Source organism: Bemisia tabaci, chromosome 1, assembly GCF_918797505.1.
Source record: "Bemisia tabaci chromosome 1, PGI_BMITA_v3".
NCBI lineage: Eukaryota > Metazoa > Arthropoda > Insecta > Hemiptera > Aleyrodidae > Bemisia > Bemisia tabaci.
Genome location: NC_092793.1, coordinates 57,788,843 through 58,040,060, shown reverse-complemented (window position 1 = coordinate 58,040,060; position 251,218 = coordinate 57,788,843). Strand labels below are relative to the sequence as shown.

At 40.5% G+C, this 251,218-nt stretch overlaps 1 protein-coding gene and 1 non-coding gene across 2 annotated transcripts; both read left to right on the top strand.

Moving 5' to 3' along the window:
- The first annotated feature begins 41,541 nt into the window (after positions 1 to 41,541).
- LOC109043067 (A disintegrin and metalloproteinase with thrombospondin motifs 9) lies at positions 41,542 to 237,512 on the top strand. Its single transcript, XM_072306217.1, has 34 exons — positions 41,542 to 41,599; positions 46,274 to 46,543; positions 81,038 to 81,106; positions 165,519 to 165,662; positions 172,040 to 172,197; positions 181,568 to 181,699; positions 205,546 to 205,693; positions 211,895 to 212,082; positions 214,573 to 214,784; positions 218,432 to 218,584; positions 219,218 to 219,367; positions 219,679 to 219,823; positions 220,205 to 220,392; positions 220,553 to 220,714; positions 221,141 to 221,235; positions 222,010 to 222,189; positions 222,787 to 222,957; positions 223,569 to 223,738; positions 224,528 to 224,654; positions 225,322 to 225,448; positions 225,876 to 226,089; positions 226,417 to 226,581; positions 227,171 to 227,335; positions 228,022 to 228,231; positions 229,043 to 229,234; positions 230,220 to 230,390; positions 230,901 to 231,065; positions 231,697 to 231,885; positions 232,667 to 232,840; positions 234,052 to 234,237; positions 234,834 to 234,996; positions 235,910 to 236,090; positions 236,578 to 236,638; positions 237,483 to 237,512. Exons 1-34 carry the CDS (start codon positions 41,542 to 41,544, stop codon positions 237,510 to 237,512), a joined length of 5,313 nt encoding a protein of 1,770 aa, XP_072162318.1.
- On the top strand, positions 183,209 to 183,290 carry TRNAS-GCU (transfer RNA serine (anticodon GCU)). The gene has a single exon. It is a non-coding gene; the product is annotated as a tRNA-Ser (tRNA).
- Positions 237,513 to 251,218: the final 13,706 nt, after the last annotated feature.

Sequence of the window (251,218 nt, the reverse complement as noted above, 5' to 3'; positions counted from 1 at the left end):
AGGAAATATGACAACGCCTGAGTGCTCATACGGCGTTCCTCCCAATACTCGGCAGATTGGGTGTAAGAGGATTTTTGTTAGGTCCGAGTGCAAAAGTGATTTTCTTGTCAAGGAGAACGTGGACGATTTGAGAGTTTCTCTTTTCAATATTTGTCCTTACCTTTCCTATTCACTTTCCTCACTAATAGCAATTTGCACCTCACAAAATTAAATCGTTCTTGACTTTGTTTCTTTTCTTTCATGTTCTTTTATTTTCTTATCTTAGCCTAAGTGTTGAAACTATTTAAAAAAAAATTATCCTTGAATTACATAATTAATTTAATTAAGTTCTTGCATGTGATAGCGATTTAAGGTGATTTGATGGACGCCATTTTTGTGTCTGAGCGACGTGCGATATATCGCATCGATTCGTTCCATAATTTCAGCTACTTGTTATTTTTTTCGAATTTTGAGATAGCACTTTAGTTGTCATGGGACTGAAGAATTCCTGCACCTTTGACAAAGAAATTCAACTCAATAAAGACGTGGTATTATTAGAGGAAAAATATCACATTCAAGTGCAGTTCCGATATCCGTATCGAATCCGATATTCCTCTAAAAAAAATCACGACTTTCTTAAGTTAAATTTCTTTGTCAAATTTGGTACGAGAATTTTTCTGTCTCATGACAACTGAAGTGCGATCTCAAAATCTCAAAATCTGAAATCGATTCTTAAGCTCAAAAGAAGCTCTCAAAGTTGAGGCCGTAATGGAGGGGGTATCCCACGCAACGTTGCGAATTCACCTCTACATCCAGTCTTTTCCATGCAAAGATAGGAGCACGTACATTAGCAGAGTTGCCGCACTTTGTGTGGGGACTCAAAGTCGGCACCACGGCAATCCTGCTGATGCATTTGCTCCCTATTTTAGCATGGAAAATTTGCTTGGATATGGAGGTGGACTCTCATTGTTGCGAGGGGTATCCTCTCCAATACGGACTGAACTTGGACAGCTTTTTAGGCTCCGGAATTGATTTCAGAGAAAACAAGTGGCACTATTGTGTTTTTCACGAAATTTTAAGCACAAAAATATGACTTTATTGAGATCTAGAGTGGGTGAATGTTGATCCCTCCGCGAGGATGTTTTCTTAGAAGGGGGGGGGGGGGCCGGACTGGGGGTGACGGGGCACGTGGTTTGTTGGCCGGTCGGTTGAGCAGTCGGTCGAACGATTTGTCGATAGCTTTTTCCCCGGAGAAAGCTTTCGCGAGATCGTACGACCTACTACCCATCTGATGGTCTAACAAATGGTGAGTGCTTGTAGTTTGTTGGACGGTCGGGTGTGCAGTCGGTCGAACGAATTGTCGATCGCTTTTTCCCCGGAAAAAGCTTTTGAGGGATCGTTCGACCTACTGTTCATCTGACGGTCTGACAAACGGTGAAGTGAGTGCATGTGGTTTGTTTGACGGTCGGGTAGGCAGTCGGTCGAACGATTTGTCGATAGCTTTTTCCCCGGAAAAAGCTTTCGAGGGATCGCACGACCTATACTGTTCATCTGACGGTCTGACAAACGGTGAAGTGAGTGCATGTGGTTTGTTTGACGGTCGGGTGGGCAGTCGGTCGAACGATTTGTCGATAGCTTTTTCCCCGGAAAAAGCTTTCGAGAGATCGCACGACCTATACTGTTCATCTGACGGCCAAACAAACGGTGAGTGCGTGTGGTTTGTTTGACGGTCGGGTGGGCAGTCGGTCGAACGATTTGTCGATCGCTTTTTCCCCGGAAAAAGCTTTCGAGAGATCGTTCGACCTGTACTGCCCATCTGACGGTCTGACAAACCGCGAGGCTTCACCTGGCTCTCGTCGCACCATCAGGTTACGATCAGAAACTCCCATCATTGTGTGGTCAGCGATGACTTCATTTTTGACTGGAGTGCGGTCTTAACCTGTTGATGCAACGAGCGCTCTTTATGATGGTGATCTGGGAGGCCATTTTCCTTGTCTATCATCCACTCTTGGCAGACCTGCCGTCCGAGAGGCAAAGTCTGGGTCGAACTCCCGCCGGCGCTGGCCTTCGGCCGTCGCGTTGCGCGTCATTGCCGTGATATGCACGACACCCGGTTCCGTTCCGGACGATCCGGGACGGAATCCCGGTCAAACGGAACTTTTCTGGGGCCGAATGCACCTCTCACCCTTTACTAAGGCACCAAATTTTACTTTTATGAAAAATCTGCATCCGACTTGCGTCCCGTAGTTAAAAATGTCACAATTGAGGACACCGCACCAAGAACAGCCTATGACTGGAAACCGCGTTTCCGCGTTTTGAGAAAAACGCATCTAAAGTTTTGTTTTTGATGTACTGCGCAGACTTTTCTATGCAGGTACCCTGTTTTGGTGTTTTTGGGTGACCTAACCCTTCTATTGAAGGATGCCGGGTAGATTTTGCGATACATTTTGGGTTTACACTCTAATGTATTTAATTTAAAAAAGCGGCTTATAGGCCATTATTACGCCCAACAGTCACTTTGGTGGCAATATGAAGTATAAATCATGAACGCAAAATGAAAGAATATCGATAGTGAGTAAAGAAAGGGGTAACTAGCACCTTATAGGCCCGTTTATAGGTCGTTCTTGCACCCATCGATCCAGAGGCCTGACTTAACTCGAAAAAAACAAAGTTTTTCGACCTCGAGCCGTTACCTATCTATATTCTATCGCTACCACAGCATAGTCCAGGGTACGTAGAATCCGAAAAGCAGATGGGCGTAATAACGACCTATACGCCTATAGGCTGTTCTTGGTGCGGTGTCCTCAATTGTGTCCTAAGGAAAAACAGCGACGACTCACTATCGCCCCGACTTGAATTAAATTGAAAAAGTCACGTGCGTCACGCGGTAGACGTAGGTTTGCAGCTTCTTGAATCTTCTACTTTTGAACGCGGGAGGCAATGAACCAATTACTTTTCCAAATCACGCAAGCGCCAACATTGCGAATGCAAGAAAAACAAGAAAAACCCGTTTTATTTCGCTTTGTTGACAATCTTCGAATTCCAAAAAATGAGTGTCCTGTAGAAGGCTATTTTGAAATCTGACTTGATTGATTACATCAGAGGAAACAAAAGAAAAACAACCACTCTACCACTAAAATAGAGGTTGGCGCTCACGTGATTTAGAAAATAATCGGTTCAAATAGGTTCTAAGTCGGATGCAGCCCTCAAAAAAATCGTTTTTAAAACCTCTCATTGAATTTGTCTACTTATTCGGAGATTGATTTTTACATAATTATGCACAATTTTTTTACAACTACTACTATTACTATTACTACTACTACTTCTGCGAATACTACTGTTACTTTATGTACTCTTACTCAGGGCCGCCCAGAAGGGGGCAGGGGGAAGGTAAACGGGTCTCTAATATTAGGGCCCGGGGTCAAAGTGGTTCCAGTGGCTTTAAAATTTGTGAGGGACGGGAGCATCAGGTTCATCCGTCCCCGGACCTTTTGAGTATAAGAACAATTTTTACGTATTGACCAAGTTTGAGGACCTCACTCGCAGTTTTACGAGCCCTTCTGATCCATCTATTCTCTTAATTCTTGTTTGGTACGTTCGGCAATCAGCGCTATCGAAATGGTTTGAAATAATTTACATTGAGAAAGTTCAAAATTGCATTTATTTTACCCTCAATTTCAAAAATTTATTGGGGAATCCCCCCAAGTGGCCCCACTTCAATTTGTCCCGGGCCCATTTTGTGTTTTGGCGGCCCTGTCCTTCATACTCTGAGACTCTACCCCCTTTTATCTTACCTGTAGTGGAGAATTTGCAGGTATCGAAAATTTGATAAATCTCATGTGCAAGATGAAACTATACTGACCGAACTGAGAACGAGAATACCTTTGTATTTTAATTTGAAGAGTTGTTGGAAGAGATATGATAATCAAATGACCCAATCTGCTAAAATCATTGTGTTTAAGTAAATGGGAATTGCCTCCTGATGACTTCTCAAAGCGTTGCATTGTTTCACTTTTAAAACTTGTTTTCAACAATTTCCCATACAATAAATTTTTTTTAAAAAATGCTATGAGCCCGGCTCATAATAAGCATTCTCTCAGTTAAAGCGATAAAATGTTTTCGTGCAAATTCTCCAGGCTATTGTGAACGTTCCCAGAAACGTTTGCTAGAATTTTCCCTCTACTTACTTTCCGTTCCCGGCACTTTATTTCCTGGAAATATTGGTCCCTTCAAGGAGCGGTTTAATTAAAAATGAATGTCATAGTTTTTAAAAGCAACCCATCTTTCAAGCCGCATACTCTCGTGATATCCATGTAACAAGTCATGGAGAATGAATTAGGTGACTGAAATATCGCTCCTCCAAATCGTCACAATTATTTTCATTCTCGAGAATTTTTAAGTTTTTCGAACTTTTGAGTCGTCCGCCACCCTCTTCAAGAAATTCATTATCATAGATTAAAGTTCGAGACAATTTCTTGGGTTCGCCATTTTTCTGGATCTTGACCGATGACGACCTTTTTAGACTTTCAGTTCATGTTTATTTGCTTCTTGTACTGTCCATCGAAGAGTCTCTTAGCACCACGCATATTTCCTGAACACGTGTATCTGCTAGTTTAGATCAATATAACGATAAGTTTGATTTTGTCACTTTAAATTTTGCTAATTTAACAACGCGATAGAAAAATTTACATGAACAATTTATTTTAGTAAGAATAGTAAAGTTAATCGCTCATGTAGGTAACAGATTTCCAACTTTAATGTGGAATGCCTTTCTTTTTTTTAAAAAAAAAAAAAAATAACTCAATCAGTTTAAATTGATTTAAGAGATCATAGCTCACTTGAAACTTTTCAACCAATGATCTTGAGTCGTATTATAGGGGCGTTCATAAAGTCACGTAACGCACTTTTCCGGCATTTAAGACCCGCCCCCCTCCCTTGTAATGCTTTATAACGCAACCACGGACCCCCTCAATCATTACGTAATTCTTATCAGACTTCCCTCCCCTTTAATATCTCAGAAAATGTGGGAGACTGTTGAATATGTAGCTGGATTACTGAATTCTTTGTAAAGATAGTGTGACAAATAACCATGAAGAATTGAGAATGATGCAGTTCGGATTTTCTGTGTTTTTACCCAACAGAGAGGGTTACGTAACGCTGGCACTGACCCCCTTCCTCCTTGTAACACAGCGTAACGCAAGCTCATCCCCCCAAAATTAAGTATGAACTCTCCTTAAGACTGTAAAATTCGTTACTGAGGAATAGTTGTATCACACCGATTTGCGCCCTGGTGCTAAATGGACGTTCACGCCCCGGATTTCAATGTATGAGTTTAAGGATAGCATAGAGAAGCGGAATATTGTCAAACTTAAAAAAATTGAACTTAAACATCATGAAGCTCAAAGAAGCTGGAAAAAAAACCCGAAGTAGTATCATTCAAGGTCGCCAATGGAGAAGGGATCGGAACGTTTCATATTGTTTTTTAAAACAAAGAGAAGATAAAAGCTTCTATCTTTGATCACTTGGATGGTTCTGATTTCGATCAACTGTCGTGTTATCGCCTCAACCCAATTTATGATTTGGGATGGAAATATTAGTAAAATGGCTAAGTCCATCCTTTTATCAAGGAAAAATGAGTTACAAATTTAGAAAAATCAGCATTTCCCCCCTCTTATCTTTTATTATAGACAGGGACATTCCTTGGTGATATTTTGACTCGCTAGCCGCCTTTGGTTTCAGCTGCCTTTAACTTTTGGTCACGCGTTTTCACACGCTCAAAGTTTTCTAGGTTTTTATGAAGTACTTCGTGTCATCGGCGTCGGCGCTTTTGTTCTCTCAATCATTTAATGTGAAGCAGGAATTCTATTTCAAACTTAGTTCTACAAAATTGCATCGTGAAACTAGACAATTTGCGAGGTTTCTTGTGTTTGGAACTCACTTAGTTTAATATGAAGTTTGAACTTAATTGGCGAGAAAATTATTTTAGAGTAAATTTTATATGGATCAAGTTCTTCAAGGAAGAACACTAGACATCCTTAATTTTGAACATGACTTTTAAGCTTGGGAATCTGAGCATAGATTGGCTGTCGATTTGACAGAGGGTAGAGTTTTGTGTTTTTTCGTTAATATCGTTAGTTTTCTCGACTTTTAAATCTGAGTCACTCCCTCCCTGTTCTCCTCGTTCTCAATTCGGAAGGCGTTTCCGTTTCCTAGAAGTCGTAAAAGCATGAGCGGAACTTCAATAATATCAGGTGCAGTGTAATTTGACAGTAAGAACAGCTCAGAATTGCTCCTGAGACGACTCTATTTTTCAAAATCTTGCGGGGGAGGCCCCCCGTATCCCCTTTACGGTTTGAGCAATCCTCTCAGCTCTCTTTAGAACTGCGGAGTGGTCCCACCAATCCTTCTTTACGGGGTGTTTTTTAATGTCCCCCTACTTTCCCTGACGAGGTGTTTTCCCCCCCCCCCCCCCCGCAAAATGTTCCCACTCCCACCCATGTATAGAAACTCTAATGTTTGTCAGGATCCTCTCGGTGCGAGCAACTCTTTCAGTAAATTGACGCCTCGCTGTCAAAAATTCTTGCAACTCAGTCTGCAAGAAAATTATTCTAATCATATAATTGTGTAACATTACCGTTGTCGGTAATCGTAATGTAACTGACATTGAGCATGAATAGACTCTCAATTTTTTTAAGTCTTGCGCTGATCATGGCAGGCCTGACATGACAGTGACTTAGACGCCTAATCTTCCTCGTTAAGTTTTTCGCGAATAATGCTAACATCGCAGCTGTATTTACTACTTTTCTGAGAAAGTTGAGTAGATGGCAGGCAAGTAATGAAAATGGCAACGTTCAAACATGTTTCGTATGGTGATGATGAATTTCTTTCGACTGTAGCATTACTGAAACTAAATGTGTTTATAATTTTAAAATGTGTGTGGAATGTTTATAAAATATGATTTTAACTGAATAATCAATGAGAACTTGCGAAAAGTTGTATTTCCTCTACTCGATGCGTTCCTCTACTTGATGCGTTAATGTTGTACATTAAGTAGCGCATGCTGTACGTTCAATTTTTCGCGAATTAAGGAAAGGTTGATAACTGTGTTTATAATTGTAAGCTGATTTTTCGTATCTTCAGTGTTTAAGGGTTACTCACTCCAGCTTTTAATCAACTTTTATTTCATTTAATTTTTTCTGTCAAATAGCTGGCCTTTTTTTCAAATTTTACTTTTGATTTATAATACCCATGAATCAAGATTTGCCGAAATTTGGTCAAAAGTAGTCGCAGCATAGCACAGTACATACTTAAATTGGACTACATTTTGCAATTAGGAGCCATAAATTCCGGCCCGGTTTAAAAACAACGTGCGTGCCATTAGTTTCCCAATGCTCATAATTGTTTTTTCAGATGAGCCAGAATTTATAGCTCCAAATTGCAAAATGCAGTCCAATTAAAATTTTATCATTTTTTAGACGTAATTTATGTAAGAAATGTTTCGAGTTCAGACTGAGCTATGGGTATGGTATTAGTCATATAATGACCAAAATTGCTTCCTGTATTATTTAAGAAAAATCAGTTTTTTCCCGGAAAGAAAACATGTCTTTCCGGCTCTCTCTGTAACTCTACATTTTATGGCAAAAAAAAAAAAAAAAAAAAAAAAAAAAAAGTAGGTGGTACAGCAGCATAAGCCACAAATCAAAGATGCCCTCTGACAAACAATACAGTAAGCGATTTTGATCGTTTTCAAGACAACCATAGCGTTTTAGCTCAAACAACACTTGAGATGTTTCTACCGCGCGCTTGAAAAAACTGCTAAAATTAATTTTGGAAGGAAACGTCGGCCTTATTTATGTTTATTATTTTTGACTGCAGTTACTTAGTACCAATAACTCTAAATCTTTTGTTAAAGCACCTATCTAGATAAGGGAACTAATGGCACGACGTACGTTGTCTTTGAAATAAGCCAGAAATAGTACCTAGTTCGTGTTTCCAAAATCAAGTTCAAATCTCGTGTACTTGTGACTTTGAAATGTATAAATGCCTATAGCCTGCAGGGGCTGTCTGCAGCTTCATTGTTCTGCCTTGCTAAAGAATACGTCGTATGAGCCTTCGGACGTTGCCAAATCTCCTCCGATAAAGAACCAGTTTTCAAGGAAACTTGTGGATATTTTTCTTCCTAATCCTCACGAAATTTCATTCGCAACTTAATCTATACTGTTTTTGAAAATGTCAAAGAAAAATATTGATAACGTTTCCTGAAAATGAATGTTTAATAGGGGAAAGAGTGGTGACGTTTGGATGGTCATGCGGCTCTTTTCCTTACTATGGCAGTGTTGTAAATTGAATTTAAATAAGTGTCGTTTTTTCTCGGTCCGTGGGTTTCATGCCAAACATCCCTATCGTCGCAACGTTTCCAGCCCTTTTCCCATCTCTTGACGTGTGCTCACGGAAGTTTCGACCGGATTTCGTTCCAACCATTAGTTGAATTTTTATTCAAAGAAGGCAACTGGATTCGATTTGGTCAATGAATGTATCCCGAAGAAGATATTTTCCGTTTTCGAACTCTTAGAACGAATGGTCCTCAAATCACATTCATCCTCACACTTACGACTTTCGTTTCATACAAAATTCATGTGAAAATTACAAGGACATATTCTGATCTCTAGTTGGCTGAAATTCCTCCTTAATCAAGTGAAATTCTTTTCAAGTCAAAGTCAAAAAGCCGCGGTAAATCATTGAGGTGGCGAAAAATTCACGAGTTGGTGAAAATATCCTGATGAGATAGCAGCCCTCGCCGGAAATGGCGTTGATCGACGGTAAGCGCCATGTAATAAGCAATTGGCGCGTCCTTGCGTTCGATGATGCAATGCTTGAAGTATTCATATGACTTTGCAGGCGCTCCAAACGGTCCATGCTGACGTAACCTCGTTGGTGAGGCAGTTGGCGCATCTTGGCGTTCGATGGTGCATTGTTGGAAGTATCCATACGATGTTGCAGACGCTCCAAACGGTTCATGCTGATTTAACTTCGTTGCTTTTTCTCGTGACTGTTCAAAATCACGGAATCCGGAAAGGAGGCGAGACAGGCCCCGAACTTCATCTCTGTAGGTTTCTGATTTCATCAAATTGTTGATCGCGCATTTCTAGAGGCATTCAAGTCTGGAGATACTACCTTCGTCGCAGTCCTTATTATCTCTGATACAGTGATGCAATACCCAATATTCGCTGAACCACCTACGACGCAGAGATTTCGTTCTCGACGCCTGATTATACCGGAGTCGCAATCAAGATTTGCAAGATTGCTAATCTCATTTTTTCCTCTCTCTGCAACTGAAGCAACGTCCGTAATAAAAAATCTTGGAATACTTACAGTTGGATTGCTGCCCTGCGTACGTCAATTTGAAAATTGAAATTTCGCACTTTTCAACTCTGTGCGCTGGAAAATATAACTTGTCCACGAATTTTAGTCTTTCTAGGCCCGAGATTTCAGCCGTCTGGGCTGTAGTAACGTTCAATGTCCCACGAACCATTGATCAAATCAATACAGCACATTAAATCGAAATCAAGCCCGATTTTTCCCGGAATCGAACGTCAGCTCGCTGACTTTCGACAATAATTTCATTGATGCCGCAGTCTTACCGATACCACAATTTCATCGCTCGGAAAGAATGTTCCGCGCATCCTCCAACATCCGTCAACGTCCATGGACATGATCCTGTTTTCTTTCCTCCTTGCGATTTCAAGAAGCGCCGTTGCAGACAGAATCATCCTGAAACCTGTGGGCACTGTGCGCCAAGCCAGCCTCTTCCCGTTGACAGGCATGCTGGTCCTTTAATTGAAGCAGCCTCTCCCTGTCAACAGGCAAGCTGGTTTCGAATTGCGGTTTAGAATTGGAACAAGCAAGTGAACTGCAAAGAGCCCTCGTAAACACTGTCCTAACATAGGCTGTAGCAAAGGCTGGTGACGCATGTATGATATTGATCAAATCAACACAGAACGACAGAAATTTATCGACATAATACGCTAAGCCAGCCTCTCCCCGTTGACAGGCATGCTGGTCCCTTAATTGAAGCAGCCTCTCCCTGTTAACAGGCAAACTGGTTTAGAATTGTGGCCACTCTCTGTTTTTAACAGGCAAGCCAAGTGTTGTGGCCTTTATTTTTTCCTTTGAAGGAACAAGCAAGTGAACTGCAAAGAGCCCTCGTAAACATTGTCCTAACATGGGCTGCAGCAACGGCTGGCGACGAATGGAACATTGATCAAATCAACACAGAACGACAGAATTCATCGGCATAATACGCTAAGCCAGCCTCTCCCTGTTGACAGGCATGCTGGTCCCTTAATTGAAGCAGCCTCTCCCTGTCAACAGGCAAGCTGACTTAGAATTGTGGCCTTTTTCTGTTTTTCACAGGCAAGCTGAGGGTTGCGGCCTTTTCCTTTTTTTTTTAAGGAACACGCAAGTGGACTGCAAAGAGCCCTCGTAGCGTAGCTCCAACATGGGCTTCAGTAACGGCTGGTGACGCATGGACCGCTGATCAAATCAACGTAGCACGATGAGTTCGAATCACGGCGAACCCTATTTTTTCAGACAAATAACATCTGCTCGCTTACCTGTGTCTAAAATTTTAGCGACTTAACCAATTAGTCAGATGGAGAAATTGCGGATCGACCAATACTTTTCAACGTCCATGGACCTTTAATTCGTCATTTGAGCAAGGCCGGCGTTCTTCGCCGTGGATTACATGTCATTATGAGCGCTTCACTTGAAAAATATTTGTTGCAGAGCCACCGATTCGGTGAGTTTATAAAATGTCACGCTGATATAGAAAGCCTAAGAATTCGTCGATGGATCCGACGGCTGGAGTGGAGAGCTTTTGGAGCCCGTAAAAATTTATCTCTGTCAGAAGCACCTGTACTCAAATGCGCTAGTTATTCTTGACCGGGACTGTACGTGACTTCACTCCAACCAATTTCAACGATGGATCAAGAAAAATACCCGAGTAGTACACTCAAGATGGGAGAAGGAGAAGAAGATGACCTCTGCAGAAGATTTGGATGGTTAGTAGTGCGGATGAACACGGCGTGGAACCCAATAAGAGAAGTGAATATGCCGGAGCAAATTCCTTCAACCAAATGAATTGCATAAGACCTTTGAGGGAAAAGCATTGTTAAAAACTTTCGTATCGTATTTTTGCACGAAAGTCATTCGCTGATGCTGAACTGGCAAATTAGAACATCGAATTACTTTCGAGTCTATTTTACGATGCGGAAGTTTTGTTTTAGATTTTATCATTTGAAATTGTATTCACGTATTTACCAACCAACCAACCATTTATATATACACATGAATTTGAATGACATATATTTTCGTGATCTACGACTCGTAATCGGTGCTCTTCACAAGGTCTCAGGTCTGGGTCCGACATCATGGGAGAAGGCAACAGTGTATTTTCTTTGGAAAATACAATAAAAAAACATGATCAATGAGAGAAAAACTCAAATATGGAAAGAAACAAAGAAAGCAAGGAAAAAACCAAAAATAAAAGAAAGATGAAAGAAAAAAACAACAAAAAAACAAAAAAAAAAAAAAAAAAAAAAAAAACAAAAAAAAAAAACAAAAAAAAAACAAAAAAAAACAAAAAAAAAAAAACAAAAAAAAAAAAAAAAAAACTAAAAAAAACAAAAAAAAACAAAAAAAACTAAAGAAAACAAAAAAAAAACAAAAAAAACTAAAAAACAAAAAAAAACAAAAAAAAAAAAACAAAAAAAAAACAAAAAACTAAAGAAAACAAAAAAAACAAAAAAACTAAAGAAAACAAAAAAAAAAAAAACAAAAAAAACAAAAAACAAAAAAAAAAAAAAACAAAAAAAAAAAAATGTCATACAATTTAGGTTTATCTCTTTGTAATGAAGTCTGCAGTGAAGAGCCGAAAGATCGTGCGTGTATTTCTATCCTTTAGATACGTCGAGAAAGCATTTCAATATTTCCCGTTGCTAACAATTTAATGTCAACCAAAGGAGAAAACATAATAAAAAAATCACTCAAGACGGCCAAACAACCACTTATTATAGCCTCTCAATGATTCTTAAGACATGACCGCCAGACATGTGCCCTCTTCAAAATCGTACGCAGGACATTATTCGCACAACGGGAAGTTCGAATATCAATTCTTGAACGAAAAAATAACAAGTGCTTCTAACATAGATCAAATGAAAATTAGTTTATAAAAAAGGCGTAATTTTAATTCTTGCCATTCAACCAATTTAATTCTTTTATTTATGTAGTTTAAGGTTTGATTTCCGGACTTTCCATTGAGTGATCTGTTTTCGTTCGTGAAATTTTGAAGAGAAAGTACGTCGCGTAGTGCTTTGATTCATACCTTCGAAAGGCGTATTCTGTCACCTCAAATTCTCTCAGGTAGAGGCAGTTTGCAACGAAGCATTCAAGTCTGAAAATGCTCCAATCTCTCGGCTAGAATTCTCATTTTTTTTCTTTTAAAATCCCGGTTGATCGGCTCATTTCTGCAAGTAGGTGGTATCTGTAAAGCATTAGAGAACTACTGTAAGGTAGAACTGGGGAAAGAAGAGAAGAGACAAAAGTCACATCCTAAAATTGCACCATTCAACAGATATTTACATGCTAACCAATGGGCCAACTGATGATTGATGCAAGCAGACTGATGTGACTTTTGTCTCCTCTCTTCTTTTACCAGTTCTAGTATGTTTGTCTGTACTACAGAATTTTGTAAGTACAGTTTTTTAAGTTAAGTGCATGCGAATGAATGATTTTTGTTGAGAAATTCATCATCACTATCGTTGCTAACACATCGAACTTTTTTCTTCCATCTGGACTTCTACAAATCGGTGTTTCAAAAACCTCGCTTCTCATTTTACTATAGGGATTAAGTTTTAGGGGGTGAGGCATTTACGTCAGCCGCAACATTCACCCTGCAGTGGCAAATAGCGAGTCGTTCACTGTGATGAATCGAATAATATGCTATTTAAACCCATGCAAAGTATCGATTAAGAGTGTTGCGAACCCTTCAATAATCGATACTTATAACCATAGCCTAAAATGGGTGAATGTCGATAGTCGATAATTCACACTTGCCACTGCATTTACTTACCCTCACCTTTGCCATTGCATTTACTTACCCTTTTGGGAGACCCTCGGTGTGTCTGTGATGCTGCCAAGTGAGTTTTCTCATTGAATAATGACATGTTTTAAATTGGACTGCATTTTGCAATTAGGAACTATAAAGTCCGGCCCACTTTAAAAACAACGTATGTGCCATTGGTTTACCTATGCACATAAGCGTTTTTTCAGATGATTCAGAATTTATAGTTCCAAATTGCAAAATGCAGTCCAATTATACAAATCGTCCCGTCTTTAGATATAAAATGTAAAGAGTAGGTATTATTCTCATTGGCAGGCCGAAATCGCCGCACTGTGTGCGGGCAGAGACGAAACAGGCAATGAGAGTAATTAGGTAAGATATCCTGTGGGGAAATCAAGGCCAAAAACTAGCACGAAAGTCACCAAAAAAACTCTAATGAGTATCAGTGCAAGAAGAAGGTGGGAGAGTTATCAGCTCAGGTAGATGCATAGAAATACTATTTAGCAATATCGATGTATATGTTTATTTTCCAATATCTTTATACGGTTAGTTAAAAAAGCTCAATTTTTCTCATGTACAAAAATTAAAAGTTAAATAATAACATCAAAGTGAAATTTTGAAATTAACTTAATATTTTAATGAATGAAATCCCCGATAAAAGGATGAAAAGGTGATAAAGGTTTTACTGCTGGTTTGCCTTGATTTCCCCGTAGGATAGTGTGGACCCAGCTATATTCTATCATCTTGTTACTCACTAGTATTGGGCCATAGTATAAGTGTTTTAATTATATTTACTCAGGTAAGTAAATGTCATTAGGGCATTCACCATCAACATAAATTAGATAAGAATAGTTATTTTCTTCTAAATTGATTTCGCATTTCTGGCACATTGAGACACCCTCCTCGAGGATTGTGGCGTCTGAGTCTTGCAGGCTCTCGGAACCATCAGTGTTAGCGCTTTAAAAAGAAGAAAAAAACAAACAAAAAAAAAACAAGAATATAAACAGAATATATTGAGCGTGTGAGTATTTTTGTATTTATGCATCATAACTGAATCAGCTCATGCGAAAACTGCTTATTTTTATTTTTTCTAATCTTGTGAAACGTGCAAAAAACTGTACTTTAATGGCGGTTGTTGCTCTTACTGTCTGGCCGAAATCGCCGCACTGTGTGCGGGCAGAGACGAAACAGTCAGTAAGAGTAATTGAACTTGTAATGTAAGAATGCGCAAAAGCTAACCACTGAATCGCAAGGAGTTTTAAAAACCGGAAAGCTTTAAAGACGTAAAACATATAAAATTAGCAGTGATCTCAAGAGCTGACTCACTTTAAATGGGGCATATTTATATTAAAGGATGCATCTATGAATAAATTTCGAACAATTATAAAATTCTATACTGTATTTCCCTCCATTTACTTCTACACCAACTAGAACCGGTATTTATTTGATTGCTTACGGATTTACTTAGGCTTGTTATTATGCGTAACTGCTCGTGTTGTGTTTGGATCCTGACTGACATCGGAGTGCTGTAGTTATACAGTGTAGCATCCCTCTCTATGTACTCAAACAACGTAGGATTCAGAGATAAAAACATTTTTCATCAGAAGGGTTTTTTGCTATTCGTATCGGTGGGGTAGGTGAGGGATGTTTATTCTGGATTGCAGAAACTACAACTTGCAATCACCAGGTGGCTCTGGCCCATTATCGCCCTGAGCTTTTTGTAAAATGCAAAAACCCAACATTCCTTCCAGTGACAGTCATTGTACTTCCTCCGAATCTTTGTCCTATTTTTCTCGCGTCTTTTCTTGGTAGGATTCGCTTCGGCTCTCGAGCAGTCCCATCTCTCAGTAGCCTTATCAGGGCAGTTGTTGTTACTTGCTTTTGGAATCTAGGGAATTTTTTGTCCTAAACAGTAGTGGGTTCATTCCATTCAGTTGTCTAGTTTACAACAGTATTTTTAGAACCATCTACCGTTATCGCGGCTTTTTATCGATCTAATTGTTTCATTTTTCCTTGATCAAAGGATGCAATTCCTCTCTCGGCGTTTAAAGCAAGTCGCTAGTAGTTGCGCGTTCTGATGATCAGAAGGCGTCGCTTTTATAATTATTTTTTTGGGTAGGTCATCCGGTCGTGCGTGACGTCTGATTAGCAATTCTCCGCCTGAATCTCAATTTTCTCGCTTCTCTTTTTTTTCGGGTCCCCATGTGTTAGATCAGTAACCACAGTGGCGTGGCGTGAATTGCGATATATCGATTGTTGTGCCATTTAAACCTATGAAAAAAGATCGATTATCAGGGTGTTCGCAGCGAACACCTTAGTAATCGATTCTTTACCATAGCTTCAAATGGCGAGATATCGATAATCGATAATTCACGCCACGCCACTGCAAAATAATGGGAAAATAAGCTATTTTCTGTAGCTCCGTTGCCGACAGTTTTTAAAAACTCCACTTGAGTTTTTGTGCGGTAGTTTTTATTTCATACCCGGTGGAGTAGACAGACATTTCTCATAGGAAAAGGAAAGTCTATAATTCAAATTTCTGTTGGGGGAAGGGGGTCCAAACATTCTCAGTACTCCTCTCTCTCTCATACTACTGATAACACATCATGTCATTTCAAAAGTTCAAGTAGCTATGATGCTGATCTCTCAGTCAATGTTTCGAGTTTATTTTTGTCATAGTTTTTTGCACAAATCGTAATTATCCTCTTTCCACTTGATTTGTAATTCCAGAATAAAATCGTTCAGAAATGTCTATATTGATTTGTTAAATGGATAAAATTATCGTTGAATCTCCCGCTGAAAACATTAACGCAAATTTTTGCTTGGGCTATCTGAGTGATCGTTTTAAGAATATCTGCATTTACGTTTATTTAAATTTTTAACTTAATTTTGCAAGTCACACAAATTAACTACAATGTAATGCACAAATTAACTATAATGTAATTAATGCCCCGTAAGGGGCAGTCGTACAATTCTTTCTTAATAATAATATATTAAAAAAAAAAAAAAAAATTGCAAGTAGTCATGCTATTTTAAAAATGTTTCGGGTTTTTTTTTCTCTCCTCTTATTTTTTTGTAATAAACAGATTTTAAGCAATTTCCTTTACTAATGCATCTAAAAGAATTGTGCACTTCTGATCCGCACCTCTTCGTACAGAACAGTATAAACAGAAGCAAAAAACACATTTGACCGGCGTATTGCAAACTTGCATGCCTGACACTACGACGTATGACATCACTATTGACTCTTCTTCTTTTTCTCCATTTACATCTTATGCAGTAGTAGTAATAGTAGTAGTAGATATTTATTTTAAAGAGGTGCCTTAGCAACTTTGGCAGCTCACACCTTTGCAATTTAAATACTTATGAGTTAAGTCATAATTGAAAGTTAATTTTTGAGTAGGTAATTTGAAAGAAAAATAAAAATTCAAATGTACCTACTTCAGCTCTTCGGCATCAACTTTTAGAAAACAGGGTGTCTAACGACCGGGAAAACCGGGAAACGTCAGGGATTTTTATTTTGCAAGCGATTTTCGTGTCAAGGAAACGTTAGGGAAATCGAAAAACATGGATTTTTTGGAATCGATACCAACATTTTTCCAGAATTTCTGGTGATGTATCTTCAATTTTAAAAATGAGACAAAAATATCCCGCATAAGTTTAGGCCCTGTTGCGTACATTTAGCAACAATCAGAACTATTGAATAACTATTCAACTTCATAATAATAATAATCATAATAATACTGTGGATATGAATTTATTCACACGGGCTTATAGCGTTACAATGCGTATGTAGAACTCTGTTACCACGGAGACATATCAGGTTGAAGCTTAATTAGCTTTAACAGGCCCCGTATATTTTGCTCTATTCATTGCATTATAATCCTAAAACAGGAAAACCTTACTTACATCTAATCAGTTCAACCGTGTCGAAAAATTAGAAATATTTTTTTCTTTTTGTCAGGGAAATGTCAGGGATTTTTTCTTTTTCTTTTTGTCAGGGAAATGTCAGGGATTTTTTCTTTTTCTTTTTCTTTTTAAAAACATTGTTAGACACCCTGGAAAATCTCGAGGGTAAGTGCCTTTTAGAGGGAGGGTGCAGAGGTTAAAAGAGCTGATTGCACACTTAACAAATGGGAACCGAGACGATGAGCTAGACTCATCGTGTTGGTTCCCATTTGGGACTTGTGCAATAGGCTTATGTCCTCGGGTCAAACTCACTGTGTGGAGCTCCGTTTCTAGGATCAAATTGAGCCCACAATTCCACTGATGATCAATTTTGATGGGCTCAATTTGATCCTGGAAACCGGGCTCCATACTGTAAGTTTGACCCGAGCCTAAAGAGGTCCCGGAAGTTCCGTTTCAGCCGCGACGTGCATTTTACGGCCGTGACGCACAACGACGACGACCGCCGTCAGTTCCGGTCATAGTGCCCCCTTACGGACCGACGTCCGACGATCGGGTGGACACCCGCTGGACGCTCCGTCGACTGCTCTACCGTGATGACAGCGCCTCCGTATCAGCTTCACTTTCAGGCTGAGGCCTTTAGCCTCGGTCTGAAAGTGAAGTTGAGTTGGAGGCTCTGTCGTCCGACCGAGCACTCGTCGGAGCGCCCGGCGCGCGGTCGTCCATCCGGTCGGCGGATGCGGTTACGGTCCGACGTCCGACGATCGGGTGGACACCCGCTGGACGCTCCGTCGACTGCTCTACCGCGATGACAGCGCCTCCGTATCAGCTTCACTTTCAGGCTGAGGCCTTTAGCCTCGGTCTGAAAGTGAAGTTGAGTTGGAGGCTCTGTCGTCCGACCGAGCACTCGTCGGAGCGCCCGGCGCGCGGTCGTCCATCCGGTCGGCGGATGCGGTCCGACGTCCGACGAGCGGGTGGACACCCGCTGGACGCTCCGTCGACTGCTCTACCGTGATGACAGCGCCTCCATATCGACTTCACTCTCAGGCTGAGGCCTTTAGCCTCGGTCCGAAAGTGAAGTTGAGTTGGAGGCTCTGTCGTCCGACCGAGCACTCGTCGGAGCGCCCGGCGCGCGGTCGTTCATCCGGTCGGCGGACGTCTTACCGTCTGGAGGCACTAGAGGAGCGATCTGCAGACACCGCCCCGGCCGCACGTCTGCCCCGGTGGATGGTAGCGGGCACCGTAGGGTGCCCTTTGTACCCTTGGTCAGTGACCTTGGGATTGGCTCCCGAGTTACAGCTGCGGTAAAAAACGAGTTTTTTTTACCGTGGCTCATTTGGTTGTGTTGTGTTGTGTTGTGTTATGGTGTGGTGTAGTGTGATGCACGGAGAAAGAAACTTCGTGCGTGATACCCGAAGTTGAGGTCATATGGATCTCTGAAGTTTTCGGATCACGCATCCGAAAACCGATGCCGAAGGGTTCGAGTCACACATCTGAAGTAGTCCGGTACATACCGAAGTACTTCAGATGTCTGACCCGAACTTTGGCAGCTGGACCCCAACAGCTGGGTTTTCGGATGCGTGATCCGAAAACTTCAGAGATGTATATGACCTCAACTTCGGGTCCCACGCTCGAAATTGTTTTCTCCGTGTGTGGTGTGCTGTGCTATGTGAGGTAAGGTCAGGTTAGCTATGCGGGATTGATATGCTTAGGGCAGGCTAGGGCGGGCGGGGGTTAGGGGTATGGTGTGGGGGGTTTGAGTTGGGATTAAGGGATGGGTTAGAGGGGAAAGGGGGGGATTGGTGTGGGCACAGTTTATTTTAGAAGTTAGGTCTAGTTTTAATGTGTGATTGTGTGTTGGGTTGGGTTTGGCCGCGGTAAACGAATCGTAGGTATGCTCTTCCTGACTCTCAGTCAGAAGTATGCTTTCTACTCCCATGACTAGAGCTGGGCCGTGAAATTTGAATGTCAATAACCTTAAAAAGTTGTTGAAATTCTAATTTCGCGCCACAGCTCTAGCGGCGAGAGCCGAAAGCCCACTTCTGACTGAGAGAGTCAGGAAGAGCATACCTACGTTTCATTTACCTCGGGGTTAGCCGAAGCGGGCTAGGCGTCAGTTGACTGACTTGGTAAGGCGGGCTTTATGAGTTTAGTTGCGGGCCAAGACTAGGAGGGGGGAGAGGGTTTCGGTTGGGACGAGGGGTTAGGTTAGGACTAGGGTTTGGGTTAAGGTGATTCCACCCAGGAAGCATACAGACATCGATCTGTCGAACAAACTTTGATGTAATACGAGTCTTGCTTTTCACTGTAAGCAAAAAAAGTGCTGAAACAGTGTAGAGGTATACATCAGCAGTCCTTTGGTGAAAAATCTCTTCCCGGAACCCCTAAATTAAAGCCAAATGAGACTGACCGCGAAATATCGCATTTTATTGGTTAAAAAGAATGCGATATTTCGCGTTTAGTCTCATTTGGCTTAATTTAGGGGTTTTGGGAAGAGACTTTTCACCAACAGACTGATTAAGTATGCTCCTACACTGTGTCAGCACTTTTTTTTGTCAAGAGTGAAAAGCAAAACTCGTATTACAGCAACATTTGTTCGACAGATCGATGCTTGTTCATTTCCTGGGAGGAATCAACTTACGGGATAATTTGAGATTAGGAAGTTCAAGGTAGAAGTAGGACGAATGATGGTTTTATCCTTCGCATTACCTCACTCTTGATCTCAAGGTGATTTGATGGAGGTTATATTTTGTGTCAGAACGACATGCGATTTATCGTATGTCGTTCTGACACAAGATATGGCGTCCATCGAATCACCTTAATGAAGTCAGCTTAAATAATATAATATAGTTTAAAAATTAAAGTCTTCTTAAGAAAGTCGATAATAAATTTAATCAGCGTATTCTTCGGGAGTTTCTTCATTTCGATATATCGCATCAATTCGTTCCTTAATTTCAGTGACTCGTCATTTTTTTCGAATTTTAAGCTCGCACTTCTGTTGGCACGAGACTGAAGAATTCATGTACCAAATTTGACAAAGAAATTCAACGTAATGATGGCAGGGTTTCTTAGAGGAAAAATATCGCATTCGATACCGATCACGAAACTGCACTCGAATGCGATATTTTTCCTTTGAAAAAACCCTGCCTTTAATACGTTGAATTTCTTTGTCAAATTTGGAACATGGACTATTCAGTCACATGAACAACAGAAGTGCGACCTTAAAATTCGGAAAAAATCGATGCGATATATCGCATGTCGCTCTGACACAAAAATGGCGTCCATCGAATCACCTTAAATCGCAAATTGCTATCACATGCAAGAATTTAATTTAATTAATTATGTAATTCAAAAATAATTTTTTTTTAAATAGTTACAACACTTAAGCTAAGATAAGAAAAGAACATATTTTTAGTTAATGCAGCTCGCCACCTTTCTAGCCGTGTCGTCGAATTTCAGCCATAGCCGTGGGACTACAGCTACGCAACATGCTCTATTCTGCGAATGACCTCCTTGCCAGTTTCGCTTGATTGATGTGTCTGTGTTTTCACCGGCACAAATCTATCTGCACATCAAACTCACATTTTTTACGGAAAGGCGGAATAATGTAATGATGGAAATACATGCGAAGATAACATGCAGTAAGGCCAGACAACGCTATCACCCTGCTTCTCCGAAGATCGCAGATAAGGCGAAGAAAGTGTGGGGCTTGAATATTTGCACCCCTCCCCCCAAATCATATCCTCTTTACACTAGTCTTAGTAAAATCCTCATGTTATTTAATACTCATACTCGAAAAAAGGAGTAGAAGAAAAAGAATCAGAGGAAAAAAGGAGTCCAAAGGACCAATAAAAGAAGCACAAGAAGGAGCAGAAACAGCAGAAACAATAGCAGTTAAAGCAGCGATAGTAGTTAAAGCAGCAAGAGCAGTCGAAGCAGCAATAGCAGTCAAAGCAGCAATACCATTTAAAGCAGCAATAGCAGTTACAGCAGCTGTAAAATTCCTTGATTTGGGAAATCAAGCCAATCAAAAATAAAAACAACGACAGTAATACTAGGAGAGGAAGAAGTTTTAGCAGTCAGTAGCAGACGAAGGAAAATCAGCAGCAGAATTTTTAAGAGTAGGAATATTTGTTCCTTAACACAACAATTATTTTTCTCTGCGTAACGACTAATTGTCAAGGAAACTGTCGTTTTTGTTGTGAGTTATGATTATCCAATTCTTCTTAGTTAGTAAACAAATCAGGGCTGCCAACTCTTGCGTAATTTAAGCATCGGTGAGTAAAATGGGTGTCATTTTAGTAGTGTGTGAGAATTCCCTTGAGCTGTGAATAAATCAAAGAGTGATGCTCCATCATAGTGTCCCGCGGTGTGATTAGCGATCGATGAAGTGATGATCGATCCTAAAATAATACATTTCTTGTGTGATTTGTGAGTAACGAGTGAGTAAAATGGAGAAATTGTGAGTGAAATGTGAGTAAAATTGAGGAACGCGAGGAAAGAGTGAGTAAAATCAAGTGGGAGTAAAATCGAGAACAGAGATAACAAAGGTAGTAAAATCGAGACACAATGAGTAAAAAGAGTCGTGAAATCGGGACATAAGGAGTAAAAAGAGTTGTAAAATCGAGACATAATGAGTAAAATGAGTAGTGAAATCGAGACGCAATGAGTGAAAATAGAGTAAAACCAAGAAACGCGGTGAGCGATAAGTGAATTAGATCGAGAACATTGAATAGTGAGAAAAATGGAGAATGGTGAGTAGCAAGTGAGCAAAATTTATAACGGTGCGTAGCGGATGAGTGAGAAATTCGCAAAACGTGAGTGTAGGCAGCCCTGAAAAAGATGTAGATCTCAGGGTGAATAGTTCTTGATAAGTCGTTGAAAACCTGGGAAAGTCAGGGTAATTCGCCCAACATTGGAAATTCAGTGATTTTCGCTGCGGAACTTGGAAATTATTTTTTCCGGTCGAAATGTGTACAAATTGCTGTCCACTGAACTAACACACTCTGTGGACGAAGATCAACTTCCGCCTTTAAGTCCTTGAATTTTAGATTTAAGAAATTAGGCCTCAGTGAAGGCATTTTTCATTGTGTCCCGATGAAACCGGGTTCCCTCTAACCTCTTTTTCTTCTTCCCCCGAAGAAAAAGTATAGCTTTTTTTAGTCCCTTGAAATAATTGTCGAATTCTCAGTAATCGTTGACCCAGTAAATTTGAAGTCCAAACAACGGACTTGGCAGCCAATATTGTCGGTAGGTTTTCCCTTGTGTACTCACAGATTTTCGCCTCGTGATCAAACTCTCACGAGTTTGTTACTGAAGTAAAATCGTAAAACTCAACTCTATTATGTTCCCCAGCCGAACGATGAATTATAAGCGCTGACGCAACTAATTGCTTGCATACACGCTACTGGTTTAACGTTTTTAGTCAATTTATGTTTTATCAGGTATACAAAAACGAAGCATGCGTTAATTTTTTGAGAATTCTAAAGCAAATAAATCCATAAGAACCAAAATAATAATTGGAAATTATTGCACCAGCTTCTGGACTTCAATGTATTGGATTTTGAAGAACATGCATTAAGTATGCCTGGTTTCTTCCCCTTTTTCGGTTTTTGATTATTCACAAGCAAATTATCCCTTTTTTGTATCAATTCTGGTTTCAAGACACGCCTTTTATTATCATTATCATCATTTTATTTTCATATCTTGTTTTTATGTCATGTATTATTGTAAACGCCTTATTTGAGCAGAATTGAAGTAAGTTTAAGCACACATGATTCATCTCCTGGTGAATCTGTAATTTTTTTAAACTATTTCTATCCTAACGACCTTTTCGTGGTCAATTATGTTAGTGCGCAGTGCGATTCCAGTGACTGGGTGGTGTCGTGAGTGCTTACAGCTTGGCGTCGGGCAATCGGATAACTCTCCTCTGGTACGTATCTAACAGTTCATCCTTTCTTTTCATTAAATTTATCCACTATCCCTCGGCAGTTAACAATTGTTGCAGGATACATGGGTCAGTTGCGCTGGACAGAATCGTATTTTGATGGTGTAAGCTCTTTTTTCATTAATCAAATGGACAAAGTGTGTCCAATCGCCAATTTTTTACGTTCAGTATTGACAGATCATAACATCATCCACCGCGGAAGTGCATACAGTCTTAAAAGTAACGCGGTTTATGACGTCATACATCGTATTTTACCATGGGCAATATCTCCGTTTATTAATAATGGACGTAGAGACATGATGTTTGAAAACGTCAACAATAAAAACACACTAAAATACAAAAAACCAATGGGTATACAAGGCTAGAAGACACATAAACAACCAGGACGTTTCGGGCCAATTACATGCCCATTCTCAACTGGAATAGAAGCTAAAAAATGTAAAAATTTAAACAAGAAAATGAGCATGCAACTGACCGAGGTCGGAATCAGTGAAAACTGAAAAACAGAGCAAAGATGGACAGAGGGGCACTATCAGCTTCTTGATAATAGGCCAACCTCTATACTATACCCACCAAGGAGTGTTTATAGAGGCTCTTCTCTACCACAGAAAAACTGATGATAGGATGCGCTCAATCCATCTATGTCAGCCCTAAAGTTGCATAGTTCACCTCCTTTCCAATCGAAATTTTAGGTGACGCGCGGTTGAGAGACCGCTGAAGTAGGTAGTCGTCATTTAAGGTCTCAAAATTCATTAGGTAATATCATGTAAATGCAGAGACAAGAGACCCTCCACTAGTAACTTGGCCATGGTGGAAGCTTTTACTTTCGGGACTTCAGCATTCTACTGTTGACTTACCTACATGGTTGATGTTCAACAACGTGTTGGCAGTTTCGTTTCGCAAACAAGCCGAAAATGGCCGACGTTTGGGAAAGTTGTTTGGCTTATGACGTCATCCGAAGCTCATCATCGACCATGTAGGTAAGTCAACAGCCGAAAATAGGGTGATGACTGTTGCTCGCTCATAATTGTCCATAAGGAATTGTTGAAACCCCGAAAGTAAAAGCTTCCACCTGTCGCTAGGAGGCCAGTGGAGGGTCTCTTGTCTCTGTGTAAATGTGACAATATTTTGGAGTACTTTCTTGCACTAGATACTTTTGCGCAATTCATTGACTTATCATACTTGGTGTGAGGATAATTTCACGAGAAATTTTTGAATAATTTTCCTAGTTCAAAAATTTCCTAGTTTTTCCTGAAGTTACTACTAAGTTAGCTTTTTCGAGGTACAAATGTACCGCGTTTAATAGAAAGGAACCAAGCCACATCAGCTATTGCCAATTTTAACTGGGCAATTTAATTTTTTACGAGAAAACGTTTGTGCGGATCCCTTTGAAAATGTTAAGGAATTTGCTTCGTATTATGGCAAAAATTCACTGAAATTTGCACGAAAATCCGCACAACTGTTTTCATGTAAAAAATTTAATTAGCCGATTAAAGGCAATAGCTGATGTGGCTTGGTTCCTTTCTGTTTAACGCGATTTAAATGTTGTTTTCCAAGAAAATAGGTTTCTTTCAAACGTTCGGGTGAAATTCTAAAATTAAGTTCGTTCGACGTTTCCAGTGGCAGAAAGTGTTGCGTGAAAACTATTTCAAATTCATTGTCCTCTCAACCGTTTCTGAAATCGTCCTTTGCCAGAAAATTTCAGGGAAGTACGAGTACATTTGCCAAATTCTGTGGCAATCCTGTTCTCAGAAACTAAGACGTAAGCATTTTGGTTGGTTTTCTTGTAGGTATCCTAAAAAACCTGAGTCGAATATTTTTGAGCATGGCAAACACTCTTTTCGATATGTTGAAAGTTAGATTCCCGCCAGATTCGAATGGAAGGGTCAGCAGCATCGAAATGTTTTCGGTTGGTTTTACTAGGAATCCGAACGAATTGGCGACGACACGGCGGGCGAGACACCCCACCGGATGTCTGGCAGTCTGCTGGCGGTCTAGCAGGTAGATAAGGAACCCTTTTCTCGGGATTCGGAGCCCGAGCGAGCGATTTCAGCTCGTTTCATTCTGATTCTCTCACTCTGATTTTTCGACACTTCGGTTTTCCCATTTGATATGCTACCGAATCGCTTCATTATCAATCCAATTCTTAGGTGCTCCCTCACCCTTCCTTCTCCAAATTTGTTTTCTCGGAATGAGTCGAGAAACTTCTCGCTTTACTCTGGTTTAGGCACGTTCTGTCTTCGTCTTCCGCTCCCGCCACTCCCCACTCCCCTCTCTTTCCCATCTTTCTGTTACGTACGAAATTCATGATATCGGTGCTAGTCCCCTCCCCCCTTCCCTCTCCCTCGCGTCAGCGGATGATAGATAGGTGGCTTCGAGTACAACAGCTCTCAGGCTGTATGGAAAAGGACTATTTACCCACCTATTGTGTGTCCTTGTTTTAATTATGAATTTTCCCGATGTCAAGAGGGAACTCTTCCATGCTGTACCTATTTGTTAGTAACTTTTATAGCTGTTCAGGGGCCGTCCACAAAATACGTAAGGCATTTATTCCGATTTTTAGACGCCCCCCCCCCCCCCCGTAAGGAACTCGTAAGGCTAGCCTGGACCTCCGCCCCCTAATAATCACGCAAGGCTGGCCAGACCCCCCCCCCTCCGTCTATTGTTTAAATGCATAATTTAATGAAAAATGGTGTTGAAACAAATCGGTATTGTTTTAAGTACTATTAATCACTGGTAGATCAGAAATAATAACGGTTGTATTGAAAAAATAACCAGTTTTTAAAGTTATAAAGTTCGGAAAAAATTACAATTAAAAAAAAAAAAAAAAAAAAAAAAAAAAAAAAAAAAAAAACGTTATACCTACCTACGTCTACAAAAATCGAAATTTGGACCAGTCAGTCTTTAAATTAACGAATTTTGGAAGGAAGAAAAACTTAGCGTTTGGCTTGCGTTAGGCAGCGCTTGGACGGCCGATCGCTTGGGGGGGGGGGGGGTGTCTGGCTCAGAGTTTCTTAATTTTTGATGCGAGGATCGCAAAAAGTATCTCATGCCGTTTCTGGTGACAGTGTCAAGAAATCGCAGTTCTAGCGTGCGGAGTCAAAAATTTTCATTGGTTTTCATTCAGCTAAATGTCAACGTTGCCCTTTAACACTATGATGCGGAACAACAGCCACCTTTAGATGCCGATAGTGTGATTGCAGGGATGCTGAATCCTCTAAGCTTTCACGTTTTCGAGATCCCACAGACTTTCCACATTTTTCTTTTTTGCTTTCCACAGAATTTCCTGCCAATTTCAAAAACGGAGGGTCTTTTCCTTCTCGTTTGCCTTGATTTTAGCCTTTTGATTTTTATTAGGCCCTCAAAAATCGTCTCCTTTCTCCATATTTTTATGCTTCCCTATGGATTAAATCCAGGTCAGGGATTGTAGGGATATAGGTCGTTAATAAAACTGCATCTCAAAATCCAACTTTGAGTAAAGAAAAAAATGTTGATGTGTCAAAAATAATTTCTCTACCATACGTCCCACTTTTATCGGAAAATCTAGCCTCGATCCTCATGAGTTTCAATTTTAGGGTTGTACACTCCAATTACAACAAGCTCAAATTTTTAACATCTCAGCTGAAAGCCAAACCGTTGAACAACAAGCTGGTGTTGTTTACAAAATCAACTGTAAAGATTGTAATTTGAGTTACGTTGGGCAAACTTCCCAACTCTTCAGGAAACGGCTGTACGGTCATATGTACAACCGACAGGAAAAGACAGATCTACACCAACATGAGGATGAATTGGGGCATCATTTTGATTTTGATTCGCCCAAAATTGTAGCTGTCGAGTCCCGGGACTTTGCCAGAGGTGTGTTGGAGATGATAAACATCGTCAAGAATAGAGGTGAACTATGCAACTTTAGGGCTGACATAGATGGATTGAGCGCATCCTATCATCAGTTTTTCTGTGGTAGAGAAGAGCCTCTATAAACACTCCTTGGTGGGTATAGTATAGAGGTTGGCCTATTAGCAAGGAGCTGATAGTGCCTCTCTGTCCATCTTTGCTCTGTTTTTCAGTTTGCACTGATTCCGACCTCGGTCAGTTGCATGCTCATTTTCTTGTTTAAATTTTTACATTTTTTAGCTTCTATTCCAGTTGAGAATGGGCATGTAATTGGCCCGAAACGTCCTGGTTGTTTATGTGTCTTCTAGCCTTGTATACCCATTTGTTTTTTGTATTTTAGTGTGTTTTTATTGTTGTCTGCATTCGGGCTATTGTGTCTCTTGCTATCTTATCACTTTGAAAAGATCTTACCGTGGTTTTTGCTTATGTAGGTATAAGCTTTAACGATCAACATGCGATTCTGTGACTATACTCCGCATGATACGATAGGCGCGGATGGACGTCACTGATGAAACAAAAATGCATAAGCATTGTCACGACGGTCGTCGATAAAGTAAAGTTCAAGATGCAACAATTACTTGCATGCCGACGGTCGGTGGAAAGCACAATTTTCCTTAAAATTATTGTCATTCGTAACTTTTCATCCTCCGTGATCACTCCTCTTCTCGGACTCCGCAGTAGGTACGTGATGTGGTATCACGCGAAAATGAAGGAAAATGTCAGCGCTCCACCTGTCACATATTACGGACATTTATTTTATGAATGTATGCACAATGCTCACAACGTTAAATTATGGAATCAAGTGCGTAAATATTGGAATAGCAGCGTTTGTATGTGATGTGGTATCACACGGCTTTGAAGGAAAAGCTTAGCTTTTCACCTGCCTCCAATAACTGAAGTTATGAATGTAGGTACACATAACGCTCACATCGTTAAAGTCTGAAATCAAGTCAAGCGCGCAACTATTGGAATTGGACCCACGCCGTTGGTATGTCATGTGGTATCACGCCGCTTTGAAGGAAAATCTTGGCATTTCACCTGCATGTCTCAAATAAATAACTAACAAAGAACGAATGCAGGCAATATCCGCACTACCGTAAAGGGGCCACTAGATAATGTGCAAAGTTGAGTAATCTGATACATGTTTGTTGACTAAAATTTAACGTAAAAAATAATGAAGGGTAATGCAAATGAAGCTACAAAAAATGGCAGCATATCGGTTGTAAGAAATCTTCTTTTTTATTTTTAAACTGGAAACTAGATACGGCACTCGATGGGAGAAATAGATTGCGGAAAATTTCACATCTATCGCCGATTAAGGATGCACATCCACTAATAAAATTCACTAATGTATGAACGTCAGTAATTAGAGACAGGTGAAAATGTAAGATTTTCCTTCAAAGCGGCGTGATACCACATCACATGAGCACCATCGCCCCAGTTCGAATATTCACGCGCTTGATCTCAGAATTTAACGTTGTGAGCATTATGCATACATTTATTTACGTCACAAATATGAGACAGGTGGCATACCAACATTTTCCTTCATTTTTGCGTGATACCACATCACGTACCTACTTCGGAGTCCGAAAAATTGCTCGCTCGATTTCCGCATTCAATGGTGCAATTCTGATACATACATGAATGTCAGTAACTCGAGACAGGTAAAAAGCCAAGATTTTCCTGCAAAGCGGCGTGATCCCATATATCATACCAACGGCGTAGTTCCAATAGTGCCAAATGAAAAAGAATGAATGGAAATGAAATGGAATGAATGGAATGAATGAATGGTGTGATGGAATGGTGTGGTGGTCCAATTGGATAACTCTCCTCTGGTACGTATCTAATAGTTCATACTTTCTTGTCATTAAATGTTATCCATTATTGCTCTGTAATTGAAAATTGGTGCAGGACACATGGGTCAGTTGCGCCAGACAGAATCGTATTTTCATGGTGCATGTAAGCTAATTTATCAGCAAAATGGACAAGTGTGCCCAATCGCCAATTTTTTACTTTCAGTACAAACAGAAATATCGCCCATCAAATAACATAGCGTATAACATCATCCACCGTGGAACTGCATACAGTCATATAAAACATTAAAGAAGTTAAATAGATTGCGAGGAAAAAAAAGGCAGTAACCAGTTCTTTGTATGAATATCACTGCTTGATGAAATTAAGAGGAAAGAAACCATGATATGCAGCAACACGGCATCAGACGTCATACACCTTATTTTCTGAATGGCAATATCTCCGTTAATATGAACGTACTAATAATGTGTTCGAAAAGATCTGAACGTAGTTTACTTTTTGCTAACAAGCTTAAACTATCAACATACGAATCTGTGACTAAGGCAACTGACTCATTTGTATCATACGGTAGGCGCGGAAAGGCGTTACTGATGAAACAAAAATGCATAATCAATGTTACGACGGTCGTCGATGAAGTAGGTAAAGTTTCAGATTTAATATCATCCAAACGATTATTTGCGTGGAGATAGTCGGTGAAAAACCCGATTATCCTTAAAATTATCATCATTCGTAACTTGTCATCCTCCGCGAACACTCCTCCCCTCTACTCGAACGGCGGAGTAAGTACGTGATGTGGTATCGTGCGAAAATGAAGGAAATTTTTGGCGTTCCATTTCTCATAATTTTCTGAATTTTTATATTTTAGGGGGAGGGGGAAGGTGAACGTATGCACAATGCCACTACAACGTTAAATTGGTCTGTTGCAATCAAGAGATACAGGCCAATTAAACACACTTTTTAAGAGAAAATTCGCTCGAAAATCACCCTGGGCACATCATAAAAGTCTGAAACCCACTTTTTAGCGCGTAATTTGCGTGGTTTGTAACACGTTTTTTCAAATTTATTGCGTATGTGGGCAGTTTTCTCGGTGGCCGGCAGTCAGGTGTGCCCGAGGAGAGACCTCCTTGCGGAAGATTTTAATTGATTCAAAGCTTTTCTTTTACAAAATAAAGAAGAAAAAAGTAAACAAACGCTTGAAAACAAAAAATAGAGAAAGTTAGTTCATCGTCTGTGTACTTTGAGTCGTTCTTTCTTCCTTCACTGCCTGTGCCAACTTGGTCGACGGCGACTGAGAAAAACTGCCCGCAGACGCGGGAAACTTGAAAAAGCGTGTTACAAACTACGTACACGCAGATTTCAGACTTTTTTGATGCGCCCAACTTGATTTTCGAGGGACTTTACCTTTACAACGAGTATTCAGTCGGCTGTATCTCTTGCGTGCAAGCGACCCATTCTGAAATTAAGCGCAGAATTACTGGTACAGCGGCGTTGGTATACAGGGTTATCCAAAAGTCACTGACCACCCCTGTAACTTTTTTCCAAATTGAGATAGAAGTTTGAAACTTTGGGAATGTTCCTCGGTCTAAGGTAGCAACTTTTTGGTCCCCCCAAAATTTTGGGGGGCGGCCCCCCTTAAGGGGGGCGGGGGCTAACTTTTTTTTTTCAAATAGCAACCCCCCCTTTGTAATACCTCATTCGAAAGATAATAAAAAAAGAAAATTTTTGGCGCAAACTGCAGGTCAAAATGTTCATTTTTGACAAAATGGCGGCCGGTCAAAGTTCAAAATGGCGGAAATTTGGCATCTCCGTTGTTTATTGACGGATTGGTGTGAAACTCGGAATCCTACGGTTTTTCGAGGTGAGAAAAACGATTCTGGCATTGGTTTTCCAGAAAAGTCAGTCCTTTTCAAAATGGCGGCCTCGAGCGGGAAGTGGATATTTAGGCTGCATAGCGTTGGATTTGCATGAAACTTGGTATCTGGGGGTATTTCGGCACGAGAAGAACGAATCTTTCATTAGTTATCTGAAATTTTGACAAATTCCAAAATGGCGGCGGAAAAATGGCGGGAAATCAGTTTTACGGCTGTTTACCGATGGGTTAGCATGAAATTATTTGATATTTCAAGAATCTAATGAAAGATTCCTTTATAACCAGCCGAAATCCGCCAGGATATCGAATTTCATTCAAATCCATCGGTAAACAGCCGTAAAACTGATTTCCCGCCATTTTTCCGCCGCCATTTTGGAATTTGTCAAAATTTCAGATATCCAATGAAAGATTCGTTCTTCTCGTGCCGAAATACCCCCAAATACCAAGTTTCATGCAAATCCAACGCTATGCAGCCTAAATATCCACTTCCCGCTCGAGGCCGCCATTTTGAAAAGGACTGACTTTTCTGGAAAACCAATGCCAGAATCGTTTTTCTCACCTCGAAAAACCGTAGGATTCCGAGTTTCACACCAATCCGTCAATAAACAACGGAGATGCCAAATTTCCGCCATTTTGAACTTTGACCGGCCGCCATTTTGTCAAAAATGAACATTTTGACCTGCAGTTTGCGCCAAAAATTTTCTTTTTTTATTATCTTTCGAATGAGGTATTACAAAGGGGGGGTTGCTATTTGAAAAAAAAAAGTTAGCCCCCGCCCCCCTTAAGGGGGCCGCCCCCCAAAATTTTGGGGGGACCAAAAAGTTGCTACCTTAGACCGAGGAACATTCCCAAAGTTTCAAACTTCTATCTCAATTTGGAAAAAAGTTACAGGGGTGGTCAGTGACTTTTGGATAACCCTGTATACCAACGCCGCTGTACCAGTAATTCTGCGCTTAATTTCAGAATGGGTCGCTTGCACGCAAGAGATACAGCCGACTGAATACTCGTTGTAAAGGTAAAGTCCCTCGAAAATCAAGTTGGGCGCATCAAAAAAGTCTGAAATCTGCGTGTACGTAGTTTGTAACACGCTTTTTCAAGTTTCCCGCGTCTGCGGGCAGTTTTTCTCAGTCGCCGTCGACCAAGTTGGCACAGGCAGTGAAGGAAGAAAGAACGACTCAAAGTACACAGACGATGAACTAACTTTCTCTATTTTTTGTTTTCAAGCGTTTGTTTACTTTTTTCTTCTTTATTTTGTAAAAGAAAAGCTTTGAATCAATCAAAATCTTCCGCAAGGAGGTCTCTCCTCGGGCACACCTGACTGCCGGCCACCGAGAAAACTGCCCACATACGCAATAAATTTGAAAAAACGTGTTACAAACCACGCAAATTACGCGCTAAAAAGTGGGTTTCAGACTTTTATGATGTGCCCAGGGTGATTTTCGAGCGAATTTTCTCTTAAAAAGTGTGTTTAATTGGCCTGTATCTCTTGATTGCAACAGACCAATTTAACGTTGTAGTGGCATTGTGCATACGTTCACCTTCCCCCTCCCCCTAAAATATAAAAATTCAGAAAATTATGAGAAATGGAACGCCAAAAATTTCCTTCATTTTCGCACGATACCACATCACGTACTTACTCCGCCGTTCGAGTAGAGGGGAGGAGTGTTCGCGGAGGATGACAAGTTACGAATGATGATAATTTTAAGGATAATCGGGTTTTTCACCGACTACCTCCACGCAAATAATCGTTTGGATGATATTAAATCTGAAACTTTACCTACTTCATCGACGACCGTCGTAACATTGATTATGCATTTTTGTTTCATCAGTAACGCCTTTCCGCGCCTACCGTATGATACAAATGAGTCAGTTGCCTTAGTCACAGATTCGTATGTTGATAGTTTAAGCTTGTTAGCAAAAAGTAAACTACGTTCAGATCTTTTCGAACACATTATTAGTACGTTCATATTAACGGAGATATTGCCATTCAGAAAATAAGGTGTATGACGTCTGATGCCGTGTTGCTGCATATCATGGTTTCTTTCCTCTTAATTTCATCAAGCAGTGATATTTACATTAACTTTGACTGGTTACTGTCTTTTTTTCCCTCGCTTTCTATTTATATTCTATTATCTTTTAAGACTGTGTGCGGTTCCACGGTGCAATGAGAAAAAAACCTCGTGCGTGGGACCCGAAGTTTAGGTCATACGGATCTCTGAAGTTTTCGGATTGAGCATCTGAACACTTTAGGTCTAGCTGTCGAGCTTCGGCTCACATATCTGAAACTTCAGTTCTTACATCTGAAGTACTTCAGATTTGAGAACCGAAGTTTTTCGGATGTGAGAACCGAAGTACTTCAGATGTAAGAACTGAAGTTTCAGGTAGGTGATCCAAACCTCAGCAGCTGGACCTAAAAAGTTCAGATGCTCAATCCGAAAACTTCAGAGATCCATATCACCAAAACTTCGGCTCCCACGCACGAAGTTTTTTTCTCCGTGTGGCTGATGTTATACACCATGTTATTTGATGGGCGATATTTCTGTTAATACTGAAAATAAAAATAATCGGCGATTAGGCACAATTGTCCATTATAGTGATAAATGAGCTGACGCCATCAAAATACGATTCTATCTAGCGCAACTGGGTGTACTTCTGTCAAACGGAAGTAAGCGCCAATTTGAGTTCTTTTTGAGGAAATTAGAATGCCGGATAGCGCATGCTGTCAAACGGAACTAAGCGCCATGGAAAAACATTCGAGTGTAGTTTCGATATCAGTATGGAATGCGATATTCTTCCTCTAAAAAAACCACGCCTTTATTGAGTTGAATTTCTTCGTCAAAGGGGTGTATGCAAAATCGACAAAATTTCCCCCCTCATGGATGTTGACCAAATTTCAGTATGTCATTCCTCACTATGGGATACGCCTTTTCCCAAAATTTCAAGGCCTGAAACGAATTTCTCTCCGCGTAGCAGCGTTGCCAAGTTGAAAACCGTCGAGTTGCATATCTTTTGAACGAAAAGAGATATTGAGGTGCGGTTTGCGTTAAAATTCTCAAAAAATTGCGTTCTTTTGAAATATGTACTCAATTTGATCGTTTAGGTAATTTTAAGATTGCAATGTTGCCATTTTTCACACTTTCTTAAGGGTCAATTTTTTTTCAACCCTAGTACATCGTCAAATGCCGGATTCTCGATTCGAAAAAAAAACTGTTCATTGTATTATTCGTACTTTTCCATTTCTTTTGATATATTATAGCTCCCAGGGAAACGATTAGTAACGGAGATATGAGCAATCTGAGTTTACGCGCCGCGCGCGCCGACTGGAATCCGGGCGCCGCTCGCCGCTCGGAGTCGTTTGCACACTCCCTCCCTTAAGCTTTACGAGGTTATTCCTACGTATTTTTTGCGAACTTTTCATTTCTGGCCTTTGAAAAGGCCTCCGATGAATTTTTCGGGGCCTCGCGGTCCATTGTTGCCATTTTTGGCTCGTATTTAGGGTTTTTTTCCAATTTTACTCTCAATTCTACTGTAAAACCTAACGTGAACTGAAAAGTGTGCGAGTTGAGGGAAAGAACGTAAAAAAGAATAAACGTTCATTTATAACTTTTTCCTCCGTTGCCAAATTTTCGAGAAAAATCGTACCAATCGTATCCAATCGTATCCAATTTTTCCAATATTTGGCTCTTTGGTACGATTTTTCTCGAAAATTTGGCAACGGAGGAAAAAGTTATAAATGAACGTTTATTCTTTTTTACGTTCTTTCCCTCAACTCGCACACTTTTCAGTTCACGTTAGGTTTTACAGTAGAATTGAGAGTAAAATTGGAAAAAACCCTAAATACGAGCCAAAAATGGCAACAATGGACCGCGAGGCCCCGAAAAATTCATCGGAGGCCTTTTCAAAGGCCAGAAATGAAAAGTTCGCAAAAAAATACGTAGGAATAACCTCGTAAAGCTTAAGGGAGGGAGTGTGCAAACGACTCCGAGCGGCGAGCGGCGCCCGGATTCCAGTCGGCGCGCGCGGCGCGTAAACTCAGATTGCTCATATCTCCGTTACTAATCGTTTCCCTGGGAGCTATAATATATCAAAAGAAATGGAAAAGTACGAATAATACAATGAACAGTTTTTTTTTCGAATCGAGAATCCGGCATTTGACGATGTACTAGGGTTGAAAAAAAATTGACCCTTAAGAAAGTGTGAAAAATGGCAACATTGCAATCTTAAAATTACCTAAACGATCAAATTGAGTACATATTTCAAAAGAACGCAATTTTTTGAGAATTTTAACGCAAACCGCACCTCAATATCTCTTTTCGTTCAAAAGATATGCAACTCGACGGTTTTCAACTTGGCAACGCTGCTACGCGGAGAGAAATTCGTTTCAGGCCTTGAAATTTTGGGAAAAGGCGTATCCCATAGTGAGGAATGACATACTGAAATTTGGTCAACATCCATGAGGGGGGAAATTTTGTCGATTTTGCATACACCCCTTTGGTACATGAATTCTTTCGTTTCATAACAACTGGAGTGCGAAACAAGTTCAATGTCGCGTACTTTGTGCTCCCATTTCAACGCGCATCGCCGAGAATGGCAAGATGGCAACCCAAAATATCCCTACCTCTGCGATCTCTTTTTCACGAGGCGATTCCTCTCTCGCAATTAATGGTTCGTGTAGCCGTGCAATGATGACGGCTGCACCGACTGCAATCGCGGCAGAAGGGTTGCACAGTCGAGAAAGAAATCGCGGCGGCAAGGGAGTTATGGATGCCACCGGCCCGGCCACCTTAGCTTGTTCGGCGAAGTTCAGTGGAAGCTCATAATAGGCAACTTTGAACTCGCTTTTCAAGGTTTGACGCAGTTTTCAAGAATACCTGCGACAGATTATTACTGCGCAAGCGTTTTTAGTGTCTGTGTCACTTAACTCACTTCAACCGTTCTCTCTTCCATTTCATTGCAAAGCATAATAATAATTCTCGTCCCATCTTCTGTTTCAGGATTGACAGCTGCGAGCTTCTCATAAGGTACGTTATTTTGATTTTCTGGATTGGCCCAATTACTGATCATCCACTAGTGCGCAATATTTTCTAATTCAAATTTTTAATGGAATAATTTCAGTAGGAAAAAATGAATTTCCCAATTGGACGTGTTTATGCCAAATGGAACTCTCTGCAAGTGGAAAAATGTGGTTTGCTCCTTAGTGGTCGGGCCGTAAAAATGAATGGGGATTTTAAAGCGCCAGTGACGTCAGTGGCAACGATGAGAGAAACGACGATCGGGGAGGCTGTCTTTAACTCATGAGCCCTGTCCACAGGGCTCTTGTCACATGCCCACGGCTCACGAGTTAGCGCTCATTTCCTTTTCATTCAATTGAAAATCCAGCTTTTCCATTTTCTAAAAAAGAACTGTATCCACCTACCATATTGTTTCTTATCCAGCTTCCACGAGCACATGCACCCCGTCTTTCCACTTGCACATAGTTCCTTTTAGGATAGATACGTCCAATGATGGGTCAGTTCGTTGCGCTAGTCACGGAATCGTGTTTCGATGGTTTAAGCTTATGAAGTAGCATAATATTACCAGGAGGCTATGCCCCCTGGTCGCTAAGCGGCCCAACCCCCAGAGGGCGCTTCGCGTTCTCTAGGCGCTTTGACAAGATAATGACAAAAAGAATGAAAAGATTTTAATACCCGACTCTCATTGGTCCAATCTCTCTCTCTGGCCGGGAACGATTGTACCATTAAGAATCGAATTTTAAAATCGGCATTTATCTCAAACTTCACGCCAAGACTGGAACGAATCGGAACCAACGGAACGGAGCGTTTCGTCGCTTTTGGATATTGTGTAGCAAAGGAGCATATCTCCGATTCACTTACCTCACCCTATCAACAGACCAAGATTCAAATTGTTCTGCTCCGTTTAATTTTCCTCTAAGTTTGAAATTCCCGCCATTTTTGATTGTCCGGTATTTCAAATTTTGCCCCCCTTTCTAAACACTTTGGTTTCTCTCTTATTTAAAAAAACCTGGGTCCTATTTCCAAAATGTGATTACAGCTGGCTCATCTAGGGACTGTCACCTGTCGATTGTCACTAAAATCATGGAAATCGGCCCTGTAGAATGCTCAAACGAACTGTGACAAAAAATAAAAATTTGCATTGGTGTTAAATGGAATAATTCGCAACTTTCCCTCGTAATGTAAAAAAACCTGGGTCATATTTTCAAGATCTGATTAGAGCGGGCTCATGTAGGGACAATTGCTTGTCGATAGCTGCAAAAATCATAAAAATTGGTCCTGTAGAACTCTGGAACTATGCGTTACCATATATGCAATTTTAGGAGGTCTCTGAGCTTATACCATAGATTAGATCCTTTTAAACGCCAAGTTTTTTTGTCCACTCCTAACGGAAATATCGCTTATCGATAAACAAGATGTATGACGTCATTTACCGCGGTAGTGCATACCATGGTCTCTTCCACCCTCCCTGGGTTCATCGGTGTTTTATGGCGAGCAACCGTTGAAAAATGTGTGTATCACAAATTTGACTACATTTTGCAATAAGGAATACATTTTTAATTTTTTTTTACTATAAGTATTTGTTGAAAAACAACTTAAGTGCCATTAGTTTTCCCATGCACACGAGTGTTTTTTCAGATGAGCCAGAATTGTTAGTTCCGAATTGAAAAATGCAGTCCAATTGATGACTCTAAGGTGAGAGAGACCATGGTGTGCACCACCGAACCGACGCACAGTGGGTCAAGTCAATCGGAGAGGTCGGACATGAAATTTTTAAATAATACTGCAAATTTTAATGTTTAATTCGTTACACTAAATTTTAAGGGTGCTTCTAGTTGAAAATTTCACGAGGAAACCAATGGGATCACTTTTAAAACCTCAAAGTTTTGTAGGAACGGAGTTATAAGCTTTTAAAGTTTTCAAATTTTGTCTGACCTCACCCGCATTGACACGATCCACTGTGCGCCGCAATGGATGACGACCAACGCCGTGTTTTTCGATGAGCGATATCTCCGTCAGTATTGGACTCAGAAGATTGGCGTTCAGACGAATTTACTAATCTAATTTTTACTAATCCTCAAGCTTAAATCATGAAACCAAGATTTTGTTACTAGCGCAACCGACAAATTATCGTTTAGAATCTTCTCTCTTTATCATTATCACAACAGATTGTGCACTTTAAAGTAACTAATAATCAAATTCTCGAATGATAGTTACGTATTTTTGTCAATGCCAGCGCCAGGACGATCATACAGACAATCATATTTGTTGCTTTATGACCTTCCCTGGTACTCAATAGCTTTGATGGCTGAAAGATTATGAGTGTGAGTGACTTGCGCTTCCGTGCATGAGATGGATTAGCTTCTGGTTATATTGAGATCGCATTTGTGTTAACGACACACGGAAAAAATTGTTTACAAATCAATTTTAGAAAATTCAGAGTATTTCGGTTCATTTCAAATAATATCATCGTATTCTACTAGTAATTGATCACTGAAAAAAAAACACATTGTATCTAGAGTCCAGACACTTAAAAACTTCGACAAGAAAAAATACTCTTGATTCAATCAGATGTAAGCTTAAATCAAGAACCAAGCCTCTTAGTTTGAGCAGATTTCCTTTTGATTTAAGCTCAAATCTGCTCGAATCAAGAGTCCTTTTTCTTCTCAATGTTTTTAAGAGTCTGGACTCTAAATCCAATGTGTTTTTTTCCAATGATGCATGAATAATGGAAGAGTTTCGAATCGTCCAGCCTCAATGTTCGTTTGGTAGGGAAAAGGACCCTACAACAAAACGGCCAAATCGGCCTAAACACGGAATCGTACGATTTTCTCAGGGATGATAGAGGGTCTTCTCAGACACCCAAAACTGGTCATATTTTTTGCCTAACCCCCGGGGAAAAGGGGGGGATGGGGGGGTCAAAGTCAAAACCTTTAAAGTAACATAACTTCTCAACGGTTTGTCGTAGAAAGATGATCTTGGTGTCAAAATTTTCAAAAAAATGAGAGCTTTCAGAATATATGTATGAAATTAATAAAATTTTAAAATTTGACCCACTTTTGGGGCATTTTACAAGGTCCCCCTTTCGTAAATTTTCGTTTTTTGAGATTTTCGGTTGTTCGGTTCGCACGGATTAAAACAAAAACAATTTCAAATGAAAGTAGAGCGTTTAAGCTTTAAAACAAGCCCAAGATGATCTTGAGGAAACAATTAAAAGCGGAGTTATGAGTCTTCAAAGTTGACGCGGCGCGCGGGAACCTTGTATGTTCCGAGTCTCAAGGTCACCTGCGCGCCCCGGATTGCCTGCAGGTTGCAAGTTTTTGTGTTTTTATGCTTCTGTAGGCTGTAGGTAATTTTTAATGTAAATCATTCAATGAAGATAGAATAATCGAAATTTTTTAATTTTACGGGAGGAGCGAGAGGGGGCTTAGAGTATCAACCATTATGTCCATCATACCTCATTAAACATTTGCTGACGATGACGATTCTGCTCTTATAATTTAGAAGAAACCATGGACCCTCAGTTCAAATATACATATGCTCCATACAGAACTGAACCATTTAGAAATTATAACCCATTGATGCCAAATTTTGGGGTACCCCTAATTTTAAAATTTTTTAATTGAGCTATAAGCTACAGCGCTTGACGGAACTCACGTGGTAAAGCCAAATAGTTTCTGGTAGAAGCAGACGAGCTTTGAGCTTCAAAACAAGTCTCAGTTATTCTTGAGGGGCTATTTGAAACGCAGTTAAAATTTTTTGACGTTAATGTGGTGTACCTCGCCGAGGGCCCATTGTGTAAAATTAAAAAAATCTGATTAAACTATCTTCATTGAATGATTTACATTAAAAATTACCTACAGAAGCATAAAAACACAAAATACTTGCAACCTGCAGGCAATCCGGGGCGCGCAGGTGACCTTGAGACTCGGAACATACAAGGTTCCCGCGCGCCGCGTCAACTTTGAAGACTCATAACTCCGCTTTTAATTGTTTCCTCAAGATCATCTTGGGCTTGTTTTAAAGCTTAAACGCTCTACTTTCATTTGAAATTGTTTTTGTTTTAATCCGTGCGAACCGAACAACCGGAAATATCGAAAAACGAAAATTTACGAAAGGGGGACCTTATAAAATGCCCCAAAAGTGGGTCAAATTTTAAAATTTTATTAATTTCATACATATATTCTGAAAGCTCTCATTTTTTTGAAAATTTTGACACCAAGATCATCTTTCTACGACAAACCGTTGAGAAGTTATGTTACTTTAAAGGTTTTGACTTTGACCCCCCCATCCCCCCCTTTTCCCTGGGGGTAAGGCAAAAAATATGACCAGTTTGGAGTGTCTGGGAAGACCCTGTATCATCCCTGAGAAAATCGTGCGATTCCGTGTTTAGGCCGATTTGGCCGTTTTGTTGTAGGGTCCTTTGCCAAGAATAAAAATACTTGAAGAATTAAGAAGGTCATTAGGTCGTTGGAGCTCCAGGGAACTCAAGATGGGGTATGGGCTAAAAAATCAGGGATAAAAACTTCCAAAAACCGCACCCCAAACGATCCTTTCTTTAAAAAGCTTTCACGTAGAGGGCAAACATTAGCCGAGACTGGCGGCCTGTTAAAGCCCCAGGGACTGTACGTACACAGCACAAGTTGGAGCGAGGGGGAGGGATGGACTGGCGGGTCATCTCAACATGAGTATAGGGCTCCAAATATGTAAGGTCGGATTGATGTGGTTCTTAACGGAATTCCGGTCAATTTTAGTGAAGGCAGTGAATGCATTCTCATACACTCCTTCCGACTGCGCCTCTTCTGCTCTTTTACAAGCTAACCGTGGTTTTACTGAAACATTCTAAATCTTTGGCAATTCCTCTTCACGTAGTTAAAACTCATCTTCTCTCCGGAAAGATGAAACTGACCTACTTCAGTCGGATGTGAGACCCCCTCCCCTCCCCCTGACTCATCACCGGTAAATCCCGTAGCTTTCGAAGGGTGAAATACGAGGGTCGTCCAGGAAGTAAGTTTACCTATTCAATACCTGCTAAATCCACACGGGGAAAAAAAAACACATTGGATGTAGAGTCCAGACTCTTGAAAAAATTGACAAGAAAAAATACTCTTGATTCAATCGGATTTTTGCTTGAATCAAAACGAAATCCGCTTAAATTAAGAGGCTTTGTTCTTGATTTAAGCTAGATTCTGATTGAATCAAGAGTACTTTTTCTTGTCGATGTTTTTAAGAGTCTGGACTCTAGATCCAATGTGTTTTTTTTTTCCAGTGCAGATAGATAGGGACAATCTGTAACAAGCGTTCAAAAATCGCAACTTTCAGCTTTCTGACGAGCTGTAGTAACAATTTAAAAGAAGTACAAAACACAATGCGAAATAAGCGAATTCTTCTAAAGTCACCTCCTCGCCGGCCGTGGGGGTCGTCAATTTCACGGAGAGTCATCAGCATCAATTTTATGGCTTGAAATTTATACCGAATATTTCTACTAACAGGAAAGAAAAATCAAGGAAGTGTCCAAGAAATTACGTGGAAAAACAAGAGGAGAAAAACAAGGCTACAAGGCTGAAATACACAATCCCGGCCACCACCATGTAGGGCTCAGGTTCTCATCGTTTTTTTTTTTTAAATTTTTGTTGTATATGTCCGACTGAAAATCACTCAGTTTTGAGTCGGAACATCTAGATTTTTATAAAGTGTGTATTTTAGCCTTGTTACCCGTTTTTCTCCCTTGTTTTTCCACTGTTATCATTGTCTCTGGTTGTATAGGTCTGTTGAAATTTTTTGAATGATCTGAGCCTTATACTTGAATCATGGGATCGAGGGTGATCATATTTTCAAAGTAAAAATCATTTCTTGCAAATTGCATGTAGGGCTCAATAGTGAAGGGATAGAGAACTGCTCGGTTTTTTAAGTGCCTAGCGTTCAAAATTCCTTGGACTCCTCAATTAGTTTTACTAAATTTTTCAGGAGGTTTCCTCGTCTTTCTACTATTAGTATTGCGTATATGAAATCCTACGGAATAGTAGCGAAACGTTATTGTGGAAAAGTGAGTTCACAGTCCGGTATGCTGTTATCCTCTACAAACTTCCGTCCTTTCGTTTTAATCATAGTGTTACTGATCACCATAGGCCGTTATTCCGTTCGTTTTTGCCGATAACGGACCCGCGAATCGCATCATTTGGCGAAGCTGCAACCCACGGAAAATAATAAATAATTAATAGGATACGATTTTTACATATAGAATGAGAAACAACTTAATCAGCCAAAATACTCATAATAAAAGAACAACTTAATTTGGGGAAAAGGCTGCAAATAAAGAAAAAGGAATAAACAAAACCCGGAACATTCCAAAATAATTACAATTTCATTTTCAACCGGGGAAAAAAAAAATTAAAAACAAAAACGAGCCGTCGCTACGCTGATATTGCGGGACCGAGACTGATTACCAGGTAAACAGACTCGGCACAGTGCAGCAAAATCAAAGCACACAAGACAAAGATTACAAAAAAGGATGGAAATTTAATCACCAGCTCCCTCTGGGAGGAAAAACTGGTGATAAGAGGCACAGAGACCATCAGCATCAGCGCGGTAATTACAAAGTTTGTTCCTGCGCTTCAAGATATTCATCATTTCGAGGAGAAGACGCGGAAAATAACGCTTTTCGGAGGCTAAAATTTTAGCCCCCCCCCCCCCCCCCCCCCCCCCTGAAGTCAAAGCGATGCACCTCTGCATCTTGGTGGTGCTTTTATTTATATATACTCCCAAGTAAATTCGACGAGAGTATTCAGAAGAAGGTTCAGTGTGCAATTGCTGAAAATAAGTCAAGATATTAACCACTGCATGAATAGTACGTACTCATTATCAATTTACTTATTTCTGTTTTTTTAATTATACTAAATGTTCAAACTGCATGCAACGCGGACGTGCAAATGCAATGGAAGTAACATTTTGTTCTTAGAAGCGGAAAAAATTGAAGGCGCTCGGGTTTTTTTCATTCACCTATTTCATTTTTTCAAATTTATCTAATACTCAAACCGCCGTGCGTGCAACGCGATTACGCATGAATGCAATGAATAACACAGTTTATTATCACAAGCTGCAAAAAATTGAGGGCGCGCTCCAGTCTTCTCAATAGCTAGGTCTGGATGCAACAGACTATTCAATGTCCGTGTTGCATAGCGAAATATTGCAGGAGCTCTGATTTTCTTAGGAACAACGCATGACTGCGGTTGTTAATTCTCAGGAAGTGTCCAAGTTGCGCTCACAATCGTGTTTTACCGCAAAATCCTCGAAATTCGGATGAGTCGTGTCGCACCGCGTCAAAGATGCCAAATGGTGCAATTTTTCACAAAAAAAGTTTCCATAAAGGCATCACAGATGTCAATCCCGCAAATTACTACCGTCAATAGAGAATTGGCAGGTGTCTGAAATTTGATGAATTTCGTGTTAAAATGGAAACTGCTGAGTGAACTGAACACGAGGACACTCGATCTTGGTTCATGAATTGAACAATTATTGGAGAAGATATGACAAAATGATCTAACCTGCTAAAATTTGTGTGTTTAAATGGGAAATGCCGCCAGATGACGTCACTATATAGGCGGTGCATTTTCTCACTTATAAATCTGTTTTTATACTATTTCCCATATTAGGAACAAATTATACAAAATACTGTGAAATCAGCTCTTTAAGCACTATCAGATGAAGCAATACAAAATTTGCGTGAAAATTCTCCAGACACATGATTGAGCATCGCTACCAAAGTGTTACACGACTCGTCCGAATTTCGAGGATTCGATGGTGAAACATGATTGTGAACGCAACTTAGAAAAACCTTGAGAATTGACAACCGGAGTCACGCGCTGTTCCTAAGAAAATCAGAGCCCCTGCAATTTTTCGCTATGCAATCCGGACACCCCAAGAACACGAATAGTTGCATCCAGACCTAGCTATTGAAAAGGCCAGAGCGCCTTCAATTTTTTGCTGTTTGTGATAATAAAATGTTTCTCATTGCTATCGTGCGTCGTCGTTGCACGAAGATACGGCGGTTTGAGTACTTCATTAATTTGAAAAAAAAAAAACATAAGTGAATTAATTTAAAATAAATTTTTAGGTATTTTCCGAAGGAAATACACTGTTACGTTTTTCTATTCATACAGCAATTACTCGCCGGATCTTATTGGCAGTAACACTTTTTACCTTGTTCTGAACCTCCTCATTTAATTTACTTAGAAATTTGCTCTTATTATATCCTCTCAATTATTTACTTTCTTCCGCATGTGGCAACGTTGCCACAATATAAAAATCTCCAACTTGTCCCTGGCTGTTTCAATGCTTTTTGGAATGGTTTCTGATAAAAATTCTAACCACTAACTCACACATTGCCCGAATGCGAAGTATCTTGGAAGGAAAAATGCAATGCTTTGGCTGGAGGAACAAATTTTCTAACTGTTCCTAACCTATCAGGGTTGAGTATTCCTCGAGTAGCTACTTCTTTTATGCCATTATCGTAATTTCCGACAAATTTCATTGATAATTTTCTTGCTTATCATATTGCTTGGGGCTGTCTTTGCGGGGGGAATCCTTGTATTTACGTCTATTGGATATTTGATCTTTATACGCCCTCCTCCGAGGATGTGCTCTTTGGAGGGCCTGCATCCTCCATGCACGCTGGGCTTGTCGATTTCCTCTGAAATTTTTGCAACGGTGAATGCATAGCTGAAGTGCGCTTCAGCTAGAATTGTATTTACAAATGGGTGGTTTTTCTACGGGGATTAAAAATAAACAAGTGGTACGGAATATAACAAAAGAATATGAACTATGCAAAACGATAATCCGGGTATCGGAACTTGACTGATTTGAAAACGCCTTCAAATGCGGCGTGATACCTCACGCATTCCGGAGAGTTCAAATAGTTGTATCATTGCGCCGTAAGAATGTGACGGAAGAATTAAATGGAAATAGCTTCCATGCACGCTGGGCGTGTCGATTTCCTTTGACATTTTTGCAGCGGTGAATGTAAAGCTGAAGTGCGCTGCAGCTAGAATTGTATTTACAAATGGATGGTTTTTCTACGAGAATTAAAAATAAACAAGTGGCACGGAATATAAAAAAAGAACATGAACCATGCAAAACGATAATCCGGGTATCGGAACTTGGCTGATTTGGAAACGCCTTCAAATGCGGCGTCCTAAAAACATACCTACTCTTGAAAACATTGACAAGAAAAAATACTCTTGATTCAATCAGATTTAAGCTTAAATCAAAAGGAAATCCGCTCAAAGTAAGAGGCTTGGTTCTTGATTCAATCTTAAATCTGATCGAATGAGGAATTTTTTCTTGTCGATGTTTTTAAGAGTCTGGACTCTAGATCCAATGCGTTTTTTTTTCCAGTGCACTTACGGCTTCCCCACATGACTCGTTTTCATATAATTAAGACGAATTTTGCTGTAATATAGCCATTTCAATGATTTCATCTGAAAGAGATCAGACGGATTTTGAAGGAACCTCGATTTCGAAAATTTGACGCTTACTGCTCTCTTCGCTATCACGGCAGTATTCTGTCCCTTATACGGCGCTCCATTGGGTGGCTTCCATAAGGGCGTCTGAAGCCCGAGCCGCCGACGGCTGCCGCTCTTGTAATAAGCCGCTCCGCCCCGCGCGGGTCTTTCTCCGGGCTCCAAGTGCAGTTCAGGTTCACCGCTCAGTCCTCAGTCCGTCTCGTCTCGTTGGCCGACCCGCGTGTCTCTCTCTCCGCCGCTCCCAGCCGGCGTCGCGTCTATAAACTCGTCGCCCAAACCGAATTTCCAAATCCCGCACGTGGCTCAACACAAGTCTCATCCGCCAACCATCCACATTTTTATTCATTTTATTGTGCCAATCGAGTACACAATTCTATTTTTTTCGAATTTTAGGAGTGTAATTTCAATTCACTGCCGGCAGAATATAAAATTTTACACCACCCACAGTGAAAAGTGTCCGATTAAACTGTTCTCAAGAGTCCGGATCCGTCGAAAATTGTCCATCGCTCATGATATCGTGCTCTATTGAGTGAACATTACAAAAGCTATGGTGAATTAGCGAAAGTTTCCGGTATAGCTGCCCTAACTGTGTTTCTCTCAAAACTAAATCGGATCGAATACGTCCGCAAACATTCGCCGCTCGGTCTTATTTTCTTAAAGTTTAACTCTCAGTGTAATAACCGCGATTGTTTTTGAGTCAGAACTGTTTTCGGAGTGGCATGTTTTCGCATGAGCGTTCGTTTCACGCAGGATCACTCGATCAAATTTGAAATTTCCGATGCAGATGCACATGTTTTGATCTCCATAAACATATACAATTTCATGACCTCAGTGTTTCTCCCGGTGACTCCAAAATTTTAGTGTGATTTTTTTTCTTCTTCTTTTATCACTCGTCAAATTTCGGTTCATGTGTTAAGATTTCGTTTCTGAATATGTAGGTATTCCCGGCACGGTAGAACTGGATAACTAGCGCCGAACCTCCCGATGTATCTCGGATCCTAGATCCAGCGGTCAACTGTCAGTTGCAAATGTGAGCGCGGAGTTAGATTACCATCGCACTCATCGTTGACTCAACTTCCACTCGAAGGAAGTATTTTAAAAAAATTGAAGTTCCATTTTTTGTGAGTGCGGTTGGATATTGGTGAACTATATCGGATTCGGGGGATTTTCCGGAGTTTTCCGGGTGAGCTGCCGCGCGTTTCCGGTGCGGGTGAGCGAATTATGCAGGTGAGCTGACGAGGGAACATGGGCTCCGGCCGGAGGCTTCAGAGGCCCTGGGCTTGGCTGCCGTGATCTCGGGCTTCGTGTTCGTGCTGGGCTGCCTCGTCGTCGGCGTGCTGTGGAACTGCGGCTCCCTCGAGGTCCAACTACCCCGATTCAGTTCCGAATCAAACGTTTTCCTCCCTCAGTTTTTTACGCACGGATATTACAATTCTTCGCCGGGTGACGAGCTCACTGCCTACAGCCAGGTCGAAATCAGCAACGGTAAGCGCTCAAAACTAGCCACTACTCTGTATAGATCGTTTTCGATACATCAAATAGGTGAGATTGTATCGATATCGATTGGTTCAACGTGTAAACATAGCCTCAAAAGTCAATCGACTAATCTGAGGAAACGGGGTTATTCTGATAGATTTTTTATTCTGATGAGTACTAAATGGCATCGCAAGGTGAAATAGTTTGGAATTTTCTCATTTTCAGCTTTTCCGACTGAAATCCCGAAAGTTTTGTTTGAGGTTATGTTCTATTGTTTGGAACCTAACGATACATCGAACCACTATCGAAAACACTTTCGACTATTATCTTCAATCGAGATACTGCAGGGTTGCCATAGTCAGGGAATACCGGGAACACCAGGAAATGTCAGGAATTTTTAAAGTCAGGGAAAACCGGGAAGTGTCAGGGAATTTGTGAAAGTCAGTGAAAACCGGGAAATGTCAGGGGAAGTGATGAAAATGTCAGGGAAAAGTTATCAAGTCATCACCTGTATTTGCTTCGTATGGTGGCTTTGACGTTCCAAGCGACAAATTTTGCCTGAAAACTATTTGCCGACTTGTTGTCGTTGGGAATAATTTGATGAGAAAAAAATACGTATCCAAGTGCGTTAATTTTCACTTCTTTTTAGTCTTGTGGTCTATTGGTGTCACTACTCACGGTGCCACCTTTTTCTGCTTGCATTAAAAGAGCTAAATATTGGTTCCCTCAAGAAATTAGGGAGAGATACCATCATTTGGTATATTGTTTAGTTATAATTTAGTCTCACAGAATGCGCCGCTGTGTGCACAACTCAAATTTTTCAGTTCTTCGGAAAATCAATTTTGGGTAAAAAATATCGATTTACAGTTTTCTAAACACTTTCGAGAACACCGGGTCAAAAATTCAATCGAAGGCCGAGCGTTTTGTAAAACTTTAATAGAGCATTTCATACTTCTTTAAGCTACAATGATTTGTGGGTAATTTTTGTCAGAAAAAAGGCATGAAAATTTAAGCGAGGTGCTTTGCCCAGCGTTATTTAATTAAGGGGGGGGGGAGGGGCTCATGTTTACGTTACATAGTGTTTCAAGGGAGCAAATGGAGGGGAACGGAAAAGCGTCGTACGTAATGTGTACAGCGTATATGCCCGTACGTACCTACAACCGAATACGCGCGCAATCAAAATTTAAAGTGCATGATGTAAAGTCAGTCATGTAGACTTACGGCCAAATTTTTCTCTCTTTTTTTTGATCTCCTCTTCCGTCTTACCACCTATGTCAAGCATCTCTAAAGAAATTTTTGACCGCGTCAGGCACTGCTAGGTCTTCCTTTAGGTGCCTTGCGTCTCATGCTGTCTGGTGTTCTGCCGTGCTAAGAAAAAACGCCGTATGAACATTCAGGCGTTGCCAAATTTCCTTTTATAAATCTCGAATTTTCTGGCAAACTTATGAATATTTTCCTTCTAATTTTTCAGAAATTTTTTTCGCAATTTCACCTTAAGTCCTTGAAAATTTCAAGGAAAATTATTCATACCTTTCCTCAAAAATAAACATGAATTGTGGCGTTCTCTCTTGGCATGACATTGTTGCATTTTCTTTTAAACCTCACTAATAGACGTTCGTATATTTTCTGTTTCAGGTAAGCCGAGTCACTTTTTTTTTTTGGTAATTTTTTGCCTCGCATCGAGCCAATGTGTAAGTATACGTATTTCCTTTTTCCTAACCATGCACTAGGAATAAAAGATACTCACGTCCTTACGCAGCAAGGCATTGCTTCGAGCAGTCGCCAGATTTTGCAGCCACCCTCACAACCGTATTTGAAGAGCTTGGTGCAATTTGCGTTTCTTGGTTGCGGTGTTCCCACTGTAATAGAATCGTGTTGTGCAAAAACCGCTAATGTCCATTCTCCCAGTCTTGTGTTCTTTTTTTCTCGTTTCATGGTTGATAGTACTTTTCAGAGTTAAATACAATCGTGAAAGTAGTGTTAATACTTGATTTAGGGTTATCCTCATCCCGAAACAAGTATTGGCATCACTCTCATGATTGTATCAACTCTTGAAAAGTATCATCAACACAAAAAAACTGAAAGCTGAAAATATGGACATCAGCGGTTTTCGCACGACACAGTGCAATTAAAGCAAATGCATGGAATTTGTTAAAACTTTCACCGAATATTTTATGATTTTACAACGCTGAAAACTGAACTTTTCAAAGAATTTGCCCAATAGTTTTCTCTCTAGAGTATAAATTAGCGGTATGAAGATTCTGAAAGTCCACAACCAAGCAATGCCCTTTATGCACCCAACTCCTTATTTATGACGTTCCTTAAAGAACTCATTTCTTTTAGGGAGGCCATTTTGTGTATCATCATGACAAGGTGATAACAAAATAATTTGTTTGGATTTAACAGAATTTGGTTGTAATCTTCATATTTCAGACCCGATGTGGAGGTCTCCCTAGGCCTTCCATATTCACAATGTTAAATTAAAAGAGCCTTCCTGCTTAGGCATCGGAGATTCTGGAAAGTTGGCAACACCGTTTTTCCTCAATTTTAATCCATTAAAAATATCGAATTTAGGCGAGGAAATCTGCCTCACCAAGAATCGATTGTTTTACATACATTTAAATGGAGGAAAATTAGGGGTGGCCAACTTTCAATAATCGCCACTGCCCTGAGGAAGGGGCGGCGATGACCAGGAGCATTATTCCTCTCTGAAACGTATTAAAAGGGATTCTGTGAGAAAATTCCGGTGGATGCTTTCAATTTTGCAGCCACGAGCGCCGAGAGAGACTGGGCGAGTTCGAAATCGAATTCTTAAAAATAGTAGGCGGAAGGTTTTATAGGAAACTATACACTCTGTAACTTCGCACCGTTTCAGTCGGCGACACTCGATAATTATAATTGATGCAGAACTGGCCCGGTGCCAGTCCGGGTTCTCTACGTAAGTGTGTACAGTGTACACATGTCCATGATAAATTATTTGGTGTTGAGGACCGCGTAAAGCTGAAATGTGAATGTATCGAAGTTTCATGTCGCTGTTGCCCGCATTATTTATGTGCTCCCCTCGCTGAAATTTAACTCGGGAGCCTGTGAATAGCAGAGAGGACTCTAGCAGGTTGGCAACGAAAGCATTCCTTCATTTGAACCTGTGCACACCAATTTAATCAGCATTTGTACAAAGTTTACATATTTATTGGAAAGTAAAACCTACCCCATGGCCCAATCTGTGGATACCTCCCCCTAATATCCTGGCCTGGGTATGGTTCTTGGAGCAACGCAATGGAGAAAAACATCTTGGCTTACTGATAGGGATTAAATCTCAGGCTATATTATATAGGGGCGGTTATTGAGCAGTTTTTTCACCCTCATTTTTTTCATCAATGCCATCAATCACGGCGCCATCATTCAAAAAAAGCAAGTCACGAATCTTGACATCAAGAAACATAGACTTTTGTTTCACACGGATTGTTCAGTTTTTTTCGTCAAGTTTAAGATTTTGGAATGGAGATGTTGAAAGAGATTTTAAGTTCTCGCTTTAAATTTATTTTACTTGCCCCTGACGTAGACCGCGAAAAAACTGTCTATGTAGACTGTGTCTGCGAGACGAAGAGGTAAGAATCCCCCCGTACACAAAAATAACAAACGGACGCGAGGATGCTAATGCAGCGGGGGGGGGGGGGGGGGGCACGAAGAGGAGCTCAATTTTTCTTCCTTTTTATCTTTTTAAGAGAACAAACTCCGTCGCCTGGGACTGAGTTTTTTGTCTTCGTGGACAATGAGAAATTTTCCAATTGAACCGCATTTTGAAACTACAATTTCTGGCTCATTTGCAAAAACACTTATGTACACAGGCAAACTAATTGTAAATACGTTGTTTCTAAACTGATTTTTAGTCAGAGATTATAGTTCCTAATTGCAAAATGCAGTCCAAATATGCCGCTAAAAGAATGTGTGCTCCGTCAACCGCATATCTCTTCGAAGTGACGAGGCGTCTCTCTGAAATGGCATGGAACACCGATTGAAACAATCAGAGTGCACGTTGTTTCAATGAGAAATTCCTGTCGCTATATATTTTACAGGCGCTCCTATTGGTCCAATAGGAACTCCTCCCCATTGACTACGATCCTTTTCGAGTGTAGCTTATATTTACAAACCGGGCAACGTAACAGTGTCACTCAGGGGTCCTCGGGGAGGGGGTGGTTCAGAAAAACAATAAACTCGCTAATGACCTCACGATAAAGTGCATCACGCAGGAGCAGGGGACACCGGCACGCTCCTCCCCCTTCCACACAGCCTCTCTCCCTCTTTCCCCCCGAGGGGGGGGGGGGGGACTTTCCTCGGAGGAACTGATTTACGGGCTGCGAAAGTAACCTGACTTCACCGCCCTCCCTCCCGCGAAGGTTAGCGGCCTGACCGCAAACCGCAAATACTGCGGTCGGGCTCGAGACAGGAGGGCGGGAGGGGCGAGTGGTGCTGGGAAAATATCCATAGCTCAGGTGGTCTCGCAGTTTGCGCATAGCTGTCGGTGTAATGGAATGTCGGACACGATTAGTGTGCGTCGAGCAACGCAGCGAAAGCTCCCTCCTCATGGACAGTTTGCAAAGCAGGCTGATGTTCACGAATCAAAATGAGACGTTTCTGGACAGAAAGTCCTGCTTTTTGGTCCAGTTTGGGTGTTAAAAGTTGCCAGACCGAGCCCGCCGCGAGAGGCACTAAAGTACGCGACGCGTGGCCGTGGCGCGTCAACTGCAGGAGCGCTAAAATTTCGTGCAGTTCTTTCCCGCATTTTTAATATTTTAATACTCCCAATACTTTTTAATACTCTTTTTCTTCTGAGTCTCCTCCTTCTGTCGCTTTTCTTACTGTTCCCCTCTTCTTTTTCTTCTTCTCCATTTCCTCCTCCTCCTCCTCCTCCTCCTCCTCCTCCTCCTCCTCTTTACGATCCTCCTCCTTCTCCTCCTCCTCCTCCTCCTCTCGTTCGTACCCCTCTTCCTCCTCATTCTCTCCTTCTATTTCTTTTTCTTCTTCCACACACTCCTGTTTTCCTACTTATTCGCCCCGATCTTCTTCTTCATGTTCGTCTTCTTTTCCCCTCTATTCATTATTCATGGGAGGGGGAGGGATTTGCCATTTGCGTGGGTAGCAATATAGGACTGAATTTTGCAATTCAAAATTAAATGTTTGACACATTTCAGAAACAATGTTTGTACCATTAGATTCAATATGAAGATAGAGACTTTTGCCGGTGACCCAGAAATAATAATTCCCACAATTGCAAAATGTAACCCAATCTTTCCTCGCAACGTGACGGCCGGCGAGCAAGAAAATGCTTTGACTTGGGAAATTTGACAAAACGTGCAAAAAACTCCGGGAATTTTGTGCTAAAATGTGAATTTCAAAGTATTACGATGTGCCCATCGTGACTTTTGTGTAATTTTACCGAGAGAGAGTATTCACTTGGCTGGATCTCTTGCTCGCACCATACTTATTGCTCAAGACGTCGACCATGAGTCATCATTAGGCGAAACTGAGCGTTGACTTCCGAACATAACTTTTGCTCTCTCGGGAAAATGACAATGTGGGGTCTCCATAATACATCGTCTCGGATTGTATCGCCTCCATAGAGCAATGCCTCAAAGACTTTGGCGAAGGTTGGATGATGTCTACGATGATGCGACACTCGTTCGAGGGATTAGGTGCGACGTGTGTCCGTGTGTCGTGCGTGGGAAGTGGCAACGATCTCGAAGAGCCATGGATTAAACTTGAAATCTCCATCATAAACTAGGGAAATGACTCGCGGATCCATAACTGTCCCGACCATTGTCATTGTGCTTTCGTTACAAGGCCCATATCCCCGGAACGTGGGGGCCCTTCCTCACACCGTGTAAAGTCGGCTTCTCGCGGAACAAGTAACTTAACTTCATATCAATCTTTTGGCCAAGAGTTCAACAAGAGTCTTAAACTTTAGAAGAGGCTTTAATACTGACGTCACTACTGGAACGGCGGAATTTCGGCATAACTCTTTCTCAATCTTTTATGCGCATTTGGTGTAAGGAAAGCTGATGCCATTTTACGCGGAAACTCGCAAATTTTTGTCGACAATTTCAGCGTGGGGACATATGGGATCTCCTATAGAGGCGGCAAACGTGTCTGAGTCAGCAGCGGTCGCCTTCCAAGTCTGGGTTCTCAACTTCTCACTGCCAGCGGAAATGCTGATGGCGACAACGTGTCCACTTCAGTTCCATTTCCGCGGAACTGCGGGCCGACTATTCTGCCGTGCTAAGGAAGAACGCCGTATGATAATTCGAAAGTTGCCAAATTTCCTTCGATAAAATGTTTATTTTTGCCGAACGTTATGAACATTTTTCCTTGAAATTTTCAGGAACTTCAGGTGAAATTGCGTACAAAATCATCTGAAAAATTGGAAGGAGAATGTGCACAAGTTTACCAGGAAATTCGTGTTTTATCAAAGGAAATTTGGCAACGCCTGAAGGTTCATACAGCGTTTTTCCTTAGCACGGCACTATTTGAACCGTTATCGAGCTATCTTGAGCGATACAACTCTACATTCGCATTGCTTCAAATCGATTGGGGTCATTTGATTCAGGCGCTGCATGCAACTATTCGAACTCTGCGGATGCCCGTGTTGCATACGCGAAAGATTGAAGGCGTTTCCACTTTCCTTCACCCGATCCGAAACAACAGCCGGGATTAAATGTCACTGACGATGCACGTCTCGAGCAATCCTCCGGAGGGCAAGGATTCAATCGCCCGTATAAATGAATAACAACATACTTTAGTGACGGAAGAATAATCCAAGTATACAATAGTACAGTTGATTGATATTTCGTATTGCTAAGATAGGGATTTGTCGATCAACAATCGACCATTAAAGGGACCATGAAGGAGCGTCGCGACTTCGCAGTGCAGATTTTCATATCTTATAAAAGCCTCTTTTGGCAATCAGAACTAAGACTTCCTGTGTCGTGATAAAGTCTCTACCTTATTTTTGCTGGAAGAAAATATTCCTGTTATAGGGGTTCAGGTTCTTTACAGCTCTGAGAAAATTCGGAAGGCAAGGGGTTTTGCCCAAATTCAATAAATTAGGGAAAGATCAGAGAATTTTGAGATCCAAGAAAACTCGTTCGTGACCGTGTCTTCCGGGAGAAAACAAATAAGCCTTTAGGGCATCATCTCAAAATCGGCGATTTCGAGTTCTCAACGGAAAACGCTCTCCAGAAGCCTGTCACTGGCTACGCGTGGTTTTAGTTTGATTTTTTTTATCACATACATAGGGTACTAGATGCTCCCTTTTTTGTGTGCGTGATGGAATTCTTAGCCTAAATTTAACCTAAAACTTAAAAAATTTTGTCCTGGAACTTCAAGACATTAAACCCCCTTAATTTTTGAGCTTTTAGGGTCAAATTGGCGCCAATATTTCCAGGTTTTCTTACTCTATACAGTGATGCCAATAGCTCAAATTAGAATTTTGGAGGTAATGTCCCTTTCACAAGTTGCATTAGAATTAACCTATCCCATTGTTGCCAACTTTCTAAAATCGCCACTGATGACCCCGGATTTTGTCTACGTCCGGTGCCAATTCGCTTTAATTTTGAGATGAATCTCGGCCCGTTTCTTCCTCGGAAGAGGAGATACCGATGAAACAGTCGACCGCGACATTTCCTAACCTGTAATAAGGTGGAGGTTGCCAGGAGACGTTGACCGCAAAGACCGGTCAGAGAGTCATGTCAGCGGTCATTCGATTCTGAGCAACTAACTGTAGCGTTGCAGCGTTGCACCGCCCGTTCCGTTTCCGGTGAGCGCCACTGATGTCGTTCACTTGGTCGAGACTGATTCGATAATCTGGTGACGACATTTCACGAGGCCTCTTGCCTCGTGATTCCTTGCTCGATTTTGCAACATAGGAACAATACCAAGACCACCTCAGGGCTCGATTTTGCGTTTGGTCCTACTGGAGTCAAGTGGCGTGGCGTGAATGGTCGATTATCGATATTTCTTGATATTCAGCTATGGTAAAGAATCGATTATCAAGGTGTTCTCTCAAGCGGCCTTTTCATCGATCTTTTTCCATGTGTTTGAATGACAGATCCATCGATATATCGCAAAACACGCCACGCCATTGCTGGAGTCGCGTTGCGCTCGAGCTCTCAAAAATGGTGCGACGCAGGCAACAAAATCGAGAGAAGTATCCGGACCGCATCAGTCATTGCCAAATTTAATGGCGAGGTTTGATTATCGACTATCGATATCATCCCGTTTGAAACTATGATAAAGAGTCGATCACTGAGGTGTTCGTTGCGAACGCACTATGATAATCAATCCTTTTCCATAGATTTAGATGGCGGATCAATCGATCTATCGCAGAGCACGACACGCCACCGATCGCAACTCATTGAGATCACTGCTTCTCGGGGAAGGAAGGGCGATCGACAACCCGTAGGCGATCGCTCATTCACAGCCGCGTCGATTAAGAAAGCATTTGCATAGGCCGCACAGATGAACGTTTAAGTCTGGGAGTGCATTCTTGGCCGGCGCACGGCATAGCTTACGAGCCCCAAAGCGTGACATTCGCTCTCGGGGGGACGCACCCCCCCCCCCCCTTCCCCCGACCCTGGGGCCATGGGGTCTGCGGAAGGCAATATTGGCTCGGCTCAACCAGCCGATGTGGCCATAATGATGAGGAAAAAATCCGAGATCACCCTGACGTCGGTTCAATGACTGATCGCGATCGCGTCGATAAGGTTAGGTTCCGCGGAATATTGCCGCGCATACGTCACATTTTTAGACGCGCTTGCAAAGCTATGAGCCCCCCCCCCCCCCCTCACTCCGGAGGGGGTCCAGCCCTGGAGCTGCTGCTCCACCGAAGTTGACATATGGGGCGGAGGCCGTCCATAAATGACGTTAGGCACTTCTTCGCTGCCGTGCTAAGGAAAAACACCGTATGAGCATTCGAGAGTCGCCAAATTTCTTGCGATAAAATGTTTAGTTTTTAGGTAAATTATGAATATTTTTTCTTGAAATTTTCAGACGCTTTAGATCAGATTACAAACAAAATTATCCGCGAAATTGGTAGACAAAGATTCAAAAAAAATTCCTGAAAATAAGGGATTTGCCGGGTGAAATTTGGCAACGCCTACAGGCTCATATGGCATTTTCCCTTAGAAAGGCAGTACGGGGCACCGGTGGATCCAGGAGGTGAAGGGGGGGGGGGGCTGCGGGGCATATATTCCTCAGGCCAAACACAAAGAAAGGAGAAGATAGGGAAAAGATGAGAGGAAAATTTTAAAAAAAATCGCCTTTTACGAGCTTACTGAGGAAACATTTTGCTTAAGTGTAACATTGAATTCTTCGAAACCAACTTATCCCTCTCATCAAGTATTTTTTGAAGTTGTAAAAAATCTCTCCTTTTGTGCACCAAGAAAAAGTATGACCCTGACCACAAAAAAATAACGGGACAGGAAGGACAGGAAAACGAATAAAATAAGAAAATAGCAAATCTAATTAAGAAAAAAAAAAAACAAATTTCGTACACGTTAAGTTCGCTTGAATCGAAGACTATGCACGTTAATTCTACTTTTAAATTCATTTTTCGTCGCTCTTATTTTTTAGAAGAAAATTGCATTTAATTTAAAAAGCGCACCTTTTGTCGACGTTTTATCTAATGAGGAGGCGCACGCAAATTTCAGAGCAATTGCTTCATTTTCAATTCGGACTCTCTCTCTCCCCCTCTTCCTCCCTATCCCTCACTCTACCCCCCCCTTCTCTCTCTCTATCTCTAAGGCGAGTGTAAATATGACTAGAATTCTCATAGCAAAATTTTATCTGGGTACCGTCAAAGCGAGAAATGATGTTGGTTGTGTCTAAGATTAGGCGTGGTTGCAGAAAACCAGAGTCATAGGTCCTTTTATCTCTTGACATTCATCGTTTGAAGGATCACCGTGTTTCGGTCTCTTTGGGTTTACGGCTTTTTAAAAGCACCCGTCTAGACTCAATCGGATTTGAACCGCTGCGGTCCGCACTCGCTCTTCACAAACCTCTAAAATGCACGAGACATAAAATTCGCGACATTGGAGTGTCGTGCTCTGCAACGAATCGATTGATCAGCCATTTCAACCTATGAATAAGAATCGATTGTCAGGGTGTTCGCAACGGTATCCTCAATAATCGATTTTTCACCATAGTTTTATATGAAAAAATATCGATGGTTAATGATTCACGCCTCGCCATAAAATTCGCAAGATGCAACGCGATGGCCAATCCAGCGTTACGATCGCAATAAATGTGATATTCCTCTGGATGGCGTTTAATATCCGGCTGGAATTGTCGGATGGGCCGTCACTTAAATCCACTCGTGCCTTGTGAAACGCAGTTTTCGCGTGCGATGTTGCAACCGCGCAAACGGTTGCAATGGGCCGTGGAATCTGTTTACATTTTGACTGCAGCATGAAGCGCACCGTATTGATTTAGAGTCATTTTCGCCAGGATTTATGGCACTTAAACACCGATCAGCGATAAATACTTAATGTGACCGACTTTGCCTCAAAATTACTCGCGCCGCTCGCATCAAATTGCGCGAATCAAAATTGCTCATCATCACGTCGTGAGAGACGTCGATCGGGCGCGACGGCAGTTATTAAGTATTGTTTCATCAGCTTCACTGCCGTGTTGCATAGGAGAGTGCAGTAAGTGCCAAAATGAAGTGTTGATTTGTCTGAATTAAACATTAAATAACAAAGTAACATTTTGAAAAAGGCAAAAAACATTTTGAATGTAAAAATAGGCGTTGACCATCATCTCTAACACAGCAGTTTTCCTAACAGCACTGTAGAAAGGTGTTTTTTCTCGGTTGAGAGGTAGGATCCTGCAGGTCAGGGTGGGAACAATGACATTCCTCAATTGGACTGCATTTTGCAATTCGGACCTATAAATTTTGGCTCATCTGAAAAAACACTTATGTGCATAGGGAAACTAATGGCACATACGTTGTTTTAAAAGTGGGCCGGAATTTATAGGTCCAAATTGCAAAGTGTAGTCCAATTTAAGCATCTCGTAAGCTGAATAATCGATTCCTGTCATCAAAGCACTCGCTCTCGCTCGAGAATCGATACATTTCCATGGGTTTAAATGGAGAGGAAACGATGTTGCCGACTTGCTATACAATCTCACCTGTTCGATGTATCGAATACTAATCTATTGAGCGCACTCAAGAACTGAGATTATTTTTCGAACAGTATAAAAACGCTTATGCGAGACTTTTTCACTAGCCTCCGAAAAGAAGTGTTTGAAATCCAAAATATACTTTTATGTCGCTGGCTTTTCGTATTTTTAAAACCGGAATTCAGAAGCTCAGGCTTGAGTCGTTTCGACGCGGAGATCGCAGGTCAGGGGGAATCTTGACGCACCGTAAAACTTCCCACGTGGCTTAAGTAATCTATTGTTTCCTCGGATCCCGAATTGGAGGCACGGCTTTGAGAGTGTCGTGCTCGGCAATTTTGGGCTTACGTAAATCGTTGTCAAGTTTCTTAAATAATACCCGAAGACCTCAAATTCACTACTTTTATGTCGCAAAAAAGAATGAACCTTTTTTTGGCATGAAAGGGATCTACTTATGTCGGAATCAGTCGACCGTATATCTTGCAATTCCTCATGTTGGGGAATAAAATATCTCCAAAATCATGTAATTATAATAACTTTTCAACGTCTCTGATTTTTTCACTCTCGACTAGTCAATTTTAATATTCATTTATGAAGGGTTTTTTTTGCGGTTTTTGTTTCTCAACAAAATGCATTTTTCAACCTCAAAGCGAAGTCTGCGAACGCAAAAATTAACCGTTCGATTCGACCAATCGAATGAAATGTTTCACGTTTGTTTGTATACTTTCGAAGTTCACAAAATGGATTGGGATTTTTATGAATAATCAGCTAAAATGTACCTCCAGGTGTGATAGATCCGTTTTTTACCAAAAATGTATAGTGAAATCAGTAATCTAGCAAATCTTGTGCTATACCTCGATGTGTTTTATTTGATTTTACTGTAGATCCACCTTCAAAATCCCATTGGTACGTTCCGAGCAAGGAATGTTTTCTTGAAAGTAAGTCAACGCTGCCGCCACTGAACAGCTGGCGCGCGGTGACGCGAATTCAAAATCTTATAATTTACAACGGCGCTGAGCCCGGGTAATTAAAAAGCTCCACCCGAGTGACCGCCTGTTTCGAAACAAATGTCAAACCTAATCGAGAACCGATTGTTCTGAAAAAAAGAGGGAAAAAATTATAGGTCCATGGCATTAATATCATCCCACACCAAATCGGGCTTCTTGTTGCTTCTTGTTGCCAAGCTGCCTAAAGTTTTAGCCAATTGAATTGGGTCCTGCGAAAAGGACGAATTTTTGAAAACTCATGAGCTGCCAGTAACGATTCTTGAAGGCTGGCAACACTGTTTTCCTCCTTTTAAATGTATGTACCTAAAACAATCGATTCTTGGTGAGGCAGCTTCCCTCACATAAAGTCGATATTTTTAATGGATTTGAATGAAAGAAAATTAGCGTTGCCAGCTTGAAAAATCACCACTTCAAGGGCCATGGTTTCCGTTGTCAGGAAAGTTTTGACCACAGCGGTGGTGCATAAGACGCGTTACTCGTATTGGGCACATTTTTTGTGAAAGCCTTGTCAACACTTACAAAAGTTCACGGAACTTTGCGCGAAAATTAAGTTCCGTAAACCTATCTCTGTATGGACGGACCTTTCATTTTATGAGAAAAGAACGAAAAAATTATGAAAAAGAACGAAAAAATTATGAAAGAATATAAACATGAATGTGGTTTAATGATTTTAATGTCCGCACCGCACCAACCGCACTGTGTTTGGCGCAATGCGTGAAGTATCCCTACAGTCTTGTAGGCGCTATGCGTTTCACGCCGACCGCTGCTGACCACACCGTTTTTGACGCAATGCTTGAAGTATTCATGGAGTCTTGTAGGCGCTAAAATGTGTTTCATGCCGACCGGCGCGCCAAGGGCTTCTCCTTTTCATTTCAAGTCCTCGTCATTACTGCTCTCTGCACCGCGCCACTCCAGGCCAAATTGCGTGTTTGGTTTCTCCCTCAACTAGACTAATGAAAGGCGCTGTCTGTTATATCACTGAAAGACGAGCAAATTACAATTTACTATACTTTAACTCTCAGGAAATGAGAGATTTTTTCGCCTTCTCTCGTTTGTAATTTTTTTCTGAATCGGATTTTTTTTCTTGATACTTACATTTGAAAAATTTACAACATTTACCGCCCCCTAAAGAGCTTGATGCAAAAACGGCTTTTTTCGCCCCCCCTCTGGAAGTTCTTCAGACTTTGTCTATTGATTACTCATACTTGAGCGCTTCTTTTCCCAAATTTTCAGACCCCCAAAAAATTTTGGGGGGGAGCTAGGGGGGGTGGAAGTCAAAACCTGTGAACCTCGATATCTCTTGAACAAAGAAAGATATCGAAGTCCGGTTTGGACGAAAAATCGTCTAAAATTGCATACTTTAAGATTCTAATGGTCAAAATCCCGATATCACATTTTTAAGTTAACATATGTGCTTATTTCCAGTTTTTAGGTCTAGAAAATTTCTTTTAAACGAAAAATTTACAAAGATCTCAATTTTTTATTTGAACCAAAACCAGTTTTTTAAATTGTTCGTCTTTTTCCGCATCCAACGAGTGGTCCATTAAGCTGGGGAACCAAACGGTTCCGGAGTTATGATCGATTGAAGTTTCCGCTCAACGCGCGCCGACCGATTTTCGCGCGCAAAAAAGTCGGATTTGACTGTTATTAGATCAGATTGAATGTTCAAACTGAGCAAAATGCTTTATTAGGGACTCATGAGGGTCGCTGAGTTCAGAAATTACCGATACTTCCAAAAAATTCTCGTTTTTAAAATTGCAGCTTCGGACAGGACCACTGAGCGGCCGGTCGGCGCTCAGTGGGCCTCTAAAATAGCGCTGCGGAGCTGCAATTTTAAAAACGAGAATTTTTTGGAAGTATCGGTAATTTCTGAACTCAGCGACCCCCATGAGTCCCTAATAAAGCATTTTGCTCAGTTTGAACATTCAATCTGATCTAATAACAGTCAAATCCGACTTTTTTGCGCGCGAAAATCGGTCGGCGCGCGTTGAGCGGAAACTTCAATCGATCATAACTCCGGAACCGTTTGGTTCCCCAGCTTAATGGACCACTCGTTGGATGCGGAAAAAGACGAACAATTTAAAAAACTGGTTTTGGTTCAAATAAAAAATTGAGATCTTTGTAAATTTTTCGTTTAAAAGAAATTTTCTAGACCTAAAAACTGGAAATAAGCACATATGTTAACTTAAAAATGTGATATCGGGATTTTGACCATTAGAATCTTAAAGTATGCAATTTTAGACGATTTTTCGTCCAAACCGGACTTCGATATCTTTCTTTGTTCAAGAGATATCGAGGTTCACAGGTTTTGACTTCCACCCCCCCTAGCTCCCCCCCAAAATTTTTTGGGGGTCTGAAAATTTGGGAAAAGAAGCGCTCAAGTATGAGTAATCAATAGACAAAGTCTGAAGAACTTCCAGAGGGGGGGCGAAAAAAGCCGTTTTTGCATCAAGCTCTTTGCCGCCATGTGGCCACCCCCTGAATCCGGCCCTGTTGGGACATCGTGATTTTTTGTCACTTGAACCTATCTTTGATTCGGATATTATTATTGTTTCCTGGTCCATAAGTTTAAACCATCTAAACACCATTCTTCAACCAGGAGCGCAAAGAGAGATGGAAAGCGAAGGAGCTTGCTCCAATCAAATCCTGCTGGCACGATGTGGCACCGGCGCATAGTGGACCGAGGCAATGCGAGAAGTCGGACATGATTCTGTTTACTATAACTGCAGATTATCATTTCGTGGTATTTTTAATTTTGAGCGGTGTCATTTAAAGTAAATTTTACGAGAAAACCATTGGAACCCATACTTTTGAGACCTCCACGTTTTGCAATGATGGAATTACGAGCTTTTAAAGTTTCTTTTTGCCCGACTTCTCCAATTGACTCGTTCCAGTGGCGTGTATATACAATCAATTTGCGATATAGCAATTTTTATGCTATTTAAACCTATGGAAAAGGATCGATAACAGAATTTCCGCAGCAAACACCTCAATAATCGATTCTTTACCATAGTTTTAAATGGCAGAGCAATCGATACATCGCAATTCACGCCACACCACTGACCTTTGTGCGGCGGCGCGTGACGCTGCTGGACTCGGTCCTGGACAGAAGCTCACGCACGCTATGAGGACGAGGCGAGGGCGAGTACGCTATACGCACTGTCATTCATTCATGATGTGGATTTACGGTTCATTGATTGTTCCGAGCCTCGCGTGCCGCCAATCAGCCCCCGCGCTCCACCGCGCGCGCGCCCTCTCGCGCTGATCACTTCGCACGCAAATCATAACCACCAGCATTCCGCACATAACATGTCTTCGTGATAGTAGGATGCGCGCTTGATAGATCAAGTACTTAAACGTTCATCGCCGGTTGAGAATAATTGTTTTTTAATCGTGTGAATACTCCTGGAAAGTTTGAGAAGAGAAGGAGACAGATTTCATTGGTTTTCAATAACAGTTGATCAGAGGCGGATCCAGCAATTCGGTAACACTGGATTTCCTCCACTTGAAGCTATGCTAAAAAATCGATTCTTTTCGGCGCACTTGCACAGAGAAAAAAACTTCGTGCGTGGGACCCGAAGTTGAGGTCATATGGATCTCTAAAGTTTTCAGATCACGCACTCAAAAACTTGAAGTCCAGCTGCTGAAGTTTGGGTCAGACACCTGAAGTACTTTTGTATGCACCCGAGTTATTCAGATTTGTGACCTGAACTCTTCGGTATATACCGAAGTACTTCAGGTGTCTGACCCGAACTTCAGCAGCTGGACCTTAAGTTTTCGAATGCGTTATCCGAAAACTTCAAACATCCATATGACCTCAACTTCGAGTCCCATACACGAAGTTTTTTTTTTCCGTGTGTCCCCTCTTAGAATCGATACATTTCCATAGCTTTGAATGGAGAAAATACTATGTTACCAATTTGCTGGAACCGCCAATGCCTTTTCTTCAATCAACTTTTTTTTATTTGTTTAAAAGGCGGTTTCCATTTCGGCACAAAGTGCCCGTTTTGGCACATGAAGACGAGACTTTTCGGCACAAAAATTCCAACCCCTTTAAAGGAAGTAAAACGGCCGTGTTCGGCACAAGGATTTGAAGGGACAAAATTCACCTTCTGGACCAGTTACTCACAGTGGCGTGGCGTGCTTTGCGATGTACCGATTTATCTGCCTTTTAAACCTATGGGATTCGATTGATAAACAGGGTGTTCGCAACTAAAATCTCAATCATCTATTCTTTACCATAGCTTCAAATGGGGAAATGTCGATTGTTGATCATTCACGCCTTGCCACTGGTCACTCAATCGCTCGAAAACAGTGAACAGCCAGTTTTCTGGCCAAAACACACCCACACAAAACCATTTTTAGACACCCAATTTTTTTAGAGAGCATTCTAAAAATTAAAATCATTGTGCCGAATACGATTGTTTTTCACTTTAAAGGGCTGGAATTTATGCGCCAAAACGTCCCCTTTTTGTGCCAAATTGGGCAATTTGTGCTAAAATGGGAACCGCCCTGTATAAAAACTAAACCATGATCATTATATTCGAACGCTGTATCGTATTTTTGAGGACCAGTTGAGTTTCGGGCAGAACTTTCCGTTTTTTTTCTCGACGATTTTTTGTCAGTTTGGCATCACGCTCGTGGGGCTCGTGTGGAGATTTGTGTATGTAATTAATCACTCATTCGTTGATCCGCGTGCATTTGGGCGCGAGTCCTTTTTGGTCGCATCAAGACGAGATGTTATTCATTATACCTCGTCCTGCCTCAATTTTTTTTTCTTTTCGCCTGTAACCGATGCAGTGAGTCCCTTTTAGTGAGGAGAAAACCATTTTTAGCCCATGAGCAAAAGTGTTTCACCAGCCATGATTGGGTCAGCTGTGGCCAGCCACATGATGTGTTCTGACGATTGAGTCCTGTGGATTTTTCTAGGTGAACTCACTCTATGCCAGGCATGGTAATTCCGCCGTGCTAAGAAAGAACGCCGTATGAACATTTGAGAGTTGCCAAATTTCCTCCGATGAAATGTTTAATTTTGAGGAAAACTATCTGTATCTCTCCTTGTTTGCAGACTTTTAAGATCGAATTGCAAACAAAATTACTTGAGAAATTGGAGGAAAAATATTCACAAATTTTCTAAAAAATTAGTGATCCCCGGCTTAGATTCGTTACGAAACGCTGGGCTCAACCCCCCTCCCTCCCTTGTAACGCACCGTAACGCTGAAATAACCCCCCCCCCCTCCACCGTAAGCACGTTACGTAATACTTGAACGGCCCCTAAAGTTGATATGCTGTTTGTGAACAAAGTCAGAAATACTGCCGTGCTGAGAAAAACGCCGTATGAACATTCGAGAGTTGCCAAATTTCCTTCAATAAAATGTTTATTTCTAAGGAAAGTTTATGAATACTTTTCCTCGAAATTTTCAGAAACTTTGGGTGAAATTGCGAACAAAATTATATGAAAAATTGGAAGAAAAATATTGACAAATTTGCTCGAGGATTCGCGATTCACCATAGGAAATTTTACAACGCCTGAAGGTTCATACGGCGTTTTTCCTTAGCACGGCAGAAAAGTGGTTCTTTATTGCAAAATTGAGTCCAATTGGCATATTTTGCACTGCCCTTGACTGTAGTTCAATGTTTATCCGAACCAATTCGCCGAATTAATGCAGACACCGGTCGATATTTCAGCAGACGAGAGACTTAACGACAAGGCTCACCCAATTTTTCAAATTTGCCCTAGTTTCCGATTTATTGCATGTCTCTCAAGTGGGACCCGCGCACAGAGTTAATCAAATTTTACAGCTTAATGGGCGATTACATAACAGGGGAGCTCGAGCAAACGGAAAGACGGATGAAAATTTTTCATGTTAAATTTTTTCCGGACAGCCAAGTATGCGCGATGAGAGAACCTCCGTCAGTTTCGCTCCGAACCAGAAACAAAAAGAAATGAGAAGACCCAAAAGAAGCGGGGAAGGCGAGGGAGAACGCTGAGGTTTATCATCGTATCACTCTTCACTTTGTTTGTATACAGAACAGCACTGGTTCGTCTGCTCGGCAAGCTCCAGTTTTGCCAACTTCATCTCGGCCAGCGCTCGATTTTTCTCTGGGGTTCACGAGCATATTCGGTTGGGAGATTAATTTAAGGATATTTTGTAATAGAAATCGCAAGGAAAATGAAAGATAAAACTTTCGAGAGTAATTAAGTCGAGATTGTTCAGGGATATAAGCTGAAATTCAACGAAATGAAATCACTTTTTATGAAAAAGTCTGATGAAAGTTCTAAGAGTTTTTAGAGGCTTGAAAGGTAATGCAATCCGAACCAAAGAGATTGCGACAAAAAACTTTAAATTTTAATTTATTATACATTTATTATTTTTTTTTCAAAATTTAAAAAATTAGTTTTTACTATACTATACAGAAGGTTGTGTACGCTGCTGAGTCTGTGAATAAAGATTTTGATCAATGATCAAAAATTAAATGGATTTCAAGAGATATTATTGTGAGATATTCATTTTATGAAATTTCATGAAAGTTTCATCTCCGATTTGAGTGCTCAAGAGTTTTCCCTTTTCTTTTCCCCCATAATTGTCCGTCATTCGTTTATCAGTCCCCTAACGTAATGGTTTACGTAATAAACTGATGATAACTGATAGAACCTATATCTACACAACACTCTGTTCCAGAAAAGCACTATAAAGAATCCGTAAATCACAGTGCCCTCGTCTTCACCAATCATCTTTTCTACGCTAGAAATTCTTAAAATTATTTGTCATCACAGGAAAATTGCTTAAACAAAGTCATGAGCATCAGTCGTTGGCAAAGTAAAAACCCTAAATTTGTGTTTAAGGCTTCAAGTTTTCGTAAAGTAGTCAGTCATTACCCAGTTCGTCGTTCCCCAGATGAAAAACGCATCTTGCCAGTGACTTTTAAAACCCGGTCATTATGGAGTATCGGATAAAGGAAAGCGTAAACGCATTCAATCTTTTGCATATGCAACACTGACATCCTCAGAGTTTGAATAGTTGCATGCAGCGTGCTTGTGCTACTTGTTGTTTCCCAGAGAGAGGAACTCAACTATTCCAAGGTTTTAAAATTGTCTCGAACGAGTCAATTTCTTACAAAACATATGACTGTACAGTTACGGCTCATAATGCTGCTGATTTTAGCCTGAAGAAAAATAATTGTATACATTTCAGGAAGAAAGGCTCCGTAGATTCCTTGTGATGATATATTTGCAGGTGGAAATTTTGCAATGTTTACAGGTCACTAGAAAAAAAGTTCGGTCGTGCGAAGCGAATGTTAGGTGTTCCATTTTAACTCAACTATTCATTTTTTCAAACCAAACTTCCGATTTGTCCAACCAAACCTCGACGGTAAAGTGAGTACTGACGTATAAAATTCAATCGAATCTGTTAGACGGGCCTAAGTCCAGAAACTCATAAGCCCTGGCCTTCGTTGATCATGCAGAACACTACGGCTCATAAGTTTTTGGACTTAGGCCTGTCTAACTGAGTCAACTCAATTACAAGAATCAAAACCTCAGTTTGAAAATCGACCGACCGAACCGGCCCTAAAGAACTTTTGCGGTAGGGAGGCTTCAGCCAAACTTGTTACTCGACTCTGCCGTGATAGCGAAGAGTGTAGTTGGTGTCAAATTTTCTAAATCGAGTCTCCTTTAAAATTCGGCTAATCTCTTTTAGATCAAATCAATGAAATAGCTAAAACAGCGAACTCAATTATTTTAATTGTATGAAAACGAAACTTATAAGAAAGCCGTGAATGCTCAAAAATGGCCTAGTCTAACCTGGAAATGTGTTTGTTTTGTGTCTAAAACCCAACCACGAAAGCATGCAGAAGATATCACTTCCGGCTGTCTTGCCCAACATGAAAATGTGTAATACCGTTTTTATGTAATTGAAATAAAATCGGTTGATTTTTAATAATCCAAACGATTTCTAAGAGTCTTTCGGATGATAAGTGGCAATTTGACAAAGAAGGGAAGTTTCTTTCATTGAAGTTTTCCGGCCAGACGCTTCTGCGCCCGTTTTCTCAAGACTTCATTTTTGCACTAGCTGATCCCTTCGCTATCACTGCAGAATGAAGGGGTACCTCCGGAGTCCGAGTCTCCTAGTCGAAAAAATTCACAATCCATCCTCCACACCAAAAGAAGAGTCTTTCGCACCCCATAATATCGTATCAACAGATGAGACTAGAAACTTCGGTCCGTATTCATAATTTGTTTTTTTGGCAGCTCCTTGCCCTGTAGGGCTGGATTTAGAATTTTTGAGCCCAAGCGCAGTCTGTGGTGCAGGCTCTCCAAAGTGCACATCCTCGGATGAGGGGCTGTAAAGAACAAATTACCCAATGAATGGGCGTAAATAGAAGGAGTCTTCATAAGTACTGCCCCAATCAATATGACGCGCAAGAAAATTATCAATAAAATTTGTCGGAAATCACGATAGTGGCATAAACGAAGTGGCTACTCAAGGCATTTTGCTCATCCTTGATAGGTTTTAAAAAATTAAGAAAAATCGGTGCGGAAATTTGTTCCCCCAGCTAAAGCATTGCATTTTTCCCCTCCAAGATACTTCGCGCTCGGTCAATTTGTGAGTTTGTGGTTAGAATTTTTATCAGAAACCAGTGATACTGGTCCGTTGGTCCACTGCAATAAATTATTTCGCAAAACTAATCTTACCGTTTTCGCGTCTCTCTTATGATCGTAGTTAGAACTTTTTCCCAGCCGATGGCTCAGAATGAAGAATCGGCAGCGTCGTAAGTTATTGGCCTCGTAAATATACACAGACCGCGGCGCGACTAGTAGAGGGAGGCAACGCGGCACGGCGCACGGTGGATCGAGAGAATCAGAGAAATCGGACAAGACTTTTTTAACTAAAACTGCAAATTTTGATGTTTAACTCGTCACATTTTAAATTTTAAGGGGTGCATCTTGATGAAATTTTTACGAGGAAACCAATGGAACCACTTTTAAAACCTTCAAGTTTTGTATGAACGGAGTTATGAGCTTTTAAAGTTTCCAAATTTTGTTCGACTTCTTTGATGGATTCGATCCACTGTGCGGCGTGGCGCGGCGGCGGCGGCTCCCATTTTCGTCGCAGCCCGAATCTTCCGAGCGCGGGTTTACATTGTACATTAGCCAGGCGCACTGCTCTTATTAGTCGAGATTACGCCCGAATAACCGCCCGCCCCCCTCCCCCCTCCTCCCCCTCTCCCGCCCCAGCTCCACCACTTACGCCTAATTAGCCGACAAATAGGCTCCGTTCAAACGAGACTCAGCCGCAGGGAAAAAATCGGCCCGATATCAGCGATCCCTCCGTTATTGGATCAAAAATCGGGTGAAAGAGAGAGAAATGCGGATGATATTTGAACTTAGGGATGCGGATTTTTCGGACAAAAAAGATTTAAGTGTAAAAATCGATTTTTCTAACTAGCGATTCGAAAAAATCGACTCTTCTTTGTTTCTACCAGAGATTCCAAATTTCACTTTACTGATAAGGGAAATTCCGCTCAGTTCCAATTTTCCTTGAAATTTCGATGATTTTTCTCCTTAAATTCGTTTAAAATATCGATTTCAGGTGAAGCAAGTTGCCTCTCAAAGAATCTATTATTTGGCATATCTTAAATGGAAAAAAACAGTGTTGCCAAAGCTTCCAAAATCGCCATAGGTGTTAAGCAAATCAGTCATTTCTAGGCACTGGTGGTCTTCTGTTAAAGACTTAACGATTACAAATGAATACAAAATACCACATCGCCAGTCCGACCTCACTTTGGAGAAGTTTCACTGTCACTGGTCACTCTTTTTTAGTCAAGGTAATTCGAAAGGTTTTTAAAGTTAAGATCTGCTTTAAAGTATTGCATGATCGGAGCATGCTTGAAACTGGGGTTGAACGATGAAACTGGCTATTACACACCAGTGGTGCGGTGTGCAAGCAAATTAAACTGCTCAATGCAAAAAAAGCACCGTGTAAATTATACATTTCGAAGTATTCCCATTAATGAGCCATTGTTTCATCGTGCCTTGCGCCAGCAGCCAGCGAACTCTAATCTTAAGACTACTTTTGCGCTTTGCTATATCACGAAATGTTGTGCAAAAGCTCATAAGCCTCACAAATTAATCAGGGTCTCAAAGGCAAAGACGTCAGGATTGAAACGGATGTCATAGGACCTTGTAAATGATTATCATTCCTCATTAAGAATTGATAAACGTGTATAATTAGTCGAAATTAATTAATTTTTGGACACTCGAGAGTGCCAAAACGAAGAAATTGGGATGAATACCAATCAACTTTGCAGATGCACGCATGGGTACTATCATCAAATTTCAGCGCCAAACTTATGGGAAGAAAAACTAACATTATTTTGTCAAAATTGTTTTCAAAAGTTACCTCCTTCTTTCTTTACTCGATCTAGGCCAGATTAGCGGTGCATGAAGAGTGGATGCATTAAGCGCCAACCGAATAAGGGCACAAAAATGAGAGGAAAAAAACAATGCATAGATAAATGGGAGAGATATTACCCAGTTATGGCTACTATTAATTAAAAGCTTATATGGAGCACCACTCTGGGTTAATTTTAATCATAGTTTTTTCTGAGAGTGTAGAAAATTTGGCAACCTACGCAAATCGCCCAGATTAGGTCTGTGGGACGGGAATAATTGGTCATCCTTCATAACGTCCAAAAATCAAGTCGCTGTCATCATCGGCTCTAAACTCAATCCATTGACCAGCGGATCGATTGTTGACTCATTATCGAATGATCCTGATCGATAGATTCCTATCTTTGCAATGCTTTCTATCGATCAAAGTCTTTCGATATCGATCAGTGGCGTGGCGTGCTTTGCGATTTATCGATTGATCTGCCATTTAAACCTATGGTAAATAATCGATTATTAAGGTGTTCGCTGCGAACACCCTGTGTATCGATCCTTTTCCATAGGTTTAAATGGCAATAATAATCGATATATCGCAATTTACTCCACGCGCACGCCACTGATATCGATTCAACAATCGAGCCGCTGAGCTTTCATCGCCGAAACGATCCAGACGACACGTAACATGCACCGCAGACAAGGTAATAAACATCCCGCTGCGCCTCGCCGCACCACAGAGAAAAATCGAGCGACGAGAAGAAATCAGCACTGACTTTTTCGCATGATTGATGGCCGCGACACACTCCAGATCCAATAAACATGTCAAAATAAATGGAGGCGCCGTGGATGCCAAATTGTGCTCTTTGTAAAACACTTACCCCGAATTTACCGGGGGAAGAAACCTTATCAAGCGCACATGGATGATGATTTCACCGAAAAGGGAATAATTGCAGTGCACCCGTATTTTTCCGGTTTTCTCCGCTATATTCTAAGAAATCAGCGGGGAGGAGGAGGGTCAGACCAATCTTATTCCATTCAAAAAAGCGGGAGGTGAGAGGTTGTTTGACTGCCGTTCTAAAGAAAAACGCCGTATTAACATTCGAGAGTTGCAAAATTGCCTTGAACAGAACACGTATTTTTGAGAAATGTTATTCATATTATTTTCCTTAGATATTTTACATTAAATTGTGAACGACATTGTCTGAAAAATTTGAAGAAAAATAGTCAAAGTACTCCCAGTAAATATTTTTATTGAAAAAATCCGGCAACGTCTAAAACTTCATAAAGCGTTTGTCCTTAGCACGGCGGTTTATGGATGTCTTACAAGAGGAGGGGGGGGGGGGTTAAAAGGTTGACCACTAGATACCTCAATTAATACTCAAACGGCTCTCGAGGGGTGAGCAAACTTTTTTTAGGCAATTTTTTTTCTTTAGGGGGGGGGGGGTAGGGAGAATCACCTCGTTTCTAAGAGCAGTCTATCCTTGCGGGAGGTTCCACAAAATTTAGAAGATTCGTAATCATCAATTCAGTGTTGTCGAGGAATTTAGCAGGAAAAGCTTAGTATTGATTTTTTTTCCTCGCAAGTTGGCGCCGGCTGTTCTCTCGCGGCGGGTCTCTTTTCGCGGCTAATTATTTTTTATTTCGTCGAAAGAACACGGTTTCCGCTCATTACTTCCTCTGGTAGCGCTAATTTATGATTGGAGGAAAACCGAAAATATATCGAACGAACATTTCAATGATAAATGTGACCGTAATCTAGACAACAGAATTTTGGATCACGACAACCCCTGAATACTAAGAGGAGACTCAGTCTCAATTTTTAAAATTTCAATAGCGCCTTGTCACGAGAAGACGTAAGACGATGTCTTCCGACACTGAGGAGGCGAAATAGCGTTAAAATGGGAGACGGGAGAGCTGGGGGATTGAAGAACTAGAGATTGAAAACCGAAAGATTTGGTTATATTTGAAATTTGATCTTTACACGATCTACAAAAGAAGTCATTCTTTGAAATAGGAATGTCAAAAGGGCGAAGACGGCATACGTACTCTAGACACAGGTTTAGGGAGGAAGGACCTCGAAAAATAGGCATCGTGCGCTTATATTGGTTTGCTGACGTCATGGGTGGTGAGACAACAAGACCATACATGTGATTGGCTGACTATAATCAGTGGAGCTATCAGCTCCAAGATTATTTTTATGGGTGATGGTTTGAAGATAATTGAAAAAGTTAAAGTTCGAGACGAAAAAGGAACAAGTCCAGCCATCACTAATGCCCAGATGAAATTTACCGAGAAATGTAGAAAAAGAAAGTTACGGGAATTTCAGAGCACTTATAATGCACTGAAAAAAAATTTTCTGCCATATTATTTTGACTTAAAGCGTCGTTTTTTTTTCGACAAAATTGGATTTTTTTAGTTGAAAAAAACGTTGTGTAGTTATCGTTAAGTTTAAGTTAAAAAACGATAACAAAACAACGTTTCTTCGACTCAAAAAACTGACTTTACGTCAATCCGCACGGACAAACTGAAAAAAAAAAATAAAAAAATAAGACTAGAAACGACGCTTTAAGTCAAAATTTTACCTCAAGATATTTTTTTTCAGTGAGTGAAGGATAAATCTCTGTCGTCATCAATCGCTGACAAAGGAGCAAGGCATGAGGACATAATAAGCTTTTACAAGGGATCGCTCCTAGGGTTGACTGCATTTTCGTCAAATTCGCGATTTATTGTTATCTAACATTGAAACTCTGTCGGAGAGTCAGTTTTTAGACTTTTCGGGTTTTTTGTACGCTGCCTGATGCAAAACTATCCTTCCGAAGCTATACTGAAATTATCTCGCATTTTTCCCCACCTTAAGGCCCTTTTTTTCTAATTCAATCTCATTTGTTGCAATGTCCTCGATCCATGCAATATAACACGTATACAACAAAGATGCACTTACTGTCTATCTCAACTTAAGTCGCATAGCTTGACATCAAGCGACAGAGAGCGAGGCACGCATCCACAAATCGTCGTTTTCCAAAAAAAAGCAATGTAACTACATTCCAAGGTTGCAATATTAACGCCAACAACTCAAGTTTTTCCAAGAGCTTTGGTAAAAAAAAAAACACACATTGTATCTTGAGTCCATTTTCTTAAAAACGTCGACAAGAAAAAATACTCTTGATTCAATCAGATTTAAGCTTAAATCAAGAACCAAGCCTCTTAATCTAAGCGGATTTCCTTTCGATTTAAGCTTAAATCTGATTGAATCAAGAGTCCTTTTTCTTGTCAATGTTTTCAAGAGTCTGGACTCTGATCCAATGTGTTTTTTTTTCCAGTGAGAGTACGGCCGCGCGATTTCTATTTAAAATTTTGCAGATTTTTGCGTGTGATCAGAAAAAAAATCGTGAAATTTTATTTTTGTAAATACCATTTCAGACTGAAAACTTGGAAACATCGAGACGTAGTTGCGTTCTTTCGCCTGAAGAACGACGTCATGACCGCCACAATCGCTTAACGCGGCGCTCATAATCATAATTCCCTCGATGACCACCACTCAACTCACCATTTTAATTGCTGCGGCGATCAGCAGGTTCACGGCTCGATGCTTCATGGCAGGGCCGTCGTAAACATTAATTTTACAGCCTTTTTAATCTTGACACAGTTTGACAATACGCCCTTTCCCCCTTTTGATGTACCCCCTGCCCCCGGCGTCCTTCGGACCCCAAGACTCCGGGCCGTTTACGGGTCGTGCAAATGAAAGCATGACGAGTGCGTTGAGAGGACGCAAGTTTTCCTAGTTGCGTGGGATCATTGGAAATTTTTATGGGGGCCAGCGGTTCGTGATGTGGGGGCGGGTGCAGTGTGCAGTAAAAGTGCATCTGGGGTCCATGTTGCCACTAGCACCATTGGTTTTCTCTGACTCCAGCCTCCTAATGTGATAATAGGAGGCACACATCAGACTGGACAAGGTGAGAACAATACATTTCTAGATCTACTTTCTTATTGTTGGAAAATGACGCAAAATAATACGCTGGACAAAAAAAAAAAATCGAAGAGCTCGGCAATAACTGTAACTCGGTACTTGTTTCCTTTAGCCCTGGTACATTCAATCAATACGTATACGAACAAGCAATACCAAAACTTTGGAGAATAAACTTTAAATCTTGGCTGTTACTCATGTTTATACCTAAGATTCGACTAAACTCAACCAGTTCCATTCTCATCTTTGTGGCTATTCGGTTTATAGTATACTTATATGATTTTTTGCCCATGGGCGAACAATATAGAAAAGATTTGAACTCTCTAAGCCTTCATCTTCTGAAGTTTTGTAAACTACTTTCGAATTACCGCCAAAGCATGCAAAGTTTTCCCTTCGATTAACAAAATAATATTGCGACATTGCGTGACTTTACATATTTCGTTTCTGCTTGAGAAAGTAGGTAAACATTATTGGTGGCAGGGTGTTTAGTTGTTTTTGTAATTTTTTAAGTGGCCTTTGGGAAGGAAGTGAAAAAAGTTAATCGAGTGGAATGAAATAATTTTGCATATGACTATAGGGGTGAGAGGAGGTCCGCCTCCTAGCCACTAAATGACCGCTGATATACCCCTGAGACACTTAGCGTCCTCAGAAGACCACTTTCTGAGTCAAACTTTGAAACTTTTTATAGGAAATGGGCTCATTTAGAGTTATCACTTGCTGATAGCCATCAAAACAAAGAAACTCGGGCCTGTAGAATTCTAGGATGAACTATAATAAGCCCAAGAGCTTATCAGACCACGTGTCTCGTTTGCGGTGTTTGAAAATCTCCGCTCCAATTTGATTATTTCGAAGGAGAAGAAATCAATATCATTCCTTAAATTTTTCACGGAGTTATCACCGCATATAGAGAGGGCAGATCATATAGTAGTTTTCATAAATTGGCGGTAAGTAGCTTCCCATTCATAAAATAAAATATGACGGTAAGTCTGCAACGTCGCAAACTGAAATGCGTAGTCTGGTAAATTCGCCGTCGTTATATTATGTGTGTTAATTAGACACGTTATAATGGTGTTCCAAATGTGAAAATCGAAAACCTTTGCAAATGCAAAGGCAGTTCTTAAGTTGCAAAAATTGGCAACCGGATTGCAAGGATATCACCTCAAAGATATCAAGAAACATCACTCGTGCTCAAATCACTCTTTAATGCAGAACCCAACTCCTACGCTATTAGCACCTCTGACTACTGTAACTGAAGAACCACGATCCTAGCGACCAGATATCGTAATGGGAGGTGACCGGTGAACAAGTAGCAGCTGTCTACTTACATTATCGAACATATTACACGCATTAAACTTCTTGCAAAAGCTCGTGTAGTGCCAAAGCACAAAGGTCCAACATTAAACATTACACTTTACAACGCTTAATTGCTGCTAATCGATCCGAAGGTGGTTTGACCACCGCGTAGACTTGCAGGATACGCCCTTTCAAACACAAAAATGAGGTTACTTGATGTACTGCATGCCGCAGTGAGAAAATTTTTTCAAAAATTGATATTATGGTAAGCAAATTTTTTTAAAAATGCACTGTATTTTCTCGCTTTTCAAGTGCAAGATATTCATAGAGTTGATTTAAAAGACTTATTTAGGGCCGGATTAGCTCCTAGTGGCCCGGGGGGTTAGTCGTTAAGGGCTCCAAATCATACTTTGCCCGTAAATCTCTTCAATCCACCGGAATAGATAACCGCATGCTAAATTAGATTAAATGAATGACTGAAATTAAGTAATTATAACTCCCACTTCTATTCAAAGTGACGGTTCAAGTCACGTTCTATTAAATTAACTCTACTTTAATCAACTTGCGTCAAATTCTCATTCGACGATTTATTTAAAAACGGGCGCCAGCGAGCATCACACTGTATGCACCGCCATTCGTTTTCATGTTATTTTCTTACTTGAGTGTGTGACACGTGAGGCGAATCTAGAGACGGAACCATGCCAACAGAGAGTTTGTCATGATCCTATGCTTTCGATTTCAACGTTTCAGATTCGGTTCTTGACTTTTAGTTTTCTTGACGGTAAATAAGCATAGTCCCTTTCTGAGAAAAATATCGCCTGCTCAAGAAAAAGTCTCTCTGCCACGCATTGCAATTTCGGCAGGGAAACGGTTTATAGGATTCGTTTAAAGTAATTTTACCGAATTTTCTTTATTCTGCCAATGCTTGTCAACATTTTCAAACAATTTTTCCAATAGTTTTCCCGGAAAGTCAGAAAATTTTGCAAATTTTTTTAGCGCTTCCAACGTTTCTCCCGAGAAGAACCAATATGTCGAAGTATCTCGTACCGCGTCAAGGTAGCCAACCGTTAATTTTCTATTAGGTGCCCACGGAAATCATACACAGCATCCATTTCTAATCTACGAAATCCTGAAAAATATGTGTGGGCACAACGCGTGACTTCTCGAATGATTTTGTAGTTTCACGTCCGTTTTATGTTATTTATGGTGAAACGCCCTCAACAAAATCCTCCCACCATTCTTGGAAGAGCCTCAAAAAGTTCAAAGTGGTATGACGTGGATGGACCCAAATGATACCCTCATTAGGAAGCTGCAATTGCTTGAATCATTTAACTTCGAATGGTGCGGAGTCCTTCAATAAATTTTCATATTAATCTTTTTTTTAAATTGATCTCATCTCTTTAATATAATCCCATCTGTTCCATGGGTGATTTGAAAAAGAAACCTTCAGTTTACCGCATGGATTTTACTTCAGAATTGAAGTTTAGATGTTTTGGCCGAATTTGACTTCGAAGCGCCCCTTTTGATGACGGTTAATCCTTAAAAAGACATGATTCGGACTGGGTGGTTTACTACTCCGGCGGTTCTTGCGGGGGACTGATTATTGAAATTTTTAGATAAAGCTATAGATAAAGGAGACAAACGGAGCTATCCTTTTGATGGAAGCGGGAGGTTGCAATGCAGCATGAGGTAAATCTAACTAACTATAACGGCAAGCTCCGAACGACCCTTTAGTTAGTCTATCATTTTTCTCCTCAGTCGACGGAACGGCCACCTGTTTCAACCTATAGTATCGCCCCATTGTCCCTTATTCTTCTTTGTCCATAGCTCTGGCCGTAAATTTCAATAATCAGCCCGCTGGAGTTGATTTTCCAAATGTCCGTTGTTTGAATCGTTTTCTGTGTAAGATTTTGAAGAGGGGTCATGTGACGTTTTCCTCCAGTTCAATTCAGACCGTGTAAAGTGACCCATTATCCTATTCCTAAACTCAGTTCGAAGAGCAAATCATACATAATCCATTTTAAGACTGGAATCTCTACTGTGCCATGCTTGCCACGCTACAGTAATATAGCGAGCATCAATGGCTGGTGCTCATTCAACCCAATACAAAGAACAAGGGACCAATTAGATTGTATTCAGTGTAGCTTTCGCAGACTTAAGTCGCCCAACTAAGTCACTCCAGTTATGGATTCCTCTGCTTTTAAGGTTTTATCAGCGTTGCATTGGCCAGTGCAGTGCATGAAACCTCATTTTGATGCATTACACTGTTGCGTAGAGGATGAATACCGTGCGATCAGTCGATAAATGTCGAATTCCCGCATATTAAACGTACGTATTAATATCTATGTCAAGTGCAAATATATTTTTCCTTGACATTTTCAGATACACCATATTGAATTATGAATAGAATTTTTCAAAAATTTCAGGGGAAAAATCGATTATTTAGAGAACGTTTATTTTACCCGATGGCTCATACTGCGGTATATTTTTCCTTAACAAGACAGTCTGAGCGAGGGTGGCATTTTATCACAAATCGACTGGCAAAAGGAGCTCATTTGTGCGGTTAGCTCCTTGGCGATCGGACGGTGATTCATGTCCAATCTGATCGGTTAATCAATCAGCACCATTGAGGAGAGAATTGAATCAGTTTTATTATGGATATCTGTATTAAATAGGGGGACTTGCCTTGTATACCGTCCATTGATGCATGACTGCTTGACTAGCTTGATGGCTTAGACATTTCCATCTCCATCGTTGTCAAAGTTTCCTAGAATTATGGGAAAATGTAAATCGTACGGATGATTTGGAAATCAAGTGGTGACTGTTGTTTACACTACTTATCTTAAAAATATCAGTTTCATTTCTTGTACCAATATAAGTCTCGCATGAATTAAAACTTGTCTAAGATTATGTTTCACCAGAATTGATTGTCACAACGCTGATCTGTGGTTAAACCGTCAGAATGTAGAGGCGTTTGCTTTGGCTCAAAGTATTGATTTTTTACTTTGTTAAGCTTTTTCTTCAAGTGTCCTTAGTCAGAGCTATGGCTCTATCAGACTTTCGGAAAAACGTGCTTTTATTCTCACTTAATTTCTTAAAAATGGGTGACCCTTATAGTTTTCAGCGCTGAATGCCTCTATGACCACAAAAATATTGAATATGTAGTGAAAGAGGGATTTTAAAGAGTTGGAGGAGTGAGACATGTTTTTTAAGACCAAAGACCCACTTTCCAAAAAAATTTCCCTATTTATCTTAAAATTTCGATATTTTTGTGACTATTAATGAATGCAGCGCTAAAAATTATAGGTATTAGCAATTTTTTCTTAAATGTTGGTCCATAACTGTCATCAATGTTCAGAAAAAACTGTGATTCACCCGAATGTGGTTAAGGGCTGTAGTTCTAAATAGGAAATATATTGCGAAATAGGAAAATATTCTAAAAAGTCTCTTTTGAAAAAAGGAATTAAAAAAACTTCATGGAGATAAAAGCCCAATATTGACCCACACCGAACACGCTTCAGTAGTATAGCCCTTTGAACATGCATTTTAACCTTCAACCCCTCAATACGAGGATTTTTCTATAGCGGGCTGTCTTCGCAAAAATCCGAACATAGCGGACTTTCACTGGATATTTATCTCAAAATTTCGCAGGTAGCTGAATCTTGACAGCAGCGCTCGCTCGCTTGTATGATCTGGTTGTTGGTTGATGGTAGCACTATCGGCACACAGTGAATCGAGTTAATCGGAAAGGTCGGACAAAATTCTGAAAGTTTAAAAACTTATAACTCCGTTTTTACAAAACCATGAGGTTTTAAAAGTGGTGCGAGTGGTCCCCTTGTCAAATTTTCTAGCTTTTCCAAATTTCCTCCAAATTTTTCTTGTGCAGTTTTGCCGTTAGACATAACGTTTCTACGGATCTGGGTGTTTTCTTGGAAATTTTAAAACCACCTGGTGCGACACATACAAACAGGGCCGGATTTAGGGAGTGGCCACATGGGCCGCGGCCTATGGCGGCAAATTTAGGGGGCCGAATATGTTGTAATTTTTTCAAAAGTAGGTATAAAGAAAAATATCTGATTAAAAAAAAAAAAAAAAAAAAAAAAAAAAAAAAAAAAAAAAAAAAAAAAAAAAAAATTACAAACGAGAAAAGGCAAAAAAATCTCTCATTTCCTGAGAGTTAAAGTATAGTAATTTCTAATTTGTTCGTCTCTCGGTGATACAAGAGACATCACCTTTCATTAGTCAAGTTGAGAGTTTGAGTTTCCTGAGAGTATAGTAATTTCTAATTATGCCGTCTTTCGGTGATACAAGGCACAGCACCATTAATTAGAGCAAAGAGAGAAACCAAACACGCAATTTGGCCTGGAGCGGCGCGGCGCAGAGAACAATGATGACGAGGACTGAGATAGAAAGGAGAAGCCCTCGGCGCGGCGGTCGGCATGTAACACATATTAGCGCCTACAAGACTCCATGAATACTTCGCGCATTGCGTCAAACGTAGTGTGGTCGGCAGCGGTTGGCGTGAAACTCATAGTGCTTACAAGACTGCATGGATACTTCACGCATTGCGTCAAAAACAGTGCGGTCAGCAGCGGTCGTCGTGAAACGCATAGCGCCTATAAGACTGCAGGAATACTTCACGCATTGCGCCAAACACAGTGCGGTTGACGCGGTGGCGGAAATTAAAATCATTAAACCACATTCATGTTTATTCTTTAATCATTTTTTCGTTCTTTTCATAAAAATGAAAGGCCTCGTCCACACAAAGATATTTTTACGGAACTTAATTTTCGCGCAAAGTTCTGTGAACTTTTGCTAGTGTTGACAGGGTTTAAAACAAAAAATGTGCCCCTCTTCTCCTCCGGCACGTTCACTTGATGGTTAGTTCGATGTCTCAAAACGAATGAGAAGGGGCAGCAAAATACAGGCGGCCCATGGGCGGCAAGTATGTAAATCCGGCCCTGCTTATAAAAAGAAAAAAAAAGTGGGAAAAAGAAAAGGAAAAAAGGAAGGGAGTAAAATCCCTCGAAATCTAAAATATGACGAAATGAACATCGAAATTTGCAGTTTTAGTCAAAAATTTTATGTCCGACCTCTCTGATGACTGGATCCACTGTGCGGCAGTCGACTGCCAATTCATGCAATTGACCTCACGAGCAGTTGGCCAGTTGGCAGCACACCTCGAGTGGTCTCAACCCATGAAAAATAAAAATAAAGTGCGTTCGCACTGATGCAGATGCACGGAGCGATGCTCATGCGTCCTCAAATTGCAACGCGTATAATTCGTCCTGACGTAAGGGCGTATCTCCACCTCCACGTGAGCTCTGAAACGCCTGTAGTTACGTAGACAAGAGGGCTCAAAACAAAAGTCAGTTACGTCCTTACGTTCGAAGAGCGACGAATTATGCCGATGGTGGACGTCTAGGGTTGCTTCGCTATTCGCTGCCAAAGCGCACATTCCTCCGCTAAGTTCTCGTCCGATAATTGAGGAATTCTAGGGTTTTAGGTGATATTTGTCAGCCGCAACTGTCTGGATCATTTTTTAATGGCCGGAGACCTGTTGGGCGTGCCCTCAAATCTGAAATAGCGGAGTTTCGTGTCGTGATGCTGCGATCGGAGTGCGAGAGCTCGTTTCAGACTTGGGTCATCGAGAATGCGATTTGTCAAAGTATGCGTGAGGCCTTCGCAGCTAAAACTTTGCAGTTGCCGAGGGAAGTGACGGAAACGGGCTGCCGGGGGTGGTAGGAAACTAATGAATGTAATTTGTTTGAGAGAAGAACGCTTGTTCTGCTGATATGAATACATGTGTAGTCGGATTTGGCGCCTATAACCAGTGGGATGTTTTCTCCAAATATGCTCGTTTACATCGATGAGTTAATTTAAAAATGCGAATCTCCGCGACTATAGCACATAATGGACCACTAGACAAGGTACGAATTTCAGCATTCTGAAACATGTTTCTTATTCAAAATTTCACGTAAAACAAGATACGCACAACGAAAATTACCGAAATCAACTCCTTACGAAGATATTTAATGATTCTTGATGCGTGAATTCAAACCACCCGCTCATGAAAACTCAATGCTCTACGTGATTCACATCGCGCGCTAAACGTTTATCATGACAGGCTCTGCGATATGAAAATCTGGCAACCTCAATCTTGACACTTTGGCTCAGCTATAGCAAATTGCTCATGGTTTGCACAACACATGGTGGGAAATGTATATTGCTCGATTGAGAGGCTCGCTGAAACCGTTGTAGTGCGCGATTTGACTCACGCAGAGCTTTGAGTTTCTTGTGAGCGGGCAGTTCAAATTCCTCGTGACCAATGTGAAATAAAAACGTTAATATCTTCGTTAGAAGTTGATTTTTGGTAATTTTCGTAGTGTGAATCGTGTTCTACGTGAAATTCTGGTTAAGAAACATGTATCAGATTGCTTAAATTCGTACCTTGTCTAGTGGTCCATTGGGCAGTCCTGTCATCATGTTGAAATCAATTTTTTCCATGTTGTTTTGTTCGAAGGGCTTCGTATGCACGCATTTACAAAATAAAAATGTGTTCTTTTTCGCATTTTCATTTATCACCAATGTAATCTGCCGTTAAAATTATCAATGGAAAATTCTATACGCTATAGGATTTTGCCTAGTTTAATCTTCTTTCCTTTTTTTTATGTTCACAGATGCGAACACATCAGAGACAGTCTCTTTCATCACCGAAAGACTGAAAATTGAATCGGAAAATTTATCAGGTATGTACCTGCACACAATTTTTCCTTCTTCTCATTCTTTCTCATCTTTCTCTTCTTTCTCTTTACTTCTTCTTCTTCTCTCCTCTGTTTTTCCTCCTTCTCTCCTTCTTCCTTCTCTTTTCCTTTTTTGTCTTTTAGTCATTCTCCTTCCGTCTTTTTTCTTCAGATTTTTCTTATTACCTCCGTCTTCGTCTTCTTCTTCTCCGCCTTTCTATTCCTCCACGACCCCTTCCACATCAATGCTATCCAATTACGCGGCGTTTTCCTCTCGTAACCAATGCACGAGCTGCACAAAATTGCCGTGCTAAGTAAAAACGCCGTATGAACATTCGAGAGTTGCCGAATTTCCTTCGATAGAATGCTCATGTTTGAGGAAAGCTATAAATATTTCTCCTTGAAATTTTCAGGACTTGTAGCCGAAATCCTGAACAAAATTATCTAACCAATTGGTGGAAATTTTCTCTCAAATTTTCCCGAAAATTCGTGGTTTACGAAGCGAAGTTTGGCAACGCCTGAAGACTCATACGGCGTTTTTCCTTAGCACGGCAGAATACTGCACATAGCTGGACGGATGCAGACACGTGGAGGATGCACTTCATCTCTTCGCTGACGTAAGGGCGTAACATCATACCCTCGTGAGCCGGTGACAGCGCAGGGTTATGCGAGCGACAGGGCTTATCTCAATATGCAGTTACGACTTTTCCCCCTGTAAAGCGAGGATTTTCCGCCTTCCATCGACGCCGACAGATGCAGCACCGCCATGCGCATCCCCCGGCAAGTTCGTTGGAAAAGCAATGGCGGCAATTCCTCGTAATATTTTATGTCCCATCATTACGGCGATCAGCCGGGTAACTGGTTGCGTTTCAGTAACGGCGAATATAAATACTCGTAAAACCGATTGCCTGTAACTGCCAACCTGGTGCCGGAATAATGAATCGCCCCTTGAAAACGAGGAGTTCAAATGTGAAGCATCGTCTCACGCGAGGTGTTCCGAAAATAATGTGAGTGCTTCTCTGTGTTCTTTAATGTGAATCAAGTGGCAAAACAATTCTTGCTTTCCTAAAATCAGAATTATTAAAAGAAATTCATGAAGCGAAGGCATTCAGGTTGTTTTACAGTGAAAAATACCATGCGCTATCTTTGCAAAACCTGATGGAGCAGAGAATCTTTTGAATTTCTGCTTTTCAGTTTTGAAAGAGACTGAACAGGCAGATACGTAGAAAATTGCCCTTGAAATGGCTTTCATACCCCAATTGTAAAATCCAATCCATCTTATTTTCAGATTAATATGTCTCCTCAATATCAGAAAAAATAGGATACCCGGTGGTTACCACTATTATCACGGTAGTGGTTGTAAGGACCTGACTCGTTACGTCCTCTAACGCGGTAGTTATCGTAACTACCGCGCGGTAGCAGTTGCATTTTAATCAGCAGCTGGTCGTGAGGACTATCCTATTTTTCCCGGTAAATGTGAATAAATTGCTCTCGCTTAAATGCGTCCAATTTCGATAGATTTTTGGAGATTTTGTGACACTTTCTCCACCCTTGAGGCAAATTTTGTCTCCACTGCCTGAGAGCAAAAATAAGAGCGTAAAATACCAGAATATTTCGTGCATTAATGTGCATTACGTTCTCTCCGTGTCACTGAAAGATCGTAAGTAACCGCATTCTTCCCTTGGGTTGTTTGCATTTTTTACGTGCAACCTTACTTGAACAATGTCTGGCTTCTTAAGAGGCCTGTGCGTGTATTCTGTATTTACATTTAATTAAACTTTGGATTGCACGTGTTTTTGTACATGTAATTGAACGTTGCTCCTCGAATGACAACATTCTCAGAATTTTCAGACAAACACGATTTGTATCTCCTCGCATACTGCACGTAGGAAACATCCGTCCAGCTAATATGTATTTGCTGTTTTCGCGTTTAACACTGCACATGTAACATTGTTGTCATATCGGAACAATCGAGTTTATTATCTAAAACTAATGTTATTAACTAGATAAAATCATTATTGATATCCCCTTCATCTTCTTCTTTATTTTTATCATCATCAGCGGATTTCCTCCATTTAAACCCATGTTGATTAATCAATTCTTGTCGGAGCATCCGTCCCCTCCAAGAATCGATACATTTCCATAGGTTTAAATGGGAAAAAACTATTCTACCATTTTCCTGGATCCGCCAATGTTGCCTAGGCATTTGACAAAATGCCTGATTTTATAATTTGCACGCGACGCATGTACATCGCTTTTCCGAGACTTCACATTGATATCGTCCAGCGGTATATGAGACCGCGGTTTCGAGTTTTCCTCTCATCGCGGATCAAACTCGGACGAGCGGCTGCCGAAGTCGATTGAGGAGCAAAAATAACTCGCCAGCGCGGAGCGAGATCGTGGCAAATCTCGTGATTCGCAGAAAACGCTGCTGCCGGCCCGGCGCGGCGTGGCGATAAAGTCGATTCCTGGTCGATGCTGACGAATATAGAGCAGGATGCCGGGTAATTGGAGGAGTTCACTGAACAATTCATACATTCGGGTGCATTAAACGAAAAATGACTCGGGGAGCGCCGAAAGGGGGGGAGGGAGGGGGCGGAGGTGGTTATTTCTGGCCTTGCATCTTCACCTTCCGCTGCGCTGCAACACCTATCAGCGATTGTTACATGTTACTTGCTCAAAGCATATATGTACCTACGATTTGTTGCCACCCTTTCGCGGTATCCTAGGCACCATGTTTTACAGTCAACTCTACTTAATCGGAAGGCTTGCTGTCCCGGGGAATTTTGTTCCAATTAAGCGAATTTCGCGATAAACCGAAGTTTCCTTACAAACATCGAAAACAGAGGGAAAATGGTCACGCTTTGAAGATTGGTCAAGCATTGACGTAATGTCCTCCTTGTTTCTCTTGGATACAGAGTCTTTTGAGGCATTGAACTTTTTTTTTCTGCATCAATGAATGAAACATAAGGAGCGGTGTTTCGTCATCGTCAGAGTCCTCGTGTTTTGACTGTTTTGATTCTTCCTGCGCATCTGTAGGGGATTTTGGCGTGATTTAGACGTTCTTCCGGAAAAAATCGTCCCGATAAAGTAAGAGTTCTCCCTCAATAAGGAGGAGTTTTTTTTAAGTACCTTGCTAATTGGTAGAAAATTCCGTTCCGGGCGATTTTGCCCCAAGTAAGCAGCTGTCCTGATTAGCCAAGGTCTCAACTACGCGGAATTGAGTGCAACTCACTTTTATCAATCTGGAATATTTTCGATTTCTTTTTCTGCAGATGCAGTCTTACTTTTGATAAAATTTACGTAAAGGACCGCCATGCCTGTTAGCCTATCTGTTATGGTTGGCAACGTCGCGTCCGTACGACAGACCGTAAAGTCTCCCGAGGATCATCGTTTGTTAGTGCAGCATACTCCTGAGTCGGTGGCGAGACAGTAATGAGCTCATAATCGTAACGTTAATATAGAGTCGGTTTCTGCGTGATACTACTCAGCGAGGTGCAGCACCCTTGAAATCACCAGTGAGTGTAACTCCCTTCTCGGTTACGCATCACCATTCTATTACCGATATACCTCTTAATCACCTGCAGCTAAAAGTTCAGAACGAACAAAGTGTACAAATTCACATGGGTGCAATATCTAGTCAATAGTAGAGTCCCTTTATACTGAGAGTCAAGACAACACCCCCTCATGGAGTCACAAACGGGAATAAAGATTACAGAAATTGAACGTTTTTTGTAATCTTTGATCGGCCCATTCTCAAATTCCTTTCTCCGTCCCTTCTCTCATTCCGTTTGTTCCTTGCCGAACCCGTAATTCCCTGGTCCATTCCAGACTATAATCTTTGCAATCGGTGAAAATGTAATCTTTATTCCCGTCTGTGACACTGTGAAGGCCTAAAATAGGGGAACCAATCAGAAATGGATTCACATTGTCTTGACTCTCAGTATTAAGGGACTCTAGTCTATAGCACCACATTTTTGTCGTACCTTTAAAAGTCATCTACGTCATTGACCGGTTAAACTTTTTTAGTATGGAAACAAGGAGCCGGCAGATTCACCAAACATCGTGGCTCACTCAACGAGACCGATGTAAAGTGGGCGAAAGCTGTCTGCTCCCTTCGACGCACGCGGTTTTTTCACTCCGACAATCGTTAGCTCACCGCACGCTTGTCTCAAAACGAAAGAGGGTCAAGGTTGAAAATAAAATAAATTCTAATAAGAAATTATCAACGAGAGATGTCACGGGGGCGGTGCTTGGACTGGTAACTTGTATGAGTCACGTTTACCTTCCTTTTTGCGGAGACTCCACCGACAGCTTTGGTCTGCGCATAACTTAAGTGTAAACACGAGCTGTTCTCGTTCAATTTTGGCTCTGGAGATTTACCGTGTGAAACCATGTATCATGTATTTGCGCAATTTGCGTAGCCTCTGCGCGTAGGTATCACATTGCACGCATTTTAATCACAATTTTTCAAATTTCGCGGGACTCGCGGGCTACCGGCGGGCACTTTTTTTCCTTTCATTGTTGGCAACCGAGTTTTCCCACACAGAGATGTAAGAAAACCTAATGTATTTACAGAAAATCTCGCTAACTACTATCAGAATTTTGTGTCGCATTAGTGTTTTTACTTTCTTGTGATGTACGATGAAAAATTGCTCTAAAACGACACGCACTTGGGAAAGATTGATTATATTTGAAGTTAGGTTTTTCTTCATCTTTGCCTGGGAAACCATGAAAAGTTTAAAAAATATTTTTCCTCCCATAAGCACGACAAATTTTATAAAGAGGGAGAACCTTGTCACCAAGTACAGAAAAAAAGTGTCTGTGGGCGGGGAAAATTTAATTCAATGATTGTCGCGAACAATCGTGTGTCAGGACTTTTCCGACGTACTCATCGTGATTTTGGACTATTTTATCGTTTGACTCAATCAACGTGTCTGTATCTCTCGAGTGCAACAGATCCATTGAACTGCGTTTAACTGAAAGAAACCAAGCCACATCAGCCATTGCCAAATTTAACCGAGCATTTTAATTTTTTACAAGAGAACTTTGTGCGGATTTTTTGAAACTTTTAAGGATTTTGCTCCGTACCATTGTGAAAATTCACGGAAAATTCCGCAGAACCGTTTTCATGGAAAAATTAAATTGCCCCACTTTTGGCAATAGCTGATGTGGCTTGGTTCCTCTCTGCTCAACGCAGTCCGATTGTGACCCATCGTAATGAAGCCAGTGATAGTCAAATCAGATTTCAATTTTAATTGTGTGCGGCGATTTCCTCGAGGGATTCCACCATCCACCGTGGCAACGAGGGTCTACTCGCACATTGGAAGCTGCATTTGAGCTCCTGTCCGAAAAGCAATTGAGCGGCAAATGAAATATCGCGCGGAGATTTCAACACGCGCGAACGGCAATTAGCATGCGCGACTCGCAAGTTCCAACGTAACCAACCTCACCCGCAGCAGCTCGACCGACTATAATAATTCATGTGATGATCTGAGTATCGGCTCATCGGGATCTTTTTCATCTCTTGGGATCCGACCTGGAGATATTGAAACCTGACTACTGCCATGCTAAGGGAAAAGGCCTTATAAACCCTCAGACGTTGCCCAATTTCTTCTAATATAATACGAATTTTCCAGAAAAATTGAGGATATTTTTCTCTCCATTTTGCATAGAGTTTAATTCGCACTTTAATGTACGGTATCTGAAAGTTTTAAGGAAAAATATTCCCAGATTTCCTAAAAAATAAATGTTTTCTACAGAGAAATTGGGCAACATACTCAAGCGTATACGGCGTTTTTCCTTAGCACGACAGACCACCACCCCAATCCTCCGCACCTTAGCGTATCCATACAGCATCTATAAAGCTTGGATTATTCTCGTGATACTGATAAATGAGGAAATCATATCGTTACTCTAACGCGAAGTTCAATGTTCAACCATTAAAAATTACTCATTTAGTTTAATTGAGAAGACCATAAAAAGAGGGAATTCTGCCATTACTATCTACGGCCCCAAAGTCATTGTTTTTATAATCACACGTGTGTAAAAATTGTTTTATTCACTGTTTTTAAGCGTTAAGTAATTCATTTGTACTATTTGTATGCAACTGAGCTTTACAACGAGGCTTTCAAAAAATAGGAAAAATAGGCTAGGTTGTATAAAAAGAGGAAACTCTATTTAGAGAAAACAGAGTCTAGGAAAAAATCTTAAAATATTGTAATGATTAATGTGAATAGCTGCAGTAAATTAATTAAGGTAGTAAAATGAATTGATTTTGACTTAAAAGATGGAATACAGGGAATAATGAAAAATTTACCTTTGAAAGCAAAAAGTAATTTTTTCTAAGAAAAATCTCATATTATACACACAAAAATACCCTCTATAGAACTTCACAAACACGAACGTTCTCAGCGCAATGTTGTATACATGGATCATTTCAATCACGGCCTTTCTTAAAACTCTTCTGTCTTTCATTTAGAGGGGCGATTACATCCTTGTTCTCCGGTGTAATGCTCGTGACGTATAAATCGTCAGTGACGTTAATCCCGGTCGTTGTTGGGGATCGGGTGAAGGAAAGTGAAAACGCCTTCAATCTTTCGCGTATGCAACGCGGACATCCACAGAGTTCGAATAGTTGCATGCAGCGCCTGAATCAAGTGGCCTCAATCAATGTCGAGCACCGACCGCTGAGACAGAGACGTATCGATAAAGGTCATTCTTTGACGATTCAACGATCGACGTGCAGGTACTGCGTGCCGTTTCTAAGCAAAGGAATGCAATTTCATTCCACGACTGCAAAATTTTAACGAACCATTCAGTTTTCCACTATAATATGATTCCTTTTTTTTGTCCCAAATTCCGTTGATTTTAGGTGTAATTGGATTAAAAATCAGTGCCAAGATCCCGTTCCAGATTCTTAATTGTTTTCTTATTAAATTTACAATTGACAGTGTTGCAACGCGGAAGTGTCGATACGTCCTTTTGTTAAAGAGACGATGTATTGAGAACGTTTGCCTTTCGACACTGATCTAGTTTTGATCGCGAAGAACGAATTTTGATGAGTCCCCTTTGAAAACCGTCTGCAAGAAACTCTCTCGGTGGCAAATCGACATTCTGCGGGTCGATTCCTGAAGCGTTATTGATATATTTATCGATAATTGAATCGATAGATAGCATTGCCAAGATAGAGATCTATCGATCAAGTTCATTCGATATCGATTCAACAAATGACGCGCTGGAACGTCCCAAGCGCCTACAATATTCAAGTCTCGTTGACACGCTTGCACCCTCGTTTCGGCGACGTGTGGCAGTGTAAAGTGGCCACGTCCATGGCGATGAGGAGCTTGCTCGCTTACCATATTTTTTTTGAAAAATCAACTTTTTTCGCAGTACAATCCAATATAAAATATGCACATTTTACCACGTTATCTGGCAACCTTGGAAGATCGAATCGCGCCTTTTTAAGCCCGCGCCGCGGCAACTTGTAATATGCAGCATGCAGCTTTCTCAGCTCAGATTCTCATCTTCGAGCTCATTTCAATAGCAAATTGGCAAGCCCGTTTTATGGGTCCACACGCATCCATCGGGTGCCGTGATGCCGGACTTCATCGCCGCATTGCCGACGGCTCAAAAGGGTATATTTTTTTAAACAACTGGGAGCAAAAAAATCGCGCATAGGTTCCTGATTGATCCGATCATTTGCCAAATCACGTAAGCGCCAATCTCTATTTTGGTGGTAGAGGGGTTGTTTTTCCTTTGTTTCCTCTGGTATCAATCATTTATCATTTAAAAATAGCCTTCACTGGAAAAAAAAACACATTGGATCTAGAGTCCAGACTCTTGAAAACATTGACAAGAAAAAATACTCTTGATTCAATCGGATTTTTATTTGAATCCAAACGGAATCCGCTTAAATTAAGAGGCTTGGTTCTTGATTTAAGCTAGATTCTGATTGAATCAAGAGTACTTTTTCTTGTCGATGTTTTTAAGAGTCTGGACTCTAGTTCCAATGTGTTTTTTTTTCCAGTGTTCTGAGAAAACGTACATTTTTTGGAATTCGAGGATAGTCCATATAAACGACTTTTCTTGATTTTCTCGGTTCTTTCGGCTAAGAGTGTTTGAATCCGCCTATGATTCAGGGACGGAGCCCTGCTCCGGAGACAAGGATCTGAATATTAAGAACGAACGAATTCGGCTCAATTTTGCGTGTATGAATGAAACAAAGTGGCAGCAGGGTGAACATTTATGTTTCCTCGGATCGTGAGTGGGGCAACGGCACTTATTTTTGCTTTGCGGGGACTATTTTTGCGGAGGGTCGGCGTCCCCCGTTCCCGCCCTGAAATGGAGTGAGTAGTAAACTCCGGTTTTTATTTTAGAGCTCCTCCCTGATTGGTGATTGTTTGCGTAACAGGATAAACCGTCTTGCGATGAAACGAGTCGACAACCGGATGATACTTCGTTGACTTACAGGGAGGCAAGATTACATCTATATACCACAATGTAAATGAGATGTGTCTTTCTTTATTTTTTTGAAAAAACCACGTATCCACACAAATTGGACGGGTTCAACCACAATCAGCGTAACTACATCAGTCGTTGCTCAATTGCCTATCATTTTCTGTTTTTCAACAGAAAACTAATCCATCTTCCGACTTGACATTATGTGTGTATATTCTTCCAGTCCCAAAAGAGATTCATGGAGGCGTTTTGTTGTTCGGTGTCTCTGTTGAGAAAATGAAATCTGAGAAAAATTAGGTAGCGTAAAATGCAGGTGGGCTAATTCTGGTTAAATCTGTCCAATCAGAGTTTCAAAATTGGCGCCCTGTCGTCTGGCGGAACATTTGTCGCGTTGTGTCAGTGACTGAGCTTGAAGGAAAGAGGGCAAAAAGCTAGCCCCTTATAATTTATAATTTACGACGAAGAAAATATACAAACAAGCGACTTAGACAAGGGCAACTTAATAAAAAAATCACAAAATTTCCTTTATTCGTCGTTTCTCAAATGGTAACGTTGAAAATTGTTCACTGGTAAATAGCACTTTTACAAACAAACTGACGACCACTTAAAAGACTGGATATTTCATTGATATTTTCTCAGACTACGCCCAGAAACCGCAAAATTTTGATGAAACGTTCTCCATCATGCTCCGATGATAAATCGAGTAATTTAAGCCAACACCTTTGGCTTGGAGTTGCATTTCCTCGTGTAGAAAACGGAGTATCATGAAAACATGAACCCTCGCTTGGGGCTTTTCACCGCAAAAATGTGCGTTTGACACTAAAGATGTCACTAGCCACTAAAAGCCACTTTCGGTGAAGAGTCACAGAATTTTTTCCCATTAAATTTACAGGTGTACTTGTCTTCGAAATGAATGGTCATTCGCAGCCTTGGAAAAAGCCAACATTGAATCATTATTTTTCAGGAACAGTCAAGTAATTTAGTTGCGGAAAGTCGTTATCACGTGTGACTGAGCGTCTGAAAGAGTTGTTGGCTGGAAAGGAAATAGAACTGTACACCCTTAGGTCTTAATGGTTTTCTGAGTTGTCATCATACTTCCGTGGCCGGAAGCCTCCACATTGTCGTGCGACTATATCGTGCAGAAAAGCTACGTGTATGTAAACAAATCATTTCCTCCCTCCAGTCATACTCGTTAGAGACGTGCTTTTCTGAGGCGGAATTTTCAGATAGGATGTACACACAACTTCCTACCAAGTAGCTTTTGTTGAGACATCGACCCATCAAAGTACTCATGATCAAGTTTATATTTGTATTGTTATCTATTCTTACATGGAAGAAAAAAAAAATCAATCGAAACGTAATCATGTTATCAGTATGTGAAAATATAATGTTTTTTTTATAGAAGTTCGTTGATCATGTTCCAAGTAGCAGTGATCGCAAAGAGTTGCGATTTGATCTGAGAATGTATCGCGATATTATCAACGTCGATTTATTGCAGCATCATCCGATAAAAGATCGCGCTGAATTGCGATTTCATCGTGAAAATTTGTCATAAAATCGCGATTCTATCGACAGTGATTTATCGCAATATTATCGAACAAAAAATCGTGATGAATTGAGGTTTAATTTCTATACTATCGAGCACGATTTTAAAGAGATAGCATTGCGACAAGATTGAGGATAATCGCTCAGATGTTGACGATCCTAACAATTTTATCGCCAAGAAATCGTAAAAAAAATATCGCAATTTAATTACAAAATATTGATATTTTTCCGTTGAAAAATGCTACCTGAAGTAATGGTTACTTTCGTGTATTAAACATCAAAATCATTATATAATGAAAGTTTTAAGTGTCTTCTTTAAAGAAATGAAAACCGTCTATATGAGGAATGAGGAACAGCTGTGATTGTTCACATCGAAGATTTGGTGCGATTAAAATAGTTTTTCCGTCCTCGTGGAAGTGCAATTAAAAATTTAATCACCCACGAAGATGTTACCGCCTCTTTGTTTCCCTTCTTGGGAGATCCTTATGGCGCATGAAAACAGCAGACTTAATCAGCTCGTATATTCCGACCGTATTAGGACTCTTAAGAAATTACAAAACCCTCTTGGTATTTCAGATTTATTGCCTGCATTTCTAAGCTATAAAATTCTGCAATTTAATCCTGGGGTCCGAAGGTCAATTAGAAAAATCTTTCAACAGTTTAACAACGTAGAAACATTCCATTTCATCCTGATTGCCATAACAGTCACATATCCAGAATTTGTACTATAGTGGTTTAATTTAATGACATACGGCAAAGGACCTCAGAGGGTGTGGATTATACCTCTGAATGAAAGGTTAGCACTTGTGGGTCCGCTGCCTCAAAGTTGGCTAGGGAGAAGAGGAGTTGCATATGCGTATAGTATACGCACTAAATTACGCCTATACCAAGTTTTCAACTCTCTCATCGGAACATATCAATACCATGGAAATTAATGAGCTAGCATACGTAGATCTGTTGAATTAGACGAGTTGCAGATTGCAGTTGAAGTGTAGAGGCGGTTCTGAAGTGACTTTAAAATTTTAGATGAATGAAATCTTCATGCTACATTTTCCTCTGAAAACGAATCACACAACCAGAATTCTAGAAAGCAACTCTTGTAAAACAATATACGAATGTTTACAATTAACATTAGTCAAATAGCAAATATGCTTATGACGCTATTTTAATAACCCTACATGCACTGCAAGCAACAGCATGCAACACGCACAATACTTTTTAAAATTTCGTCCAGGAGTTAGTACTCGAGCTTCCGTAAGATTTTGAGAAGAAAACATGTGACTTCTTCTAGTTGAGACCTTCCCGTTCATTACTTCAATCCTTGACAACACCGCACTCAAGCAGACCTGCCGTGATTAATAAAATAGACTCGTACTCGATCGTAGACACTTGTCTCGTTCGAGCGTAGTTACTGCGTTTTGTCTTAAAATTTGTAGGTGTGCAAGGGCAGCGTCGCCATATTTTGCCTCTTGCTCGACGCCAACAATCGTTGACCCCACAATCAGATTTTGGGTTTGTTGACACCATGATCGTTGACACTATGCAACAATACCTATCAGACCTAGTAGGGAGGATGACTGTTGCTCCCATACAATTGTCCAAGGAAGTGTTGAATCCCCGAATGTAAAATTTTCCACCTGTCGCCAAGAGGCCAGTGAAGGGTCTCTTGTCTATGGTAGAGTACCTGTATAGCGAGAGTATAGACAGATGTGAAACTCCGAAAATCCATCAGGCCTTCAACGGTGCCTCCGCGAATAAAGTTAGGGCCCAGAAATGCAGCCAACCTATGAATTTCAGTTATCCAGAACGATTTATCTATACAATTGTTACGAACCATCGTTTATAAAGCACGTATTTGACTTAGTTTTTGCATAAATTTACTCATTTTTGTGGAAGAACGCTCATTTATGTACTTTCTCAGCCATCTTCGTTAGAATTGGAATCTACAGACTGGCAGTGAAATTTAGTGCGTCAGAAGTTGGTTAGAAGGGTGGCTGCACTTTTGGGCCCTAAGCCCTCCATGAAGCGATCTGTCCATACTCTCGCTATACAGGTACTCTAGTAGTTCCTATGCCGAGAAAAGTTCCCCGCGACAGTTGTTGCGGCAACGTGTGCCTCCCCCGACCGCAAGCTGAGGGAACATTGGACAAGGCGATTCGGATCGCGGACGGAATTCAAAGTGCTCACTGAATCGAGCCGACAAACGATTATTGTAATACGCGAGGCGGCGACCAGAAGAAAGAGTCACTCGTGCGACGCGACGCGAAGACACCGCTTCCCATTCCGGGGGAGAGGCGTCCCCCGAGGATGAAATTTCGAGACAATCAGACCTGTTCGCGCTTCAAATTGCCCGTTTGTTTTCCGCTGACGAGCCGTTCAGCGGAACGATCGCTCAAAGCCCTCGATGACAACCATTTGGAGTACATTTTGCAATAGTAATAATTACTACGTCCAGCTCATTTTGGAAACAACGTATGTGCTATTAGTTCCCTTATGCAGGCACGCGTTTTTTATGGAATAGGCAGACGTAGCAGCTCCCTTTTGTAAAATGTTTAAAAATGTTGCAAGATGTTCCAATTGACGTATATGGGCAGACGTGGCAGCTCCCTATTGTAAAATGTTCAAAAATGTTGCAATATGTTCAAATTGACGTATATATAGGCAGACGTAGCAGCTCTTGGTTGTAAAATGTTTAAAAATGTTCAAAGATGTTCCAACTGACTTTCGATTCCACAGGACCAAAACTTGGACCGGCCCATATTTGGGTTCGGCCTTACGTTTATAGGAGAAAACTGCTTGTTTTAAAATAAACGAGCTTTGACCTTTTATGGTCCACTAAACTTTTCGGTTCACGTAACAGAACCTTCCGGTCGCAGAAACCGGACCGCGGCTCGAGTGAAGCAAAACTTTCGGTCTCACTAGAATTAAACTAATAAGAAACTTCAATTTTTTACCTCATCTCATTTTCTTCTTCCTCGTCTATTTTCCTCCTCCTCTTCTTCTCATTCTGCCTCTCCTTCGTTTGATTTCTAATATGATCTTATCTGACGACTTATGTCAAGATGCCTAAGACTCGAAATTCTCAGACTATAGGGTCAAGCCAAAACCATTGATTGCGCAAAACCAACCAATTTCATTCTAATCCCTATGCTTATTGTAAAAAAATCACGGAATATCCGGCTTTGCGCAATTTTCAGCTAATAATTTTACGTTTGTTTCAGGTGAGTGATGCTTCTTCTCATAGTACTCGATTTGTTGACCGTAAGATCACCTGAGGGACTCCGCTTTGAAGCCGTTACAGGTAATCTGATTAAAGCAAAGAATGATGTGAATTAAAAAAAAAAAGAAAAAGAAAAAACAGGAATGATTATTGATAGAAATTTTTTGATTTTTTTAAAGGGTTTGACGAGACTCAGTCGCAGGTCAGCCCCCTCAAGTCTGCAGGTTCTACCTCCGCCTGGCCAAACTAAACGTTAGATTTTGGGGGAGGGGGGCGAAATTTTTTGATTTTTTTAAAGGTTTGCGAGACTTTAAAGGGTTGACGAGACTCAGTCGCAGGTCAGCCCCCTCAAGTCTGCAGGTTCTACCTCCGCCTGGCCAAACTAAACGTTAGATTTTGGGGGAGGGGGGCTCAAAATTGTATCGACTCTCGGAGCAATTTGACGAAGAACGGAGGCTTCTTTCAATACAATTTTCCGATCAGAAGCTTCTAAGCCCGTTTTCTCAACACTTCATTTTTGCTCTTATTACTCTCTTCGCTATGACGGCAGCCCAGGCCTACCCTACATTATCGGAATCGAGCGGCGAATTTCCTGGCGCTGCGCTGAGGCCGAGTGCGTATTCGAAAGTGGTTCTTGTTCTTGCCGTTTCGACACGCGTGGTCGTCGTCCTCGTCATGTCGTCTTTCTCTGACTAAAGAGCGTAACTACAAAGCATCGTTGAAAAATTTCCACTAGCTTATTAAATTTCGACACCAGAACCTTTTTGCACTTCCCGCTGAAAATATTCACAATTTTCCATCGGATTACACCCTAATATTTCCATAATTTTAGAGGTTAATCTCACAGCAATACTCCCGTATAAAATTAAATTGTTTCAGTCAATTTGGCAACCTCTGAACGGAGTTACGTTCCTTCTTTTGGTGAACGACGATGTCACCAAGCCGAACCGGCCGGCTACTACTTGGCGCCGAGCGTAAGCCATGTGGCTGCCCCACATATCTCGGAAACTACTGGACCGATTTTGCTCGGATTTGTTTTAAATGAAAGCTCTTAGGCTGTAGACGTGCCAACATTCCTTAGTTTTTCGATTTGCGCGACCGACGTTGCAAAATTTACCTCGATTTGATAACGACATGCTTGCGTTTTTGACGTTGGACAGTTTGTGCTAATTCGATCTCGGAAACTACTGGACCGATTTTGCTCGGATTTGTTTTAAATGAAAGCTCTTAGGCTGTAGACGTGCCAACATTCCTTGGTTTTTCGATTTGCGCGACCGACGTTGCAAAATTTACCTCGATTTGATAACGACATATTAGCGTTTTTGCCGCTGGACAGTTTGTGCTAATTCGATCTCGGAAACTACTGGACCGATTTTCCTCGGATTTGTTTTAAATGAAAGCTCATAGGGTCTAGATGTGCCAAGACCCCTTCGTTTTTCGATTTGCGCGACCGAAGTTGCAAAATTTACCTCGATTTGATAACGACATATTTGCGTTTTTGACGCTGGACGAGTCATATGGTTGGGGGACCTCCCACCCTCTGATTTTCCGTTTCCCTCTCCACGTAAACCCATCCCTACCTGCTCACAACACGTGTCACCCTTCTACCCTAGCATGGGTCCTACGGCAGTTTCACTCATGTCGGGGGTCGGCTCATGTCTTCTTCCAAGAGAATTGGTGATTTATCTTCACCCTTTCGCACCGTTACATTTTCAAAAAGTGTTCTGATTTTCTTTTCCAGGAGTGTTATTTATTTTTCAAGGTTGTTTCTTTTTCTAAAAGTAGGTAATTTTTAGTTTCCTATTCTTTGTTTTTGAATTTATCATTTTGCCTCCAGGAAGTCCTCTAAGCACTGGTAGTAGCAAAATTTGGCTCGCGAAGCGAGCCAACAGTTACTCGCGGAGCGAGTAACTGGGGGTCCAGGGGGCTTGCCCCCGGCTAGCGGCGCAAGCGAGCGTAGCGAGCTGAAGCAGCTGTTTCCTAATATAGCTACTTTACCAATTGCCTCGCTAAGGAAGAATGCCGTATTAGCCTCTAGACGTTGCCAAGTTTCCCTCGATAAAGTACTCATTTTGAGGTAAAATTTTGAATAATTTTCCCCCGGTTTTTCAGATAATTCTACCCGCAATTTAATCTAAAGTATCTGAAAATTTCAAGGGGGAATATTCATAACTTTCCTCAAGAATAAATATTTTACAGTAGACATTTTTGGTGACGTCCGAATATTTATACGACGTTTCTGCCCAGCTCGGGTGTGTAGGCCTTGTTATTTTGTTCTACCGCTTATTTCAAAGGTTCTGAAACTGCCTCTGTCACTTGCTCTGTAATCCATTTTGTGGCCATGCTCACCGATTGAAGTATTAGATAAAGTGGTTTAGATTACGCAAGCTTTTTTACCGTTTCGCCTTCAATTCCCGGGGTGGGCCAGAAAACATCCTCCGTGCTACAATAGTTATCTACGCGAAGATCCGACGTCTCCACCGCAATGGCTCAATCTAAAGGTTCATTTATACAACTTCACCCACCGGTAACCTGGACATCCCCTCGAAAATTACACAACGTCACCTCGCACGAGAGAGGAATATTTTTTACGTATGGGCCTAGAGGGTTCTCAAATCGTCGTTTCGGACGAAGAAACGTAACCCTATTCTAAGGTTGTCAAATTGACCCAAACAATTCAATTTTTACAAGACTGTACATGTGGAATTTTCATTAAAAATTGTACTCGTTTTTGCATATGATCAGAAGAAAAATCAGCTAAATTTGCAGTTGAAAATGCCGAAGATTCTCATAATAAAATTAAAAATTGCAATTTCCGAGGCGAAATTCAGCAACAGTGAAATGTAGTTACGTTGTCTCGTGAGGGAACGACGAAAGGTTCGTCATCAACCATCATTTCGGTACCTCTTCAATCTTTTCGAATAAGTTGGTGACCCTCCACCGTAATGGCACGGCGCTCCACCAATGCCTTCGAAGTAAATGCTTTTGAATTGTGTCACCTATTTATTCGCTTTACGACAGAGTTTAACATCGTGTTCACCCAAGTCGCGTCCGTCACTAAATTGTTTCTTTCCGGGCTTACGTTTTATGTTTTACGCCTGCTAATAAACATGTCGGTACCACGCACACTATGCACAGCTAACCTTAGCTTGAAACTGCTGCACCGAATGGTTGCCACGATTCGCGCTAAAACTTTCCGTTTGTGTCTTTTAATACTGAAAGTGTACTCGATCTTACACCGTGTGGAAACCCTGTCTGTCATCGTCTCAGTTGCGTTACCATGATCGACAAGGAAATTTGCCTATTTTGCATTAATGCATCCGATAGGAGTAAAAAAAATCGAGATTTCGCAACGTTGTGAACTGATCAAGGGTTGAATTGTCCGTTGATGATAGTTTGATAATGATGTATGAATGAAGTGTGAGTACCCTGATTGTTTTGACTACGGTCTTGAGAGGTGTCTCAAATCTTTGCTCGCCTGAAAAAAGGGCGTAAATACATTTCAAGATGAGCAGAGAAAAGAATTGGATTATGTGAACGATAAGGTTTATTGGAAATTGAAGATACGCCTTTATGTCAGGGCGATTAAATCAGTTCCAAAATTGACGGGATTTTATACTCGCATGAGCTATCCACTATTAACCGTCTGTGAAAAATATGTCTGTCTACAATGTTTTATCCGTCGCCGTCTTTTTCCTCATCTTTTCGTCATATTCTCCAGATTCAACTCATGCACGGAGAAAAAAACCTCGTGCGTGGGACCCGAAGTTTAGGTCATATGGATCTCTGAAGTTTTCAGATTGAGCATCTGAACACTTAAGGTCTAGCTGTCAAGGTTCGGATCACACATCTGAAACTTCAGTTCTTGCATCTGAAGTACTTCAGATGTGAGAACCGAAGTTTTTCGGATGTGAGAACCGAAGTTCTTCGGATGTGAAAACCGAAGTACTTCAGACGTAAGAACTGAAGTTTCAGATGTGTGATCCAAACCTCAGCAGCTGGACCTTAAGTGTTCGAATGCTCAATCCGAAAACTTCAGAGATCCATATGACCTAAACTTCGGGTCCCACGCACGAGGTTTTTTTCTCCGTGTGTATAGCCAGAGATCTCTGTGTCATTAGGTAATGATGTGTAGCTGTATATTCCTTTTGGAGACATTTGTTTTAGTAAACAAAATATAATGAATCAGCTATTGTAGGGGTGCAGAATTTTTAGGAGCCGACGACTGGATCTGTGAAAAAGGACCTCATCTTTCGGAAGAAAATTTCCGAAACCTTGAAATTCGCGCAAAATACAACCGTGGGAAGCGCCTGCAAAATTGTGAGGATACTTCAAGCACCGCGCCGTATTCGTCTCTCCGATCTCTAGTCTCGCTCGCTGCTCTTGACTCGCGCTATGTTCCGAGATGCTCACGCCATTTGGAAATGTGTAGAGGCTCTACAGAGCAGCGAGCGAGACTAGAGATCGGAGAGACGAATACGGCGCGGTGCTTGAAGTATCCTCACAGTTTTGCAGGCGCTTCCCGCGGTGGTATTTTGCACGAAGTTCAAGGTTTCAGAAATTTTCTTCCAAAAGATGAGGTCCCTTTTCACGGACCCGGTCACAATTATGAAGCAACAAAAGTTTCTCGTATATCCATAACAATGATGAGGAGCCTGGCCTCTTTTCCACTGGCCGAGAGATTTTAACGCAAAGTAAAAAAGTAGGATGGGTCGGAGCTAAACAGGTGATGCAACTATTAGGACTTCCAAGAAGATAATATTGCATATCCGAAAAATTAAAGAGAACGTGATGTTGTATATCATCCCAACTATTCGGTTCGCCAACCGTACAGTTCGTGTAACCGAACGTTCGGTTAGTATACGCGAACATATGAGGTTAAAAGAACTGATGAAAGAAATTCGATTATGTGAACCAAACGTTCGATTACAGGAATCAAAATATCGGTTAATTTTGAAGGGTGAACGCTCAACGCACTCATTTTTACAAAAACTTGAGACAAGGATGTTGATTTTGTAAAAATTGCAAAGTGCAAGTAGGGCAATTTTACAATTGTAGCGGAATCACTCAGTTCATTCGAGCTAAATTCCTGGAATTTTGAAGACAACTGCTCCATTTCGAAATTTGGTCTACTTTGCCCTCTTTGGTAACAAGGTAGAACTGCGAACGGTCCAGGAGTATCTGGACAAACTTTCTTTCGACTGCTTTTCGAAAAGAAACATGACCAATTGACCACGTTGCCCACTGTACGCAGGCTGTTTTGCCTCTTCTGTCAGCGAGCAACAAATTATGCGGAACTGGACCGGCCGCGCCACGCAGTCTGCGGTCGTAGTCGGTGTCTGTCCTGTGCCCTGTGGTTCGCAACTCTCCATATCCACCCACCATTCATTGCGTCTGGACGGTCAGCCCATAGGTCTGGCTTGGTGGGCGCGCCGTCAACCCCCCTCCCCCCTTGTCATTTACAAGGAGCCCGACTCAGCAGCCACTCATAAATCGGGGACCAGGAAAGTTAAGCCTTACCTGCTCATCCTTTAGGAAATTGCCCATCGTATGTTGAGTTCTTGTCGACAGACTTAATGACAACTTGCAACTTGCTAGGCCACAACAAGTTTTTGATCTCTGGTTGCTGATAGGCAAAACGCTCTTCTGATTTCGTAATCTTAACAGTACGGTGTCTCGTCAATGCTACGAGATATTTTTGAGCGAATAGAAAGAATGCTTTCTTTTCACCGTCGATAGAACAACTTTACCTGCGCTCTTTTAAAAGCAAAGCTGATGGGCACATGATCACTGAACAGACAAGGTGGTGGAATGGTGCTGGGTCCAGACCATTTCGCGGGGGAGACAAAGCCAAAAAGTTCCAAAAATCTCAATTAGAGTCGAAAGTTTTATAGCTCTAACTAGTTCCAGTACAAGATTGAGGACTTATTGTTTTTACTCTGAACAGACCGGAACCAAGAACCTAAGGAGTTGGATAATTGCACAGTATTCATTTTATCCCACTAAGAACATTTTGCGCTTCAAAATTTTCATTTTTATAACTGCAGGCTTTATTTGTGTTCTGACAAAAAGGACGAATGTTTTGCAGTTGTTTTTCTTTTTTTTACAAAATTATTTTATAACTCAGTTCCCATCTCCTGAGAAACCAAGAGCGAAATCAATTCATAGGAAATAACCAAGTAAGCAGTTGGTTCCGTCTCAGGTTTGCTTTTGGTGAAATAAATTCAAAGAAAGGAACCAACTACATATTGATATCACCTGTGGAGCTTGCCAAACCATAATACCGAGCGCGCTCCTTGTTTCCTAAAAACTTAATTCCTCGTCGTTACACTCGATACATTTAACGTAAGACTCTCTCATCTCCCGTAGAAATCTGATTTTTTTTCTGTGCGCAAAGTAAACCAAGTCAGGTTTTCAGAATTATCTCAAATTCTGACTGCAGAGCTTTTTTCTGGGGCGATTCTGACGGTGCCTCGCTCGCAAAAAAATGGTGCATCAGCAGGCTCAACTTGGCGAATAGGTGCCAAAACATCGAAGCGTGAAACAACGACCACACGCAGTTTTACCAAGTCCTGTTTCCGAGTCGCTAAGCGTAAATATTCGGCTATCGGTATTTTCTCATTTGAAGCCCTTGTGAATAATCGATTATTGAGGATTTTATCGCAAAGGCCCTTATAATCGATCGTTTTCCATAGGTTTAAATGACCGATCAATCGATCCATCGCAAAGCTCGACACACTACTGCTTTGTTTCCATAATTTTCAGACTGTTTTGATAGTAAGTCATCCAAGTATTTCAATTTTGACATCCAAGAAGTTGAAAATTAGATGTTGAGATGTAACCCAAGATTTGAACTGGATACGTATAGGTAAAAATTGCAACAGTTTTTTGGGGGCAGAAAAAAGCTATCTCCTTTCTGAGAACCATCCCAAAACCCATGAGCCCAAAAATCATGACTATTCTCCAGAATCTTGAAATTTGTAAATCTAGGTATGCTCCTGTTTCCTATTATTCCCAAAATTGTCATACCTTTTGTTTGGTGTAATTCCGAACGTGTGTGTTAAACTTTGTACTTTTTATCTTCTACTTTAATCACAGGCCGTCTGTCTGTTGTCTGATAACCTATGGATGCTTTGGAGTAAAATCTTTTCATGTAATCCATCACACAATTAATCGCACAATACGAATTTTAATCACGCTAAAATGTTTTACAACTTGAATTGCTAACTTTAGAGCCATCTACTGAGGACCATCGCTAAATAAAATTCATAGGAAAAAATTTAGGACTTAATGTTTTTACGAAAGCTACAACGTAAATTTGTGTCCCCCAGAAATCCGAGACCGAGAATTAATCCATGCCGTAGAGGGTTAATACGACACACATACGATCATGACCCAAGAGACCTTTTTTTTGGCACGAAGTTGAGTATGTATCATTGAGTAGTTCTTGCAAGAGGTTGGAAGGACACCAGAAAGAAAGAGAAGAGTAAAAACCCGTCTCAAAAAACAGGAGGCTTCTTGGAACCTTTCATAAAACAACCGGAACTCAATTATTCATCGTGACATGGCTTGTCTGAGGCAAGCGACAATTAAGCTGGAATCACTGGCAACGACATGACATCAACATCATCATTGTCATGTGGTCATTTCAAGCTGGATTGCCACTTTCATCTGAACAGATATTACAAAACTTATGGCACTATATGATGAAAAGGGAGTATTATGAAGGCAGCAAAAGTACCTGAAAAATGAGGAAAATAATTTATTAGCTTTAAAAAGGACCCTTTCGCAAATTGGAGGGTTTCATGGCAATGCTCGAACTTAAGTTGTAAGTAACAACTTATTTGCACCGTGCTCATAAGCAAAGAAATGAAAAGTTCAGCGATGAGCATGGAATCAAAGATCTCGGACGAGATGAGCAGGCAAGTATTTCAAGGGCGAGCATGGAGTCCAATATCTTGGACGTGATGCTACATAACCCCGCTTCCACCAATCCTCCATATCTTTGTTGTCTAATTTGTATAGACACAGCTATAGCTGCCGTTTCAACAATCAGCCCGTTGAATTCGCTTAAATTTTCCGAAGCTCGAAACACTTTCCCGGAGTATTTTCTCATTTTTGGCAAGGGCTTTGCGGAAGGAGGAAGAAGAGGAGAAATAGAGGTAGACATGGGAATCTCTGAGGAGAAATAAGTCTCATGGGAAATAAGTAAAAGAAATGGGTGGAACTTGTGGGCCCACGCGGGTGCGTGCTTTTTGTGTGCCTCGAGACGGGTCTGATTATAGACGCTATTGGTGCCACGTCACAGAAAAACGATAAATATCGATTTATTCTCATCGGTAGCATTGAAAGAGGTTATGCTAATGTTATTGTTTGGATAAAATTATACATAATAGAGAATCCCTATGATGACGTCGCCACTAATAGCGTCAATGGGTCGTCTGAAAACTGGAAACAGTGTTTGGAAAATGAGCGGGGTGAATCCGCGCCGCGGATGGCGCGAAATTAACTGCCCATCGCGCTAAGCACTTGATAATTGCCGGCGCAAACGTGCATCTTCCTTATCAAGCGGTGCGACAAGCGCCCCCCGCCCCGCCCGGCGCGGCGCCCCGGCTCCGTGCAATAAAGCAGGGCCTAATGACCGCACGCAAGCGCAATCGGCGATCCCGCGAGGGCGAAAAGAATGGGCCGACTCGATTTGCATCCATCCGATGATTTACGCACACATCATCAGCTTGAAAAATGGCCTCAACTAACGATTCATCTTCTCCGCCCGATCCAAGAGCGATGAACTTCCACTTGACCTCTAGTAGTTTCTAGTCACACTCCCCGGGAGACGGAAAGTCTGCCGGACTTTGTAATGAAAAAAAGTGTTAATTGAAAGAATTAAAATTCAATGTTTTATAATTCTGATAATCATGCAGAAAATTGAGCAGATTTATGCAGATTTTTTAGAAAATTTAGCAGAAATATTAAGGGGCTCAATCCCTAAGGGTTGTGGTTCGACAGAGAGCAGTGGAGGTTATAGGTGTTGTAGAGTGCGAGGAAGTGCTATAAAGCGACTTATGTGTACATGTGGTAATTATTAATTTTATTGTGATTTTAATTTTTAGTTAACCGTCAACCACGTCAACTGTGCCAGGCTCGGAACCCGACCCCCTCCGATTTGGCTGAAAATTGGTATACGGGGTCCTTACATCATTATAAGAAACTAATTTGAAGGGTTTTCCCATCCGACGCCCCGTTCGCGAGATATCGACCCCCAAAGATAGGGTGAATTTTAGAGATATTCAAAAAAGCCCGTTTTAGCGATTCTCATTTTCTCGACTTCCCTCTCTTTGACTCTCCATAGCGAGACTCTGTATCAATCCATCATACTTTGAAAGAGTGTTTCTAGACCAGTTTTTTATGTAGATTCTGAATATGCCATCGAAATTTAGTTAAACATTATTTAAATGGCCGTAATTTAGGATTTTTTAAAATTTACTATTTTTTCGCCATTCAATGTTCAAACTGAATTATCTAAAAAACAGTCACTCCGATTTTCGATTTTTTTTTTATACTTCAAGCTTAAGATATATACTTTAGGTTGATATACTTTTTTGAATAGTTATCGGACGGTTAAGGGCCTAAAAAAATTCAAATAGGCCAAAAAAGGTCAAAAATTTGAAAAAAAAGACGATTTTTTACACTTTAATCCAAATATTTCGATAATGAACACTTCAATTAACGATGTTTTCCCCCAGTTTACCCTCTAAGATGTATAAAATAAGACTATCGACGCTATCCATACATTTACCGATCGATTAACGGCCTGATGGAAACCGGAAACCGACCGAAAATCCTCGAAATTGACGCATAAAGACGATTTTTCACACCGTAACCGATGCTTTCCATAGATTGTAACTGCAATTTCCAATTTTCTCTCTCTATTTCAACCTTTAGGTATATACTTTCGAGTAATAAACACTTACTAACGTGCATCGATGGGGCACGGATCTAAACGGAAATGAAAACCGGCCGGAAATGCTCGAAAATGACGGAAAAAGGCGATTTATTGCATAGTCAGGGAAGCATGTGTTCGAAAATTACGTCCCGTTTGCACGTTTGTGATGCAAGTTTACTCCTTCATTTTGGTCCCTAGAATGAGAAAATCTTTGGTGGACTATCCGATTTTGATGCCAAGGCCCCAAAAACAAGATGGCGGCCAAAATGGAGGCTGAAATTGAAATGTTGGTGAAACGGCACAAAACGTCAAGAGAGGTGTCGATCCTCATGTTTTTTGAATCGTAGATTCCAAAAAAATTGTCATACAGACCCCTCGACCCACGGAAATGACCAAAATCCAAGATGGCGGCCGATTTTGGCTCTTTAGTGGCTAAAACGTCAAATGAGGAGCAAAGAGAGGAGTAAACACTCCAGATATCCGTTTTCGAGGTCACCGATTCCAAAAAAATAGGAGCAAAAAACATCTCATGCCAAATGGTACTGATTTGGACCATGCAAAGGCCGAACTCGGCAGTCATTCTGATTAGAGTGTTCAGAAACACTCTAATCAAAATCATTTTCCGAGTCAGTATCTATAACTAGCATTATTCGTTTTTTTTTTTTAGGACCGGTACCCCATCAGAATGTGGGTAAATTTGTTCTCAACTGCGCAATAACGCTATTCCGATGTTTTGAGCCACTGAATCTGAAAATTGCGTTTATAATTCCCTACCACCCCTCAGTCTTCTAGAAAACTGACCAGGATAATGACAATTTTTCCGGGCGGAATCGACTTTTCCAGAAAATCGGCCTGTTGCAAACTTTTGCTGGATCAAAAATAAGAGTTGGTAGGTACTATAGAAATGTCTCAAAAATCACAATAAGCGGATCGGCAAAGTCTCAAATGTACTCCTTACTTCACAATTTGCATAAAAAATTTGCGTTTTTTTGAGCTTCCCGCCTCAAAAATGATACCACGGCACAGGTGAACGTTTCGTTAGAGGAGTCATATTCCATCCAACCCCTGCTTACAAGGATACTACGCAATATTCAACATAGCTGACGCCAATCCACCAAAACGCTTGAGATGGGACGATGATTCTAACCACTTGATAACAATCGGCGTGTTTACATTCACATTTTTCTCGCGTTGACAGATATCTGCCGTGATTGACCTCATGCTCTCCTCAACTTGCGCGCGGAAGCGTCTGCCATGTTGAGGAGGGATGGAACGGAACGACTCCTCTAACGAAATGTTCACCTGTGCTGTGGTATCGTTTTTGAGGCGGGCAGCTTAAAAAAACGAAAATTTCTTACGCTAATTGTGAAGTGAGGAGTATATTTCAGACTTTGCGGAAGCGCTTATCGTGATTTTTGTGACATATTATCTATAAGGAAAAACTCTTAATTTTGCTCTAGCAAAAGTTTCAAACAGGCCCATTGCAGGGTGATGAGAAGGAACGGAGGAAATTTCCGGATTCAGTGCCTCATAATACGAAGGAGTCACCTTATCTCGTCCGGGAGATTATTATATGGTAATTATTTGGATGTGCTGACTTCTAAACTCGACTTTCGATACTCCGCTACCAACTTGCGCTTCATGTACTAGGCGTCATCTTGATCTTGTGCAATCACCACTTGGTCATCAGCAAATCCGAGAAACTGACAAAGGGAGGAAAGCACTGAGTTGGAGGATGGGCAGCAGATCAAAGGCTGCGCGCACTACAGGTACTTGGGGGGGGGGGGGGGTGCGGTTGATCCAGGATGGAAGAACGGATCAAGGGATCAAGGAAACCAACATCCAAGCAAAGCAGGCCACAGCGATGTTCAATGGAATCCTCTGGGATCCGCGGATTTCCAAAGAGAACAAGAGAAAAATTTACAGAGTTGAAGTCAAAAGTATTCTTACATATGACAGTGAAGTTTTGCAGCTGAAGGAACGGACCCAAGGGATGCTGAAAGCTACGAAGATAGATTTCTGGAGGAGGTGGCTGTAGGAATTTTTAGAAACGATGGGGTTCGCAATGAAAGAGTGCGGCATGATCATGGGAGTCGAAAATGACATCGTATTCGACGACATGATCAGACAGCTTGACTGGTATGGCTATGTCAATAGAATGACGGACGAAGGACTGCCAAAGAAGATGCTTGATTGGGTATTCCTCCCAGGAGGAGACGAGGTGGATGCCCAGTGAAAGGGTAGCGACATAAGGTTTTAGAAGGAATGAGGGAAAGTGAACTCCCTGAAAGGCTTTTCGAGGATCGGGAACTTTGCTCCGCATTTGACGTTTTAACCATTCAGGAGCCAAAATCGCCGCCATTTTGGAATTTGTGCATTTCCGTGGGTCGAGGGGTCCCGATTATAGAGTGTTTCTGAACACTCTAATCAGAATGACTGCCGAGTTCGGCCTTTGCATGGTCCAAATCAGTACCATTTGGCATGAGATGTTTTTTGCTCCTATTTTTTTGGAATCGGTGACCTCGAAAACGGATATCTGGAGTGTTTACTCCTCTCTTTGCTCCTCATTTGACGTTTTAGCCACTAAAGAGCCAAAATCGGCCGCCATCTTGGATTTTGGTCATTTCCGTGGGTCGAGGGGTCTGTATGACAATTTTTTTGGAATCTACGATTCAAAAAACATGAGGATCGACACCTCTCTTGACGTTTTGTGCCGTTTCACCAACATTTCAATTTCAGCCTCCATTTTGGCCGCCATCTTGTTTTTGGGGCCTTGGCATCAAAATCGGATAGTCCACCAAAGATTTTCTCATTCTAGGGACCAAAATGAAGGAGTAAACTTGCATCACAAACGTGCAAACGGGACGTAATTTTCGAACACATGCTTCCCTGACTATGCAATAAATCGCCTTTTTCCGTCATTTTCGAGCATTTCCGGCCGGTTTTCATTTCCGTTTAGATCCGTGCCCCATCGATGCACGTTAGTAAGTGTTTATTACTCGAAAGTATATACCTAAAGGTTGAAATAGAGAGAGAAAATTGGAAATTGCAGTTACAATCTATGGAAAGCATCGGTTACGGTGTGAAAAATCGTCTTTTTGCGTCAATTTCGAGGATTTTCGGTCGGTTTCCGGTTTCCATCAGGCCGTTAATCGATCGGTAAATGTATGGATAGCGTCGATAGTCTTATTTTATACATCTTAGAGGGTAAACTGGGGGAAAACATCGTTAATTGAAGTGTTCATTATCGAAATATTTGGATTAAAGTGTAAAAAATCGTCTTTTTTTTCAAATTTTTGACCTTTTTTGGCCTATTTGAATTTTTTTAGGCCCTTAACCGTCCGATAACTATTCAAAAAAGTATATCAACCTAAAGTATATATCTTAAGCTTGAAGTATAAAAAAAAAATCGAAAATCGGAGTGACTGTTTTTTAGATAATTCAGTTTGAACATTGAATGGCGAAAAAATAGTAAATTTTAAAAAATCCTAAATTACGGCCATTTAAATAATGTTTAACTAAATTTCGATGGCATATTCAGAATCTACATAAAAAACTGGTCTAGAAACACTCTTTCAAAGTATGATGGATTGATACAGAGTCTCGCTATGGAGAGTCAAAGAGAGGGAAGTCGAGGAAATGAGAATCGCTAAAACGGGCTTTTTTGAATATCTCTAAAATTCACCCTATCTTTGGGGGTCGATATCTCGCGAACGGGGCGTCGGATGGGAAAACCCTTCAAATTAGTTTCTTATAATGATGTAAGGACCCCGTATACCAATTTTCAGCCAAATCGGAGGGGGTCGGGTTCCGAGCCTGGCACAGTTGACGTGGAATGACTAAAAAATATTAGAAGTACTACCCGCGCACGGTTCGTTTCAGAGGGAGGTAAATAAAATAGTGTTGCCCACTCAAAATTCCTTCGGGATCTTGAAGTAGGATGCATACACAGTCATTTAAGCCTAAAATGAAAATATTCTGTCGAGCTCTTCGAAAATAAAATCGATTTTTGTGTTTTTGGCGCTAAAATGGCCTTCAAAAACGATCAATGATTCAATTCCGATGGGTTGTGCATATGCAAAATGGTACATGTATGATGAAATCTACGTATTTTTGGACCAGGAATCGATTGAGCAGGGTCCCGAATCGGTCCGAAGCTTCATTGACCGAAAAATGGGCCTTTTTTGGGATTTTAGGGATGTTTCGGGCCCATTTTTTCCCAATTTTGTCGTGAGAAAATCTGTGCCGTCATGGGTATTAATTATTAGGTAATTTCGGGCGAGAAATCGAATGCGCTTGGTCACGAGTCAATCCGGGGCTTCCTAATCCAAGAATACGCAGTAGGCCCAGGTGGAGCTCCGGAAGAGCTTTGAAAATATTTTTTGTCTTTTATGTTCAAACTGGATGCTGAAATTGGCCTTTCTTTGACTTTAAAATGAGACTCCTGAATAAGTAAGTTGTGGTTTGTGTATGAGGAATATTTCTTTTTCATGATACTTGGACAAATTTTCCAAATACATATTTCTCTGATCATGAGATCTAGTTCAATTTCTAGTGCTGCAACGTAACAAATCAATATCAATCACGAGATATCCAAAGGAATACATCCACCGGCGGTATCAGCGGTATTCCTATCAATAATTTTTATTTCGACCGAGAAAATATGCCGTACACATCAATTTCTCTTTTTCAAAGACCTTCTGACGAGAAATCGTATGCGCTTTATGAAGAGACGGTATAAATTTGGACTCGAAAAATGAACTCCTCTTGTGGATTTTTAATATTTATATATGCAGAATAACTATTTTCCCTTCTTTTTCGGTCAAACAAATAATCTTAACCCAACCAAGCCGAGAAAAATTTTTCGGCCTAAGAAGCTCCGGAGTGACTCGGGACCAAGCGCATTCGATTTCTCGCCCGAAATTACCTAATAATCAATACCCATGACGGCACAGATTTTCTCACGACAAAATTGGGAAAAAATGGGCCCGAAACATCCCTAAAATCCCAAAAAAGGCCCATTTTTCGGTCAATGAAGCTTCGGACCGATTCGGGACCCTGCTCAATCGATTCCTGGTCCAAAAATACGTAGATTTCATCATACATGTACCATTTTGCATATGCACAACCCATCGGAATTGAATCATTGATCGTTTTTGAAGGCCATTTTAGCGCCAAAAACACAAAAATCGATTTTATTTTCGAAGAGCTCGACAGAATATTTTCATTTTAGGCTTAAATGACTGTGTATGCATCCTACTTCAAGATCCCGAAGGAATTTTGAGTGGGCAACACTATTTTATTTACCTCCCTCTGAAACGAACCGTGCGCGATTTACACGGCCTTCAGGCTATGCGCTTTTGTTGAATCAAAGAGTGAAGCATAGATGAAAAACAACAATGAACTGGCATGATAAAAAAACAACAATTATGTACCACCGTGTAACACATAAGGATTAAGTACACTGAAAAAATTCCTTCTTTAGATATAATTTTGACTCAGAGCGTCCTCTCTTGTCGACGAAATTTTGTTTTTATGAGTTAAGGACAGGGCCGGATTAAGGGGGTGGCCACATGGGCCGCGGCCCATGGCGGCAAATCTATAGGGGGCGGCAAATTTTGAAATTTTTTTAAATGTAGGTATAGAAAATTCGAATTTAGAAAAAAAAATCACAAACGAGAAAAGGAGACAAAAGCTCTAATTTTCTGGGAGTATAGTAATTTCTACTTTGTCGTCTTTCAGTGATACAAGAGACAGCACCTTTAATTAGTCGAGTTAAGAGAGAAACCAAACACGCAATTTGGCCTGGAACGGCGCGCGACTTAGAGAGAAACGATGACGAGGACTTGAGATGAAAAGGAGAAGCCCTCGGCGCAGCGATCGGCATGTAACACATATCAGCCCCTACATGACTGCACAAATACTTCACGCATTGCGGCAAACACACCGCGATCAGCGTGAAACGCAAGGCGCCTACAAGACTTCGTGAATACTTCACGCATTGCGTCAAACACAGTGCGTTCAGCAGCGGTCGGCGTGAAACTCGTAGCGCCTACAGGACTGTCGGAATACTTCACGCATTGCGCCAAACACGGTGCGGTCTGCACGGCGCGGCGGCAGAAGTTAAAATCTTTAATTCACATTTATGTTTGTTCTTTCATAATTTATTCATTCATTTCTTATGAATGGAAGGCCTTGTCCACACAGAGATAGGTTTACGAGACTTAATTTTCGTGCGAAGTCCCGTGAACTTTTGCTAGTAGTGTTGACAGGGCTTTCCCAAAAAATGTGTTCAACACAAGTAAACGCGTCTTATGTACCACTCCCCCGCTGGCACGTTCATTTTATGGTTTTTCTTGATGTTTCAAAACGAATGAGAAGGGGGCGGCAAAATACAGGCGGCCCACGGGCGGCAAGTAGGTAAATCCGGCCCTGGTTAAGGAAACGTTGTTTCGCTATCGTTTTTAAACTTAATCTCAACGATAGCAAAACAACGTTTTTTCAACTTAAAGAAACTGACTAAAAGTAAAATTCGCACGGATTTCACTGAAAGAAAACCAAATTTTGTCGACAAGAAACGACGCTTTCAGTCAAAATAATATCTCAAGGGAAAAATATGTTTAGTGTAAGGGGAAAGAAGGCATGCTATTTTTTGTGTATTCCTTGCCGAGACTGAACAGAAGTGGCAAAACTACTGCACGCAACTGTTCGTGCTCTGAGGCCGCCCAAATTGCCATCACGGTTATTGAAGGCGAACTCGATAGAATGAGAGACACTTAATAAGGGAAAAAATTAACGCGTGTCCCTTGCCGGGAACCTTGCATGTGCCCAAGTAATAATTTATTTTATCGGCTGATTGTAGCATAATAATAACAAATGAAAGCAAAAACCGCGTACTTGCAATAGATTAAAGTGAAAATTTAGGTTTTCGTGTCCGTTTCCAGACATCCATTTTTTTTAAAGTCAACCGAAGGCATCTTACAAATCTCGATCATGTTTTTACATGCAGAAGGTGAGGAAAAATTGAACCCTCATTGATTCAAAATCAAAGTTTTTTAGGTTTCCTTGTCAAGTAGTCGCGCTCCACAATCCATGCCGTGTTTAATTTCCGCCGAAAGTATGGCATCTTGCCGCAGACTCCAAGTTCTTTTCTCGAAGAGCTCCGTAATTTGTGTGCATTGGTTATCGAAAACTGTTTGATCTCTAATCTTCCGTGTTTGGATTCAAAAATGGTTCAACAACCCACTTCAAATTTCTCTCAACCCGTTGGTTCCCTCGCAGCCGTTCCAGTTAATGAGCTTTTCGTCGTTTCTCGGACGAAGGAACGTAACTCCATTCCAAGGTTGCAAAATTGACCGAAAAAGTTCAATTGTTTCCGAGATTACACCTGCGCAATTTATGTTGTAAGTTTTACTCATTTTTGCATGAGATCAGAAGAAAAATCAGCGAAATTTTCACTTGAAAATTCTCAAAATTCTCCTGGTAAAAATGCAATCTACGCAGGGAAATTTGGCTACGTTGAAATGTACTTACGCTCTTTTGTGAAGTGAACGACATATTGTTTAATTTTAAGTCTATGGATAGTTGTGAACCTCACCGCTCTGAGTTAGTTGTCCAAGTTTGAAAGTTGCTCTCTTCTTTAGGTTTTCCTCTGCTTCAAGTTCAAGTCAAAGTTCGTGATTTGTTCGTATTTTTCAGCGAGATTAAACTTTGACGCAGGACTCGATAATTTTCTCTCTTCTGCCACGGTCACTCGTAATATCCTTTTTCTGGAGGTAGGTGTATTAAAAGGCTGCATGTAACTTTATATTCAACAAAATCATGGTATTGTGATTTTCAAATTCAATCTACTGAAGGCAACCATTTTGGCGGTCATCCTTAATTTTAGGTCTTTGTAGGAGTCACAGCGAAATCTAACTTTGTTTCGGATTCTACGAACCTGGAAACCAGATAATTGACCTCTCATCTAGCACCTACACCCATACAGATTTTAGCCTTACCATGGCCTCTAGAATGATTTTGGATACGAAATTCGGATTCTACGATAAGAAATTCAGAGGAACTGACACCTGACATGATATAATTGGGAACTCCAATTTTCTACCTTAAAATCGCCATCCTCCTAAAACCTGGATATTTCACCATTTTGAGAGTGGTTCAGTCCTGAGTTCATTTTTACTTTTCACACCGTAAAAATAGCAAAATCATCCCTTTCGCAGCATAAAATAGAACATTAGAGCTTGCATGTAAGTCATTCAATGGTGTCCATGCAGCCTCTAGCGACTCAAATTAGAACTTGGAAAGAAGAGTCGATTTGCCACCGGATCTCTAGAACTATACTGAAATAAATGGCAAGACCTCTTCTGCCGTGCTGAGGAAGAACGCCGTAAGAACATTCGGGAGGTGTCAAATTTCCCTTCATGGAACATGTATTTTTGACGACATTTGTGCACATTTTGCTTTGAACTTTTCAGATATTTTAGATGATATTGCGTACAAAATTGTCTGAAAAGTTCGGAAAAAAATATTCACAAATTTCCCATTAAATTCGGGTTTTATGAAGGAATTTTGGCAACGTCTGAAGGTTGATACGGCGTTTTTCCTGAGCACGGCAGTCTTGCCCTGGGCACTTAGGAGGTTCTTTCAGCTGCCATATTGAATTTGTATGAAATTTGAGACGGTCAGTATAATTTTTTTTTTTTTCAAAACGAGGAGATTGACCCACAACAAAATAAGTCTCTTCACGAATGTGCACCGGGAATACGTATGCCCCAGCCCCCTGACTCCAAGACGTGGTCGGTCGGTGGGTACCGTCGGGAGCTATCAATTCCGATGAGTGGCTTATAAATTTGCGAATTGGCGTCCGAGGCCTAACCGAACCGGGCAAGTGTGCGAAACCCGACGATCCAGGGATCAGGGTGATTGAGCGAGGGCGGGGAGGGGGGGGGGGGGGCTTTGGTCGGCTGCGGCGGCGGGATCGTCACTTCCATATTTTTATTGTTTTTATTGCGAGTGGCCGGCCGAGATGCCGACTCCCGTCTTGGGTCGGAATAAATTCGCCGTTTCCTCACATCGCGGATCGCATGCGACGTTGCCTTTTCGGTCCACCTGCAGCCGAGTGTGAAGCACAGTTCGTGTGCTGAAATCGAGACACTGACTCAATGGCACAATGACGTAAATATCTCTGGAAACGCTGAAGTGTTTGAATCGCAACCTTGCTCTATGAATTTTTTAAAGTCTGAAATCCGAAGCTTTTTGCGAAATTGGCAAGATGCTTCAGTTTTGCCTGAGAAATTCCCTCATTTTGGTTAAAATAATTGATTCAGTAAATGAAAGTTTAAAAGTTGACCCTCGTTAGAGCCCTGCTGTAATTGGCCATGGAATAAAATCCTCGTAAGTAACAAGAAATCGAGTAAATAACTATTATCATAAGACTGTATGTAAGTACCATTGGACTAATCGTTTACCTTTTTTTGTCCCATAGCCCATAAACTAACCCCATGGAGTTTATTCCATTTTTTGTGTCCCATAAATTGTCTCTGAGAACTGAATTTTTATGTGTAAAGTCTTCGAGGTTATATTTTTTGGATCCTGCTGTGTCCGGAAGAAACAATACTTCTTCTTTGTGGGGAAAGGGGAGGAGGGGCGAGGAGGGGGGGGGGGTCACAAGGCGATGGCCCCATATTTTGCCGTGGCACAAAACAATTCCACCGCACTTATCAAAAATCAAACTCCATGCAGATCAGCAGGTTTTAATCAGTAGTTTGAAATGAGAAGAGCAACCCCCCCCCCCTTCCATTTCTTTGCGAAGGGATATTCTGAGCTTTCTTAGCTATTACTTCCCTCTCTTCCCAAAGTTTATCGTTATAACAATAAAGTTTTATCGCGATTCAAATTAACTTTCTCATTCTAAATAGGAGAGAATTCTGGGGCTCTGCCCAAGAAGAGTTCGACAATTTTGTATATTAGAAACAAATTTTGATAAAATCCTTTTACTTTTTCATTTTCTATAGACCATATAAACTTGTCAGGTGTTTTCACATTTCTTTTTTTAAACAAAAAACAAAAAACCTGATTTTTTACTGGCTGACCATCTCGATCAATTTCCAAAATCTAGTATACTGTAAGATTTTAACATTTCGGTGAGGGGCCTTCCCTAAATTACGTAACGCTACTGGGGGAGGAAGGAGGGGTTCAGAAATGCCGAAAAAATGCGTCACGTAATTTAGGAACGGTTTCCAAGGTATTTTTAGTCTAGATTATATTTTTGGTCCTGCATGGTAGGCTATTGTAGAAGGGTCTTAATCTCAAGGTAAATTTTACGCAGGAATTAAGAGTGCTGGTCAAATCCTAATCTTAACCAAACTCCGTGACAAGAAGAAACTAAGAATATGGGCCCACCCGCCACGCGAGCCCTGCGGATCTTGTGTTTATCGCCACTAGGAAGGCAGTAACATAGGTCTCCGGTTGTCTCCGGCGTGGCAACAAGGGACTTACTCTAAACAGATTCCGCGCCACCATATGACGTGAGTTCATTCAACCCTCGCCAAGTAGTCGCGGGGTCGCCTCAGCCCTTTTGGCCGCTGCACTCAATAGGCCAGCCGCGCGATAAATTCACCAGCCCTCCACATCTGGCAAACTGGCCAAAACTGCATGTTGATGAGCGCCGCACGCTGGTCTTACACCCGGCTCTAACAAGGGGAGGCTACCGATTGTCCACCTCAGATCGGGTTCAAATTTTGCAGAGAGGTAGAATAGGTTAATATAAGAAACCGTATTTTTTTTTAGGTGCCAATGCCCAGCCGTTTTTGAGTTATGAATTTTTGAAGTTGCCGTTTTTTCGTGTCAGCGACGCGCTCAAGTTGAGCCTACTGTGCGCGCATCTTTTAATGCGATCCGAGTGTCCCGACGTTCCAGTGAGTCAGTTGCCCAAGCGGTAGCGCGCTCGCCTACGGTGCTGCAGGTTTGGGGTTCGATACTACTTCCGTGAATTACAATTTTGCAATTGATTATTTTGTTTTTTAATCGCTTCATCACAACAAATTGTAAGTCACCTTGTAGACGTTATGATTCTAATTAAATTTTATGTATTTTTTATTTTTTTAATGAGTGTGTAACAAAAAAGGAAAAAAATATAATCAGCACCACAACGTCTACAAGGTGACTTACAATTTGCTGTGATGAAGCGATTAAAAAACAAAATAATCAATTGCAAAATTGTAATTCACGGAAGTAGTATCGAACCCCAAACCTGCAGCACCGTAGGCGAGCGCGCTACCGCTTGGGCAACTGACTCACTGGAACGTCGGGACACTCGGATCGCATTAAAAGATGCGCGCACAGTAGGCTCAACTTGAGCGCGTCGCTGACACGAAAAAACGGCAACTTCAAAAATTCATAACTCAAAAACGGCTGGGCATTGGCACCTAAAAAAAAATACGGTTTCTTATATTAACCTATTCTACCTCTCTGCCAAATTTGAACCCGATCTGAGGTGGACAATCGGTAGCCTCCCCTTGTAAAACAACCTCGATTGGCCCTCTCTGAAAAATTATTAACTGAATCGTCAAACTTTTTAATGATTAGGGGTGACTCCCTGTCCGCTACGCGGCCCAACCCCCGAAGGCGCTTCTCGGACCCCTCGTGTTGGGGGCCCGTTTAAGCCTCCTTTATTCAACTTATATCAAGCCTTCTCCTATATTGAGTGTATCTGAAGAGAGGAGCTGATTACTGAGTGACTGACGAATCTTCTCAACTTCAGGTTCGCCTTCCATTTAGTCGCATAGGCAGCAAATACACTGGAAAGCGTGAATAGTTACCTATTCGAGAAACACATATACATCTCGCTCCAGAAACTTCGCGTGAGTTGACTATTGCCCGTGCTAAATACACTCTAAGAAGAAAACTTCGGAAAGTCAGCGGAATGTTTTTTGGTTTTCAGAACCGATTTACATATCGTCACCTTATTCCGGCCACAGTATTACAAGCGCCATGTGACGTTCCAAAATTTCCGCCGCCATTTTATTTTTTTACAGACAAATTGTTGGTTGAATCTGTTTGAAAATTTCACTGAATATTATCGACACCACAAAGAGAATTGAGCGAAATTTTCGGACACCTTCGTCGAACAATTTTTCTGGAAATGGAAAATGTTTCAAACGTTGCATGGCACTTGCGAGGTGACGATATGAACCAGACTGTTTTCCCCGTATACTTCCCCAGAGAGACCTCGCCAAAAATTATCCTCCTCTCCTTGAAATCTCTGATCGATGATGAAAAAAAAAGTGTGCTGCAAGTACCTACAAAGGACAGTATCCAATATTTTCACCCTGCCGATTCAAATCACATCAGAATGGGTATTTATAGCGCCGGTTCCGAGCTTTCCGTCTGGAACAAGAGACACATGTAAAATCCTGTAATTTGGATTCCGCTCCGGAGTTAATTTAGAGGCGCCCATCGTCATTTTACTCAATTCAGAGGCCCGAGCATGGCCCCGGCTCTCAGACAGACGTCGTACTCTCCGTAATGGGCGATTTGCATAATTGAATCCCGTGTATGAATTACACTCAACCTACACTCGCGAATTTCTACGCGCATACGCGCGCATAAACGATCCACGTTGGCGAGCTCAACGCTTTGGCTTTGGCGCTCCGTCGCGGAAATTTAATCATCTTCGTTTTTCTCCAGGCAAAATTAAGCGGCCAATATAGGTTAAGTTAGACTAGAATTCCTTTAACCTGATTGAACTGCATCACGTGGATACGGAAGTATAGAACATGTGGAGTTGGTGGGTCATGGTGTTCATAATTTGAACTCTATACAAGGGTATTTTGTCGAAAGTTTAGCAAAAGTCACCGCATTTAAAAAAATTTAAAAAAGGTGGATATTTTGCTCATAGCTTAGGAAAAATCAGGGAATTGAAAAATTTTGGAGTCAGGGGAAAGCGAAAATAGTCAGGGAAAGTCAGGGAATTTGCAATGACAAAACTATTGCAACCTCGTAGTTGGAAAATTTTGTCCGGAGGACGTCAGGCATCGGTGTCTGAGAAGTGGTCAGCTCGCTGCGATTTTTTCCAATCGCTGGATTGCAGGTCGGGACGGTTCTGTCAGCGTGGTGCTGGCCGACCGGCGACACGCTGACGTCGGCTCGGAATCATTCATCGATCATCGGCTCCTTTGATTGGTTGCTTAGTTGGCAGTTCGGCCGCTTTCATGTCGTTCATTGGAACGTCAACTCACCCACGTGGCCGTTATGAGCTTCCGGAGGCTACCCACGCAATCTTTAATCGAATTTTGACGCTAGATAGGATTGATCCTGGGAATCCGATCCAGTGAATCCTTCTCGTGAACCTGATCTTCATTTTCGAGGTTTAGCAAACGGATGGTTGTTGCTCACTGATGTCATCGTTGGAATTCAACCTGTACCCCATGGAATATCAGGGACTTGGTGAATCTGGTCCTCCCTTCTAAGCCTCCTAAGTCTATTAAAATGTTTTAAAAAAATTCACAAGATTCTCGAAATTTCGCTCTGATGAAATATCCAAAATATATGTATCTCTGGGTCGTCACTTTTGAACAGAAGTTCAAAATGTCGTATTGATGCAATTACTCTACTTCCCTTCTGAGATATGAAAACAAAGTAGCGCCTGAAATGAATCTCTCGGTTCGAAAACGACTCATCTAGGAAATATAACATTTTTCAGGAGACTATAAAAACTGTGCAACAGCCATCCAGGGAAGGAGTGTTTCTGCGGAAAATAATGAACATCTTAAGAAACCCGCCTTAAGTCATTTTCGAACAGAGAGATACAATGCCTTGATTATGAGGATTTTTTACTTGGCGAATTCCTTAAAGTCGATGCTTGAGAAATGTGAATCTAAAAATTTTCCTCAGCAAGGACCCCCCACCCCTCTCATCCCCCGGGACGTAGCTGATCCTCCTAAGAGCCCCCTCCTTCCACCTTTTTTGATCCACTCACGGAACCCTGGACCCGGCTGTAACAATGAAGCCGAATGTGGATTACTTAGTTTCTTGCTGACGTTTTGATTTTTTTTTCTAGGAAATTTTTACACAATACGCGCGTCTCTCTCTCTCTATCCTTGATCTCAGTTGCCAAATTTAAAAAAAAATCAGTAGTCATGAGATCAATTTAGAGTGCATCGGAAAATATTTCGCAAAAATATTGAATTCGAAACGATCTGAAAGTATTTGGTTTCCCCCTAATAATTTTATTTTTAAAAAAATTAATCTCTGAGAAGTCAATCGTGATGGCCCATTCACGGGCAGAACTAGGGGTCGCGGGCCTGCCCTCTCAGAAATCTACTCAGCCCCCCCCTCCCCCCCTCAAGAAATGTGAGTTATTTTTGTGAATGAGATGTTTGAGAAAAGAGCGTGACTTATATCTTTCATTATTTAAATCGTAATTTGATCCATTTTTGGTTAGAACGGCTGAAGAGTTGCCCCTCAGACGAATCAATTTTTACAGTTTTCCTAGGGAGGCCCCCTGAACCCTCTTTGGAGCTTGGGAAATTCCCCACACTCTTCTTTGAAGCTGAGGAGTCTAAAAGATCCCCCTTGGTGGAACGCCTTTAAGTGTCCATTCAGACCCCCATTGATGAAGTTCCCCCTTGTTCCCCCACAAAGAACCCCTCGTTTCGTCCATAGGCCCATCACAGACTTTAATATCTCAGCCAAGAGTCTATATTCAATTTTGATTCTTCGTGTTTTTTGATGTGTGAAATTCTGAAGGCAGCAATGGGAAGTGCTTAGTGATAATTTAATTCACTTTTGACTTAAATGAACACTGTATTTCTGTACTTAGCCAGCGTACTCGCTCTAACAGTGCCTCAATTTATCTGTTTGTTTAAACAGAGACGTAACTGTGTCTCCTTGGCCCTGTAATCCTGAATTACCTGTACGCGGAAGTTCAAGTTTAAGAAGGAATGAATCATGAACACTTGCATTACCGCAAGAACGAATGTTGTCACGTTGAAGTCTGAAAAAATAAGTTTGCTCCAAAGGACCGTTATGAATCACTGATTCATAACGTGCAACAGCAGTATTGCCACTGAGTAGTATGACATCAAATTTGTGAAGATTTGTTGAGAGTTTGCATCGAAAATTAGGAAAACAGATGTCACTCTACATATCTCTCTCTTATAGGTACGTTATACTATTTAGAAATTAGTAATTAGCGTATCCGTTTTCCTAATTTTCTTTGTAAATTTAATTATATAAAAATGTTCATAAATTTGATTTGATGTCATCGTTGTGGGTCGTCAGTTTCTCACATAATCGCTGATGATAATATTGGAGAATTTCCACACAAAATATTTATTGCTTCATCTGAGAGGGCCTAATGAGCTGAGGTAAGTTCGGAGTATTTTTCATACAGGGTGAGCGAAAAGTCCCCGACCCCCCATCTAACTTTTGAACGAATTGAGCTAGGGAAATGAAACTTTGGGAATGTTCCTATCTCAAAGGGGACCATCTTTTGAGAGGGTCAAAATTTTAGTCCCCCCCTCAGGGGGGGACATGGGCCCCCCAACTTTTTTTTTCAAATAGCAACCCCTATCTTGTGATACCTCATTCGAAAGAGCATAAAAAACTAAGAATTTTGGCGCAAACCGCAGATCAATATCTAAATTTTTGACCGAGTTATGGTAGGTCAAAGGTCAAATTTGACCTATTTTCAAAAAATCATAACTCCGGTTCAAATTATCGTAAAGAAAAAAATAAAACGGGAAAATTTACCAAATTGTGTTCGCTTTTACGTAAAAATTGCAGAAATCACTTCGATTTAATTTTAAGGGGGGGCTCGGACCCCCAAATACGTCAATTCAAAGGTCATTCAATTTTCCCGCGAAATAAGCCAATTCCCCCTAGATTTGCCTCCACATTATCTCAGTAAGGTCAAAATCAGTTCAACATTACGTTGACAAGTCCCCAAATTTCGGGAAAAGTCAAAAAAACGAAATTTAAGGTGATTAAATTTGACCGTTTAAATTTCGTTTTTTTGACTTTTCCCGAAATTTGGGGACTTGTCAACGTAATGTTGAACTGATTTTGACCTTACTGAGATAATGTGGAGGCAAATCTAGGGGAAATTGGCTTATTTCGCGGGAAAATTGAATGACCTTTGAATTGACGTATTTAGGGGTCCGAGCCCCCCCTTAAAATTGAATCGAAGTGATTTCTGCAATTTTTACGTAAAAGCGAACATAATTTGGTAAATTTTCCCGTTTTATTTTTTTCTTTACGATAATTTGAACCGGAGTTATGATTTTTTGAAAATTGGTCAAATTTGACCTTTGACCTACCATAACTCGGTCAAAAATTTAGATATTGATCTGCGGTTTGCGCCAAAATTCTTAGTTTTTTATGCTCTTTCGAATGAGGTATCACAAGATAGGGGTTGCTATTTGAAAAAAAAAAGTTGGGTGGCCCCTGTCCCCCCCTGAGGGGGGGACCAAAATTTTGACCCTCTCAAAAGATGGTCCCCTTTGAGATAGGAACATTCCCAAAGTTTCATTTTCCTAGCTCAATTCGTTCAAAAGTTAGAGGGGGGGTCGGGGACTTTTCGCTCACCCTGTAAATTTCTTCTTGAAATGGGAATTTGTAGAAAAATGGATTTAAAAGCGAGGAAATTTTCCGCCTTGTAACGTCATCTGGAGGCATTTCCCATTCAAAAACATCAGGTTATTTTGTCATATTTCCTCCAATAATTGTTCTATTTGGAAACCAAGGATATCCTTGTGCTTAGTTTATGTCGTATTTTCATTTTCAACATGAAATTTATATAATCCCAGATACCTGCAAATTATCCATTATCGCTTCTGAAATGACACCGACTGTGTAACAGCGTTACTTAAAGGCGGATCTCCTTTCTAGATCACTTAGATTCATCCTATATAAGAGTAAATCAGTACATACTCCGAGGCGTTTGGCAACATCGTCCGTTGTCTGTTCCACTTGCAAATTTTCTCTCACCGCTATCATTGCTTGCGGAAGTGCACGTGTTTTGAGTAATTCGTAACGCGCGGTACCGTAAAATGTGTGTTTATGTCGGCAAGCTACTCGCGTCGGGCGACAGCCGTGAATGAATCGTGAAGTCATAAAATATGTACCTGCAATTAGACGCTGCACTCAGGATACGACAATTTTTTTACCCTTTGCCATGCCGACGCCGCGCCGGCCGGCGGCGGCGCGCGTCTGGAACGTCGCGTCGTTCATCATGCAGCTACGAAGTGCTGTACTACTGGCTCAGGACGAGTGTGGGCTTTTGCCCCTCCCGCTGTTAGGGTCGCGTCGGTCAAATTTAATTAAACACTGCCTCTCTTGGGAAACGGTTTTTGGAGGTTGATCAACTTCTCCTTGCACATTTTCTCAGTGATAGTTTTTCCCGTTAATTGTTTCAGAATTTGGTTTGCAATTTTAATGAGTGTCTCTGAAATTTTTGTGTGGAAAATTTTACAATTTCTCCCGAGAATGCATTTTGGCGCGTATACGTAGTATACCGCCTTTGCGATCGTTTCGAACCCTGCTCGATACAATAACCGAGTCCCTTAGTTCCTTACCGAAAAGTGACTACCGCGAACTTCTGAGATTTTCCAAAGCGTGTAAAAAGTTTATTTATCCATCAATAATTATGATTTAAAGTTGTTTCTCATTCTGGGGCTCATTAGTTTATGTGCAGTGAATACCAAGAGTCTACGTTACTTGGTTTTTTCAAAAAAAGCCTAAGAATGCGACGCGCTGATTTAAAATATGCATATATAAGCAGAATCAAGCGAATTGATTCGAGGATGGCTGAGCAGGTCGGCACTCTCGAAATGAGAATTTAACTCCTCCGTTTTGTTCAAAACGTTGCTTTGACAGATCTGTAACCTCGGTTATACTTTTCAAAAGTTGGCACCCGTGCTCTGATAGTGCAATCTGTGTAAGTGCAATCTGTGATGAGCCTCGAGACTCATTAGACCATTAGCTAAACGTGGCTCATACAGGAATCCACTTACCCCTCTCTTTCCCACGCTCCTGCTCACTGCGTCGGCGTCTCGACGAACAATAGCTAATGACGGTTGCCAAGCGATGCCGGGATCCTCAGCCCCTCGCCCAATTACTTACGCTTCATTAACCATTTCACCGTCACGCTAGGATTCGTCCAATTTTCAAAAAAAATTGTTTCGCGAGTTTTTAGCAATTTTTTCCTTACTCTCCGTTAAAACACGAATTAAAAGAGGTCTCATTCATAAAAATCGGCCAAATAGAAGAGAAGTTACAGTATTCGAAATCCGAAGAAATCAACAAAACTTCTCCAAACAAAAAATAAAATGAAGGGGGGGGGGGGATGTATAAATTACAATTTAATATGATTGACCTCAGAATGTGACAAGCAATTCAATTATAAAAAGGAGAAAAAATTGAGTGAAATTACAAAAAATTAGCCTCTTGCAAGGGGCTTCCTTGTATGAGTTTTGACCCGAAGACAAGTAAATCCCGTTATATTATTAAAACGAAATTAACTCCATAGTTTAATGCCTTAGTTTCTTGAATACGATTATTTTAAGCACTCGATTTATATCAGCAATTTTACCCATGAGGTGATTTCCTGAGAGCTGATAATATCACGAATTTCTCATAGAGCCCTTCAAAAATGGCTTGCTTTTTGGGCAGCCGATTCGGCCATCAAACCGGGGTTTAAATGGAAGCTGATAATAACACAAAGCTCTGAGAACAATTTTAAGATGAGTATAGGAACGGTTTGTAAATTACGAGGAGAGGCGGGCATTCTGTTCAGCATATCGATACATAAGTATTTTCACACGTAGAATTCAATTTTCACGTCAGGGAGTCGACATATTTTGATTTTTTCGATTTTATACGGGAAATTTATGGTTTTTCGGGATTGAAATTACTTACAATTGTTTCATGAAAAATGAATGCACCCAAAATGACTATAGCATTTTGACTTTCACATACCTACGTGCACTCACTAAATTGATTGGTAAATTCAAAGAGTGGGTACATCGACCTGGTATATCAAGTTTCTGCGATTTTTTACGGCAAATCGGTAGATTTTCGGGATGTGGATTGCTTACTTTCAATTCATGAATGAATAAAGCATGGACATGGTTGAGCTTCTTTGCATGAAAAGACGTTTAAAATAACAAAATCAAGACATATTTAATACAATTGCATTTATATCGAGTCAATTTCTTTTTAATAATATAACGGGATTTATAATACCGGTGATTTGGGTATTTTAGCCCCAAAATACCTTTAAATCGACTTTATCTTCTAGGAATTCGACAGAATTTTTCCTTTCTTCGCTTAAATTTTTCCGTAGCACTTTTCTTCAAGAATCTGATAAGATTTTGCTTGAGGCGGATCAAAAAACTTAAATTTGTTCGAATAGCTTTCTAGATTCACAATACACGGTCTCGTCAAGGTGCTGGATCGTGAATTCTCTTGTTGTGCTGCTTGCCTTTTTTGAAATCTCTGTAAATGAAAACTAAAGGGGTTGATATGTGCGAGTTAATGACGCGCCTTATCAACACATTGTGTTGGAGTTCACTGCTTGTTTTTTATTTGAAAACATTTCGTAAAGCTTAAACGGTCATAAGCTACTCGTATGCACACCTCAGCTTCCTCCTACAGAAATCTACCCGTCCCTTCCCTAGATATGTAAGGGATTTAACTAATTAAGTACATAAAATATATCTTTCATCTTCGAAATTGTAATTGGAGCAACATTTCGGTAGAAACAGCTCAAAATATCAACCAATTCGACTCAATTTTTTAAAATTTTCTGAGGAAAGATCCGCGCTTGTTTTGTAAATTGTAACGACAATAACCTATAAAATTGTAAAAAGTATAATTTTTGGGGCACTCTGTCCATCTCGTCTGCCACCATCAGAGGGACTCACAAGAGAAACTTAACCATTCACTTCAATAAGATAAATGAACGTTTTGTACGAATTCATTTTTATACAAGAGTTTTAAAGTCATAAAAAGTGGTAAATAGCTCCAGGTATACATTGGTTAATTAATTGAATGAATTTAACTAATAAATCGTCGTAGAATTGTCAGCCTTTATTGTCACAAATTATGTTGCTCATCTAATATGTAAATTTTTTCTGATCATATCGCCTTGTTTCTGAATTTTTTAAGAACTGGTTTCGATGACCTGGTGTGTTTTTATGCTGCACGTCCTTCGCCTGCTATTTAGCACCTTTTACAATGTAATCAAGTTACATGTGTTGCATGCAACGACAGCAACAATACCGTCACTTATCTTGTTCTGCAGTAGAGTGGAGAACTAGTCCTGCTCTTTCAAGTTATGGGCGTAATTTTAAAAATGCTATATCCCCCTTTTTTTCTTTGTGAACGGAGTTTGTGAGATAGAGTGACTTATGCGCCAATTAATTCTCCAATAAAATCGGAAACATCTAAGATATGAATGGAGAAGACCTAATTATGCAGATAGATGCAGGCGCTGCCTCAAAATAAGGACCTTATCAAACCGCTTTAATCGGTGCATTACGAACCGATCCGTCAATTAAATGTTCGAAAGTTCCTTATTTATGACTCAGTGGATGAAAGAATCTTTATTTTCAGTTTCCTTCGAAATAATTCCCTCTCCTCATTCTACCGTCTGGAGTTCCTGGGTGGCAGTTCAACAGCCTGATAGTCATCTCCTGTAGATGTATCCCTTTAATTAGAAATCGAGCTCGCGAAATCGGAAGAAAACTGGTTAACAATTTAAAATAAGGAGCTTGAAAAAACCAACGTCGGGTCGTAACATAGAACTTACATAGATCTGTATATTCCTGCTCTGAAAGTAAGGGAAATGATTTTAGAAAGGGCTCCAATGAGTTCGTTGCAAACCAAAGATAAAGATAAATGTATGGCCTTTAAAAAGATTCACGTAAAAACTATGAACTTGTTGTTTTTGTGTTCTTATATTCACCAAAAGTAACACAAGAACACAAATATGTTTATCAGTGTATATGCATCTGTATGGTGAATGGCACGAAGAAAAAAGACCCGGCGTAACATAAGACGTCGCGCCGCCGCGGCGGGGTCGAAGTTTTTCAATGGAATTTTCGGATCATGATGTCATTTCACTGTGACACTTATCCGGCTTTGTTAGACCTTGTTCCGACGGATGGGTCCAATGAGATCATTCAATTTTCTAATCGCATCGACGAGGAAGCGAGTGGCGTCCTCTGTACGCTGCCCTGCTAATGAGAAGCACAGTTTTAGGGGTCCCATTTAGCCTTTTGTAAGAGATCTTACAGTGTCGTCTTTAAATCATTCCTCCTCTCATCATTGAAAGTCCCCATCCTCCTTTTTGCGGGGCCCATCTTCTGAAGAATTTGAGCCAGTTCACACCTTACCAAAGATGTCCCGCGATCAAGTCGATTTTCGCTGTGAGATTGAGACACATATTCGAATCTATAACAGACTCGAGTCTGTGAGACTAGGGTTAATACATTTTCCTCATGAAGTCGGTGCAACTATTTACGTCTGCAAAATTAGGAAATATTCATCAATGCTTTCTTTTGATCATGTGCTCATTATTTTTCCTCTACATAAATACAAATGACGACGGTGAAACTCCCAAATCATGTATTCCGGTTTGCGACGTTGGAGACTTCCTGTCATACTTTATTTTTTAAATGTTGAACTACTTAACGTCAATTCTTCAATACTTCCCTTTCTGTACGAGACAAATTCTGAAAAAATTTCAAGGAATGATGTTGAAATGTTCTCTTTCTTAGAAAGAAAACAGAAGCGAAGATTTTTAAACACAGCGCAAACGAGATAGTGGTTTGGGAGTTTCGCCGACGATGTATTAGATAGTGGGGCTCAAGTGAAAAATTTAGTATAAACTACTCAGAACCACGGATCTAATTTTTTCAAGATAACTAAATAACCTCTTTAAAATAAACTATAGCCCTATGCAGTCATTCTAAATAGTTTAGTCCCAATTTCAACATTTTTAATAGCCTCCCTATAACGGCTGGAAATATATGGCGATTCCTTTGGCAACGGTGAGGAAGCAATGCTTCCGTATGAAATAGAGTCTCTTGGAAGTTTAATGAACCACAATGTAATAAGTGTTACGACGCCAAGACCTTGCTGTCCGACGTTTTCCCACAACCCCTTTCTAATATCTCCTTGAAACCTCTTTAAGACTTAAATGAATTTGCTCGCTTATAATTCTTTCCGCAGCTTCCTTCGCAACAGTAGTTATTAATTTCCTCGCATCTTCTAATTTGAGCATTAGTACGGGAAGCGAAGTTCCTCCAAGAGTTGCCAATTGTGGAGGAAAAACTTAACTTTCATGGAACTTGGTGCTGGAGGTAGTGGAGGTGGAGGACTGCATGCCAATCTGAAACGCTCCTGAAATGACAAATTGCAGTTTTTATATTACATACAGGGTGTTCGTAAAGTCCCCTCCCCCCCCTCTAACTTTTGACCTAATTGAGGTAGAGATTTGAAACTTGGAGGGTGTTCCTAGATCAAAGGGAGCTACTTTTTGACCCCCCCCAAAATTTTGGGGGGCCCCATTTTGGGGGGGTTACGGACCCTAACTTTTAATTTTCAAATGAGAAGACCCCCTTTGTGATACCTCGTTCGAAAGAGCATAAAAAAAGAAAATTTTTCGCGCAAACCGGAAGTCATTATCTCAAACCGTTTCAAAATGGCGGCCGGTCAAAGTTCCAAATGGCCGAAAATTGGCACCTCTGCTATTTGCACATGGATTTGCTTGAAACTCGGTATCTGGGGGTATTTTGGCACGAGAAAAACGAATTTAACGTTAGATTTTCAAAAAAACCCTAATTTTTCAAAATGGCGACCCGTTTAGGCTCAAAAAGGCCGAAAATTTGACAAACTCGATTTTTTTGCCAATGGATTCACCTGAAATTCGGTATCTGGGGGTATTTTGACCCGAGAATAACGAATTCAACGTTAGATTTTTAAACAAACCCTAATTTTTCAAAATGGCCGCCGATTAAAGTTCAAAATGGTCAACAATTGGCAACCTCGACTTTTTGCCGATATATTCGCCTGAAACTCGGTGAAATAACGTCGAATTCGTTTGTTTCCCACCCAGATACCCTCAAACACCGAGTTTGAGGCGAATCTATCGGCAAAAAGTCGAGGTTGCCAATTGTTGACCATTTTGAACTTTAATCGGCGGCCATTTTGAAAAATTAGGGTTTGTTTAAAAATCTAACGTTGAATTCGTTATTCTCGGGTCAAAATACCCCCAGATACCGAATTTCAGGTGAATCCATTGGCAAAAAAATCGAGTTTGTCAAATTTTCGGCCTTTTTGAGCCTAAACGGGTCGCCATTTTGAAAAATTAGGGTTTTTTTGAAAATCTAACGTTAAATTCGTTTTTCTCGTGCCAAAATACCCCCAGATACCGAGTTTCAAGCAAATCCATGTGCAAATAGCAGAGGTGCCAATTTTCGGCCATTTGGAACTTTGACCGGCCGCCATTTTGAAACGGTTTGAGATAATGACTTCCGGTTTGCGCGAAAAATTTTCTTTTTTTATGCTCTTTCGAACGAGGTATCACAAAGGGGGTCTTCTCATTTGAAAATTAAAAGTTAGGGTCCGTAACCCCCCCAAAATGGGGCCCCCCAAAATTTTGGGGGGGTCAAAAAGTAGCTCCCTTTGATCTAGGAACACCCTCCAAGTTTCAAATCTCTACCTCAATTAGGTCAAAAGTTAGAGGGGGGGAGGGGACTTTACGAACACCCTGTATAGCGATTCATGCAGAATATTTAGACAAGAGTTCGTCGTTGAAGCACCTCTTTATTCGTTCGTAGATAACTCGTCGTTTCCTTCACGAAAGGACGTAACTCCATTCCAATGTTGCCAAATTTCCCGGCGAAAATCGCATTTTCACTAGGGGAATCATTGATATCTTTTACTGAAAATTTTAGTGATTTTTCCTCTGATTTCAAGCAAGAATCAGCCAAGTTTTGGACAAAAATTGCACAGGTGCATCATTGTAAAAAATTGAATTGATTGAGCCAATTCGGCAACGTTGGAATGGAATTATGTTTCTTCGTCGGGAAAACGACAAACGAACGGCATATATAATTAATAAAAGAGAAGTTGCTTCAAGCATATGCGCTCGCACATGAACAAATATTTATGTTAAATTATAAAATATTTTGTATTCATAAAAATTTAGTTAAAATATTTTGGTGCGGAAAAAAACCCAGAAAATTGTCATTTCGCGAGGAAAATCGTGAAATTACCGACCAACAGAGCTTAAAAATAAGGGTGAAACTCTTGCGCACATCCAGTCTCTGACAACAACTTTACCGATCGGACATTTTGAGTGATGAATAAGACAGTCTTTACAATAATGTTTTTGAAATTCGACGCCCTGATGAGTCAGAAAATTGCCCTTAGTTAGACAGGTCTTTTTTCATTTTCCGCGGCCTTGGGGAGAACAATGGATTTTTCCAGAGACACGACTACAGTGCCGACTTGTGCCTTAACGAACGTCCATTTTTACGGCGAGAGGAGAATGACGTTTTATGCACGGAGTTTTAATTGAATTAAAGCACTTCTGGCGGGGATGCATGGGAAGGCTGCATTATGCAATCAGAGAGCGCTATCCATCGTGGCGCCCAACGACGACGCCCGAACCCGGAGGGCCGAGGGCTTGGCGTTTTGTTGGATGTGCCTCTGTCATCGGGTGCCTTCCCATCCATCGCCGGGCTCATGCCTTCAATTGAAGTCGTTACAATTCAATTCCGCCTGCCACTGGTCATTGATATTTACGACCCCTCAAAGGCCGGGTGATGGATCGCGGCTTCCTCGGTGGCACCTAGAGTGGAAAATTGAATGACGGCTCCGAATCAATATTGATCGAGATCCCCAAGAGTGCCTGGTCTACTTGGGTGTTCTGAGACGCTGATCAATATCCAACAGAGAAGGAGTCGGACTAACTCCGATTGAATGGGCTTTTGCTAGGTAGAAGTCCATGAAACTAAATTTTACAGGAGAAGCAAACGACTAATATCATTGTCACGTGGCATGACTCAATTTTCTAGTGCGTTCCAAGAGTGGGGCAACGCCTGTTTGACAATTCTGAGCATCTTTCACCGGGGAAAGTAAATGGATAGTAGGTAAAAAGTCGTATGAACATTCGAGAGTTGCCAAGATTCCTGAGATATAACATGCATTTTTGACGACATTCATGCACATTTTTCTTTGAAATTTTCAGATGTTCTGGATTAAATTGTGTACAACATTGTCTCAAAGTTTTGGAAAAAAATATTCACAACTTTCCCAGTAAATTCGTTTTTTATCAAAGGAAACTTGGCAACGTCTGGAAATTCATACGGTGTTCTTCCTTAGCACGGCAGTCTAGTTTCCGTAAAGTTACAGACTCTGAGTCTTTACTATAGTAAAAGTACGTTCAAGAATATCGGACCTGCAATGCGGGTGGCACTCTAACAATTTTTTGAACATTAACAAGTGATATTACCTGATTTAGTCTGTTTAGTAAAAATATTTAAGTATATGTTTCTTCTCACAATATGGCCATTAAACCTTCGTCAGGGGCAATGAAAAGAAATTCCGTGGGCGAAACAGGAAAAGACAAGCCCTCTATTTCTTGAGTCCTGACCATATGGTCTGCTACATGGTTAAGTATTATACCGTGCTAAAGAATAACGCCGTATGATCATTCCAATGTTGCCAAATTCGTTGCCAAAATTCGGTTCCAAGGTTCCTTCGGTATAATCCAGATTATGGTTTATCGGTTCATTTTTAAACAATGTTGAGAATCACTTTCCTCGAAATGTTTGAGGTGCCAGATCAAATTGGCAGTAAAATTTTCTGAAAAATTGTAAGGGATAAATTCATCGTTTTTCAGAAAATTCGTATCTCACAGGATGAAATGCGGCAAAATCTGATGCTATTTCTGTGTTTTTCTTGAGCTCGGCGGTATTTTTGTCGACGCATATCGTCTCCAGCATTTAAAGCCACAATCAGTTTCTTCAGACCACATAGCTAATAGAATGCACTGTGTTCAAGTACGATTCTGTCAAATCACTCATACTTGCGCTGATTTGCAAATGCCACTGATTGCGCGTGATTTGCAACTTTAAAGAGAGAGAATAATCCGATCTCTGATCTCTAGAAGCATGTATGCAAGTGTCATCTACCATAACCACGAGTGCGCATGCAGATGTTTGCCAAATTGTACATTATGCATTATCAGTCATGTATTTTTATTAGACTTCAATCCCTGTTTGATCGTGTAATCGATGGTCTCAGTACAAAACTGAAAAGGTTAAATGAACAAGTCAAGAGTGCTCCAAAAAAAAAAGAAGAAGTAGTCACGATAAGATAGCCCTTACCGTTTTCCACCATAATTTCTGGAGCCATGAAAATGAGTAATGGCTCAAACATTGGAGAGGCTTTCACATTGCGCCAAAAATTACCGCAGAATAGCACATTTTTGAGCAAATTAGCTTAAGAAGATCTCGTTAGATGTGCGTTGCAAGTCTGGCTAATCGGTCAATTTTTTATTCTCATTCTTATTGATTCTTTTAAAAATGTGATGTGTGTGTGTGTGTAAAATGTGATTAACTACATCAAATTTTGCGAGGACCATCGTCGGATTTTGTAGTGTTTTAGTGTTAGATGTCAGCACTGAATTAGCCCCCCATGGGGGGGGGGGGGGGTGCAAAACGCGTCTGCAGTGAACTTCAAGAACAAAGAAAGCCAGAATGCTTGTGAGTAATTTTGTGATTCATATTATAATGGCGAATTCAACGTTCATATGATGCAGTTTTCATGAATAAGTACCAAATATAAGCATCCTTCCTTCTTCTCTCCTACGTTTCTCCCTTTTTTCTTTAACTTTTTTTTCACATTCCATTTTTCGGACAAACGGGGGGTGGGGGGTGTATGCCCCTTATCCACCAAGCGACTCAGTCAAGCACGCTGCCAATCCTTGGATTCCCTCCGCTCGGTTGGCTGCACTTGCTCCCTGTGGACGCGTGGTGTCGGGTGTATGTTCAAGTGCGAAGTGTCGAAGTCACCACTCAACCGACCAGTTCATCATCGTCCAACATGCCACTCGTTTCCTCCGAAACTGCAATCGCGGCGGGGTCTGTTTATCCGTCGATGAATGATCGTTGACCGCCGCCGACACTAACCGGCCGGATCGCCCGATCCCGGCGAGGTGGGTCGATGACCTGGGCGATCGCCTTTCGGCCGCGCGAGCTTCTCCGAATCCCAGCCGCAGGGGGTCCTCATCTTAAATCTCGAGCCGGGAAAGTGCCAAAATTCTTCGTTCCTCCAACATGAGGGCGGAGATCCGTTTTTATGTGAGACTCAGAAATCTTGCATTTACAACGGTTTAAGGCTGAACTGAAAAAACAGTTACGGCATTACGTTAGAGGAGCGAAGAATTCGTCGTCTCCAAAACGAAAGAAATGTACGTAGAAACTCAATTTCATTGGCAGATCTACGGTCGGAGGAAGGCGTAGGGGTCATACCGCCCCCTACCCCTCCCCCGTTTGTCGGAAAAACGGAGGGAAAAAGAGAAAAGGGGGCAACGGAGGAAAGAAGAAGGAAAAACGCTCATATTTGGTGATTACTCATGACGAGATTGACTCAAACTGCAAATTTGATGATTCAAAATTTCAAAAATTTTCCGGGAGAAACTCCCTTGATCCTCCTTGCGCGCCCCCCCCCCCCCCCCGTTTAAAGTGTCTGGATTCCCCGATGCTTAGCTCCCAAAATTACATTAATTGTTGTCCCGCTCTTGCGCTTATATCTGAATAACTAAAAACGGGGACGAGAAATCAAGTTCACCTCCAACTCTATAGATGCAATATGAGCGGCTCAGGAGTTGAAATAGTTGTATCGCGCATTTTGGTCTAGCGCGATGTTCAGAAGGTGAATGACTGTAATATTTGTGATTTTAGTAAAAAAGCGAATATAGAAAACTTGTCTAACTTTTCTCAGAAAAAATGTTTTATCGGGAGAAATGAGGCAACGTTGGACTGCTCATACGGTGTCGAAACCCAACATGGGCCTTTGAAGCCCCACTTTTCATGCCGCCATCATCCTAACGCGAGTTCGAATAATCGCACCGAACACGGTGCGGTCGGTGTTAAATTCATATCAGCGTCTGCAAGACTGTAGGAATACTTTACGCATTACGCCAAACAGTGCTGTCGGTGTCAAGCGCATGTTAGCGCCTACAAGACTGCATGAATACTTCTCGCATTGCATTAAACGCAATGCGAGAGTTATTTGCGATAGCTACTCGACCCCGAGTATGAAGACACTGTGAAGATGACTCGACAGTGTCTGTGTGTTGCTTTTTAAAAACGGTGTACAAAAATAAAACATAAAAATTGGTACAGAACTTTGCAATGCTTTCTTTCGCATGCACCCGTCGGCTTTTGAATCCATTCCTCTCTTAAATAACTTGAACGTGGTTGTTCGACTATTTTTTACTTGTAGCTTTTCTCAGTGGTTGGCTGCCGCGTAGCGGTCTCAGGCCTCTAGTTAAAAGTATATTCTAGTACTGCTTATTTTCTCGATCTTTTGGATCGGAATCCCATGGTTTTTGCTGACCATCTGGTAACCGTGCATATTGTGTGGTAGTTGCATAATTTTTGCATTTTTCGCGGTTGTAAGCTGCAGCAGCCGGTTGGCCCGATCCGGGTCCAGTGCGAATCCTATGTCGGCAGTGTTCGACGCGCTCGGTCTGTCTCAGTGTTGTCAACTCTAAGAATTCAATCAAACCGAATATATAAACGTATTTCTGCTAAACAGAACTATGTGCATTTTGACGTGAGCCCTGTTATGCATATATTCTTATGGGTCTCAGGGCTCATGTCTTAATGCACATAGTTCTGTTTGGCAGAAATACGTCCATTTAAAGACTGTAGATTAATTTGACTTCCGAGAAAGTGTCCTCTATAAGGATCGGCTGTTCAATTCTTCGCTCTTCTGATGTAAAAATGATGGTAAAAATGCTCTTCTGATGATGGTAAAAATTGCCTGAGATCATCAAACTCAGAATTCGAATTTACCCTGAACTCGCCTTAATGATGACAATCCGACAACCATGGCACACAATCAGACGGTCGACATGGTAGTCGATGGTGTTCGGTGGTAAGGACAGACTGTGTCACCCGGGGGGGGGGGGGGGTTTGGATGTCTGGGGGGGGCGAGGGGGGTCGTCATTTGCCTCCACGAGTCCCAGGAACTTTTCCGCGAAGTCGAGAGGAAATTTCTGCTCGAATATAGGCCGCCGAGGTGGCGCGTCTTCGCGATGAGCACTTGCGTAGGATCACGCCACCGCGTTTCCATTTTCACTTCCCAGCGGGCACCGGGGTTCGAAGAACAGAACTTGAGAGGGTGAGCTGACGCAGGACTGACTGTCGAGCTGGAGGCCGGAAACGGAGCACTGAGAATGAAACGCGGAAGAGTAATTGAACTGCATTTTCCAATAAGAAATTGCTATTTCTGGCTTATCCGTAAAAGTACCTATTTGAAAGAAGGATGAAGGAAGAAGACAATAAAGACGTCAGCATGAACGTCGGGTGCATTACTGACTGTCTAGCAAATTCTCGAGAATATATGCTCAATAATAGACGAATATGCAAATAGTACGAAAGTAGAAGAATGGGGCGTAGTGCGAAATGGGTGGGGTAGTGCGAAATGAATAGGGTAGTGCGAAATGGAAAGGGTAGTGCGAAATGGGTGGAGTAGTGCGAAATGGGTGGGGTAGTGCCAAATGGGTGGCAAGCAAGTTAGTGCGAAATGGGTGGGAGTCGGACGGATTTTAAGAGCTGTCATCTCTTATAGAAGATTCGCCCCTTTTTCTTGCGGTTACCAAAACAAAAAATTAAAAAAGAAAGTATGCTCGCAAAAAATAAAATACAAATAAATCAAGAGTGTAACAATGTAAAACCACTCGCAAAGTGAAGATAAGAAAAGCGAAATAAAAATGGAACAAAGTTGCATGTAACTAATAAGCTAATTGCTTTTGTTTTTTATATTCCAGGTGAGTCCAGTTTACTGTCCGGCACTATCGCACGCCCGCAACCCGTGGGTAAGTTTGTTTATTTTCCATCTGAATCTTGCCCCCTCATTTGGCTGCGTTATTCAACAATATGTCTTACCGTAATGTGTTAAAAAAAATCGGCTTTTAATACCACCCCTCAGGCTTGTATCATCTTATCCGGCCGATGCAGCGTCGTGTGCCCAAGGCACAGTTCATTTTCCCGTTCAGTTTGGTTTTCCTTTTTTTTCAATTGTATGCCGATGTCGCAGAATATGGCCACCTTTAAAAGGCAGCTTTTTATCTATTTAAAAGCAGACATGTTCAAGTCAGGTCCACCAGATTCTGTCATGACTTCAGGGCTGGATTAGTTCAAGGACCCGGGGTGCTAGTCATTCTTAAAATTTAAGGACCCCAAATCTTAAAATTTAAGGACCCCGTGACACCCGAAATTCTCATCTTAGGGCCTCTATAAATCCGTCTTTTAAACTCTAAAAACCCCTATAGGATCTAAAATGAGAAAAAAGCCTACGGGTGCCAGGGGCCCGGCTGACCCGGCCCAGTATGCCTTCTTTGACCTTTGTTTTCAATGAAAACCCTGGTAAAAATTGGCTGTAGAATCTGTGTTCCAAAATACCATAGACCTAAAGCCGGCTGTAAGATTTCCAATAGCTTCTGTAGCCGGCTGTACAATTTCTTTTAGCCTTTTATAGCCGATGGCGATTAAGCAACAGCCAGACGATAAATTTTATGCTAAACGTTACGAAATACGGATACTAGGACTTAGTTTTTGGACTACCGCTCTCTTTTTGTGCCGTAGTATCTTGATTTATTTTGCGAGGAAAGCTCCGTGCTTTTGAAGGATGCCTGTCATTCTTAATATGTTGGAGCGCCTTCAATTTCTTATGATACTGTGCAATACATCTGGTGTGAAATAGTTGCTTCAGACGCCGTGGCACGCTGCGGCGCGGCGGGCGGGCAGAGAGCGCAAAACACGCATTGGCGCCTTCAAACCTAACAGGGATACTTCACGCATTGCGCAATGCGTGAAGTATCCCTGTTAGGTTTGTAGGCGCCAGTGCGTCGCCGCTCCGCTTTGTGTCAGGTTCTAATATTTAACTTCGCGGAGTCAGCGTTTTTCAACTCATGATTTTGAAACGTTTGCACACTCTGTATGGATTATTCTCATTTTAATTGATGAAGAAAAATATGTTTTAAAGGAAATATAATGTGTGTTTTGTAAATATTAAGGTAGTTCCGTATCAAACTTAATGATTTCCAAAGCACACGAATTTCTACACAATTTCTTATAGCCTTTTATAGCCAATGGCGATAAAGTGTAAAGCCCGGCGATAGGAACTGTAGCCCGACTGTATACTTTTTTATAGCTTCGTATAGCCCGGCTATATGATTTGCTCCGCTTTCTACAGCCAGCTATATGATTTTCAATAGCCTTCTCTAGTCGGCTTTAAGAACTCCTATGGTATTTTGAAACGCAATCGCCAATTTTTACCAGTGGAATCGGGCTATTTTCGAGAGTTTCAGGCTAGAAAAGTCCGATTTGCAGCTAGGCTTGTCAATATGAGATTTGTAACCGCATCATTCCATGCCCTAAAACCGCCTCCAAAGTGCATTCGCACGCCTTTAAACCCGAGGGCTTTAAATTCAACGACTGTTTACGCACAAGGCACTGCGTTACGTTAACCGCAAGCGCAAGATCGTAAAATCGTTATCAGGTAAGTCCTGCCGTGCTAAGGAAGAACGCCGTATGAACATTCGAGAGTTGCCAAATTTCCCTCGATAAAATGTTTATTTTTGAGGAAAGTCGTTAATATTTTTCCTTGAAATTTTCAGGGACTCTAGGTGAAATTGCGAATAAAATTATCTGAAAAGTCGGAGGGAAAATGTTCATGAGTTTACCAGGAAATCCGTTTTTTATTTTAGAAAAGTTGGCAACACCTGAAGGCTCATACGGCGTTTTTCCTTAGCACGGCAGAGCTCCCCACCGCACGGGGCACGGGTCTCCCGCCAATGCGGCTGTCATTCATGGACGATCTATTTAAGGTCATAGCCGCGACGCGGCGCACAGTGGACCGGGTCGACGAGAGAAATTAATCATGATTCGGAAACTTTAAAAGCTCTCATCTTCGTTGATACAACACATTGAAGTGGCTCCATTAGGTTTCCTGTACAATTTTCTTCAAGCACCATCCCTTACTGTTGGAAATTTGACAAAGTATACTTGAAAAATTCGGAGTTCAAGTTAGGAATTTCGTGTCTGAGCTTTCTTGGGGGCCGTCTTACTGTGCGGCGCGACGTCTGCGAGATACGAGCGCGATGAGAGGAGTGAGAATATAGTTCAGTAGTGCGGCTGCGGCGGGATCGTGTCATTAATGAGTCATAAAACGAGATAGTTCGATTTCGCCGTGTGATCGACGTTCAGTTTAATCCGCGCGGCGCCTATGCGGCTCAGTTTCACGGTGTAATTAAATGCACCGGATGATTTGCTCTTTGCCGCTTGATACGCACTGCGTTGCCACGGAGTGCCTTTATTCTCAGAGTATGCGGGAACTTTTCCGTTTCAGGGAACTGGAACTTTTTCGGGCAGTCCCCAGGAATTCTCGGTTGAATTCTACTTACACTGTACTGAAAAAAAAATGTGCTTGACCAAGCATGACGATTCTTGAATTTGCCGTCAAGGATTTTTCCATCTTGATTTAAGCAAAATTTTACTTGACGCAAGGAAAATTAGACTTGGGTTAAGCAAAAAAGTAGTTTATATTAAGCAGCAAAATTCTTGATTTAAGAAAAAATACTTCTTGGCGGCAAATTGAAGATTTTTTTTCAGTGTGGAAGGAAAAGTCTCTTGGATCCAGAGTCCACTCTTGAAAAATTTGACAAGTGCAAATGCTCTTGGTTCGATTAATTTTGCTCGAATCGAGAGCCAAAGCCTCCAAATTTCAGCGGATTTCCTTTTGATTCAAGTCGAAATCCGATTGAGCCAAGAGTATTTTAGTCGGACTCTGGATCGAAGAGCCTTTTCTCTAGTATTCTCCGGAAAACTGCGATAGAAAAACGTACAAATACGCACATATACGTTGAAAAAGGAAGCAGATTGATATTTAACTCGAAAACTTCTCGGTTCAGGTAACTTGTGACAAGTGCAGCAGTTGATAGAAATAATCGTTTGTTAGGGTTCCATGGTTGGAGTGTCTTCGATAGTTCTAATGCGGTCATTCTGGCAACCTCTATTCTAAGTTTAAGTCTACTCCAGCGGTTATGTCGACAAGCGGCTCAATTAGATATGATAGACTGTCTAGCAACAAAGTAGATCACATCTGTTGCTCCAAACCGTAGAAGATACAGTATGTATAGCAGTGGTAGTATATTGAGGCATTCTGGTATTACGAAAGCTGATAATACTCACGACAAGGAAGCAACAAGGACTTATGTATAGATTTTTTTAAATTTGCATGTAATAAAAGTTCCATATTCTCTGTTTATCTCCTATAAAACCGCGATACTTCGGAATTGAAAGTTACAGGTGTTTTTATACTTCACACAGTGTTTTTTCACTTTGTGACACTTACCTTATATACTTTTGGCAATTAAAGAAATAAAATCCGCGGGCAAACAAGAAAAATGAGCGATCCTTATGTATAATCAATGAGCGTATGTATCGGTTTCGCGCTCCAAAAGTCGAACGAGGCACCGTGTCAAATACCTAGGTAGATAGTTACATTATGAAGACCTAACAAGTAATGCATGTTTTCGATGCAGATTTTTTAGTATAATGGCTTTAAAAATGGAAATAATTATCAAAATACTAATGTTTTCAAAGATGAAGCAAAATTGTTCTCACTATTTTTCTCTAGGAAACTTTTGAACAGCCTGTATTTTATGAGGCATCAATTGGCTTTGGCGTATAAACGTTTACTCTGAAAACAATTATGAAAGGATACCATATGTTTGACGAAGGTATTTTACCTTACGTACTTGGATAACTATCTAGTCAAAGCTCAGGAAAAATTCTAGAATTTTAATCTAACAATAAGATAGAATTAATGACTCCATTCCGAAGCATTTGGAAAAATGCCTAGCATGAATTTAGCCTTCGGCATTTGCAAGGATTTCAGATAATTTTTTTTCAATCCCTCCTTAACGAGCTATGTTGATATAACAATACAAGCCAAAGCTCTATCTTAACCGTGCAATATGTCGCATTTCGATACCTAATCGTGCTGCTTTAAACTTTTAATAATCGGCCCGCTGCTTTGGATTCAGAAGAAAACTTCTCATAGCTTGTCCGCGCAGCACTGATTGTTTCGACGTGAGCCTATTGGCAAAAAATGACGTCATTCTTTAATAGCCAGCTTGGATGACTTTACTGTTATTTGCGATTGATCTGGGGTTCCGTTCTGCTGACTCCGCTCTCGACAGCAAGAAAAAGTCCAACTCAACAACTTTGTTTAAAGCGTCGCAGCGATTTTCACTCCCTTTTCACTTTTCTAGGTCGCTGTGCATGATTCTGTGTGGTATTCAATTATTTGTCCAAGCAAATTCTTCCTCGCGAAGTAAATACGCGCTGTTAAAATACTCTGAATGACGTAAACGCACTCTTCGGAGTACGCATCAGGTACCTTGCAAATAAATAATTTTAGTTCTTCATATTTTGTTACTTTATTTGTTTTTGTGTTACTTTTGTTACCTTATTTGACGTAAGCAACAATGAAACTTCATTTTTTTAATTAATTCCTCTTGAATATAAAGTAAATGAATATAAAGTAAATTTTCTATAAAGCACAACTTTCTTGTCTGCTGTACTTGAAGTTTGCACCAGGCCCAATTGCAACTGAATTTCACCCCCAGGCTCACATCATTGATAGCTTGAACAATAGGACATGTGAACCGCATTTTTCAACTAAGAACTAAAATGTCCAGTTCACTTTAGAGACGATGTAATTCTCATTAGTTTCTTTTGAAGATTAGTGCTTTTAAAAATGGGTCAGAAATTTTAGTTCCTGATTGAAAAATGAAGTCCTTATGACACTCATCGAAACAGGCTTAAAAAACGCTTATTTCTAACGCTGATTTTGAAGTTAGGAGTGTATTTCAGACTTTCCCGACGCGCTCATCGTGATTGGAGCCATTTGATAATAGAAATCTTTCTTCTTTTTGGCTCTAGTTGAAGTTGCAACAGCGGGCTAATTATTGAAAGTGGTAGACAAAGCGATAGACAAAGAAGACATAGGGAGTATGGAGCGATCCTATTTGTTGAAATAGATTTTTTCTATAGACTAAACGAGAACCTGATGGACTAACTGTAGGGTTTTTCGTGGGTTGCCTTCAGTTAGTCTATTACCTTGCTTCTTTTGTCCATTGCAACAACACGCTTCCACCAATAGGACCCCTCCATGTCTCTCCTGTCCTCTTTGTCTATAGCTTTGTCTATCAATTTCAATAATCGCCCCCCAGCGGGCCGATTATTGAAATTGATAGACATAGCTATAGACAAAGAAGAAAAAAGAGATATGGAGGGATCCTATCGGTGGAAGCGAGTGGTTGCAATGGACAAAGGATTAGTATACTTCATAGGATACTATTAGTATACATTACTTATATGACTATAAGTAATGGCAACCCACGAGGGACCCGATATTTAGTCCATCATTTTCTCCCTCAGTTTAATAGGAACCACCCATTTCAACCAATAGGATAGCTCCATACTCCCTATGTCTTCTTTGTCTATCACTTTGTCTATCAATTTCAATAATCGGCCCGTAGGCCCATTGTAACTGTACCACTTTGCCACCGGAGCCAAACAGGATGAGGACACGTCGTAAACCTACCGCTGCCGAAAGTGCATCGACACGAGCTCCGATCGGGAAGTGAACTCACGGGGCATTGGCACTCACTCCTGGTGGGGCGAACGGGGGGGGGGGGGGGGGGCGAGGGGGCGAGATTGAGACAATATGCCATCCGCGGCCCATTGTTCCCGCGGGGGATAGGGCTTTCTTAGACTAGGAAGAGGGGGCGGGGGGCAGGACTCCCTAATGAGCCAACCTCGTTAATTTATCAAATTCGCGGAGCAAGTCCCTTTTTTTTCGCATCAATTACGGCGCTGCAGCTGGTGAGTTGCGGAGGCGGTGCAGCGCTGTGCCAGGGTCAAGAGCACCGACAACGTTGCCATCCCCACGGAGGGACTCGTGATAATGGAGGATTTCCACTGCCGTGCTAAGGAGGAACGCCTTATGAGCCTTCAGACGTTCCCGTCAATAAAACCCTAATTTACTGGAAAAATCCTCAATTTTTCCAGACAATTTTGTTCGCAATTTTGTCTAAAATGTCTAAAAATTTCAAGGAAAAATACGCATCTTCGTTCTCAAAAACACATGTTTTATCCAGTGCCTTTCAGAAGCTCTTGATTTTTCATACGGCGTTCTTCCTCAGCACGGCAGTACAGGTCTCCGAAATGGGCTACTGGACAAGGTATTAATTGGACGTATTTCTGTCAAACGAAACTATGTGCATCATGACGTGAGCCCTGTTCTGCATGTATTCTTATGGGTATCAAGGCTCATGTCTTAATGCACATAGTTCCGTTTGGCAGAAATACGTCCAATTATACATCACTATTCAATATGTATTCTCATCAAAATTTCACGTGGAAAGTGAATTACACAACGGGAATTCAACTCCTGGAGAATGATATGTGTGTTCGTGATTCGGTGATTAAGGTGATTCCACCAAAATGAGTAAAATACAATAACTATGTCGAGTGCGTGCTTTACAAACAACAGGTAGTAATAATTACAATAACAAATCACTCTGGATAATTTGAATTCATAGGTTGGCTGTCCTTTTTGGCCCTGAGAGCTCCATCACCTGACCTCAATTTTGTTTTTTTGTTTTTTTTTGAGGGGGGAGCGAGGGGCTGGCTTATTGGCTTCTGTTCCGTTAGGAACCTACAGCCATCTTTAGGATAGATCTATTGTCCGTAGACGTCACACAGTGGATCGAGTCAATCAGAGAGGTCGGACATGAAATTCTTGACTAATACTGCAAATTTTGATGTTTATTTTGTTACATTTTAGACTTTGAGGGGTGCTTTTAGAAGAAAATTGTACGAGGAAACTAATGGGACCACTTTTAGAACCTCAAAGTCTTGTATAAACGGAGTTTTATGCGTTTGAAGTTTCGAAATTTTGTCCGACCTCTCCTATTGACTCATATCCACCATGTCAGCGCAATAGGGACATCCTTGCCCCAGGCTTTTCCAATTTTCAGGAATTAAGGCCGAGTTGAACCTGTTCCTGCAGATCTACTCGTCAGTTCCATGAAAATTTGACGCCACTACCGGGAAGATTACCGAAAAGTCCGTATTCTCCCTGTATAGGTTCCCTAGTTACATGATAAGAACCTACGTCACGAGAGGGGGAGGGGGTGACAAAACCCAAAATTTAGCGTTACGTTTTTATGAATGGATCCTTATTCTCTGCGCGTCCGTACGCGGCAACGTTCTGACATTGACGAGGAGCGTACGACGGCTCAGATGCAGCTGCATCGGGTCGCGAAGAAGACGGGTGGCAAGCGGAGCCGATCGACGGATTGGATTGGATTGTGAATAATGCACTTTTAATTCGCGCTCGCAGCGTGCAGTTTCGCTCTCGGCCGCGCCGCGCCCACGCTCGCGTCTCGCGCCCCGATCCCGATTTGTCTCGCTAATCAGACGCCCATTCAAGAAGCGGCGTCCCGCGTTTGGCGGAAATCGCATCGACCTCCCGTTTGAACCAATGGAAAAGAATCGATTACCAGATGCACCTTAATAATCGATTCTCTAACTTGCATTCAAAAGTGAACGTATCGATAGCCGATGCACCGGCCACGCATCCGGATTCCCGTCAAGACGACGTCCGCTTCCCGAAAGGATCCAGCCCGTGAAAAGTTGATTTGCATTGCAAATGCAAACCGTTGCTCGCGCTAAAATATTTCCTTCCATGTAGGCGCAAACCAAAAAAATCGAAAAATGTGTCCGTCAAAAGGAAGCGTTAGTGATGAATGGTGCCATCTTTGGGTGTACAGATGACGTCATCAGCGGTGCCTTTCGGAAGTCATCAGCCGAAATTACCCAAATTCTGCTGGCAATGCCCGAATGAATTCCAGAAACAGGAAATTGAAGTTAGTTTACCCTGGTAAAAATTGGCCATAAGAGCTGCGTTTCAAAATATCATAGGAATTCTTATACCCGGCTAAAGAAGGCTACAGAAAATCATATAGCTGGCTGTAGAATGCGGAGAAAATCATACGGCCGGGCTATACGAAGCGATAAAAAATTATGCAGCCGGGCTATAGTTCCTATCGCCGGGCTTTACACTTTATCGCCTGGCTGTTGCTTTTTCGCCATCGATTATAAAAGGCTATGAGAAATTGTGTAGAAATTCGTGTGCTTCGGAAATCATTAAGTTAGATACGGAACCACCTTAATATTTACAAAACACACATTATATTTTCCTTTAATACATATTTTTTTCATCTATTAAAATGAGGATAATCCATACAGGATGTGCAAACCTTTCAAAATCATGAGTTGAATAACGCTGACTCCGCCAGTTTAAATATTAGAGCCTAACACAAAGCGGAGCGGCGACGCACTGGCGCCTACAAACCTAACAGGGATACTTCACGCATTGCGCAACGCGTGAAGTATCCCTGTTAGGTTTGTAGGCGCCAATGCGCGTTTCGCGCTGGCTGCCCGCCTGCCGCGCGGCAGTGTGCCACGGCGCTTGAAGCAACTATTTCACACCAGCCAGGGGTATTGCACAGTATCATACGAGACTGAAGGCGGTCTAATATATTAGGAATGGCATCCATGAAAAGTACGGAGCTTTCCTCGCAAAATAAATCAAGATACTACGGCCCAAAAAGAGAGCAGTAGTCCAAAAACTCACTAAGTCCTAGCATCCGTAATTAGTAACGTTTAGCATACACTTTATTGCCTGGCTGTTGCTTAATCGCCATCGGCTATAAAAGGCTATAAGAAATTGTGTAGCCGGCTATAGAAGCTATTGGAAATCTTACAGCCGGCTTTAGGTCTATGGTATTTTGGAACACAGATTTCTACCGCCAATTTTTACCAGGGTGCAGTTTATACAACGAGCCCTGGTAAGAATTGGCTGTAAGATCTGTGTTACAAGATACCATAGACCTCTAGCCGGCTGCAGGATTTATTATAGCTTCTATGACCGGCTATACAATGTCTTATAGCCTTGTACAGCCGATGGCAATACCGCTACAGCCAGGCGATAAAATGTGTAGCCTGGCGGTAGGATATAGCCCGGTTGTATAATTTGTTATCGTTTCGTATAGCCTGGCTGTATGATTTTTTCGCTTCCCATGACCAGCCATATGATTTTCTATAGCTCTTTATAGCCGGCCGTAAGAATTCCAATGGTATTTTGAAACGCAGCACCTTCAGCAAACTTTTACCAGAAAAAGAACATAATAAAATGGATTGCATTTTGGAAAAACGAACCAGGAGCATTGCCATGTTGCTATGATTGTGCAACTCCATCCTTCGCAATATAACTATACTGTAATCATGCAAATATATGGAATTTACATGGTAATTTTTGTCTTAAATTTACAATTTTTAGCGCGTAAAGTAGAAAATGTATAGAGATGATCAGGTTTTTCTTTCAAGACAAAAGAAGTTGCACAATTTCAGCAACATTGCAGTTGGTTGGTTCCTTTTTGCAAAACGCAATCCAAATATAATAATGGTTTACACATAGTTTGGCATCAAAGTACGTTACTATAATTTCGCTGAGCTTACAACCTACACGAACGTTCACAGATGATACTTTTTCAGTCCTACGTGTCGATTCCTCGGAGAGAGTGTAGGACTGAGAGTAGAGGAGTTTTGATGGGATGAGGCCCTCGTCGTGAGCACGTCTTGGCTCGGCCTGTGAAAATAACCCGGTCGTTGCATTCACGGTCCCGCACTTTCGTAGGGATCGTCCGGGAGAAATCCCCCCCTCCCCCCCCCCGACGTCGGAAATCGCCCACTGGCTATTGTCTCTAGTAGGCGCCCAGGTCCGGAAGACGCTGCGCTGGCGTTGCAGCTTCATTAATTTTAAACGGTCTCCGCATAGCGTCACGGGGCAAACCGATTTTCGCGCAAAAGTTCGTTGTTTCCCAGTTGAAGGAACGTAAAGGCCTAGACACACACGGCGATTAATCGCCTCGAGTGAAAGACGAAAGCCAATGGAGAGCCTTGATTTCGATCCATTGACGTCGATTTATCGAAATCAGGGCTCTCGATTGGCTTTCGTCTTTCACTCGCGGCGATTAATCGCCGTGTGTATCTAGGCCTTAACTGCACTCGAAGATTGCAAAATATTGACTATGGGTCGGGTGCGCTAGTCCTAGAATATCATTTCGATGGTTTAAGCTTGTGGTAACTGCTGCAAGCAACTATCACTGCTCCTGAACCGCTCAAATTGCCTACCAGCTTATTGAAGGCGAACTGGTGAGAATAAGCGCGGAACCATTGTATTCGTCATACCACGGTAGATGACGTCATACAACGTGTTTTTTGAAGGAGACATTTCTGTTAATACATCATGGAAACTTGGTATTTGGACAGATCTTATTATAATGAAGATGGACAAATTCGTCGCTTCTGACTCAAGGAAGGCGTAACTAACATTGAGATGAGCTCGGAAAAGCACTGAATTGTATGGAAAACACGGCTCATTGCAGGTGTAGTTACGCCCTTATGTAAGGTAGGCAACAATTGATAGACAAGGAGACAAAGGGAACATGGAGTGATCCTATTCGTTAAAACTGGAGGTTCTTCTGTAAGCCAAGGGGAATGTATTAGACTAACAATGGGGTCTCTCGTGGTTTGCCGTAAGTTACTCCATTACTTACTTCATCGTCATTGTAACCACGGCTTCCACCAATAAGATCTTTCCATTTTCATTTGTTTTATTCCTTGTCTATAGCTTTGTTGGTGAAATACAATTATCAGCCCGCCGCTCTTTTATCCAATGAGAGAAGCGGTTTTTGCAGAAGATCTTTGGCGTCTTTCAATCGACAAGCACCGCCAATTTAACCTTTACCGAGTTCCCGGTTTAGCCTCAGCATATCTGCCGTGATAGGGAAGAGAGCAGTAATGCTGAGATGAACCTCGAGACACATAAAAGCATGTGCTAACCATGGCTCATAAGGAAATACTCTTTCTGCTCTCTTCGCTTTCACGGCAGATATGTATCCATAACTACATGGCGTGATGTCGCGGATAACAATTTTACACTCGCAACTTTTTGATGGTGGCTTAGGCAAAGTTCAAAGACAAAATTACGAGGCTGGCGTCAGTTAGCAGAGAACAAAAGGAAAACTGTGGTAATTTATAGAGCTGAAAGGCTGTTCAACGGAAAACGGTCAACTGCCGCAATAAATTGACCGCGGTTAAGACTTCGACCGGCCCAGTGGCGACGCAACGCTGGCCATTACGACCACTCCAGTTGGCGACAACTTCGCGACACGACGTTGTCAGTTTCACGATAGTTTTGCTGCCCCCCCCCCTTCACCTTGTTCTTTAAAAAATTAAACTTATTGCTCAAAGCACTAGAGAGTCTTTTGTGAAAATCTCAAAATCTAATTTTTCGACTCGTGATAATGTAAAAATTGTTAAAAATGTTCGTTGAATTACGGCCTGATTACAACACGAATCAATCAAAATAAGCATACATTTCTTAATTTTCAATTTTTGACCAATGAAAATCCTCCTAAACAAACGAGAGGAACATCTGTAAAGTGCCGATCACCGATTATGTGGGCTTGAGTTAAGTTTTCCTTCAATGTCCGAAGGTAGGCAATTTTAGCCACAGGAAAGCTGGAATAGTGGTATCGCACCTTGGGTTAAAGAAGCACTTACAATCATTACCAGATTATCCGCTCGACTCATGAGTTTTTTGAGGAACCCCCCCCCCCCCCCCCCCAAACTGACTTCATCCTCTTCAGGAGATGCGAGGGATTTTTCTGAATAATTACTTCATCTTTGAAGTTGCATATCGATCAACTTTTCGATTGGAGTGGCTCAAAATTGCTCTCGAGACAATTCAACGGAGGAAGCCCCCAGCCCTTTTTGGAGCCAAGAAAGTCCCCTCGAATCCCTTTTTGAAGCTAGTGGAGTCTTACAGAACCTTTTAGAGTCTCTTCATGCCGTCTAAAACCCCTCAATGAGATTCCTCACAGTGGATCGAGTCAATTAGAGTGGTCGAACATGCAATTTTTCAATTAAACTGCAAACTTTTATATTTATTTCGCCACATTTTAAACTTCAAGGGGTGTTTCTTGAAGTAAATTTTACGGAAAAATCAATGGAACCACTTTTAGACCCTCAAATTTTTGTATAAACGGAGTTATAAGCGTTTAAAGTTTCCAAATTTTGTCCGACTTCTCCTATTGACTCGATCCATTGTGCCCCTGTCCACCCCTACTCTCACTTAAAAAGTTCTTAGTTCGCTGAGAGTCCCTTATACTGAGAGTCAAGACAAGTGAATCCATTTCTGATTGGTTCCCGTATTTTAGTCCTCCACAGTGTCACAAACTGGAATAAAGATTACATTTTCACCGATTTCAAAGATTATAATGTAGAATGGACCGGGGAATAACGGGTTCGACAAGGAACAAACGGAATGAGAGAAGGAACGGAGAAAGGAATTTGAGAATGAGCTGATCAAAGATTACAAAAACTGCCAATTTGTGTAATCTTTATTCCCGTTTGTGACTTCGTGAGGGGGGGGGGGGGCTGACTCTCAGTATAAAAGGACTCTAGTTCCGCCCAGATGCCTCCACTTTAGTTTCGCGTAAATTTGGCAACGGATGCGGGTGGTGCGGGGCTGACGTCACCGTAAGCGGCGTATGACCAGACTTGCGGACTTTTAAATATCGAGCATTACCAAGGCTGAATTACGACTCGTACTCGGATAAGCTCCAAGTGGCGGCCGCCATGAAATAGCCCAGATGACACAGCTCATCTTTGCGCCGAGTTACGAGTCCTAGCTGGTCGTTGCCCGCTCAACCACCGTACACACCACGCAAGGGAGCAGTACGCATTTTTCGGAATGAGCCTCGAAGCGCATAAGAGGACGTGATAACCGTGGCTCACGCTCAGATGCACTTCAACTTTTTTTCCCGTAAGACCACACAGCGACCGCTCGGAATCGCGCTGTCGCCCGGGTCCTGCCAAGAATTCAGCGTCATGCAGTTATTCAACGAGTGAGAAAGCGTAAGGAAGTCTTTCTTATTTCTCTTTAGAGTACCTGATAGATATTGTGGACACTGAGCTCTGCGAAGACTCTTGAAGACCGAAATATGGGGGGATTTGGGGGGTGGGAGGAGGGCTATTGCCAGATGTTGACAGCTATCTCCTTTTTTTGGTGCTTGTTTTCTCTGTGTCAAATCTACCAAATCTTCGTGTTGAAGCTACCAAATTTTTGTGTTGAAAACCGGCGACCTCGTTTAAAATCAGGCAAACAAAGAGTATATAAGCTCCGCAGGACACTTTCTTCATGCCCAATCTTTTAGAGTAACCTATAGGGTTGGCGTCAATTTAACACAAAATAGTGTTGAGCATCTAAGTCATTTGCGTTGATCTGACACGAAGAAACGTAACACAGAGTAACACAGAACGTAAATTTTTTAAGTGTGTACTGATCGATTCCGTTCGTATACACTGATAAAAATATTTGTGTTCTTTGTTACTCGTGGTTAATATAGGAAGGGTAGTATAATACAAGGGTTAATGTAGTTTGGTTAATATAGAGATGGAGAGATGCCATCTTCCTGAGGATCTCTACCATGACAGATTCCTGTGGCGGGAGGGTGTCGCAGAGCGCCCTAGCGCGCCGTAATAGCGACTTGTGCATACAATCACAAATTTTGTGTTGGTACAGGTACATTTTGCAGTGAATTTAGCCCAAAAAACAATGGAGAGACTGGGCAAATGCATTCCATCGATTGTGACGTTGGCATTCTACACTCGTTTTTTTTTATAAAATTTCCTCAAGAAAACTAACTGGCATTTTCTCTTGAAATTGTCAACCGAAAGCTAGGGTTGTTTTGTGTTTTACTTCCCGTATTACCAAACTTTTATGGTGAAAGAGCTTGATGCAAAAACGGCTTTTTTCGCCCCCCCTCTGGAAGTTCTTCAGACTTTGTCTATTGATTACTCATACTTGAGCGCTTCTTTTCCCAAATTTTCAGACTCCCGAAAAATTTTGGGGGGGAGCTAGGGGGGGTGGAAGTCAAAACCTGTGAACCTCGATATCTCTTGAACAAAGAAAGATATCGAGGTCCGGTTTGGACGAAAAATCGTGTAAAATTGCATACTTTAAGATTCTAAAGGTCGAAATCCCGATATCACATTTTTAAGTCAACATATGTGCTTTTTTCCAGTTTTTAGGTCTAGAAAATTTCTTTTAAACGAAAAATTTACAAAGATCTCAATTTTTTATTTGAACCAAAACCAGTTTTTTAAATTGTTCGTCTTTTTCCGCATCCAACGAGTGGTCGTATAAGCTGGGGAACCGAACGGTTCCGGAGTTATGATCGATTGAAGTTTCCGCTCAACGCGCGCCGACCGATTTTCGCGCGCAAAAAAGTCGGATTTGACTGTTATTAGATCAGATTGAATGTTCAAACTGAGCAAAATGCTTTATTAGGGACTCTTGAGGGTCGCTGAGTTCAGAAATTACAGATACTTCCAAAAAATTCACGTTTTTAAAATTGCAGCTTCGGACAGGACCACTGAGCGACCGGTCGGCGCTCAGTGGGCCTCTAAAATAGCGCTGCGGAGCTGTAATTTTAAAAACGTATATTATTTGGAAGTATCTGTAATTTCTGAACTCAGCGACCCTCAAGAGTCCCTAATAAAGCATTTTGCTCAGTTTGAACATTCAATCTGATCTAATAACAGTCAAATCCGACTTTTTTGCGCGCGAAAATCGGTCGGCGCGCGTTGAGCGGAAACTTCAATCGATCATAACTCCGGAACCGTTCGGTTCCCCAGCTTAATGGACCACTCGTTGGATGCGGAAAAAGACGAACAATTTAAAAAACTGGTTTTGGTTCAAATAAAAAATTGAGATCTTTGTAAATTTTTCGTTTAAAAGAAATTTTCTAGACCTAAAAACTGGAAAAAAGCACATATGTTGACTTAAAAATGTGATATCGGGATTTCGACCTTTAGAATCTTAAAGTATGCAATTTTACACGATTTTTCGTCCAAACCGGACCTCGATATCTTTCTTTGTTCAAGAGATATCGAGGTTCACAGGTTTTGACTTCCACCCCCCCTAGCTCCCCCCCAAAATTTTTCGGGAGTCTGAAAATTTGGGAAAAGAAGCGCTCAAGTATGAGTAATCAATAGACAAAGTCTGAAGAACTTCCAGAGGGGGGGCGAAAAAAGCCGTTTTTGCATCAAGCTCTTTCTCTCTGTGTAGCTGAAGTGTTTCCCCCGTGATCAACGAAAAAGAAAAAGAAACTCTCATTCAGGGTGTCTATTAGTCCGGAAAGTACTGATTTTTTAAGGGCGGTCCGGAAGAACTGATGAAGTGCGGAAATTCCGCAAGAAGGTCCGGAATTTTTTCATTTTTTTTGTCAGTTTTGTCGCAATTAGAGCGAGAAATTCACATTTTTGACTTTTTTCGGATTTTGTCTAATAAAAGTACTGAAAAAGTACTGAATTTTGACCAGCCTGTTTTAGTAGAACACCCTGCTTTATAAAGAGAATAACAGTACCCCCTAGTAGGTATAACCTATCCGCTGAGGTAGGGCATTCTTTAGCCTTGATTTTAAAGTCTCCTCCATTGTTTTCCTTTCATTTCATGCCAAGCAGCCAAGTCCGACGTTGGAGGTGTTCAAATCGATTGACACCGATCCCTTCTCCGCCTAGTCGTTGCCGAGCATCCTGCTTCACTCTTCCATTCATAACTCTCCGTTTTAATTTATGTCATAATCAAATCGCGCTTAGCTGTAGCTTTTATCGTCTTAATCTCCGCGCGAATAAATTAAATCTCCGTGTTTTATGGTTTGTTTTGTCGCCTGCCCGCGCGGTCGTTCCTATTGTTTCGCCGTTGAAACAACGGAGCCAAGCGTGACCACTCTTGTGAGCGATTATCTGTTTACGACGGACAGACGTCACGATGACTTGCAGGCCGACAAATGCTTTATGTATTAAAATAAATAAATAAACAAAGGGATTAATCTTGAAAAATGAGATTGAGCGGTCTTGGAATCTTCATTATTTACTTTTCTGCCGTCTTTCACGCTGAAAATTATTACTAAAATCGAGGGTCCGACTCCTTCTTTGGATGTCTCAATAATTCTTGCGTTTTCTGACATTCATAATGATGTTTCGGGACGTTTCTTCGCAACTCTGCAGAATTGCCGAGAGTCAACGCGCAACACTTTGGGAACCGATTCTTATGGATTCTAAATAAAACCTTTTTATCGTAAGAAAGTTGCCCTGCAAACGCTTTCTTTCGGGCGCTGCAACCCGTCAGATTTATGGATTTTCCCCCAAATTTGAGATTTTACTCGGCAGTCAATTTTACTCCAAAAAATTCACGAAAAAATCTGGAAAAGAAATTGAAATATGTTTTGTCGAATCTTTTGGCGCGGCATTTTTCCGTTTGAAACGGGTTCAAATTTCTAGTGACTTTGAAAGTCATTTTCCCAGCTAAAATCGATTTGACGAACAAGGGAAAAATACAGTTGTACTCATTTTTACGTACCTCCTGAATTTAAAAAAAGAAAAAAAAAAGTGGCATAGCTCCTTTTTACCAGAATAAGTGAATTTAATCCTTGTGTTTATTGCGCCAGGCCGCACGACAAAAGAACAAGCAGAATGAGTGCCAACTTACATGCATGGGCAATGAGTGAACTGCGACTAAGGGGTCAGTGATCCAGCCTTTAGCAATTTTACTATCGCTGCCATGCTAAGGAAGAACGCCGTATGAACATTCGAGAGTTGCCAAATTTCCTCCAATAAAATGTCTATTTTTTAGGAAAGATATGATTATTTTTCCTTGCAATTTTCAGGAACTTTAGGTGAAATTGTGAACAATTTTATCTGAAAAATTGGAGGGAAAATATTCATAAGTTTACAAGAAAATTCTCGTTTTATCAAAGCAAATTTGGCAACGCCTGAAGGTTCTGCCGGTGTTTTTCCTTAGCACGGTAGATCGGAGGCGGCGATTGGGAGCGTCGATTTGTCTGACAATGTAAAGTGATTGGAAAATGCACCAGGAGCAGCTGCCAGGAGCGGAGCAGATGTAAAAAACGGGTTATTAATGAACCACCTCCTGAATCGTCTCCGCCGGTGCAAGCGAGTAAAACCCGAGACTGAAGTTGAATCTGGTTCGATTATAAGTGGGGATAGCGCAACCTGACAGGCTCAATAAGAGAGATAACCCTTAAAGTGATACAATTGTATTTTAGCTCAAAAAGTTGTCCTAATTATGAATGTTGGAAGACCATTATTCGGAAAATTTGAGATCATTTATGTGCGATAAATGGAAACTCCAAAACCTGATAGGACTTATCAAAATTCAACATCGATGGTGAGACTATAGAAACGGGTATCTCGGTTGCGTCCCTATAAAGGTCGTATCCTTACTTTCCATTTTCTACACGGAAAATTGCACTAAACGTCGTTTTTTTAAAACTCGGTGATTTATCTTTCTATGAGTAAGGAATATTTTACATAAATTTAAAGCCGTATAAATTTGGTTCAGTCTTTTTGTCTAAATGAAATAAGAGAGAAGACCTTAAAACCCCAAAATTGAGATACTTTGTATGCAGTTTCACTGTCATCATTCCGTTTAAAAATACAGCATTAGAAAAAATTAGCAGATGGCTCCGGCTCATCATGAAAGGAAAAATTCCACGACTCGAGGAGCTCACCGAATGAATGAATGACTGAAAATAAGGAACGCGAATGTCTTTCGCTGGACCCATGGGCAAGACAGGTGACACAAATTCGCATTTACCTTAAAAGATCTTAATAATCCACCCGCAATCCTTCATCCTCCATGTATCTCTTTTGACGGTACCTAAAACTTCACCGCCAGATTTCTATCGTTGATGAAAAAGCCACATGGAGGAAAAAAATGAGGATTTAATGCTGTGAAATCTAACACCTGTTCACTCTGCTACTTGCGTCTGATCTAATCACACATGATCTGCACACACTTTCAGTCGTCAATTTGCTTGATCTTTTAAAAATTAATTTGTTGAGCAAGCGATTTATGCCGATTGACTATATTTTAGTTTCAGGCCCCGATATATTAATCCCCTATCTCGCGAGGGAAGATAAATCCACAATGACGCTAGTATTTTAATTTTTCATGGCGCTTTCATTAAGTCCAAGTTCCCACATATTCGACCGAAACCATCAGTGAAACAATTCAGAAAATTTTAACGCGATTTTGAGTAAGTAAATTTCGTTCCAAAATAGGTAAACGCTAACTGTAGTGAGACTTTTAACTTTGCGTTACGGAAGTTCTGCATTGGATTAGTTTGGATTGACCCACAAAAACTCAGATCTTGAACGAGACACTCTCGATGATCTTGTCATCGAGTGCAGATGAGACTAGGAATAAACATAGTATTATGGATCTACTATTATAAGCAATCGCTCATGGAAAAAAGGGTTTGGGGTTGTTGGATGATATGAACATTTCTTATTAATTCGTCGATTAAGGGTAGATTCGTCGAGGCATAAGGGCGTAACTGCACATTGAGATGAGCCCGAAAAAGCATTGAATTGCATCCCAGATAGCACAAAATATTTTGAAAATATTTTGAAAATATTGTCACCTTTATCAAAATATTTTCATAACAATGTTGTCATGAAAATATTTTCAAAATATTTTTAAAATGTTTTTAAAACATTTTTGGGGAACATTTTGAAAATTTTTACAAAAAATATTTTTAAAATAATCCAAAAATATTGCCTGTAAATAATTTCAAAATATTACTTAAAAACTATTTTTAAAATATTTTAAAATTATTATTGTAAAATTATTCCCAGAAAATATTTTGAAATTATTTTTAAAATATTTGTAAGCTTTTATAAGAAATATTAGTTTAAAAATATTTGTTTAATATTATGTTAAAAATATTTTATAAATATTTCAGCAATATTTTTAAAATATTTCCGTGTTGGGCGGGGCGGCGGTTCGAGGGAGAGTGGCTGGCTTCTCGCCCCTTTGTTTCAGACCTCGTTGAGAGTGTTTGATCCTTCAAACGTGTTTAAGTACGATGATCGAGCATACCAGGACCATTGCGGAAAATTTTAAGACTACGTTATTTCCATTTTTATGAAATGCTGTCCAGAAGGGAAAAAAATAAATAACATAACATAAATACATCGACATAAATTCAAACTAGGAAAAAGCTCAAGTAATTAAAACTGGAAAAAGACGCAATTATAAAAAACAGTAATTTGGTAAAGAAAAAAATGAGAGAGAGTTAAAAAAAACGAAAATTTGTAATACATGAATAGGAATATGTTGAGTACAATTAATAAAGAATTTGAAACACAAATTACAGGATGAAATAAAAAATAATAAATAAATAATAAATAATAAATTCTGGTAAAATATTATAAGAATCCGTCAATAAACAAACATATTACGGACTCAGAGGCCTGCGATAGTTAAGAGATTGAATTTACGGGCCCATCTACATCAAGCCTGGCTGGTCTGGTGGTAAAGTACTGGACTTCGGATACCAACTCCACCCCGAGGCGTGGGTTCTAATCCCGACTAGGACGGCGCGGATTTTAAGGTCAGTAACAACTCTACGATCCACAACCTGGACGCATGTGTACATTAGAAAGAAAATTAGTACCAAAGACGTCTCCTAGAGTGCGCGCACACGGATATGGAATATGATAACCTCATGTAATGTACTGAAAACATTTTGAAAACATTCCATTGAAAACATTTTGAAAACATTCCATTGAAAACATTTTGAAAATATCTCCATGTAAATATTTTCAAAATATTTTCGGTAAATATTTTCAAAATATTTACACGGAGGGAACATTAAAATGTTTTTAAAATATTTTAAAAATATTTTTAAAACATTTTAAAAATATTGTCAAAATATTTTGACAATATTTTAAAAATATTTTAAAAATATTTTTGTGCTATCTGGGATGGAGGACAGGGTTCATCGCAGAGTGTACTTACGCCTTTACGTCAGGTAGGTGACGAATTGTGGTAGTACTCCAAGTAATTGTATAGTACCCCCATTAACAGTAACAGTACTGTCCCAACTTGAGTCGCGGTGCAACCACGATTTATTGAACTGTATTTTGCAATTTGGAACTATACATTTTGGCTCATCTGTAAAAACACTTATGTGCATAGGAAAATTAAAGGCACATACGTTGTTTTTATACCGGGCTAGAATTTATAGTTCCAAATCGCAAAATGTAGTCCAATTGGAACTGTCCATATCTACAAACAATTTGGGGTAGTACGAACATTTTAGGGGATAACAGATAACACTTTTCTTTCCGTGCTGTCAGATGTTGCAGAATTTCCTTTTACCGGCCGTCGAGTACTGTGAAGCTGCTCTAATTATAATTTTTTTCTTCTTAATCCTTGGTCTTAATTTTAACTGTTTTAATTTGCTGACTATCCTCGTTCCTCCTTTTCCACGTATGCTTTTGTTACCTTTGTTTCATGATGAAGAGCGTCTTTGAAAATATATCATCTCATACTCTGTAATGGAAGATCGTGCTGATATATTTTTCGCCGTTCAGGTTTCCCAATGATTTTTCCATCCGGAATGACGGTCAAATTGGCAGCGACCGTCCTGAGTCACCTGTTCAACGAGGGGAGACAGCAGACAGCACATCGAAGCGCGCTGATCCCCATCGAAGGTGATGTGTTCATTCATCAGTGGCGTGGCGTGCTTTAAGATATATCGATTTATCTGTCATTTAAACCTATGGAAAAAGATCGATAAACAGGGTGTTCGCAACGAACACCTCAGTAATCGCTTCTTTACCATAGCTTTAAATGGAGAAATATCGAAAATCGATCATTCACGCCTCGCTACTGGTTCATTCATGGTGTGGCCGACGCACACAGCACTACAGAGGTCGCACTACAGGTCGTAATTCGCGAGCTCACGAGAGACGATCAACCGATGATGTCTTGATGTATATCTCGTTTCTCTACCGCGTTGCCGCGAGACCAACTTCTACCAGAACTGAACGCTCATGGAACAGAGAAGTTTTCGACTTTTCGACGGGAGGAAAAACTGGAAATAGGTCAAAATGTCAAAAAAAAAATGTCCAAAAGTCAAAATCAGCAAAAGGATTTTTAAAAGTAAGAATTTGCCTGCTCTCATGAAAAATGTCATCACCATTTTTTTCCTGACCTGCATCCATTATCCGACACATCTGTTTTTATGGCTGCATTCACAAACAGCTTCCAAACCTGCACCCAAAAATCCGATGGCAAAACAACCAATGCCTAATCTCACATTTGGACATTTGCCTATTTTTGGACTTATTTGTCTGCTGGACATTACTGATATTTGGCCTTTCTAGATTTTTGGGCATTCAAAGGTTGGACATTTTGACTTTTGGACATTTTTTTGTGGACATTTCGACCTATCACTGAAAAACCTTATCGATCAACATACGAGCAAGAAAAAAATACCAAAAAACGTGGCCCGAACTGTATGTAACAAGGTGGTAAAATGGTGCTGGGTCCACACAATTTTGCGGGGAAAACAAGGGCCAAAAAGTTCACAACTTTCAATTAGCGGCAAAAATTTTGAGCTCTAACGAGTACAACTCTGATTGTTCCGTGTTTCTTGAACCCTATAATTATTTTCAATCGCCAATTTGAGTACCTTTGATTTAAGTTTTAAAAGAAAAGGAAAGTTTGGACTGACTGATCCTAATCTAACTCGTAAATACTGTCTTATCTATAATTTTGCAGTCCTTTTACTGTAAATTTTGCAATTTTTAAATATTTTCATCGTAAACTGCGTGAATTTTTATTGCGAATACTTGTCTTGTGATAATCTTACTCTTAATATGTCCAGTATAGTCCAATGATCTGTGACAGACACGTCGAAATCGCAAGAATGACGTAGCCACTAAATCAATCAGCATCCCACAATCATTTTTGATGGAATACGACAACATTGCTCATGCCCTGCATCGACCTTGCCATTCATAAACCGACGCGGAAATGCAAGCGGCTCCTGTAAACCCGCGCGTCCATATCTCACCCCCTCATGGTGACTTTCTCGTGAGCCACGTATTACATCAAACCGGCTTGTTCGTCGACTGCTGTGCGATTGTCACCTAGTGGCCAAGTTCAAGGATAATTTCGAAACAATGAACCCCCGTCGCGAGCCACGAAACAACTGTCTTCATTTGCAGTTATATAACGGACGCCAGCTTTGTCCTATCGCCTATCGGAATCGGTAAATGTCGTGCCGAGGAAGAGAACGAGCGATACATACGCGCAAAAAATAGCCGTTTCTCTAGAGGCTGTAAGTTAAACGGTATAAGAACAGAATTGTGAATCCTGACCGGTGGCGTATATTTTTAGAAAGCTGTGTCGAATGAAACGAGGAGGGTATGGAGGTTACGCACACACCAATTTTCCTTCAAATTTATGGAGTAGGCAAAAAAGCATCCTCCGTGCAGGAATAGTTATCTATTTGGACCACAGTTTGTAATAAATAACTATTATTTGGACCGCGTTAAACAGAAAGGAACGAAGCCACATCAGCTCTAGCCAAATTTAATTGGGCAGTTTCATTTTTAACATGCAAACGGTCGTGCAGATTTTTTGGCAAATTTCAGTGAATTTTCTGCATAGTAAGAGGCAGATTCCTCAACATTTTGAAAGGAACCCTCACTAAAGTTCTCTTGTAAACAAATAATTTGCCCAGCTAACTTTGGCAATAGCTGATGTGGCTTGGTACCTTTCTGCTAAACCCGGTCCATTTAATTAAGGCTTATCCATAAAAGCATCTATCAACATAGCAAAAATAATGGCAAATAAGTTTTTCTAAAATGAGCTAGAAATTGTAGCTCCTTATTGCAAAATGCAGTCCACTTAAGAATCTTTGTCCTTGTTTGTCTGACAATTTTCCATTTTCCCTAAAGTAATCACGCCCGCTTTTACATTGTTTCTTATGCAGCTTTTACGACACACCCCATCATTCCCACACGTCTCTAGTTCCTTTTAGCATTAATATATCCAATTGAAATGTTTGGTGGCAATAAAAGCCCTAGGAAATGCTATGCTGGTGCTGAGAGCTTGTAATTATGGTACCCAGCCCTGGAGGAATCGTGTTTTTTCCTATAGCTTTATTTGAGCCATTACCCTACTTAGGTCTTTCGAGTTGATCTTCGAGAAAGTGTATTTGCATTCAATATTTTTAAAATTTTACGACCCGGAACAAAAGTTTATTTAGTAATTCCACGCGAGGCCATCTTCCATGCAAACACTCTGATGCATTTCTCAGTTGTTTGACAGCAAATCATGAGGATGTTGTTTGAATTGTCAGATTGCTGTTTACGCTCTCTTAAATATCAAAAGCCCATCTATCGTTTCCTGCAGTTGCATCGAAATCGATGAATCGCCTATTTGATCGGTAATGCAGTCGATGAATCAATTGATCGATGAAAATTTATTGTTCTTGCAAAATGAAGACGAGAACTAAGGTGAAAAGAGGAAGGAAGAAGAGGGAAAATAAGAGCATTAAAGGAAAGAGAAGACGAAAAGAAGAAAAGGAAGAAAAATATATTTTTCTCTTTAATTTCCATTCTCTTCTTCTCCTTCTTCGCTTCTTTTTTCTTCTTCCTCTTCCTCTTCTCCTCATTCATCTCCTGATTTGAAATACAAAAAAATACATATGTGGGTCAAAAAGACCCAACTAAGTTTCTCAAACTAGGATCATGTGTGCGCGGTTTGGCTCAAGCAGTGATTGATTTTTCTGTCAGCGGGGCTTTTGAATTTGAGAATATGAAAAAGATTTTATTTCTTTCAGTCACAAAAAATCGATTCGAGGATTTTCATTCTACTTTAAATGGGTCACGGAATCGCGTTTTGATGGTTTAAGCGTAGATACAGACGTCAGCAGAAAATACTGCGATATGTTCAAACGCCAAATCTCTGCGTCTAATACGAGCTTCAGTTGATGAAACCAAGGTGGCAGCAACCATGATCTGCATAACCAGGATTTGTGACGTCATACGTGTTGTTTTTCAAAATCTCCGTCAATATTGGACGTAGAAATTTGGCTTTCGGACGGATCTTTTTATTTTCTGCTAAACCATAAGCTTATACCATCAAAACACGATTCTGTGACTAGCGTAAGTGACCCATCGTTTTTCTCGAGAACTTTCAATCGTACATCCACAGGACACGACGCCTGATTGATTTAGACTGCGCCTGTTACGGTCCATTGCGCTTCCTGGACCTAGATCTTGCTGTGATCGATTTTGGTCGGCCGCAAAGTGCATAATGGTGTTTTTTCGAAATGAAACGTGAAATGTGAATCTAATTTAGCGACGCAGCCTCGCCCGAAAGCCACAAGCCGTGAGCCACTAGTAGGGTTCACATGAGGCCTGTTACATTAATTAACCGTTGCCAAGTCGGTTGATTTCAACCTGAGAACCGAGCAATAGAAAGAACCCTTCCTGTATTTTGCACGGTAGTTTGAAGCCGAATTTCTCTAGATGATTCAGATGAAATTACTGAAATAGCGAAAACTGTAAACTTCATCTTAATTGTATGAAAACAAGACATATGAGAAAGCCGTTAGTGCGCAAAAAAGGACGTAGTCTTAGGCAAGACAGCAGTAAGTGACAATATTCCTCCAGAGAGCCAATGAAAACCGTGCTTTCAAGTAAAGTGCCGCCCTCCTCTGCGAATTTCTAACCTGAAAATGCGTTTGTTGTGTGTCCAAAACGCAATCACGAAAGCATGCTGAAGATAGCACTTACGGCTGTCTTGCCTAACAACAACCTAGCATGAAGAAGAAAAATACCCTTTTTACGAAAGTGAAATAAAATCAGTCGATTTTTAACCATCCAAACGATTTCTAGGATTCTTTCGAGCGATTAGTGGCAATTTGACAAAAGACAAGGCATTCTTTCAATAGAATTTTCCGGTCAGAAGCTTCTGAGCCCGTTTTCTCAAAACTTCATTTTTGCACTTACTGCTCTCTTCGCATTCGCAATAACGGCAGCGCTCTTCTTTCCTTAGAGCCTAGACTGCCGTGCTAAGGAAAAACGCCGTATGAACACTCGAGAGTTACCACATTTCCTTCGATAAAATGTTCATTTTTTAAGAATGTTACAAATATTTTTCCGTTAAATTTTCATAATTTTTGAGTAAAATTGCGAACTACATTATATGAAAAATTGGGAGAAAAATATTCATAAGTGTACCAGGAAATTCGAGTTTTATCAAAGGAAATTTGGCAACGCCTGAAAGTTGGCGTTTTTCCTTAGCACGGCAGTAGAGGGCTACGTATTTTATGAGCAGTCCCTAAATTAGTATATTTGTGTGTTAGTTGTGGCATCGCAGTGGGGTGTAAAAGTCCAGGTTGCTCCTCCTCGCCCACCAAGTGCGTCTGGTAAGATCAATCATCGGCGATCAGCCGGCTGTTGGTGTCGCTGGCGCTGCGCTCGGCCGCGCGCACTCCATCCATTCCTTATCAGTTGTCCATACCAGATAACCTATCAAATCTCTTTGACTAATCACCACTTTCTCCCGGAGCCGGGAACCTCAAGCGCCAGCGCGTGGCGTTCCCGCTAAACATTTGCATTTGAAGTGTAAAAATTATGCAATTTCAAACTTTGCGGTCCGCTAGCCGCAATTTGCATATTGCCAAGACGGTGCATTATGAGAAGAAGAGTTTTGAAATTGCCTCGTGCACATGGCAAGAAAGAATGAAGGATTAATGAGGAAAAAACACGAAAATATGGCCAGAATTCTATAAGTAATAGAATGGTAGAATAGTACGCCGGCCGATTATTGAAATTTATAGACAAAGCTATAGACAAAGAAGACATTGTGAGTGGTTCTTATAGACTAAGGGGATAAAATGATGGTCTAACTATCGGGTTTCTCGTGGGTTGCCGTTAGTTAGTCTATTACCTGTGTCCTTTGTCCATTGCAACCACCCACTTCCACCAATAGGATCCCCCCATATCCTTTTTGTCTTCTTTGTCTATTCCTTTCTCTATAAGTTTCAATAATCAGCCCGCTTGATCCACACCACGCTGGAAGGAATCAAAACCATACTTAATAAGACGAATTTGATTCTTTCTTTTTTTCTTTTTTTTTCTTGTGTGTGTTTTTCTTATTCTGGGGATTTCTCCTATCAGTGACCGCAGACAACACCGTGTTCGAACTTCGCTGCCTCGTGTCAAGTGCGACAGGTTTTTACTTTGGTTGGTCCTTTTTTTCACACTACCGAACGTAGCGCCTTATTTTTAGTCCAGTTTTCCCCGGGTGCGACGAACGGCACTGCGGACGGTAAAAACCATCATTACCGCGTCTCTCTGCATCATGCAGGTCTATGAAAGCTCGTCGCTGATTGGTGGATTCCACCGATGCCAGTCACTGATTGGCAGATTGGACCCGGGAGAGCTAAGTTACTGCCACCTCGGGGGCACTGCCAACTTAGCGGCCCGTGAAAATGTTGGAAAACTGCTCCTTGAAACCACGCTGCGCTGTTTTCTTGTCCGTAGCACAAAATTAATGCCGTGTTACGTCAAAGAACAGGGAATTTATTTCTCGCGGAAAGTGTGCTAATTGCAAAATATGATTCTACTTGTTTCAAAGAATAGCATACTCTTTACGTAATAGCCAAAATTGAAGCGGATGATATACACGGACTAAAAGAGGTAGGTATAGTGGCTGTTGAATAGAGACATTTTCAATTAATTGTGGTACCACCCCCAATTTGTTGAATGATAGGAGCATTTCCAATTAGTTGTGGTAGCACCCCAATAATTTAAGTTATATATTCAAGTGTTATGTTACCATCACAATTAATTAGAAATGTCCCTATCACCCAAACAATTGGGGTAATACACTGTGGTTACATATTGAACCAATCGATATCAATATAATCTCTTCTGTGTGATCTGTCGAATACGATCTATAAAAACCATCAAGTAAACGTGCCGGTGGAGGAGGAGTGTATGAGACGCGTTTACTCGTGTTGGCCACATTTTTTGTGAAAGCCCTGTCAACACTAACAAATGTTCACTTCCGTAAATGCATCCCTGTTTGGACAAGGCCTTCGATTTATAAAGAAGAACGAAAAAATTATGAAAGAACGAACATAAATGTGCTTGAAAATTTTAACCCCCACCGCCGCTCCGACCGCACTGTGTTGACGCAATGCGTGAAGTATTCATGCAGTCTTGTAGGCGCTATGCGCTTCAGGCCAACTGCTGCTGACCGCAGTGTGTTTGACGCAATGCGTGAAGTATTCATGCAGTCTTGTAGGCGCTATGCGTTTCATGCCGACCGCCGCACCGCTTCGTTACAGGTCAAATTGTGTGTTTGGTTTCTCTCTTAACTCGACTAATTAAAGGTGTTGTCTCTTGTATCACCGAAAGACGACAAAATTAGAAATTACTATACTTCCACTCTCAAGAAATGAGATATTTTGACGCCTTTTCTCGTTTGTAATTTATTTTCTGAATCCGATTTTTCTCTCTCTTTTTTTGATACCTACATTCAAAAATATTGCAAAATTTGCCGCCTCCTACATTTTGCCGCCATGGGCCGCGGCCCATGTGACCACCCCCTTAATCCTGCCCTGCTATCCAGTGGTACTTTTTTAAACTCCGAGTGTAGGTAACTGATCAAAAATTACAAAAGCACTTATAAAACTTTGATTTCACAGACATTTTCTCAGTTTCAGAGTCTTAATCCTTAAAAACGCTTGTTTACAATACGCTGTCGGTCCTATTGATTAATCTTTCCAATGCATAGGTTGGCAGCGGCACGTTTTTCACGTTGTCGCCTTTTTGGGCCCTAAGAGCCCAAATAAATCGAGTTGTCCATAGTCTCCCTACAAAGGTACTCTATTTTCAACTACGTGGAACATCCTATTTTTATGGAGTCTCAGACATCCCTATTGAATTTAAAATGGATGGATAGATGAGGAATAACATGGACCCTCTGTCCATACTCTTTTTATCAAGGTTCTCTACACTGAAAAAAAAAATCTCGGTGTATTTACCAAGAAAAGGGTAAAATTACCAAGAATTCAGGGTTCTATTTGATTCCAGTTTTTTCTTGATAAAATTACCATTTATGGAATTGGTAATTTTACCGAGAAATCTCGGTAATTTTACTGATCCCCGGTAAAAACGCCAATACCTACTTTTTATCGACTGTGATAAAATTACCGAGATAAAATGGCAAAGTTACCGGGAATTGATTACTAATAAAAGTGGTATTCTTAACTGAAAAAAAAACAGTAAAAATACCGGTTTTTAGGTAAGCTTACCAGTCTGTCTTGGTAAAATTACCAATAATTGGTAAAAAAAAGTGAGATGGTAAAAGTACCAACGGACCTTGGTAAAAACGCCGAGAATTGGTGATTTCCTGAGAGCTGATAATATCACGAATTTCTCATAGAGCCCTTCAAAAATGGCTTGCTTTTTGGGCAGCCGATTCGGCCATCAAACCGGGGTTTAAATGGAAGCTGATAATAACACAAAGCTCTGAGAACAATTTTAAGATGAGTATAGGAACGGTTTGTACATTACGAGGAGAGGCGGGCATTCTGTTCAGCATATCGATACATAAGTATTTTCACACGTAGAATTCAATTTTCACGTCAGGGAGTCGACATATTTTGATTTTTTCGATTTTATACGGAAAATTTATGGTTTTTCGGGATTGAAATTACTTACAATTGTTTCATGAAAAATGAATGCACCCAAAATGACTATAGCATTTTGACTTTCACATACCTACGTGCACTCACTAAATTGATTGGTAAATTCAAAGAGTGGGTACATCGACCTGGTATATCAAGTTTCTGCGATTTTTTACGGCAAATCGGTAGATTTTCGGGATGTGGATTGCTTACTTTCACAGAATTTTTTTCAGTGTACTTGATTTCACGGGTTCAGTACCTGCTGGATAACGCTGACAGGACCACTGTGAGCTGAGCAGACAGCGAAGCCGACATTAATACAGTCGTATCTTTTATCACGTAGACACGTCTGACGAGGATTATGATATAATCGCCTTTGAAGCCGACGCTGTTTTCAATAAAGACGCGCCGAGGGCCGTGGGTCAGGACTTTGGCCGAGTGGCCGTAACCCCGGCCCCAAGTCTGACGAGACACGAGACGGACGCATAGCGCCCGCCGGCTTCGCATACCGCCGCGCTTGTATTAGGAAAAACGCCGTATGAGCCCTCAGACGCTGCTAAACTTCTCCTGACAAATAACGAATTTTTACGGCAAAATTTTTCGTGTTTTATCTCAAAATTTTGAGAGAATTTTGGTTGTAATATGGTCTGTAGCGTCTAAAAATTTTAATGAAAAATACTCATAACTTGTCTCAAAAATTAATATTTTATCGGGGGAAATTTTGCACCGTTCGAGTGTTTATACGGTGTTTTTCCTCAGTACGGCAGCATACCGTCGTGATCCGACCAACCCATCTCCCGGAGCTTCTGGCTATTAGAGCGTCCTTCGGGAGAGTGCAGAATTTCTATAAAGTAGTTTTCATTGATTTTTAAATGATGCTATAGGGGGAGGTGTGATTGTAATGTTAAGATAACAGTATCAGCGGACTCCTTGCGGGTACTTTGAAATTTCAAGTTGAGAAACTAAGGCTTAATTCGATTTATTCACAGCTGTAGCGGCTCAATACTCCACTTAAATTATTTCCAACTTGTTTCGATCAGTTCGCCTTCAATATCTCGATAGGCAATGTAAGCTGTTCTAAAGCAGGAATAGCTGTTCGCCGCATTTCGGCCATGTTCACTCGGTCCGTACACATCTGTAACAGTTTAATAAGTCACTTTCATTGTCTCTCAAACGCAAAGACCAGTTGGACCGCGTTAAACAGAAAGGAACTAAGCCACATTGGCTATTGCCAACATTTAATCCGGCAGTTCACTTTTTTACATAAAAACGGTTGTGCAGATTTTCGTACAAATTTCAGTAAATTTTCTCCGTACTGCGCAGCAAATTCCTGAAAATTTTCAAACGAATCCGCGCAAACATTTTCTCGTAAAAAATTAAATTGCCAAGTTAAATTTGGCAATAGCCGATATGGCTTGGTTCCTTTCTGTTAAATGCGGTCCAGTTCGCCTTCAATATCTTGTAAGGCAATGTGAGCGGCTTGGGAACAGTAATAGTTGCTTGCAGCAGTTTTGTCATTTTTGTTCATTAGTATCAAGTATTCAATTACTACATTACTACATTCACAGAAGGTTTCGCACGGCCTTCTTAAACTCCAAAGGGAGGCTCAGGGAGCGTCCTAAGAACGTTCTTTAAACAAAAAACAAGTTGAATCGATACTAAGAGCAATTTTGAACTGTTTTTACCGAAAAGTTGACTGTAATACAATTTCAAATATGAAAATACAAGTCACTCACTCATTTAGCAAAATCCCTCGCATGCTCAAAAGAAGGAAAATAGATTTTCGGGGGCAATCTCTGCCCCCTCCTGCGCCGATGCCCTAGTAGTTCCTTTCATTAGTTTTTGCTTTTTTTTTTTTTTTTTTTTTTTTTTAACCAATTTACCGAACCTGGGACCTCTTGTTCATAGGGGGTTTGTCTCCGTTTTCATACAACAAACTGGCCTGGAGTGTATTCTTACAGGCTTTGCAGTTGCATGATGGATAGTCATGATTTTAAACGAGAAAAAAACAGAAAATGTCTAGTACGACGCGTTGGCAACGTAGAAGTGCATTGCTGCAGAGATTGTTTACTATTGTCGTGCAGCAAATTGCAGCGAGCGGGTGCGGAAATAGTCGTCATCGACGACGCGCAGCGGAAACGGGACATTTTGAGCTGAAAACGTTTGGGTTTAACGAGATGGTTTTTGTTTGTTGCAGCTAATTCGAGCGAGGATGGCGAGGCGACGAGACACGGGCAGGATTCCAGCTCGAGGAAAAAGATCGAGTTGGTCAAACCAGTCAAGACTTCGCCCGCACCTCTCAACGAGCACGACATACTCTTCTCGGGCGACCAGCTTAAAAGTAAGTCCTCCACCTCGTTGTTTGCCCTTTTTAACCTGGTCTCGAATATGATGGTCTATAAGACTCGAGGCCTTGGCCTCAGAATTAGAAGCCGAAGATAAAGAGGAAAGAGGGGAGGAAAGAAAAGAAAGAAGGTGACAATGAGAAATCTTTAAGGGAAACATAAGTAATTGAAGCGCTAAAGGGCATTTCTCGGTTGCAGTATCTTGAAATCTCCACTGACGTTTCATTCATTAATATCAAAGCAAATTATGAAATTCGCTGAAATTTTTATTGAATTTTCTTCATGATTTTACAATGCTGAAACCGACGAATTTTAGAAAATTCGCTCTATAGTTTCCTCTAGTTTTTCGGGCGAACGGCCCCATTCACCCCCGCCCTTAGATCTGCTTATTGTCCACGTTGAACTCCGAATTTTTTTGCCCAGGAAACCGCAGTTGTCCGACACAGAAACCGAATTTTGGTTCATGCAGCTTACAAAAATTTGAAATTTGTGACCAATAAATCTAGTTACTTGAACCGAAATAGTGTGGGGTTCAACATGAGCTGAAGCTAAGTCCGGCCCGCTACAAGGGATACCGGGTCCCTGGTACAGGGGCCAATCCCGCCCCTGACACACTAATTCGAATTCACATATATCTCTTGTCTCGTAAGGAAAAGTGAAAAATGTACCCCAAAAATTTCACAAAATGTGAATACATTTTCAAAAACACGCCGAGGCACTGTAGAATTCCTGTTACCATTTGTAAAGCAATGGCATCGATATGAATCTGAAAGAGCCGTAGTTGTGATGAAAGAAACTATACAAAAATTAATAAAAGAGGAAAAAAACTAAGAAACACGCAATTTTTTGTGTTTAACTTATTTGTACATAGACCTCCTTGAGTCAAATACGCCCAATTTTGAGCGTTTGGTTGCGCTCACACCACGCTGCAGCACAGTAAAAGTCCAAAACATAAAAGAATAAATTTGAATGCTTTGGAAATCATTAAATTTGACACGGAACCACTATTATATTTACAAAAAACACATTATATTTTCCAGTAGTACATATTTCTTTTTCATTAGTTTAAAAGGGAATAATCAATGCAGAGAGTGCAAACATTTCAAAATCATGAGTTGAAAAACACTGACTCCGCGAGTTTAAATATCAGAGCCTAACACAGAGCGGAGCGCGTGTTAGCAGCGCAGAACGTGTTAGCAGCGCAGAACGCGCACTGGCGCCTACAAACATAACGGGATACTTCAAGCATTGCGCAACGCGTGAAGTATCCCGTTAGGTTTGTAGGCGCTCATGCGCGTGTCACGCTGATTGCCTGCCGCGCCGCAACGCTTTAAGCAACTATTTCGCGTCGGAGGCGTTGCACAGTATGCTACAAGATTGAATGCGCACGAAATAACTAGTTAAAGAGGACTTTCGATTTTGACTGCATCTGCTACTGAAAAATGTTTAATTTGGCATTGGAGCGTTTCCTAGGCTCCCACTTTGGTTTTCATCTTATCATATCCGTACAGTGTACACATGAGCATATGTTTTTATCTGCTCTTAGCGTCTGTTCTCTTTCATGCCTTGATTCATGAATGAAATGTGTTTAAGAATGAAGGTAGTAGTAGTAGTAGTAGTAGTAGTAGTAGTAGTAGTAGTAGTAGTAGTAGTAGTAGTAGTAGTAGTATGCATTTATTTTTGAGGTGGTTCCTGTCATTTAAATGAGAAGAAAAAAATGTGGACATAACATGTCCACAATTTGGACAATTTTGGACATATTCATGGTTGGACATTAAATCATGTGGACTTAATAAAGACTGGACTTAACGTTTAGTGGACATAAATAGCGGTGGACATTTATTTAATGGACGAAAGGTAGGTGGACATAAAGTCCTGGAAGCGGCAGGCCTGAGCTGAGTCACTGCGACCGATTATTTGGACGTATTTCTACCAAACAGACCTATGTGCAAGTGAGAATTGTGGGAAGTGCTCGTTAGTTCTCTTTGCGTAAGAGTGAATGAGAATAATAAAGCGCCAGTGACGTCAGCGGCAACGAACGAGCGCCGGCACAACGGGGAGATCGTTGGAGGGAGTCTTTAACTCATGAGCCCTGTCCACAACGCTCTCTTGCCATGCCCGCGGCTCATATATCCCGCATTCAGTTGGCACATAGGTCTGTTTGATAGAATGTAATATCCCGCTTTCCCAATTCTACAAAAGGAATCACGCCCACTTTTACATTGCTTCTTATGCAGCTTTCTAGAGCACACCCCATATTTCTCACCTCCACATAGGTCTGTTTGGTAGAAATACGTCCATTTGTTTCTCCGCGAGAGGGTGCTCGTTGAAATTAAGTCAGCTTTTTTTCTGGCATGGAAAGACGATTTGATTCTGATCTTCGCGGGCATTTTCCACATTAATCCGCGGATTACGGGGAGCAAAAGCGAGCTATGCCGGAAGCGAGCGTTTGGCACCGGGACGACACGGCGCGCGCGCGCGGCGGCGCACGCGAGTGGATGTTGGCAGCTGCGGAGGATTGTCGACAGGAGAGCGGATAAATGATTTCTGTGTTAACAATTAATAATTCCGGTATTCTGTTCAGTGTCCCCCATTCATCCGCTCTCGTCTGTGACTCCCGGGGATTCTGGGTCATGCGTCCCACCATCCCGGCCCGGTCCGGTCTGGCCGTGTTCAGAATGTGGCATCGAATTGAGCCGAGATCATGTCGACCGGCCGGGTTCGTTGTAGTGTAACCATCGAGGTTGATTCACTCATTTCCCCGTTTTACTTAATTTTTAAAAAACAACATGTACGTAGTTTTACACTGTTGCAAAACCGCATACAACAACTTCAAACCTTTCTTTGGCTCCCGGAGGTTGTGCCGAATGGACGCTCTTTCGATGACTCCTCTGGATGCGCTACGGTGGACCTCGCCACACCTAGACAGAGGCGACGCCATGAATTCCGCTGTTAACACGAACATCCGGGCTGATTATTGAAATAGATAGACAAAGAAGGAAAATAGAACATTTTTAACGATCCTATTGTTAAAAGGTGGTGGTTGCAATGGACAAAGGAGGTAAGCAATAGACTAACTAACGGCAACTCATAAGGGACCGTACATCATTTCCCCCTTAGCATAAGCGGATCCAAGGGGGGGGGGATAGGGGGCATGAGCTTGTGCGCCCGAAAAATAGAGGGAAGGAACGGAGGAATAGACGCTTACATTTGGTATTTATTTATAACGAAATTGACTCAAATTGCATATAAAATATTTCAAAAATTCGAAAATTTTTTGAAGGAGGCCCCGAACCCCCGTTTGACCCGTCTGGATCCGCCTGTGTCCCTTAGTTTCTCTAAAGAACCACCCTTTTCAGGCAATTGGATGGCTCCATTTTCCTTTTTGCTGCTTTGTCTATAGCTTTATCTATCAATTTCAATATGCAGCCCGATTAAGGGATGAATTGGCAATAGGTTCAGAAGAGCCTTTGGTGACCGCGGCCGGTGAGGAGCGCCAGCATCCCTATGCCCTTCAGCTACTCTAAAAGAACACCTTTTCAGGCAATAGGATGGCTCCATTTTCCTTTTTTATGCTTTGTCTATAGCTATATCTATCAATTTAAATAATCAGTTCGATTGAGGGATGACTTGGCAATAGCATTAGAAGAGCCTGTGCTGACCGCGGCCGGTGAGGAGCGCCAGCATCTGGCGCCTGGATCGGAACCCGAGTAGGTAGCTGATTTATCGTCGGTATTCGATATCGGCCGAACGGGCTTCGGACACCGGAGCAACACTTGTTTCACGCGCTAAATTATAACCACGTAGCGAGTCCGCGGTCCGGCACGTTGGTAGGCTGGCTCTGTCGACAGGTTACACAGCGCATAGCGCCGGCTCCGACCGTTGCGGGACCAAGAGAGGTACATAAATCTCCGGCGCCGGTGGGCAGCTTTTCTACCGGTTATTGCGCTACGCCCCCGCCAGAAAGTGCTCCTGCGGTTTTTATCGAAAGCTCTCACGTTTACCAGCTGATAATTAGTTGGCGGTGGCTCGGACAGGTGGCGCCTGCCTCGACCACCCGCAACGCTTTTCGGCGCCCCCGCTTCAGGTCATACGTGCAGGGTTGCCGACGGTCTGGAACACTGGGGAAATCAGGGACTTTGTGATGACCGGGAAAAGTCAAGAAACTTCTTACACTTTTACGGATCATTAAAACATGCCACTGATCGTCCAGCTGTTTACCCTTTATGGTCTTTTTTAAGACTTGTTATCTTTTAACGAGCTACTGAATGCCTTTTCCATAATTAAACTTCGTTTTCTAAACAAGGAAATTTTGTCCAAGTTTAGCGAAAGTTGGGGTATTAAAAAAAAATAGATGGAAATTTTGGTCAAAGGTCAGGGAAAGTCATGGAAATTCAACAATTTTGGAGTCTGGGAAATGTAAAAGAAAAGTTAGGGAATCTGAAAATGGAGAAACTATGGCAACCCAGTAACGGCACTTGTCCTGTCGTAGTATTTTAGATCGAAGGGGCTACATTCTCTGGCTTCTACGCGCCCCAACCCCCAAAGGATGCTCAGCCTCTGAGGCCCGCTTTGCGGGTCCCCGTGAGTTATTTTTCCAAATCCTAGAGCGAGTCCATCTTGGAACTACCGCCTTTCGTTAGCCGCAAAAAACATGAAAATCGGTTCAGCAGAACGCTAAAGTGAGCCGTGATAAAGAAGAGAAAATATTGAGTTCAGAGAGCCTATTCACTACGACTCACGGTCTCTCGGGAGGATTTTATGTAGAACTTATTTTGAAAGTATGTAAAATACTAGACGAGGTACGAACTGAAATCCTCCGTCAAAAGTTTTCGCTTCGAAGCCCTAAGTAATATGTGTTTTACGTAGCGGGAAGTTCAAAGATGTGCACGTTGAAAGGCTAAAACTATTTCTAATAATATTCAAATGTCGAAAGTACAAATGACGTCATTTGCATGCTATGGAGCCAATGCAGTGTAGTGTATGCTGATTGTTTGATCTATGTTAAGGGCACATGTTGACATCTTTTTTAGTAGTTGATTTTCCAATTTCTTATTGCGTTGAATGCTCTTTATAATGAATTTTCAACAAGAAGCATGTACGTGTCGTTTTAATGCATACCTCTGTCTATTGTGGCACGTGTTTTTATTTTTTTTTTCAATTAATTAATTTGTCGCACATACCTGATAACAATGAGTACTACTTTTTTTTTCTCCTTCTTTTTTTCCAATCATAACTACTTATCAGCCATTGCACAAGCAGAGCCATGCTCACATAATTAATTTCACGATATTTTTGGCAATTAGTGTCTTGCTTCCATCAACAAATACCTACCAGCGAGTAAGATTCGAAGCGAAAACTGGTAATTCTCTATATCCATGAATTTAAATATTCAAAATGTCGAGGTTATATCAGCGACTCATAATTAATGAACTGCACACGCCTGAGGCTTGCCTCTCTTTGATGTTTTTTGTTTGTCAAACCAGCCATACACATAATAAATTATTAATTTCACTGCCTGAATTCTTCAGTTCTTTGAAGTAGAGACTCTTCTTCTTTTTATACCGTTTCATTGCTGTGTCTCTTTTCGTTCCTCTCTCGCGCATTCAATTTTTCACTGATTGTGAGATATTCTTTTTTTTTCTTTCTTCCACTTAAAATACCAATAAATACCGACAATTAACCCCCTGAAAAATTACAACACCAACTGCCTCACTTTATGAGCAATAATTTTGTACTAAATTGCAAGTTTGTCCTCAATATTGAAATATTGATGACTTTAATTGTAGTACCTCGTGCCCTCATTCACCTTTCGTGCACCTTGAAAATGCCAATTTAAAAATTAATCGAGGCACTAAAGACCTGACCTAATCGACATTATCACTCTCTAATCGTTCCGATTATTTATCAGCATCGTGCATTTATCATTTTCTTCCGTTTGGTGAGTTAATAAATTTTTCTTGATAGGTACCTAAACAGTTCGTCGACGGAAATCTCAATTTATCATCTACAAAGAAGAAAGTAAAGTTGCCCAATCGATGTGAAATATAATGAATACTTGTTATATGTCTGGACACAAAATGATTCAAATTTTCCCCGTCCTATTTCTCTCTCTTTTTCGCTCCGGTTTTGGACTTACCATCATTCTTTTTCTGTTTCGATGTCTCCTTTTTAATTAAAGTCAATAATTGGTTTTTTGGGAGGTTTTTTCGGTTTTTTTTTTTATTTTTTTTTTTTTTTTTTGTTAAGGTACCTTCAAATAAACGCCTTTGCCAACAAACCACACCTAAATATGAACATTTTGCACTCTTGACATCAAATTAATGATCGTAAGTTTTCATGCTGACACCATGACTTGATTTTATGTTAACAGCGGACGATCATCAGTCTTTGCGTCACCATTCCGGCCACTTTCGACACAAGCAAGCCACCATCTGGGATCCCCACCCTCAATACGAATTTACCGCTTTCGGTAAAAAGTTTCAATTGGAACTCAGGCACGACTCCAGCTTCGTGCTCCCAAACATTCAGGTACAGCTTCCACATTTTTAATTTTCTCATTAATAATAAAGTATAAAAACGTTAAGGATGAAGAGCGAACTTAAATTTTTGTCATTAGGAGGGCGTTGGATTTTTTTTGGAGGAGGTAATCTCGTGATTACATCAAAGCCCCATCCTCCCTCGAACCTTAATCACCAACCAGCCCTGGGCAACCGTCATTTGAGTCCATCGAATTCGGGTCGCATGGCTGGGCTTCGAACCCGAGACCTCCTGTTCGGAGAGCCGGTGCTGCAAGTGCCACAACTATTGCACCACCGAAGTCTGATATGAGCGAAAAGTCTCACGGATCCAAATGAAACGAACTATGCCAAAAGAAATTTTTTTAAAATTAGTTACTTACATATAAGTCGCTTTACAGCACTCTCTCGCGCTCTACGACTCCTAACCTCCACTGCTCTCTTTCAAACCACAAATCTTGGGGCATTGAGCACCCTAACATTTCCGCTTCAATCCCCTCCCTCTAACCTTTCATTGGGCGCCCTCTGCGTCTTCTCCCAGGAGGAACCCAATCAAGGACCTTCTTCGGCAACCTGATATAAAAAAAAAAACCAAATAAAATGAAATGAAGTTCAATAATCAAGCAGAAATTTTGAAATGCCGCCATCGAGGTATAGATTTTGTTTCTTTTTTACTTTCGCCATCATGTCAGAACAAAAGATATTAAACAAGTTATAGATAAAGACCGTTGGCGGGAATCAGCAAAGTATAGAATTAGAGGATGGGCGGCAAATTGGAAGCTGCGATATTTACAAATATTTAGGAGTGTTTTTAACCCAGGATGGAAGATTGGACCAGGCCATCAAGAACAGGAATATGCAGGGTAGGAGGGCAATCGCTATGTTAAATGGAGTCCTTTTGGACCAAGTTGAGGTTTTACTTTCGCCTCCAAGTCAGAACAAAAGATATTAAACAAGTTATAGATAAAGACCTTGTGCTTCAGCTCATGTCACAGGTCTATGGTATACATCAACTTTTCTCTTTTTAAGTCGCGGTCCAGTCATATGCTCTAATTTGGCATTTGTTTACAAGCCTAATAACCGCTCTCCCTAAAAGCGTCGGAGCAACGCAACGTCTCTATTTGGTTCGAACCGCTTTAAGTGACTAATTAGGCTCACCTGAAAAGTCCATTTAATCTTGTCTAGGATGCGACACAGCTAAATCACTCCTAGGACTCCTAGGAACATCGGCGTTTGACACTCTCAGATACCAACCGGGCATACATTAATTAAAAGCTACTGCCGCCGCCACTTGACGCAACACCCTCGAACGGAATCGATTCGATAATTCGATATATCGATGGGTTAAGTCGAAAAAATGTGTATACATTTATCGCAACGTTTAAAAATCTCCAATGCTGTTTTAAGTTTTGAAAAGTAACGTAAAATATCTTCGTAAAATTTTCCAGGAATCGTTTTTAATGAGTGAAGAAAATTCATGGAAAATTACACTAAATACTCCTCGTTAGTTTCCTTTTGAAAAACAAAACCCGTACGTTACAATCGGAAGTATATCCATTTTTGGACTGTAGGCAACTTCTTTTATTTTATGTTGACAATTGGTGCCTAACTCAGTTTAAAAATAGTGATAAAGGGGTCGATTTGTTTAGCTAATGAACTCTTTAAAAATTGAATAAAAAAATCAATAAATGATTGTTCTCTTGCTCGGTAAATAATGCATAAAAAAGTTTCCTGTGATTTACGCGGTTTTTCTCTGTAGACCATCGATAGATCGAGTGCATACATCGACGCACATACGATATACTTGACTTAGCGTCGAACATTAGTTTTAAACCTTGACGTTCTTCTCTAATGTCCCACTCAAAAACGCTATCCGTGACAATCTTACCATCTTGCTTACCTAGGCCTGTCTAATTTAACGTATTTTCTCAAAACCAGATTTTTTCTATAGGTTTTGTCCTACTTGACTGATTAAGGCAAGCGAAAACGTCGTTGCCCAAAATTAAAACCAATTAATCAAATCTTTTTAAAGCGCAGCAACGTCGTTTCGTAATTTGTAATTTCCGGAATTTGTAGGAAACTTGTGGTAGAAGAGAGAACAATAAATTGTTGTCACGTGCAATTAGTTTATTTTATTAACGACGCTATATTTACGCATGTTCGTCTCGGCTGTCCATTCTCCTATGATCGTATCGTTCAAGATAAATATTGAAGTAAATAACCTTTAAACAGGAACATACTAACCCCATCAAGGAGAGTAAAATTGAAGTAACTGCTTTCTCTTTGTTCTTCTTATTCCTCCTTTTCCTCTTCTTCTTTCCCCTTCCTTTCTTCTCCTAATACTCCTATACTCCTAGCCAACTACCGCAAAAACTATTCTCCATAAATTAAACATGAACGAATGAATATGTAATTTGCTTTTGTGCATAGAAATGTATTTATTTTACTTTATTTTATTTGTTTCTGAACCGTCACAAAAAATTGGTGGCGTTTTACAATTTTACCTTTGAACCATCTTTTTGACAAGCCTGATAGACTTTAACTTTCTCTAATAATATTGTGAGCAGATGAAATCAGAGAATTTCAGTGAAAAAAAAAACAAAAAAAAAAACAAAAAAAAATTATTTCATAAAATTTGAAAGAATTGAATTTATGACGATAAGGATCGCAAATAAGGATTTGAACACAAATCTGAAACACCTTGCCCAAGACAATAAAAATAATGCAAGAAATGTTAGAGAGAAAAGAACGATTTCGGTCGGTTCATTTCACAACAAAATAAATCAAAATATCAGGAAGGATGCATTGTGGTTACCTAAACGTTACATTGCAGATGCGCATATTTGCATGGTATGTCTACGTTTTGTCTGTCATTCGGTTGAAACCGCAGCTTTCGTAACCTTTATGGTGGATTGAAAAATTAAGCCGTCCAGCTTGACCTATGAGCAAAGTCGCAATTTGTCTTCCTCAAACCGTCTTATAGTTTAATTTGTCCATCTGTAAATAACATCGAGTCACTGTTGAGTGATGATACCTCGTTGGTGTTTCATCGCGTAAGCCGCCTTAATCAATGTTGAAGGGAAATAAATTTATATCGCTTCAGCGCAGAACTAAACGTCCAACAGTCCTAACCAAACACCTGAGGCATTAATCAAATCTGAAATGATTCCCCATTTTTATGATGATTCTATGACTTTTATCTCGAAAGCTAACATGGCTATCGAATGAATTAAAAGTGAAAAAATGTTGAAAAGATTGAAGATTATTTGACGCCTACTCTTGGTTCTTTGAATTTACTCGCTATCATCATGAATTTTAAGTCTCGCAATTTTATTATTTTGAAAAAATCAATTTCCAAATAAAGTTATGCAAGGTCGTGCATAGCGGTCAAAGGGACCCCAATTCACAAGCTAACCTGAAATCTAGTAACTTTAAGTGGAAGTCATCAAGGGGGTCTGGGCGACCTTCTCAGCCTCAAAAGAATTCCGCGGGGAGTGGAGGAACCTCCTCATCTTTAAACAAAAGGGTCTGAGAGGTCCCCCACCCCACCCCCTCGCTCGGAAAGTCTAATAAAATGGAGTCGTCTCAGGAGCAATTTTGAGTTTCCCTAACCTAAAATTGATTGTGGTACAAATCAAAGGTGCAAGATAACGAAGTCCCGCCTTTACCGAGTAAAATCCCTTACATTCTATAGAGGGCACTAAGTAGATCTCTGGAAGGGGTACTCCCCGCGGCTCCTCAATTGGACATATTTCCGTCAAACGGAACTATGTGCATTAAGACATGACTCCTGAGATCCATATGAGTACCTGCATAATAGGGCTCACGTCGTAATGCACATAGTTCCGTTTGACAGAAATACGTCCAATTTAGCCCATGATCATTGCAATGCTCCTTCCTGCACCGTGTGCCCCGCTTAGTTGTGAGTGTTGCGACCATGTTCCGCCAGCGGGTAGGTATGAGTTCTACCCTTATTAGGACAGAACCGCTCAGCTTCAACCGAAGCCGTATGCAGTTATGCGGTTTTCGTGTAGGGCGTCAGAGTTGAGGACAACAATCAGAGGTTGATTGACGACTTGACGGAGTAATAGGTGGCGTGCTCAAGTACCACAGCTCCGCGATTTGGACCCAGCTTTGCCGGTCTCGGTGTGTGAAGAGAGTGCTTTCCACTTGCATCGCGTCCGGGAAACCGAGGAGCGTTGATCCCGACCGGGGCTGGGGCGCGGGCAGGTGTCAGCGACTCCAGGTCGGACTCAATCAGTTCAGTTGCCATGTTGACGTCATTCGACACTAAACAATCAGGCTATCCTTCGCAAACTTCCGCCACACCGGAAAAAAAAAGTCTAGAGTCCAGACTCTTAATAATATTAACAAGAAAAAATACTTTTGAAGCAATCACATTTTACTTTGAATCGAGGAGCCGAGCTTCTTGATTTAGGCAGATTTCCATTAGATTCAAACAAAAAGTCTGATTGAATCAAGAGTATTTTTTCTTATCAATGTTTTTAAGAGTCTGGACTTTAGATCCAAGTGACTTTTTTCCAGTGCAGAGTTAAGGAAAAGGGTTGTTTCTTCAGTCTTAAAAATCACTGTGAGCGCATCGGGAAATAGAAAGTTTAGCAGGTGTCCAAATACCAAGTTAAGAGAGAAACCAAACACGCAATTTGACCTGGAACGGCGCGGCGGTCGGCATAAAACACATAGCGCCTACAAGACTGCATGAATACTTCAGCAGCGCATTGACGTGCGCACAAGACACACGTGCTGGGTCAGCAGCGGTCGGCGTGAAACGCATAGCGCCTACAAGACTGCATGAATACCTCACGCATTGCGCCAACACAGTGCGGTCGGCGCGGCGGTGGAGGTTAAAATTTTTAAGCACATTTATGTTTGTTCTTTCATAATTTTTTCGTTCTTTTTTATGAATGGAAGGCCTTGTCCAAACAGGGATGGGTTTACGGAACTGAACTTTTGTCAGTGTTGACAGGGCTTTTACAAAAAAATGTGCCCAACACGAGTAAACGCGTCTTATACACCCCTCCCCCACCGGCACGTTCACTTGATGGTTTTTATTGATCGTATTCGACAGATCACACAGGTGACATTATATTGATATCGATTGGTTCAATATGTAACCACAACCCCAGAAGTCAATTTAGAAATCTGAGGTAACGGGTCTTATGTGATCGAATTGTTATTCTCTCGAGTACCAAATGGCAATGAAAAGTGAAATTGTTAGGAATTTTCTCATTTTCAGCTTTTCCAAATTAAGTCCTAAAATTTTTGTTCCAGGTTATGTCCTATTGTTTTGAACCAAACGATACATCGAACCACTGTCGAATACGATCTATTGATGTTTCAAAACAAATGAGAAGGGGGCATAAAAATACAGGTGGCCCAAGGGCGGCATGTAGGTAAATCCGGCTCTGGTTAAAAGTGGCAACGGTAGACGTGATGCGAGATTAGATGCGAGTCAAAGGTGTGACAAATTGACCAATAAGGGGCCAGCATGCAAACTGCAAATGTGTAACTCGTAACTTCGTAGGGAGCACCTTATTTACCGCCCCTTCAGGATCTTCTAGCGTTCTAGCATTCCTGATCGACTGTCCCACTGTTCTCCATCCACAAGTCCTGGCTCCTCGAGATACTTATCGATGTTAGTTGTAAATCCGACTGCCTCTTTCCTCCTCTTCACCTCAGCTCAAGAGAACCCTTTTACTTTCCTTTAAGCGGACGGTCTAAAAATAAATTCAACTGAAGTATGTGATTTCGGTGTTGAAAAGATATAAAAACTTAAATAGATCCTATTTGCATATTGTCCAGACGAAGTCACCAGATTGCAAACTCGATCCATACTTTTCGTCTCATCAGGGGTTCAAATACTAAAGCCATACTTTTAACCAATATTATGCTAACACGACCCTGCGTGCTGGACGCAGAATATCTTCTTCGTCATAAAATCTCTTTCTTCCCTCATAAACCGCATGCAACGAAGGGCTAGAGGGAAATGAAAGAATCTTGATGAGAGTATGATTTAACAAAACCATGCAGGAATTGAACCGTGTGTAGCACTATAGCTTAAGTCTGCAACAGTCTTGCAAAGCGGGTTTGCCAAACATTATCTGCTTTCCACAATTAAATGTTTTCCAATCAAATTTTAATATTATTTTTAGGAGCTATTGGTCTCACATAGTAATTGTTATTTTTGCCTATGCACGCACCTGCGTGAGGGAAAAACAATATTTTCATTTGGAACGTACCATCTCTTCAGTATCCTTTTGCTACTTATAATACAGTTTAAAAAAATCCTCTGAAATTTCTCTAGAAAATATATCGTTAAAACTGTTAAAATGTTGACTTAAAGAGGTTTCAGCAATGTGTCCAAAACACACACATGTGTTTTGACATTCTATTCCGCAAAGCTCATGTCTAACCTATCTAACGGCTGGATTTTTTTTTCCTACTCAATAGTTTTTAAAAAAATCAAAATCGTAGAGTTTAAGTGGAACTGCGGTTGAAATATGAGATGAAAACAACTTTGAAATGTTATCAAAGGGGGTCATGTATACACGTGGAAAATTTAAGAGGTTTTCATAAGATGTTTAAACATTTTGAACAGTTTTGAAAGTATCATAAATGTGTCAATGAATCATGTTATGGACCAGACAAAACGTCACACACATAGGACAAATTTCAAAAACGTACCCAAAACAAGATGTCCTTTGAGGATATCGCCATCCTGTGAAGAGGAGTTGGAGTCCAACCTCAAAATATCCGAAGTGGAAGTAATCTTAATTTTCAATTTCCTCCATTTGAATCATGCAAATTGTGGCAAAAAGGAGCCACGACTCTGCCACCATATTATATGTATGAGGACCACAACCAATAACCATCACGGCCCCCTGCTGTCTGATGACGTATGCTAATCTTGACCTTCACTTTCCCTTTATCCTGTCATCTCCCTTCCCCCGGGAGATTGGGTCAGTGTCCGATCTGCACTTTTCTGCTTCTCTTTTAAGTACATCTCTGACATCCTGAATCCCTTGTAACTTAGATTCTGTTGGGTCTGACCGCTTCGCACAGAAAATAAAATAAAGCAATCCTTTTATTCCCTACTTTCAAGAATCCTCTTTCGGCCGAGGGGGTCAAGAAGACAGCAGGCTCACCACCAGCCTCGGTCCCTGATTGGTGGATGGGAAAAACTCTGGCTGATATAGCCTATTGTATGTTAATCTGAACACAGTGTTGTCAAGCTGATTTGTGCAATTTAGGATACCCTGTAACTTTGTAGACGTTTAATGATTTATCTGCACTACCCAGCAACTTTATGAAGAAACCCCATGGTTAAGAGGATGGCCACTTATGGTCGGTCGAGTTTTCTTGCAGTCTAGCGGTGATGTATCAAAGGGAAAGAAAAGAAAAATCGGTAGGAGGCAGACGCATGAGGTGATCGCACCGAGAGAGGACGAAGGGAATGAAAATAAGAAAACATCCCAGTAACATTCCAGAAAAACGTTACTCAAGGTAAAAAGATTTAAAGCGAAATGTTTTGTTGGCAGAAATTTCATAAATAGTGAGCTTAATTTGCGGTGTTGACAGCTTGCGCAAAGATCACTGGAATAGTGAGTCTTTTGTGAGATTTTGATGAAACTGGAGGTTCAGTTCGCAGTTGCTCTGCGAAAAGAACTCAGATTATTTTTGTTCGGCATTTCGGACGAAAGATTGTCAAAGATTTGTCTTGACACTCGGCCCTTGATTCTTGGTTTTTCGGGAGTTCTCGGGCGGAACTAGGGGGAGCCGGAGAGGGCCGCCTGCCCTCTCCCCATCCCGAAATCTGCTCGGCCCCCTCTAAAAAATGTGATGTATTTTACAAAATAAGAGCACACATGTTTCATTTCTGAGATTGTATTGTCCCCTTTTTGGTGAGAGAAAGCGAAAGGTCAACTTTTTTCCGGTAGGCCCCACCTTGGAGCTATGGAAGTCCTGCTACACTCCCCTCCCCGTCGGAGCGAAGAGTCCCCCAGGTCCCTTTTGCTGGGGAGTTTTTCTGAGGTGGCCCCTCGACAAAAAGCTCCCGGTTCCGCGCTTGACTACGAATACAACCCTTAGAATACGGCCCTAAAGATCCAGTACGCTCTAGATGAAGCCCCATTTGACAGCAGCGGCCTGTCCGCAGCGTGCGCGGTGCGGAGCTCTTGTCAAGTGCATGAGGCGTGGCGTGGACGTCTGGGCAGTGCGCAACGTGATACAAAAGGCAAGCGCGTCGCGTATGCAATCCGCGGCGCATCGCGACGCTCCGCGCCGCGACGTCGCGCGCGAAACTCAGTCAAGGTCGCGCGTCGAGAATTCATTCACCCGGAGCGTGGATGGGGAGGAGCCTGGGCGCCCCTCTACCGCCCTTTCCCCTCCCCCTCCGTAAGCGCGCTCACGGATTGGGGTTCGGGGAGGAACGCTACGCTCATGTCCTCCGAGCACGCAATCCTTGTCCTCCAGGGCGGGTTCGTGGGATAAGTCGGGCTACACTAATAACCCCCGGGGTGAGGATCTTGTTCCAGGCTCTGAGATTTTGCGACGGATCGAAATGATGGGACCAGGATTATTTTTCATTGTTATTGTTGTTAATTTTGTAGTTATTTTACTCCTTCTGATTTTATTGTCGAATAATGTTTGGCCGTCATGGTGGAAAATGCTCTATACTGTCGTGCTAAGGAAAAACGTCGTATAAACATCCGAGAGTTGCCAAATTCCTTCGAATAAAACATGTATTTTTGAGGAAAGTTATGCGTATTTTTCTTTAAAATTTTCCGATATTTTAGATTAAATCGGGAACATAATTGTCTGAAAAATTGGAAGAGAAATATTCATAAGTTTAACAGGAAATTCGTGTTTTATCCGAGAAAACTTGGCAACGTCTGAAGGCTCATATGGCATTTTCCCTTAGCACGGCAGTATACAGTTATCAGACGGACAGAATTTTGATAAACGGACCGCATTTAGCAGAAAGGAACCAAGCCACGTCAGCTATTGCCTTTAATCGGGCAACTTAATTTTTTACGAGAGAACGTTTGTGCGGATTCCTTAATTTGCTTCATACTATGGAGCAAATTTACTGGCTCGAAAATCGGCACAACCGTTTTTATGTAAAAAATTAAATTGCCCAATGAAATTTGGCAATAACTGCTGTGGCTTGGTTCCTTTCTGTTTAACGCGGTCCAAATAATGTTTAACCTTTTCGGTGGGCATTGCTCTATCAGACGGGCGGAGTTCAGTTAAATATAAGGTTTAAAAGAGCGGGAAGTATAGAGAGGAAGAATGTTGTATACATTAGATTTTGCAATTATAATGAGAGTTTTTCATTTTTATTAATTGTTGGTTGATTACAGGTGACACACGTATGGAATAACAGGACAGAGGAAACGCCACCTACCGAAGTACGACCAGAAGGTTGCCTCTATTCTGGCAAAGTGAAAGGCGACGCTGCGTCCAAAGTTGCTGTCAGCCTTTGCAATGGCATGGTGAGTACCCACAAGTAATATTTCGACCGTGAAACTCCCAAACCACGTATCTCGTTTCGGTGTTTTAAAATCTCCGCTCCCAATTTCTCTTCTCGAAGGAATACAAATCTACATCATTCCGTGAAGTTTTTACGGAATTTTCTTAGCTCCAAAAAGAATAATCACAGGAGTCTTGGAGAATTGACATTGAATGGCTTTCCATTTAAAAAGAAAAAATAATTATGATAGGAAGACTGCAACGTCGCAAATCGAGATACGTGGTTTTGGAGTTTCACCGTTGGTTTATCATTCGACACTGATTTCGCATTGCATTCCAACTACAGCATGTGCAGCGTCTCGTGACAAGAGCGGTCCGCCTTCAAAAACTCGATAGGCAATGTGACCTACTTGGGAGCAGTTATAGTTGCTCGTAGCAGTTTGGGCATGTTCATTTAATTTCCATCGTAGTGCACATTTATAATTTCAACATGGAGCGTCTCGTGTTGTGACCAGGCTACTTACAAACTCTTATCAGCGAGCCGATCATTGAAATTTATAGACAAAGCTATAGACAAAAGAGACAAAAGAAAGGAGTACAGATCGATCGTATTGGTTGAAATGGGTGGATCTTATAGACTGAGGGGGCAAATGATAGACTAACTATCGGGTCTCTCGTGGGTTGCCGTTAGTTAGTCTATTACCTACTTCATTAGTCCATTGCAACCACCCGCTTCCGCACCAAAAGGATCCCTCCACATCCTTTTTGTCTTCTTTATCTATTGTTTTGTATATCAATTTCCATTATCAGCTCGCAGAGAACATGAGTAGCACGGGAACAAATCGAGTAACACTCCATGGAGAAAGGTCACATTCGTCGGAATATAATTATTTCTTTTATTCTTCATCTGTTTGAAAGACCTTAGACTATTGTTAAACTCATATAAACGTATTTTCACCCTCTATTTATCAATTGGCATAAGAGTTGCAAAATGTGATCATTCCAGTGCTGAAAAAAAACTGTCCGATCATCTGGCTACAAGGGTGCTAGACGCTATGTCTATTTAATGAGAAATTATGTTTTTTATGGGACATTGATAATTAGATTGACTTAACATTACGCTGACTTTTTCCCCCTTTTTTCCGGAAAAATCGAATTCAAGTGGAAACTTAGCCAAAGATTGCATTTGTGATGCACCTATTTTATTATAGCGCTCGCACCATCGTTATTATTTTTATTTAATGCACACGCATGACAAGTACGCTAGTAAAGTTTATGTATGTATTTGTGTTTACATACACAGTAATCAATTTACTGACGTTAGTCGATTTTTTTCTTACGGGAATAATCCTACCGCACCTACACTTTCTTCCCATTGATCTGGCACAGATATGGCAATGATGGGCCGCTACTGTCGACGGGGCTAGGAAAAGTGGGGGGAGGGGGGCACGATGATACCCAGCAACGCGAAGCTACTCGTGGCGGAAGCGCTCCGCGTTATGAGCCTCGATTTCTACGCCCTTGAATCACCGGACGAGGTGGCCGAGTGGTTAAGGCGTTGGACTGCTAATCCAATGTGCTCTGCACGCGTGGGTTCGAATCCCATCCTCGTCGCTTAATTTTTACACCCCGTTTTACGCATCTTAAATTTCTCTCGTGAACTCACCGTGTAGTTTCCGTTCATTGTGATGGTTTACACGTTAAATTAACGTTCAACGGAGATAAAAAATTTGCCCATAAATAAAAAAAAGATTTTCATATTTACGACACAGCGCTTCCAATATTATCATTAAAAAATTTTTCGAGATTCGTGTTAATCTTTTTTCTTGGATCTTATAAATCATTCTTATTTGCGACGTAGAGAATTAATATGTAAAGTAATAGATGCATACCTGTTTCAAGGAAATGATAAACATGCTGAAAAAATAGATGTTACGGAGAAAAAAAATTGAATGAGTTCAAGTCGTTTCGAACAAATACAAAATATTTATCTTTTAGAGGAAAGTAAAAAAAAAAAAAAAAAAAAAAAATTAAATAATGGATAAAGGCTCAGTGAATTCTCTAATAATATGCATAATTATTTTATACATACGAAATTAATTAATTAGTTTAATATACATAAAGAATTCTAGATCATGGGATTCTTCTTTCATTTTTGTCTCTAAGTTTAACCTTGGAAGATGATCCATAACATTTCATATTTAAGCTGCCTCTCATCGTTAATATCCTTCTTTGATAACGATGCCTCAATACTTTTACGGGCTCTAAATGAGTATATGAAAACTAAATAAGTAATTAGTAGTAGTGGCAGTAGTATACAGGGTGATCCAAAAGTCCCTTCCACCCCCTCTAACTTTTTACCTAATTGAGGTAAAGATTTGAAACTTGGGGGATATTCCTAGGTCAAAGGGAGCTACTTTTTGGCCCCCCTAAAATTTTCAGGGGGGCCCCCTTGGGGGGGCAACGGCCCCCAACTTTTAATTTTCAAATGAGAAGACCCCCTTTGTGATAGCTCGTTCGAAAGAGCATAAAAAAAGAAAACTTTTCGCGCAAACCCGAAGTCAATATCTCAAACCGTTTCAAAATGGCGGCCGGTTAAAGTTCAAAATGGCCGAAAATTCACACCGGTTATTTGTCGATGGATTTGCGCGAAAATCGGTATGTAGGGGTATTTTGACACGAGAAAAACGAATTTGACGTTAGATTTTCAAAAAAACCGAAATTTCCAAAATGGCCGCCGGTTAAAGTTTAAAATGGCCGAAAATTGTCACCTCGGTTTTTTGCTGATGGATTTGCCTAAAACTTGGAATTTGAGAGTATTTTGGCATAACATAAACAAATTTGAACTTAGATTTCTAAAAAAATCAATTTTTTGTCATTTTGAACTTTAACCGGCGGCCATTTTGAAAATTTCGGTTTTTTTGAAAATCTAACGTCAAATTCGTTTTTCTCGTGTCAAAATACCCCTACATACCGATTTTCGCGCAAATCCATCGACAAATAACCGGTGTGAATTTTCGGCCATTTTGAACTTTAACCGGCCGCCATTTTGAAACGGTTTGAGATATTGACTTCGGGTTTGCGCGAAAAGTTTTCTTTTTTTATGCTCTTTCGAACGAGCTATCACAAAGGGGGTCTTCTCATTTGAAAATTAAAAGTTGGGGGCCGTTGCCCCCCCAAGGGGGGCCCCCCTGAAAATTTTAGGGGGGCCAAAAAGTAGCTCCCTTTGACCTAGGAATATCCCCCAAGTTTCAAATCTTTACCTCAATTAGGTAAAAAGTTAGAGGGGGTGGAAGGGACTTTTGGATCACCCTGTATGTAAACCTTATAATGGGTGATTCCAACTAAGTAGTTCAACAAGTTCCTTTTCGACATAAACAGATAAAAAAAATCTTCTTTTAGGACACGGTATTGTCTTATCGAGGCCATATTCTTTTTCTTTAATGTCACTCTTTATATCATGCCTTTATGCCGTATAGTAATAAAAGTAACAGGTTATTGTTGAAGCTACTTTTTCTTCAATCATAAATAATCGTTGATATTAAATATTGCGGTGAACCGCTCATCTATAAAGAAATTTCCATTTTAATGTACTGATTGGTTTAATCAATTATATTTTTTAGTGTAAGTCATAAAAAAACTTTTTTCATCTTGAATTTTAATCTCCGCTGAACAATGTAGCCTCTTGTTATCTGCATGACCGTAATGTCTCGTCGCACAGTGGCTCGTTCCAATCGAGTGTACTCTAATAAAAAGTCTCTTATTTTGATCAATCAGCCAATATACAAAATCCTGTACAAAGAAGTCCGTTTGATTTAAATAAGTTCTGTTAAGCATAAATACATGCTTTCATCAAAAAGGCACATTATTGGCAAAGCACATTTTACTCAGATACGTATACTGCGTAAATGGCGTCCACCAGTCCTGGCCAATGCCTAAAAACGATCTTAAAATGAGGGTGAACAAAAAATAGAATATTATGGTAAAAAGAACTATGTGAAAATGAATTAGTTCCTTCGAGCACTCCTTTTAATTTAATTAATTCCTTTCCACTCAGCTCCTTTGCCATAAAAACGCCCAAAATCAGTGCAAGTCATCGTGCATGGGTCTTTAATCCACTTGATTCCCGAACTCGACCCACCGCTGTTTGCCCGCTGGACGCAATAAAGAGAGCCGTAAAATGTTTTCGCTTGTTTTACCGTATATCCCAAATTTAAATCCTTTCGTTTGATGGGTGTCCGTCGTAATCTTTCGGGTCTCCCGCGGGCAATTAAAGGAACATTTCCGTTTCATATTGGGAGGTTCGATAACGAAACGAATTTCCTTATTAACGTGGCTGCCCGCTGCACATATCGGTCAGAATTGGACGCATGAAATGGACCTGTTAAGGAAAAAGATGAAACATAGTGAGCGCTCAAGTAAATACCAATCCATCCAATCTGTTCTGCAACATTTCAATTGAAAAAAAAAAAAAAAAAAAACCGGGGAAAAACACATACACATACGCACACATTTAGTTCACAAATCATCACTCCTGTACCGTGAGGGCGTATCTATATAGATTTTTGCTTGAACTCCAGTAAGCATGAATTATGTGAAATAGGGCTCTTAAGGAAATTAAGGTATGCCCGTAAGTCTAAGGGGCGACGAAATGTGGCTAATTGGCTCAATCGTGACATCATTTGCACAGTAATTAGTCTAAGTTTACTATAATTTACCGTCTTCTTTTGAAAAAATGGAGAATATAATGAAGTGGACCGTGTTAAGCAAAAAGGAACCAAGCCACATCAGCTATTGCCAAAAACGGAGCAATTTGATTTTTTATAAGAGATCGTTTGTGCAGATTCCCATGAAAATTTTAAGAAATTTTCATCGTGCTTTGCAGAAAATTCACTGAAATTTGCACAAAATTCCGTACAACCGTTTTTATGTAAAAAATTAAATTGCCCAATTTTTGGCAATAGCTGATTAGGCTTGGTTCCTCTCTGCTTAACGCGGTCTAAGCTCACTCGCTTACTGCAAAAAAACCTTTGCGCACGAAAATTTGATTTTTTCAGGGCTTTTTCTAGTTTGACAAGACGTCACTCGCTGAAATTAGAGGTCTCGTTTAAAAAGCCTGGATGACAAACTTCGCCCCCCACTCCACCCCCATTATAAGTGGCTTACGTGATACTTGAGCGACCCATACCGGATTGACCGATGTTCTCATGCTGCTAGTATGACTGTGCAGTGCTCCAGATATCGACGTCTGCGTATAGAAAATGGAAAGGAAATCATGCTTGAAACGGGCTCCAGTGAGTTGTAAAGAGCTATGATTACTGCTAACAAGCTTCCAGTTTGGAAATGCGTCCGTATTTTCGGTTCTCGCCATTCAGATACATATAAACTGTTTGAAGGGATCGGAAATAGCTCGAGAATCAAAGCAAGTTCTCGGAAACGATGAACCTTGTTGCAGTGCCACATGCACCATGCAAGCGTGTGCATTATTTTATGCTCCGATGAGGAAGGAGCTTTTCTGGTGTTTATATTCTTTTGCAGTGGCGAGACGTGAATGATCGATTATCGATATTTCACCATTGGAAGTTATGGTAAAGAATCGATTATTAACGTGTTCGTTGCGAACACCCTGTTTATCGATCCTTTTCCATAGGTTTAAATGGTGGATCAATCGATATATCGCAAAGCACGCCACGCCACTGCTTTGAGCGCACATATGGCGCTACACGCCGCCCGTTATTAGGGCCATTACTGTCATGTATCTCCATGAGCCACTGTACAAGGTCTGAGCTTGAAAACAATCACGTTTTCCCTCCAAAATTTTACGTGGAAAACTATTCTGCCATACTAAGGAAAAACGCCGTATGAGCCTTCAGGCGTTACCATGTCGTCTTCAGTAAAGAACGAATTTACTGAAAAACTTGTGAATATTTTTCTTCAACTTTTTCGGACAGTTTTTCTTGCAATTCAGTCTAAATTATCTGAAAATTTCAAGGAAAAATATGCGTAGCACTCTTTTACAATAACTCCGAAAGTAAATATTTTCTGAAAGAAAATTTGGCATTTGCATGCTCTTACACCGTTTTTCCTGTAAATAAATCTGCAGCCTCGCGGTGTTATAATCTTCATCTTAATTTGCGAATTATGAGTGGATGATGCCCGAAATTCATCCGTAAATGAAATTTCTCTCTTAAAAATTTAGCTTGTTATTAGAAATTTTTCTGCGGGTGAGGGTGTCTACGGTCAAAACTACCTCATGTGGAGGGGGATCCTATAGTTAAAAATTCCTGACAATTACGAAAAATGACGTTTGTTGGGAGATAAATTGACCAATCTTAGAGAGGCGGGCGACGGAACGTACCCCCTAGACTCCTCCCCCAGTCCCCGCGCTACGCCACTGCGTATTCTAGTGCGCAGACTTCATGCTCTTACGAAAAATAGTGGAGAAAATAAGTTCTCAGGAAGCTCCAGATTTTCCAAATATCTAAAGCTACAAGTTTTTTTTAAAAGCATCAAGTTTATCCTCGGAACAAAAACATGCTAATTCAGAGCTTTATGCGAGGCACTCGCTGTTGGAGTCGCTGTACGTTGCTTAGAAATCGGGAAAACGGAAGTCATGAGTCATAGCCAAGCCATTGACAAGACACATTCCACCAGCTATTCGAAGGATGTGCGAACAATCAGAGCTTCAGTCGCATATCCGTGTGTGGTCTGACGCTGAATTAACCTGGAAAAATCAGACGGCCATGGAACTTATTCGGGCGATCGTATCGCCGGTAACCCGAGGCAGTTTACCACGGTGAACAATTGAATCCCGACTCCTTTTTTCTGCTCATCAGCAACTCCGCCTTGATTCCTGGTACGTTTTTGTCTCTCGTTCGCGCCTTCGTGAACTGGATCCGGAGCGTTGTCTAATTCTTTCAGAAAAACAAGTCAATTTTGAAAATTCAAATTTTAAATTTTTGGAAGTTGCTCATTAAATTTTTATAATTTCGATTTTTACATTTGTAATTAAACCTTTGTTTGCGAAAATTTGGTTAGTTTTAGGCCGTTTTGAGAGATGTTTTGAAGTTATGCCCTCCACCTTTCAAGAAAAGTTTGCCTCGTCCCAATAAGTTTTGTCCCCCATCTTCCCAGGATTTGCCTAAAAGCCTTGGTTTTTTTTCTCAGAAACCATGTCAATTAAAAGGCTACCTCAACAGCGATCAACTTTAATAATGATATTCTTTAAATGAATCCCACAGCTTAATTTGACATGTATATTTATGCTAAAAGGAACTGTGTCGCAAACAAGCCCTACGCACCTAGTTCCTTTTAGCACGTCCAATTGTCAGAAAGATTCCCTTGAGAAAATAAGGGATCCATCCCCGTGTCCAAGGATTCAGGTTTTTGTTCACAGTTGTGTAGCCAGAAATTTTTCGCTGGAGAGGAAGGGATCTACGGTTAAAAATTTCTCATAAACTATGGGTACAAATTGCCACAACCACGAAAAATGACATTTTTTGAGAATCTCTCTCCGTGGCTTTGCCATTGGTCGTTCACCCTTCACTTCAGCATGACGGATGCGTATTGAGTTGCAGCTTAAGCGCCGCGCAATAATTAATGCACTCAGCTTTTTTTTTTTTTTTTTTTTTTTGACATTTTTTTTTTATTTTTCTAAAAGTATATGTATCAGCGAAAACAGTCAATTTTTTTATGAACATATGTATTGTTTTCACTAGTATTTGAATTAAATGTGTCGTGGGTGAGGAAGTGAAGACTTGTGTAACAAGTGGATGATGCATGAGGAGGAAGCGGGTCTATGTTTTTTTCTCTGTCTCTCTCTCTCCTTATTTGTGAATTTTTTTTTTTTCCAAACTGCTTGTTCAGTTTAAGAATCACTATGTATTAGCATATTTTACCTTTTTTTTTTTTTTTTTTTTTTTTTACAAAACATAAACATTTGCTTAAAAGGGCTGACTTGTAAGTCCTAGCTAATTAAATGTTTTACAGGGGCTGTTCAAAATAATTTACACATCGGCTTCGATTTGGTAAAAACCGCGTTCCGTTTCACGAGCTGGCAGCGCAGGTGGGAGGCCAATCAAACGTCTCCCATTAATCCATTACCCCGGTGTGTTATTCTCACTCGCCACGGTTTGTCAGTCAATGAACTTTTAAGATGAAGACCAGTGCGTGATCAACTGATCGGAAGATCAGAGACACCCCCGCTGGGCGCCGCGCCGCACCGGCCGGATTCATTTAGACGCATTCAAGGGCTCCACTAAGCTTGCGTGAGTATTGATGGCACGTTAATAGGCCTTATTCTTCTTCACAGTTCTGTAAGAGACAGAATTTGTTGGAACGCATTTAAGGGTGCGGCAAGTCTACAAAATATGAAGAGTGGAAGTCCGGAAACCCGCTAAGCGCCATTAAGTGTTGCCAACGTTGTCCAGCTGTGTTCCTCTCATCGAACGAGAATTTACGGGTTGCAGGGCCGGATTAAGGGGGTGGCCACATGAGCCGCGGCCCATGGCGGCAAAATGTAGGGGGCGGCAAATTTTGCAATATTTTTGAATGTAGGTATCAAAAAAAGAGAGAGAAAAATCTGATTCAGAACATAAATTACAAACGAGAAAAAGCGTCAAAATCTCTCATTTCTTCAAAGTGGAAGTATAGTAATTTCTAATTTTGTCGTCTTTCGGTTATACAAGAGACAACACCTTTAATTAGTCGAGTTAAGAGAGAAACCGAACACGCAATTTGACCTGGAACGGAGTGGTGCGGCGGTCGGCATGAAACGCACAGCGCCTACAAGACTGCATGAATCCTTCACGCATTGCGTTAAACACACTGCGGTCAGCAGCAGTCGGCCTTGAAGCGCATAGCGCCTACAAGACTGCATGAATACTTCACACATTGCGCCAAACAGTGTGGTCAGCAGCGGTCGACGTGAAACGCATAGCGCCTACAAGACTGCATGAATACTTCACGCATTGCGCCAACACAGTGCGGTCGGGCAGCGGCAGAAGTTAAAATTATTAACCACGTTTATGTTTGTTCTTTCATAATTTTTTCGTTCGTTTTTAATAAATGGAAGGTCTTGTCCGAACAGGGATGAATTTACGGAAGCTGAACATTTGTTAGTGTTGACAGGGCTTTCACAAAAAATGTGAGCGGATATTTTCAAATATTGTCATCAAACGTGGTTTGGGAGTTTTACCGTCGAAATATGTCTCATGAAGTTGAATCGAGGAGGAACGGTGTTGCCAACTTGCGTGAATCGCTACTAAAGATGCGCTCGGGATTCGAGAGCCTCCACCAGACACCCAGTGCACAGACGACGCGACGCGACGGGAGAATTTTTTAATGACAGACGAAAACGCTCGGAACCCGAACATGTTTCATCGCATCTTACGTCACATGCAACAAAATTAAAATTTACAAGGCTGGCCTCATTTTTTGCTGATAAAATTTGTTCCGTTGCCAGGGCTTCGCTTTCGCGCGCCTCCAAGTTGCGAGACATCGCTTTTGCATTGGGATTTTGTGCTTCCGGCCCAGAGGCGAAGTGACATGAACAATCTACATCTTAAATCAGCAAATCATATCGGAAAGCTTTGGCATCATATGAGTGATACATTTCGGTAATACATCAGCTATTGTCAAAAATTGGGCAGTTTAATTTTTCACATAAAAACGTTTGAACGGATTTTCTTTTGCAAAGTTCAGTAATTTTTCTGCATAGTACCAAGCAAATTCCTTGCAAATGTACAAAAAAAAAATCTTAAAAACGTTCTCTTGTGAAAAATTAAATTGCTTGATTAGATTTGGCAATAGCTGATGTGGCTTGGTTCCTTTCTGTTAAACGCGGTCCAACCGTGCTAGACACAAAATTGTGTTTTGATGAATGAGGCTCACAGATCGACATAAATTAGTAAGCCCTGCCAAAACACCAAGTTTCTATAGATCCAATATCGAAAAACATGGTGTTACCATACCTTTAATTAGTATACGCCTTGTCTTTCGATGAGCTATGTCTTTCATAATATTGGACGTAGAATTTAGCGTTCGGGTAGATCGTTACTATTTTTGTCTACCTATAAACATCAAAATACGATTCTCTGACTAGCGCAACAGACCCGTTTTAAAAATCAAATCGTGATTTATTTCCATCATGTTTCATCCTCTTCTTCATTCTTTACATGAAGACAAGGGAAGTTTAGCACCAAGATCGACTCAAAACTTTCTCCTTGCAATCTAAAAACAACAATGAATGAGTTGAGAGGACGAAGCAAGCTTCTGGATCGGATAACGAGAGGGCATGGCACTGGGGCGATTTCAGTCCTCCAAATAGGCCGCGCTTTTGGTTTCTTATCCACGAAAGTGCTGAAAGGAAGGGAGGCAATGTAAACATTCGTTCGGGTCTTCGGTTCGAATCCATTGACACGTTGCCGCGTCGTTACTGATCTTAAAACGAAAATCACTGAAACCTTGAAAAGTTGAAACTTATTTTTAAGATTAGAAGGGCACCGGGGAACTTTTTGACGGAACTGAAGTAATAGGACCATCATTATTATCAATTCTCAATTCTGATCCAAATTAAGAAAGTAAAATTAAGTAAAAGTAAATTTAAGGACTTACGAGGGAACTTTATCCCCCGCAATTTGAGATTTTTTTTAAATAATGGACTAAAACTGAGAAAAATAAATCACTCAAAGGTCTGACTTGAGAATGCTCTTACTGTGTCTATCAAGAAGAAGAAAAATCTACATACTTACCCCTTGAGAGTGCTAGGATCAAAAGGCATAATCCGAATGCTATTTTTTCGCTGTATGATTTTTGCCAAAAGCACACAAGCAACTGCTTCTGTGCGCACCCAATGTTCTCAAAGGAGACCTAGGGGCCAAATCCGAAAATTTCACAAAGGGACGATTTTGATACTGCTGATGCAGAGACCGGGCCCTCCAGCATACAATGTGCTGTAAACTGTATTTAAATTAAAATAAATAAAATAAAAAAGCAAGAAAAAAAGAGGCAAAATCTGAAGGGGTCCGATGGTTAGAAGAAGCCCAAAGTTTGAAACCGAACATCAAATAGGAGCCATTCATAAAGTATGTAACGCTAAATTTGGGATCTGTCAACCCATTCCCATCACCTGTTTGCAACGCTTTTGGGGCGGAGGTCCCCTGGTTCCTATCCTTGAACACGTTAAAATAAAGTGGCGTAAAACTTTCCCTGAAACCACCCCAACCCCACACCCTTTGAGCGTTACGTACTTTAGAACGGCCCCTCCAAAAAAAAGAAAAAAAAAAAAAAAAAAAAAAAATTATTCGCGACAGCTAAGGGCCCCCCAGCGGGCTGATTGTTGAAATTTATAGACAAAGTGATAGACAAAGAAAACATAAGGAGTATGAGGCGATCCTATCGGTTGAAATGGGTGGTCCTTATAAACTAAGGGGGTTAATGATGGACTAACTATCGGGTCTCTCGTGGGTTGCCGTTTGTTAGTCGATTACCTACATCCTTATTTGTCCATCACAACCACCCGCTTCCATCTATAGGATCCCTCCATATCCCTTTTGTCTTCTTTGTCCATCGCTTTGTCTATCAATTTCAACAATCAGCCCGCAGATGCCTGGGCCCCCGCACATAGCAGGGTCTGCGGAAGTGCCCGTTTCATCACTGCACTGGTAACGTTTCATATGAGTTCCAGGGATTGCGATGGCAACGCGGCTGCTAGTAATCGGAGGATGGGAGCGGGGGCGAGGGCGCGATGCGTGTTTGTTTTCGGCGGTGGAGAGAGGTAACCCAGAGCAGGCGTAGGACCTCCGACAAATGCACCCGTCGACGAGGAGGAAACACGAAAGAACGGATTTTTTGTTTACTCTCCTCGCAGAAGCCGCGGCCGGTCGCCCCTCCCTTCGCGAGATCAATCATCCGGATCCGGCCACATTTATTGTAACAATGAGCAGAAAAGCCCCAACGAGATCACAGCTCAGTGAACAGTCCATTGACCCCCACCCCCAAGGTAAACACGCAGAGGATCCGCGAAGAAACCTCCTTCGGACTGCAAGTTGTGTGCTCCCATGGACGGAATTGGAGGGGAGCTGAAGTGGGGGTCTGGCCTGGCCCCCTTGCCGCTCTGAAATCTACTTTGAAGTCGTTCATATGGATTGCATTTTGCAAAAAGGAACCAGGAGCATTGCAATGATGCAAAGATTGTGCAACGTCTTTTGTCTTGGGAGAAAAACCTGATTACCCATGACAATTTCTATCCCACTCGCTAAAAACTATTTTAAGACAAATATTACCACGTAAATTTGATATTTTTTCATGATTTCAGTAATTTTATTGCAAAGGATGAAGACAATCTTAGCATCATTGCAATGATTTTGGCTCCTTTTCTCAAAATGCAATCCATATAATATGAAATACTTTAAGAGGGAGGAGGATCTGAGCTTACGTCACAGGGGTGAAAGGGGACATTCAGGACTGCATTACGTAACGCAAGAATGCTCGTGTAACGTACTACAAGTTGTGTGGTCCCATGGATGGAATTGGAGGCGAACGGGGATGGGGTTCTGGCACCCCTAAGAAATTTACTTCGAGGTCGCTCATATAATACGAAACACTTTAAGAGGGAGGAGGGCCTGAGCTTACGTCACAGGAGTAAAAGGGGACATTTAGGACTGCGTTACGTAACGTAAGAATGCGCGTGTAAAAATCGAGGGAAGACGGAAATTTCTCACCCGGAAGCCATCGCACCAAACGTCCTTTTGAGAGATTCAATATTGCTTGCGTAAGCAGCAAGCGTCCATGAATAGCCCCTTGCCCCCCTTCACATGTTTTGAGGGATCTCTAAACTGTTACGTAGCGTATTTTACGTTTTCAAACAGCTCCATGAAGTTGACTCTTTGAATATCTATTTCAATCAATTTTACCGTAAAAACGGCTCAAAATTGCTGCTAAGATGACTCAATTTTTCAAAATTTCAAAATGAATCGCCTCCCATCTTCATTTCCAAAAGTAAAAATAATTTCCTTTTTATTTTTAGTTCACATCATAATTTTTCCGATTTTCATGCAAATGCGGTCATCCGCCAATTTTAACGCAGGCTCGCCGAGGCAGACATAACTGCGGAACTGAAATATTGTCGTTTTATTACCGAAGTGCACACTTATTCGTGTGTTTATCGTCATTTTACGCGGCTGAATGTATTTCCCTCGCAATGATGGGATCAGTTCGAAGTCGCTTCATTCGAGGATTTTCTGCAGTCTCATCTCCTATAAGGCGGCTGCATTTTATATCACATATACTGCCTGTCTTAGGAAATACGTCGTACGAATATTTGAATGTTGTCAAGTATCTCTCCATAAAATAATTCTGATAGACGTGAAGAAGCCATAGAGGTCCTTATAGCGAAATGACGCTTAAAATTAAATTATTATGCTTAAAATATTTCTAGAAACAAAAAAAATATTCTACAGGTGTTTTTCTGGGACGGGAAAAACTGAATTATTTTAAAAAATGACTTTGGGACGTTAAGGATATAAGATATAGTGACATACAGGCATTGTGCCTGCGTTTCAAAGACGTGTGTGAGTGTGTCTGAGAAATTTTTCAATCAATTTAGAAACATTTTTTTTTTTAAATTTTAGCGATTATTCGTACTCTCAAGCCGCTCATATTGCCATCAAGGTTATCGAAGGCGAATAAGAGACACGCAGTTGGGAGAGTACTGGTACTCGCCGTGGTAATTTCTGAGAGTGATTCCCTGTTATTTTTTTTAATGGTCATTTGTTTTTGTTTTTTTTTTTTCATTCAAGGGTAATTGAAAAATGTAACACACGCAATGTTCGCTTATATGCGCGTAATGTAGGGGCCCTTGCAAAGCACCCGTAACCCGCTATTTGCGAATGAAACCTAATGAACAATTCGATGAACAAAATTCACAATTTAAAAAAAAATTCGTTTCTTATCAAAGGAGATTTGGCAAAATGTGAATGCTCATACGGTGTTTCACGTTAGTACGGCGGGATGTAGGTATTCGGTTTGACTCTTCCCTCAATGAAGTCGTCCAATGAACCAAATGCCTGGGTTTACAGCTCGTTACAGCCTTTATTCGTCTCCACTGGTTTTTTATTTTTACGACGACACTAAAAAAGGTTCCGGAGAAATTATATGTTGACTCCAGCGGATGGGTCGTTCTAATGCCCTTATTTCAGTTGGCATATGTAATAGCGAGTAACAAATGACATCCGTTCACATTATATGAATGACTTGGTGCCCATAAAAGACATAGGCAGCTCAGTGCGACAGGGGTTTATGTGCATACATCATAGCTACGCAAGTTGGGTTGGTCAACCGAGTCACCCGACCCAAGTTAATATATTTTAATGTTGGGTATATATTTACCTGCAAAAATTGTTGATGATTTGAATGACGCGAGTGTTATGAGATGGAGATGGTATGAGGATTACTATAAAACTTTATCGGTTAAAACCTGTGCAGGTTATTTTTCAGCCTACTGACCTAAGCGTCTCTCACATATCCGTGGTTGATATGTTCCAAAATTAATTTTTTTATGTCTCTTGTTTTTAAGATAAGATTGCGGACTTATTATTGAAAAATGAAACAGAGACTTCCTAAAATATTTTCGATTTTTTTTTTTATCTCTTTACAGACGAGTTATGTTAATTTGAATTATGGGCCGTTGATTCGGCAAATTTCCGCCTGTAATTAACGTCGCCAGCGTCGGGTGCTTTCTCTGTTAGCTATGTGCCAGTTAGTAAAGTCGATTTTAACAGAAAGAAACTCATCAAGTCACATTTTGGGGGGAAATGAGTCAGGAGCAGTTTAATATTGAACTATATTTTGCAACTAGGATCTATAAAGTCTGGCTCATTTTAGGAACAGTATGTACCATTAATTTCCCCATGCACATAAGTGGTTTAATGGATGAGCCGAAAATGAGGGGCTTGGAGGACAAGGCGCATAAGTGCAGTTGTTGCTATTTCAAGAAATACGTGTTCGAGGTTTCGAAATTACCTTCCTTATGGCGGAGAGAAAGTTCAAACTTACTTTTTGAAGCTAAAAAATTGGAATTTGGGAGCGAATGTTTCACAGAATATGCATTAAGATTAGTTTCATTTAAAATCATTAAAATCTTAATTTTTTTCAAAAACTGCTCTTATGCACGTCGTCCTCCAATAAGCCCCTCCCATGGTAGTTCCTAATTGCAAAATGTATTCCAATTCAACTTGAACCAGTTCAGGGCCGGATTATGGGCCGTGGCCCATGGCGGCAAAATTAGGGAGTGGCAAATTTAATGATTTTTTTAAATGCAGGTACAAAAAAATCTGATTCAGAAAAAAATTACAAACAGGAAAAGGTGACAAAATCTCTCATTTCCTGATAGTTCATTAATTTCTAATTTTGTCATTTCGGTGATACAAGAGACTGCGCACCTTTAATTAATTGAGTTAAGAGAGAAACCAAACACGTAATTTGGCCTGGCGCGGCGCGGCGCAAAGAGAAATGATGACTAGGACTTGAGATAAAAAGGAGAAGCCCTCGACGCGGCGGTCGGCATGTAACACATATTAGCGCCTACGAGGCTGCATGAATACTTCACGCATTGCGTCAAACACAATACGGTCAACAGCGGTCGCGTCGGCGCGGCGTGAAACGCACAGTGCCTACAAGATTACATGAATACTTCACGCATTGCGCCAAACACAGTAGTGTGGTCAGCGCGGCACGGCGGCGGAAGTTAAAATTATTAAACCACATTTATGTTTGTTCTTTCTTAATTTTTTATTTCATTTCTTACAAATGAAAGGCTTTGTCCCCACAGAGGTAGGTTTACGGAACTGAACTTTCGCGTGAAGTTCCGTGAACTTTTGAGTAGTGTTGACAGGGCTCACTCAAAAAATGTGTCCAACACGAGTGAACGCGTCTTATGCACCCCTCTCCCTCCGGCAAGTTCACTCGATGGTTTTTATTGATGTTTCAAAATGAATGAAAAGAGGGCGGCAAAATACAGGCGGCCCATGGGGCGGCAAGTAGGTAAATCCGGCCATGAACCAGTTGTAAATTTTTCCTGTGAAAAATTCAAAGTCGAGAAACAATATTTTTAACGGGGAAAAAGTAGTTAAACTTTGTCCTGGACCAGTGGCGTGGCGTGCTTTGCGATATATCGATTGTTATGCCATTTAAACCTATGGAAAAGGATCGATAAACAGGGTGTTCGCAGGGAACACCTTAATAATCGATTCTTTACCATAGGTTTAAATGGCATAACAATCGATATATCGCAAAACACGCCACGCCACTGTCCTGAACATTGAGTCTCGCGAAGATATAGAACTTCAAACCTCTTTTTCTCTATCTTAACTTGGTGCGGCTCTGCATTCGTGTCTGTTCAATTCGGTACAGTTTATCCATTTTTAATGGAAAAGATTGGACAGACATCGTTTCCCGACCGGTCTAACTCCACTTTTTATTAATTGAGGTAGGTTATTGTTTGGACGCCTCGCCGCATTTATTAATCAGGATTGTGTTATAGCACCAAATCATACCACTGGCGCCTTGCCCAACGCGCTGTTGTCAAACAGGTCATCGTTGTTTAAACTTCTCGGAAGCTCGGAGAGATCAATGTCAGGAATTTTTAACACCACAAGGCTACGTTGGGGTGCATTTCCTGTGCATCATCATGCATGAAAGCTCCCTTTCTTCGCTCTATAATCAAAAATTATTTATCAATATTTATTACCCACTCCCTCCATGATTACAGACTGAATATTTACCAGTCTGTCGAGTTTTCCTAACAACCAGCTCAATTAATGATTTCTTTTTTTTTCGCAGTCTGCGGGCGTCCTATGGTCTTCAATCTGGTCTGGAGGGTTGCCAAAATCACTTAATGGCTCAGTTTTTTGCTTTATTTGAAGGGGATGGGCCAGAAAAACTGATTGAAATTTTCGCATCTGAGGTCACAGTGGTCCACGATGTAGGAGGGGCAGTAAATCTTCGAGAAATGCCTGATGGCAGAGGCAGGGAATTTTCGGCCCTCAATTATTCTGCTTCACTATTTTTCAGGCCTATAGTTTCGACATACAGCCTATTGTTTACCATAGATATACATTATACAATACGATGAGGTCCACCTCAAGGCTGCCCACGTTTTGCCTGTCTTAATCACTCAAGAGGTCGCTACCGTCAATCAGAGCTGGGAAATTTCATAAAATTTTGTGAAATTTCATGAACTTTCTTATTTAACTTTTGGGGATGCCAGATTCATTCAGGAGGCCAAGAAACGCAGCTAGAAACCGTTGATCCCGATTTTGACATTTTTCACCCCAAGCTTTAAAAACGCTTACGCGTTGCAAATGTTTTCGTTTGGTTTAGAGGTTAGGTTGGGGCTAAATTTCTCTCTAAACTCCCTTTTGTGCCCCCCTTCGTATATGGCACCTCAATAGGGTAGCATAATATTGCTGCATCAACAGAGAGACTATTTGAAACGTTTTCGGACTTCCAAAGATTCAATTAATAATTCCGAAAAAATTCAAAAATTTCAAATTTTGTAAAATTTGTCCGAGTCTTTTGAAATTTAGTAAGTAAGGGCCGGGCTTACCAGCGAGGCGCCCTCAAGGGGCCAAGGCAATTGGCTTATTTTTCCACAATCCAGACTGATTACTTACTGGGTGACTATGTCCCTCCCATACCCTGTTACCTCGAAGGGTCAGGGTATTGGAGTGGCATAGTCATCCACGGTCACGATGACTGATATTTGAGTAACCTCAAACATCAGCCACCTCCGGGGATTGAACCCAGGATCTCAGTGTTGGCAGCGAACTGCCTCGACCACTAACACCACTGAGGGCGACCTTTTGAAATTTCATGAAATTGCGAAGTGTGAAATTTCACTTTCCATCTCTGCTATCAATTTTTTTAATCATCCTCATGATTTATATATCTGCGAGGTATTCTTAAATAGGAGCACAAGCCGGGGTTTGAGCTGCTCAGGGACCGGGGGAATTTTTTAATTTGTTGTAGTCTCAGTCACTCGCAGGAACTTTGCAAGATCCGAGCGTCTACGCCTCGGAATACATATAGGTTACCCCGAATCACCCCTCTCCTTCGTCCTCGGGGCTCAGTATAAATAGTTCCCAGTTAATGAAACGCACTGGAATTAAGACTCTATTTCAGAGGAATAATGAACCGATCGGGGAACGTAAACATTTTCGGCGGCGGGGGCTCGGGGCTTCGCAATCCGGCGCGGCTCGCCCTTGAGTAATCATCATGGGAAGTAAATCTCAAGTGCGAATGATGAGTCGACGATCCCGTTTTTCGCCCTTCCCGCCCCCTTTTCGAAGGGGGGAGGCAAGTAAGGCCCACGACCTTGACCCCAATCCCTCGGCCAAACCATCACATCGTTGCCCGGTGTCATCCAGAAAAAATATCCAAGATCCCACATCGATAGCTGTCAAACAAACGAAAGCTTATGGTAAGGCAAACTTCCAGGAAAAGTTTCAACTTGAAGTGAAACCTCGTTTAGGCTGTACAGCGTTGCCAATTTTCCATTTTTATGCGCTAAACTCACGAAATACTGAATCATCATGGTTCAACAGACTATTATACCCGAGTTGGTCAACGAGACAGGGCTCAAACGAAAGCTTATGGTAAGGCAAACTTCCAGGAAAAGTTTCAACTTGAAGTGAAACCTCGTTTAGGCTGTACAGCGTTGCCAATTTTCCATTTTTATGCGCTAAACTCACGAAATACTGAATCATCATGGTTCAACAGACTATTATACCCGAGTTGGTCAACGAGACAAGGCTCAAACGAAAGCTTATGGTAAGGCAAACTTCCAGGAAAAGTTTCACCTTGAAGTGAAACCTCGTTTAGGCTGTACAGCGTTGCCAATTTTCCATTTTTATGCGCTAAACTCACGAAATACTGAATCATCATGGTTCAACAGACTATTATACCCGAGTTGGTCAACGAGACAAGGCTCAAACGAAAGCTTATGGTAAGGAAAACTTCTGGGAAAAGTTTCAACTTGAAGTGAAACCTCGTTTAGGCTGTACAGCGTTGCCAAGTTTCCATTTTTATGCGCTAAACGCACGAAATACTGAATCATTACGTTCGGAATTCAATTTTCTCCGTCTGTAGCGTTCATTTACTATCGAGTCGTAATGTTTAGCCCATACTCATCAAAGTTATAGCCCATGAAGGTACGTTTTCCCCCAAAAATCTCGGAAAACCCCTAATTTTATGTTAAAAAAATTAATAATAAATTGGCAACACTGCTTCGAAAAGTTTACGATGGCCTTTAGTTGCGCTTCTATTCGATCTCAGGGTAGTATTCAGCTCGTAGACCGATGAACTAGTTTGTTTAATTATGATGCATTGGACTATTAGTCCCGAATTTCTTCATTTTGGCACATAAAAATGGAAAATTGGCAACGCTGTACAGCCTAAACGAGGTTTCACTTCAAGTTGAAACTTTTCCCGGAAGTTTGCCTTACCATAAGCTTTCGTTTGAGCCTTGTCTCGTTGACCAACTCAGGTATAATAGTCTGTTGAACCATGATGATTCAGTATTTCGTGAGTTTAGCGCATAAAAATGGAAAATTGGCAACGCTGTACAGCCTAAACGAGGTTTCACTTCAAGTTGAAACTTTTCCTGGAAGTTTGCCTTACCATAAGCTTTCGTTTGAGCCCTGTCTCGTTGACCAACTCGGGTATAATAGTGTGTTGAACCATGATGATTCAGTATTTCGTGAGTTTAGCGCATAAAAATGGAAAATTGGCAACGCTGTACAGCCTAAACGAGGTTTCACTTCAAGTTGAAACTTTTCCTGGAAGTTTGCCTTACCATAAGCTTTCGTTTGAGCCTTGTCTCGTTGACCAACTCGGGTATAATAGTCTGTTGAACCATGATGATTCAGTATTTCGTGAGTTTAGCGCATAAAAATGGAAAATTGGCAACGCTGTACAGTTTATAGACCGTATTCGATAGTGGTTCGATGTATCGTTTGGTTCAAAACAATAGAACATAACCTCAACAAAAAAAAATGAGGATTTAAGTTGGAAAAGCTGAAAATGAGAAAATTCCTCACAATGTCACTTTGCATTGGCATTTGGTACTCAAAAGAATAAAAAATCTATTTCAAAAGACCCGTTCCCTTAGATTTCTGATTTGACTTTTGAGGCTATGTATATGTTTTGAATCAATCGATGTCGATACAATCTCACCCGTTTGACGTATCGAATACGATCTAGATCGTATTCGATACATCGAACAGGTGAGATTGTATCGATATCTATTGGTTCAACATATGTAAACATAGCCTCAAAAGTCAATTTAGAAATCTGAGGGAACGGGTTTTTTGTGATATATTTTTTTATTATTGTGAATACCAAATGCCAATGAAAAGTGTAATTGTTAAACATTTTCTCATTTTTAGCTTTTCCAACTGAAATCCTTAATTTTTAGTTTGAGGTTATGGTCTATTGTTTTGAACCGAACGAATCACGAACCACTCGAACCACTATCGAATACGGTCTATAGGCGCAACTGTAATGATCCAGCGGGCTGATTCTTGAAATTGGTAGACAAAGCGACAGACGTAGAAGACACCAAGGATATGGAGGGATCCTATTGGTAGAAGCGGGTGGTTGCTATGGACAAAGGAGGTGAGTAATAGACTAACTAACGGCGATCCATGAGAGACCCTATTGATAGTACATAGTTTTCTCCCTTAGTCTATAAGAACCACCCATCTCAACCAATAGGATCGCTCCATACTCCTTATGTCTTCTTTGTCTATCGCCTCGTCTATCAATTTCAACAATTAGCCCACTGGAGAACCTTTCTCCCAGAGGGTAGGTGCCTCCCCCCAGAAAAGTCATAATGGACCACTAGGCAAGGTACGAATTTCAGCATTCTGATACATGATGCTTAACCAAAATTTCACGTAGAATACGACGCGCACAAAGAAAATTACCGAAATCAACTCCTAACTAAGATATTTAATGATTATTGATGCGTGAATTCAAACCACCCGCTCATGAAAACTCAATGCTCTGCGTGATTCACATCGCGCGCTAAACGTTATCATGACAGTCTCTGCGATATAAAAATCTGGCAACCTCAATATTGACGCTTTGGTTCAGCTGTAGCAAATTGCTAATAAATTGAACAACGCATGATGGGAAATGAACATTACTCGATTGAGAAGCTTGTTGAAACCGTTGTAGTGCGCGATTTGACTCACGTAGAGCTTTGAGTTTCTTGTGAGCGGGCAGTTCAAATCCCTCGTAACCAATGTGACATAAAAACGTTAATATTTTCGTTTGGAGTTTGTTTCATTAGTTTTCGTTGCGCAAATCGTGCTCTACGTGAAATTCTGATTAAGAAACATGTATCAGAATGCTTGAATTCGTACCTTGTCTAGTGGTCCATTGTAGGTATACAGTCGCTCAATATTCCATAGTAGACTCCTTGGGTAATTAAGCCTTAAACTCCCCAGCCCCACAACAAAATTTTTCCGGAAACTACCCAAGGTAGAATTTTGTCGGTTGTTCTGCTAAATTGCAGGTGTTATGAAGTTCCGGAGGATAAGTCTTTTTAGAACAAGTTGAAGGCTTTTAAGGCGAAGACCTCTTTTTTTCTTCTTTTAAAATTTAAATGATAGTGAATTGCGCTGTAGTGTTGCTAAGATTACGTAACTGTTTCTCTCGCTAAATGAAATCCAGTGGTCTACGAGAGTAACAGTTTTGGTGTTAAATATGAAGCCAAAACGTTAAAAAAATTTGTGGGTAAAAAGTTCGTACAGCGAAGGCGCTTAAGTTCTCTCTGCGGGGAAACCGTTGCCATGATTCATTGATGCTTTTAGGGTAAGACCTGGCGCTTGTGTACGCGGCTGGGTTTTTGGGCTTTGTCGACCGTCTAGAGGCGAGCCAAAAGCAATTAACGCGAAATTAGCGCGCGAATTTATCCCGTCCGTACCAGATACACGCGCGGCCGCGAAATAAATGTAAACCCGCGAATTTTACTTTTCGCTCAATAACGTAGCCCCGATTCAGCGAAATTTGAAAATTGAATCTCTTCGGCAAGAGAGCAAAGCTGGATTAAATAAATGACAGAAAAAAGGGATAGTTCTTTGATGCACTACGAACCCTTGATACTCTAGGAAAATGTCATCGTCTGACATTCGTTTTTGCGCGCCTCGTCGATTTCAAGTGTATTTTTTTGAGGCGGATTTGAGCTCAGTTGAAATTCAAAGCAGATTGAATCATATCAGCGATGAGATCTATCATAGAGACTTCAGAGCCATGTATACATGGTTAGTTATTAAAGTTTTTATAATTTGCATCAAAAGTTTAAAGGACGGCGATGGCTCAGAGCTCTGAACTCTCTGAACAATGCCTCATCGAACCCCATAAATCAATCTTTCATGGAAAAATTAATTTTCAAATAAAGGGACCATTTTTAAATATCACGATTTAGAAGAACAAGGGTACCTATGTGTGAGTGGCAAGTAGTTAAAGGGAATATCATCGTCAACATAAAATCAATAATGATGAAAGCTTATTCATACGACTGTATAAAACTTGAAAAAGTTACTCGTCAAGAAGCTGAGGAGTTATTGAAGGAAAATTTTGCCATTGATTATAAGTTGCAGTTTTTTGTTGATTGAATTTTTACCATCAAAATCCTAATTTGACTCGACTGAAGAAATTTTCATCGGATTATTTTCTTTTCTTCCTTGAGAACTTAACTTTACATGGCAGCCTTTAACATGCAAACTTTTGCATGAGATCAGCATTTACGACAACGGATTGCTCCAGTAACCTATACATCTGTCAAAAAATTAGAGGCTTCCAGTGGCACATAATGATTTATGATGTGAAAACTTTCCGTTGATCAGACAACCGAGGAAACCAGACCTCGAGTCGATGATTCGTCAAGTCGTCGTTTCAGAATCAAAACTATGATATAAATTGCTCACGGTTCAATAGTAACGCCTTCGATATAGTATGTAGGCAACAACATAGACTTCCAACTGGAGCATCTTCGATGTGCACGAAGTTTTCGATGTGCTGACAATGGAAGGTACGTTATCTATCAAGCCAGCGGGTTGATTGTTGAATCGTCATCGAATAATCTCTATGGATAAATCCCTATCTTTGCAATTCTATTTATTGATCGTGACCATTCGATAGAGATCGATTCAATAATCGATCTACACACTGCCTCGTCGTGAAGCTCAATCTGGAACGCAACATTCCATGACATTTTTTTCAATGAAATTTCATAATTGAATCTATGTTTCATCAAATCATATATTTATTTTGGGCGCAAAATACTGTGAGACGCCTGGACATATTGAAACCATACCCATAATTTTGAACAAAAAAAAATTTCAAGTCGAACTTCAGAGTTCCTTGTTGAGTTCTCCATCATTTATTGCGGGGTGCACAACAGCCTCTGACAATTCTGTGAACTGCTTTGAAACTCTCTAAGAAATGTTAAAAGTTTCCATTCCGTGAAATGAAATTTGCGTTGTTATGCTCAATGTACACTGGAAAAAAAAACACATTGGATCTAGAGTCCAGACTCTTGAAAACATTGACAAAAAAAATACTCTTGATTCAATCGGATTTTTGCTTGAATCAAAACGAAATCCGCTTAAATTAAGAGGTTTGGTTCTTGATTTAAGCTTTATTCTGATTGAATCAAGAGTCATTTTTCTTGTCGATGATTTTAAGAGTCTGGACTCTAGATCCAATGTGTTTTTTTTTTCCAGTGTATGAATTTTGTCACATGTCCCATGTTTTTGTCTTGAAATAATTGCTGAACCAACCCGAACTTTTTTGCGTGTTTCAGAAGGGCCATATCCGCACGTCCACTGGAAATTTCTTCATCGAACCAGCGGAACAGGCAGAAAATTTTACAACCCCTATCTTGCACCATTTTTACCGAGTGCCGGCTACGGATAAGGAGGACTCTACCGCCAGCCATTGTGGTCTCACCGGTGAGTCAACTTGGCATACTCTCTTTCATTTTGCATGAATCCTGACGTGGAAGATTTTTCAAAACGGGTAAAGGGTATCCTCGTGTTCAGTTCACTCAGTAGTTTCTACTTAAACACGAAATTCATCAAATTTCAGACACCTGCAAATTCTCCATTAGAGTTTCAAAGAGTCAGCTGCAGTGAAATGAGTGTAAAGCTATTCGAATTGGACTCAAAAGTGGAGTCAAAATTGATTGCATCCATTAAGGGGACAGTGATTTTACTTTTCACAGTATGTGTTTGTAAAAAAAGTTGTTTGTATTAAAAGTTATTTACTCAGTGTGCGACAGGCACACGGGTTAACGAAGCGAAACACCGTGAACTTTCTTCTATGAAATATTTATTAGCCCCATTTCCGATTGGCCTACTCATCGCCATGCGACTCGTGCAAGGCAGGAAATGGACCTAAGACAAATAAACCAGTTGTCAGTGTTGCTCTAAGCTGTCGGTGCCGCGGCTGTGCGCTCTGCTTTGACTCATTGCATCTCCTTGCACGCAGAACGTGCTCCGTTCGATGTGATGGTAGACTCTCAAATGAAGCATCTTTTTGACAGTCTAGTGAAGCCGTAGCTGCGAGCTGTTCATTGAGATTGATAGGCAAAGCTAAAGGCAAAGAAGATGACGGGGAAATATAGCGAGCCTTTCGGTTGAAACCGGTGGTTCTTATAGACTGAGAGGAGAATGATGGACAAACTATAGGGTCTCTTGTAGGTTACTGATAGTTAAGCTACCTCCTCTGTCTATTGCAACCACCCGTTTCCACCAAAGGGAACTCTCCATTCTCCTGTTGTCTTTCTTGTCTAAAGGTTTGTCTATCAATTTCAATAATCAGCCCGCTGGCTCGTCATCGGAGGGAGTCCGTGACGAGACTCAGGAGCCCCCAAGTGTAAAATTAAATGATGCGTTTTACAGCTTTCGGTCATGGGGACTGGGGAGAGGAGTTTCAGTCAGGGTGGCTAGCCTCTTCCTGGTCTTTGACAGTGTTTTAGAAAATATCCGGTCAAAATTTCGCCTGAAAATTCAATTTTTCAATGTTTAGAAGTTAGCAGCTAAAGTCTTTTCAAGCACCTCAAGTGAAGCATTGATCGACGCCTCTCGACTTGTTAGTCCTTAGTGTCTTAGAAAAAGGTGCAAGTCACTTTTCCCCCAAAATTTAGGGGAAACCGTCACCCTCATTATAGGTTTAGTAGTATTTTATGTTTAGTAAATCGCTCACCATAACATTCGCCTGTCACCATTCGACGAATTCTATACTCATCAAGTTGCTCATTCATCATCATTCGGCGAAAAATAACTTCGATCTCCGAACTTAACTTTTGCCCCACCCGATTACATTTCTTTATGATTGTTAGCGCCAAGTCTCTAAAATGCAAAGATTCTTTTGCGGAAGGGAAGTGGGGACGCCAAATTTTACAGGTTTCAGGATTGCCACGCGAAAGTTCGAGAAGCAAGTCTTATCGTAATCGCCCTCTTCTCCCTCCAAGTCCTGGTTGGCGGAAAGCTCTAATCATCGGAGTGGCGGAAGGAGGAGAGGGGGTTTAAAAAACGGCCACCTCTCGTCTTAAGCAGGATGACCACCGAAGTGAATCAACCAAGACTGCGCAACTCTGAAACGTGACAATAGTCAAATTTACACTCGCAATCAATTTCCGTTTCCCGTGCAGGCCCTACCATGCGCCATGTGCGTGCTACTTAGTCCGCACGGTAGACTCATCTGTGTCATCGAAAATCTCACCCTGTCTTCTCACTGAATGAGTAGTTCATCGTAAATATCTGAATTCATCATTAGAATAAAAAAATATTATTCCATCCACTCAAAACATAGTCTCTCCCAAAAATATATTTAAGTCAAAAGAGCCATCCATAAATTACGTAAAGCTCTGGGGGGGGGGGGGGGTCAAGTAAAGCGTTACGCCATTTTGTTTTTACGTGTTAATACGTTATGGAAGCGTTACAATGGGGGGTGAGCAGGGTCAAAATGCCGAAAAAGTGCGTTTTGTAATTACTGAATGTTCCCAAAGAGAATTTTGTATCAATTTAAGAAAAATGTTTTTTTAAACAATTTTTTCAGTGTATTTTTTTTCTGTAGGAGTTTAGGGATCCAAAATTTTCTGCGGGGAAAAGAGACCGGGTCTAACGAGAATTAAAATGTGGAAAAAGAAGGTTTCGCGATGAAGACCATTAATAGCCACAAATGTTTACGAACTTTCCACAGATCAGCCGACGTAGCGGCTTCGTCTTTCAAGTTCACGGTAGCGCCGGAGCAAACATTTACACTTTCAGGAAAAGAGGGGGGGGGGGGGTTGATTCCTAGAAGTCTTGAACGGTTCTCGAATAAATTAATCACTGATGAGCCGGCTTGTGCGTGAAGCGGCAAATAAACATGCAAATTTACGCGATTGAACAAACTGAGCCCCCGCCCCCCTCCCATCCGAGACCTGCATTACTGCAAACGGTAGAATCATTGTTAATTGCGGCAACAATTAAAATATGGGTCATTTAACGCGATACATTTACATTTTAATGGGACCTCTCGCGGGCAGTGGCTCGTCTAGCTCCAGTCTAAACACTGGAAAACGATTGGGTTCACGCCCGGCTAATAGGATGCGGATATTTATTGCCGTCAGTTTCTCGGACCTGACACGTTCGAGGCATCGTTTAGTGTGCATACAGAGAAGACAGCTCTGTTAAAAGCGTTTCAGTAAGGACTGAGAGAACTTGAACTCGAAAGTTTGCAGTAGGAGGCCGCCGGGTATGATGCGTCGATCATCCACTCTTTTAAACACTTGATGGCTAACTGTAAAGTGCGAAAAGTGCGTATCTTAATGAGGCTGTTGCACAGTTAGCCATTTTTTTTAAATACATTATTTTTAGAGATTACTTAATGAATTCTAACATCCGCATTTTTCGTCTGTGCTAACGTCTAAATAACACTGTTTAGACGAAAAGTTTAGACTCCCACGAAGCCTTTCGTGATATGCTGCCGCGCTATGGAAAAACGCCGTATGAAAATTCGAGAGTTGCCAACTTTCCCCAGATAGAACATGTATTTTGGAGGAAAGTTATACGTATTTTTCCTTGAAATGTTCAGATATTTATGATGAAATTAAGATGAAATTGCGAACAAAATGTTCTAACAATTTTGAAAAATGAATATTCAAAATTTGTTCAGTAAATTCGATTTTTAGTGAACGAAATGTTGCAACGTTTAAAGGCTTATACGGCGTTTTCCCTTCGCATGACAGTATGATCTTTCGCGTGAAGAAGCCTTGCGTGGTTAAAACTTAATAACTAGACGTCTCGTCGTGCTGAGACAATATTTGCGTTTTAACAACAGTCAATCTCAAATAATTTGCCGTCTCCTCCATCAAGCATCGGCGTTGTGGGTTGATGACTCTGTATAACAACTCTCGTGCGTGTAGCGATGACCAGTAGCGTGGCGTGCTTTGCGATATATCGACTGATCTGCATTGTAAACCTATGGAAAAGGATCTATGAACAGGGTGTTCGTGTGACCACGCCCTGGTAAAAATTGGCAGTAGAATGTGTGTTCCAAAATACTATAGACCTGAAGCCGGCTGTAAGATTCCCAATAGCTTCTGTAGCCGGCTGTACAATTTCTCATAGCCTTTTATGGATGGCGATTAAGCAACAGCCAGACAATAAAGTTTATGCTAAACGTTACTAAATACGGATACTAGGACTTAGTTAGTTTTTGGACTACCGCTCTCTTTTTGTGCCGTAGTATCTTGATTTATTTTGCGAGGAAAGCTCCGTACTTTTGAAGGATGCCTGTTATTCTTAATATGTTGGAGCGCCTTCAATTTCTTATGACACTGTGCAATACATCTGGTGTGAAATAGTTGCTTCAGACGCCGTGGCTCGCTGCGGCGCGGCGCGGTGGGCGGGCAGAGAGCACGAATCGCGCATTGGCGCCTACAAACCTAACAGGGATACTTCACGCATTGCGCAATGCGTGAAGTATCCCTGTTAGGTTTGTAGGCGCCAGTGCGTCGCCGCTCCGCTTTGTGTTAGGCTCTAATATTTAATCTCGCGGAGTCAGCGTTTTTCAACTCATGATTTTGAAATGTTTGCACACTCTGTATGGATTATTCTCATTTTAATTGATGAAAAAAGTATGTTTTAAAGGAAAATATAATGCGTGTTTTGTAAATATTAAGGTAGTTCCGTATCAAACTTATAGCCAATGGCGATAAAGTGTAAAGCCCGGCGATAGGAACTATAGCCCGACTGTATACTTTTGTATAGCTTCGTGTAGCCCGGCTATATGATTTGCTCCGCTTTCTACAGCCAGTTATATGATTTTCAATGGCCTTCTTTAGTCGACTTTCGAACTCCTATCGTATTTTGAAACGCAGCTCCTATCGTCAATTTTTACCAGGGCGAATAATCGATTCTTTACGATAGCTTCAAATGGGAAAATATCGACAATCGACCATTCACACTTCGCCTCTGTCGATGACCTCTGACTGCTCCGTCGACGAATTGTTAAAATCAGATTGATCGGCGGGTGACGGATGAGCTACTTTGAGTTCTAATGGGACAAAATTTCTCGAGATCTTTTTTGCGTGCAACATTTGAGTCGCACTATGGTGAAAAATTGGTTTATACTCCATACCATCAACTCAATGTTAAGGGGACATGCATTTTTTAACTTTTCATGTTGTCGGTGAGTTTGGAAAAGTATGCGCTGGGAACAAGGGCGTTTAGCTCACTCAGTGAGCGCAACTTCGAGTGCAAGCAATGAAATTGGTGTTTTGACGGAGGAGTGAGAACTAACAAACAAAAAGTGAGATCAGGAGATGATTTAGTTCGTTATTCTTTTCACACCGTAAAGTATACGTTTCAAAAACATAGGATGATCTGTTTTAAAATTGTACAATTTTACAAACAAGCACTCAGTGAGAGATAACCATTGAAAGAAAATTTTGAAACCCTTCTTTGATTCTTATAAAATAAATAATCAAAAAGTGAGTACGTTTATCCTTTTAGCAGAAGACTAAGCAACAATATGACTCTTTTTTTATTTAATATATTCTTCATAACCGAAGGAAGATTCAAGCCGCAATGTTGTTTAGTTCCCTATTAAAACATTGAAATACGAGAGGAAGGTAGGCAACGAGAGTTGGACTGATTCTAGTTAAAGTCACGCAATTATCATAGCTAACGCACACATCCCTCAAATCAAACACGGAAAGTACAAAATGACAGCATTTAAAGCTATACATCCTGCGGGGCCGGTAACTTGATGAGTCGTCTGAGAATTTTGGCGTCGTCGGCATTTCAGAAAAAGGCTCATAAGTCAGAGACCACAAGTCGGCACGCGAAATAATTTTCTAAATCCATAACACGAAGTCTGATTTAAAAATATCACCCTCGGGTGAAATAGGATGGTTTATCGGTATGTGTTGACAGGTTGATTAATACCACGGGGGGCTAGCCAGTGGTTCTACCTGCGACGGCGCGTTCCTATAATTGTCTCAAATGAAAGACTGGTTTGATTTTTGCTTGTTTTTGATCTCTCTAATATTGTAATCGGTTCTAATTTGAAAGCAAACTATCATACGTGGTTTTATCTTTCAACCTTCCATTTGTTCAATATTAAAATCCTGACCGTTCAGCTTGTCTAATTATCTTTTGGTCACGGCTGCTCAGCCTAGTCATCGAAAAGTGGTTATAACCAACTTTTATAGATCAAATTTGAAAAAAAAATAGAGAAAAAAAAAACATTTTTCTAGTATAAGTTATCACAGAGAAAAAAACTTCGTGCGTGGGATCCGAAGTTGAGGTGATATGGATCTCTGAAGTTTTCGGATCACGTATCTGAAAACTTGAGGTCCAGCTGCCGAAGTTCGGGTCAGACATCTGAAGTACTCCGATATATGCCGAAGGGTTCGGGTCACACATCTGAAGTACTCCGGTCCGGTACATACCGAAGTGCCTCGATGTCTAACCCGAACTTCGGCAGCTGGACCTCAAGTTTTCAGATACGTGATCTGAAAACTTCAGAGATCCATATGACCTCAACTTCGGGTCCCACGCGCGAAGTTTTTTTCTCCGTGTACGTGAACGATGCATTACCCCGCACATAAATAAATTGTAATTTTTGCTATGCCAATACTTACGCTTTCATCATTTCAGAAGAAAACATCGAAGTTCAAGAAATCTTGAGCGAGCCTTCGACGACTCAAGAAACCCCATCACGAAGCCGGAGGAAACGGTCGACATCCCAAGAATACTTCGTAGAGCTCATGGTAGCAGCCGATCAAAAGATGGCGGATTACCACGGAGCCGGGCTCCACCTCTACATCCTCACTCTTGTTTCAGTTGTAAGTTCCCTTTTCTGCATCCGATAACTTTTCCCTACAAAGAATTACTTTGCCACACAGAGACAATACATTTTAACGAATAATATATCGTCTCCTCAACGTATTTGCCGACAGAAACCGTCTGATTATAGGTACACGGGGGACAATACCACTATTCAACCACGTGTGAGTGGGTGTTGCCTACTCTAAAAATTGAAGGCAAACTGACGTGACACTTTACAGTAACCTTTTCCAGTTTGGTAAAAAAATTCTTATTATTCTTTTCTACTGTTACTTCCTCTTTTCCTCTTCTTCATTCTCTTTACTCATTCTGTTTCTTCTTTCTCTTTTCTTCTTCTTCTTCTTCTTTTACTTCCTCTTTTCATGTTCTTCTTATGTTATCGGGTCTTTAACGAATTCGCCGACATAATTTGTCTGACTGTTAATACTGTTATTATTTGCGGGAAGATACCACTATTCGACCACGTGGGGAGTCGTTTTGCCTACTCTGAAAATTGAAGGCAAAGTAATTTGGCGTTGAAGGAACTCCTCCGGTTCGGTAGGAAGCTATTTTTTGAGTATGCTTACTGAGTATCCATTTCACAACGATACCACTGTTCGACCACGTGGGAACTCGTGTTGCCTTTGCTGAAATTGAAGGCGAACTGACACGGCGAGTATTTAATCTTTCCCTGCAGAGTAAAAAGCTATTTTTTGCAAGTGTTTTGAGCAAGCGTGCACTTTCACAGTGATACCACAATTCCCATTTTTTTTCTCATTTCTTTTTTTTCCTTCATTCATCCGGACCTGATGTTTAGACAGAGCCTATTATATTTTGCTGATCTATAGTCTGAAATCATCAAAACGTACGATTCCACAAACTTGCTTAACTGACTCATCGAAGTTCCCAACGTCCTTAGATCCAGCTCTTTTTGATGATAGGTTCAATCTGCCTCAAAAAATCAAACACCCTTTGAGGCACCGCACAGAGGCCATTCAACTGTGGACCGCCAACCGCCGTCGGCAGCGTAAATTAATTTCAAGACAATGAGGATCGGATTCGATCTAAGTCGTCGAAAAATTTAAAACGATCCGATGTTCTTTTTTTTATTCCCGTAGGCCGACAGCTGCTCATACTTTAATGTTTCTCCGGAGACAGGTCAAGAGGGCAAATCGGTGATAGTTTGATTACAGAGGGCGGAATTGGCGAATTGACCCGACTTGAAAAGTCTGCATCGTATTCGGTGCTGCCGGGTTTTCATTCTTGGTAGTTAAACCCAGGCCCGCCACATCCTTCCGTGGGCCCCGGTGCTAAACTATCTGGAGGACCCCAATTTTTGCAGATATATAGGGGGGGAGGGGCTAAAGGACCGGCTTCCAGCATGAGAAGGATCCGGGCACCACCTCCGTAAATTTTTTTTTAAAATTTTGCCACCAATTTGCGTACTTTTAGTCATTCCTGCACAAATTTAGAAGAGTTGAAGCAACTTTTCTCCCCTTCCCCAATCTCAGAATTATATTTGTTTCCAAATTCTACGGGTCGATATGAAAAAAGAAAAAATTCATCCTACTGGATGAGATTTTACCCGTTTTTTATTTTATTTTATTTTTCCTTTCTTTAAAAAAAATCCATTTTAAACTCAAGAGGACGATAGCATCGGATCGCAATTGAATTTTTCATTTTTACCGCACGCCCGAAGTAAATTCTTGAATCAGTACCAACTTAGATCAAATACGTCACAAAAGAAATTGATCACAAGAAGATTGGAAAAAGAAAAAAAAGAGGAAAAATGACAGCAACGTAATTTATCTACTTGCATATCAAATGTGCATTGAAATTAGATGAGCCCAAAGTCTTTTCATTGAATTAGGGCCTGTTTGTGCATGCGATTTTGAGCTTGTAATCAAGACCTTTATTTTTACAACTAACTTTTTGAAAAATTGAATTGATTTGCAGTAAAAACCCCCTCAAATTTGTTGAAAGTTCTTCAGGATCTCGCATTTAAGAAAATAAGGGATTTGAAAATAGTTACGGACAAAAATTAGACTCATTTTTCCCTAAGAATTAAGAATACAACAAGAAACGTCAATGCCTCTGGGGGGCTTGAATACTAGCAACCTCCTCTCCCATGTTGGGAGTACTAACCAAACAAAAATGTGCTCGCCTCAAAAATTGCTGCGTTCAAAAACCTGGAGCGTCAGAGCTCCGGCAATGAGGAAGTAATTCTCAATTGGACTACATTTTGCAATTCGGAACTATAATTTCTGGCTCATCTGTAAAAACCCTTATGTGCATAGGGAAACTGATGGTACATAGGTTGTTTCTAAACTGAGCTAGAATTTATAGTTCTTAATTGGAAAATGTAGACCAATTATTCTTAGTCGCTAAAATAAATTTTTTTGATCAAACGTAGATAGAAACCATACATACCGCGATTTGCGACAGTGCGGGATTTTCTTCCCAGTTTTAATCGACTGACCGCAATTTCATTTATTTTATTCCTTTTGCAGGTAGCTTCAATTTACAAAGATGTTACCATTGGGAACCCGATCAGCATAGCCCTGGTGAAGCTTGTCATTTTGCGCGATTCGGATTTTAGCGAGATGACGCACAGGGAGATGTCCGGTCCTGAGCGACTGAAAAAATTCTGCGCTTGGCAGCGGAAACTCAACGAGGAGAACGGATCGAACAGTCATTACGACGCTGCTGTGCTCTTGACAAGGTAGAGATTTCATCCAATTTATTTCCCCGTGAATCCGCTCCAACATCGATGCGTCCCTTCCGAACAAACGCTGCTTGTTTTCATTTTGCCGTCCTTTTTTGCGCATAATGCTACCTCAAAGAGCGGCCGATCTCGACGGTTTTTGTAGGGTAGGTACTCTGAGAGTCCCCTACGAGGGTCTAGGCCGCCTCTCACTTGAAAAATGTATGCTCTATCAGTTAAGGAACAAACAATGTTATATGATATTACCATTCTTGTCCGCGTTATTAGCGAGAAATATCGCGGCGGAACGGTAATTTGCACGGAAAGTTTATTTTGACATTTTAAGCCCCGCCCCCCCCCCATTTTGGAGTAGCCGTGGGTTATGGCCGAAGTCACTCACATCTTTTGCAAGACGAGATTTCACGAGCTTTCAAATTGTTATGTGGAATTTTGCGCTAAAATCAAGCCTTTTCGAGAAAAATGGAAAAATTTGCGGAAAAGCCGGAATTCTGAACAATTTTGGGGGGTTTCCCGAGTTCCCCCCCCCCACCACCGTATAATTCCGTAGACAAAAACATCTTATTCTACTAGTCGAGAGTTTCAAGAAAATCACCAGCATCAAAATTCCCATTGGGGGAGGGGGGGGGGGGGGTTTGGTTGTTACCCCCTTGCTGGCTCACGGTCTATGAGAGGTGGTGTTGCGAGAAATGTTGCATGAAGAGAGATTTCCAGGTCAAATATCTATCATGGTGGAAAAAGTTTTAAAAATCGAAAAATTCGTCAAAAGTTTCCTTTTAGGCAAATATTTGGAGTCGTGTGGGTGAAGGGAGGGTAGGAAGGAGGTTTAGATCCTCAGAACCCTTCACATCCTGGGCACGATAGCAACAAAAGCTTCTGAAATTTCGGGTTATCATGAGATAATCTTAAAATAAGGACCTTGTATTCTTTGTCGATGGTACCGGACAAGGTACAAATATTGGGGCGGAAATCGAAGCCTGGTTTCGCTGCCGAGGATATGGGTCACTAACAATTTATTCTGTCCGTCTGTGGACCAATACCTGGAGCTGAGATTTATGCCTCCGTTCCTCATTATGCGCGGGAAGTCACCACTGCTCACTATTCATGTTTCCCTACGCCGTTGTCTTGTCTCTCCTTTCAACGAATTTTGCCCGAAAGCACAAATTCACACACAGGGGACAAATGGGTTGAAGTTCTAAGTTAATTCATCAAACTCCAATATAAATTTGCTAAATTGGCGCCAACCATTTCATCTTACATGGGCTGCCGTGAAGCCGAAAACACAGAACGTCTGTAGTAGTGGTAAGTTCAGGTGTTTGGTCACGGTTTCTGACAAGCTCGAACTGGTGTGCGATGTATGGCATCGATTTTGTCAAAAATCTCGGCAGATTTTGAATTATTAGCCAAAAAAAGAACGATAGCCCTTGCGCATGAGCCTAAAAAATCATTCTAAACCGAAAAAATTGGAAACATTTAGAGCAATGAAAGCAGAATACTGTTTGGAAAAAAAACCTCACATTCGATACAAAAATCGATAACCGTGATAGCGATTAGCCGGTAGATGCCGTGAAATGTCCGAGAGCACTGCATAAGCAACTTTTTTTTTTTGTGTAAAGAAAAGGAACACTGTTAAAATGTTTTTGCTCTTTTTTTCATTGAAAAGCCTAGGATCTAGACAAGCTCAGTCGGACGTAATTTCTAGTGTGGACTAGAGTCATGTAGTTAGAAATTTTCTTGTGGATGGTTTCAAAAGCTAGAAATGCTCAAAAAATGCAGAAAATTTCCTTTTGGTCCAGCTAAAATTTCGGGTCATGACGGAAAGCTTTAACGGTTTGGACCCCCCCCCCTCTCCCTTAGTCAAAACTCTGAGGGGGCTAAAAGTGCCCGAGAGGCATCTTTAAAGGAAATAGTGGGAAGGGGTGAAATCGGAAAGCACGCCTGACGTATAATCAGTATCTGTAGACAGCCGTTTCAGACTCTGATTTTTGAAAAACGATCTATTCAATGACAAATAGCCACAAAATGCGTCTATCCACATGATCTGGCAGCTTTGCAGGCGTTTGCAATCCACGCTTTGGACAATTGACATTGCCAATTCCATCAAAATTCAAGGAATTTGCATTTTAATTTGCGTGTAGCACGTTTCAAAAAATGAGACACTTCCGGACTGGCATCTATGTTCAGTGCTCATTCATGTCTCCCCTCCCGAGTGCTTCTGAGGCGTGGACAGAAACTTCATTCATGCATTTATCGCGACGTGAAATCTGAGTCACAGAGGCGGTAATCGAATCAACTCTTCATTGGCGCACACGTAACAAAACCCGAGGGAAGGGAATTCCTTTATTTTAATGAAAAGTGAGACATTTTTTTATGCGTTTCAACTGAGATGTAAAGCTAAATCGTCAATTCATCTGAAAAATCATTGAGTTTTTGTGGTACGGTTCTTGGCCGCTACGCGGGCTTTGCTCCCGCTGACGCTTGACGTGCACCCTTCAGGACGCGTGAAAGACCTTTTGGTCTCCTTTTTTTCCCCTTTTCTTTCAAAATAACATTTTTTAAATTCTATTTAGAGTCTGTATTCACATTTAGTCAAAATTGGGACAAAATAGGTTTAAAACGGTAATTCTGAAACCAATATATCTCGGAATTTAGTGTTGGCCCTTATTGTTTAGTTAGTTTTTATGCTATTGGAGCGCGGTGGATGAAAAAATGCAGAATTACATTAAAATCTCCGGTATATCATCATGTTTTACGGCCTGGAAAGCTTTTATTGTCATTTGTTCATTCGATCTGGCAACACTTACTACAAAATACTACGTATAGTACTACGATGAGTACGATGACGATTTCTGGGCCTCTCATTGGTTCGTTCCGTTTTGAATGGTTCATTCACGAATTGCGTACCGCTTATGGCGCATGCGCAGTACACGACACGACACAGGCACGCATGGCGGCATGGAGCTGCTTGTAAACAAACGAGGCGAAGGCGAAGCAAATTGTGATTATTTTTCCTTGATTTACTTATTCCACTTATTCAATGCATATATTTCTTTATTGATGTCAAATGATGTGTAAAATCTAGGGTGTTAAGGTTGTTATATCCTCATTTAAATCATAGCAAACATCTGAAGAACAGACTGCGTTGGTATGTTTAATGGTTACTTTTTTAAATTTGAAGTTCTTATCATCCAAAGATGTTGTTCATCGGTCGAATGTAATTTGATTTTTTCCCTCACAATCATGCCACATCTAGCTGTAGTATTTACATCCTACATACGTATGGGCATACTTAGACATTTTATTGTCAAGTAAATCTCATCCAAATTAAATAGGAATAAACCTCTGACTCTGAGGTTGGAATATGATGCGAGAAGATTTCAATCCTGAACATGTTAGTGTGATTTTTGAGAACCAAGAAGTTACTCACATGTTGGAAAGTGTTTTTTTCCCCAGTAAAACCGGGAGGAATGTCAATTTGCAGCCAACCTACATATTTATCAAGCTTCGAAGAACAATTTTTAGTATCGGTATCTTGCTAATTAATGTTCGAGAGCTCCTGCTCATCAAGGCAGATATAAATTATAGATGTGAATCCAGGAATTATATCTTCAGGCAGTAACTGTACATTCAATTTGTCTTTGTTTCAGAGGAATCTTGTGTCAAAACACTCAGCAAAGCAAATGTCATGTACTTGGGCTAGCAGAGGTAGGCACTGTCTGTGCTGAAAATTCTGGTTGTGCTGTCGTACAAGACAACGGTCTCAGTGCTGCATTTTCAATAGCTCATGAAATTGGACACTTGTAAGTGACATACATTAACTCTCACAGCATCTTTCTCCCAACAGGAAGATATCATAACGGTTTTATCTTTGATTTCACTCATCATTAATTGCGTTGTCTGGGGCAGGGGGAAACAAGTTTTGAAAGGACTGGTGAGATTTTACAATTTGTGTAGGCAGGAACTCCTCAGAACCCTAAACCTGATCACTGCTTCTCCTACATTTCAGGTCACACCTTGCCACTGCATCATGAACTCACTTTTTGTAAAGCATTACAAACAAAATCAGGCGTGACAAATATTGTCAAATTTCCTATCTATCACATTATGAGGATACCTAGATTTTAACGTGGGAGCCTTTGGATGTTGTTTCCTTGTGGCTGGATAAAATTTGAAATTACGTATTATTTAATGCATAATTTTCCACATGACATGCAATTTCATGTATTATGCAGTGTGTCTTATAATACACAAAACGGGGGCCATTTTCAAACATTTGAGTTTCGTAATACCTACTTTCAGAATGTGGCCCTACAAGCAAGTCAATTTTCTCTTTATTTCTTCAATCTTGCACAGTCAGATCTCTCTTCACTTTCTTTAATCCAAGAGACCTGATAAGATACTTTCTTCATTGTTTTTCTGGTTGAATTTTGCAGGCTCAATATTCCCCACGATGATGACCCCAAGTGCAACACATTCCGTCAGCCAGACAGTGCGAATAATGTTATGTCTCGAGTCTTGGATCACAGCTCCAATCCATGGGTTTGGTCCAACTGCAGCCGTCACTACTTGACAGAATTTTTAGAGTAAGTCTCTGGTTTTTTTTTTTTAAAAATTATTTTTTCTATTATTTTATCTTAACATCACCTTTTTTTTGTGCGTATAAAATAAAACAAGCGCTCACCCACAAATCCCAAAAATTTGTGGTGATGTAGACCCTCAGAGTAATAACCTTTATTTATCAAAAGATACACAGTAGTACACACAAAAAAGTAAAAACTGTCCTAGACTTGAAATAAAGTGTTTCTAATGTATATATTTCAATCTCTTGAGTGGGGGAAAAACCTCCTTTTTTGATCCTTCTTTGAAAAATCTTTCTTTTGATGTTTGATTCTAGTGCAGAAAGAGGCTCCTGTTTTCTGAACACCCCTGGGTATGACTACTTGGACTATCGGACTCTCAACCTGCCAGGAGAGAAATTCAGTGTCAACCGACAGTGTGAACTGGTCTATGGCAATGGATCAGAAATATGCCCTTATAAAGTAATTATTTTTTCACATGCCTAGTAACATTTTGAAAACACAAAACCATTGCGTTTTCAAAATTAAGAGGTGAAGAATTTGCCTTTTCATCATAGTATTGTATCTTTGTATCCGATCGTATCTATTCAATTAATTTTGCAGACAAAAAAGTATAAATACCTGAAAGAAGAGTGAAGAAAGAAGTGGGTCAGTTATGCTTGGTGAATAGTCATTTCAAATATGTAGTTGTAAGATTCATCAAATTAATGAGCACATTAAAATTTTAGATTAATGACACAAGTTGGGAAGAGAACCTGTGCTTTATCAAGAGCATCCAATATGTTTTACAATTGAACAGTAATTTCAATTACTGAATAACTCTGAAAATTTTAATTTTTTCAGCCCGCTTGTAAGAATCTTTGGTGCACCAAAGTGCAAGTTGGTGGTGAGATTGGGTGTCAAACTGAACATCAACCATGGGCTGATGGGACACCCTGTGCCGACGGATTGTGGTGTCAGCGCGGCGAATGTGTGCCTGAGAACAGATACTCCTTGCAACCGATTGATGGGCAGTGGGGTGGATGGCAGCCGTAAGTCCACATTTCTATCTCTTCAATGTCCCATTATTATTTTAACTTAATATTTTTATCACATTTCTTCATATGTTTAACTGTTCTTCAATTTTTAGAAAATCTACCTCTTATTTTAATCAAATTCCTCTCTCATGAAATATTTGTTGTTATTTTCCAGCTATGGACCATGCTCAAGGTCTTGTGGAGGTGGCGTGAAGCAGTCTGTGCGCTACTGTGATGAGCCTCCTCCTGCCAATGGCGGCAAGTATTGCATAGGTGCAAGAGTTCGATACAAATCTTGCAATGTTCAGGAGTGCCCCCCTAATACACCTGATTTTAGGTCAGTAACCATTTTTTTCTTTTTTCCGCACATGATGTGACAATCATAAAAAGGAAAATTGTAAAAATATTTCTACAATTTGCATCAATATAACAAAAATTACAAATACAACAGTCTCATTTCTTTCTGTCCATGACTGTTTGCTGTATTATGACTCAAGATAAACTGGAGTAAAGTTAAAGTTGGTAACAACAACCCAGTGTTGCTCTTTTTAATCTATTATCAGTGTGCGCTGTTTAAAAGCTTTTTCAATATTTCTCTCTAACTCTTACTTTAGATTCGATTTGCATATGAAACTCTTCTACATTATGTAGTCATGTTAAGACATTATAGCTGACCAAAAAATTAAGCTGTCACAGCATCCTAAAGTACACCTCACATACATACCTAAACATCTTTACTCAACTATTTTGCATCTTTTTTCAGAGAAGAACAGTGTGCAAAATTCAACAATAATAATTTCAATGTTCATGGACTTTCAACTGATGTGAAGTGGGTTCCAAAGTATGGGACAAGTAAAGGTATCTATAATTTTTTCCGAGTTATATTATCCTCTTCTAAGTTCTGCAGTCAGGTGAAGTAGTGTGCCATAGTCGACTTTTCCAAATTCTCTTTGCTGAATTTATCACTTCTTCGAAACATCTTTTGTTTTCTGAAAACAAAAATACCACCTAGAGCATGGATTTCTGGATGATAAAATTCTGATTCCTTGGAGTCAATTGCCCATTCGTCCCTTTAGGCCTCACCTTTTCTGACCTAAAATAAATGGAAGAAAGCTCAGTATGTGTGATCCGGGACAACCTGTGTTTTCCAGAATTACAACCAAGAGTAAATTTTCTTCAAAATAGTAACGGAAATTGAACTCTCACTTATTCAAAACATTAAGGACCGAGGGCTTGTTTAAAATTTGAGGGATTTTGAATTAGCAAGATTTTCATGCAACTGCCTATCCAAAGAATTCAAATTGACAAGTTTGAGACCAAAGCATGTTTTTTTTTTTTTTTTTTTTTTTTAAATATTGAGACTTTCCCACAGGGACTGGCTTTTTTTCGTATCATCGAGCTTTTTGAATTAAAGATTTACATCTGCAAGAGTGATTTCTATTACTAAAGGCTTAATTTATTTTAGTTTCAGAATATGAAAAACAAACCTAATTTATATTAATGTAGAACTTTTATGTCCCAGTATAAAAAATGGAATGAAAAAATTACATAATATCTTTTCCTCAGCGAATTGTAACTTCCAAACTATCTTCTATACGCAACAATAATGTGAATCTCTTTTTGGAATTTTAGATAATCAGGATGATAGATGCAAGTTGTATTGTCGAGTGGCCAGTTCAAAAGGGTATTATTCATTGGGCAACAAAGTAATTGATGGTACCAAGTGCACTCCTGATACCTATGACATGTGTGTCAATGGCGTCTGCAAGAAAGCTGACTGCAATCACATTTTGGACTCAGATGCTCAACTTGGTAATAAGAATGCGTCTATTCTTCGGCATAATATAGAGTCAATACTCTTGTAAAATCCGAAATTCAAAGTATAGACTGAATTGTCTATAGTATTTAGTGTAAGACAACATAAAACATAAGTTCAGAAAATGTTTGAAGCACGACTTTTTTTCCAAAAACCACTCTATTTTCAAGAAAATTGATGATGGAAAAGTCTGTATCCTCTTCTGTCATCAGCCTCATTCCAGGATTTTGGAAATGTTATCACCCTCTTTTCTCTCTATGATTGGAGCTTACTTTCATCTTTAGACTATGGAGGCTCTTACTAAACTACAAGAAAATCCTGAATGAAGGAATGTTGTGAAAGTAACTCTTCCATGCAAACTCAACACTCTAAAATCAACCTTAATTTAACTTCCTCATCAAAGACATCTCAACACTAATTTTCCATTTTGGATGTCCTCTAAAATGTTAGATTTAATCTTATAATAGATATCCTATGAGGGTAGTGCATAGCAAAAGGTCGCAGTATTTCAGAGTTTCTAAGTTTCCTTGCAACAAATTATTTCAAATACATACATATACATATTTCTAACTACTTTTCTCTTTCTGGCTCAGATGCATGTGGTGTTTGTGGTGGTGATAACAGTAGCTGTATCATGATAAGTGGAACCTACAATGAATCGATTTATGGATACTCTAAAGTTGTTCGTATCCCAATTGGAGCTAGCTCTCTGGACATTCGACAAGATGGATACATAGCAGCACACAAAAATGATAACTATTTAGGTCTGTATGCTATCAAATAAGCAAAATTTCTGCACCTGTGAAATCTAGTAGAGGATTTGAAGGGATCTAGAATTTTATTAATTTTATTTCAAAATGCAAGCTATTGGTTTTGCCTCGCCTGAAGATGCTTTCGAATGTTAAATTGGAAAATTTAAAACACAAGACATTAGGATTATAGTATCTATGGGAATACATATACCCAGATGAGAAACATTGCTTTAAAATATTCTCTTCACTTTTCAATTTAATATTCTATTGTTTTAGGGTACAAAAGAAAGTTGTGAAAAATACTGTAAACTCAGCTTACTGAACATTTAAATCTGTGAAGTTTGATTAAGTAAAGTCTCCACGAAATAATTAATAAAAGTTATACACTGTAAACCTTAATGTTTAGAATTAGTTCTCATAGTTTTCACGTCCTTAAAACATTTTATTCATCCTATGTGTCTTGGAAGGTACAATGATTTTTTTTCCCCTCCACCTAAGAGCATCCTGCAACTTCTCAAGTTTCCAAGGATATTTTATTTTTCTTTATTTCCTCTTGTTCGCTTTTACCCATGTAAGCAGTAATTATTCTACTCAATTTTTCACGGAAGTTCTTGAATTTATAGCTCTGTCAGATGGAGAAACTGGAGAATACATACTAAATGGAAATTTCAGTGTTAGAAATAAAACCAAACTTATCCTTTATGGTGGGACCATCCTCGAGTATTCGGGCTCAGAAGCTATTGTTGAGCGAGTGAATTCATCAAAACCACTCACCAAGGACCTTGTTGTCGAGGTAATCATTATTTCTTACCATGCATCGTTTTAATTTCCAAATAATCTTGAGGGACATCATGATAGCATCATGAAAAACATAAATAGCAGAAATTATTTGATCTCTGAATCTGAACTTCAGCTACCATCACAAGAACATTGTGATAGCTAGATATTGTACAGAATGTCGTTTCCTCTGTATTTCATTTAAACTATTTAAATAATTTTTTTGTGTCTGTTGTGAATTTTTTCCCTTAGAAATGAAGAAAATTAGAAAATTTCCTTTTCTAAGACAACTCATCATCAGCCAAAATAATCCACCATAAAGTATCTTAAGATATCTATGAGTCAACACTCAACAATAATGTTTTCGCTAATCCACCATAATATTTTCGAGTCATATTGGCAGTTTTGCTCTTTAGATGACCATAAAAGAAACGGATTTCAGCTTATTGGAATCAGCTTAACCAAATCAAACGTTGCCTGATTTCCTTTGATGTTTTGTTTTTTCAACAAATAAGTAATCATCATTCTAAAGTGAATTTTTTGAGTAACTATTCTTCATGAGATAGAAAAACTGCATAGAAAGTTTCAAAGCATTATGTGGTTTTGTTCTCTGTCAATGGAAAAAGCTTAAACAGATATTCTGGTAACGTGAAATTTTAGTCAGTCGAATTCCGGTTTTCACTTACGGTTTTTTTTTCCAGCTTACGAATTTCTCATCTCGTTTGACATTTGTTTTCAGCATGAATCTTCGCAGTTTATTTTTACCCATGAATAATTTACAATGATTTGCGTGTTTGGATTCCAGGTTCTTTCCAATGGTAATTTGCACTCTCCAAACATAGTGTATCAGTACTGGATCCAAGATCATTTCTTGAATAAGTTTAAATGGAAGTTGACCGACAAATGGAGTCCCTGCACCAAAGTTTGCAAAGGTAAGTCGTAAATTAGATTATTTTGCTTGTTACGCGATAGAAATTTTTGTTGATCAAAAAACCAAAAGTGAAAAAATGCAATACAAAGATAAAATGGATGCTGTAATGGAATCTATCAAAGAAAATCAAGACCGAAGTAAGTGTCACTTGCAATTCACAATTAGAGACTTGCAGGAGTTTGCTCCGCTCCACAATTATTCTGGAAATGTATTTTTTTACCGCCATGTTAATCTCCTTTTAAGCCACTGATGACTGAAGGGCTTATAAACCCTACTTAGTAACTTTTTTTGTATCACAGTTTCTTATAGTCTGCTTGACGGAAAGTGGCGGTTAAGGGGTGAAGACAGGTGAGCTGCTTGGTCTATAATTAAAGAGTTGTCAAACTGCTGCAATATTGGCTTATATGAATGAGCTCATGTCTAATTTACCTTAATTTCAAACCTTGAACAATACCCCCAAGCCAGTCACTGACTCGGCCCCTTAGCTGCCACTTTTGTGGTGTGGAACATAGTTCAGCTTTGATCATCCAGACTTTTCAGAATTTCCCCTCCATTTTATAGAAACCTAATTCCTCTCCTGAGTACTCTGTCTTATTCATGCTTCATTGTTAGCTCATTCTTCGTTGATTTCATTGCTTTCTCTTCTTTTGTTTCCTGTTCTCATCTAGGCGAGACAGAACGAATGGTGAAATGTGTAAAACTTGATGAAGGTCATGAAGTTGCGGCTGATTACTGTGCAGGTTTACCTTTGAGAGAACCAGTCCGGAAATCATGCAATGTTGATTGTGAATTAAAGTAAGTGCTGCGAAACCTTTTGTAATTTTGGAATCTTTTTGAAAATGTGTTGTTTGTTTAATGTGCAACACCGAAAATTGGATTTTTGACCCCCTTCTCCCCCTTGTTAAGCACTTCTAACATAGGTCTGCATCCCCTTGAAAACATTGTGTAACGCTCTGTTTAGTCTGGCCCCCTCAAATTACCTCTTTGTGATAAGTTTTGGATGAAAAATTACCATCTCGCTTCGATCCTTCATCTTAGATTTCTGAAAAATCGGCACTACATATTTAAAATTCTAACACTCCTCTTAAATCCTCTCTTTTGGAACCAATGGCTAAATAGTCATCTACAGAAGTAACTACATTTAAAGTTTAAAAAATTCCCTCTTTAATTTCCTTCTTTCCTGTTTTCCCTACATCTGAAATGTTTTTTTTGTTTTTTATAGATGGTTGATTGTAAGTCAGTCGGAATGCTCTGCCATGTGTGGAAGTGGTCATCGAACACTCAGAGTGCAGTGCATTCAACATTTTCATCATCCATTCTCCTCACCTGTACCTCTAAATAACAGCACATGCAATTTTCTGCCGAAACCTCCAACTGACATTCCATGCAATGGTCCCTGCAATCGTGGTAGATGGCGCTACTCACAATGGGGAGCGGTAAGGCAAATTGAACCATAATCTTTGTCCAATAGAAGCTTTAAAATCTCAAGGGCATCATGTGCTTCCGTCTCTAGACCTGATCTCATTAAAATATTTAATGGTTTTGCATGGATCTTTCCCTGTAGGTATATGATTTCAGGCTTGAAGTGTCCTTAATACGCATTCTCCTGCTTATTAGTTGTATTTATTTTACAATTTAAAGAGATGAGACCAAATGTTCCTTGTGAGCTATTCAGAAAATCACAATGTTAATTCCTTGTTTACTGATTCCCATAAAAAATAGTCCACCCTTATGCATTTATTAGTTTATTTCACATTTTTTAGTGTTCCAAGACTTGTGGAGCAGGTGTGCAAACTCGTCAATCTGAGTGCGTTGATGAAAACGATGAGCCCTTGCCAGAAACTGATTGTAGCCCATCGGATAAATATGACAAACAAGCGTGTGCTACTCAAAAATGCCCTCAATGGTCGGTTGGATCCTGGGGTGAAGTAAGTACTTTTCTTGGCGAAAACTTAAAAGTTGCATCACATAATATGTATCTCATCTCTTTTTCAAATTCTAAAGCATTTTATCATCTATATTATCTCCAAATTAATTCAACTGGTGCACTGGTAATTCTCAGAGCAAGCACTAGTTGTTAGTAAAAATTTGAATTTTTCAATTATATCCATGAATAAACCTGAAAATGTATAAATTTTAATTTAACTTGCGTATTTCAATAGTAATCTTTTCAATGATGAATTCATTCTTTCTAATTGAGCGTACAAGAAGGGCACTACTCGGTGACTGCGTTTCAAAATCTCTATCTCTAATTTATGTCGTAGGGAAGAATCTTATGGGCAATTTAGCTGGAATTATTCTACAGAACATAGTAGATTCGTTAAAAATATTCATTAAAAATATCAATGAAATGCATTTATTTATTTTCCCTACAATGGATGAAATATCAACCAAGATTCGTGAAGCACTGGGACTGAGAAGTTCCCTTTTTGCACTCAGCGCCCCAATTCTATCGCTTCTATCGACAAAAATTTTAATGCAGCATATCTTTGAATCAATGTGTTTCGTTTCTTTCAGTGTTCTGCCTCTTGTGGAATGGGTAAGAGACAACGATCTATCTGGTGCCAAATTAATAATCTAGTCGTTGAGCCATACAACTGTCCTCTTAAAATGAAGCCATCAGAAGTCGAGAGTTGTAACAAGCAATCTTGTCCAAAGTGGATTGAAGGACCCTGGTCTTACGTAAGTAGAAAATATCAAATTCAAGAATAAAAAAACCATGATTCACAATCGTAAATAATACAAACAAATCTGATAGTTACACATTGAAAAGAAAAGTTCTCTTTGCACAAAACACACTGGCACATCTCTGAGCAGCACTTCTTATCGTAACAAGGTGGTAAAATAGTGCTAAGTCCACACTATTTTTCAGGAAAAAGGAGGCCTAAAAGTTAAAAAATTTCAATCAGGGTAAAAAATGTTGATCCCTAATGAGTACTAGCACAAGACTGAGGGGTAAAGTGTTTAGTTCAAGCAGCTCGCATTGGAATATTAAGTTGAGGTCACACCGAGAGATCTGTAACATTTTGGGTACGTTTAAACCTCAACAGTAGATCACATTGGTTAGTAAGCCCAGCCTAGCATCCTGCAAAATCCAAGACGGCATGGAAATGTCGTCATGAACACGACACAAGGCACGACACAAAAGTGCGATCCTCAAGCCACCTACTGTCGCTGCTGAACAACACTCAGGACAAATTTTTTCTAAATTTTCAAATTTTGTCAGTCTGAGGAGACAAGATGGTGTTTCGAGGAAACAAAAGTCTGGTCATCAGCTGAAAGGTCAATTAATGTCTGCTTTTTTGCCCTTTTATTTCAAGTGACTCATTTGTCCACTAGTAAGTCTGATCGAATCAAATTGCTTTCAGTGCTCTGTCACCTGTGGAGAGGGTATCATAACACGGCCTGTCAAATGCAGCTCAGGAAACGATGACGATTGCTTGCAAGAATTGAAACCAGATGACACAAAAATATGTTATGAGCATCCTTGTCAAAGCGTTCATGAAAATGAGATACCGGACAGCAATGCAATTTACAAACTCAACCGTTGGAATTGGCGATACAGTGACTGGGAACCTGTGAGTACCTACTCATTGCATTTCACTCCACACACAGCCTAGACAATATGCGATACGCAATATGTTTTACAAGATGTGTGATCTTCAGAACCCACCTTACTTTAAATATACTGCCATAATTATTTTGTTTCGCTTTATGAACCATATTTTCAAATTGCAAGTCAATGTCATGTTATGATTAAAGTGATACTGTACAAGACCTCATAACAGTTATCAAAGCCGATCTACATCAGGGAACTGTTTTCAGTAGCTACGGTTTCATTCTGTGACTCCTATTCTTTTTTAAATTATCGATTGGAAGATTTACCTGGGATCTGCCTAACTCCATCAGATGTTGCCTAATTGTCTCTTATGTTTTATTTTTTAAACAAAAATAAAAAAGGAACTCTGAAATTCAGAGTTTTGTGAGAGTATTCTTCCTAATCTGATGGAATTTTAAACAAAATTTCAAGGTGTTATGTTGTTGTCTCTGTTAAGAACATAAAATTTTGAGGGGAAATTAAACAACATGAATCTCAGTCAGTATGATTCCGGTTAAATCTATTCAATTGATCTTTGATTTTGTGTCTTCAAAATCTTTGATCTTTCAACTCAGGGTTCAATTGAAGATATAGATCAAATGGACTGCATTTTGAAATTTGGAACTAGAAATTGTGGCTCATCTGAAAAAACACTTATGTGCATAGGGAAACTGCTGGCACAAACGTTATTTTTAAATCGGGCCAGAATTTATAGTTCCAAATTGCAAAATGCAGTCCAAATAATCCTAATTTCTCCAGTAATTATTTTACTCTGCTTGTTTCAATTTTAGTGCTCAACAACATGCGGCGAAGGCATCAGAAGGAGATCTGCAATATGTTATGATGAAATCGCCTCAAAAATATCCGACTACAGCAATTGCAATTCAATCGAGAAGCCAAGACAGACAGAATCATGTTTCGTAACATCCTGCGGTATTTGGAATATAAGTGAATGGGGACCTTGCTCAGTTAGCTGTGAGCAGGTAAGCAAAGTATTAATCTCCTGTCTTAAGATTAACACGGCTCTTTTTTATCATCGCAAGTTTTCAGATGAATGCAAATCTTCTCAAGAACCTGCCCTTTATTGAATTTCCCATGAGGTATTAATGAGGTCTAAACTCGAGCCACAGGCAACAAAAAATTAATATAGAACAATACTTTCACTGTCGCCTTGAAAACAAATCACAAGCCTCTCATTTTTTTAATAATGAGTCTATTTTGCTAGTCATAGAATCATGTTTGGTGGTTTAAGATTATGAATTTGCAAAATACATATAATAAGATTTGTTCAAATGCCAAGTTTCTAAGTCTGATATTAACAGAAATATCGCTCATCTAAATAAACGGTGTGTGACACCATCTACTGCGATACTTAGTGCATGTCATGGTTTTTTTCCTCCTCAGATTCATCATTTAATGATATGTACATTTACACTGGTTGCTCGAAGTAAAATGTGGATGAAACCATGCACCACCGCGGTGGATTGCATCGTATGTTGTGTTTTTACATGGGCATTATCTTCATCAATTCTGGATGTAAAAACTTAGCGTTTAAATGAATCTTATTTTTTCGGCTAATTTCTAAGCTTAAATCATCAACAAACTCCTCTGTGACATGTGCAACTGACGCATTGAAATAAGAAGTTGTACTGCACAATTGGAAAGTCATGCCATCATAAAGGGATGAATTGGGAATCTCACAACTAGTGCTAGTATCCTGCATGCATAAATACTGACCAACCAGACCTCCACAAAATATTGTGGTGCGAACTTCAAATGAAATGGATATGCTTGATTGCATTCTTTTTCTTTTCTCAGAACTTCTCTTCATCAGTTAATCAGTCTCTCCCTTCCTAACATCTTCAGAATATCTTTCAATCTCCAGCTCAAATGTAGCATGATTTTTAATTTTTCAAACTAATCTCTGCCCTTCTCTGACTGTTCTCTTTTCTGCCATTTTTGTTATAGGGCACTTCGACAAGAGAAGTAGCATGCATTTCAGTTTCAGGCGGTTTGCCTTTGCCTGAACAAGAATGCAATGAACCAAAACCTTTAACTGAAACAGTTTGTGAGGCTGCAAAACAGTGCAGTGCTGAAAGTAATATTCCAGCTCAATGGTTGGCTGGTGCTTGGAGCCAGGTAAATCAGATATCCAAGCTACATACTTAAATGTGGTGACGTAAAAAGAAAATGATCTAATACTGATCATTTGTGTGTGTGTGTTTTTTTTTGGTTTTTTTTCCTGTCTTCTGAATCCTTACTTAGCTCTGCCTATTGGCGTATTAGTATTTAACCATCTTCTTTCCCTGGTGTATGGGCTAGGGTTTTCCGACTGAAGGGTCATGACTAAGAATCGAAAATTGTTCTTCACTACAAAACATCATAAACTTTTTATTTCACTTTGCATTTTGCATGAATTTATTCCTTGAAAAAGTCTTCATTGCTAACAGCATTATAACTGAACTCTCATAGAATTATTCTTTTTCATTTAGAGTGACTTTTCCATCTCTCTCTTTTTCCTCTCAGAGCCTCCTTTTCTCTAACCATTCATGAAGACGGATTAATTGATTATTTGCTAAAACTGCTCCATGTTAATTTCTTTTTACCATGCAAGTTCTCTTTATGTAAATTTAAAACCCTTGGTTTCAGTGTTCAAAGCCCTGTGATGGAGGTTTCATGTCACGTCAAGTTATTTGTCAAGTAGATGGTCAACCGAGCTCTGCTTGCGACATGTCTAACAAACCTGAAACTACTGCACCTTGTAACCAACAGCCATGCATCAAAACAACTTGGAATTTTGGAGACTGGTCTCAAGTAAGTTATCTCGAAAGTACACCAGAATGGTATTGTGTAAAATTCAAATAAAGTGTAAATAAAATAAATTAATGTATCATGGATTCAATTTTTTAGATTTCTTTGAAGCATCATTTGATTTTGCTTCATCTTATGAACTAAACTGTGCTTGAACTCGTAATTTGTTTTTATCAATTATCAATCAGTTTATTGAAAAGAGGATTTTCTGATGTGCACTGTGTGTACCATTGCATATTAGACATCATGTAATTTTCATTATTGCCCCCATAATGATACTCCAAAACAGTTTAGAATATATTTAGACAAAGCATGAATCCTCTGCTGAATTCCATAATCTTAGTTTCAACAATACTATGATTTTAAAGCATATACTTTCTTAAATTGCTTGCTCTAATTTTTAGTAGAAACTAATTTCTAGAGATATGGAGGACATTTTAAGCACGTTACCAATTTGTCCGTATGTATGTAAATCAAATCTTTTTGAAACCAAATCGCCTTCCATCTATTTTTTGCCTATGTTTATTGTTTTTTCATCTGGGAAAATAAATATTTATGAATCATCTTGTATTTTTTCCATATTTCTAGTGTGATGAGCATGATAATTTCCTTCATGTGTGTTTTTTTGTTGTAGTGTAATGTGAGTTGTGGTGGTGGTTTTCAACATCGTCAAGTGCGGTGTCAGGAATCAATGCTAGGGTTTGCAAAACCTGACTCAAGTTGCTCACACACTGTAAAACCTGCACAGATTCAACCATGTAATTTAGAGCCATGTCCAGATGATGGAAAGAAATACATTTGGAAACCGTCGATTTGGGGACAGGTAAACTAACTGTCATGAATTTTTCGGTTACTATCTTTCTTCTCTCTCTGTCCTTTTTTTTCTTTCCAATATCTTCCCTTTTATACATTTCTATTTCCTCTTGAATTTTTCTTATAAGTGCCTGTGAGTTCTAACATTTAAAGGCACTTGAATGTCGTATACTAATATTGGGTTGGGAGTTACCTTTCTATCATAATATTCTTCCTTCTGTGACTTTTATTGAACTACTTTCTTGCAGATCTTAGTGCTCCTAGTAAAAATGTCAATACATGTTTGCTTGTTAAAATTTAAATGTTAATTGTAAATTAACATGTGCATTAACATGTAATCAACACATACATTAGCTTTTATTATTAGAAATTTAATCGTAAATTTAATTTGTCTTGTTCATGTTTTCCTCTTTTATTTCCTTCAAAGTGGATGTCTTTATTTCCTCTCAAAACCCTGTGGTCGCTGAAAAAAAAATTTTCTGGATCTGATTAATGCGTAAATATTTGTACTCAGCTTTTTTAAATATTCTGGTAGAAATATCTGGACAAGACTCTGTGGGCTTATCAGCAATTTAATTAATATTGAAATTTTTATTTAACAAATATTTTGAAAAATTTTCTCCCCTCAGCATATTTTTCTAAATTAAATATTTTGAAAATCGTTTCATTCTGTCGCCCAGATTCTATTTTATGATTTCACCATTCTCCCATCTTCCTTGTTGCTATCTCCTTCCAAAATGAATGTCTCCTCTTTATTATATGTTTCTTTTTTTTTACATTGTGGCTTTAAGTGTTCTACAAACTGCGGCCCTGGCACTCGCAAACGCTCAGTATATTGTGTTCACGCAACTACAAATGATGTAGTTTCACCCACATACTGCAAAGACAAACGGAAGCCACGAGATACACGAGAGTGTCGGAGAGCTCCTTGCCCAAACGAATGGGTCATGGAAGAATGGTCTCAGGTGAGTCTTGGCATATGGTACCTGTTTTCTTCACTCTCATCTCATCGACTCCTGTCCCTGTTGCATGATTGTGTATATTCTATGTCAGTCGAAGAAGACTTACACTTTATCTGTAGCCTTTTTTTGAGGGAGCCTGAACTTATATCTAATCACATTTTTGTTTTTATGTGATGCTGAATCCTTAAATACCTGACAATGTCACTTATTTTTTTGATCTTCCAACTTAGAAGCATTACTGCATTTTGAATCAAGCCCTGCTGTCCCCATAACTCCATGCATTCTAGGTCTCACCTGAAAATCGAGGAATGTTCATAAGTTGAAGAAAAAACGATTTATCGAAAGAAATTTGGTTACAGAGTGAATAATGCTACATGTTTACATCCATTGCATACCTCTCTCCATTCATATAGACCTCTACCTTTGACCTCTTATCGATTTTTAATTTTCCAAGGTTTTGACTTCTTTAATCCTCATCTTAATATTTATATCTATTTATGTAGAAGGTGTGAGCTCAATAATAATATTTTTTCTTTTTTGAAGTGGCAACCTCTCCTTTGGATGGAAGGAAAATTAGTATCGCTTATCAAATGTTCTAGATTTTATGTCTTTTTTTTTTTTTTTTTTTTTTTTTTGGGACGTGTGTAATTATTCTGAGGCAAGGCAAAGAATGTAAATGAGGGTAGATTTCAGTGAACAGGACCAAATTGGACTGAAAATTGTCCAAAAATGTTTGGCTGTCCACTCTTGTATTGTTAGATTATGATTTTAGAGACGGACAGCTGCAATGCTTTCAAAATTATGTGACAAGCTCCTCTCCCTCTCCGTTTTTTTTAAAAAAAAAAAAAAAAAAAAAAAAAATTATCTTTAAACGGGGACTCTTCCAAAATTGTATCTATCTTACAAAATGACAGTCGTCTGAAAGTACCGGAAAATTAGTCACCGTCAGGATTGTTTTTCCATTTCATTTATTGTCAGTACAAAAAAAAACAAAAAAACAAAAAAAAACTATATGCACTTGCATCTCTCGAAATTCTAGAAAGTCTACAGCCTACACCCATTTATCAATTAAAAACTGTCGACACAATGGTTTTGGATGCCATAAATTTTTTGGATTGAAATGGAAGTGATGAGAGTACCACAGCAAACTGTTAGATCCTGAGTGATTCTAGTGCTCTCAGTTTCTCACCTTTTTGTAAAATGTTTTATTACAGTGCTCAACCAGTTGTGGACCAGGAGTGCAGTATCGAGAAGTGAAGTGTCAGCGAATCCACAAGAGACAAACTTTGTTAGTCAGCAATGAAAAGTGTGATCTCAAAAACAAACCACCATCTAAACAGTCATGCCAAGTAGAAGTGTGCAATACCAACTATTTCCTTGTTCCCGGTCCATGGACAGCTGTAAGAATTTGCTAATTATAAAATTTAATAATCTAAAGAATCGACAATTATTACTGAATACAGTCTGACTCAAAATGTTATAATTTCCTGCAGAATTTTTTATTTGCTTTGATGGTGCAATACAACTGTAGAAGAGAATCGTTTGTCTAGCAAAAACCATGTTGCAGGAAACTAAAAGAGAGCAAGTACGAACCTACATTATTGGTTTGTGGAGGGGGCAGTTATGTCTTTATAGTGTTGCACATATTATTTGCTACACAATAAAAAGAAAACAATCACTAAAGTCATAAAGAATTTACTCTTAGATTTATGGTGTTAACTTTTTTCCTCATAATTATAAGGTGGTACACAGTCTATTCGCAGGGGCAAGAAGCATAAAAAGAAATGAGAAGTAACTTTCATGGTACTTTACTGAAGTAAAAACCTTCGACCATCATGGTCTCTCATACAAATTGTTTTCTTCTTTTTAGCAAACAATTAATTAATAACCTGAGTCAGTTTCCAAACATTCTCCCTCAGTAATTTTTGTTCTTGTTTTTTTATCTCCTTTTTTACATCTTCCTTTCATATCTCTTTAATATTCTTGTTTTATTCAGTGTTCGCACACTTGCGGGAAGAAAGGCCGGCAGAGGAGGAAACTATACTGCTACGACCAGCGGACTCGCAAAAAAGTCCGCCGCTCCCTCTGCAATACAGCATCAGAACCAACAATGAATATTTTCAAACCTGCAAGGAAGAGGAAATGTAACCAAAAAAGATGTAAGGCTTCATATTATCTTGTAAATACTTTTTTTCCTGGTCCTTTTTTAAACGCAAGATTTGGTTCCCGCATATTGTAATGCTTTATCTGCATGTATTTTAGATGCATTTTGTCATGAGATAGTCATGCCAATGGACCTAATCTTGTTAAATCATTGTGGTTGGAAAATTCTCTTGCAAGCATTGTTCATTTAGTTCATGTAGAGTGCTAATGCCGAAGGAAAGATTATTCCAATCCTAGAACAATACTAAGCCTGCGCACATGGAGTTTGTGATGTTGGAATGGAGCGGAGAGTAAGAGTTCTGTTCTCTGCATTCATCAGTTCAGTTTTGCAGCTCCTACCTGAGCTCAAGTCATTTCAGTCACAGATCCAATAGGAGAAAAAGTGTTTTTTCAACTTTGATTCGGTGATGAGTGTCACAAGGCTATGTACCACTGTCAGAAAAAACTGAGAAATGTCAGGAAAAATGACAAAAGTATCAAGAATTAATCGTCAATTCACCTTTATTTGTTTTCAAGCATGTAATGGAGGTTCCAAGTAATAAATGCAGTGTGAAATCTATTTTAAATTATGTCATTTCAGCAATCCGGTGTACCCTTCAAAGTCAAGGAATTTTAACAAAATTTGTCCGGGGTATCAGGAAATTGTTAAAGAATTTCACTCGCAAAATCCTGTAGCGACCTGGGACTGTAGGTTGTGAGGACAATTTATCTTTGCCTAACAGAAAATCTGTAGTCAATGCTCAAAGCAGTTTTGATTAACTTACTCTGTTAACTCAGTTTGATTAACTTAACTTTGCAACTCATTATTTTACTGCTAAAAAGTTTGTTAATAAGCGTGTACACATCAGGATGGAACTTTAAATATTCTTCATAATTTGAACCTATTTCAAAGTTATTTTTCCCTTACAGGTAGTCTGTCATCTTGCTTAGCCGTTAAAGAAAAATTGGCAGTTAAGGAAGACAGAGAATATCCCATGACAGTTGCAGGTCGCAATATCTCAATATTTTGCCATAATATGAAGTCAGAGAATCCACAAGAGTTTCTTTCTCTACCGTCTGGTGAAAATTATGCTGAAATATACGGTCCTAGGTAAATTTTTATGCATCAGTTTTATTGATTGCTTCCTTCATATCACATCAATTACAAAAACCAACCAATGCTATTTTACCAGTTATCATATCAGAATAAATTGTTTGACAGATTAAGCATTTAAACACTACTGGATAATTTGTTCTGTCTAAATTTCAATAAGAACACATAAAACACACCAAAAACACAAATAATTAACATATATGAGAGTGAGATTAGCGTTTAATGTTCCTGGCTCATGAATATGACCTAAATTGTTGGTAAATTTAGTCATCCTAAATAATCCAATCATACGGCAAATAATTAGACTATTTTATTATTTTTTTTCTCCTGTGATACATTACACTCATTGATTTGTTGAAAAAGGTCCAGCATAAAGAAATAGGTATTTTTGGCGAAGAGAAAGTTTAGATTAAAACTTTCTCTAAACAGAATACGTTGATTTTTCTCTTACAAGTTAAAATTTCCAATTTCAATGTGTTTTCAGATTGATGGATCCAAGATCTTGCCCCAGCCTAAGCCCCGGGATCGAGCCGCGTCGGGGTAGAGTAAGAGTGACTCCGCCACCGTCAAGACTAAACATTTCGTAAAAATCAGCAACCGATAAATACCGCAATAGCGTAGCAATAAGTAAAAAACAAATGCAGAAAGGAAACAGAGGATAAGTAGCACAATTTCCATATTAATGGGCCATCCACGTGATTCGGGTAAAACGTCTTGAGGTAGTGGGCTCCAAGGCATGCAGGCCGCAAGGATGTCTCATAGAACATGCGGCGTCCTTGGCCTCATCGACCCATTTTTAGCGGGCCTTACCACTATGCGCTCGGATTTCCTACCAAGGTGGCGAAAAGAGAAGAAAGAACAGAGACTCTCTTTCAATAAATAATATTCATGTGTAATGATATTTTTTTATACTCCCTGGCCTCGCTTCGTACTTTTGCAATAGAAAGACTTATGTAATGGAAGTAAATCTTGAGTTATTGAAATTATAAGGGTAATGAGATGTGGAGCGGGGCAGGAGCTAACATCGCATCCTAACACAAAGAAGAGGAGTGCTCAGCGAGATAAGCCCACTGCTGGTACCAGGGGTATTGAGTAGAAGCGGCATGCCGACACCGTCTGGAAAACACCAAGAGATGAGATTCCCGAGTATTCTTAACTATCTTGTGATTCTCCGTGGTATTTCCTTCTTATTTTTCACAAGACATAAATAATTGTTACACGACATTCCTGAGCACTCGTTTATAGGGCCAGTCCGGCGCGAGCAAGTGTTAGCATATGCACATCGCAATCGTCGACGTTCAAAGCCGATCAATTCCAGCTGCTATCTATGATACATTTTTTATATTTTTCCTCTGCCTTTCCACTTGTTTGTTTTTCTTTTTTGAGCAGAGTAAACACGGAGAAACGACAGATGGTTAAGAATTATAACGCATATCGTTTCCTCCTGAGTGTGACTGATATTTTTACATTAGGCGTGAACGTTTCAAAGTCGATTGCATTGCCGAGAGGAAATGGGATTTACATTGTAGGGCCAGCTAGTATAGCGATGAGACGTTTTACCTATCTTGGCTATTCTGGGTCGCAGAATATAACCTCTGAATAAGCGACTGCTCAGAGTGATAACACGGCGTGAAGGAATTGGGTAAATTCTCAGGGAGTGAGGGGCTGGGAGTTCTCGGTTGTTAAGGGGGATTGGGGGGGGGGGGGTTGGGGGGGGAAGAAGGGGTTTCTGGGGAGGTTAAGATGTCGAGGGAAGTTATTGGCTAGGTTGGGCAGGTGGCTGGCCCGATATAAAATCTCGGTGAACTTCATCAAGCAGATAGAGCAGATTTAAACATCGACAAGTTGGCAGCGATGTAGAAATAACTAAAATGGGCTTGGGGGCGGAAGTACTGGTTGTAAACGGTCAGCCAGTAGCTTTCGTTGTGTAGAGACTTTCGGCCCGGGAGAGATGCGAAGATAGAGTGCGAGAGGGCAAAGTCGCTTTTTTAAGAGACACGTGCTTCGACTACTTTATGAGTTATCATGTTAACTGCCATTAATTTACCATTTTTTCAAGGTGAATTGAAATACGTCAGATGGTGGCACCAAGTTTTGAGGGCGACGAACAAACATACGAGTGCAATTGAGTATGGCATTGACTGCGATCATGATTAATTCACACTCACAGAAACAATTGCAAAGTACTAGCATTCACGTACGTTTCGTTCTAAAGTGGCTATGTCTTGAACGCATTGCATTATGTCATAGTTCTCTTGCAATGTGGGATGTTCCGTGTTGAGCATACTACTCATAAATTGCAGGGGCAAGCCCCTGAGGCTTTTTTTATGAGGCAGGGCATCTAACGGGATTCGTGACTGCGCAAGGCGCAGCTAGCTACGCGACTGTAGATCTCCAAAGGTTGTCCCACAAAGAGGCACTTTTTTAAAACCATTATATATAAAACTATTAATTCTTCACAAAAATTGATTAGAGTTATAAAGCACGCTGGTGGTCAAGGCGTATGTCCCAAAGAAGCCGCGTACAATTTTTCCGGGGAATCAGTACTGTCTCAAGAGTCAAACGATTTCACTGCAGAAGGTTATTCCGAGGAATGTCGGCAGAATGGGCCAAGTCCCGCAACATACTAACGATATTAGATGAAATTTCGGGAATTTATGCGCTTCGCGGCTATCCGATAAAACAGAAATTAGGGTGGGAGAAAGAATGTCTGATCAGAGCAACACAAGTTGCCCAACAGAAAACAATGAAAGAGACGCAGGGAAAAGGCGAGGGATATTTGAAACTTTAAGAACAATGTGTCACCGCCTCGCAAAGCACAACGATGGACTCACGATAAAGTTCGGGGGCGATTTCTCTGTCTGTTTTTAAATTACTCTAATTTAACTGGGGCCGAGTACAAATGATCACTTGACTTCATGTAGGGCATAATGCGCGCTATGTCGAGCGGATAGTAATGTAAACTAGATAGGAATGTAGCAGCACGATTTCAGGAGAATTCAGGAAGAAAAAAAAGAAAGTTGAAAAAGTGCAGCATGCGGCCAAGTAAAGGGCAGGTGAATAATTATTCGTAGTAGAATTACGACTCTGATCTGTTATTTATTTAACGTTTCAATTGTTAATGTTATTTTAATCTATTTCATACTTTCAATTGATTAAAAACTCAAATCACGCCCTATATGGGGTCCTGATGTAGGCGATGACTGTATGAATTGCACTGAAGTGATACATTGTTGTTTAGTCACGAGGGAACAACAAATTGAAAGGTGCGCGCGCTCCGCTTCTCATTTTCAATGTCCTGGGTCGATGCATACAACAATTCGTGAGCCGCTCGGGATGTCGCGTAGTTGCATACTACAAACCTATGAAGGTGCGCTGGCGTCTGACCTATGTCCGTATCGTTCAGGAAACAATGTAGTGCCTGGCGGTCTTAAGTTGCGCAGGAGTTAAACGTTGTATTTGAGCATAGAGCGGTGATGCAACCAGTGAAATCCTGGCAGAGTTCGATTTGAGACCGTACGAGGCCAGGTGCGTGAGAGGAAGAAACGCCCGTAATGAGCCGTTCAGTAAGCGCTCTGGCCTAAGTTTACCTCCTAAGATAAGAAAAATTATGGATTTACTAGGAAAATTGGGAATCATTATACTTCTCGCAAAAATTTTTCAGCAACAAATGTTTTGTACAGTAAGTGTATAGTTCTTAAAAATAACTGTGAGAAATGGTAAGGCCAACACATGTTTTAGGAATGAATGTCGTCACAAAAATACATGTTTTATCACGGGAAATTGGTCACACTCTTCAAATATGCTGGTTATAACGAGGCGATTCTTCGCTTAGTATAAGGACTGGCGGTAATATGCATCACGGGCAGGCTTTCGCCAGAATGGGTTCAAATATTTCGACAGCACAAAAGATACGGCGCCGCTACTGGCGCGACTGTATGTTTTGCCAGCTCGAGTCGATAGGGTAGTGACTGGCGCGCAGAAGCAGATGCCCACCATCTCATTTGTTTTGAACAAACCATGCAATAAAACTCTCGATGCAAAGATTGAACGTGCCGAAGGAAAGGGGTGCATAAGACGCCTTACCTCGAGTTGGATACCTTTTTTGCCGAAGCCCTGTCAACACTACTAGATGCAAAAAATCACGGGAACTGTGGGCGCGTAGGGTGGGACCGTTTACGGCGCTTGTGTGCAACAATGCCTTCCCATTAATGAAGAAATGAACGAAAAAATTATGAAAGAACAATTCATCGCAAATTGGTTCATCTAATTTTAACTTCACGACCGGTGCGCCGTGCTGACTCCGCACTTTGTTGTCTGGCGCAATCGCGTGAGGTATGTCTACACTCTATTGTAGGCACTAAATGCCTATTTCACCGCCGACCGACATGTGGGCTAGAACGCAACTGGGGGGGTGGAGGATTGACGCAATGCCGGAGTATTCATGGGCGAGTCTTTAGGCGCTATGCGTTACGCGCCGAACCGCTGCGTTGACTGGCACTAGTGTTATTGACGTCTAAGACGTGAAGTAGTTCATGCAGTCGTGTAGGCTACTAATCTGTGTTACATACCGACCGACGCCGCCAGGTGCCTCTCCTTTCATCTCGAGTCCTCCGTCTATCAGTGCTGCTGCAGCACTTCCGTCCGCGCCGCTCACAGGACCAATTTAATTGGTCTGTTTGGTTTCTCTCTCGGGGGGTCGGGGGACTGGTTGAAAGGACAGGTCAACCTATCGGACACAAAAATATCACTGGACAAAATTCAGATTCCAATGGTCGAGACCAATAACGGCCAAAGATTTCATAAATGAGCTTCTGGCTAAATAGGCGTGTTTTGGTTGATCGTCATAGACTCGACTAAATAAAGCGTGCTGTGCTTTATAATCACCGCATAACGACAAAATTTAAATTACTATAGCTCGCATTGGCAATATTGCTAGATTTGTCGCCTTTCCGAGATTTCTCAATTTTATGTTTTATAGTTACCTACATTAAAAAAAATTGCAAAATTTGCGCGCCATGGCTCCCAAGCTGCCAGCATGTGGACACCGAAACCAGCCTTACATCCGGCCCTGTAATTTACGTTGAGGACTTGACAAACAGTAAAAATTTAGTACTTTTCATATACCTCACCTTTGGACGAAATCGATGTGCAATTTCAAAGATCTGAACTTCTTCTTCTGCTCAGAATTGCGACACAAACAACAAAAATATCCGCACTCCTTGCGGATTTGTCCGCACCTCTTATCAGTAGCTCTCCTGGACCGCGCCTTAAAAATCAGGTACAATTTCCGGACATCTCCGAACAATTCCGTACAATTGTAGACACCCTATCTTTCGAGACGATAACTTACCAAAAATTGCCCAATATCCACTACCCCGTCTCCTCTCTTGGGGAACAGGCACACATCCGTGAAAGCCTTCAATTTTTTTTTCGGGTTATGACATCAACAGCTCCAAGCGTCGCATGTTGCGTGTATGGCGTTACGGGTAACCTGCTGGCAATGCCTCTTAGTCCCAGGACAAGACACGGCAAAGACTGCAAAAATCCCTAGCAGATAGTTGTCACGTTTCCTATGTAGATTTTATGACGCTGAATCCGAAATTCAACTTTAGCGACCATAAAAATATCGGACCGAGAAGTTTGCCAATTTTGTCGGCACAATAATGCCTAAATCGCCTATTGTTTTTGTTTCATTTTTGTCCGGATTATGGCCCTGAAACTTGCCAAAACGATCTGACTGCATAAATTAAGTTATTCTTCAGAAATACGAAGGCTCGTTAAAATTTTCCTATAAGAAAAGTTCCTATACACTTTTTGCCTCAGAGGCAAATATCAAGCGCGCTGCGGGATCCAAACTATAGAAAATGAGCAAAATTTGGTTTTTTGGCGATGTTTGTGGCCCTTGTGACATCGTCAACAGAATCGATCTAACGACTACTTTGGATGTTCTAAAAAAAAAATACATCGTTAAAAATTTCCTCAAAAAAGTTTTCTATACCTTTTTTCTCAGGCAAAACTAAAGCGCTGCTGACGGGCTACCAACGCGAAATTTCGAAATAATGAAGGCAAATCGCGTTTTGTTGCGTGTTTTTGCAAAAAAATCCGGGTGAGGCAAGATTTCAATACGATTCATGTATTTTTTTTGCACAGCTGAATCCGAATTTTCAAGCTTGCTGTGCGCCATAAATCGGTAACCGGAAAATAGCGCAAAAATTTTGCGCAAAGAATGGCAAAAATCTGGTCCTTTTTCCGCATTGAGGCCTGTAAAACTTGCCAATCGATTCTAGACGATAAATTCAGTTATTTCCCAGAATAAAGCTCGTTAAATTTCCTAGTAAAAAAGTTTCCTATACTTTGTTTTTGCTAGGGAGACTAAAACAAGCGCGCATGCGGGCTCCGAACCATTCAAAAAACAGAGCGAAAATTGTGTTTTTGCGGTGAGAGTCTAGCCCGATGTCTCCTGTTTTTAAATGCTGTCCGACGAGTAATGTATCTGGACAAAATAAGTGCAGGAGTGATAAAATTACAAGCCATAGGGTGAAATGGAAATTGATGGTAAATAATAAGGATTAAACCCAAACAGCATTAACCTAGTATTGCGCAATTTTCGCACAAAGTTTGTCTACAAAGTTCGTGAGCCAACTGCCAGCGACAGGCGATTGAATTTGCCCTGAGTCAAAATACGGTAAAAATGAACTCTTTTAGGGGGGGTGGGGCTTAGGAAATTTAACGAGCTTTATTTCTGAGAATAATCTAATTTATCTGTACCCAGATCGATTTTGGCAAGTTACACGGCCATAATCCGAAAAAGTGCCGATTATTAGGCCATGTTCTTGCAATTTGGCTACTTCTTCGGTCCGACTTTTAATGACTCACAAGTTGCAAATTCCGATTCGCGTCAAAATTACATTAAGGAATCGGATGAAAACACTTGCTAACTCCGGAGATTTTTGCTAGGCTAGTCAGCCCTCATGGCATAATTTGGCGTCTGGACTATACGTCCTACATTCGAATTAGAGTATTTTTAAAAGCTGTCACGTTACCACACTGATGAGCCAGAGAGAAGTAAGGCAAAGGGAATGCAACAATACTATACTGTGAGCGATCTAAAGCATAATTTACAGAAAAAATATGCACTAAAAGAGCTCCTTTCTGACTTAACCACCAAAATTACTTATAGTCTTTCTTTCTATCTCTAATTCTCTTTAATAATAACATTTCTGTTCAGTCGACCAGAATGCGTCTTCATTGTGGCACCTGCAGCCAATAAAGACCATCCGCTACATTCGTTGTGGCAACAACTACAACAGGAAAATTTTGAAAGCTAAATTTTCCTGCAATAAGACCCTTTATTTCTGTTATGATTTAACCTCTTGATTTATGGCGTGGGCCATGGGTTCATTCTGTAAAATCTGAGTTATTGGGAAGCCTGAATATCTCGCAATAATCCATATTTTTTCAAGTATTCACCTAGTACCTACTTATATTTTGACGCTTCCTCCTGAGAAATATTAAAAAGTAAATGAGAGGTCATTAAACAGTGTCAATTTGGCTCGTGACCGTTGAGTCTGATTAAGCAATTAAATGGTGTTGGGTCCCTATAGGGACACACGGTAGGATCAGCTGTTCAATAAACAAGGTCTTGTGAAACTTTTCGACTGCGCTGGTGCGCCGAAAGCTTCGAAAGACCTGCTAGCTCTCTCGCTTGTAGTTACTTTGCGACTAAGGTACACTGCTCCAGCTGTCCAGGCATAATCTTTATCAATTTTCTTGCTCTTTCTTATTCTGTCAGTTTTTTGGAATGATGAGTAACACCTTGTAAGACATACCGTCCGCAGTCAAATCAAGAAAAAAATGGAAAACTTTTACTATACCCTAGCCAAATCAGGTGGATTTGTTCACGAATAAAAAATATAGAAAAGAATAATATTTAATAAGGAATTCAATGCGGCTAAGACATATATAAGAACGCATTGATAAAACTGATTTTGCTATTACCTCCAGAATATCATCCTACACTGTGCTGTTATATAACTTCAAATACAGTGAAGACACAGTCTATTTATGTTTCGTAATATCCTATATCCGGGAGGGGGCTATTTACTACTCGTTTATTCCGTCTTAATTACATTAATTGGTGCATCATTCTCGCGCACCGCCAACAGCAAGTGAACAGAGTTTTTATCTCTGGCGAGCTAAATATAAGATCACGCAATGGTCGTAGAATTCAAAATGAGGCAGCGAAGAAGGCTATTTTATATGGCATGAGTTTGGTACATAAAATAATACTTAAACCCCTTCCGAGCTAAAGTTACTCTACATGTCTGACGTCTAATTCACATAGGCGATGCTATATTGCTCTGCTGTCTGTAACGTGCTGGGTGGGGGGGGGGGGGGGGGGGGGGGGGGGGGGGGGGGGGGGGGGGGGGGGGGGGGGGGGGGGGGGGGGGGGGGGAGGGGGGGGGGGGTGTTAAATATATCGATTCTCTTGTAAATTTGAAAACAATGTAATTTCAATATCTGTAAATATAATGACAGCACCAGAGTTTATTGAGGCACTGAGCATTTGGAAGTTTTGGGTACAAGAACCTCGCATTCTAGTATTTTGTGTAATTTTAAGAAGAAAACACCCACAAAAATAAAAAACAACCCCAAGCAAGTTTTCTAATAGTGCGAGTGCAATCTCGCCATTAATAATACACCTGACTCTACTATGGAAATGCCATGTAAATTGTATGGCTATATCTTATTAGGAATGTCAAGTTGCATCAGAAATAGCGAGGTTGAGACAAGCTCTGGGACTGAAGTGAGATTTACGCCTTTATTTTCATGTGTTTTTTCAAACTGGACGTGTGGGAACCATGCAACGTAGTGTGGGCGGGTCACAGGTGCGCCGGCACGGACGGCAACCATTAGTGAGCAATTTGATTAGTTTCGTACTCTCACTCCAGTCTGCGAGGAAGCAAAGAAAAGCTCATCACTCACCGATAAAGATGTTACAGCATGGTCTACAAGATACACTGCTTTAAAAATGGCTGAAAAATTCCTTATTCAGCCCTAGGCCGTTTTTCAGATAGCATATATGAAAGCCGCAGATTTAAAACAAACTTCATTATGTCCAACACAGCATAAGAGGAGGGAGCATTACATACTTCACGTAATAGTAAAAAAAAACCTATGGCAAAAAGGATGTTTCTTCGAGTGGTAAAATGGCTCATCCTTCTGTTACTCAAATTAACATGTATCTGTAAGCCTCTGCGGTGGATCATAAAAATCACGGTTAAAATATACACTTGTAAATATTTTTCGATGACATAACAAGAAATACTCTGAGAAAAGGAGAATTTCAGTCAAACACTTGAACTTGATTTTCACCAAGTTGAAACAAACTGCAGCTCTGCAAGGTAAAGGTTTGTCCATCTATAGCATGAAGGATACTTTTTTTCCATGGGATAGGTTAAAAAGTAATGTCATAGATCATGGGGGCGGACACACCTCGATCACAATACATTTCAAATAAAGAGGATTCAGAGCGGAGACGTGTGGATTCTCTCTTAATTTTCTTTGCTTTTACTAATTGGTTTACCAAGGAGGCTGTGGCTCACTTTACTTTCCTCTTCTGAAATTTTTTTCTTAATAACACTTCTCCTAAAGGCGACTGGTTTATCGTGATATTCTGTAACATTGGCCTTGGCACCAGTTGAGTTGTAGTGTTGCAGTCCCACATGCTCATCACATTTTGACTTCCACAACTTGGAATAGATAGCCTAAAGAGTAATCACTGTTTTGCACACAGAAACAATGGGAAGGTTGTGTATGGTGACATGCATTTCAATAGTTTGTTCAAGAAAAATAATAGAATAGTACAACGACTGAATTGCATAAAAACAGAAAATTATTGCAACTTTCGCAGATCTTCCTTCAGTTACAAGGAGTTTAAACTGTCATAATTGTCTCTTTGAATGAATATCGCACATTTGCCTAATATACAGGAGTATATAATTAACGACAATGTAAGGGCTGTATTATGAAAAGTAGAATGACTGTCATAGCATGAAAATTTAGATGCAACTTTGCAGAAAAGTCTACAGATTACGCTTTCTTCGATTTTTCACACATGAGGTGTATTGAGGAGCAATATGAGAAGATGGATACCCGTTAAGGAGTTGAAATATACCATAATACGTAAAATGCAATCTTGAAGCTATAAATCATTATTACCACTTTTATTCTATTTAAAAAATTATTGCGACTATACCAAAATTGGAAACGAATTCTGAAATAGCATTCAGAGCTGTGACTTATTGACACTTTCTGAAGGAGCATATATCATACCAACAATTCTAAAGGCAGTGAATATATATTTAACGAGTTTCCACTCTTATCACCACAGATCCTCCTATATTGTTAGAAACTCACAGACATAATGGATGTCAAAGATATTATGTTCACAGTTCTCTTAAACGCGTATCTCTCGCGTTTTTAAACCACCTTCTACTCTGAAACCAAAATGATGGAAAGACAAGGTCATAAAAACTGTGACTCGTCAAATAGTTTTTATGAGACACAACTAAATGAACAGTTTACGCTGTTCAAAATCGAAAACTTCTAATATTTCTTCTTGTAGTTTCGTCAATAGAGTTGGAGGGGAGAAGGCAGAGGAGAGGGGCAGGCTAATATAATTCTATGAACAACTGCTAGCGTACTTAGTCATCATTTTAAAGCTTACATCGCAGCTTGAGAAAAAATAATTGTGAAAAACATGTTGGGAAAGCAGAGGAGCTGTATCTCTCCATTTCAAAACTTCATAAACCCTGATCAATCTTCGTATTATCAAATAAAAAGATTCTCGGCTTCAACAACCGAAAAGAGAAATTTAAGCCTAACTTATAAAATGAGACCAAGATCGATCAATATTTACTCCTTAGTTCCAGGATCACAGCATCGAGCTCTACGACTTTTAGGTCACCGTTAATAGCTCGTTTGTTCAAATATAACTGATTTTTTTAAATGAAAGAAGAAAGTGTTATGATTAATAAATTTTGTATCGTTAAATGAAGCAAGAAACCATGAGATGAATTGTCACTCAAGCTGATTATAACGACTCTCACTTTCTTGTTTCTCGCAATTTTTCCTCAACCTTTTTAACATAAATTAGCACTATGAACAGGCGAAGAAATAAAAGCTACCACTGAACTGGGATGTAGGTTCCGTTGAGTTTCTGTTAAGTCCCAAAAAAGATCATGAATAGTCTGAGTAGATGTTCGTTCTGCAGATTATCATTAGACCATTTATATGAACTCGAGTGCTGATTGGCTGAACAGACAAACTGCTCTGTCACCGGGGGGGGGGGGGGGGGGGGGGGGGGGGGGGGGGGGGGGGGGGGGGGCTGGGCTACTTGTTTACTCTAAGTAGAGACATACTTTTAATCACAATCGAAGGCCGCTGGAATTAAAATTTGCATTGAAGTTGGAATAATTTATCAGTGAGTTTTAGAGGAGTATTGTAATAAGTGTCTGTGTAAAAAGTTAGAAAACATTATAACAAATTATATTAATCTGGTTAACTTGATCGGGCTTAGTGAATGAGATAGTATAAATGAGTAGTAAAGACCCTTGCAATAAGCAAAGCGGCACATGGTACAGCACATTCTTACTTTGTGTAGTAAGATGACATGCCAAAGCGACGCGAGACACAAAACTCTGTATCTGCTGGTTGCGACTTTATTTCGAAAAATAGAAAAAAACATAGAGGATTATTTATTGTGATGAATGATCGAAAATTTCCTCATCCACTATCACAAAATTTCTTCAGCGAGGCTTCTGTTTAAACAACATACAATCACTAATCAACGCCACCAATTTCAGAATGCAAACTTTATCATACAAAACCAGGAGAGTCTGACATAGATTGGCACAACAACTATCAGTTAACAAAGGACTAAAGTACTGTTCTATACATATCTATCTCACAATTAATTGAGATACCTATTTTTTCCTCCTTAACAAGTCGGTGACAGTTTGTACTGATACTAAGAATAAAAAAAAAGCAAAAAAAAAACGACTTGGCTTTGACTTCGATGTTTACTTTACTTTTCGGTATTAAATTTCTTAGAGGCAGCGTTGACCAACGGTTGTTGTAACCTTGATATTTAGAGCACTTTTAACTTCTATACATGAAAAGATTACACTCAGTGAACAAAGTATAACACTCACCGAGCGCGATGTTGCCATAAGGGTTAGTAAAGCACAGCAAGTAACGCTAGATTGACAAAGCTAATGTACTCAGATGATAGGTATAGAGCATATTAACACCAAAACTAGTGAGTCCATCATAAAACAGTTTGATTTGTTAGACTCAAGCTATCAATGGCTACAAATTATGGAAGAATTTTTTTTTTATTTGATTTTTAAAAAATTGACAGAAAAAAAAATCCCTGCGATAAGTAATAACAGCCATGTTTTTCTATGCTTTTTTTGATGTGAATTTAAAATAAAGTATTTCTGAACGCGGTGAACTCAAAACAGTTGTTCTCTGGTTAAATGTACTGAGATTTTTTTTTAAAAAAAGGATAGAATGTCACCATTTTTTTTTCTGCATACAAAAGCATAAAATTATTGAGATAGGAAGTTCATGAGAGGAGACAACAGATACAACTCATGAATACAGATTCAGATGTGCTTTGATCACATGTAGCAGGCAAAACTCATGCACATTCATCTATTTTTTACCTTTTTATTTTTGGGGTTCCACTCTATTTGGCGGCATTTTAAGGTACTACCGTTCACATTGCAGACATTTGGAAGAGTGGCAATTTAAGCTTCAAACATGGTGTTATGAAAAAAGTTGTCAAATTACCTCTAGGATAGCGTAACAAGCGAGAGATTATGATCAGGCACACGCCGTGATTAGTCTCGATGATACTTTAAATTGGACAGTTGCGACTGGATGTACAAAGAGTAGGGCATCGGGAGGAGGGGACACTCTAAATGCTCTAAAGTGAATTTATAGATTGTTTCTGATTCTTATGTATATCATGAAACTTCACTCCTAAAATAAAATAAAATAAAACAATGACCAGAATTAAAACAATATTATCTACGTTTCTTAGTTTTTTTTTTTCTTTTTTAAGGAAAAAACTGAGTTTTTCTCTGGGAACGGATATTGGGAGGCAGAAAGTGTTTACGTCTTTTCTTTTAACTAGTTGCACTGAACTGAGTACTATCTTAGATCATTTGCGCTGAGTCAATATACAGACCATACATTGTTATTTTTAGTTCATACTTCTCGTAAGTTTAGTGTAGCAGATGATAGGAAGTTTTCCTTGTTTTTAAAGATGATTCCCTTTCATTGAGTTCCATACGTACTTTTCAACAGTCTACCAAGAACACTGCAAACCTACAGGTTCATCGGTCGATAGTGGCATCGAGGTTGAATCTTTCAATGATGAGAAACAACTACAGATTTATTTATTACTTCTGTGTGTAGATCCTTACCTTTACGATGCGACCATTATTAGTCCCTCAGCCTTGATAGTAGCAAATCTGATGGAAGCGTTAGATAGCTAGTTCTGTCTCGCATCTGAGGCATAGTCTAGAGCTATTTTCGTTCCAATCAGCAAGAATACGTGGATCTGAGCAATTGAGCGAGCCTGACACAAGCAAAGACACACTTGCCAGTGCATACGCTAGTCGGAACAACATTGCGCACTACCATATAGAGGACTGTACTACAATAGTATGCTCCATACTAAGTTCGGCTAATGCTCTCCTGTACTTTGTCCATGCGGAGCTTAGACCAGATAGAGTTCATCATGGCCTTGCTTATTCTAACTTGTTATGTCGAGTTCCATACTCTGAACATATTGAGTGTTGTACTGTATGGCGCAGTGTCTTCGGGGGGGAGGGGGGGGGGGGGTGTGCGGGGGGACGAGGGTGATATTTGAGGCTCTATAGCAATCACATGCTCGACAGATGCAGTGCCATGTGGGGGGGGGGGGAGGGAGGGGCAGGCGGGGGGGCACTAGGCAAGGCATGAAACAGATTCCATCCAACAGCATATAAGCGTATGTAGACCATTTCATATCCTATCAATTTTGCATCGCTACTCATAGATGTGTACACGCGAACTCATTTAATGATTCTTTGCGACAGACTATAACGAAACTACAACGACATCAGAATCTCTTGCCCTCTACATGAGTGACACGGCCACAGCGCTAAGCCTCATGCACAAAAAAATTCTAGATTGATATAGTAGACTGAAGAGTCATTTGTCCAAACTTTCTCACACAGATGTCTGCATAATTTTGAGCATATTGTACTCTCAGTTCAGCCAGGTAGAAACTAGGTACAGGAGGAGGCTAAGGGCATGGTTGTACAAAGGGATTAACGCATAGTTTCGAGATGTTCTGCATTTTCAGGGCGCGCGCTCAGTGATGAACTAGTGTTTCAGCTCTTAGTACCACAAATCGGACAACTCTATGTGGCACGAGCACCGGACATATTGCATTAGAGCGAGCAGACATTATGAAGCTTGAGTGCGTTTTACTGAGAGCGTAGTTACTTACGGAGTCAATTGTCTTATCTATAGTGTTGCGGATAAAGGATATCTAGCATTGATAATACTTTTCACTGGCAACTGCTGAGTGTGTAAGCTGTCATTCATATCGTAGGAAGACTGTCGATGCTACGAGCTGCTGCACTTGGACACAACTCATTCATGCCATGATAGATAATCTTCGTCATCTATCACAACTCAGATACGTCCTCAATTGAAAGGAGTTACGTCCATCACCACCGCCTAGTACACGCGACCGCGTGATTAGGCGTTGTCCAGTTTAGTTTTTTGATTCTACATATATTGTGGCAGGAGCGTAAGTGGCTGTTGCTATATAGATACAGGTCAAAGGAAGAGATCCGAGGGGTCGTTAGTCACTTCATAGTTACTCCGTGAAGCGCAGGTGATATACAAAAGACACTCAGCTCATGGACTCACCTTAAGATAATCTCTTGAGCATATGTATACGCATTCACGATGAATCAGGCAGCGTGATTGCCAGAGACATGCTATCGCTTCTGGCTCTTGCAGGATCATTCTGTATAAAGCACTCTCAACCACTT

Coding starts and splice junctions, on each gene's coding strand:
- LOC109043067 (XM_072306217.1), top strand. CDS start 41,542: ATGAAATCCTACGGAATAGTAGCGAAACGTTATTGTGGAAAAGTGAGT. Junction 229,235..230,219: donor GCTCAGTTAGCTGTGAGCAG/GTAAGCAAAGTA, acceptor TTTTTGTTATAG/GGCACTTCGACAAGAGAAGT. Junction 236,091..236,577: donor GCTGAAATATACGGTCCTAG/GTAAATTTTTAT, acceptor ATGTGTTTTCAG/ATTGATGGATCCAAGATCTT.